The sequence below is a fragment of the Acomys russatus genome, chromosome 8 (genome assembly GCF_903995435.1).
Source record: "Acomys russatus chromosome 8, mAcoRus1.1, whole genome shotgun sequence".
NCBI classification, from domain to species: Eukaryota; Metazoa; Chordata; class Mammalia; order Rodentia; family Muridae; genus Acomys; species Acomys russatus.
In genome coordinates, this window is record NC_067144.1 from 63,251,624 (window position 1) to 63,539,981 (window position 288,358).

Below are 288,358 nucleotides of genomic sequence, written 5' to 3' on the forward strand. Positions count from 1 at the left end.
TTGCATTCATTTTTAATATGAAAAATAAATAGTATTAAATTTAACTTTTATACTAAAAGTGAAAAGCTTTCGGAAAATACAGTAATTACACTTAAAATTATCAGTGATGACTAGAAAACATGAGTATTTACAATGTATTCTATTTTGTGGTATATATATACTATCAGTAAAATTATTTATTTTTTTCTCATTTCTAGTAACTTTTTTTCTTCACTCCTAGGGACTTTTTTTTCTCACTTATAGGAACTGAACCAAGAGTACTGTAAAGTTAGGAAGTGAGTATATAAAGTACTTAGTGCAGAGCATTAACTTAATTTAGAGTCAGTCTAAAGCTTCAAGTTGTCAGAAGATTTGGAAAGATTTCTTGTTTATTTGTTTGTTTGTGTTGTTTCAAGACAGGGTTTCTCTGTGTCACCTTGGCTGTCCTGACTCACTTTGTAGATCCAACTGGTCTCAAACTCCAGAGAGAGCCGCCTGCCTCTGCCTCCCTAAGTGCTGGATTACAGTCGTGTGCCAAGGCACCTGGGTGGAAAGGTAAGTGTATAAACTTTAAAATGTACTTGGTAATGTCCTTTTAATAATCTACCTTCTCACCTCCAGATACTGAAGCAAGGCTAAGCAGCCTTGTTGCACTACACAGTCCAGATCGCCCTTGAAACAAGATCCTCCTGGCTCCGCCTCCCAAGTACTGAGGTAATAGGTGTGAGTTATCACACCTGGCTGCTTCAAATATGTGTATGTGTATGCATACAAATACATAGTTCACTAGTAAATGTAGGATTTTGCCACTTTGAGAAGTTGGGCTATTTAAAAAAATGTATAGTAGATATTCAGATTGATAAACGGGTCCCAAAAAGAGATTTTGTCAAGGCCAAAACTAAGGTTTATGTGGTCTATTTATGTTATGTTCATGTTTTTAAGTTATTTTTCAGTTTCTTGTAATTATGGGTGATGGATATACGAACTGCCTTGTCTGATAAAATAAATTGACTTAGCACTTTTTAAAAAAGCATCTAATAAAGTACTGCCATAAATTGACTTAGCACTTTTTAAAAAAGTATCTAATAAAGTACTGGCACATGAAAATGTTTACCTGAGTGTCATGTTATTAATGATTTACATAGTTGAAATTAATGGCAGAAAATGAGACATTTATTCAATAAGCTATAGAACAAAGAGCATGATTTCAAATCAACCCTAAAATACCATGCACCCATCACCAGAGATTTAACTTGCTCTGGAGATCCAAACTCAGGTTCTCACCTGGGTGTAATTGCGGGGTAATTACTGCCATAAAGTAACTAACCCAAATTGTCTGTTAAGACAATGGAGAATAAGTCCTGTATAAATCCGTGCTTGCCCAGCATGAGAAACCAATTTTCAACTTCCATAACCCACCTAAATCACCTAATAATATCTTTAGATTGTCTTGCTTTCATTTCTCATTTTCCTTTCCAGTTCTGGTCCCATCATTCTGAACATCTACGATTGTCGATTATCCCTTGTGAAGCCTGATGTGCAGCAACAATGTTCTGGATGACATGCCATCAAGTGGGGGGCAGGGGCAGCAGAAGATCACTTTGCTCATTCCCCATGATAACTCATATATCCAATAGAGAACCTCTATGTGTGTGAAGTGTTGTGATTCACATCAAAAATGTCACATGCCAAGTACGTATCAGTTACCCTTCAGCATATCTTTCTAATTGAAAAGGAAAGGGTATTATATATTTTGCCTTAATCCTTCAAATTAAAAAAAATAAAGTCTTTACAACCAGTCCTAAACTAAATTCTGTCACGCTTACAGTATAGTATTCCTTCATCTGCCGGCACTCATTCGGTCATATAGACACACAAAGAAAAGAACTCTTAAACATACCAAATGTGCAATGCGAATGCCTACCCTACCACAGAGGAGGCAGCTGCCACTGAAATCATCAAGGAGAGGTACATAGCATGTCCCTTTCCTGGTTATCTGCTTAATAGATTTTATAAATCATGTGCAGCATCTTCAAACATGACACGTTAAAGACATCGAAGTGTTTTGGCTATAAACTAGACTAAACTAAATTTTATGAACCAGCTAGTCATAGGAAAGTAGGTTTATTTTACAGTTCTTGCACCATTCCTCAAAGTTGTTTAAGTATCAGAAAATGTGATTTTTTTTTTCCATCAACCAAATTAAAGAGTGACGGAAGTAAAAATAAACTTTTGGGAACTGATAAGCAGAGAAAGGCATGAGCTATGATCATCTTGTAAGGACCAAACTAATGCCATTTTCTCTATGTTCTGTAACTAAATGCCAAGGTCTCTATTTTCTGTGAGAACCTGTCCTCTTGGTGACCCTTACTTCTCCCTGCATTCTGGGAATGACCATGTACTGCTGTTAACTGCAGCTGCCAGAAGTCTCCAGAGACTCCACCAGAGGGAATAGATACAATCAGCATCCAATGTTTCTCTGAGATTAAAAAGAAAACTTCCCCTCCCCTCAAGACTCAGCCTCCACCCAATCTGCCTAAAGGTCAACACTCCTGTGACCCACAACTTCCCCTTGTGATCCAGCCTCCACCCATCCTGCCTTGTGAGCCACAATGCCTGATTATGTTTTTTTCCCTTTATAAACCCATTACCCTTGAAGCTTCGGCGCTACTCTCCCATACTGTTGCATCAAGAAGGATTGTGACTTGAGCTCGAGCCGGTAATACAGGACCCTATATATGTTGCATTGGTATCGAGTCCTGGTGGTCATTTCGGGGGTCTCATTATCTGGGTGATCTGGGTATTACAATCTCACCATATATATGCCTTTATGAATGGTTATTTATGGATCAAATTGCCTTCACAAGATTTCAAAGAACCAAATTTAAGAAGATGCCTTAAAAATACAGAAAGAAAGCCCTGCCATCTCATCACTTGCCAACATGACATTAGGTCCTGCTTCAGGGTATGGCTATCATGGCCTACCCTCCTTCCTCTCTCCCAGAGACTCACTCTATAAACCAAACATTTTGGTTCTAGGACCCGGCCCTCTTTTGCTCTCTTCCTACCTCCCTGCCTTCTTCTCTCTTTCCCTTTCCCCTACCCCCAGTGCATTCTCTCCCCTCCCCTGCCCCTCCCATGCTGCTTCCAATAAACCTGCATTTATATATTATAACTTCATTGCAAATTAGCTCATTCTGATTATTTAGTCAATCATCTGGTGCCTGGTGCCGAGTCTTGGGGGAAGTTATCCCCACTCAACCCAGCAGGCCAGACTTATGGGACCACTCCCTACTCTCATCCCATCATCTTTAAACCCAGGAGAAGTTGAGTGCCCACCTTGGTGACTCAGGGCCACCATGTGGAAATGGCTTCTCTCCCATTTCCCTCTCCACATGATCCTGTCCCCCAGATGCTGCCCAGAGGCATCAGGTGTCTCTTGGTGGGGGTGTTCCAAGACTCCCCCTGGACATGGCTATGCAAGAACCAATCCTCTGGAACAAAGCCAGGCTTTGGTTTGGAGGTAATCTCACATTCCACAGATGTCTGTTTGTGGATTAACCTCACCAAATTAACCAATGACAGAATATCGAATTGTGACGCCACTTCCATAGTCTTGTGATTTGGCAAGGCTGGGTGACAGGGTGGCCACTGGGTGTTGGCATAAGTTGTTTTCCAAACTGCATCTTTCCAGGTATGTTTTTTTTAAAGCATGCTCTTACCCCTCCCTCTCCCCAGCATGGTCAGGCAAATCCCACTTTCTCTATCCAACCTCTCCAAGGAAAGCCTGCACATTCCAGGCATTCTGGAGGACTGTCCCCAACCCCCTCACTTGGAGCTACCATTTGTTTAGCTCAGCTATATTTTTATAAATGATGTCCTCAAACTTGTCAGAGAGTCTATAGAATAAGTAATTTAAATGCTTAATTAAAAAATAAAAAAGATGAATGTGACAGCGATCTAAGCTTCTAGTGGTGACCCCAAGGCCTCCAAGAAAACTTGGGCACAAGAGATGACTCCACCTTTATTGTTATACTGGACAAATGTGCCCCAACTGGCCTGATGCAAAGGCCCTGCCCCAACTATGGACACCTGAAGAGCTGATTGCCCCATTTTGCCTAGACAAAATAAGGTCAGTCATTCACCCAAAGTTCTTTTCCATGGAAAGACCTTTCAGATTGCTGGGCCCAGACTGACACGGCGATGCTTCTGTAAGACATGTTCCCAGAATGAATCCACTAACTCCACAGCAGCCTACTGGAAAGGCCTTCTGGATAATGGTTAAGGCTCTGTCATATCAACACTAAGGCCACTTGGACTATGCTCCCTGCCGTAGTTTATCTTTCTCAGGTTTCTGGCAGGTTTGAAGATAAGTTTAACAACAAAAACCAAGACTTCAGCTGCCTTTTCAGAAAAGTGTAAAGTTTTTATAAGGTCTGGGGATCTAAGAAGTGTTTGAGGGTGAGAAGATATTTTAATGTTGGTAATAAGAAAGTGGTTTAAGATATATAAAAACTCTTCTCACACACTGTCAAAAGAACAAAGCTACAGCCTACAGACTGGGAATTAATCTTCACCAACCCTGCATCGGACAAAGGTCTAATATCCAAACTTTATAAAGAACTCAAGAAATTAAACGCCACCAAACCAAATAACCCAATTGAGAAATGGGGCTCAGAATTAAACAGAGAATTCTCAACAGAGGAATATCAAATGGCTGAGAAATACTTAAAGAAATGCTCAACATCTCTAACCATCAGAGAAATGCAATTCAAAACAACTCTGAGATTCCATCTTACACCCATCAGAATGGCTAAAATCAAACATTCACGTGACAACACATGCTGGCGAGGATGTGGAGAGAGAGGAACACTCCTTCATTGCTGGTGGGAATGCAAACTAGTACAGCCACTTTGGAAATCTATCTGGTGCTACCTTAGAAAAATGGGAATAGGGCTTCCTCAAGACCCAGCTATTCCACTCCTTGGAATATACCCAGATGATGCTCCAGCACACAACAAGAAAATTTGCTCAACCATGTTCATAGCAGCCTTATTCATAATAGCCAGAACATGGAAACAGCCTAAGTGTCCATCAGTAGAAGAATGGATAAAGAAACTGTGGTACATATACACTATGGAATACTACTCAGCTATTAAAAACAAGGAATTCCCTAAATTTGTGGACAAATGGATTGAACTAGAAATGATCATAATGAGTGAGCTAACCCAGAAGCAGAGAGATTCAAATGGTATATACTCACTTATAACAGGACACTAGCCCTAGGGGCAGGTCCCATGAAAATCTGCACCTCCCAGGAAAGTGGGATAGAGGTGAGAATATCCTATTGAGACTCTAGGTGAGAAAAATATAGGGGATAGGGAAGTAGGTGGATCCAGAGGGTCCTAGAAACCTACAAGAGGAACATTACGATGGGTGGATCTGAGCCCAGGGGTTCTGCTTGATCAAAGGCACCAACCAAGGACAAAACGTGCAGCCATCATCAAACCCCTACCCAGATCTAACCAAGGGACAGAACATTCTCCACAGTTAAGTGGAGACTGGGGACTGACTTTCACAGGATCTCTGGTGCCCCATATTTGACCATGTCCCTTTGATGGGGAGGCCCAATGGCACTCAGAGGAAGGATAGCGGACTACAAAGAAGGGACTTGATACCCTAGCACCATATTCAGGGGGAGGAGGTCCCCCTTGATCACAGTCATAGGGAAGGGGTATTGGGGTTAAAGTGGGAAGGAGGGAGGAATGGGAGGATGTACGGGATGGGATAGAAAATGAGATGTAATATGAATTATTTTATTTTTCAATAAAAATGTGTAAAAAAAAAAAAAAAAAACTCTTCTCACACTATGCTACTGTTGTATTTAGCCTGTTTAGAGATTTAACATTAACCAGATTTTAAATTGTCTCCTAAGCCAATTTGTCTCTTTTTGTAAACTTAAAAAAGATTCTTGTAAGCTTCAGGAAATCCAATCAAATCCACAGGTCACAATCCAGACACGTATTTCCTATTTCAGAGAATGCAATTCCTCCCTCATTTCCAGGTTTTGGGACCCCTCCTCCCCCAACTACCAAGACTTAAAAGTTTCCATGTAAACTCCTTTACTGTATCTTCTGCCCCTAACATATATGTGTTCCAGCATATATAATGCTGCATCTAGAACACAGGTGCTTTGGCCTAAACCTCACGGACTGCATCAGCAACACCTTCAGTTTCTTATCCTTGGATATGTAAGGACAAAATTAATGCCACATTCTATATGTAATGTATATTCTGCAACTAATGCTGTGGTCTGTGCATGTTCTGTGAGAACTTGTCCCCTAGGTGACCCTTCTCCCTGCGTTCTGGGAATGACACCTGCCAGCAGTCCCCAGAAATTCCACCAGAGTGATTACATACAATTATCACCCAATGTTCCTCTTAGATAAAAAAGTTCCCCTCCAGACTCAATCTCCACCAAGTCCTGGTGGTCATTTGGAGGGTCTCACAATCTGGGTGATCTCGGTATTACACCGGGCAATCTCAGTATACAGATGGTCTCACAGATCCTGAACAAATACAACAGCCTGCTCTTCCCGGACTTGGCCAACGTTTCAGCCTTTTGACACCCTGTGGCCACCCTACTGTCAGCCTGAAGCAGTCAAAGACCAGATTTCTTTGCCCATCATCTGTTAGACTTTGACCGCCAGAGTCTATTCCTGGAAGCCCGATTGAGAGCCAGAGTCCAGAGTCGATGCAAAAGCAAAGGGATTTATTAAGCTGACGCGTCAGGGTCCACCATACTCTGGGGAGATGGAAAGACCCCGTTCTGTAATGGCGGAGGGTTTAAATACCCTTACAGGAAAAAAAATACCCTTACAGATGCAGAACTTAGTACAAACATGATTGGTTAGTTGACCTTTAAAATGATTGGTTACTAGTTATTTTATCCTTGAGGGGGCAAGAGCTCAGCTTGGGACTTCACGTGCTGTCAGGAGCTGAGGACAGGTATGAGGATGTGGTTTTTCTCAGATAGAATACAACAGCCTTGAGGCTATCTTAGAAAGTACTGAGTGGCCAGGGTTGTAAAACAACTTTTCTATCTCTTTATTAACCATTTATTATCAACACAAGGCTGGGATATTAGGTCCTGCTGCAGGCCTGGCATGGCCTGCCCTCTACCTAGGGGGTGGGGCTTCCCCTCTCATAGAGACTCACTATATAAACCAGACATTTTGGCTCCTTGATCCCTTTTTGTCATGGCACCAGATGATTGTTTGAATAATCAGAATGAGCTAGTTGGCAACAAAGCTATACTATATAAATGCAAGGGAAGGGAGAGCATGAGCTGAGGGTTGGCGTAATGGAAGGAGAGAGGGCAGGGAGGTGGGAAAAGGGCAAGGGCAGGCAAAGGCAGGTAAAAGGGGGTCGTTGAACCAAAGTGTCTGGTTTATATAGTGATTCTTGGAAAGGGGAGGCCATGCCAGCCACACTCTTCAGCAGGACCTAACATATGAAGCTACATTTTTAAAAGGAGAATTTTCTTCTACTTGGCAAAGGGAGTTTTCAAGTCCAAAATTTAGATCTGAAACCAAGAATAGACCTACTATAGTGAAAACTACTTTCAGGAGGAGACCTCACATGCCTGATATATATTTCTAGAATGAATAACTGTTGACTGATCCTTTAGAGCTGAATTACATCGTCAACCTTCACCAATTAGGGTCAGGAGAGCCTGCCTCAGGGTGAAGAGAGCAGTTAGCAGCCAAGGGCACGAGAGTAGAGTAGAAGAGCAGACCTTGCCTCCTGCAGATGGCAGCACTGGATGGCCTAGCAGGAGCAGTGCAGGAGAAAAGGCCTGGTGTCCGGTTCTGCTACTACCCACACACAGATTCAGGCCTTCGGGATGCCCCACCACAAAATCTATGTCATCTATGAAGTGCTGGACCACATGAAAGTGTGGGTCCAAACCTGCAGGATCTTCAAGACACGGGGCAACAACAGGATAACCTAGAGGAGTCCCAGCGCAGATCCCACGTTGATGGAATCACAGAAGCTAGAGATCTTAAAGCAGGTTAATGGCTGGCTGCAGTGAACATTTGAAAGCGAAGATGTATGGACACAGGGATGAATACACTTTACACATTACAGCTTCCACAACAAGATGTTTTCTATGATTCGTTTTGTTTTGTTTATTTTTTGTTGTTAATGTGGTTTTTTTTCTTTTCAATAGAGCTTACAAAGGTGGGGGGCAGGGAGATGAGTGGGACTGGGGTACATGATGTGAAACTCACAAAGGATCAAAAAAAGTTAAGAAAAGAGATTCTATTTGATGGATGTTGGGACACAAATGCTAACATGAGACTTACTTTTGATCTCAAATCTAGACCTTCCATAATGAATCTAATTATTGGATCAAACCAACTTCTAATCCTACCCTAGAATCTAGTAGGGACCTGGACATAATAGGACAGATTTGAGTCTGAGCCAGCATCACTGCCAGACTTGGAGGAACCCTGAGGGGCACACTCCCACAAACATATATCCAAGGCTCATGTCTATGAGTCCCACGTATAATACAATATAGCATTATGCTGGATAGACAAAGGTGTAGCCTCAATACACATTTCTTCATTCTCATGCAAGACAAGAGAATGGTGAAAGACAGAACTTATATACACGCCTGGCATCATACCAGTCAGGGACATGTAATTCATAAAATTAACATATACTTTAGGCTATAAAGCCACCAGCTGTAACATGGCCCTCCATGTACACCTAAGACTGCACCTTCTCATAACTATGAGACATAGCTTAGAGCACCACAGCATGATGAGAAGTTCACCCCTTGTTAAGATAGAACTTGATGGTGGAATTTGAGGCAGGATAGTGGAACCTAACAGGGAAGATGTTAAGGGTCACAATTGCATGGACAATACTTGCGACTCAAGCCTTTTCAACAGTCTAGTGGCAGAGAAAAAACACAGGATGCTAATTTCTAGGATGTTTATTTTTATTTTATTCATCACCTCCTGTGGCAGGTTTTAGGAGTAATCCACTTCACTAGTATGCTTTAGACTTACTCAAGTGTGCTCTTGAGAGCCTGTGAGCTCATGGTATGGTGTAATGTGTTAACGTTAATAGTTGTAGGCCTAATATAGATCTGGTCCTTCTGTAGTGAGTTGGGCAGAGTTACACAGTGATCTAACACAGGCCAGTACTTGCAGACAAAGAGTCTGAGTTCACACAGCCTCAGAGAAAGGCAAAGAAACAAACCCCTCCTCTGTCTGTGGTGAACTTAATCCCAATCACAAATTTAGAACTAATTCAAATTTTGATCATCACCTAGTGCTGAAACAATGACACTATACCAAGAACAAACTGCCTTTAAGCCTTGATTTAACCACTGAATGCTGAAAGAGTGGAGTGACTTAGAGCTCAAAGAGGAGAAATATTCTTATCACAGATTATGGACAGTTAGCTTCAAATGAAAAGCCATGTTACAAAAATAGGAGTAAACATCTAATCCTTCAATAAGCAGATGATATTACACAGCAAATAATCAGGGGCATTCAAGAATGGCACTGTTTATCAGTCAAAATAAAATACCAAAATCTGTCCCCAAAGTAAACAACAAAAAGGATCTCTTGGGTAGAACCTAAAACAGATGTTGTAAGAAAATTTAATGAGCTTTGAAAATCACAGAGCAGTGGTGCTATACTCAAATCAGATCATCCTGACAGAGAGATTAAAGCCAATTTAAAAGATTAAATGGAAATTCTTGAGGAGAAAATATATCAAGTAAAAGTTAAAATAAGATATAATACACCTAGGAAAGACACTTTAAACACGAGAAACATTAATGAGCTCAAAGACAAACTGTTTGGAGAGAGATGATAATAGAAAACCTTAAGAGAAAGGTAAAAATACATAATGGAATGTTGAGGCTTCTTTGGTTTGAGGATGGCCTTGAGAGTCCCAAAGTTAGTAAGACTGATAATAGGAGAGACCTCCCAAGCCTCATGAAGGAAGAACATGGTCAAGCACAAGGTCAAAGGTGAGCAGTCACATGGAACTAGGCATACTCAGAGATATTTCATTATCAACCTTCAGTTGCATTGTCATTAGTTAAAACAAAACTCTGAAGGGAGTAAAAGAAATCAAATAATGTAGAAGAAGGCCCCAAGTCATCTGGAAACTGAGTTTTCATCATAACCTCGATGTGCCAGGATAGAGTGGCAGGAGACTTTCTTGATAGTGAGTCAAATAGCCAACAGGAAATAGTGTACCAACTAAACAAAAACTAAAGCTGGGAGAAGTATATCTACCCAGATTATCGTGCAAGAAATGCTGAAGAAACCTCTTCACACTCAAGGAAAGAGGTTTTCGTAACTCAGAAGACACCAAAGAGCATAAAGCTCATAAAATTATGAAAGAGATGCTGGTGTATAAGTCCTTATGCCTAATGATGACCCATTGCCTGCAGAAATACTGTAATAAAATACTCAGTTTGGAAAAGTTACAAAACTACAAAATACCCATTTTATTATAATCCAGATAGATTTCTGTAAGCTATATGGCAACCAAGAAAAATAATTTATGGTAGCACAACCAACCCAATAGACAAGAGTCAAATTACACTTCCAGAATAAGTACTTTCATCGTAAAGAAAAATCATAAAAGAAGCTGGTTTAAGAAGTGTGACATTAAAACTAGAATGCAAGGTTCAAAATTGCAAGACTTTTCCATTTAATAATTACCTTGAATGTACAAAAGTCAAATTTTCCAACTAAAAGTCATAAGGTGAATAAAAAAGCAAGCCCTTAAAATATGTTATGTGAAACTCCTAAGAGTATGTAAAGACTGAAAGTGAGTGGATGTAATAAAATATTGCATGCTGATAGAATCCCAAAGGAAACAAAAGTATCCATATTTGAATCAGATAAAATGCATAGAGTTAAATTGTACCTTAGCCCAAACGACCTAACAGACGCCTGCAGAGCACTCCTTCCAATAACAGCAGGGTGAATAGTCTTCTCAGCACGGGCAACATCCTCAAGGACAAATCACATGGCACTTCCCATAGAACTTCTGCACATTCAAATCATATCAAGTTTCTTTTATAAGAATAATGCAAAGGAACTAGAAGTCCTAAGTGTCCCTCAGTAGAAGAGTGGATAAAGAAACTGTGGTACATATACACTATGGAATACTACTCAGCTATTAAAAACAAGGAATTCCCGAAATTTGTGGATAAATGGATTGAGCTAGAAATGATCATAATGAGTGAGTTAACCCAGAAGCAGAAAGAATCAAATGGTATATACTCACTTATATCTGCATACTAGCCCAAGGGGCATGTCCCACAAAAGCCTTCACTTACCAGGAAACTGGGACAGAGGGGAAGGCATCCTATTGGGACTCTAAATGAGAGACGCATGGGAGAACAGCAAAATAAAAGGATCCAGAGGGTCCTAGAAATCTACAAGTAGAACAATATGATAGGCAGATTTGGGCCCAGGGGTCCCGCTCAAACTAAGGCACCAGCCAAGGGCAATACAGGAGGTAAACTTTAAACCCCTTCCCAGATCTAGCCAATGGTCAGAATATTCTCCACAGTTGAGTGGAGAGTGTGATACGACTTTCTCACATACTCTGGTGCCTCACATTTGACCATGTCCCCTGGAGGGGGAGACCTGGTGGCACTCAGAGGAAGGACAGCAAGTAGCCAAGAAGAGACTTGATACCCTATGAGAATATATAGGGGGACGTAATCCCCCTCAGGAACAGTCATAGGGGAGGGGAATAATGGGAAAATGGGGGGGGAGGAATGGGAGGATACAAGGGATGGGATAAACATTGAGATGTAACAAGAATAAATTAATAAAAAAAAAAAAACAAAAAAAAAAAAAAAAAAAAAAAAAAAAAAAGAAGTAAAACTTTGTAAACAGCACAGATACATAGAAACTAAGCGACTTACTCTTAAGAGTCAACAGAGCAGGGTATAAATAAGGGGACAAATTATAATGCTTCTTCAAACAAATGGAAATGGAGACAAAACAGACTAAAGTCTGTGTGACACAAGAAAATATGTGCTCACAGAGAAGAGCAAAGAGTGACCACATTGATACAGCAGAATCATTTAAAATAAAAAGTATCATTGCATCTCCAGGAACTTAAACAAGAAAGAAAAAAATATAAAATGAGGAGAAGAAATCTATATTTTAAAAAAATCAGAATAAAAATAAACAAAATAAATGTTAATGTTTATATACAAAGATGAATGTATTATATATGACTAGTGAACTATGGATGAGCCAAATTAACAAACTGCACAAATCATACCTACTTTAAAAGAGAAACATGGCTCTATTGGATAAAATAAGAGAATGAGCAGAAAAAATAAAATACCACAGACATGCAAAAAAAATATACCAACAACTTTGATAACCTAGAAAAAACAAAGTCCTTGAAATCTAATCTGTCTTGCCAAGATTGAATCAAATAGGAACAAAAAACCTGCAGTGACCAGTAACAAATAAGAAGAATGAATCAATATTGAAAATTTCCATCACAGAAATGTTCAGTACCAAATGATTTAACTAATCAGTTATACTACACAGTCTTTACAAAATTATTTTGTAATTTTTTATTATTATGTATACAATGCTCTGCCTGCATGCACACCTGCAGACCAGAAGAGGCCATCAGATCACATTATAGATGGTTGTGAGACACTGTGTGGTTGCTGGGAATTGAACTCCAGACCTCTAGAAGAACAGTCAGTGCTCTTAACCTCTGAGCCATCTCTCCAGCCCTAAATATTAATTTTTAAAATTTAGAAGAGATGTAAATATTTACAAACATATTCTACTAGGCTATTGGTGCTGTAGTTACAAAGACAGGTACACAACCAAAATGTACATAGATTTTACCATAACAGTGAAATAAATGTATAGTGAAAATTGATGAATAAAACTAAGAAGGCTACAAAATAATAGAAAGATGACCCATATCGACACATGAGAAAAATCAATGGTGATATAAATGTCTTTGTGACATAAAATGATGCACACATGCAGTGGGTTCACCATCAAAATGCCATTCCTATACCAAGGCAAGAAAAGCAACCCTTAAATTTACATAATGACAAAAAGTGCTTAAGAGCTAACCCCATCCTAACCTAAAAGAATGGAAGTTTTTACTTCCTGGCTTCAAAATAAAAGCCATAACAATCAAAATTGCATGTCATTGATATAGAAACAAACATACAATCTAAGGCAACAGGACAAGAGTCTGGAATACACATACATCTACAACCAATGACTTTTGGCACAAGCAATGAAGAAAATTCCATTTTCTTAATGAATTGTGTTGTAGAAATTACATAGTCAAATGCAGAATAAACTGATCCCCATATCCTGCACCAATTACTAATATTAACTCAAAACCAAAAACAATAGGACCCTGGAAGAGACCTAACGGCAGATTACAGAACATTAAGATGAAAATAGAGGTTTGGGCAACATCTCAAATGTGAAACAAAAGCAAAAATACATAAGCTGTATTACATCAGAACAAAAAGTTTCTGCACAATAAAATAATGAAAGTGAAGGCACATCTTATAGAACTGGATACAATATTGAGAAGTCATATAGATAATAAAGGTTACTAACCAGATTAAGAAACTCCAAAAACTAAACACTAAAAGGCCAGGCATGGTGATATACACCTTTGATCCCAGGACTCAGGAGGCAGAAGCAGGTGGATCTCAGTGAGTTTGAGGCCAGTCTGGTCTACAAAATGAGTCTAGGGCAGCCAGGGCTACAAAAAGAAACTCTATAGTTTGGTACATTACAGTAAATGGTGCTGGGCAAGAAGAATGGTAAGATGTTCAGGAATACTAAAGCACAGTCATATAGCCATCTATTATGTGTACACATGGCCTAAATTTAAAAAAAAAAGAAAAAATTATTCTAATTATTTCTATTAAAATATAAATTTTTAAAATATATAAAATATTTTACCTGATTAAAAATTTATACAATGTGTATATATATATATACATATATATATATATATATATACACACACATATGTGTATATATATATTGAAATTGGGATATCCAGACATTCTTAAGGATTCATTTCATTGCAGCACACTCTCTCATTATAGGACATATATGTTATATGCATACATATATATATGTTGCAGATATAACAACAATCTACAAAGCAGACATCAATTAGAAATAAATCAAGGAAGGGTATATGGGAGGGTGTTGAGGAAGAAATAATAAGGAGGAAATGTTAGTTCAGAAATAATCACTATCACTAAATGTCTGAGTCAATCTCTCAAAGAGATTAGTGCCATGTTAATTTCAGTCCTGAAATTCAGAAGCCTACAAAGAACACAGATAATTTCTGGGTCCTATTTAGAAAATATTTGAAGAAAAATAAAGCCAAAATCCCCATAACAATTAAAAAGCAGTTTCTGATTTAGACTTCTTTTTCTTTGATCTGTTCTGTGTGCATATGAATATGCATGTGTATGTGTTTTTCAAACTTTCATGAAATCTCTGGTGCTCATGTCCCTTCTGTGACATCTTGGCACAGAATCAAAAAGACTAGAGCAAAAAGATTGTAAGACTCAAAGAAACAAGATTCCTGTAGGATTTTGTTGTCAGATAAGCCACATCATAAAGTCTTATCAACATAACCTGCCGAGGATAGCACAGACACACATGCAGGCACAAAAGGGGAGATCTCATGGGGCCTCAGCCCTAAACAAAGAACTACAGTCATGATTGGACCAACTAACAATTAATTTGTATAACCTACTTATCCTAAAATTCCTGATTCTTTTTGCTGTGTGTAGTTTATTTTATATTAGTGTAATAATATAAATGTATATGTAAAAAATTTTAAAAATAATAAAAAATAAAAAAGTGTTAAAGAATAAATAGAAAATATTCATTAAAAAAAAAAACTACTACAGGCAACTAAGGAAAGGAATGAGAGAATATTTCTGAGGAAAAAGTCCAATACTAAGTTGTCTTCTCTGAAATCATGTGCATCAAGTAACATTATATGAACTGAACAGGTGGTGTGTGTGTGTGTCTGTGTCTGTGTCTGTGTGTGTGTGTCTGTGTGTGTATATAAATAAAAAAACAGAGGACACGAATTTGATAGAGCTAGAAGGGCATATGGGAGGGATTGGAGGGAGAAAAGAGAAGGAGAAAAACTGAAAATCTGAACAATGAAATTACATTTTAATTTCTAAATTGTAGAAAGAACAAGAGAGGGGAGAGGGAGGAAGGAAGGAAGGAAGGAAGGACATAAAAAGGAGAGAGGAGTCAGGGAGGAGGAAGAAAAGATGGAAAACATCTGAGAAATGGGAAGTTCTTATAAAGATGAGGAAAAAGAAGAGAAAAATCTGATGTTTACAGAGCTGTCTCTGACATGGACTCCTTTGCCTTTTTTTTATCACTTCTTCCTGGTGGGGCTGCTTTGTCATGGGGGAGGAGGGTGTGCTCTGTCCTGATGTGACTTGATGTGCTGGAGTGGGTTGGGGGATTTACCTTGTCTGGGGAGTAGGTGAGCAGTGTTAGGGAAAGAGGGAGGGACAGTAGGACCTGGAGGAGAGGAGCAAGGGGGCTGTGATTGGGAATGTAATTAAATGAATAAATAGAAGATAGATAGATAGATAGATAGATAGATAGATAGATAGATAGACAGAGAGATAGAGAGATAGATAGATAGAGGTATACAGGTAGAAGATAGATTAGATGTATAGACAGACAGACAGATAGATGATAGATTGACAGATAGGTAGATAGAGATAAATAGATAGATAGATAGATAGATAGATAGATAGATAGATAGATAGATAGATAGATAGATAAAGATGTGTTTGCATTCACATTTTAAAGACATATTTTGGTTTTGTTTTGATTTTTATCTTTCATCTGTGCACCACATGTAGAGTCTGTATCTCAGAATACTTCTGATGGAAACACACATCATAATAATCTCTGTTTTGGCAGAAAATAATGAACCATCAAACATTCTGTTTCTTATTGGTCTAAATCCAACAGCGATTTCACTTTCTCACTTTGATTTCCTCTTATCCCTTTGAGACTTGGTTGTATTTCTCCTACTTCTTCATGAGAGACTTCACATTCTGCTTTCCAATATTTCCCTTTTCCTTTACTGGGAACTCTACAAAATAGAAATATTAAAGCCTATCTTTTCTCATAAATTTTATAACCCTCCATAAAGCTTTATGGAGGATGTAGAGCCTGTGCACTAGATCCATACAGATGACCTACCAAAGCTCACTGGCTATATCCCACAATTTATTTTTTTCTGATTTAATTCCTAAGGGTATTGCAATATTTTCATATCAACAAAATCTTATGGTTCATAAAAAAAAGCTCTATTGACTGAATTTATGAAAAAAAAAACTGTAAACTCCAGAATCCTCCTTACAGTACAAAACTGTTCAAACACTAGCACTTGGGTCATCCTTGCACCCGCTCCACATCATATGCACACTCTCATAAGGGACAGCCTTTGCTCTCCCTCATCAGCAGTTAGAGATCAAGGTGAGATGCCGAAGCAAACATTGATCCTTTGTAACCAAATGAAACATCTAGAAACCACTTTTCTCCATGTGCAGTTTCTTAAAAGCCATTCTCACAACGGAGCATTTCTCTCTTTAATATAATCCATATTTTCTTTGTAACTAGACAAGAGTTTTGACCCTGATCATTTTCTCAGTTGCTATAAAGTGTGTATAACTGTGATTTTTCCATTTTTGTAAGTGTACTTGCACTTTGTCTTATTTTCTTATGAATAAAATTTTTACTTTATTTTTTTAAGGTCCTTGCAGGTAATTCCCTATTTATCTCATTGTGGCACTAACTTCAATTTAATAAGCCTGTACACTGAGTATTAAGTTTCAAAATCCAAATAACTATCATATTTGAATTTCCAAATATTTGACTGTGTTATTTTAGTATTATTTTCAAATGTATCTCTCTTAGCTGTGCTGTAAAATTATACTCCATAAAATGAAATAATAAAGTTCTAGATATTTTATTATACAAACCAAAATATATACTTAACAGAGATCGTGTATTCTAGACTTTACTTATGTATGTCCTATGTATTTCAAACTGTTATCTGTATACCTGTGGTGATAGGAATTCATTTGAGCTACATATGAGTATGTACTAATAAATATTATAAATTTATTTTTAAGTCAGCATATGTGTTCCTCTTTTCACCTAGGACAGAATATGTTGTTTGACATAAACATAAACAAGGAACCAATGAATTGTGCACTTAAATCTCCAAAAGCAAGAGTTTAAAATAAATATTTCTTTATTTTCATTTGATTGTCTCAGGTGGAGCTTCTCAACCTGTGTGGTCCAACCTCTTTGGAGGTCAAATTATTCATTCACAGGTGTTGCAGGTCAGACATCCTGCATATCAGATATTTAAGTTATAATTCAAAACAGTAGAAAATTACAGTTATGAAGTAGCAATGAAAATAATTTTATTGCTGGGGCATTACTACAACATGAAGAACCTTAATAAAATATAGCAGCATTAGTAGGGTTAAGAACCACTTTTCTAAGGTATGTTCTGTGTAGTAATGAAAAGATGAGTCACACAGACAAGAAAATTCTATTTCTCCATAGGGGAAAATTACAGATACGTGCTAAATAGAATGGATATGGAGGAAACTAGGTGTTAGGGACCATTTTAGTAGTAAATCTTCTAAAAATAAACTAAATACATTTATTCGTGTACCACTCTATACATCATCTTAAAACTTTGAATGCCTCTTCACATTGATTCAAACACCTAGTTTTATGAAAACACAAATTGGACATGAGGCCTCATCTGAATTTCATGTCCTGAAGTGCAATTGCGTATAAGACTGGTCAGTCATTATGCAGCATGATCGTGGCGATGAAAAGAGTCTATGCTAAAACCAACTTGTGTTTCAGGCTTTACAAAATAGCTCAAAATATAAGAACAGACGAGGATTGACTTAACACAATTGGTTTTGTTTTAAGAATATAGTATTAAGAAAAAGTGATAAAAAAGGCACCAACCAAGGACAAAACATGCAGCCATCATCAAACCCCTACCCAGATCTAACCAAGGGACAGAACATTCTCCACAGTTAAGTGGAGACTGGGGTCTGACTTTCACAGGATCTCTGGTGCCCCATATTTGGCAATGTCCCTTTGTTGGGGAGGCCCAATGGCACTCGGAGGAAGGATAGCAGACTACCAAGAAGAGACTTGATACCCTAGCACCATATTCAGGGGGAAGAGGTCCCCCTTGGTCACAGTCATAGGGAAGGGGAATTGGGGTGAAAGTGGGAGGGAGGGAGGAATGGGAGGATGTATGGGATGGGATAGAAAATGAGATGTAATATGAATTATTTTATCTTTCAATAAAAATGTGTTAAAAAAAGAAAAAGTGATAAATAATAAATGAAAAAAAGCAAACAGAGGTGATCAGAGAGTGATTGGAATTCATGACAAGCAGGTCTTGCTTTCACCTTCACATGTAAAACTGAACATAAAAGTTCAAATTAAGACATACAGCTTACACCTTACAGTTACACATAAAACTAACAAATTGTTAAGTAAAATGTATCTGGTCTTACACTTTTGACTACTTTTTGAAAAGTAGGAATGAATTAAGTACATCCCAGGAACAGATGGCATAAAAGAAATAGTCCCAGTTCATTCTCTGCTCTCTGTGTCCCATCCTGACTTCAACCAACCCAGAACGTCTATTCCGAATGCATGTTAACCTTAAGTTTCATGTGCCCACCATTTGATTATTTCTATAACACCAGACTCTTTTGGATACATACTGGCCATTTAAAATATATATTATTTTATTTTTGAAATTACAATATAATTACATCATTTGTTCCCTGCCGTGTCTTCCATCTACCCTTTCTCATGCATGTAGTCCCCCTTACTATTATGGCCTCTCTTTCTTTAATTGATTTTATATAATAGATTGATCAGGTTGTATTTGTATATTAAGTATTTATATAGTTCATGTTCATATATTATATGTTTATATGATTACAATTGTCTCAGTCTAAACAAAGTTATTTGTATATATTTAATTTCTAGGCTTACCCCTTTATATTGTATAACCAATTTGACAGTTCTCTCTGCTGTAGACATCAAGTCTTCTTTTGGCAACCATGTTGATGAGGTTTCATAGGCATAGCTTCTATAATATTTCTAGGAAACAAAAGTCTCCCAGCAAACTTCCTGGTTCTATGGCTATTACAATATTTCTGTTCCCTTCACTATTATGATCATCGAGCCTTAGGCACAAGAGTTATGTAACATGTATATCAGTTGGCACTGGACACCACACTTCATCTATTTTCTTCATGCCTTTTGATTAGTTGCAGCTTGAGGAGGGTTTTAACTGGGAAGAAAAATTAATACATAAGAAGCAAGGAGGAATAGAAAATAACAGTAAGCACATCTGAAAAAGTCATAAGACATTATGTTTGCCTATCTGCCTATAATTATATATTATTCATGTGAGTACGCATATACATATATAGTTTCAATGAAATTTTCCTATCTAGGGTGGTGATGCTGCCCATGAGTCATAGACTAACAAAATTCCCAAGACCAGGTATGGAAAGCTCTCCTTAGAGTTGTTGGCCAAGGCTTTCCAAAGGCCTTCCCAAACACAAACTATTGCTATTGCCTTCAGTTGCCATGCTTCCCACAATGGACTAAGCTCTATAATAAGGCCTCTTCATGAAAAGCCTCCACTGGTTTCTCATGCTTCAGTGTCAGAAGATGAAGACTTTAAGATATCAGTCCATAGATAGCATCACAGGTCCAAACGGATCAAGAAACTGTCAGGGGTCATCAGATGATCTCCAAATAAATAAAGGGGCTTATGAAATGTGCATTCAAGAAACTGACTTCCTGGGATGAGAACATAAGTTTAAGTATGATGAGTCAAGGTACTGAGTAAGACTAGCTTAAAGACAAATTATCACTGGAAAAAAATGGAGTACCCAGGATAAGATCCAGAAAGAATGTGAAGAAGAATTTACCCAATCAGGTGTCAAAATTTTGACAAATAATAATAATAGTGGCATTCAATAGAAAGTAGAGTAACCAAAAAGGGAGTAACATATACCCAATGGCATATGTTAGTATTTGAAATATTTAAATATGTAAAAGTACATGGGAGTGAATTTTCTACAAGGATCTTTTGAAAAGCCTAAAGCCCATTGATGAAGCCAGGTGTGGTAGTACATGCCTTAATTGCAGCACCTCAGAAGCAGAGTCATGCAGATTTCTGAGTTTGAGGTTAGCCTAAACTATAGAAAGAGTTTCAAGAAAGCCAGGGCTACAAAGAGAAACCTCATTTCAGAAAAAAACAAAACAAAACAAAAAAAAAACAAAAAACAAAAACAACCAATATTGATGGGACCTCTTAGTCTTACAAACACTAGAGCATGGAAAGGAGGAGGGCAGGGGAATGTGGAACAATAAGAAAACCTAATTGTCTAAGTCCTTGTGGTAGGACACCCCAGATGGCTAAACACATAGCTGATCCATGGGGGTCATATCCAATGCGTAGCCCAAAATCAGTGCTCCATAAAAGGGAGTGAGTTTTTGGACTACATCTCAGACCCGCATAGGCTTTCTCATTGTGTTTTATAGAGATTGACTAGGCATCTCTGGGAAATTTTTATTCTGTTGTGAAGGAATAACAGTAAGCATTACATTTCTATTTAATTCTGCCCATAAATTATAAACTTACAACCTTGTTTAGATTAATGGAACTCCAATGTTTCAATATCTATGTCTTAAATATAAATTGTGCATGAAACAAAGCCATAAGCATATTGCATAAATTATTCATTTTTATAAGTTAAAGCTGAGGGATAACAGTTCTTTTAAGATAGAAAATGTCACAGTAGTCTAGGAAGATTTTAACATTTAGGGGGAAAAGTTAAAAGGATGTGACTGTCTTCCAATTAATGTAATTACTAAAAATATCATTAATTGGGAACAATTTTCACATCAACAGAGATGTCATAACAGTGTTTTAGAAACTACAGGTTACGACCCATTAGTTTTTCATCACTGGAATGTTTTAATAGAAAAAGGGAAAAACTAGAATTTTGCATGTAATTGTTGCTTGATTAAGTATATACTGGTTTTATATGTGTGTCATATAGATAAAATATTCATGAAATTATGTATCCATTTGTTATTTGTTTATATATTCCCAAATTTTTGTTGAGAAACTGTGATAACTATTGGAATTAAAACTTGTGTTAAAAGTCAAAGAAAAAATTTAAATTCTTTTTTAATTTTTACATATACATTTATATCATTACACATATATGCAATAAACTACCTATAGCAAGAAGAACCATGACATATTCAGGAAGCATATAAATGTTCCACTCAGTGTTTTGGCTATTTGTATTTGACAGCCTTGAAGAAAACATCTTTCCTATCTTGGTGAGTCTAAAATTCTGAATGTAAACAAATCTCCATCACACCTTGTCATTATCAATTTAAAATATCTATCTAGACCTAAAAGTACCTTATCTCTCTTTTCCCTTATATTCCATTCTTTGGTTTGGAGATAGGGGTTGAAAAGTAGATTAGTGAACCTACTGCTCAACTTAATGCCTCAATTGTCACTCACAAGGTTACTTTTACTTCACTGGTATAGAATTTTGTATATACATGCAAAATAAGTTTAGTTCTAGATACAATGGTATAGAATTCAAATGTAAGTGTTTCTTCACATACACACACACACTATATATATACATATATATATATTAATAAAAGAAAAAATTTTAAAGTCCATGGTCTAATTAGAAAGGAAGACAGTAACTATAAAATCATTGAGACATTAAAATTTTAAAAATAAATCAATGTTTCTAAGGGAGATAATAAGTAACTTAAAAGGTATGGGGGATATAAAATTCAGATGATATCTGAAGGGAAAAGACAGTACTAAACTCTGATTCTGAAATACACTCTTAACAGTTCTGTGCTGAAGTTGGGGGCCCATGTCCAGATGCTACTGAGAGGAGGTGGCTCGTGTTGAAAAGAGTCGGCCATTAGGGATGTGGCTTTTGTTTTCTCTAACTTTTGCTTCCTGCCTATCATGAAGGGATGAGCTAACCTCGGCAATATGCTCTGCCATAAAGTAGTACAATTCACCAACGTAGACACAGATAACAAGGTCCAGTGAACATGGGCTGAAACCTCTAAAGTAATAAGCCAAAATAAGCATCTTCAGCTTTGAAGATAATATCTTGGGTACTGTATTAGCTACTTGTCCTGTCGTTAAAACAGTATACTTGACAAAAGCAACGAGAAGAGAAGGGTTCGTTTTGTCTTACAAAACTACGACAATCCACAATGGTAAAAAAAATAAAAAATAAAATAAACATGATGACAACAGCGAGGCAGCTGACCATATTGTGTCTCTACTCAGGAGAAAGCAGAGAGCAATGAAATCTGTTTAACCTGCTCTCAACTTTTTATTCAGTCCAATACTGGGAACCCTATTAGTGCTACCCAAAGTTAAGGTGGGTTTTCCCTGCTCAAGTAACCTAATCTAGCCAGTCCTTCATAGACATGCCTAGGGGCTAAACTAACATAAAATGCCTCATAGATGTCCCAGATATTTATTTCTCAGGTTAGCCCAGACCTTATATGCTAAAATTCAACGGTAATCATCAGAAACTTCAATGACAATAGAAAACTAACAAAAGGTGATGTTCATCTTATATTTAGAAACTGAAAACACAATAGCTACAGATGTAGATTTTGTGAATCATACAACATTATTTAAAAATCAATTACCAACGTTATCTTCAGAAAATATTTTTCCTAAATTGTAGAAATATTTTTAATAAAATTCTTATATTAAACCACTCCTTAAATTCTATAAGGATTTTAATTTTTGGAAATGTTAAAGTCCATAAAGTCTATAAAAACACATTTTCATATTTAGAGCCAAAGAATATTGTATTTATTAGATACTTTAGTCTTAATTATCTCACATGCTAGCAATAAGGAAATCTGAAAGTTAGGCAAAATACTAGAAAGTTTACCACAGTCTCTACACGAGTTTGAAAGATCCCTAGCATGTCTATCTACTCGTTTTAACAAGACTAGTAGCCAAACACCTCAAATGTTGTTTGAGCTAAACAATAAGTTTCTAGACGATACCAGGTTAAAAAGGGAAACAAAGTCATCAATAATTTAGGAATAGAAAAATATATGAGATTTGTAAAAATAGAGGACAAATATCTAGAATGGTAAAAAGTAAGAGAATCCCTGCAGGTAGCAGAACTATGTCATTTCCATCTTACCCATCACCCAAGCAGGACCAGTACCTGATGATAGAGTGCTGTTGGAAGTTGATTCTGGGAAATCTTTCTGAGAACACAATACTGCTCTTTAGGAGCTGAAGAATGATGACGTAAACACATCTTATAGAGATCAGTTCCAAAGGTATATTTTTAAGTTTTTGTAGCTATTATTAGTATTGTTATTACTACTACTACTATTATTATTATTATCATCATTATTATTATTAAAGTGGCAAGGGTCCATGAAATGGACTTGATATGGAATGTCCACCACTGTGCCATGTGTTTAAGGTTGTGCTGTAGGGGACAATGTAAGACCTTTGGAGATGAAACCTACCAGGAAGTCGTGGGTGCTTAGAGGAATGGGAGGTTGCAAATGCCATGGAACCAATATCCTCACACAGCAAAGTCCATGCTATGAGTTGCCCCTTTATGTCGCCTTAGCACCTATAAATCTGAAAGGTAAACAAATGCTTCCCCAACTAAGTAGATTATTTTCAATATTCGATCACAGCCATTGGAAAAATTAGGGGGAGAGGCAGGGAAAAGCACTATAGATTGTGCTAAGTGTTGGTTGGTTCATTGCATGTGACAACACAAGGAATCATTGTGAGGTATGCCAGATACCAGCCAACATAGAGTGCTGCCTTACGCTAGGTCTTGTCTGTATACTGCACAGTAGCTCACGGTTGGTGGGTGAGTTGACGGATTCAGTTGTTTCTGATAGGACAGGACTTTCCCAGCCTGTTGGACCTTCACTTAGTAAGTGTGTTTCCCTGATTTTTAGTATTGAATTTTAGTGTTTAGCATTGAAGTGTTGATTTATTCTCTTTTATTGAAAATAAATTATTTCCTCATACAATATATCAAGATTGTAGGTTTCCCTCCCACTGTTCTTCTCAGTTCTTCCCCATTTTTCTTCCCTTCTGGATCAACTCACTTTCTGTCTCTCATTAGAAAAGAACAGGCAACCTTAAAGAAAATATTCTCTCCTATCTGGATGAATCTGAAGTTTTGTACCTAAATTAATTTCCATCATATCTTGTACCTAACAGGCTAAAACCATCTATCTAGACGTTAAACCATCTTCTTATTCCTAAACAACTAAGCTTAACTGTAAAACCATAGCAACCTAGTATTCAGCCCCATCAGAGACTTGAGAAGGGATAAAATCACTTGGGTAAAAAGAAAGTGCAGGTTAGCAGCTTCCAAAAGGAAAATAATTATGACAGAGACAGTTTGCTGCCTGGACGGCCACCCAAAACTCTCTATAGAATTGAAGCATCATTTTCAGCCTTCTGGCCCAGTATATCTGACAGACATATTTGTGAAGTAGAACTATTAAGGACTTGCGTACCCTTTCTTGTCCAAGTTTAGCAGTCGACTCAGCCTGCATCCAAGCTTGCTCACTTTTAGGCAAAATTCTGTCTGTGGTAGAAGTAAGGAAATTTTCTTTGCCTAGTGTCTTCACCATATTTGAGTCCATCTCCATAAGGAGGTTCATCAATCCTAATCATCTTCTTTGAGGTAGGCTGGGTGCTGCCAGGAGTTTATCTGTCTTCTCAAAGAATCTTTAAAATATAAAAAAAAATCTTGAATTGCCATATTCTGCAGGTCTGTCAGGTTTTTGAAGACTTTAATTTAGCTATTTTATATAATTTATCTATCCATAGAATCATATCTATATGTTAAATATTGAATGTATATTCCTGTGCTAAATTAGACTAGTATTTGACATGACCATTATTCTAATAAACTATCCATTAACCTGAATTACTTAATAATTTCTAAACAAACTGAAATAGGAATTTTAAAGTATTGGAAATAAACATTAAATTATACATGAATTGTATGGGTATAATACCTTATAATAGGGTAGAATATTTTTTTCTTCAAAGCTGCAAAATAGCTTTTGACTAGATATTATGTATGTAGGTTTTACTATTGGTTTTATAATTGTTCCACAATTATTCTTACTGTGTGATGTGTATGTATAAATAAATAAATATAAATTCTGATGCTAATTACTGGCTCCCAAGATCTGGTTGTTGCCCAGATGAGCACATTTTCACATACACTTGTTCTTGTTGTGTAAACCTTGTGTAATAAATTATTCCTGTTTGACCAATAAAAAGCCAATACCTGGGCAGGGCCAGAGGAAAGTAGGTGTGGCAAAGGGTCGTGGGCTTTGAGAAGAGAAGGATCTTGGGAAGAAGAAGAGACCGGTATTAAATGATGAAGGTAACAGAGAAGCCATGATGAGTTAATGTGAAGAGTAACAATGTGGATGGAAGGTGAAAAACATAAGCAAGTAATTTTAGAATTATGGGTGGGAGGTACCCCAGAAAGAAATTATTAGACCATATGCTATGATATGGAGACTTGAGAAGTAAAGATAGTACAGGAGATAATATTTGACATGCCCCAGGTGAAATAAAATTATTCTAAAATCTACAAAAAGAGAAAAAGAAAGAAAGAAAAGAAAAGAACAGGCTTCTGAGAGATAAAAATAAAATAAGGCTATTCTAATATCAAGAAAAAGAAAAAGAAAAAAAAGAAAGAAAAGAAAAGAATAGGCTTCTGAGAGATAACAACAAAACATAACAAAATAAAGCATAATAAGATAAGGCAAAAAAACATTACATTCAAGTTGGGCACGTCAAACCAGGAAGAAAAAGAGCCTCAGGAGATCTCACAAGAATCAAAGACACCCTTGATCACATACTCAGAAGTCCCATAAAAACACTAATCTACTGAATGCCATAATATATGTGTGGAGGACCTTGGCATGCTGCTTCAGTCTCTAAGCTCATATAAGCTTTGTTCAGTTGATACAGAAAGCCTTGTTCTCCTCCTTTCCTCCATGCCCTCTAGATCTTCTACTCACTCTTTCTGCCTCCTCTTTAGTGGTACTCCCTGAGCTCTGATTGAGATGTCCCATTTAGAGCTGAGTGCTCCATCCTCTTGTGTTTTCTCCTCTCTCTCTCTGTCTCTCTGTCTCTGTCTCTCTGTCTCTGTCTCTCTCTCTGTGTCTGTCTGTCTGTCTGTCTGTCTGTCTCTCTCTCTCTCTGTCTCTCTCTCTCTCTCTGTCTCTCTCTGTCTCTGTCTCTGTCTCTCTCTCTCTCTCTCTGTCTCTCTCTGTGTCTCTGTCTCTCTCTCTCTCTCTCTCTCTCTCTCTCTCTCTCTCTCTCTCTCTCTCTCTCTCTCTCTCTCTCTCTCTCTCTGTCTCTCTGTCTTTCTCTCTCCCTGTCCCTCTCTGTCTCTCTGTCTGTCTGGCTGTCTGGCTGTCTCCCCCCCCCCGCCGTTTCTCCCCATAATGTCTGAATATTGGCTCTGTATTTGTTCCCATTTGTTGCAGAAGGAATCTTGATGGTTGTATAAGGAACTGACCTAAGAGTATAGCAGACTATCACTATAAATTATTTTATCACTATTTTTTAAGACCAGTGTATTTGATTTTTCTCTAGATCTCTGAACTATTTTCTGGACCTTAGCCACTCAAGCCGTGTCAAGCATGGGCTCTGTTTTGTGGAGTGGGCCGTAACTCAAATGAGACTTTGGCTGGTTATTCCCACAAGTTTTGTGCCATTATTGCCCTAGCAGATTTCATAAGTAGTATGTAATTGTAGATAAAAGTGTTTGTGGCTGGGCTGGTTTCTACACTTCTCTTTTGGTAGCCTACAGAGTACGTTCTTGAGCCAAAGACACCAGAACATAGGAAGAAGGCTCTATGTAGGTGCTAGCTCTACATCTCCATGTTTAATGAATGATATGGCTGTTGACATGGAGCCTACAACTGTCAGTTTATTTTCTCAGCAACATCACAGGTTGTTTGGGTATTTCTGTAAAATCCTTTGGCCAACAACTTACTTGGATGCAACCAAGTCACAGCATTGGAAGCTTTGTTTGGCAACATGAGATGGCTACTTGGTACTACTTCTACCCATTATTTTGGAGACTTCATTGGGATCATCTTCATATACAGTTTTCCATACCAGTCCTCCAATGCTCCTCAATGCCAGATGTCTCCTCACTCATTCACTCCTTTAGTCATCTCTTCCATACCCCACACCTAATCCTCCCTGTTCCAGCCCCACCCCCACCCTCACCTCAAATACACCCATAAAATCTATTCTATTTCCCCGCCCATGAAGACCTATATGTCTCCTCTAATACCTAACCTCTGAATTGTAGCTTGGTTATCACATTTACTTAATGCTTAGTATCTACATATAAGCATATGCGTGCCATGTTTTTCTTCCTTGGTCTGGGTTACCTCCAAGGACAGTTTTTAAAAGTTAATATGAGCTTTTCTTTATTGGCTTGTTTGTTCAATTCCTTATACCAGAAAGTCCTGAGCATGTGTAAATGTCTAAGTGAAGAAAGATGTCAAGTACACATAAAATTAATGTAGTTATCTCAATTTTAACTAGAAACATGACCAGGGGAGGGGGGAAGCAGGGGAAGGGGAGGGTAAGAGAGTTTAATCTTGTTGTTAGCTTGACTACATCTGGAATTGACTAAAACCCAAGCAGCTAATCACATATGTGATGTATTTTCTTGACTGAATCATGTGATGTGGGAAGGCTCACCTTTAATCTGGATAATATGAGGTCAGAAGACCTACCCTAAATCTGGCGCAACTTTTGTCATCAGTCTACATAAGAGGACATAAAAGAAGAAAGGTTTTGTTGTTTGTCCACTTGCCTTTAGTCTCAATGGAAACTTCAACTATCTTGCTCCTAACACATTACATTGTGGGTATTAGAACCTACTCCTTGGAATTGCAATATAGAATGAAGACCAACAGCTCTTTAGGAATTCCTTGGGATATGAGCACCAGATTGGGACTTCTGGGACATCCAGTCTCATGGGCTGAACAATTACCTGGGTATTTGGCTTTCTATAAGGAAAAAATCACTGTTGGAGTACTTGGACCAGAGGCTGTAAGCCATTGTAACCATACTTTTATTTTATTAATAAATTTGTTATGTTATATTTGTTATATAATATGATGTATATTATATATTAATATATATTTTATAATTGTACAGTGTACATTTTATATATTATAATATATTTTAAATATATTTAAATGTATATATTACTGTGTATATGTTTGCATATGTGTCTCTGTTTCTTTAGAGAAACCTAATACAAAGGGCTAAAGCCTAAGTTGTAAACATGATTTGCATGTAATTAGAAACAAGGGCAGAGATTTATACCCAGGAGGCTGCAGAGTTTATCATTTATAGGCTGACACTTGTCAGTGAAGTCAGAGAAGTAGACATCAAAAACAAACAGACAAGGAGTGAAAGATGGAAACTATAAAAAGGGGAAAACTATGAAGTAGCTACTGTATACAATATAAAGGTTTTAAAGGGTTTTTGTTTTAATTGAAAAAGATTTTAAAATAGAATAGCTGTCTAAAATATTTTTAGTGCACATTATAAGATTCTTCTAAAACAGTTGAATGTAGAAAATAGAAGTTCAGTAAAAGTCTGATTCTAATGAAGGGCCATAAAAGAACATTCCCTGACAACATCAAGTTTAAATTCAGGAGTCAGTAGAAGATACTCCAGAGGGTTGTATCTTTCATGTATAACTTGTACACTGACAAATGCTTCTTGTTTCAAAGAAAGAAGTTATCATGTGCCTTAAACCCATCTGGCATATGTGCAGCCCAACAACAATTCACTGACAGTGCTGAGCTTTGTTATCGATTTGCGCCATCACTGTAAGTTATTTTTAACATTTTCAAAAGGAAAAAAAGTCAAACCACTTTTTAAAACTCATCTTTGAGGCTGGAGAGACAACTAAACAGTTAACAGCATATTTTGCTCTTGCAGAGAATATGAGTTCAGTTTTCAACACGATATCTGGATGTAGTTCAAAACTGCCTAAAATCTTGTGGTGCTCCTGGCTTCTGCGGGCACCTGTGTTCATACCCACATACTCCAACATGCACATACATAATTAAAATAGTAAAATAAATTTTAAACTCAAATTTTAGGCAAGTTTGATAATTGTTAGTCAAGTGGATGGCATTTGGCTTACAAAATACCTTCTAACATTAGTAATACCATCATTTAAAGCAAACATTCCAATGCAATTTTAATAAGAACACAGAACTGTCATCTCTGACCTATGAGAACAGGACTTACTACTATCCAGTGTGATTACTTTCTGACTTCAGGAATTAACACATTCACTCTGCCCTTAGTGGACATGAAGTATTCTAGCTACAGCAAATTGTACTTAACAAATATTTAGACATTTATCTGGGGTTGTGGAAGCAGCACCAGCTCTACAGAAAGACTGTATGTCTGTATTTCATGGAAAAAGAGGGCTTCAGAAGAGATCAGGAGACTCAAATCATGTTTTGTGTCACTTATCATAAGTGAGTCTTATGATGCCTCTGGGCTTAAGTTCCCTTTCCCGTTTGTATAGTTGAGAAGCTGTGATGCATGCATACTGATGCCCACAACCCAGGAAGCAAGAACAAACAGTTATATAGCTCTTAAGTGATGGCGTGATAAATCTAGAGTGAAGTGTGGTAACCTAGAGGGACAGTAATTCTTCTGCCCTATCCCCAACTGTACTTCAGGCAAGATTCAAAACCCAATGTCATTTCAAAACAAAATGTCCAAAGGAATCAGTTTATAAGTGACAAGTTGTCATCATGAACAAGTTGAAAATCTCCTCCCCACTTAAAAAAAAAAAAGTCATCTCCTAAAATTGCTCTCCACATGGGAAGCCACTTGTATTGTTTTACTATCACAAATTCTCTACCTCCAAACATCTAAATTGCATCAGCAATAATCTGATTACTCTGAATTGAATGTGACAGTGCCAAATACCATACTCCATCTTTAGGGCTTATTGATCACTACCATGAAAAGTACCATAGACTGTAATAATTGTTTCCCTGAACTCGATATCTCTCCTCTAACAGACTTTTGGGATTTCTGACCTAATATACAAGTATTTCATTTTATTTTGAATGCCTACTCCAACTGTTTGGAAGCTCATTGAACTGGACAAACTTTGGGTCTAGTTGATTTCAGTGTGTGATTTATTATTTAAATTGTAAGCATTTTAGTAATAAAGTTTATAAAATTATAAAACAGAAAGTCATATCCATTTTTAAAAAAGAAGAAAGAACAACAAAAATAAGCACAATGACATTATTGAAAAGTACTTTGTCTGATAATACTCTCTGTCAGGGCTTTTCTTTAGTATATATTATGTTTTCTGGTTTTGCATTTTTATGGGATTTCTGTTTGTAAACATGTAAATCTCAAGACCTATATATGTTTCTTGAGCTTTTCTTTGGCTCTTTTTCTTTTATTTGTTTTATCATATCAATGGTTTTATTTTTATTTTATGTAATTTGTGCATTTCTGTGTCCTAATGAGAGAGAGAAAGAAAGGATGTACATTTGGGTAGGTGGGGAAGTGGTAAAGACCTAGGATTAGCTGGGGGAGGTGAAACCAGAATCAAAATATATTGTATTAAAACATCTATTTTCAAACTTTAAAAAAAAGCTTAAAGTCAGCCATAAAAATACATTCACCACTATCTCAACTTAAGGAGTGAGTCTTAATCCAATCAGAATGTGACTGACAATTTACAGAGAACACATCAATTTTGTAATAGAAAGGAATGCTGTAAACTTGAGAATAGAACCTATCTTTGGGAAGACTAAAATATGAGACTAATATTTGGAAAGGTCATGTGAGTTTATTCTGGGAATATGTTTTCCTTTCTTAGATATACAGTGCTAGGGACTAAACACAAGGCTTAAATGTTTGGCAAGTGATTCTGTCACTGAACTGGATTTCCAATATACCCATATGTATGCTTATGTAAGTAGCAGTTATCTGACCCACAGTTTCAATGATTTCCTTTGTATGATTTTGAAGTAAAATTTCATTTCTTATACGTGGGAGATACGCCAAGATTTCAACCAGATACCTAAAATCAAAATACCAAATCTCACATATATGATGTTTCATGCTCATACTCAGGCTTTTCTACTTGAATACAATAAATACTTATCATACACTGAGGTTTCTAGCTTTCACAATATTTTAAATGCCTATTTTATTCTTATGTGTATATCTCTCTGTGCATATGTGCATATGCACACACACACACACACACACACACACACACACACACACATACATGCAGACACGAGACTACTCAAGGCTACCCAAGATAAAAGATCTCCTGGAACTTGAGTTTCTGGCAGTTGTGAGCTACCCAACAGTGGTGATGGGAACTGAACAGAGGTTCTCTCCAAAGCCACAGCTCTCTAAACTGCGGAGACATTTTTTTTTCAAATACCAACATAAATAGTTTAGATGAAATGTGACAGCAAAACGTAACATCACTTTCTCCTTTATTTTCAGTTTCAAAGACAGAACATTTCTTCTATCATAGAGCTCAGTAATCTCAAAAATGTTTTACTTATTAAATTTAGACTTTCATATTTTCCATTTAAAGTATTTTGCGTCTTCTCTTCTGAGCAACTACATTACAGCTTTGTACTTTAGGGCCTGTCTTGCTCAGAGTGACTATTGCTGGTATGAAACACCATGACCAAAACCAACTTGGGGAGAAAAGGCCTTATTTGATTCACTGTTCCTCCACAGGGTAGTTCTTCATCAAAAGCAGTGAGGGCAGGAACTCACAGATCAGGAAAAAGAACTTTTGGCTCCTCCAGCACCATGTCTGCCTGCACACTGCCATGTTTCCCATCATGATGAAATTGGGCTGACCCTCTGAAACTGTCAGCCAGCTCCAATTAAATGTTTCCTTATAAGAGTTGCCTTGGTCATGGTGTCTCTTCACAGCAATGAAAAAGAATCCTAAGAGAGGGAGGAATCATTTCTTAAATTTTCCATTGAACATTTTATACTACATTTGACCCTTAGTAACTAATGCTGTGGAAAATTAAATTACAGACATGGAGAACTATTTAATTTCACAATAAATTTACTTTTTAAAGGAGTCATCAAGACCAGTGACTAATACAGCCAAGAAAATTATATTTTCTGATGTGATCTCAATCCCTCACTGATATTATAAATAACTCTGAATTTTACTCTCAAAAGTATACAAATTTGCATAAAATACTATGAGGTCCCATATGGATAACATGCTGCACTATCATCTTTCAAAACTACAATAACTATAGAAGGCAGAAAGGAGCTTCCACAATGTCATCCAGAGAGTATTTTGAAATCCCTAGAAAAGTTTCTGGTTTCTTAGTGAAAAGAAAGATTGCCAGTTACATAGTAACCAAGGATCCTTATCTTCCTAGAAGGCAAGAGAAAGAACATCACCAGGAAGGCAAAGCATGCTTCAAAGACTAACCTCTTAGATCCATGTTGTTAAGTGAATTACCTAAGAGCACTTTCTTGATTAAAGGGCGGGTCACATTACTAACACCAAGAGTTCTAAGCTTACCTACCAGTCACTTCATGCATCATGCAAAATAGTAAATAAAGCCAGGACAAAGTGGGATGGGCACTTCTGCAAGCATGACAGCTCAGGTTAGATACCCAGGACCCACATGTTGTGTATTCATTACTTTCCTATTGCTGTATCCAAGGCAACTTACAGAAGGAAAGACTTGTTTTAAGCTTATGGTTACAGAAAGGTAGACAACGTCTACCATCACCAAGCACTCCAGAAATGTGGCAACAGGCCAGCAGACACCGAAGCAGGGACTACACAGAACCTACATCTCAAACAGCTGACAGGAAGAAGGAGGCAACTCAAAATGGCACAAGTTTATAAGCTCTCAAAACCTGCCACTTAAGGAAGGAAAGATGGTTCAGCAGCTAAAAGCAAGGGCTGATCTTCCAGAGGACAAGCATTCAATTCCCAGCCCCCACATGCTATCTCAAAACTTTCTGTAACTCCAGTTCTAGGGGATGTTACTCCATTCTCAGGCTTCCAATGGGTACTAGAAACAGATGACATACAAACATAACTGCAGGCAAAACTACCATACCCATAAAATAATAAAATAGTCTTATCTAAACAAGGCCACTAGATGGGGACCAAGTATTCAAATACCTGAGAATATGGGACATCTAACTCAAACCACCACATGGTGAGCAGAACACAAACAAAAACTAAACAAAACAACAACAACAACAACAACAATCCAGCTTTCCTGAGTTTTCGGTTAAGCTCCACATTCCTGCTATGGCATGCACATGCTCATAGACACATATGCAAGCAAGAGAAACAAAAATGCAAAATAGAAAAATAAATCCTGTATCTCCCTCTTTACTTAATTTCATACATTTTTAAATATATTTCATTCATACATATGCATATGTACATATACATATATTTCAGATTACTTCCTTCTCCATAGATCTCTTATCTCCTTCCCATCCCTCTCAAGCCATCCCAAGCCCTATCACTACAAATCCCTTTCCCAGAATCTTGACTTTCACACTCATTTAGTTTAACCATGGATTGTTGCTATCTATTGGTACCTGGTACCAAAAAACCACTAAAGGATTTGGTTCCCCTTCCCACTGAATGTATCAGTAGTAAAGGGAAGGAACCCCTGAGTCATTCTTCCATTCATATCTGACTACTGATGGACCCATTCTTTTCCTCATTTCTTTTAAGTTTTTGAAATTATAATGTAATGGTATTATTTTTCTCTTCCCTTTCCTTCCTCAGTACCTTTACTAGCTCGCTTTTAAATTCAAGGCCTTTTTTTCATTAATTCTTGTCACATATAGTAATTTTTATATACACATATTTCTAAAATATATAAATACAACCTTCAGTCTGTATAGTGTTCCCTGAATATATGTTCTCAGGGATGGCAATTTTAGTGTCAGATAACCAATTGGTGCACTTTCCCTCGAAAAAGACTTTCTCCTACTCTCAGCATTCCTTAGATAGAAGGGCCTATTTTTATCCAAATCCAATGCAGCTATCCACAGTGTACATTGAGGAGTCAAGGACTATACATGCTGAGAAGATGACACTTCTCAACACTTCTTCCTATCTTCTAGTTCTAATACCCATTTGGTTCCTTCTACAATTTCCCTGGGCTTTACAGGGGATGATGTAAATGCATTGTTTAAAGCTAAGCACTCATTTGTCGCCTCCTCTGGGCATCTTAAACAGCCATGAGTCTCCACACTCACCACTCGTCATTGCAAATAAAGGCTTCTTTGACTGAAACTGAAAGCAGAATTTTTCTGTGGTATAAACACATATATTAGGAGGCGATTTAACATAAGTTAACTTCACCACCATAAGTTTTTCACAAGGTTTATGGCACCAGGCATATACATTCTCTCCCATGGAACAGTTCAGAAGTCCAACCAAAAGGTGCTGGTTACATTAGTGATGATATTTCACAAGTGGAATGCATTTGCTTGGCAGGTTGATCTCATACATCCTAGGATTCACATTTAGGTGAGATTTTATAGCCCAGGAGCCTGACCTAGAACCTTCCATAACTACCTTCTAGAACTTTCTAACACTAGGAAATCTAGCCAGCATGGAAGATTTTTCAACTCAGATAGAACAATCTGTTTTTAGCATCATGAACCACATGGTTTGTGGTGTCTTCAGGGAATGGGGCTTTGGTTTTTGAGAGAAATCAGAAGGAGTGGTTAGGTTAGACCTTGAGTTGGTTGTGGTGTACTGTGGCCTCCCTGACCAGGTACTCATCTCACCCCAGGTAGCACGGTTCTTGCTTAATTACTCATGGCTTCTGGGAAGATATATTTCTAGCCTTATATGGCATCTCCTTTCAGATGCTTTTCTTGTAAAGAACTGCAATTTTTGTTCTTTTATTTCTTTCTTTTCTTCCTGTGTCATTTAACTTTCAAACTAAAAATGCATTTTCTTTAGCCGCTGCACATTTCCAAAGCTGTTCAGCTTGTATTAATAGGTCATAGAGAATCCAATTTGGCATATGAAAGCAGGGAATTGTCTCTTAGCCCAGTGCAATAAGTAATCTAAGGACAAATCATTTTTAAATTCAGATTAAAAGCATAAAGTCTCACCTCTTTCAACCCTTCTGTGTTCCCTCCAGGTTCCATCCCCTCCTACACTGCCAAGTTCAGTTCTGTTTCCCAGAATACATGACACAACATCTGTGGTGACTTCCACTGAGATTTATTTTCCAGATTTCCATTAAAATAATAACTGAATTGACTCAGTAAAATGCTGCTTTCCATGATACGGCTCTTTAGAGGTTTGCAAATTTGCATTTAATACTCTTTAATGTCATTACAGCATTAATAATCTATGCCTAAAGAGCAATAAAATATTTCACACTTTCTATTTATGGAGATGGCTTCATAACCCTCCATTTTAATGTGACTAGGTCATAATGCACCTTAAATGGAATTCTTTTCTTACTCTGAATGAATCTAAGACTGTTTATAAACAATTGCCCATCTCTGTGTTCTCTAGCTCTGAAAAATAATGCAGGTACATTGTCCCAGCAGAATAAATTACATGACCCTTCTGAAGTTCCTTAATGTGCTTTCAGTTACTCAAATTTCTAAGTGCAGATGGAACTGACACTGAAAAGGGGAGTCAAACGCAATAGTGTGAAGGGTACTTTACCTCGAACATTAAAATCCATAGGAAATCAGGATGCATTATGTAGATCTAGAGTCATGAGTCTGGATGAACTGTACAGTGCAGTAAGGGTATGTTGCAAAGGTTTTCTGGGGACTCTCTTTTCCCTTCTCCCTTTTCCTCCTGCCCCTTCTTCTCTTTCTCCCCTCCTCTCTTCTCTCCCTCTATATTTTCTCCATTCCTTTAATCTATTTAAATAAGAACAAATAAAGCTGAGAGAAAAGTGGAATGATTTTTTAAAACATTGTTTTCACATAACTACTAAAAGTAAACAACTTTACTTAGAGCACTACAGAGTCAGCTGGGAAGATGGAGATCACGATGATAACCAGGAGACAAGTAGGAAAGTAGGATCCAGGGAACGCACAAAGGAAGGCTGGTTGTTTGTTTTGTTTTTTCATTACCTAAATGACAACCAAAACTCACCTTGAGTAAAGGCTTTGTCTTTTCAGACAATTTTTTTTTGAGCCAGGGACTTATGGGGTCCATGATTACCTCAAAGTCAATACATAGACCAGGTTGTCCTTCAACACCTGATTTTCCTGCCTCAATCAACGAAACACTAGAGTTACAGACTTGAGTGATACTCAGTATCTAATAAGAGAGTTGCTTTTAACTCCTCTGACATATTTATGTTTTTGTTAATGCAATTAATGAAAGAAATGTGTTCTCCAAACACTTTGTTCTAGAGGTTTGTTAATAGGGAAGTCATTTCTTTTGGAAATAGAACATCCATTTTTCCTGGACGCAGGGCAAGGTTTTGTAACACTGAGCCAGCCACTGGCTTCGAAGATGTGCATCCATCAAACTTGAAATAAGGGAATGTTATTAATTATGCAATGGACAGGTAACTTCACAGACTTTGTAAAGATGCATTTGCTTTATCTGATAATGCCAAACTTTCTTGAAATTCAGAATCATGATATTTTGTCAAACAAAACAAAACAACAAAAAAACAAAAAACAAAAAACAAATTCTACCACCATGAATCCTAATAGGCTGCATCAGATGATTCAAGAACATTGACAGAGTTCACAGAGAAAACGATTCTTCACAGCAAGTGTCTTCTATTCTGTGGAGTTCACTGTCCGGAAAGCAGATGTCTTTCACAGTTTTTCTTATGTTCCTAAATCAGAAGACTTGCTTTTGAGGACAGATTACTGTCTAAAAACCATAGAGAAAATGCAAGTCTACCAATGAAACCAAAGATCCTACTTGTGAAAATATATTCAAATATATTTCACAAGTATATTTCAAGTATCAGCGGCTAATTTTCACACATTGTGTTGAAAAGTAAAAATGTATTTTCTGATAAATATAAAATATATAGCATTTCAAAGAGCTAGGCATTGAATTGGAATTTGTAATCTTGTGTATTAAATTTATTTTTTAAAACCAAAAACATTTAAAGTTATTGTTCTTAGCATTAGCCTAGTATAAAGAAAATATTTTACTGGTTGCTATTTTTTCCCTAAGCATACACTAACAAACCCAAGAAGACTGTTTTTAAATAATCTATCATTGCATTAATGTCTTTATAAATCTATGACTTTTTTCAGCTGTATGTCTAGGGTATTGTATTTAAAAAGAAGCCAGAGTTTTCCATGATAAACTGCTATTTAGAATAATTGGATTTTGGTAAGATTAAAATATAAAAACAGAGTGAACACACTCTTGAAGAATAATACCAAATTTTGCAGATAAACTAAGAAATAACAAGCATAAATCACTTGCTTTTGAAACAACTTTTAAATTATATGCCTCATTTGCCCTCTGGAAGAGATGAAAAACCTAAATAGTTAAAACTCCGAGATTCCACCTTACATCCATCAGAATAGCTAAGAGCAAAAACTCAAGTGAGAGCACATGCTGGTGAGGATGTGGAGAAAGGGGAACATTTTTTCATTGCTGGTGGGAGTGCAAACTTGTCCAACCACTTTGGAAATCAGTCTGACACTTAGAAAATTGGGAATAGTTCTACCTCAAGACCCAGCTATATGATTCCTGGGTATATACCCAAAAGATGCTCCACCATACAACAAGGACATTTGCTCAACTATGTTCATAGCACTTTTATTCATAATAACCAGAATCTGGAAACAACTGAAGAATGGATAAAAAAAAAAACCTGTGGTACATTTACACAATGGAATCGTACTCAATTATTAAAAACAATAATATCTTGAATTTGAAGGCAAATAGATGAAACTAGAAATGATCATCCTGGGTGACGTAATCCAGATACCCACAAATGGTATATACTCACTTATAAGCAGATATTAACCACATAGTACAAGATAACAACACTACAATACAAAGACATTAAGAAGCTAAATAACACAGAGGTCCCTGGAGAGAATGCTTAATTCTTATTCAGAAGGGCAAATATAATAGACTTCAGAAGCAGATGAAGAGTAGGACCAGAATAGGAGCCCACCATAGAAATCCTCTGAAAGACTCCACCCAGCCGGGGCTCCAAGCAGATGTTGAGACTCATAGCCAAACTTCAGGGTAGAGCACAGGGAGTCTTGTGGAAGAGTTGGGGAATATGAAATATAAGGACCTGGAGGGGACAGAAGCTCCACAAGGAGACCAATGGAGCCAACAAATCCGGCCGGTGGGGAGGGGTACTGCAGAGACTGATGTACCAACCAAAGACCATGTATGGTGTGGACCTAGACCCTCTGCTCAAATGTAATAGATAGGCAGCACAGTCTCCATGGGTCCCACAGTATGATGAGTAAGTGCTATCTCTGACATAGACTCTGGTGCCCACTCGTCGATCACTTCCTCCTGGCAGGGTTGCCTTGCAAGGCCACAGAGGAAGAGGATGCAGGCAGTCCAGATGAGACTTGAGAGGCTGAGGTCAGATGACATGGGAGGACTCCCTCTTTCTGAGGATTAGGGGAGGGGAGAGAGGGGATGAGGAAGGGAGGGTGGGACTGGGAGGCCACGAGTGAGGGAGCTACAATCCTACAATCAGGATGAAAAGTGAACAAATTAAAAAAAATCAAATGGTATATACTCACTTATATCTGCATACTAGCCCAAGGGGCATGTCCCACGAAAGCCTTCACTTACCAGGAAACTGGGACAGAGGGGAAGGCATCCTATTGGGACTCTAAATGAGAGACGCATGGGAGAACAGCAAAATAAAAGGATCCAGAGGGTCCTAGAAATCTACAAGTAGAACAATATGATAGGCAGATTTGGGCCCAGGGGTCCCGCTCAAACTAAGGCACCAGCCAAGGACAATACAGGAGGTAAACTTTAAACCCCTTCCCAGATCTAGCCAATGGTCAGAATATTCTCCACAGTTGAGTGGAGAGTGTGATACGACTTTCTCACATACTCTGGTGCCTCACATTTGACCATGTCCCCTGGAGGGGGAGACCTGGTGGCACTCAGAGGAAGGACAGCAAGTAGCCAAGAAGAGACTTGATACCCTATGAGAATATATAGGGGGACGTAATCCCCCTCAGGAACAGTCATAGTGGAGGGGAATAATGGGAAAATGGGGGGGGGGAGGAATGGGAGGATACAAGGGATGGGATAAACATTGAGATGTAACAAGAATAAATTAATAAAAAAAAAAAAAAAAATAAAAATAAAAATATAAAATGAAATTAATGCCAAGAGAAAAAAAAATCTCACATATGTGGAATGCAACAAAGAACTTCCAGAAGTTTTCAAAGTGATACCAACCAAAATGTTTATGTGGCAAGTATTTAAATTACAAATAGATGCTGTTTTTGTTGCTTTTTGCTATTTGCAATATTTAATGCACTATCAATTCAGTGTAACTATATAGCTACTCAGAGTTATCCTACTAAGTTTTCAAGTGAAATAAAGAAGAAAAAGGAGCCTTCTCAAGTGCTAACCTAGCTATTAAAAAGAACAAGATAGAAAATAAAGAAAATTGAGCACAAATTACCAACAAGTTTCAAGTGATCGCAGAAAACTTGGCATACAAAATATTGGGTCTGGTACCACCAAAAAAATTACAAAAAATAGGGGGGGCGGTTAATGATTTAGGAAAAAACCAGCAGGGTTAATAATGAAAGTAAGTAACAAGAGTATTAGATATAATAGATATTTACGGACTTGGAGGTCATTTAATATACTCTTTTCCATGATCATCATCTTGTAAAGCCAACAGCCAAAACTGCAGTACTCTAGGGGAAAAATGGGACCTAAATTTTATTTCAGTCCTTGGAAACTCAGTATTTTTAACTGTTTGAAAACTCTGTAATAGATAAGAATATAAATCCTATGAGATTGCTATCTATATGGAGATGCTTTGACATACAATAAGAAAGGAAAATTCCACTGTATTCTCTAGTATGAGTCCATCTAAATGGGCCTGCACAGGAAAACCTGTCTGTTGTATAGATTTTAGAAGTCAAATAGAGCACACCTGACATGTGAATCTGCACAATAATATCTGTGGCCCATTACAGTCTCACTCCTGGACAATGTGGTATTTCATAACGGTCCCAAGTCACTCTCGCCACCTGATCGTGGCCCACAGTCCTAGTCCCTGTTCCATTTCTGTGAAGAGAAGTCATGAGCAAGGCAACACTTATAAAAAGAAAGCAATTAATGGGCGGCTTTATTACAAATTCAGAGACTTGGACCATTATCATCATGAAGGGGGTCAGACAGGCACGGAGCGGAAGCAGTCACTGAGAGCCACATCATGATCTGCAGGCAGAGGCAGAAACGCTCGGCCTGGCATGGGCTTTGGAAACCTCAAAACCCACCACCAGGAACACCTACTCCAACAAGGCCCCACCTCCTAATCCTTCTAGTCCTTTTAAATGGTTCCATTCCCTGGTGACCCTGGTGACCCTGGTGACTAAACATTCAAATATATGAGCCTGAAGGGGCCATTTTTATTCATCCACTACACCCACATTTCTCTGTAATAAAATCTATCTTCTATACTGGATTGTTTCTTACCTGAATTGTTTCAGTGAAGATGAGGACTACAAATTGGTGTCTTCAGTTGAGGGTCACGTGAAAACCCATTTTCTTTTTTCTTCTTTTTTTTTTTTTTTTTTTTTTTTTTTTTTTGAGATTTTTTAAAAATTTTTTCTTGTTACATCTCAATGGTTATCCCATCCCTTGTATCCTCCCATTCTTCCCTCCCTCCCATTTTTCCCTTACTCCCCTCCCCTATGACTGTGCCAGAGGAGGACTTCCTCCCCCTTTATATGCTCATAGGGTATCAAGTGGAGAGTGGGGTATGACTTTCACACGTACTCTGGTGCCTCATATTTGACCATGCCCCCTGGAGGGGGAGACCTGGTGGCACTCAGAGGAAGGATAGCAGGTTACCAAGAAAACCCATTTTCATTTGGATAAACATGCATATATTTTTTTATCAAGTGAGAGAAGTGTGGTTCTGAAGTTAGTGACAGATTGAATGTGAAGATTACATGAATAGAAAATTGGCCTTTCATCTCAGGTCCTGGGGTAGATATATTCATTGAAACTCCAAAATGTGTTTGTACTTGCCAACTAAAATAATATCAGTGTCCTTCATAAAACCCAGCAAAAGTATACTATTAAGCAATATACTCATCTGACCTTCATTTTCTACTATTAATGAAGAATTTTTCCTCAGAATCAGATATCAAAACTAACAGAACTGAAGTTTTCTCTTGTAACCTGCATCCATGTACCTTAAATCATCTCTATCATATAAATTCTACTTAAAGAGTTATTGTTCTGTATTGTTTAGGGAATACTTACAGCTAAAATACTGCGTTCATTCTGTACAGATAAAAATTGGCAAGTATTTTCTATCTTCAGCTAGCTGAATTAACACATATGGCACTCTCAAATAGGAAAGAAAACTAATTCACAAACCATATGTGAAAATAGCTGAATACATTGATTATATATGCCAAAGGTCTCTTAGCTAGGGAGATGGAACAATGGGTAAAAGTGTATTCCATACAAACATGAGGATTGGAGTTTAAATCCTCACTCCACATAAATGCCATATAAATGAGGCAGCCTGCCTGTAATTACATCTCAGGGGAGACAGAATCAGAGTACCAAACTAAGCAGATAGACTAGTTCAATTGGTAAGCTCTGTGATCAAGTGAGATATTGAAATAACCCTTTCTGCATTGCTTCATAAGGTATAGAAGAATAGAAGAAGACACCCTACATTGATCTCTGTCTTCTACATGCACACACATGCATGCATGTAAGCCCATACATATGTACACCTACACACTTGTAAATACACATACACTATACATAAGGAACATCCATCAAACAAAAGAAAGTAAAAGGCTTTCACCAATAGTTAATTTACACATCTATAATAAACATTTCATACAAAATTCAAATGCTAAATGTTACCCAGAAGGTACCACCTTTATCAACCAAAGTTGTGTGTGTGTGTGTTGCTTCTGTGTGTTTGAGACATCAATATAGAAAGCTCAAAGATAGTAAGGATGATTCACTTCTCAATGAAAAATATCAGCAAAGAATATTCATTTCCTTTAGGCATCGTTGCACCTGATGTGAATGGAGAAGCAACAGAAATTATGTGCATAAAAAAGTGAAACATTTCAAAGAATTGCTTGTTTCACTCATGCAGGTGGTGTTCAGTGTCTGCTCAGTTTTTGACTAACAAGCCTCGAAATATGAGTATGAAAATACTTAAAATGTATACATAATAGAAGTCAGGTTATTGTCATTGACTTCTGGATGTTTTCTGCTCATTTCCAATCCATACGTAAGCATAAAAATTTTCTTTCAAGTTTTAAATTTTAACAAAGAAAGGAAATATATGAATAGAATGGGAATAAACGTCTTTGGTGTTAATAGTTGCTTATACAATCACATTAGAATTTCTCTAAGAGTTCCAAAATAAAATACAATAATCAAGGTATTCATAACTGAAGAATACGGACAAAAAGAGAAGAAAGGAGAGATGGAGAAGATGAAGAGGAGGGAGGAGGAGAGAGAGAGAGAGAGAGAGAGAGAGAGAGAGAGAGAGAGAGAGAGAGAGGTGAGGCAATTATATGGAGAAACATAAAGGAAAGCTGGTAACAAACTGGACTATTCTGTAGACAAAGCCATGTTAGAGTCACTCATGAACGTATCTTTTTAAAATGAGAGACGCATGGGAGAATAGCAAAATAAAAGGATACAGATGGTCCTAGAAATCTACAAGTAGAACAATATGATAGGCAGATTTGGGCCCAGGGGTCCCGCTCAAACTAAGGCACCAGCCAAGGACAATACAGGAGGTAAACTTTAAACCCCTTCCCAGATCTAGCCAATGGTCAGAATATTCTCCACAGCTGAGTGGAGAGTGTGATATGACTTTCTCACGTACTCTGGTGCCTCACATTTGACCATGTCCCCTGGAGGGGGAGACCTGGTGGCACTCAGAGGAAGGACAGCAGGTAGCCAAGAAGAGACTTGATACCCTATGAGAATATACAAGGGGACGTAATCCCCCTCAGGAACAGTCATAGGGGAGGGGAATAATGGGAAAAAGGGGGGTGGAGGAATGGGAGGATACAAGGGATGGGATAAACATTGAGATGTAACAAGAATAAATTAATAAAAAAAATTAAAAAAAAAATTTTTTAAACATATATTTTTACAGCACCTCCCTATTCTGCCCAGATGTGTTGGCTCCATTGGTCTCCTTGTGGAGCTCCTGTCACCTCCAGGTCTTTTTACCCTCCAAGGCTTCCACAAAACTCCCTGCACTCCACCCTAAAGTTTGGCTGTGAGTCTCAGTGTTGGTTCAGTCCCCTGCTGGATGAAGTCTTTGAGAAGATCTCTATGGTAGGCGCCCTTCTATGGTAGGTTCCTTCTCTTCAACTGCATCCTGTGTCTGTTCTACTTGCCCTTCTGAATGAGAATTAAGCATTGACCTTAGGGTCCTCCTTGTTGGTTAGCTTCTTTGTCTGTCTATTATAGTGTGGTTATCCTGTATTATGTGGCTAATATCTGTGTATAACTGAATATATACCAGGGAGATATTTCTGAGTCTGGGTTACCTCACTAGGAGGCAATGAGGAAGCAGGCTACATGGAGATGTGAAGTGAATAAAATTTTAAAACAACAAAAAAAATGTTTTTAAATGTATTTATTTATTTATTCACTTGAACACCAATAAGTTCTTTCAGTTTTCCAAAGAATTTGTTAACAGAACTTATTATTATAGAGTGAGCTGAAAGGGACCTGTTAATCAAAACATGTAGGCTCTCCAAAATAATTACCTTAAATTTTATCAGTTTTGCTGCTGAAACTATACTGTAGAAGATAATCAAGTCCTGTTCATCTACATCTTTAGATTAGTTAAAGTTATCTTTATTTCAAATTTAATGGCCAAGATACTAGATTTATTAGTGAGCCATTACTTCAGAAAATGGCATTGCTTTACAATCAGTTTTTTAAATAAGAAAGGTTAGTAAGAAAGGAAAACCCACTGGAAAAGTCAGATGGGTAGGTTGAAATTATTTAAATGTTCCCCCATATATAGTTCTACATAATTTTAATATGATTTAGTATCAAGATAAGTTGTTCCTCTCTTGGAGAAATGTCACATTTCATTTTAATAACCATCATTATAATAAATTTAATGTTTCCTCATATCAGTTATGAAGAAACCTGTCATTCAGCATAGGGCTTAATTATGCTTAGTATTTTCTCCAAGTGAAAACTATATGGTTTAAGATACTTTTAAGAGACTCATGTGAAAAATAAGACAATGCCCATAGAATACATTAAATAGACCTCACAACTATGTACACTATGCACTTGTGTCTCTGCACTTGTGTCTCTGCACTTATTTTGAAATGTATATACAGAGTTTGGTTACCAGAAGGCATACAGTGGCTCACAACTGTCTCAACTCCAGTTCCAAGAAGTGTAACATTTTTTTCTAATCTCTACAGGCACAAGGCACATATGTGGCCTATAGACATACATGAGACAAAATATGTATGTAAACTAAGTAACTTTTAAGACAATTATAGAATGACTCTTTGAGAAAGAAGAAACACTTATCAAAAGATAGCATGAAATTAAAGTAATCAAACTATGAATAACAAAGCAAGACACACTCACCATGGGTGAGTAAATCCAAACCATGATGTATTCTGAATAAAGGATTATCAGGCATGCAGCATGCCTGATATTTATAGATTATAGAAGAAAACTCTTTTTAAAGAAATTTCAAGCAGTGATTAGAACATTGTATAGTATAGAAAATACCCATTCTCAACTGAAAGCTTTTGTCCACCATGCTAGAGATAGTGAGGTGTTGGGAAACTTTAAAGGCTCTACTTCAAGCTTTGGGGTTAATTTCATTAATTCTGCTTGGTGCTGAGATTTATATGCCCCATAACTATTATAAAAATACCCATTGTAACAAGATTTTAGCTCAAGAAAACACAGAGGTAAGCAACTTTAAAATGAGCCACGCCAAAGCCTTCAGATCCAAAAGCTATAGGCATATAGAATTCTTTCCTGCCCATGTAGTTATTGCAATATACATTTCCTTCCAATCAGCTGCACCTACTAAAATGCTTCTATTTTCCTCTGAAGGGCTTTTCTCAGGATATGCTACATTAATGGATATTTTTTTAAAGGTTTCTACTATTACTCATGAATTTTTAAGGAGCTGAGAGCTGCAGAGGGTGGTGAAGTAATTAAGTAGTCCCACTTTTCTTCATACTGGTTAAAGCAAATGCACGGTCTCCTATTCCAGTCTTAATTATTAAGTTGAGCCCTAAAACCATACATTATACATCCCACTATACGAATACATGTATACACGCATATATACATACGTGTGTGTGTGTGTGTGCATGCATGAAGTTTACAGGATAGATACAGAGAGGCTTCCATGGACTTTGAAGAGCTCCAGATGCCAAAGACACAGACACTGAGAACCTCACTGAGGGTGCAGAGAGATGCTGAGGGAAGATAATAACAAAGCTGGATGTGGTTCTCCCATGGAGAATCAATGCATCGAGTTCATTAAAACTTACTGTATTTTTATTCATATCTCTGTGTGTTATTTTTGCAGATAAAACAAAGTTAGCACAAAACAAAAACAGGCCCTTCATGAAGTGAAAGCTATTCTTTGCCTATTATTCTTAAAAGAAGTCATGCAACTTTAATAATAAACAACTTTTTAGTTCATGTAAAAACAGTTTAAGATACCTTAAATTTTCTTCCATAGGAACCTCATTAAGATAAAAATTATTGAAGTCATGAAATAAGAAAAACTAAGTAAAGTAATGAAATTAAAATAATATATCAAGTGAAAATACTGTGCTATACAATTTCTTTGCTTTTTTCACTAGGCCATTTATGAACTCATTAGTTATACAGAAATGAAGGAAATATATAAGTTATTTTTGAAGGAGGTTCTATTCATATATTTGGCTCATAGTTCCATATTGTCTCTGAATTTTTCAAATCCAGAAGAAATGGCATAGGCTGAATGAGGGAGAGAGGGAGGAACAGGAAGATACAAGTGAGGGGATAACAACCAGAATGTTCTGAATAAATTATTTTTTTTAAAAAAGGAAAGAAAGAAATGGCTAGTATGCAGATATAAGTGAGTATATACCATTTGATTCTTTCTGCTTCTGGGTTAACTCACTCATTATGATCATTTCTAGCTCAATCCATTTATCCACAAATTTCGGGAATTCCTTGTTTTTAGTAGCTGAGTAGTATTCCATAGTGTATATGTACCACAGTTTCTTTATCCACTCTTCTACTGAGGGACACTTAGGCTGTTTCCGTGTTCTGGCTATTATGAATAAGGCTGCTATGAACCTGGTTGAGCAAATTTTCTTGTTGTGTGCTGGAGCATCTTCTGGGTATATTCCAAGGAGTGGAATAGCTGGGTCTTGAGGAAGCCCTATTCCCATTTTTCTGAGATAGCACCAGATAGATTTCCAAAGTGGCTGTACTAGTTTGCATTCCCACCAGCAATGAAGGAGTGTTCCTCTCTCCCCACCTCCTCCCCAGCATGTGGTGTCACTTGAGTTTTTGATCTTGGCCATTCTGATGGGTGTAAGATGGAATCTCAGAGTTGTTTTGATTTGCATTTCCCTGATGACTAAGGAGGTTGAGCATTTCTTTAAGTGTTTCTCAGCCATTTTTTTTTATTAATTTATTCTTGTTACATCTCAATGTTTATCCCATCCCTTGTATCCTCCCATTCCTCTCCCCCCCCCCCATTTTCCCATTATTCCCCTCCCCTATGACTGTTCCTGAGGGGGATTACGTCCCCCTATATATTCTCATAGGGTATCAGGTCTCTTCTTGGCTACTTGCTGTCCTTCCTCTGAGTGCCACCAGGTCTCCCCCTCCAGGGGACATGGTCAAATGTGAGGCACCAGAGTACGTGAGAAAGTCGTATCACACTCTCCACTCAACTGTGGAGAATATTCTGACCATTGGCTAGATCTGGGAAGGGGTTTAAAGTTTACCTCCTGTATTGTCCTTGGCTGGTGCCTTAGTTTGAGCGGGACCCCTGGGCCCAAATCTGCCTATCATATTGTTCTACTTGTAGATTTCTAGGACCCTCTGGATCCTTTTATTTTGCTGTTCTCCCATGCGTCTCTCATTTAGAGTCCCAATAGGATGCCTTCCCCTCTGTCCCAGTTTCCTGGTAAGTGAAGGCTTTCGTGGGACATGCCCCTTCATTGCTGGTGGGAATGCAAACTAGTACAGCCACTTTGGAAATCTATCTGGTGCTATCTCAGAAAAATGGGAATAGGGCTTCCTCAAGACCCAGCTATTCCACTCCTTGGAATATACCCAGAAGATGCTCCAGCACACAACAAGAAAATTTGCTCAACCAGGTTCATAGCAGCCTTATTCATAATAGCCAGAACATGGAAACAGCCTAAGTGTCCCTCAGTAGAAGAGTGGATAAAGAAACTGTGGTACATATACACTATGGAATACTACTCAGCTATTAAAAACAAGGAATTCCCGAAATTTGTGGATAAATGGATTGAGCTAGAAATGATCATAATGAGTGAGTTAACCCAGAAGCAGAAAGAATCAAATGGTATATACTCACTTATATCTGCATTCTCAGCCATTTGATACTCCTCTGTTGAGAATTCTCTGTTTAGTTCCAAGCCCCATTCCTCAATTGGGTTATTCGGTTTGGTCGTGTTCATACTAGCCCAAGGGGCATGTCCCACAAAAGCCTTCACTTACCAGGAAACTGGGACAGAGGGGAAGGCATCCTATGGGGACTCTAAATTGAGAGATGCATGGGAGAATAGCAAAATAAAAGGATACAGAGGGTCCTAGAAATCTACAAGTAGAACAATATGATAGGCAGATTTGGGCCCAGGGGTCCCACTCAAACTAAGGCACCAGCCAAGGACAATACAGGAGGTAAACTTTAAACCCCTTCCCAGATCTAGCCAATGGTCAGAATATTCTCCACAGCTGAGTGGAGAGTGTGATATGACTTTCTCACGTACTCTGGTGCCTCACATTTGACCATGTCCCCTGGAGGGGGAGACCTGGTGGCACTCAGAGGAAGGACAGCAGGTAGCCAAGAAGAGACTTGATACCCTATGAGAATATATAGGGGGAGGTAATCCCCCTCAGGAACAGTCGTAGGGGAGGGGAATAATGGGAAAATAGGGGGGAGGAATGGGAGGATACAAGGGATGGGATAAACATTGAGATGTAACAAGAATAAATTAATAAAAAAAAAGAAAAAAAAAGAAAGAAATAGCAACTCATAATTAATCCTGTCTGCCTACTCTTGTTCAAGATTAAGAATTCTGTCTTAGATTTCTTCTATTAATAACTGCGCTTATTCTGAATGCAATTTTCGGTTGCTTCTTTTAACCAATATTTATTGAGTGCTCGATGTGGTTCATTGTTGTTGAGCTCTTTCCTTCAGGCTGGCAACAGCCATCGCCATCCTGAAATCACAACAACAGTGGTTACCCATAAGCATAAGATTTCACCTTCTGACATCCCCTCATAGAGAGAAAAGAGGGGCTCTCACAAGACATGCCCGAACTCTCCTTTACCTTAACACATGAAAATAAATTTAAGGGTTGGATAAATGACTCAATAGGAAAAGTGCTTATCACTGAAAAATAAAGATTTGAGTTTGACATTCAGAACCCATTTTTTAAGGACAAGTCTTGGAATACATACTTTTAATTACAGTGCTGAGGGAGACACTATCAGATCTTGAGGTTGCCTAGTTAATCCTCCCAGCCTAGGCAGAGAGACCCGGGTCAAATTGAGAGCTCAAAACAAGGCTGAAGTCTCCTGATAATGACCCCCAAGAGTGACCTGTGACCACCAACAAAAACCACAGGTGTATTATCCACACACAGAGAGAAAAATATACATACACACACATATGCAGGCACACACACACACACACACACATACACACACACACACACACACACACACACACACACACACACACACACACACACACACACACACCAAACTGTGGTTAAAAACTGTATTAAACAATTGCACAGTGTTCTAGACCTGCCCAAGTACTTCTTTTTTAGTTTTAGAACATTGTCATTTTGCCTACAACACAGTGTTAATAATGGTAAACCCATTTGAAGCACAGAAAATCTTCAATAACTAATGAAAATAATTTTTCCATACTTCAGTAACTCAGTTACAGAAAGGAACTATAATGCTCTAATTTTTTAACCAGAAAAGCCATTTATGAATATTTAATCATAAAGTTTAATACACTACCTAAACTTCTGATGTTTTAGCACAAAATCTGAAATATGAAAAAATGCATTTAAATTTGCATGTTAATATTAAAGTTCATGCCATTCTCAGAAAAATAAAATAAAATGAAGTACTTGTTCAGAAACACAAAACTTTCAGCAGCAAAAGGGCACAATACAAAAACAATTCTCTTCAAATCACCCATTGGTGTACTAATCCAAGAGGTCTTTTCTACATAATTGAGTGCTGCCAAGATCAAACGACATTCTTTAAAGTTCAGCTGAGAATTGTTTTTGAATAACCTTTAAAAAGACTCTGGGGAAGAAGGATAGAATATTCTATGAGCTGTTGAGTATCTGGACATGGTTCGGAATATATTTACCATCACCTTTTCACATTGTCTGAAGAAAAGTTTCAAAAACATTTTGTGAGATCTCAAAAGAACCATCTCACAAAAGCTGTTCCCCAAACTACATCTTATGGATGTAACCCTCATCCATTACAAAAAGACATTGGTCTGAACAATGCCCTATGTAGTAGGTTAGCACATTATTATTTTTTTCATTTTTTTTATTATTAATTTATTCATATTACATCTCAGTTGTTAGCCCATCCCTTGTATCCTCCAATTCCTCCCTCTCTCCCAGTCCCCCCCTATTCCCCTCCCCTATGTCTGGGACTGAGGGGGACCTCCTCCCCCTGTATATGCTCATAGGGTATCAAGTCTCTTCTTGGTGACCTATTATCCTTCCTCTGAGTGCCACCAGGCTTCCCCATCCAAGGGACATGGTCAAATATGGGGCACCAGAGTTTGCATGAAAGTCAGATCTCCTTTTCCACTTAACGGTGGAGACTGTCTTGTCCATCGGCTAGTCTGGGTAGGGGTTCGAAGTTTACTGCCTATATTTTCCTTGGCTGGTGCCATAGTTTGAGGAGGACCCCAGGGCCCAGACCTGCCTGTAGTTTTCCAGGACCCTCTGGATCCTTCTATTTCCTCATTCTCCCAGACTTCTCACACCTAAAGTCTCAATAGGATGTCTTCCCCTCTGACCCACTTTCCTGGTAGGTAAAGTTTTTCATGGGGATGTACCCCTTGGACTAGTGTCTCGATATAAGTGAGTATATACCATTTAACTCATTTTGCTTCTGGGTGAACTCACTCATTATGATAATTTCTAGTTCAATCCATTTGTCCACAAATTTCAGAAATTCCTTGTTTTTAATAGCTGAGTAGTACTCCATAGTGTAAATGTACCACAGTTTCTTTATCCATTCTTCTACTGAGGAACACGTAGGCTGTTTCCATGTTCTGGCTATTATGAATAAGGCAGCTATGAACATGGTTGAGCATATGGCCCTGTTGTGTGGTAGTGCATCTTCTGGGTATATTCCAAGGAGTGGGATAGAAATTAAACACCACCAAACCAAATAACCCAATAGAGAAATGGGGCTCAGGACTTAACAGAGAATTCTCAACAGAGGAATATCAAATGGCTGAGAAACACTTAAAGAAATGCTCAACCTCCTTAGTCATCAGAGAAATGCAAATCAAAACGACACTGAGATTCCTTCTTACACCCATCAGAATGGCTAAGATCAATAACTCAACTGACACCACATGCTGGCGAGGATGTGGAGAAAGAGGAACACTCCTTCATTGCTGGTGGGAATGCAAACTAGTACAACCACTTTAGAAAGCTATCTGGCACTTTCTCAGAAAAATGGGAATAGGGCTTCCTCAAGACCTAGCACATTATTTTTAACACTAGACGTCCTATGATGCACAGCTATTTTAATACATTGTGCTATGAAGATGGAGAATAAGTATATTCCTCTAGGAATAAGATGCTGTAGAGAATTTTTTATAAATACAGCCAACTGAATGGGGAAAATAATGGTACAGCAAGCACACAAGACACAATTGTTTCAAGTGAGAAATAGCTCAGTCTCGTCTTCATAGCCTACTAAGAAGCACTTAAAAGCTAAAATCCACATGGTGTCAGCATGAAAATGTTTCAGCTGAAAACATTAATTCTACAGATGAAAATATTTGAGCCTACTTTGTCAACCACATGGCAAGTTTAATTTCCTCACAGCAGCAAACAAAATACCAACTGTTTCAAGGAGACTACACTTACCTACCAATTCAGATACTCAAAAATGTTAACTACATTCTTCTTCAGACCAAACAAGCTTTGAGGTTTCTGCCATACATATTTCAAGAGTTTATAAGTACATTACATATTGAGAAAACAAGGAACACCCAGAGTGGAAGACACCCTGAGAACACAGCCCACAGAATAACCAAAGCAGGCATCTGTATGGGAGTGAACCACCTTCTCTGCATGTGTGGTATTGTTATGTAGCATGGTGTTCTTGTGGAACTCCTAACAGTGTCTCTGACTATTTTGCCTGCTTTTGGAACCCATTTCTTCCTACTAGGCTTCCTCATCTAGCTTTGTTATGAAGATTTGTGCCTAGTCTTATTATAACTTGCTATGCCAGGTTCAGTTGGTATTCCTGGGAGGCCTGCTCTTTTTTGAAGGAAAATACACAAGAAGTGGATGTGGGAAAGAGGGGAAGTAGAGAGGACTGTGAGGAGCGGACAGGAAAATTGCAGTTGAGATACAATGTATGAGAGATTATAGGCAAGAGGTGTTTCTTGAAATAAATGCTTATGACTATTTACTTCATCTCTCAAAAGACTTTGTTGTAATCACATTATGTAAAAAAAACTTAAGACTGCAAGATGTTTTTACTCAAACTAAGGCACCAGCCAAGGACAATACAGGAGGTAAACTTTAAACCCCTTCCCAGATCTAGCCAATGGTCAGAATATTCTCCACAGTTGAGTGGAGAGTGTGATACGACTTTCTCACGTACTCTGGTGCCTCACATTTGACCATGTCCCCTGGAGGGGGAGACCTGGTGGCACTCAGAGGAAGGACAGCAAGTAGCCAAGAAGAGACTTGATACCCTATGAGAATATATAGGGGGACGTAATCCCCCTCAAGAACAGTCATAGGGGAGGGGAATAATGGGAAAATGGGGGGGGGAGGAATGGGAGGATACAAGGGATGGGATAAACATTGAGATGTAACAAGAATAAATTAATAAAAAAAAAATAAATAAATAAATGTTTTTAAAAGAAAGTTCATGAGGCCTTCCAAGTGCTGCGATCAAAGGCATGCACTATCATGCCTAGCATGTTCTGATCACTGTTAAGAATTTATATCATAAAATTTTATTTTCATAGGGTATATCTAGATATGTTAGAATAACATAATGTAGTGCAGCATGAATATAAGGAATCTGCTGACTTTCACCTGTGTTATGATCAATGTGACTTTAAATAGATGACGCCAAAGCAGCTGATATAGTGCAAGGTAACCGGCTAAAAGAGCACAGCTTGTAGTTGGAAAATGGATAATAGTGCTACCTAAAGACCCAGATACACCACTCCTAGGCATATACTCAAAAGATGTTTCACAATACAACAAGGACATTGGCTCAGCTATGTTCATAGCAGCCTTATTCATAATAGCCAGAATCTGGAAACAACCTAGATGTCCCTCAACCAAAGAATGGATACAGAAATTGTGGTTCAGTTACAGAATAGAATACAATTCAGCTATCAAAACCAAGAAAATCATGAAATTTGGAAACAAATGGATGGAACTAGAAACAATCATCCTAAGTGAGCTAACCCAGACCCAGAAAGACACACATGGTATATATAACTATATAAATATATATATATATGTCACCTATCACTGGATATAAGCCAAATGAAGATGTTCTCTGAGAGACTACACACAGCAGGGGATTGGGACAGATGCTGGGACTCACACCTGGACTCTGGGTGGAGTACTGAAAGTTGTATGCAAGAGTTGGGGGATGGAAGGACCCTGAAGGGTCAGGAGCTCCACAAAGAGACCCTCAACGCCTGCAGATCTGGACCCATGGGAACCTGCACAAACTGATGTGCCAACCAAGGACAGTATATGCAGAGAACCTAGACCTCCTTCCTGTTCAGATGTAGCCAAGGGACAGCTTGTTCTCCGAGTGTTGGGGGACAGTGGAGGTGGGAACGGGTACTGCCTCTGACATGAACTCTGGTCCCTTTTCAAGGCAGCCTGATAGGCTATAGTCAGATGGTGAATGAGGTGCCACCCCTCCCACAGTGGACTAATGGAGGGGAATAGGGTGCTATGGTGGAAGAGAGAAGGTGGGTGGGAACGGGAAGATACGAGTACCAATCGGAATGCAATGTGAAAACATTATAAAAAATAATAAAAAAAAATTAAAGGATATTCTAGCAGGACCAACAGTTTTTGAAGGCCTGTGAACCAGAAACTCGAACAGACCATAGCTAGAAAAGATTAGCATCCCAAATGAAGAAAACAGACTTTGTCTTTTTGCCTTTTTGTTCTTTATAAGCCCTTAAAAGACTGAAGGCCACTTCATCATATTGATGCTGGCAGAAATTTATGCTGTGTACTTACTCAAATGAAATACCAATCTCTTCTGGAAATGTCATCACAGATACACCCAATGTTTTTACAGTGTTTTTACAATCTCTCTCTCTCTCTCTCTCTCTCTCTCTCTCTCTCTCTCTCTCTCTCTCTCTCTCTCTCTCTCTCTTCTCTCCTCTCATTAACACATAAAACTCACCATCACACACTGCAATTCCATTCTACCCTACCCTCCCCCTCCTGGCACACTTTTTCAAATCTATATGGCAAAAGGGCCTTCTTTGCTTTTTTTATTGGAAAACAGTGGATGTAACACTGGTGGTTGTAAACTCCCTGGAAGAGAGCAGTGGGCACAGATGCACAGCCTAGAGAGATTAAGAAAGTAGGAACGAACGTGATCATCAGATCACTCAAATCATAGATCTCGCACAGTAAGAGGAAGAACAGGTACTAGGGATAGATTGGCTGTGTTTGTTACAAACCTTTGCTCACATTTAAAAAAAAAAAAAAAAAGCAGGACTCCACAAACAGCCAGGATTTACTCCATCAATAGAAAGAGTGGTCCAAATTCTGTGATGTATTAGCTACATTGAAAGTGGAAAGGAAATCCCTAAAGATTTGAGTATTTAGGGGCCTTCAGGTTTCATGGTAGAAAGATATTTTATGATTTGAGAGAGAGTGTGTGAAGCCCTGGAAGCCATTTGCCCCCAGTGCCACCATACCATTTGTAATATCTCCTTGAAATACATGCACCACAAAAACTCTGTTGCCATTGGTATTATTGTACAGATGCAATACGGACATCATTCACTGAACACCTTATTTCTTGACATGCTGATCTGAGAAAGCACATTTCACTTTTATTTAAAACATCATATAGAGAGGAAAATACTTAAAGCCAAGCTATGAATTTGGTGCCATACATTGTCTTTGATTTTGACTTTTTATCAGAACATGTCTTTTTCTCTTTTCTTACCCCCGTCTTTCTTCTTTTTGCTGTGATTAAATCATCAAAATCAAATGATGACCTGATTTAAAGTCCACTAAAATTGGCTGAGTTCAGAAAATGTCATTAGCAAGATAGAAAGCCTTATGCAGAAAGCTTAGTGTATATTCTCCTCTGTACATTTTAGGTTTGTTTTGCTCACTGTCTTACTATACGATCCTGGCTAATACTGTAGGTCCTATTTCTGGATCCTTTTTGCTTGATGGTTTTAGTGGCTCCTTCTTCATCACCAGTAAAGAACATGATTAAAACCAAGGATATAGAAACAATAGGAACCTAGGAATAACTGTTGAAACCAAATTATTGTCTTATCTATCAAAGGCCTTCCTCCTCCTCCTCCTCCTCCTCCTCTTCTTCTTTTAATGTAAGTCACTTCTTGAGTTCAGTTCCCAAAGGATTATTTTAATGAAATGATTATTTATTTAATGAAATATAATGAACATATGATTATTTTTACTTTATAATGCTTTTTGAGGTAACGTTCCATTTAATTAGATCGATATTTATGATTTGATTTTGTTTACATCATTTTGCTACCCATTTATCTACTAAATCACTGATCTATAGCATGCTTTAATACTTTTAACGTTACTTACTAATCATTTCTTTATCACTGTTTACAACTTTTTTTACTTCTAATAAAGCAAGAAAATAACACCTTTCCTTTCTCTGCAAGAAAATGTCAAAAATAAACCCAATTGGTGTCTGCTCTACTCTTGTACCATGAGAATTGCTTGCATTTTCATTTTTTCAGGGAAGAAATAAGAAATATCCAGTGGGAAATAAATAGAATATATACTCTCTTGATAAAAAGGACTTGAAGCAGTTATAGACAAAACTAAAAAATATTAACACATGTGGGTGACAAAGTTTTTTGTAGCAAACATGATTTCCAATCTGTACAGAAGATCCTCACTGTCACAATTTCCTGGCTGGAAAAGGTATAGTACAGATCAGGTGACCCATCTTCCCATATGCTTAATTCGGCCAAGGCATGTGGCCTTACACTCAGATCTAAAAAAGGCAGTATTGACAATCTCATTGCCCTTGGGAATTATGTACCTAAAATAAATATATGGTTTTGTTTACTACTAAAAGCATCATACCAAGAAACACTGAGTTGGGCAAAAGGTTGCTGGAATATGGCAACAAAACTGCAAGCTTAAAAAAAAAATTACAGCTGAAATTGGTGTTCCAATGATGATTGAGCCCTTGGTTGTGTGATTAATTACTTATGTACATAGATACCACTTAGCATTATTGTTTGTGAGCATAGATACCCATTAATCCCTTGGTATTATCTTTATGTACATAAGTACCCCTGGGTAGGATTACATATTCATATAGGAATACCTCAATATTATGTCATACACATAACTGCATATACAAAATACATGCATAATTAAGTACAAATAAATACAAAACATAATATTTTATAATTTATAAAGAAGTCATGATTTTATTTTATTTTTTTTTTTTTTTAGTGTGTTCAAATGATTTTTTAAGCCACAACAGAAGGTACTAGTCCTTTAGCAAGTACACTTTGATTAAGGTAACACCTATTCCCTTCCTTGAGAAGATGAATAAATAAGTTGAAGGTGCATGATAAGCTAGCTTGTGTGTGTGTTTGTCCAGAACTCATGATTTTAATGAAATAACATCCAATTATAAATTATACTATTCCCCTTCAAACTATGACTTAAACACTTTGCCAAAGTTTAAAGTAAAGATAACAGGCTTATCATCAAATAAACATACTGTCCACTTAATGTTTCTTCAAAAAATTGATTTTTATAAAATCTGTTTAAATAAACTAAACTATTCTTTGCACAAGACTGAACTTTAAGTAATAAAGTTCAAAACATAGCTCAAAGACAACAATTGTCCACTTCTATTTAATTCGTAATGGACTTTTAATTCTATGATTAATGACTATTTTGACTATAATACCTGCTTCCTAGACTATGGTTAATACAGTTCTGTATATCCACTAAAAAATATAGAAAACAAATACCTACTTTAGAAGTTTCCTAAATATAAATACATTAAATAATTTACTTAAAATTGTGTTTAGTGGACAAAAATGTATGTCAGCACATCAGTATTTCATTTTAAGTTTTTCTTGGCAAAAATTATACAGGGTAGGAAATGAAATGATTTCAAACTGATCTTTGCACATAACACCACGCCATCATGGTTTGGGGTCTGACTGACAAACAAGGACAAATTCAGAGTAATCTAAGAAAATAAAAGCTGCTATAAGCCTGGTAAGTATCAGAACTTTGAAAGACAATTCTAAGCATAATATCCCTAAACTGCAATTGCAGAAGCTATTATATTTGTATATATGTATATAGAGAGAGTTTAGCTTATAGGTAGCAACCACGTCAAGCTTTGTTTTTGATGAAAAGATACAGACTCTTCACAGACTAAACTTAAGCATCTTATGAACAGTGGTGAAGATCAAATCTACTATGCTAAGCCATCATTTTATATGTTAATATATAATCCTACTAATCCAATTTCCTGTGGGACCAAATGGTTTTGTTTCCTAAGACATATGTTCTAAAATCTGCCTCGTGAATAGCTGAAGTCCCCAAGTCTCAAGCTTCACAAAGTCTTCATAAATAGTGCTAGCTAGAATTCAGGATATAGAATATCAGAATTCAGGATAACCTGAAAAAATGTGGCCTAATTAGTTTGATCACTTAATTATCATTCTGTATTGGCCGTCTCATGTGTTAATATGAGGATTATAGATGAGAAGAGTATGGTCTCTTTAGATTAAATTTAGAGTCTAGAAGGATAACAAGAACTTTTATTTATATAAAGTCTACTATTGGTTTATAACAGAATTATCTAAGATCTTTAGATGTCATCTGCTTTATTTATTCAAAATAAATGTATTATTAACAAGCAAAAATGAAAATTCTGATGCTTGCAAAGCCTAGATAAATTTGAGCACGTTAACCAGCACTTTAAAAAGTAATTTCTGAATTAGACCCTGACCTGTGATTTATCGTGCTATAAATCCCATGTTTTTATGAAAACGCAATGGTTGATTATAGCACCATCTAGCCGTATCGTATCAAGTACTAAGTGCCAGGCACTATAGTGAGAGATAAGGAAAAAAAAAGAGAAACAGAAGGCCCCTGACCATACACTGGCATCATTATCATAGAACATTAAACAAATAAACCCAGAAATAATTTAAAACAAACTAAAAATAATTTCTGTAAAATTCTTGAAGAAATAGCAGCACATAGAAGGAGAATGGGGTGGTTTTCAGAAAAATCCTCTCTAAGAAGTAATATAGGGCTGGACACAAATGATTTGATGAAGATATTCTTGCAAAGATGTTGGACAGGAAGACCAGAAAAAATGTGAACCATCTTAGCATCATCAATAACAGGATCTAACCAACTCAGGGGATCCAATGTCCCTTTTTGGCCTCTATGACCACCAGACATACAAGTGGTGCACAGATATATACGCAGAAAAGTACCCATATAAATAAAAATAGTAATAGTAAAGCTAAGTTAAAACTTAGAAAAGGTATAGGATTTGATAATGTCTCTATACAGTCTAGATTAAAATCAATTTTATAAATTAAGTGCTTATAAGTCAATATAAAACAATAATTTGTGATATACATGAATTATATGAAATTCAGTTTTGCTGATATAATGACATTTTATTGGAGCATATACAGGCTCATTTTTATAGTGTCCATACCTGCTCTTGTGGCACAGTGGCAAAATACAGAAATTGTGATAAAAACTAAAAAATTTCTCAACACTTGATAGCTGCTGTGAATAGAGGTAGCTGGGTAAAAGGCAAGAAGAGATGAAATGAAGTCAGTGGCTGAGCTTAGTTCATCCATATAAAGTTGGCAAGGACAGTCAGACTCAGTTTGATATTGAAAGATCATTTAATGTATCTTAAATATAGTGTTTGACTTAAATTTTGCAATGGTCTTTCTAGATATTCTGTTAGTTGCTAGAGGAAGAATGAGAAAAGATAAAGGTCTAACCACTACCAAACCTACATTCAGTGAGTCTAAATAAGGCCTTAACAGAAGGATCTGGAAGAAGCATCCATTTAGAGTAAATAGGATTTGTTGGTGAGGTAGAAATAGAATGTCTACATCCTCCATTTTCAAGGCCCAAGTGCTTTAGTCACTGTTCCTCATCAAGACAAGACAGCTCCCAAGACAGCTTTGAAGAAAATTTCCAATACCAATTGGTCCAGCATTTCAGATTGCCCCACACAGGACTTCTCTTAAATCTGGAATTTCTCAACATTTAGAAACTGGACCATGAATACTATTCCTGGCTTGCTTAACCATTTTCCCCAATTTTATTTGGGCTCCTACACAAGTATTGTTTTCCTCAAGCCAGAAGGCGCTTTAAGAGAACAGTGCCTCATTTCCCTTAATAGGGGCTAGGTAAGTTTTGATTGCTTTTTTTGGACTATAGATGTTTATTTTCATTGGGAGTTGGTAATAAATTATTATTGCCTAATTCAGAAAGAATATGAGGTTGGACTCAGGAATGTCTCTCTTTTCCTTTATCTTTCTCTTAACTATGGAGATAGGGATTGAAAAGAAATAAGGGGGAATATAGAAATATACAGGGACGATAGGACAAAAAGTAGATTATTGAATATATTCTTCAACTAAAAGCCTTAATTGTTACTCACAAATAAGGTTATTTTTAATTCATTGGTATAGAATTTTGGATATTGATGCAAAATAAGTTTAATTTTGATACATTGGCATAGAAGTAAATTTTAAAAGTATTCTTCACACACATTATATATATTTGTACTCTAATATGTGATATTGTACCCAAACAACTCAATTAGAATACAAGGTTTACTTTCAGCGCTTTGAAAGTGCTATTGCAGGTTGTTTATGATAATTAAGTAATACAAGCTAATTATTAGTTGATTAAATCATGATCATGTTAATTACTAGTCTATTTTTACCACAAGAACATACATCCTAGGTTTAACAGACAGATATGATTGTACCGATACATAATGTAAAATAGATAAAGTCTTCAAAAGCCTCAGAGAGCTACAGAATATGGCACTTAAAGATGTTTTTATTATTTTAAAGATTTTTTGACAACAATACAGATTTACTCCTAGCAACACCCAGCCTACCTCAAGAAAGATGATGGACATCAATGAACCTTCTTACAGAGATGGTCTCAAATGTGGCAAACAAGCCACTGGGGGAAATGTCCTCATTTCTGCCACAGACAGAATTCTGCCTAAATATGGGCAAGTTTAGATGCAAGCAGAGTTGATGGTGAAACTCTGCCTAAGACTGGGTAAGCAAGTCCTCAATAGTTTCTGCCTCACAAATATGTCTACTAGATATACTGGGCCAGAAGGCTGAAGATGATGCTCCAATGTTATAGAGTTTTGGGTGACTGTTCAGGAAGCAAGCTGTCTCTGTCATTTTTTCATTTTGGAAGCTGTTAACCTACATTTCCGGTTTACTCAGGTAATTAAATTTTATTCTTTCTCAAGTCCCTGATGGTGTTTAAGACCAGATAGTTTAGTTTCACAATTAACCTTAGTTGTTTAGATGTTAAGATGTTTTTAGGTCTAGATAGATGTTTTAAAGTGATAGAGATGAGATATGATAGATATTGATTTACATTCAGAATTTTAGACTCAGAAAAATAGGAAAGATGTATTCCTCAAGGTTGCCAAATACAAATAACCAGAACACTGTGAATGTAAGATTTTATATAACTCCTGGTTGTTTTGTGGTTCTTCTTGCTGTATGTAGTTTATTGTATATATGTGTAAAAGTTTTAAAAAATGGAAAAAAATAGAATGTCTAGCAGAGACAAAATAGCCAAGACTCCCGGGTTTCTGCACTTACCACTGAGATTAGTTGGGGAAGGGATTGGTTTTTAGAAAGACATAGTTTATCTGCAGAGTGGCATCTTTGAGAGGGAAATAAAGATGTCTGGTTTGAACAAAATCAACTTCGCAAACTTATTCAATTTCCCACAGTGGGTCCGCTGGTGTAAAGACTCCATGAGTCCAAAATTCCATAGGGAAGTCAAGTATATTACTCTGCTGTTTAAAGTTGTATAGTATAAAGATAAAGCTGTCAGCTTGGGGATCACTTAAGACATACTATGTAAGAAGAGGAGGTATGATAGTAGAGCCCCCATCCTCTAGTGGCCTGATATGCTAAAGAAAGCCTAATAGTCAATGATGTACAAAGTTCTGAAGAGGATCCAGCCAAGTGAAGAAACCGTTTCCAATCTGTAAAATAATTAATGAGATGGCTTTACTTCTTTAAAATACTGCATTGATTATTTTTTCTCAGATGATTTCTATTTTGCATTTACAAATTCATTGTGTTCCTTAAATATTCATTTTGAGAATTTTATACACATGTACAATGAATTGTAATCATTTCTACCCTTATTACTTTGCCAATTCACTCCAATATTCCCTAGAATGGCCAATACCAACTTAGTCTTTGTTTATAATGCACTAAATTCATGTGGTATTACCCATATGTGCACGGGTGTGGGGACATCCACTGGGAAACTTAACAATGGCTACATCCTCAATAAAGAATTAATCTCCCTCCCCCTAGACCTATCCATTGTCAATAGCTCCTCAGCATGGGGTGGACTCTTGAGATCATATACACAATATGTGCCAGGATTTTGACTGACTTGGTCTGTGTAGGCCTTGCACAAGTAACCAGAGTTCTTGTGAGATCATGATTGCAGTAGCCATGTCTTGCCAAGGACTTGGCATTCTACACTATTCCTCTCCATCACCTAACTCCCCTGATGTTCCCTGAGCCTGGATGGTAGTGGTGGTGGGGATGATGTCATTATTGTTGATGGTGGTGGTGATGATGTCCTACTTAGGGATGAGCATCCAATCGCATATTATCAGCACTTTGGCCAAGTATGCATCTCTGTATTGACTGCTATACACTATAAAAGGAAGTTTATTGGGCCAAGGTTGAGAACAGCCCCTGTTATGTGCCTATAAGTTAACAGATTTTAGGTTTCCATGAAATATATACTGATCTGATCTGATATGCTAATATAAAATTATTCTGTACAGGTTTTGGTAAATGTATGGTACTTTCTTGGTCATCTGTACTTTACCATTATCTTCTTACAAATCATTATATATTCCCTATGAGGATTTGTTTCTCTTCTTAACAAAGTTCTGCACAAAAAAATGTCATTATTTAACATTTAAAGATATTTTAGTGAGCCCACATCTTTAAAGCCAGAAAGGAATGAGCTCATTAGTTTAAAAACTCAGAAGTTAGGATTTTTTAAGCATAGTCACAGAGAACAAAAAGACAGAAAGGATGTTCTACTTACTAAAAATCTACTTTTTTTTTAAGTTCCTGTAGCTTTCTTCTTTCCTTTTTTTAAAATTTTTAAATTTTATTTTATTAATTTATTCTTATTACATCTCAATGGTTACCCCATCCCTTGTATCCTCTCATTCCTCCCTCCCTCCCATTTTCCTCTTACTCCCTTCCCCTATGACTCTGACTGAGGGGGACCTCCTCCCCCTTTATATGCTCATAGGGTATCAAGTCTCTTCTTGGTAGCCTGCTATCCTCTATTCTTAAGTTGTCAGAAAATATGATCTTAATATTTTAATAATGATTAAAATATAATAAACACAATTTGCCTTGTAGTACAATATTCTGTAGCCATACAGATCACATATTTGGCATATCTGGATATTGGCTTACCAAGATTCCTAAGCACAAGAGATAACAGGAAGGAAGACATGCAATTTTCAAGATCCAATGAAAACGCCCTTGTCTGTTTGCAGGCTTGAGATCTGAACAGCCTCCATGTGTGACACTATTGCTCCTCGGGGGGCCATTGAATGTTCTGCTAGTGTGTGAGGAGCCAAATGACAGGAAAGTAAATGATCTACGATCCCATGGAAATTGAACTACTTAGCAAGTCTGCATTGTATAATTTTTTAAGTTTTCCTCCTCCTTTTAATTTAGATTAATTTTTATGAAGAAAACCCACATTAATTTGTTGGTTTTGACCCAATTTTGTTCTGAAAATATGTTCAGAACTCAAGCTCATTTCAGTTACTAATTATATTTTTTGCTGGATTGCTGCTAAAGTTGTCACAATAACATCAATAAGGAGTCTCTATAGCTTATAAATACTTAATGGAGGAGTGATAGCCAGTTTTCACAGTTACTTTACCATAGCTAGGAGAATGAGCTATTTAACATTTAATACTCACTGTACTGAAAGTAATTCCAGAAACAAATCTTCCCCCTCAGTTTCTATCAATTGTGGGATTACAAAAGAAAATCAAGCATCATTGTGATTAAAATATTATGCAAGTTATTATTTTCAAAAAACAAAAGTTCAGATGTCATTAAGGTTAACAGAAAATACTTGCTTAAATCAAGTAAATCTCATCTATGATTTCTGATCATCAAAGGAAATGAAGTATTAGTTGAAAAGCCTCATTCTCTACAAAACTGCATTCACTAGAAACTACATTCCTAGAAACTCCTATGATCACCAGCATTCATAGTGATAAGTAGGGAGAAAATTGGATTACCATACTGATTAAACTAATTATAAGAGGCAGACCCTGTCACTGGAGTCCAACAGTTAAAACTGGTATCTTATTTCTTCTGTGAAAGATTTAAAAGCATAGTAGATGGAGTTGTTAAGATTCTTCTTCAGTCTGCCTACCTTGGATGTCATTGCCTACCTGCAATGGGGGTGTGGCCCTGCACAGGGCCATATTAAAGGGTAGATCCTTCTCCTCACGACCTTCTCCCTTACCTCTTACCCCCTTTCTCTCTGTCTCTGTCTCTGTCCATCTGTCTCTCTGTCTCTCTCCCTCTCCTCTATTCTTCTCTCTCTCTCTCTCTCTCTCTCTCTCTCTCTCTCTCTCTCTCTCTCTCTCTCTCTCTCTCTCTCCCCTTCTGAGATGCCCCTTCCCCCTTTCCTTCTCTCCCCATGCTCATTTAATAAACCTCATATATTCTAATATCTGGCATCTGGTACCTTATTATCTTCTTATCATTCTCTTATTTATTAAACATAAAATTGGTGTCGTGACTCAGAGTAAAAGGTCATGTGATACATCCGAAAGAAGACAGGCTTATAGCAGATGTCTCCAAGTTTACTGTCAGGATGCACGTACCACAATAGTTTAATAAAGAAGAATAATTCTTCTGGGCTTAGATTCAGTTGAAATGGTAGGTGCTTAGGTTCCTTAGCAAGTATTCTATATATGAGTGCCAAACTTTAAATGCTCTTTTGAGTTGTGAACATGAGCTTTTAGGGAATTAAAAGTTGTATATTTTATCCCATACTTTATTCCTAAGACCACATTAGAAATCAATATCCCATCACTCTACCATCCTACAGTCTCAAACCTATAACTCCCTCCAAATGCCATCACTTCTCCTGTCAATTCAATCATTTCATCCAACAGAAAAGGCAAAGAACACCAGATATAACACACACTAAAGGTATGTTCAGTGCCATCTAAGGCTTAACTATGTCATTTTTGGAAAGAGCTTTGAGCTTTTCATTAAAGCATTTTCCACTTTTTTTTTTAATATCACAAATGCTCAAAAACTCCATAAAGGTAAAATTTATAAGACCAAGAGAATGTATGTCAAAAGTAGAGGGGTTTTACAATTTATGTTAAAGTAGCAATGGTCTCTGATTACTAATTCTCTATAATAAAATCAATAAAACTTAGTCTCTAATGTTCATTCTTTGATGAAATTTAGATACCTTTATTTTTTAGCCAGTTCATAAACTCATATTCTTACAAACCAGTTGCATTTTCTAGACAGGACTTGAGCAAGCCTTTGATGCCTCTGTAAGAGGCAGCTCTGAGCTCCAACATAACAGGGTATTAATAGGGCATAGCAACCTTGACTTCCTGCCTAAATGTCACTAGAAATCAATTATGAATTTTCTGTCTTTAGTAACACTTTCAAGAAAGCTCTTTTCATGATAATTTTCTTGACTGTCTTGCACTAAATCAGTGGGTCATCCCTCTGTACTTACCTGGAAACACAACTCAGATCACAGCAGCTTAAAAGATAGAGATGGTTCCTACTTCAGTGGGATTTGGAGAAGAGATTTAGTCTTATTTTCATCCATAGAAGATAGCACAGGTGTAACATTTGATAGGTAATCAATAGATGCTTGCATAGTAGAAACGCAAAAATTAGCACAATTTCCTGATCCCATTATAGTCACCCCTGTAGTGAGATTCAGAGAGAATAGGTCTGTGGGCATTCTAATCTGTTTCTAACACTTTCACTTAGTTAAAGCTCTATGGGTTTGAGCTGGAAGATGAATCAGTAGGCAAAGTGGTGGCTGTCCAAGCAAGAGGTTTTGAGTTCAGTTCCCCAAAACCCTTAGCAAAAATCTGCAGCCTGTACCATAAGCCCCATGCTTAAGAAGGCAGAGAGAGGAGATTCATCACAATGCACACTACAGATGAGGTGAGTACCATGGGTAAGAAGAAACAAAGTACAAACCAGTTACAGATGCTGGCTTAAAATCTTAAAGCAATGAAATATGGAATCTCAACTCAGGAGGCCTGTTTCAACACTCAAGGAAATTGTATATGGAAAACATAAATAACTTTCCCAATCCCATACAGCTACAACACCTACACAGAAGGGATTTTGGACTGTTGCTATGACATGGCTGTAGAAATAACCAAACTGTAGAATGATAACTCTACTGTGGTACCATATTGATACTACAGCTACACATAATGTCATATGTGATGTCTTTTGCAATATGTGTGTGTGTGTGTGTGTGTGTGTGTGTGTGTGTGTGTGTGTGTGTGTGTGTTTTCTGAATCTTAAGCTTTAGAATCCAGCTCAGCAGAATCCATCATTTAAACACTGGAGACACTGAACCACAGCCTTGAACTTGCACTGCCTGCTTATCTAGTCTCTTATAAACTATATAAAATGAACTACTGCCAAATCCAGTCACAGAATACACAGCTTAGCCCTTTTACAGCAGCCGCTTTCACAATCAGTTCAAGCCAAGGAGGAAAGGCCCATCAATCAATCAGCCAGACAGTTAATCAAAACACACACTGAAAGGTCTATCAAGTCAGGTTCTGAAAGGAATTTAACTTTGATTATTTGAACACTAAGAGTGCCTAGGATTTAGGAGTTGGATTGCTTCCAAATAGAAGATGAAGCTAGTTCTTTTTCTGTGAAATAGATGTCCATGTTATTCAAAATGAGGTCAACAAATCACTCAATTTTCTGAAAAGCAATTCTTTCTAAATGTTTACAAATAACCCCACATAAAAGAGAGGCAACAGTGCAATAACAGTGTTCATTTTGTCTCTTTTAAATTTCTAAGGAAACATGTTACACCTAGAAATACAAGAGCTTTCAGTGACTACAAACTGCTAAGGAGCAATTATTCATCATAAAGAACTGCAATGAACTGAAATTAAATCAGCCAGATTGACCTCTTTCTTCTTTAACAGACTGTGATAGCAAAATACGCTTTTATTTTGAAGCTTGAAACTTTTGTGTTTCTTTCCACAAGTAATCATTAAAGCTTGACTGGTAAGATACAGAGCTGGTTCCACACACTTACCCAACTTTGTCTCCTCCAAACTTAGAAACTTACATATATGCATGTACACATATGTGCTTGTACATATATATACACATAAATATATAGGTATGTAGTCTTTAAAATGAGTCCTTTATTTTCAATTATTCAGTGACACCTATGGATACTTACAAATATGAGTCTACCAGTTTTAAACTCCACTGAAGCTCAAAGCGGTTAGAATAATATGTATCTGCTAACAATAATCAAATGGCTCATAATGATTAGCTTAATAGGCATCCTTCATCAGTGAAAATTAAAAAATTGAAAGTAAGGATTATATTATATCCTAAAGAGTAATCAATCTGCTAAAATACATACATCCATCTCAAAACAATTCAATTTCACTTCAAAAAAATTTTTTTTCGTTTTGCATTTTAAATGTTTTTTTAATTAATTTATTCTTGTTACATCTCAATGTTTATCCCATCCCTTGTATCCTCTCATTCCTCCCCCCCCCCCATTTTCCCATTATTCCCCTCCCCTATGACTGTTCCTGAGGGGATTACCTCCCCCTATATATTCTCATAGGGTATCAAGTCTCTTCTTGGCTATCTGCTGTCCTTCCTCTGAGTGCCACCGGTCTACTCCTCCAGGGGACATGGTCAAATGTGAGGCACCATAGTATGTGAGAAAGTCATATCACACTCTCCACTCAACTGTGGAGAATATTCTGACCATTGGCTAGATCTGGGAAGGGGTTTAAAGTTTACCTCCTGTATTGTCCTTGGCTGGTGCCTTACTTTGAGCGGGACCCCTGGGCCCAAATCTCTCACATTTGTAATATCATCCTCATTCTAAATGGGGAAATCTGACACTGTTTCTGCTAAAAAATTTGTTCATATTCCAATGAAAGAAATCTGAATATTTAAAGTTTTACCAAGAGCAGTTAATTGAGAAACTAAAAAAAAAAATACAAATAAGAATGAAGAGAAAAAGACTATCCCAGCCGGGCGTGGTGGCGCACGCCTTTAATCCCAGCACTCAGGAGGCAGAGGCAGGCGGATCGCTGTGAGTTCGAGGCCAGCCTGGTCTACAAAGTGAGTCCAGGATGGCCAAGGCTACACAGAGAAACCCTGCCTCGAAAAAACCAAAAAAAAAAAAAAAAAAAAAAAAAAAAAAAAAAAAAAAGAAAAAGACTATCCCTTCTTGTTAGTAACTTGATTAAAGTAGAGAAAGTCTAAAAGTTCCACCAAAGGACTGCTAAAATTGATAAATAAAGGCAAAACTGCAACCTACAAAACAGACATGCAGAACTCAAGGACATTTTATACATCAATACACAAATTTGCAAAGAAAATTGTCATTATAGCAATTGTATTTGGAGTAGTAACAAAAATAACATAAAATGAAATATCAAGGTAATTAATTAAATTAAATTTAGTACCAGAGTTTTTATTTTGTTTCTATTTTACTGACATTAAAAAAACTTATAAATCATTGATGAACTCAGACACAAACACAGAAAGATACCCATGTTTGAGATATTAGCAGAATTAATGTTCTTTTAAAAACATTTATGCTATGTGAAGTAATTAGCATATTTGATATAAACTCTTTCAAAGACACAATGTCATTCTTTTTTATATTTTACTATTTATTTACTTAATCGCTTCCCAGCCGCCTTCCTCTTCCCAGTCCCTCCCTCACAGTCCATTCCCCGCCCCCCCCCATTTCTTTTTCTCCTTCTTCTCAGAGAAGCTGAAGCTCCCAAAGGGGTACCAACTCACCCTGGCACTCCAGGACCAAGTACATCCTGTCCAGCTAGAGGAAAGGAGTCAAGAGGCAGACACGAATGTCAGAGTCAGACTCTACTCCCATTGTTAGGGGGCCCAATGTTGAACAAGCTGAACATCAGCTACGTGTGTGTAGGGGGATCCAGGTCGATCCCATGCATAGTCTTTGGTTGGTAGTTCAGTCTCTGTGAACCCCCATGGTCCCAGGACAGTGTACTTTGTAAGTCCTCTTGTGGTGCCCTTGACCCCCTCCAGCTACGTTAATCCTTCTTCCCACTCTTCCACAAAATTCCCATAACTCACTTATTTTTGTCTGTTGGTCTCTGCATGCTTCCATTAGCTGCTGGATGAAGCCTCCCAGAAGACAATTTGCTAGGTTCAAGTATAACAGAGTATCATTGATAGTGTGAAGGGTTGGCTTTCTCCCATGGGATAGGTCTCAAGTTGGGCCAGTCATTGGTTGGCCATTCCCTCAATCTCTACTATCTTAAGCCCTAAACTTCTTGTAGGGATTAGAGCAAGAAAAACTTGGGGTAGAAGGTTTTATGAGTTGGCATCCCCCTTCCTCCACTGGAAGCCCCACCTGGCTACAGGAAGTGGCAACTTCAGATTCCTTAACTCCCACTGCTAGGTGTCTTAACTGGGGTCAACCTCATAGAGCCACCACGACCATCCCCTGTTGCAGATATGCCCCTCCCACAAATTTCCATTCTCTATCCCAGTATTCTCTCTCTCTCTCTCTCTCTCTCTCTCTCTCTCTCTCTCTCTCTCTCTCTCTCTCTCTCTCTCTCTCTCTCTCTCTCTCTCTCTCTCTCTCTCCCCCCTCCCTCCCTCCCTCCCTCTCTCTCTCTCTCTCTCTCTCTCTCTCTCTCTTTCTCTATCTATCTATCTCTATCTCTATCTCTCTCTCTCTCCAATCCCCATCACCATTACCCTCCCCACCCCTCTCCCAACCAGTTCCTTCCTCCCAACTACTTCAGATGTCTATTTTATTTCCCCTTCTGAGTGGTCCTCCCTTGGGCCCTCATTGCTTCTTTGCGTCTATGAATTGTGCCACTGTAATCCTATATTTTGTGGCTAATATCCACTTATAACTGCATACTTAGCACGTGTGTTTTTCTGGGTCTGGGTTACCTCACTCAGGATGGTCTTTTCTAGTTCCATCCGTTTAAAGAATATCTTTGTTTTAAAAAGCTGAGTAGTATTCTTTTGTGTAAATGTACCACAGATTCCTTATCCATTCTTAGGTTGAGGGATATCTAGGTTGTTTCCAGAATCTGGTTAATTATGAATAAAGCTGGTATGGACATAGTGGAGTAAGTGTCCTTGTACAGTGGAGCATCTTTCAAGTATATGCTCAGGAGTGGTATCTTGAAGTAGAACTATTCCCAGCTTTCTGAGAAAGTCCCAGATTGATTTCCACAGTGGCTGTACATGTTTGCATCCCCACCAGCAATGGAGGAATGTTCCCCTTCAAATCCTTGCCAGCATGTGCTGTCACTTGAGTTTTTTATCTTAGTCATTCTGACAGGTATAAGATGGAATCTCAGAGTCATTTTGATTTGCATTTCCCTGATGACTAAAGACGCTGAACATTTCTTTGTTTCTCTACCATTAGAGAGTCTTCTGTTTAGCTCTATAGCCCATTTTTTAATTGGTTTATTTGTTGTGCTGGTGGCTAGTTTCTTGAGTTCTTATATACTTTGTATTTCAGCCCTCTGTTATATGGAGGGTTGATGTAGATCTTTTTCAATTCTCCAAGCTGCTGTTTTGTCCTATTGATAGTGTCCTTTGCCTTACAGAAGCTTTTCAGTTCCATTTATTAATTGTTGATCTTAATGACTGAGTTCTCAGTGTTCTGTTGAGAAAGTCGTCTCCTGTGCCAATGAGTTTAAGGCTATTCCCCATTTTCTCTTCTATTACATTAGTATATCTGGTTTTATGTTGAGATCTGATCCAGTTGGACTTGAGTTCTGTACAGGGTGAAAAATATGGATCGGTTTGCATGCTTATACATACAGATATCCAGTTAGATAAGCACGTTGACGGCGTTTCTTTTTTTTCTATTTTATGGTATTGGCTTCTTTGTCACAAATCAGTCATCTGTAAATGTGTGAGTTTATTTCTGGGTCTTCAATTTTATTCTATTGATCTACTTGTTTGTTTTTATGCCAATACTGAGTGGTCTTTATTATTATTGCTCTGTAGTACAGCTTGAAATCAGAGATGGTGATATCTCTAGAAGTCCTTTTATGGTACAGTGTTGTTAGCTCTTCTGGGTTTTTTTCCCATATGAAGTTGAGGTTTGCTCTTTTAAGGTTGGTTAAAAAAATGTGTTGGAATTTTGAAGGGAATTACATTGATCTGCAGTTTTGTTGATTCACTGTGTTGGTCTCTTTTTTTTTCTAATTTATCAATTTCAGCCCTGAGTTTGATAATTTCCTGCAATCTATTCATCTGGAGTGTGTTTGCTTCTTTTTGTCCTAAAGTTTTCAGGTGTTCTTTTTTAACTGCTAATATGAGAGCTCTCTAATTTCTTTAGGAAGCACTTAGTGCCTTGAGCTTTCCTCTTAGCACTGCTTTCATTGTGTCCCATAAATTTGGGTATTTTGTGCATTCATTTTCATTGATTTCTAGAAAGTCTTAATTTTCTTCATTAGTTTGTAGGCTTTCTGTTGTTGCTGCAGTCTAGCTTTAATCCATGGTGATCTAAAAGAATGCAAGGTGTTATTTCATCTTCCTATATCTCTTGAGGCTTGCATTTGTGACAAACCATATGGTCAATTTTAGAGAAGATTCTGAGAATAAAATATGTTTTTTTGTATTGGGTGAAAAGTTCTGTATATATTTACTAGGTCCATTTGATTAATGATTTCTGTTAGTTTCATTATTCCTCCTACTTAATTTCTGTCTCAAAGATCTGTTTATTGGTAACAATGGGATGTTGAAGTGTCCCACTATTAATGTGTGGGGTTTCATGTGGCCTTGAAACTATAGTAATATTTCTTTTACAAATGTGGATGCCTTTGTATTTTGGGTGCATATGTTCAAAATTGAGGCTTTATCTTGGTAGACTTTTTCCTTTGATGAGTATTAGGTCTCCTTCCCCATTTCTTCATGTTTAATTTTGGATGAAATCCTATTTTGTTAGATATTCGAATGGCTACACCAGCTTACTTTTTGGGTCTGTTTGCTTGAAAACTCTTTTTCCAGTCCTTTATTTTGAGGCAGTGTCTATCTTTGTTGTTGATGTATGTTTCTTGTATGTAGCAGAATGAGGGATCTAGTTTTCACTTCCACTTTGTTAGCCTCTGTCTATTTACTGGGCAATTGAGTCCATTGATGTTGAGAGATTTTTGACGACCTATGATTGTTAATTCCTGTGGTTTTGATGTTGGTACTGTTTGTGTGTGTGTGTGTGTGTGTGTGTGTGTGTGTGTGTGTGTGTGTGTGTGTGTGTGTACCATCTTTTGTTTTTTGTTTTGTGAAATTATTTATTTTCTGCGTTTTTGTGGATGTAGTTAACCTCCTTGGGCTAGCGTTTTCCTTCTAGTATTTTTTTATAGGGCTGGATTTATGGATAGATATTGCTTAAATTTGGTTTTGCCTTAGAATATCTTTTTTTCTCCATTTCTGTTGATTGAGAGTTCCACTGGGAATAGCAGTCTAGGTTAGCATCTGTAGTCTTAGAACTTGCAAATTATATGTCCAGGGACCTCTAGCTTTTGGAGTCTCTGTTGAGAAATACAGTATAATTCCAATAACTCTGCCTTTGTAAGTTACTTGGCCTTTTTCCCTTGTACCATTTAATATTCTTTTTTTGTTCCGTAGATTTAGTATTTTGATTTTTATGTGACAGGAGGATTTTTCCTTTCTGGTCCAATATGATTGGTGTTTTGTATGTTTCTTTTATGTTTATATTATCTCTTTCTTAAGGTTGGGGAATATTTCTTCTACGAATTTTTAAAAAATATTCTCTGGTCTGTGTAGCCTGGGACTCTTCATCATCTTCTACTCCTATTATTCTTAGGGTAGATCTTTTCATAGTATCCCAGATTTTCTGAATTATCTGTATCAGTAGTATTTTTTAGATTTACCATTTCCTTTAACTGATGTATCAATTTCTTCTATTGTATTTTCTATGCCTGAGATTCTCTCTTCCAGCTCTTAAATTCTGTTAATGATGCATCAGTTGCTCCTGTTCTCTTCCCTGGGATTTCAATCTTTAAGATTCCCACAGTTTGTGTTTACTTTACTTCTTCGACTTCCATTTTCACATCCTGAACAGTTTATTCATTTCCTTTACCTGTATGTGTTTTCCTGTGTTTCTATAAGGAATTTATTCATCTCCTCTAAAGGAGATGTTTGATTGTATTTTCCTGTATTATATAAAGGATTTATTGATTTCCTCTTTAAAAACCTCTATCATTTTTATAAGGTTGGATTTGAGATCATCTTGTGCTTTGGTTGTATTGGCATATCCTGGGCTGCTTGTTCACAAGATAGCTGGGCTCTGATGGTGCCATATTGCCCTGGCTCTTATTGATTGTTTTTAGGCTAGCCTTGAGAAAACTGGCTCTCCTCATCACTGGCTAAATGTTTCCAATGTAGGACTCCTCAAAGAGGCAGGCAAAGCCTGACAAGGGAGCTCAGGGAAAAGTCTGCTGCTCACCTCTAGTAGCTGTGGCTCAGGTGAACCTGAATATTGCTAGTGTCCAGCATGTCTGTGCTATTTTGTCTTTGACCAGGTGAATCAAGCAGGTAGAGAATGGGCAGAGAGGGCTCTACACTGAATGTCCCTGGGGCTCCCACAGGCCTTTTTGGGATGGTGGGCAATGGGAGTCGGGGTTAATGTTCCACTCACCTCTGCTGGCTGTGTCCCAGGTAGATAGGGCAAGGAGAGAGTTGTAGGGCCCAGTGTTATTTCTAAAAGAACTTAAAAACCTGTCTTGAAATTGAGTGGAAGACTCATATAAGAAAAAAAAAGCCTCTAATAGCTACAACAATCCAAAGTTCTTCAGGAGCACATATCACAATATATGATTTCAAGGAACATTACAAAAGCATGATAATTAAAAAAAGCTCAATCATGGAATAACACTAGACAGGTAGAACAATGGAAGGGAGTAGGAAACCAGAAGACAATGCATTCTCAGTCAACTGCCTATTATCAACAGTGTCAATAATAGACACTAGAGAAATTACAACCTCTTCAGCAAAAGGTTTTTGAGAAACTGTGTGTGTACAGATGACAAGGGCTCCAAGCATTAAGAAATTATTGAGAAACACTGATCCCCTAATTTGCTGCTGCACCAGTATGTAGATGCTGAAATACCACTGAACACATTAATATATACAATATATGGGAATCCATAAAGCTTAGATTTTTTAATTTTAAAGCTTAATTACAGTAATCTGAGATTCGGTATAATACATTTCTAAGTCTTAAAAAGCTATCTACAAAATTGACTATATAAGGCTAAATCTCCTAGTTCACACTCCTCCTGAGAAGGATGAATAGAGCTGCATTTATAAATATAGTCCATAAATTTAAACCCACCATCTTGTTATTGTGAAACTTGATGTACTAAGAGGAATGTTAGGGATAAAATTGAGAGAATAAAAACAGTATGGACAAGAGGTAATGGGGGCTAGGAGCTGAATTATAAGATAGGCAGGCTGAGCAGTTAAGAAGGAAGGACAAGGCCCTAGAGAAAAACAGCAAAGCTATCCTTAGCAGGGTCCAGCCAACCCCCATAATGCAACAATATACACCAGGCCAGGAACATATGCAAGGGACTGTTACCATGGCATTTATCTTTACATATAATGTCTCTAATTGCAACAAATTGAATTGTAGGTAGGAGCACCACCTAAGCCAAGAAGCCATCCCAGACCACCAACTCATAGGTAAAGACTTGGTTTTCAGGTGACCAATGAAAACCACAGCTGCCTCTGGGTAGCTGTGTTTCTTTATGGTCAGAATGCAATTTGTGGTGAAGTATTCTTGATGCTGCAGTAAGATTGTACCCACCATACCAAAAACAAGTCACCAGAGCATTCACCCACATACTAAGAAGAAGCCTGCATCCACAAACCACCAGACATCATAATATCACTTGCAGCGTAGTTTTGACACAGCTCTCCTTTTATTAAGATTATAGGAGACAATGTCTTAAGAGGAAGATTTAGTCTACCATGTTTTGGAACAAAAATAGGTCATTTAACTTCATGAATATGTCATCAATCTCATACATATTCTTAAAAACCTTAAAATCCAAAGAACCCACCATAGTGTTCCTACATTAAAGTAGCCACTTTAGTATCTTCCTGGAGTGCTTGCTTTGCTTCACTTTGTTTCTGATGTTTTGCTAGATGAATTTCTATACAAACTGTCTCAATCTCTAAGCTGAATCTATTCTTTCAAGAAGACAAGATGCAAGAGACTCTACCTTGTGTAAAGACAAAGACTCACACTATCCATGCTCTATCGACCTTTCTAGCATCTTGCTTTATGAAAATACATCTGCCTTCTGAGTTGGCATACATACTTTGCTTCTCCTTTAGCTTCTTGTATACCCAATGAGTTTCATGAAACACTTGGTGTCCTTGAGACTAAGAAATACCTGTAGACTAAAAGGAACCAGAAAACAAGGGGGAAAGAACTCCATAGATTTCAGGGTGGTTTGAATATAAACTATATACATACTGTTAACTGACTGCTGTTTTAGCTTTTTAACAGTAAGCTCAAATGGGTATGGGATATCATGCAGTGACAGATGACTTGTCTAAAACTTCTAAGGCCCTTCTAAGTGGGGTTCCACTTCCCCAACCGCACACAGAGAAAAAAGTATGTGCACATGTGAAAGCCAGGGGACAGTATTAGTGTCATCCTCAGGAAGAGACAGGGTCTTCCATTATCTTGGAATGTCCCAATTAGGCTAGACTGGCTTCCCAGGAAACCCTAATCATTCCTCCATCTGTGACATTGAACTTGCCTTAGGAACCCTGGAATGACAGATGTGTGGCACTGCACTCAGATCCTCATACTTGCATCGCTCAATCTTAGTATTTTATTTCTAAGTACACTGTACAGTAACTGATACAAATGGCCTGAATGCAATTGTCTAAACGTTTGTAACGAGTGGGGATGGGGATGGGGTAGGGACAGTAGGTAAAGCACTTGCTGTGCAAGTGTGACGATCTGAGTGGAGATCCCAGGAACACATATACAGCTGAGCAGGGCCACATAGGTTCCTCAGTACTTAGTTGTGTATCATTTAAGATATTGGTGGTGGTGGCGGCCACGGTGGTGGTAATAATGAATACTCATAACTTCTGCCATGTATCATGTAAGAAAATGACACAAAATTATCAGAAGTAATAAATGATTATTGTCTTATGCTGCTAAATTAAAATATGGTCTACTATATAAGAATAGACAAATCTCCAACACTTTAAAGATGTTTTGTAGTATTACCACATTCAAAAAAGAAATTAAACATTTAGGAAAATGAATTAATGTCACTAGGCATCACACAGGCTAACATGAGTCAGCAAATATAAGTATGGCCAGATGAAGGCTAACAGGATGTAAGTATCAATTACCTTGTACTTAGCATGAAGCTGGCTCTGTAAGACAAGGAAGGTGTTGTCATGTTCATCTAGACCTTTGGGAAGCATCTATTCTCTTACTGGAACATCCTATTGTACCACACAAACAGATGATTACTGTTCACCAGTTGAATTTTTACTACTTTCTTAAAAGCTTCAAATAAAAATAATTTACCCAGCCAGCAGCCATCTAACCTGTTAGTGAGAGCAGCAGAGTACTACTGTGATTGGATGCTGTACCTCTGGGACTAGAAGCATAAGTTTCTCTGCATGATTCCACCCTTTACAAACCATGAAATTCTGGATGAGGTGCTTACATTCTGTGTATCTGAAGACATGGAACTATTAATAGCTGCTATCACATTAAACAAAGCTATATGCTTAGAAAAGTAAAATGTCTACACTTGGCAATGGTCAAGAACCATTGTATCAATAGTAATGTAGACTCTCCAGCATCCTTTCTGTCTAACAGGCAGCAAGTTGATCCAGCCTTACAAATGCCACAATGGTAGCCAACAACTCTTAGAGTACTAGCTGCTCTACTCAAAAGAATGGCACGTTATCAAGGCCCTGAGCCATCTCTCAATGTCCTGACTGTTCCCAAGGTTACCAAACACATTAAGAAACACACAGCTATGTAAATACACAAACCTACTTTCACCCTTTCTATCCAAATCCTGAAGTGAGTCTGCTACGTTCACTAACAATCATCCCATACTTTCCCAAGCCATCCCCCATTTTTTCTGCTCACAATGTTATCTGGAAATTCCACATAATAATGAATACATAGACCTTTATCGCTCATGTTTTCCTAAATATTTTGTTTCCTACTTTCTGAAATGACACCTTCACACAGATTTTTCATGTCTCATCTTCCTATAAGCCTTTTTTTTTCCCTTGCAACAGATCACAAAACTGATAATCTGCCCACGCTAAATGCTCTTTCCAATCTGTTAGCTAATTTTATACCATCACATTTTCCAAAAGTTTAGTGTACTCATCCTAATTCAACTTTTTTACCTTCAAAAACTTTCCATTTGACTTGTTTAATCTTTCAATAATATTTTAGGTGTTCACTTTAAAAAGCATATTGCTATATGTGTGGATAGTGTGTGTGTGTGTGTGTGTGTGTGTGTGTGTGTGTATGCACACATTCATGCCTGGGTATGTAGTTACTAGTATTTTAAAGAAAAATAAGTGTGGTTGTAGTAAGCACTGTGAGAAGATAAGAAGATAGCAAATATTTGGTTCTTTAAAGCAAGCCAGATGGCTCATAGTCTAATGCAATTGCATAGGCTTTTAGGCATGTGCATCATTGGCTATAGCCATGCTCAGACCAGACTGTCACCTGTATCCAGTGCCCCCTAACTCACAGAACAACAATGGAGTTTGTCTAAGACTATCAGCCACTTTGTATATCCTTGTATCTTTCGATTACTCTAGCACATCCTGAGAAACCCAAGTTCCTGTTACAATGATACTATCTGATTAATGATACCAATGAATTATAGCTTGTAGACTGCTTATTTGAAACATCTACTGAGTCTGGGTGTGAAGATGAGGATAAACGGGAGTTAAAGAGGAAACTACTTGTTTAAAAGGTCATATACCTCTAAATGGACCGTAAATATCTCGTACAACACTAGAGATAGTTAAATATCAGGAATTCGAAAAGGTAACTTTTTCTCCAATGAAAGAGGCTTGGTGTAATCATATGTAATAATTATAAATATTAAAAGTATTAATCTCTTCAAAATCCATCTCTTCAGCTTGGTGCAACCCTCAACCCTCATCTGAGAAGCTTCTATTTTCAGTGAACAGTGATTAACACAACAGAAAATATGAAACCGCAGACTCCTCAACCCCTAAGTAGAACATTTACACCACGGCTCCTGTTTGAAAGGCTTTGGGATAATTGCAGGAAGTGGAGTGGGAAGGGTATAAAAGCGAGAGGTGGATGACTACAGAGAAATGAGAGTCTTCTGGACCCAGCTGGGAAGTGAGCACAGGAACTCACAATGGATGCAGCAGTGTGTACAAAACCTGTACAAGCCCAAGCCAGACCGAATGACAGCCTGAGGGCAGGGGCTGCTAAGCCTGTTGGCAACTGTTAGCGGCGGTTGAGTGTAAGAGCACAACCTCTGGTCAAGCCGTTCTCAAGTTGAAGACCACACATTCAAAGATATTTGAGCAGGACAAATTGGTAATGGGTTTAGGGAGGATAAAAACGCCATAGAGTGGATGAGTAAGGTGGGGTGGATCTGAGAAGAGTTGGGGGAGACATGAATACAGTACAAACATGCACAAAACTCTCACTAATTTCTACAAAGAGAAAAAGCATACAAGTATTAAATTGTTTTAGGCAGATGTCAATTCTAATGTAGAATAATAAAATGAGTATTACCATAGACAATAAGGTTCTTCTTTTATGCATTCCCTAGTTAGAATACTTGATGCAGAAGCAACATTTGTGTTTAAGTATCTTTTTAGTCAGCTTTATTTGTCACTGAAACAAATGCATGAGACAGCGTGAAGAAAAGAAAGGTCCCTTTAATGCTCACAGGGTCCAAGGTTTCGGTACACAGTCCATGGCTCCATAGCCTCTGCCCAATGGGGAGACATATCATTAAGATAGACGAGCATGCACACAGCAAAGCACTTCATTTCCTGGCTGATGAGAGGCAGCTAGTGCAACAGTAAGAAGGTGGGCCACACCCAGTGAGCTGTTTCCTGTAACCAGGCTCCTCCTTCTACAGTCCTACTGCCTCCAAACAGCCTGTTCAAATCTAGACCCATGAATGGATAAACCAGTTGATAAAGGCAGATTTCTTCCAATCTAGTCAGAGAGATATATCACATAACTCCTATTCTCAACTTTGAACCTTGTATAGACTAGAATGTTAGGTATAATCTGGGATACACTTTCAGTTCTATATCTGTTAGTAGTAGTGAGTCTGTGAATAAACAAATCGGAGGCTTTACCTATAACAGTAAATAACCCCTTGGTATATATTTATTAAGAGTACAGTATGAACTATAAAAACTAATGTACAGTATTAGACATTGATATAATGAATTTTCTCTAATACCTGCAGTTATAAACAAATAGTAATAGCTCATTACCAAGCACCTACTGCTTTTAGTGGTGGCCCCTACTTCAGTTTGAATGAAAAGATTCATGGCATTAATGGAAAATAACTTAAATTACATTGTTTATATGAAGAATATCATAAATTCAATTTGTAGAAAACAATATAGTAAACTATCCTTCTGTGCAACAACTAGAAATTAGTAAATCATTGTAAGCACATGCATTATAAAATGTGATGAGACCATTAATAAGCTTTAAAACAAGCATATAGATGTAGCCTGACTAAAGCAATGTGAAACTTTTTAAGTAAAAGAAAAACAGAAACAAAATACCAAACTAACTATAGTACAGTACAGACAAAATTTTCTTTTCCATCTTCTATTTGTTGTAAGTCTGTCAACATGGTCACAAATTACTAATATCATTAGAACGAAGGCTGCAGGTATAATGTAAAAAGTGAATATTGCACTTTATAGATAGAAATGTTTGAATTTTAAATATTCCTCAAAGACCTGTGCTGTGACAGTGTTGAAAAGGAATAGAATGTTCAGGAAGAGGAGCTCCTCGGCACACCCTTGAATGAAATATTGGGATCATGGCCCTTTCCCTTTTGGGAATGAGTGCTACAGGTTGTTTTGAAGAAGGGTTATTTGTGTTTTGTGTTTTTCTATTCTCTGACAGTTTCATACATATCTGTTGTATGATCCTTTTCACCCCATTAATCTCTTCTGTTAGAATCATTTGCATCCATCTTTCTACTATGCTGATGTTTCTTTCTAACCCACTGAGTTTAATTACGATTGTTTACAGGAGTGTGAATGTGGTTATGTACTGGAACATGGGTACCATATCAGTGGCTACACCACTGAGGAAACCCTTCAGTTTTTAAGACTTTTCCATTAAGAACACGAACCTTTCCATTGAAACTGAAGTAGGAGCTACCACTAAGAACCATAGTCTCTTAGCAAGGCATTGTTGCCGTTTGTTTAAAGCTGCACTGTTATTAGATAAAGGCACCTTCCTCAGCACCCACTAACTACCCCACAGACCCACGCAATGAGTATGAGCTCATGAGCTCTTCACCCTTCAGTGATGGAATGTTAATAGGTCCAGTGTTGCACAGCCTTTGTTTATGCAGCCGACTGCAGCTGCAATGAGTTCCTAATTTCATTTGCTATTTCCTGTCCTGAAGAAACTGTTTGCAGAACTGCTCTCCAACCTCAGGCTCTTTTAGTCTTATAGTCACTCATCTGTGATATTCCTATGCTGTGAGACCAAGGGTGATATAAGTGCCCCAATTAAAGCAGAATAGAGCACAGTCTTTGTTCTGTTTTATTTTCACACCCTGAAATTCACTCTGAAACCACAAGCAAAAAAAAAAAAAAAAAAAAAGGTTATTTCCTTGAAGTTGTTTATTTTGCCAAAATAAGGCAAAGGTTTTGTTGTTGTTGTTGTTGTTTGCTTTGCTTGTTTGTCTGCTTGCTTGTTTGCCAGTTCTCAATCAGTTATTACACATTTAGTCTTAAAATGATCCCTTCCTCTTTAGTCTGGATATTTCAGTTTACATAAGCCCGAATATGCCTAACAACATCTAACTCAGGAGCACAGCACAGCAGAAAAATACTCCGCTTATAGAATTGCTTGACTTCAGAGAGCTACATCCACGGCAAAAAAAAAAAAAAAAAAAAAGGTCTACAGCGTGGGAAACTGAGTACTGATAAGTTCTCTATCAGAGTGATATTTTTTTCCTCTAAGCAATATGTGCAATGCAATTTACATAATGCCGAAACACAAGCCTGGACTCAAGTTTCTGATGTAAAGAAATAGAGATTACAGAGGAAGCTCAATGAATTGGGATTTCTTGGCGAAAAACATTAATGGAGAAAAATTGGTATTTTTTAACTGGTTTGCCAACTTTAAGATGAAAACAAACATGCATTTAACTGGCAGTGCGGATGTCTGTGAGGTAGACAGAAGAAGGGAAACTCCAGAATGAGCTGAGCAGACACAGCACAAACTTGGCATGAGCTGAGAGAAACAAGATCGTGGCAAATCAGGAATGTAAACAGAGACTTAGAAAAGACTTTGAGTCACACATTGTGAGGATATCAAAACAATGATTTTTGGAACTACATAAAGTACAAGCAGTCTCAAAAAATTTTACCAAGGACTAGAAAGATAGCTTAGCAGTGCCTACTGCTCTTGCAGAGGACCCTAGGCAGTTCCTAGCACCTGTAGGCTTTGAACCTTTTCAGACCTACTGTATTTGGGGATCTTTGATGCTTTTACCTCCCTTCCAACCATCTACCCTGGATAGGAGAAAAAAGAGGTTAATGGGAACAGGTGTAAACCTGTTTAGACTCAGTTCCTTGGAGGGATTACACTGGCGATGTATTTGGCAGGATTCCAGAAGGCCAATTAATCAGCAAATCAGCAATTCAGGGAGAGTGACTGCAGCCACAGTCCCTGGAACCCAGCACAGAAGCCAGAGCCTGGAACAGCAGCATTGAAATGCTTTTGCTGGAGCAGTTCTCTCTAGGAGCCTCTCGAAGTGGAATGATGAACAGCCAAGACCAAATAGCCCCGCCACTTGTTTTGGGCATATGAGTATTTGTATATATATATATCCTCTCAAAGCCCGAACTAGAATGTTTATCAGTTGGCAAAGACCACGCCCACCCAAGAGGTGGTTCCTTTTCCAGTGGACAAACATCACCTGTTCTCTCACAAGTCTGTTTTCAGGGGGGAAAAACACTGCACATCCTTACCCAAGTATGTTTCACATCCCACACTTGGGATTAAAACAACAACAACAAAAAAATCATGTTTACATCTACTACAAGCACCCATATCAGGATGTTCTCAACCACCTGCAATTTCATCTCCACAAGACCCCCCTCATCCCCTTCCCCTAACCCTCTCCTGGGTCTTACATACAGACCCACACACAGAGATAGGCATATGACATATAAATAAAATTATGAAATCTTTTTAAAATGAATTGTTCCTACAACGTTCATGATGCTCTTTCATATTCATTAACCAATATATAGACTATAAGACATTTGTTTGATGGTACATTTGAGAACTTCCTGCTTTTTATTCAGATATTCATAAATATTCAGTGGAAGTTCATATGTTTTATTAGATTGAATAAAACATGAAACATTAATAATATTTCAAGAAGAAAGTTGATCTGCTTTTCCTCTTTCTGTAACTCTTCAGCCACATTTAAGAAGGATGTTGAGTGCTGGAAATAAGTTGTCTGCATAGACTGATAAACTGATTTAAAAAAAAAAACAGTGTCTCTGTATAATATAGAAATTACTGATCTGTAATCTAAAATTACAGTTTCTTTTGGGGAGGACTATCTTTATCTCCCTAAAGAGCCAATCCTTGTCCACCTCTGTATCAGACCAAACAACATGAATAATAGATAATACTCTTAAGAATGTACAAACATAACTAAACCCTATTCTCCACTAGTGGACGAGCAAGGATAGGGCCCACTTCTCTGATGATTCACCAACGTATTTTTTAAACACCTTGATTTTTATAACTTTCTTTATCCTAGTTCTATAACTATTTTTTAAAACCCATGGCACTGTTTCTACATAGCATTTGGGGGAGGCCTGAATATATGTCTTCATGCTATGTTCACTCATATTTTGCTCCAGAATAAACCGTGTCTCTTATTCCTTTGATTTGTGATGACAGCTTTTGCTTTTGATGAAAGGACATGCAGCTTTGAATTTCCTAAAATTATATTATAAAATACTTTCGCTTACAGAATAGAAATACTTGCAATCATTAATTATTTGTTTTTAAATATTATATGGAAGGCAATGATTTTATAAAAATGTCTAACATTCATGAAGAATATACAGAAATGATCAAATTCTGTTCTAGATACAAATAGATAAAGATTATGAGAGTTTGGGGGGTTGGTTGGTTGTTTTGTATTTGTTTGGCTGGTTGGTTGGTTTGTTGTTGCTTTGGTTTGGTTTTTGCTCTATTGTAGGCTAGCTTGGAACGTCGTTCTATCAGACTCCTGCTAGGCTTGAGCTCAGAGCTTCGGCCTGTCTCAGCTTTCCAAGTGCAGGGATTACTGGCGTACTACACTATATCTGGCAACGTCTCATTTATAAAGACAGGTGTGTTAAATAATCACTTGTCTGTAAATGTTGGCATCCTAGTCTTGTTACAGCATATGTTAGGAACCAACTCCATTCCAGAACCAGGTTCCTGCTCCCATCCATTGGCTCAAGTGTCAGGAGCCATAGGACCTTGCCTGACCTGCCCCAGTGGCTGAGAGGCCCTGCTGGCTGAAAGCCACAGCTGTCTGCATACTTGAGATAATTATTCTGCCTGGCAACCACAAAAGATCCAGCCTGACCTTGAGAAAGAGAACATTCGGTGTATCGATACTTCTGTATAGTCGCCCCACTCCACACCTGCTGTCCTTGGGCCTGGCCCAGAAGATTTTGTAACTTTCCACTGCATTCCTTCTCACCCCCGCCCTTTCAGAAGCTTATTATAAATTTGGATACCCCCTTATAATAAACGGCCCTCGATAAGCAAGTTTTTCCTGGGCTCGTGCCTTTCTCTCGCCTTATTCTTTATTCACAGGTCGCGACCCTCCTCGCCACTCCACGAATAACTGAACCCGCGGGTCGGGAACACTCAAGCCATTGCATAGCATCAGTAAACACTAATGAGACATGTCACCACCAAAGTTCACGCTATCACGTCGCTTCCTCTCCTCCCCTCTTCTCTCTCTCTATAACACACACCCTCATTCAGAGGCAGCCTTTTACACTCCCACCCCTTTCCCCCCACCCCAATAAATCTCTTCCATGAAGTACGTTGCATGGTGTGATCTTTGTGGCATTCCTTGGCCCTTTCATTATTGCAAAACTCTTACATTTCTATACTTCTTATAAGGATCGTATGTTATTCTTATAATGTGAGGGGAGACTTAAGCTCCCATATGATTATTTTTAAATGGTCTCCTGTCAGTTATCACAGGCATGACTCAACTTGTTAGATGCCATCTAAAGGTGTATGGTATTCTTTGCTTAATAAAGTAGGAACCGTTAATAGATAAAAATTAATTTTTCCTTGCCTGCTGAAATTCTCTGTACTCAGTGAATAACCATTGAACCATTCATCCTGACATTCTAAAATAATATTCAAATGGCAAAATCTAGTTCCTAGATTTTCTCTTTGGACTGCATAAAACTCACCCAATTTTTACTGCATTTGACTCGCAAAGTGCATCAAAGTGAAAATGCTGCAATGAGATTTAACAAGTTAATGGTAGATTAATGCATTCTCTCTTTTATTAGGCAAATTTGCAATGCTGTGGAACACTGAGCACTCTAGGATAGGACCGGCCACTTCACATGCAGATGAATCAACAGGGATTTAGTAAGCTTTTACATAACCCAGGCCTTAATACGTGAAATAAGCGATTTTTAGAATTGCTGGACCTGTGTCCAGGTAAAAAGAACAAAAAGAAAATTCACCACTTGTAAAATACCAATCCTAGCCTTGTCACTCAAGGTTATCCTATTGAAAACGTTGATTAATGTCAAGGATGAAAAACTAAAAACTAAATGCTCATTTTGAATTCCATTAAAATGTCACTGCATTCAATTAGTGCTTCAGATAAAAAGTGATTTGCAGTCCATAAGCAAACAAGAGATTAAGGTTTCCCTGTCATAATTAATGGATAAACAATTTCCTACCTTGCACTGCTTCCCATTCAACACTATCAACCCTAGTTATGACAAGAGATGAAAAACGGGCAGAAAGTTGTGAAAACTGGGAGAAGTAAAAGGTGAGGAAACAGTAGCCAGGATATATTATATGAGAAAAAAGTTATTTTTGATTACAGAAAAAGATTAAAAATAAAAGTTATGTATGTGTAACAAGACCTATTATGGGCTCTGGGAAGATGACTCAACAGCTGAAAGTGCCCGATGCTTGAAGTGAACACCAGTTCAGTTCCCAACATCCACATTGGACAACTCACACCATCTGTTACTCCAGCTCCAGGCCACTTTGCCAGGCTTCCTCTGGCCCCCACACAGAGCTCCCCTTCTACATACACATCCACACACACAAAAATAAAATAAAATAAAATATTATAAAACAAGAGCTATCACAACATAACTTATTTTTTAATTTTTAGCTATTTGTATTTTATAGATTAGTTGCCAGAACCATCTCGTTTGGGCAGGGGGCGCGGCATCAGTTTGAAATTAAAATTTTATATTGCTTTAGACATATAATATTAACACTTTCTACATGTTTGTTGATGCATAGTTATTTACACTTTAAATCTTCTTCCTAAGTTGATTTGAACATCTTGAATACATAATATTACTCGAAGCAACATTTTTATTTAAGAAACCAAAATGATAGAGACGTAGGCATGGGAGCAAGGATTACACTCAATATTATTCTCAATAACAATGTTATTCTAATTTAGTGCAGGGACTTAGTCTCCCTAGGCTCAATTCATAGTGCCATTGTTTTGTCCTTATCTGCATTTCTACTTTAACGCTTCACTACTTTTTTTTTCTATTCTTTCTCCTCACATGGCTTCATTAAGTCATACATCACTGAGTATCCCTTCCCTGCTTACTACCCTTCTTGCCTTGTAGCTGGCCCAGGCGAAAGCTGCAGATCCCTCTATCACTTTAAAGTAAGGCTTACATCATCATAAGTCAAAATATAAGGTTACATTTCTATATGTGCCCCTTTTGCTGTGATCTTGCTAATCCCTAAAGATCAAAATTCTCAAAGCTTCTTCTCATCTATCTGTAAAGAAATATATCAAAGAGCACAAAATTTAACAGCATTCTCATGTTCAGTGGCATCACGAATTATTTCTGTCTACTGCCCCACAATTTGTAAAGTCTTGCTAAAGATTTGTAAACATCTTTTGTAATGGAGACAAAAGAAAATAGTAACCCTAATTAAAAAATAAAACACAGCAGGAGTCCAAATGAAATTTTAAAGGTACAATTCAAATGATATTTTCGTAATTAGCCAATTATATTACGATCAGTTTTAGGTTCTTCCAAATGATTTAAGTAAAAAAATTCTGATATTGTCTTGAAGAAATAGTAGGTTTTGAAACAGACTTTGAAATAGTTGTTTTGTGTTACTACATGAGTAAAAAATAACACAATAGAGATCTCGTTTTGCACATTTTTACAGGTTCCTTTAGCCTTTCTCTTCAGTCTTCCTATATTTCCTAATCAACTGATTTACATCAACAGAAAAAATTGAGATGTCCTTGCAGAGGCCATAGGATCCCTTTAGCTTTAGGTATACACTCGTCTGCAAACCATATGCCTTTTGGCTTAAATCAATTTCCAACCTTTAGAGATGAGAATGGAGCCTCCATTAGCCCGAGTGCGATGAAGGCAGAATGATGCCTGTACCAAATTTAGGGGATGTTAGGCTAACGGGAGCAAAAGACATTGCTTGTCTAGAACTACTCAGTTGCTCTACCGAAGCAATGCCAGAAAGAAAAATAGCTCTGATTAAATGGGGAAGGTGGTGAACATTTAAATAATTCTAATCTTAAACTTTAACTTAATAAATCAAAGATAGAAAAGTAGCCCAAGCTTGTAACCACAGCACTCAGGAGGCTGAGAGAGGATCACAGTAAGACCAAGGCCAGCCTGAATTACATAGCAAGTCTCAGATTAGCCTAGACTACAAAAATGAAGTCAGTGATACCCTCAATATCAGTGAATACTTTTCATTTTGAAATGCTTTAACATTTAAATTTTTAATTTAATATTTAAAGATTTAAATAATATTATGCCATAAAAAGTTTTTGGTTTGGTTTGGTTTGGTTTGGTTTGGTTTGGTTTGGTTTGGTTTGGTTTGGTCAGTCGTGTTTTATTCTACCTTAAATCTCTGGGATATACAATCTCCTGGGCATCCAGACAGTGTAGGGCATAGGCTGCCTCTTGTGGAGTGGTCCTCAAGTTAAAACAGATATTGGTTGGCCACTTCCACAGGTTCTGTGCCACCTCAGCCCCAGCACACCTGGTAGGTGGTCAGATTGTAGGTCGAGGTTTGGGGCTGTTTGCTATCTAGCGTTCTCTTTCTACAGCGTGCAGAGGAACTTCTTACACCAAAGAGAGTAGAACAAAGGGATGAAGGCACCAGCTTAACCTCTCTGTTCAGTGAGCTGTGTGGAAAGAGTCTATTCTCAATATAATAATAATAATAATAATAATAATAATAATAATAATAATAATAATAATGATGATGATGATGATGATAAAAATTTAAAGCTACTACTTTCCTACATCTCTTTTTTTTTTTTTCAGTAAATACCAAAGAGTAACATGTGTTAGGTATCCTTAGGAACATGGCTTTTTCAACACTCTGTCTTCTTTATTAATGTCTTCAATTGTGTCAGTATGTGATGAATAGCTATAGTGAGAAAACTCAGAGAGGGAGAAGCAGTGTAATATAGCTTCGTATTTCAGAATCTGAAACTAAAACCAGGTTGCTGCTCTAGGCATATGAAAACATCTGCATTTTCATCACAGAACAAAGCAACATTTGTGTCGGTTGGAAATAGTCTTGAGTGTATTGCTTAGAAATATTGAAATTTAGCTCTTTAAATGCCTAGCGGTGACTCTAGTTTAGGATAACTTTCAAACTAATTACCCACTTTGGGCATTTGTCAAGTATTTTCATTGCAAACACTTAAGCCAATGGTCCTACTTTTTAGCCCATTTTGTTCTCTAGATACAGTCCTGGGCCAGAGTAGCAGGAGGAATGTAACTTCCCTTACATATGCTTCTGAATGCAAGCAGTATGTAGCCTCTTACATGATAAGTTCTAGAGGATGTAAACAACCATTAGACGTTTTCCAATTAGACAAACCTAACATAACCGGAGGAAGAGACACAATGAAGTTTAAGATGAATTGGATAAATTTTGGAACACTCATTAAGATATGCCTGGGAGTCCCTGCATTCCATCTCTTACACTATTGTAAATGTTCTCTTTGTAGTTTTAACTAAGATAAATATGTGACCAAGAATTTTAAAAAGTGGATGTCTACCACCAATTTGCTAGGCAGAGTACAGTGTTTACAAATAGTATGCTCAGATGTACGAGGATATGTATAGATACACAGAACTAGAAAAAGGTGTTGCACTGTTTCATCCATGAGGCATTGTAGTATATGATGAAATACACAACTGATCAAACTACAAATCATGGGCATCAGAAGGTTGTATTTATTATATTTATGTAATTATAACAATTATACATGTATCTGAAGCAGTAGCAATTGAATGAAGTAGGCCATGAATTTGCAAGGGAGAAAGGGGACCTTTAAGGAGATAGAACTTCTTTAAAAAAAAAAAAAAAAACTGTGACAAGACTAATCTCCTTATTACTATTTTTAAATACTCACATTATTTCACCATGGTCAGCTGTTACTACAATATATGAAGTTTGGACAATTCATATGTGATTAACTAACATAGCTATCTCAAAATTCACCCCTCACAGGCCCAATTTCATTGACTAAATTGCAGAACATCCTGATTCATCTAAAAGCAGGGAATAATAACATTTGATTTATATTTTTGAAATTATATTTCATTCTTGTGCAATTTTTTCTAACATCTAGCCTGCATTTAACATTCACTATATTCTTATGAAACTATACTGAATGTCTTTTATGGTGACTCAAAGTTACTCAGCAAATGTCTCACATATATTGGCGATTCAATCAATATTAAGGATGTACTCTAAGGACTAGCTAAGCTTTGGCTGATTCAAATGTGGAAGTTATCTTTCCCCTTTACTTTTCAGAAATGAATGTTATGGGACTACTGTCTGAGAAGAACATACTTCCATAATTATTAAAAATAAATGTTATGGTCACCCTATGAAACACAGTCACAGGAAGCTGTGGAGTATGAAAATCCCATTGTTAGGTGCTATATGTCCAAGGGAACAGACCTCAACTCAGATGGGTGTATATCCACAAAGTACAGAATCCCACTATTGAGTGCAAAGGTGTTGGTTGAATCACAGTTACTAGTGATTTCCCACCTTTAAAACTGACACAACATGAAAAGAAGGAAAGGGAGTGGCACATCAAACATCCTCAGAGAGCTACACCAAAGAAAACATTTCTGAGTTTTCATAAATGCAATTTAAACACTTATAAAATTTTACTCTAGATGTCAATAACCATTAGGGAGAGACAAAGTCAAATGTAACCACATGTGGAGGACTATCATTCTAGAATCAGTCTGTACTATGCGATTTTACTTCCTACATGTATCTTACATTGAGGAGAGAATATTTGAGGCCTTGCTTTCACGTGCAGAAAATGATAAACAATATCTAAGGCAATTACCAAGATATGGATAAAATTTGTTAAGAAGCTAAGAGGAAATTAATCGATTTAGAAAGGACTGGTCGTGGAAATACAGCTTTCCCAAAGAATGTCTAATAGTAGAATGACATATAGCCATTGTGTGGCCCAATGTATGAAAACCAACTCAAACATATTAAAAACACAAATGGAGGACATGAAAGATAAAGTTACAGTTTCCATAGTTTGGATGATAGAATCATGACATAATCACATACCATGTTTATATGATCAAAAAATCAGTTTTTTATTAAACATTTTTTACTTTTTACATATATATTCATATTATTACACTTATATGCAATAAGCTACCTACAGTAAGAAGAACCATGACACAATCAGGAATTATATAAATGTTACATTCTTAGTATTTTGGCTATTTGTATTTGGCAGCCTTGAAAAAAAATCTTTCCTATCTTGGTGCATTAAAATTCTAAATGTAAATCAATCTCCATCACATCTTGTCATTATCAGCTTAAAACCTCTACCTAGACCTAAAAATATCTTAACCCCTAAACAACTAAGCTTTATTGTAAAACTAAGCTACCTGGTCTTCAACTCCACCAGGGATTTGAGAAAATAAACTTGATTACCTGAGTATGCTGGAAGTGCAGGTTAGTAGCTTTCCAAATGAGAAGATGACAGAGACAGTTTGCTACCTGAATAGTCACCCAAAACCTCTATTATGTTGGAGCATCTTCTTCAGCCTTCTGGTCTAATATATCTGACAGACATAGTTGTGAGGCAGGAACTATTGAGGACTTCCTTACCCTGTCTTGGCAGAATTTAGTCACCGACTCTGCCTGTATCCAAGCTTACCCTTCTTTAGGCAGAATTCTTTCTGTGGTAGAAATGAGGACATTTTGCCAGTGGCTTGTTTGACACATTTGAAGCCATCTCCAAAAGGAGATTCTTTGATGCTCCTCTTTCAGGTAAGCTGGGTGTTGCCAGGAGTTAACCTGTCTCATTGTCAGTGAATCTTTAAAATAATAAGAACATTTTAAAATATCATATTCTGCATGTCTCTGAGGTTTTTGAAGTCCTTATCTAACTATCCTACCTTATCTTTCTATAGAATCATATCTATCTGCCGCACCTAAGGTGTATATTCTTGTGATAAAAGTAGACTAGTGATTGACATGACAACGTAAAATCAATTGTATTTAATGTAAAGCAATTTGAATACAGCTTTAAATGGCTGAAGGCTTTGTGGCTGGTTGGTTGGTTGGTTGGTTGGTTGGTTGGTTGGTTGGTTTTTCAAGGCAGGGTTTCTCTGTGTAGCCTTGACTGTCCTGGACTCACTTTGTAGACCAAGCTAGCCTCGAACATAGAAAGATCCACCTGTCTCTGTCTCCCAAGGGCTGGGATTAAAGGTGTGTGCCACCACACCTGGCCCTAAATGGCTGTATTTAAATAATGAATTTCACTTAAATAATGAAGTTACTCTATTACTAAATTATGGATAAACTGGAACTCTTGGATGTATTCTTCCACAATTTTTGTTATGAAAGACATGTTAGCCAGGTGTGGTGGAGCACAACTGTAATCCCAACACTCAGGAGGCAGAAGTAGGAGCCAAGGCTACACAGAGAAACTCTGTCTCATAAAAGAAAATAAAAACATGTTGGAAAGCCCCCACCGGAAGGAAAACACACTCTCCTTCTCCAGTGAATAAAATATTGAAAACACTATGAGTTTTTAACATGTACCTATTTCAATTTTTATGGTTTTAAGACATGAGTGAAATATATACTTCACCTTGGTCTAATTTCATTTTTAAAAAACTATCTTCTGAAAGCACTATTTCTCACTCAAGTATAAACCAAAATATTTTGAATATATTGAATTCAGCTATTAAAAAGTAGTTAGTTATTATTAAAAGTTGTTATTCTAGTCAGTTCACAATAGTACAACCTTAGATAGCTACTTTAAAAACCTATGTATCTATACTACAAAGTAGCAAATTTTCCTTAAACAATATTATATAATGAAAGTCTTTTTAAAGCAAACCACACGTGTGTATGTATACATACATACATACATGTGCTCACATATCTACAATTTTTTCTGAGTGGTTTTGGTAAAAAAAAAAAAAAAGCAATTGCCCTTATTTTAATTTAAAATTTTGTATTATTATAATATTGAAAGCATATTCAGCAGAATGAACGTACATTCTAAGGAGTTTCCTTCAAGGAATATTTTTAAATAGCATTCTGCTCACTGAAATATCTTTCTTTCTAGAGTACAAAAGACTGCTAAATTTATTGTATCTACAACTTGAAGCTGTCAGGAGAACAAAGTTACAAATATGACTTACTGGAAAATGGTACACTAAAGGAAGTTGACCTAGTTATGCCTGAATTAGACATCATGGTGGAAAGCAAACCTCCGGGCTGTGGGCATAGGCTGGTACCCACTGAAGCAAAGAAGAAATTTTATGTGTTTAGCAGAAATCCCACAGATGGGATACAAACAATGCTTCATTTCACATCAAAACCTTAGATTGTTGCTATCTTCAAAGGAAGAAAAGAATAGAGGATTCTGATCCAGCAAACTAGTTCACACACCAGCACATAAGAGTCTTCTGTGCTGTCAGAATTTGTGAGTTCTCTGTTGCCACAAGGAGTTCCAAAAATGAAGAATAAACATTACATCTCTCTGGGGAGGAAAGATTGCCTCCTTGAAAAATGTTCTTTTCCTTGATAAACGTCAGTATTATAGGAAAAAGAAATAAGAGATGGAGCATAGTTGTCCTGGGCAGCATTCCTTTCTCTTCCTTCTTCCTTCCCTCCTTCCCTCTCTCCCTCTCTTTCTCTCTCAAACTACCCCCTTTTTAATGTTCCATTGTTTCATTAGTCTTAAAATGAGAAATGCTATTTTATCAGCTGAAGCCCAAGGTCTGAAAAAAGCTATACTTTTGTCAACTTTGTATTTTCTCTAAAAACAAAGTCTGTCTTTGAACACCTATATTTTCTGAAGAACAGATAAATTAAAATCTCAGGGCAGAGTATTAAGATTGAAACCTTGCTCAAGTTTTGATCATTTTATGTGTATGTGTGTGTATATATATATCAGAGCAACTAGTTGAAATTTTAAACTTAAATGACTAAATTCAATAAGAACATAATAATTGGGATGATAATGAATAGAAAAATGGAATAAGCCATGTAACTATCTGACAGGAATCATTGCAGAGAACTAGCTAGTGTAATTCAATCAGGTGTAAACATGCTGGTGTTCTGAGGAAGGAAGGGAGGGAGAGGGAGGAGAGGCTAAAGAAAAATATTCATCATCTTCTTCTGCAACAAACTACAGCATAAAGAATTAAGGATGTATCTGGTTCACAGTGTGTAGGTACAGTCCATCGTGATGAGGAAAGCATGAGGCAAGAACTTGAGCTTGAATTTCATCTGCAGCCTGGAAGCCGGGAAGGACAAGTGTTGGCAGTCAGCTTGTTTTCTCCTTGTAATTAATCCTTGGGTTCCAGCCCATGAAAGAGCACCACTCATATTCATATAATATCAATTAACCCACTCTAGAAACTTCCTTACAAACATATCCAAAAGTTTGTCTCCAAGGTACCTCTAGATCTTGTCAAGTCATCAATCAACATAAACCATCACAGGAAGGAAGGAAGGAAGGAAGGAAGGAAGGGAAAGAAGAAAGAAAGAGAGAAAGAAAGAAAGAAAAAGAAAGAAAGAATTAAAGAAGAAAGAAAAAGAGGAAGAGAGAAAGAAAACGGAAAGAAGGGAAGGAAGGAAGAAAAGGAAGGAGGGAGGAAGGAAGGAAAGCAGAAGTAGTGGGCAGCCATGTTTCTATACCTACTGAAAATAACGTTTAATGTCTTTCCCTTTCATTATCCTTCTCCTTCCCATCCTTTCTCCTTAACTCTCTGAGTTTCACATAGCTCAGGTCATCCATTTAATTGTCAATCTAACATTGCCTACATCCCCAAAGAAAACTAGTTCTTCCTCCATCAACTACCAATAGTTTCTCAACTAGAGGGGGGGCCTCTAATTCTTCTCCCTATCTGACCTGAATTTTGACTGGCTTGATGTTTTGCAGAGCCTTGTGGGTAGCCATGTCTGCTGTGAGTTGATGTATGCATCAGTCATATCATGTCAGATGATAGTATTTCACACTTCTCCAAGCCATGCTTCTGTTCCTACACTCTTTCCACCCATTCTTTCTCAATGTTCCCTAAGCCTTGGATGAAGGACAGTTGATATACATCTATGGTAACATATTCACAGTCTCTTAATCTTAAGTCTTTGAGGAGTTATAGACTTCCTTATTGATCCACTTTAAAAAGAAGCTTCTTTACCAAGACTGAGAGTATCACAAATTAATAGGTATAAACACAAATATTAAGAAAATAGCTTGGCAATATGGTCATTGATTATAACAACACTAGTAGATTTTCTCATAAGGCCTATGACATCCCCAGTCATCGGCTTTTGACAAGGTTTATAACACCAAGCATGATATACCTCATGAGAAGGAGACTTCAAATCAAATCAGAAAATGATTATTACCCTCCTAAGACTTCAAATCCAGTCAGAAAATGATTGTTACCCTTTTATCATGCTTGCAAAAGTAAGGTCAGCCTCCTGCAGTTCAGTATTATGGTATGCAGACTTCTGAAGCCCACATAGAACCGTCCAGCACTATAAAAGTCTAGATATTAATCACTTGTCCAAAGCTTGTAAGTTTGTAAGTTTGATCAATTGAATAGATTCTCTCCTCACCCTGATTATTACTTCCTTTCCAGGGCAAAAGCTTCTTAGATTGACAGCTCATGTTCCTTCAACCTTTAGAACGTCTTTCAGTAAAGCTGGGCATAGTGATGCTGACCTGTAAGGTGACCCTTGGGAGATGAAGGCTGGAAGATCAAAAGCTCAAGATTAACAGTGGCTACCATGCAGCAAATTGAAATAAGTCTCATTTATTTTCATTCATTATAGAAACATGGGTTACTCTCTCGTGGCTTTGGCGTTTTAGAGATGCTGGTTGGTTCACTTGCCTCCTGTCTTGCCTAATTTTCTAACTATATGTCCAGTACATTTCTACTCTGTAGTGCTTTAACTACCATTCTCTCTTATGTCCTAAGGCCTCCTTCTCTATGGATTCTACGAATATCAGTTTGCCTCTGATGTCTTTAAGCAAATACAGTTTTTAAATTTTGCTGATGTTGTCTTGTTTTTATTTGTTCAGCTTAGGGTTGTCTAGTCATTTTGAACCTATGGGTTCTTGTATTTGGCTGGTTTTGAAAATAAAGTTATTCACATCATTTACTTTATACCTGTCTTCTTTGTTTCTATTGAATCATCTCCTGACCTGGGGTCAGTTTTCTTGATTCACTTCTCAGCATTTCTTATAATACAGATCCAAGAATGGATTATAACTCATCCAAATTTTGCCTCTTTTTAGGTTTCCAAATCTTATCCTCTGAAGTGTATTGTCTTCTTAGGGCATCTTACATACAAGCTCCTAAAGAGTTGTTTGGCCCTGAGAGAAAATGACATGCATGCAATATTTCTGTAAAATATAATGCTCCCTAATCTTCATAAAATGATAGTCTTTCATCTGTTAATTGTATAAACGTTCATTGGCTTAACTTATTTGCCTAGAATTCTATACAGTTTCTTACTACCTTACAAAAGCTTGTGAATGAATAAATTAATTGTATACAATCAATATCCTGACAATATTATTAAACATTAATATTCATTTAGAAAGCAAAGGTTATGCTTGATGATAAGCCATGTCAAAAATTATTTGCCATTTTTCTGTACCTTGCTCTAATTTTCATAATCTTTATTCAGAGTTCAGCACTACATCTCAGTGTGTCCATGGTCTCCAAGATTTTTAAAAGGCACATTTAGAATACTGCCCTTGGTGTTAGGGAGTTTTTGTTTTGCTTTGCTTTGCTTTGCTTTGTTTTTACCTGAATGTGACATCTGCTCTCATAGCTCCATTTCAATAACTAGAATTAGTCATTCTTTTCCTTCAAGGAGTGTCAGAAGAGGAGTCTTTTTTTTTTTCTGTGTGTATGGAAAAGCACTAAAAACATAATATTAATTCTTGGTTGACTAAAAGCTAATCACAAAAACAAATCACTAACACCGCCATTGTTGGTCCAGTCTCACAATTACTAGGTACACTCAGTGCAGCTTCTAATGTTTACAGTATCTGTAACAACTTTAGTCTTTTAAAAATTAAAGAACGTTCCTGTACCATTTGTGCATCTCAAATTTTCTTGGAGAATTAAGTAACACTGGGGGAACTATAGGGTTTTTCTTCTATCTATCACTTGTATTTTCACTGGAAAACCAAAGATAAATGCCATCTGGACATAGCATTTTATCATCAGCTGTTTCAATTTTTGATCATCTGGTCTGGCATGATACCACTCTTCTCCATGTTTATTTTCTCTGCCCCGAAAACTGATTGCTTCTGGCATCTGCTCCTTCCTCTCTTAATGGTGGCAAGCAAAGGTTTGGTAATTTAGCAGTGCCTCAGTGTGGTACAAATATACTGCTCTTATTTTGTCTCATTGCTAGTCCCCTCAAAAACTGTGCCAACAGGACTGTGCTTGCTGGATGCCCAGTCTCCTGATTCAATTAGAAATAAACTACAGTCCTTGGCTTCTAGCACCTATTTTGATAGACTTCATCAGGAAGAAAGTTTCAGAATTGAAAAGATGATGAAACTGTAAGTGCACTCTAGTCTTTAAAAACTTACTGGTTAGGGGGATATTAGAGATTATTTTTCAGTCTGTCTTGGATTTCATTTTAGCAATTGCAGGGCTTATAGTACGTTAACCAACTTACTCATTTCACACTCACTCCATCTCACATACATGAGCTTTGCATTCTGCCTCCTGCATATGCATAGTCATTTTGTTACCACCCTTCATTTGGTGACTTATCACACTCAGCTGAGCATTTTTTCCACCATATATAAATAGCTGGTGAGCCTAACCTTTAAAAATAATTTAACATCATTTATCTTATCAAAAGTTCCATTTTCTCTCAGGATATTTCTTCCACATCATTTGGTTTCTATTTAAAACTAGAAGAAAACATAACACTTTTACTTGTTGGCTCATTTTCATGAGTGCATTTTAACTGATTTAAGAATAATCTGCAACAGAGTATATTTATCCTGAGCCATAAAGAAATCTTACTTTTTTGTTTTCTATTTTAAAAAACAGAAACCAATTTTTCAAATACAATCCGTTCTAATTATTTATAACTATTATATTTTACCTTATATTCTATCCTCAGGGGTACTTGAGAGTCACTACAGAGTTTCATACTTGCTTTGACTCCTCAGAAACTATCTTATGAAAATCACAGAGGAAATCACTTTGGTGACTAAATCACTTCCCATAGTTAAGGTACTGCACAGTGATACTGTTCAAACGCAAATTTTGAGGACTGCAACTATCATATTTCTGCAAGGACTCATGAAACTGCACTCTACCTTCCAGTTTTGTCCAAAGAGAAGTAAACTGTCCTGTATATGGCTCATATAATCTCCTCAGGGTGGAGCAGCATCACCTCATTACAGAAGCTGGACAGGATTCATTCTCAGATAGCAGCCATGTCACCTTCAGTTCTCTAGATGGCCACATGAACATCACTCCTTTTGTGGCTTTGTTGAAAAGTCAAAATAGCATGATGCTCACAAGCCCTCATCATTCTTCAGTAATGCCAACTCTCGCTCTCTCACAAAGCAAACCCTTTCCCCTTAGGCTGCTCTTTCTTTAAAAAAAAAACAAAACAAAAACAAAAACAAATTTTAGTGTCAGTATGTGTGTATGTTGTGTGTGCTTGAGCATTTCTGTGCCACAGTATGCATGTGGACTTTATATAATGACTTTGTTGAGTCAGTTCTCTTTTTACCTTTGAGAGGCTTCCAAAGTGGAACTCAGACAATCAGGTTTGTATTCCAACCACCTTTATCCTCTGGTCTAGCTCATTGGCTCCCATGGTGCCATTTTAAAAAATACGTATTTATTATTGTCTCTGTCCGTTGAGAATTTCCTGAAAACAGACATCAAAACAGAAACACAAGGAATTAACTGACTCACCTTCCCTGTAAGTGTTAAACGGTAGAAGAAGGAGCATACAGGGAAAGCTTTCAGAACCCAGTGAGGGCCTAAGAATTGTGAAAGGATGGAGGAAGGAATGGGTTTGGGTAATTTGGATCTGTAGTCCCTATATAAAAAGCGTGCAAGGCTCCTGTAATCTTCTGTAACCTTACTGCTAGAAGAGCAGAAACAGGTGGATCCACTTGCCTGCAATGGCAATCCCCAGGTTGAGAGAGACCATAACTCTGTGTGTGTGTGTGTGTGTGTGTGTGTGTGTGTGTGTGTGTGTGTGTGTGTGTGTGTGTGTATGGGTGTGTGTGTGTGTCGTGCGTGTCTGTCTGTCTCTTTCTCTCTCTCTCTCTCTCTCTCTCTCTCTCTCTCTCTCTCTCTCTCTCTCTCTCTCACACACACACACACACACACACACACACAGTGAAAAGGAGAGACAGAGAGAAAGAGAGAGAGAGACAGAGGAGGAGGAAAGAGAGAGAGAGAAGAGGAGAGGAAAGGAGAATAGAGGAAAGGACAGGAGAGCAGGGTTGGGGAATTAAAGGTTAAGAAACTATAAGAACTTCAGAGGACAGTGTAGTCTCCACTCAGCCAACCAACAGAGGTGAGGGGTGGACAGCACAGACTTGATGTGTTCATTCGCAGATCCAGAACTGAAGATGCTGAGGGTACTCTCAGAAGCCTATCCAGATACTACTCTTGGTATGTCAGATCTTATCTAATGGTAATCCAAATTGGGCTTAATGTGTTTTCTAAGTACGCATTATTCATTATTAAAATATTTTACATCATTTTGTGTGTCTTTGAGACAGGCTTTTTATGATTGGGTCTCTTGCCAAGCCTGAAGATTGTCAGTTTGGCTCATCTATCTGACCAGCATCCACAGAGGATCCTCCTGTCTCTACACATCTAGTGGGGTCATAAGCCAGTGATGCTGTCCCTAGTCAGCCTTTTCACATGGGGTTCAGGAGACAAAATTTGGGTCCTTTTGCTTGAGTAACAAACACTTTACCAAATAATCTATCCTTCTCAAGGTCCTGTTATGTATGTCTCCCTATGAGGACCCAATAGAAACTCAAAATCTATCAACCATGTAAGTGAAAAAATTAATAAGATGAGCCCAGCAAACAACCATTTCTAGGTCTTCCATGAAATGTATCAGACTATAAAATGATAGAATGCACCATGATTTAATTAGCTTCTATTATTTTATAAACAAAATAAATGCTGATAGCAAAATAATGTCATCAATAGGTTTTGAAAGCTCCTTAGGACCAAATATCCAAGTCTTATTTTTGTATTTCCGCTGCTCTGCACTTTGCATGACACGAGTTTGATAAAAGTTGACAAATGTGGAAATTAATAAATGCCATCTCAGCATCGAAATGACAATATCCCCCCACTGAAAAGATGCAAGTGTGAGTGGAAAGTGGAGGGCTTTACTGTAACATGAATTTTCCTGTGGATAATGCCACCGAGTTTCACTGCTCCGGTGCTGAGTGGATCAACTGTGAAAGTCTTCTGCTGAAAAGAGATGTAATACCACCCCAGGAAGATAAATCATATCTCAGCCATACGTGTAATTAAAGGGCAAAGAGGAATTCTTTCTTTAGAGAAAAATGAAGCCTCTGGGGGATAATGTACTTAAATACACCAGCCTGATTCAGTGGCTTAAATCAACTGCATGTGGATTCCATGGCAAAGAAAGATTGCTGATGGGATTCAAGGTCTCATAGCTTCAGGCTAACTGTGTTCAATTAAACTGGGCTTCAAAGCCAATGATGGGGAATTTCAGTAAGAAAGGTTCGTGTCACGGTGCCCTGGGAAGTCACTGATAAATGAAGCACTGGGCTTAATAAATAAGATAGGATTAACAGGAGCCCTAAAAACTGAACTGTGTATGTATGGACCAGACCCTGCACACTTCAGTACAGACAGAGTATGGTGGAAAAGACAGAGAATAGAGAAATGAAGAGACCATGAAACTGGGATACCAGACCTAGGAAAGGAACAGACTAGCCATGTCTAAAGTGCACTGTGCTGTGACCTCTACAACAGATGATGTGAATGCATCTGAAATTTTTGATTCACCCAGAACTGGTGGTTCAAATTCTCACAGTTATTATGTATTTATCCAGCTCTTTGCTTGTAAGATTAATTTTCCTGATGATCCCAGTGTGCTGATCCTTGGCTTATGGACAAAGTTATAATCCTTACATTAACTGCATTTTATTAGGGAAATCCACACTTAAGAAGTTCACTTATTGTTTTACAAAGTTTTAAAACTGATGCATCCTTTCAAATTAAAAGTTGAAACCCAATGACTAAATATTACTGTGGGTGCCCATATTGATTTTTCAAAATAAAACTCAAACTAACGATAAACTAATTTTAGCTCAGGTTATTCACATTTTATAATGACTTTAGCAGAAAGTCTAAGACAGAAAAACTTTTCACCCTATTAAAAAATGAGTTCTTTTTCTTAAGGCATACTTAATGTACTACGTAAAGAACACAACTTCAATTTTCAGCTTTGTCTACCATGAATAATACCAGTTGAATTCATCTCTGCCTCAGGCACATGGCGAATCTGAAGCTCTAGCAATTTCTCATTCTCTTTAAGTTAAAAATGGACTTGAAATGTCATAAGAATTTTTAAACTGGACAGAAACTGTCGAGCCCGGCAATTCCAGTGCCACTATGGCATGGAAGATTCATTTGCAGAAATATCACACATTATTTTTATAAATCTGTAACTCAAGAGTATACTTTAAAACAATAAAAAATTATGAGATAAAACCACAGAAATGTATTGTCACTGATAGGAGACATTAGGTAAATAGGAGTAATCGAATTTTTAAAAATTTAGACTAGGGTTTATTCCAGTACATTTTCCACATAAATATTTTCAAGGCTGTGCTATAACTGGGGAAAAAAAAATACTCTTGCATATCTAAGGATTTGAGTTCAATTCCCAGCACTACAAATTAAAAAAAAAAAAAAATTAAACTACTTTATTACTCATGAAATTACAAACCTGTTAACAATAGGGAAACATTTATACCTATATATTACCAGTGAAACAATACTTTATATTATAAAAATTATCAGGAAATGTCTAAAACTGATGTATGAATGAGCACTAACATTAATGCAAAATAAGAAATGTAGCTGAAAACAAAGACTGCTATATGTAGGGTCATTAGTAAGTGGATAAAATGGAAATTAGAGCTTTGTATATTTTTCCAGAATAATTCAGAGCAGTTAGAACTCTGGGTCTAAGAGTCACTACAAGAAAGGACATAGGTAAGACCACTACACTTGGACCCAAAGCGCTTCGGCTCTTATCAACAAAATGTGGCATAAGACCAAGTGCAAAGGGCAGAAAACCACATTGTATCTTCTCTAATTATGACTTTGATAATGCAAATGAATACATGTGACCCATACTTTATAGCCAACCTAAAATGTAGTCCATACTTAACCAATGAAGTATGTTGTCTCCATTTTATGCAGAGAGAAAACATTTGTCCAGGAATGCAGACATGGGCAAGTTGTGCAGTGCCAAGGGTAGAATGCAGACAGCCTCAAGGACATGGAACGCTGACATAGTCATACCCATATTCCTAACATTGTTTTCAATACATCTCTTAGTCTGTGTGGGATATGCCTTAGCTAATCTCACACTGAATATTCAGTGCATCTACACTATGCCCTGAAAAGAATACACCCAGCCTTTATAAGTAATAACTGATGGTGCTCCCTTTCCCAGATTGAGTTCTCTGCTGGCTTGATAGACCCTGATGAAGTAGAAGTCAATGAGGCTCTTCCTAATATAATATTCTATGCTGCTTCCTCCTCCAGTCATCACTTTCCTTTCTGACCATCCAGGGTCAGGCTAAGGAGTAAGCAGATCCGAGAAGACTAGGTACACAAATAGGCACCAATGAAGTCAGTATTTATAAGAATAGTCCCTCAGTTGGTAGACAGTTGTGTTGTCTTTTACAAATGCTTTCTGAATTTCTCATTCTCCCAATGAGAACCTGCAGTCCAAATGTAAAGAGACAGTTCTCTTCTTTCACTGGCTGTTTCTGGCTCTTATCTCAGCCTTTGGTTTTCTGGAAGTTGGCCTCTCTCTCTCTCTCTCTCCCTCTCTCTCTCTCTCTCTCTCTCTCTCTCTCTCTCTCTCTCTCTCTCTCTCTCTCTCTCTCTCTCTCTCTCTCCTCTCTCTCTCTCTCTCTCTCTCTCCAGTCTTCTTGGGGAATTCTTCCACAATTTCACCATCACTAAAAGTCACCTTCAGCACCAGAGAGGTCCCGATCCACCACTACACAGTACAGCATGTGTGCCAATGAGCAAGTTTATGGTGCAGAGATGGGAGAGAAAGAGAAGCAGAATGGCCCTGCACTATGAAAAGAGGCAGAACTAGAAACTTAAAGGTTATGAAGTAACCTGAGCTGATAGGAGCAGACTGAGCTGCCACCTGAAGCCATGGTGATGTTCTGGCCTGTGCTGCCTGCTGCAGAGGGAGGGTCATACCTGAGTCTACAGACCAGCAGCAACAAACATCCATGCCCCATGTTACCAGCAAAGACCACGCAGATGCTCCTGGCCTGGGCTGCCTCCTATATATTTGATCCAAGGGATGTACAAGCCTGGCCCCACCACTTGTCTGAGCAGTGGGAGTGCGCATAGGAGGGCTGGCCCTGCCTCTGACTGGCTGCAGCACAAAAGAGAGCTAGAGCCCTGTACCTTGCCTGGTCAACACAGTAGAGCTGTCCCTAGTAGTGTGGGCTTGGAGAGACTTGGGCCCGGTGCATGAGCATGGGAGAGCTGTCCCCACCCATCACCAGCTTTTTGCCTTCTTGTTTGTTTTTTATACAGAGGCTGATGCTAAAGCCTAAGATAGAATTCACTGTGTTGTCCAGATTGACCTCAAACTTGTGATCCTCCTTGCTCAGCCAAAAGTCCTGGGACTGCAGGTGTAAGCCTTCGCACTTGACCTATTCATTTTCAACAACCATCCAAATTGGACTAAGAAAATGAACTAATGTTCTTTGTGGAATGTTGGTGTCTTAAGAGTTTTTGTTGCTGTGTTGCTTCTGCAACTCTTATAAAGGAAAATATTTAATTGGGGCTAATGTGCAGGCTCAGAAGTTTAGTCCATTATGTCATGGTGGGAAGCATGGCAGCTTGCAGGGAGACACAGTGCTAAAGGAGCTGAGGGTTCTACATCTGGATCATCAGGAAGCATGAAGACAGAAAAGACACAGAGCCTGGCTTGAGCATCTGAAAACCTCAAAGCCCACTCCCCAGTGACACAGTTTCCAGCAAGGCCATACCTCCTAATAGTGCCTATGAGCCCATGGGGGCCATTTTCAGCCAAACACCCATAATAAGCATCCTCGAGAATGAATGACTTTCAAATGATCCATGTGGTCTTGTGTGCACGCTTTTTCTCATGTGCTGTGGGTAAACAATTAGCCTTACAAGACTGATGAAAAAGATAGGCTCTCACCCCTGGAATGATGCTGAAATTACAGTGGGATTTTCACATCCTGCTGTTGCTCATTCTCTGACTTGCACACTCTAAGAGAAACTATCCTCCATGTTGGTAGCTTCCCTAGATAAGAACAGGTAAGGATCTAGGATATTTAGTTAGGAATGCTTTCTCTTTAAGAGTGAAAAAAAAAAAAAAAAAAAAAAACAAGGTCCTATGTCCAACAGTCTATGAGAAGGAAAAGCCTGCCAACAGCCATTCAGTGAGTTTAAATGCAAATCTGTCTTCCTTTCCCACAGCATACTGATCACTGCAATGGGAGCCCACCTCCCCACCCAACACTTTGACAGCCATCTCCTGAGACACCATGGTGGGGAATTGCTGCCTCACACTTGGAAAATGTTAACCAGTAAATGTTTCGAGCTGGGTTTTCCAGAAGTAACATGCCATGCAGCAGTAAAACTTAATAATCTCTTAGACATAAGCATATGAAAAAGCTGAGCTTCGTATATTTTTCTTAGATAGTAACGAGATACAACATAATCCTTTCCTAATTCATGAACCCATATTTCAGCAAATGATGAAATGAAAAGGAATTTGGAAATTAACTTTGAGGTCATATGAATCTTATAAACAGAGTACTCAGTTAAATAAACATTATGAACAGTAAGTTGCATAATTGACAGAGACTTCAAGACATTAATTTCTTAAAGATGACTGTAATGTCTTTTACAGTCTAATGTTTTTCTAAACATTGTGAAAACCAAAACTCAGAGATGATAATCTCTTGCCAATATGGCACACTTTTGTTTCCCTAGAAGCACACTTTTGTTTCCCTAGAAAAGTCAAAACCCCAGTTTAGGCACTAAAATCATCCTCACTCTTCAAAACGGCTTTACTCCAATGACACTGACTTTCAATTCACTCCTGAACACTACTGTTATGCAGCAAATGCTTGTGTTTCCCCGTATTCAGATGTTCAGCCTAGCTCCCCGAAAAAGGCTGCATTTGTGCAGTGATTCGACTTAGATGAGATGTGGACGGAGTCCTCCAGAGCCTTGAACCATCCTTCCTCTCTCGGTGCTCCTCCATAAGAGAATATAATGGCATCTTGACATTGAGGTTCTACAATAGAGATGTGAGAAATATATCTCTACTGTATATAAGCCACCTTGCCGACAGTGTTTTCTTATAGCAATTTTTCCTAAGATCTTGAAGAAATAATTACTATCCCTATTTATTTACATGTGTATATTTCTCTTAGAGTTTTCACAATGTCATAATATCCTGGCAGAATATTCTGCTCAATATATGCTTCTCTTAAGCAAGTTTTATAATTCTCTTGTATATGCTCTATGTATATACTATGTTCTCTATAGAGCAAACTCTTAATAAATGATTCCTGCATTTTTAAATATTTAAATTGTGCCTTTTGAGTGGGAGCTGTATTTCCACCACATGGGAAAAAGTAGATGCTTGAGAAGAAAGTTTAAAATATATATATAACCCAGATCTACCCAATGGACAGGACATTCTCCACAGTTGAGTGGAGAGCGGGGTCTACCTTTCACACGAACTCTGGTGCCCCATATTTGACCATGTCCCCTGGATGGGGAGGCCTGGTGGCACTCAGAGGAAGGATAGCAGGCTACCAAGAAGAGACTTGATACCCTATGAGCATATACAGGGGGAGGAGGTCCCCCTCAGTCACAGTCATAGGGGAGAGAAGTAAGGGGAAAATGGGAGGGAGGGAGGAATGGGAGGATACAAGGGATGGGATAACAATTTAGATGTAATATGAATAAATTAATAAACTATATTAAAAAATAAAAAATAATATATATAACACATTAAGCATATATGATATTCCACAGTAATATGTAATATGTTTGTTAAGTTTACATTTCACTGGGCTTAATTGGAGAAATTTCCCTAAAAGAAGTCTCTTCCAGGATGATAATGAAAAACATTGAAAAATAGACTATTAAGTAAACTTTGTGAAATCACAGAGGCAGGATTTAGGGACACAGGTTTTCTAACAGGGTTCATTATTCTTCATCTTATGATATACTGCCCTGGTTTCATTTCAGTTTCTGTAATAATACTACCCTCATAAAGAAACAGCTAACAGGAAACAGGGTTACTTTAGCTCAAAGTCCAACACTGAAAAGAAGTCAAAGTAAGGACTTGAAGTAACTAGTCAAAGCACATCCACAGTGAAGAGAAGAAAGAAATTCTTGCATACTTCCTTGTACCCAGCTCACTTTTTCTTTTATACAGTCTTAAATGCCCTGGCTAGGAAATGGTGCCACCCAAATGGCTAGTTCCACTATCAGCACAATCAAGACAGTCCCTCACAGACATACCCACAATCCATCCTGATCTGTGTAATCCCTCATTGGGATTTTATTCCTGGTGACTCTATGTTGTGGTAAGTTGGCAATTAATATATCATCATATGTGTTTTCTCCAATAATTAAAACAAAAGAAATTTTACAAACTTACATTCTCTGAAAACATGTGGTTGATGTTTTGTGAGACTCCTAACAGTGGGAGTGGAGTGCCTCATGTTAGTCTTATTGTGTCTTGTTACCCTGTGTTTGGTCTCTGGAAGTCCTCCTCTTTTCTAAAGGGAATAGAGAAAGAGTGATCTGGGGCAGAGGAGAGGTGGGGAGAAATTAGGAGTGAAGAGAGGGGAAACTGTGGTCTGAATATATTGTCTGGGAGAAGAATAAAATTTTTAAAAAGTAAAATGTCAATCACTTAAAAAAAATGCATGGTATGACTGTGACTGAGGGGGACCTCCTCCCCCTTTTATATGCTCATAGGGTATCAAGTCTCTTCTTGGCTACTTGCTGTCCTTCCTCTGAGTGCCACCAGGTCTCCCCATCAAGGGGACATGGTCAAATATGAAGCACCAGAGTACATGTGAAAGTCATACCCCACTCTCCACTCAACTGTGGAGAATGTTCTGACCATTGGCTAGATCTGGGTAGGGGAGTAAGGGGGAAATGGGAGGGAGGGAGGAATGGGCAGATACAAGGGATGGGATAACCATTGAGATGTAATAAGAATAAATTAATAAAATTTAAAAATGCATGGTATTTTTTAAAAGAAGCTATGCCTATAGGAAAATATTTTATTTGAGGTTTACTTGTTTGTTTCTGACTATATAAAACATTACTCAAAAATGTAATATCCCTTCTCCATTGTATGAACTCTTACACAGGCATTCTCCAAATATACACCCTTTTTAAGGAAGTTCTAATGGTGTGGCTACATTTCTTTGTATGATGAGCAAGCTAATATAAAGTCCATCTTTTAATGTAATTCCAGTGTTCAAGAGTTATGTAACCCAGAGTTTGCAGATAACTTTTTTCTAGGTAGGGAATTGGCAATGGTAATTACCCAATTTGCCCCTGCAATGTTAGCCTACACTGTGTGTTTCCAACCTTTCACAATCATCCAAGTTCCCATTGCAAATGGATCTTCTGCTGTCAGATCCGATTAACTCTTTCTTTAGCCCTTTGAATCATTTCATGACAAAAAGTCAATTGGTAGAACTGCAGTACAGCTGTCTGTCATCCACCTGAATCAGCTTCATCATGACCATTTGTCAAAAATGATGCCAAGTCTCTTAGATAATTTGTCAAAATAATGGTAATAGCTGTTCGACATTCAGCTTATGGATGAGTTGTGCAGCAGTCTCTGTCATAAAAAAAAATCAACATACTGAATACCTGTTATGAATTATTAGGAGTAAGAGGGAGAAATGAGTAGGTGAAATTTTTTTTATGTATATGCTGTTCCACTGCCCAAGAGGAGAGAATATCTAGTCTCAGTATTTTAGAAGCTGGAGGCAAAAGCACAGTTAATTTATACATTTGTGATAATACGTTTTAATTATTCTTCCTTAAGTCTAAACCAATTCATTTTTAAAAAGAAGTTGTGAACCCATGATTTCAAAGCAATCCTAAGGCACTTTCAAGCATCAAATGATATTTGACAGTTTTACATCCTGCAGCTTATTATTAATATGAGATAAATACGTTTGGTGAAAAAATAATTTTCTCTAAACAACTCTTTTTAAATAGTAGACTCTTTCTTATAAAAATGGCTGCTCTTTCTTGAAATGTCAAGAAATGGGAAACCAGTCACTTGATTATTCTACCTCATATCTGCTAAGCAAATATAAGTCTATATATTTGGAAAAAGAGGAAAAAAGAGTATTTCAAAATAGCAGTTTATGCAAGAAACCACAGCTCCATCTTTTTTTTTTTTTGGTTTTTCGAGACAGGGTTTTTCTGTGTAGCCTTGGCTGTCCTGGACCGTCTTCCCAACACGACTGCCAAGTACAACATATGGTCTGGGGTTTCTCAGTTCGTTGTTGCTACTGCTGTTGTGTAGGTTTGGTAACCCCTGCCCCATCCCATTTGGTTTTATTACCCATCCCTCTCCCCATGTCTAGGCTGCTTTTGCCTCAGAGAAGATGATATATCAAAAGGAAGAGACAATCTCAAGCCTTTTGAGTTTACAGAGTCAGCCTCCTAGAAGAAACCAGAGAACTGCTCTGAACAATACAGAGAAGTAGAAAAATATGTGAAAATGCAAAGTAAAGATTCTGAAACTAACAGCTTTTTTTTAATTCATGGATTAGAATGAAAGAAAGTGAGAAAAAGGTATAAATGATAAATCAATGTGTAAGGTCCTAAGATAAGGGTGCCAGCCTACCCTCCATTCCAGCCTGATGATGGGAGGAGACTATGCAGACAAGATTTGATGTATTTAGTAGAAAGTACCTGACTTAATAAAGTTTGGGCTGCTATAATAAAAAGCCATATATAATAACATATAAAACATAAATCTGTGCCTCGCAGTTCAAGAACTCAGAAGTATAAAGTCATTACACTGGTAAGTTTGATATCCAGTCAAAACGCACTTCTAGACATTCCCTCTGTGCCCACACATGTTAGAATAAAGGAGCACAGCAACTCTCTGCAGCCTCTATTATACAAACATTAATTCCCTCATATAGGTCCATACTCAAGAACTAATAGATTCCAAAATACCTCTTGAGAGCATCGCAGACCGGTGATTAACTTTCACCAAATAAATTGGAAGGGATGCAAACATTTAGACCATTGTCTTTCTCAAATCCCCCACTTCCTGAAGTAGAGCTCTGGAAGTAATACAAAGCTTGACTGAAAATGCCTGAGGGATGGATAAAGGCAAATGGATAATGACAGATGCAGAGAACTTCTCCTGTTTCAGCAGAGCTCAGAAAAACCATCTGACTCTCCGTGTATAATGAAATAGGTGTGGAAATTAGATGTTACCACTTTAGGGGCCTTGAAATCCAACATCAGACAAAGGAACAAGAGAATGATCTCCTTGAGTTGACAAGGAGTCCAAAGGAGCATTTTTAATGTAGCCAAGATAAATATAGTATTGATCTGCATGGGTCAGTTGTTCATCTGAATGGATAATGAAGTCAAGCAATTAGTCAGTGACCAAATACTAGATAACTTGTCTATCCATTCTCCTGCTTCCTTGTCAATCACAAGTGAAATTTCTCTTTAACAGCCTTTTTAAAACTATTTCACACAAAAAGAAGCCTTAAAAATAGGCAGTGCTACTGATTGCTCTATGTCTAAATCTTACTGATAGGTATGCTGCTCTATTGTCCTCACTATTGCCTGTAGAAAAATTCACAGCCCATTCCTTTGCCTTGGTGAATTGCCACTCTTAAGTTTCCACTTGGTTTCTACCCATTTCTCTAGAGAAGAAAATACCCATAGTGGACTAGATGCTTGGAAAAGGGAATCTCTGTGGCTCAAGACAGCTGAAGGTACGAGAAACAAACAACAAAAACAAAGGGAGAAAAAAGTCATGAACAGAGAAAATCCTTTGCAGTTCTGAAGAAGGAAGTGAGATATCATATCCCTCATAGTAAATATTTATAGAGCTAGAATTCAATCCTAATATGAATAACAAGGCAAGTAAAGAATAGAGTAACTAAAGAAATGGGGTGGAACATAGTGAGTTTTTTAGAAAAACTCAGTCTTTGAACTTTGCTCTTATAAGAGAAAACTGACAGCATAAAAAAATGAGTCATTTCTACTAGAAACAATATTTTATAGAAATATTGGGTTAAAGAAATGGCTCAATAGTGAAGAGCACTTGTAAGTCTTCCAGAGGATGGGGTTCCAGAAGACTAACTCATTGGAGGTCCATTTCCAGCACCATGTTAGGCAGATCACAATTACCTCTAACTCAAGCTAAACAGGATCCAATGGCACAGAGAGAGAGAGAGAGAGAGAGAGAGAGAGAGAGAGAGAGAGAGAGAGAGAGAGAGAGAGAAGAGAGAAGAGAGAAGAAGGAGCAGGAGCATGGGGAGGAGGGAAGAGAGGAGAGTACACACAAATATAAAATATGCACAAACACAAAAATAAATAATAAAACTATTGTAAGTAATCTGAGACGATGCATATCAAAATAAGTGTGGACCTCTGGCCGCATTCCAGGTGCACTGTGCAGTTGTACAAACCCCTTCCACTACCCCATCCCTTTGTCTATGCTGTCACTCCCACAGGTACTCTCTGGGAATCCAGCAGCCATACCAACCAGGGAATCAGGTAGCCAATCTTCACACTCCCTCCTCTGCTCCAGTTCTAATCCCCCAGTTTTATCCCCATCTTTGTAATAATTTCAGGCCATAAAATCAGAAGGAGGGGACCCACACCACAAAAATAAAATAGATCTCAAAAAACACTGTTCCTTGATAACCCTCAACATCTGTGGCCTCCATTCCCTAATAAAAAAAACAAACTAACAGAATGGATATGAAAAACATATCCATTCTTCTGATTCATCCAAGAAATACACCTTAACACCAAGGATAAATAGCACCTCAGCATAAAAGATGAAAAAATATATTACAATCAAATGGATCCTTGTAGCCATTTTATAAGCAAGCTGATGTAGCCATTTTATATCTGACAAAATAGCCTTCAAAACTAGTCAGGAGAGAAAGGAAAGAATACTATGTATTCATCAAAAGAAAATCTTCCAAAAGTGTGTTGTAATCCCATAATCATTTCAAGGGCAGGCAAGTTCATTAACGAAACACTACTACATTAAATCGTATATTGACACTCACAAGCTGATGATAGCCTTCAGTACCTCACTCTTACCAATAGACAGGTCATCCAGACAAATCTAAGCAGAGGAATGCTGGTTCTAAATGATAGCATAAACCAAATGATACTTACAAAACGTTTTATGAAAACGCAAAATCTACCTCCTCAGCAACTCATGCAATATTCTCCAAAAACTGGCCACATGCTTGTACACAAAGCAAGTCTCACCTGATACAAGAAAATTAAACTAACATCCTACATCCTATATGATCACCATGGATTAAAAAGCTGGATGTCAACAATAGAAACAAGAAAAAGCTTAAAAATTCATGAAATGGAACCTACTCACTATTCATTGAAAAATTGGTCAAAACAAAAATTAAGAAAGAAATTGAAAACATTTTAGAATTGAAAGAAAATTCTAAGAAAACACACTCAACCTTATAAGACACAATGAAAGCCATTGCTCATTGACAGCCAACACAAAAATCAACTCAGTAGCATCTTTGAAGGTTAATTGTCTCATAATGTTTGGTAGGATGTTTTCACCTCATAGGTTCTTTTTGTATGTTTGTTTTATTATATTTTTATCATTTTGTTACTATTTGTTTTTTAATTTTTTTATTCTTTCATATAATACATCCTGACCCAAACACAGCCTCTTCCCTCCCTGCCTGCCTGTCCCTCGTCTCTCCCTCTCATTCAGATTCAGTTGTCTGTTTTTTAAAAAGAGACTGAAAGAGTGTGGATTTAGATGGTAGTGGTGGTGGTGAGTATCTCAATGGAATTGGTCAAAGAGAAACCATAATATGAATATAGTGTATAAAAAATTTATTTTCAATAAAAGAAAAAATGGAGGAAAATAAACCACTGATGAAAATAAAAAACAAAATGAAACGACAGCATTTATCAGTTGGATACCTGGTCTTAACAGTAGTTCAGTGTCTGGTGGTTTCTGGAAATTTTTTCTTCAATTTGTTGTTCCTGTTCTGAGGTATCCCTAAGGTATTAGAGCAAATAATGCCTTATCCTGTGAGACCCAAATAGGAACAAGAACAATACCCCTTGCAAGTTAATCGGAGACAGAAACAGAAAATATATATATACTTTGCAGGTGAAGAGTTCTGTCTGCAGTTAAGAATAAAGTTCCTATTTTTCCGGTTTGTTTGACCTATAGCACCAGATGTGCTTAATTGTATGTGAGGAGGAGGCACATGGGCAATAAATACATCAGAATGTGCACTTGCCCCTGGTTGGACCTAACGGGAAATGTGATGAAATGTGGGGTTTGCCTTTTTAATTCTTCTGCAAAATATTGCTCATGGTGATTTTTTGGGAACCTAGATACCAAGACAGACCCATCTACCTGCCCGGTACTTAATCAAAACTTGCTCAAATTTGGCTTTTTATTGTGGTACAGGTCTTATTCTTGACCAGTGAGATTAACACTCTTTTGCTTGGTTTGTTGCTTGCTTTAAATATGTATTTTCAATATGTGTGTGTGTGTGTGTGTGTGTGTGTGTGTGTGTGTGTGTGTGTGTGTGTGTGTGTGTGTTCCAGCTTGTGTGCAGGAGCCCATAGAGGCCAGTAAAGGGCTCCAGATTCCATAGGACTGAGTTACAGGTGTTTATAACTGGTCTGACATGTGTATTTATGCTAGACCAGCAGGCCAATAAGTTACAGAGATCCACCTCTCCCTTCCACACTTCCCCAGCACTAGGGTAATAGACACATCATTCTTGAATTTAATCTGAGTGGCTAAAAACCCAAGCTCATATATTCATACCTTTGAGTCAGACATATTACAGTATAAGACAATTCCCATTCAACAGTGACTTTTTTATTTTTTTAGTTTATTAGTCAAATTCTCATATGTAAAAACTATTTTAGTAGTTTAAACAACTTTTCTAATTTATAGAGATTCTATTTTGTGAAGAATAAATAGGGCTTTAGTAATTATATCCTGCAGGTACCCCTAAATAGTAACAAAAAAATTTACTCCAGGGAAAATGTTAAACTAACTTTATCATAATTTTAAATAACTGCATCTTTTAAAGAACTAGCTCAAAAATAATACAATCTAATGGTTCACACCAATAATCCCACCACTATAGATACCGAGGCACAAGAAAGACAAATTTGAGACCATCATAGACTACACAGTGAGATTTAGGCTAGTTATGGATGATGATGACGATGATGATGATGATGATAATGATGTGATGATGATGGTGGTGGTGGTGGTAGTGATAGAAAAAGAGGAAGAAGAAGAAGAGGGAGAAGAAGAGAAGAAGAAGAAGAAATGGAAAATATTTTAAATAGAGCATTCATCAACCAGCTATCAGGCCATTTTATGTAAACTAGGCAAGTTCTATAACAACAGATCATATACCACAGCCTTTAGAATGCTTACGTTTAAGAAAATCTTCATTTTAATTTTTTTTTTTACTGTAAAAACATACTGAATTCTTTATAATCACAATTACACAGAGAAAGGAACTTAGCAGGGGTTTCAGACTAACCTAGGAAATACCTTACTAAGTTGTTATTAAAGATCTTTAAGGAAATTAATCCTTTTTATCACACAAAAAATTAGAATATGAAATAGTTATGGAAATCTTTTTTTCAAAAGTGAGAAATTGATTAGAAAGAAGATAAATGTGAGTTTAAATATGAGGCTTTCACTTTTGATATCTCATTGAATTCTATTTAGGAAATTAGATTTAATAACTCTTGAAGTTTGTGCTTCAAACAAACTAGTTTATAATATGTGTTCATTTTTTTGTCATGCTGGAGCACAGTAAATCTCTATGAATTCCAAGATAATTCTTTGCTCCATTAAATCCCAGCTATATAGCGTAATTTCTATTTGCACAATGTTTATTTCTTCCTATGGTTATACATAATATTATAAAATATAAATGCCATAATTTATCCTGCCTAAACATTTAACTCTAAGCTTTATGCACTTCTAGAATTTATAATTTCCTAGTATAAGTAATATTATCAAGATTCACCTCATTAAATTCCAAAATGAAATCTAGTTACTTCCGGAGCAGAGATTTCCAAAATGATTAATAACCAGGAAACTATGATCAGAGAGTGAATAGTCAAAACAATTGGTCTTCTACCTCACTATGCACCTTTGAGGAAAGAAAAACTGCGCTGTAGTTATGGGCAAGAGGATATTTACTAATAAGTTGGGTTCTTTATGTTCCTACTTGTATTTATTTAATAAATATTTAGATATTTTTAAAATGTAGCAGCTCAGACATTCTCTACTTTGCCTTTTATGTAAAGCCAATGTGCCACAATAAACAGAAGCATGCCACCACAATGAGACTCACATTAAAGATGGCGTGCTAACTCATAAGACAGCTTGTATCTGAAAAGTGTTTTCGGAAACCTTCCCTTCAGCTACACTGTGTGTGTGTGTGTCTGTGTCTGTGTGTGTGTGTGTGTGTGTTTATTTTATATTATAATGAAGAATGTTAGAGCTTCCTACCATATTGTGACTCGAGAAAACCTACATTTCTTAAATCAAAGATGAAGAAAATGACAAAATTCTTTAATCTGTCCAAATTACAATATTGAATTTCCCTGAAGCGATAAGGGATAAAACAAGACTAGCTATGAATGAATCATTAGGACTGTGAAATGTTAAACATTTCTTTGGATTGTTGGGGTAAAAGGAGAGTTATTACATTTTGTTCTATATTTTCTATATATTTGAAATAAAAAATAAATAAATATATAAATTACATGTAGATCATATTCTTGCACTATCTTTAAATTTTCATATATCTATAAATATATATGTGAACATGTATATTTTATATATCACTTAAATCTGAATTTAGCAGGAGAAATACATTTCACAGAGAGTTTATCTACTTAGAATATTCTTGCTTGGACTATTTCTCTACAGATATTTTTTCCTTCCATATTAATTAGATCCACTTAAGGAGACATACAATAAAACACTCATTTCAAAGTGATCTTCTCAGTCACATGTAGTGGATCACTCTGGTCAGAACTGGCATTTACAGATGTTCAATGGGTCTTCTACCTCAGTGTGTGCTTTTGAGAAAAGAAAATACAGTCCAATCACAGGCAAGAAGGTATTTACTTATAGGTTGGTTTCTTTATCTCCCTATATTTGACCACATCTAACAGACCTCTCTGGTCAGAAGCTGGCATTGATAGTTGCTCAGTATTCTCAGCCCTAACATTTTTTCTGTATGCCTAAGGAACTAAGAACACAACTAGCAATGATACAAATGAGTTCTTGGACTCCCAGGGTAAAAGTGAGAAATGCATGGATAATTTGTCTTTTCCCATGAACATGCCAACCAATGCAGATAAAATAACTATGGGAATGGAGCAATGATGTAGTAAGAACTCTAAAAGCCCCCAGCACTCAGAGAGGCACAGACAAGCAGATCACTGTGAGTTCGAGACATCCTGGGTCTACAAAGCGAGTCCAGGACAGCCAAGGCTACACAGAGAAACCCTGTCTCAAAAAATCAAAAAGAAGAAGAGGAGGGGGAGGAGGAGGAACAAGAGAAGGAGGAGGAGAAAGTACTACTCTAAGTGCCAATGTGTGGAAAACCTACCCAGGCTTCTTAATAACCATGTATCTTTCAGCTTTGAGGTCAGTGTTATCCTTTTTAAACATATTTTATTAATTTACTCATATTACATCTCAATGGTTATCCCCTCCCTTGTATTCTCCCATTCCTCCCTCCCTCCCATTTTCCCCTTATTCCCCTCCCCTATGACTCTTCCTGAGGGGGATTACCTCCCCCTGTATATGCTCATAGGGTATCAAGTCTCTTCTTGGTAACCAGCTGTCCTTCCTCTGAGTGCCACCAGGCCTCCCCATCCAGGGAACATGGTCAAATATGAGGCACCAGAGTTTGTGTGAAAGTCAGTCCCCACTCTCCACTCAACTGTAGAGGATGTCCTGTCCACTGGCTAGATCTGGGTAGGGGTTCGATGTTTATTCTAATCTTTATTTTGTAGACAGCAGAAAGGCCCAGAAGGATACACAAATGGAATGAACTCAGACTCAGATCACACCAAATGAAGTCATCTACCTATCCAGTTGACTATTCCCCCACAATCCCTTCCACAGAGAATCACCTGCTCACCCATATTCACATTCTCTCAGAAATAAATAAAAGAGTGGCATGACAAAATATTGGAGTAAATAACATATTTCAGTTTCTATAAACTTATATGTATAAAATACTATGTTCTTACTAAGCATACTTTTATAAACTGTTTTGTCATGCTCACTGAATAAGTATTTATTGCAGGTGGTTTCTACACATTAAAACTGGATATATATGTCATGGTTCTATATCAAGTTTCTTATATGCAAGGACCTGAAAATATGGTAGTCATTTCAGAGTTTCAAAACCAAGTTCCACCTACATTCTGTCTAAGTCTGGCACTTACGTGTCATCAACCCTGAACTCAAAATCTTTTCCATCAGTTTTTATAATGACTAAATAATGAAAACCAAGCTCACTTATGTGATATCCAATGATTTCAAATTAGTCACAAAAAAGTAAATGTCATTTAATAGTTTTTGAAGATACACATGGCTTACTGACAGTAATTTCTCACTACACCCTAAACATTTATTCACTCTACTGCTTTGAAGTTAGTTATATCCAACCTTTTCTGATCATTCAATTTAAAGAATCACTAAAACACTTTCAATCAATGGTTCATGACCCAAAATAATAATTTTTAAATCACGGTCTTTAATATTTTATCTTCTCGGGGCTGTATGTCTACAGTACATTTATTTTTGCTTTTTTTCTCACACATTTTCTATCCTTTCCATCCCCATGTCAAGCTTGCTCTGTATTCCCCATTCAGTCTGCTCCTAGGTATTTACCATAGTGAATTAAAAACTTGTGTTAAGGTAAATTTGTATACAAATATTGACAGCAGTTTGATTAAAGTCACCAAGAACTGGGACAATCTAGACATTCTTTGGTATCTGAATGGACTGAAAAGGGGGGCGCAGGTAACCACTAAAATAAGAAAAATCGTGATTGCAATGTGGCACATGGCATCAAGGGTCAGGCAGGGTAACAGGCGCAGGAAACTGAGAAGTGACATGAGTTTGCTGTATGTAGGGAGCATAGAGAGGGCAAGCAGAAAGTGGGGGATGTTATTTAATCTCAAGGTCCAGCCCCAATGACTTACTTTATCCAGCAAAACAGAACTACGTAAACCTCATCACACAGCAGTATTATCTGGAGACCACGTGTTCTAAAGCCTGGTGCCATGTGGGGTTGGGAAGGAGGGAGTATCTCATTCAAACCACTGCAAGAACAAACTAAATTCACATACACACACACACACACACACACAAAGTGGATAAATTTAAAGTGTTCTTCTAAACAGAAGAAATAAATCAAGAAATGTTTACAAGTTGTGTGACTTTATGTGATACATCAGAATATGCAGAACTAAAGGGGGCAAAAGATAAATCGGAGACGCCAAGGGCTGGAGATGAGAAAGAAGTTGCAGCAGGGGATGTATAACTCTGCACTTATCTAGACTGTTTGCACACAAAACGGTAAATTTTACGTATTTCCAATATGTGCATGTTTAAGGCAGCCATCCAAGATATGAGAAGATACAGACAATAATGAAAGATGAATAGCCAGAATTTTAACGCATGGCACAATCTTGTTGAAGGGATAGAACTTTCCTATATTACTTTGAAAAATTATGTTTTGTGTTTATGCTGTGAGTGAAAAAATGAAACACAAACATTGCTTTTTAGTTTTTAAATTACTTCTCAAAGCAGTGCCCTTTATAAATTCTTCAACTACTTCCTATGTGTGCTAAGGATGAACTATAAGTAAACATATTGTCAAAAGTGAAAGACATTTTCCCCAGTAAACAAAAATAAAGGTAAGTAAGTAATCAAACCTCCCAGGAATGTGTGGTGCTGTTGAATAAATGTTAAATTATCAATATGAATTGTGTAATTTAAGAAAAAGTATGAAATAAATATCTATATATGCCTGCACATGAGCTGGTTGACTTATATCTCCTAGCTCCATCTGCTGAAAGGACTCTGGGCAATGACACCTCAGTAGGAAAAAGCAGAGTTTGAAATTTCTAAATCTTTTCCAGGAAGAGTTGCAAAGAAATGGCTGGCTCTAGTGCTGAAGAGTAAAAGACAAGGCACACATCAAACTGTCAGAAACTTAGGGGTAGACGCGACGGGTCATGCCATAGGGAAAGAGGGACCAAACTAGGACTCTCAATGGCGAAAGCTACACAGCATGCAAGATAAAATAGTAATAGCAAATTTGTCAAAACAAAAACATACACCTGCATTAGATGTTAGAGACACTACTCAGGCAGTTTCTACACAAACATGAAGTCCTGAGATTATGCACAGAAACTTACAGAAAAGTCAAAGCACACATCTGTAACCCCAGCAATAAGGAAGTGGTGAAAAGCAACCCACTTGACTTCCAGACAGGAAAGTGGCCAACACAGGAGGGCCAGGCACACTGGGAATGCTTCAGAAATTAAGATAAAGAGTTCCCAAGGAGGGCACTCAATGTCAATTTCTGGTTTCCATACACCTAAACATGGGCAAATGTACATGGGCATATACATAAACTGCAATATTCTACACACACAAATAACCATTTGAACACAAAAGCCATGGTTGCTTCAAGAAAAATTCATCACTGAATGACAAAATTAGTCAAAAAAAAAAAAAAAACATTGAAAACAGAAGATTTATATAGAATCAAAGTAACTATTGTGGAACGTTTAACTCACAGCCACACATTCTTTGAGAATGGTAAAGTTTATTTCCCTTAGCTGTATATGGACTTGGAGACTGCCTTCTAAGGATCAGTGTAAGACTCAATGTTACTGGATACATATTGGAGAATATTCATATCATGTGGTGATGTTTCTATTGCTGGCGGTGAGAACAGCTGAATCTTGAAAACATCTACATAGCGCAGAACTCACACATATTTGCTGTTTAGCTTTTTTACAGGAAGTGTCTGCAGCTCTCTATAATAGGCCATGAGAAGGGAGAAGAGGAGTTTTACAATGGTGAACTCTAGCATGGCCTTATGTTAGGCAAATGATCAAGGTTAGTGTCTCCAAGGATAATCAAGATTGACACAATATGATAAGAGAAAAGAAAAATGAATATAATGAAATTGTAGCTGTTTGAAGGGGATGAAGAAAAACTGAGTGAGTGGAAGCTGCATGGAAGACTGACCCATTCTGGAAAAGAAAAGAAAGACATGATTTTGAATAAAGCCTATAATATTGCTAATAATACTTCACCAACATTAATTTCTTAGTTTTAGCATGTTGTGTGTTGTTAACATCACAGGAAGCTGAGTAGAAGAATTTAAATTATCTAGTTATCTTTGTAACAATTCTCTAGGTTTGAATTGTTTCAGAATAAAACCTCTTTAAAAAATAAGAGTAAGCCAGGCATGGTTTGCACACACCTTTAATCCCAGCACTCGGGAGGCAGAGGCAAGAGGATCAATGTGAGTTCGAGGCCAGCCTGGTCTGTAAAGTGAGTCCAGGACAGCCAAGGCTACACAGAGAAACCCTGTCTTGATATCCCCTCCCCCCACCCTGCAAAAAAATAAGAGTAAAGCAGAGCCATTCTATAACGTATAGCATTGCTAGGTGACTAAGAGGCAAAAGCTATTTAACAACAATGCAAAAAGAGGCCAGTGGTTACTTTTGGAAGACTGTTTTGTTCTATGGAATCATGACGTGGTAAAGTCACAATATCTAAGTGAAAGGACCCATTTGTAACTTCAAAGAAAAGCAGATTTAAAAAAAAAAAAAAAACGAAAGAGAGAAGATCAAATTTTATGACATTATTTGAATTAAGTGCAGCTCCCTGGATTTCCAACTTATTAACCAACAGCTTCTCTTTTCTTACTTAAAAAGAAAAAAAAATCAAGACTGTGTCAGCTCCATTTATAGTGTCTTATCATAATGACAAGCTATTCAAAACTGCTTTCTTCATTTGCTAATTGGCTGTCATCACTCAGCTATAATAAAAGCTAAAATATGGAAAATAGTTATCTGAGGATCCAGATGCTAGAGATATTAATGCTAATGAATAATCCCATTGATGAAACTGGAGTTCAATGTCAGGTTGAGGGTGTATACATGAGGAAATGCACCTGTATGAACAACCTTGTGGGTCACACTGTGTGCCCCTATCAGTGTGGCTTGAATCTGATGAATGTCTGTGATTTACATGCAAAGTGAGTATAATAAATTTTCTCTCAATTATATGTAATAGAGATTATTATGACAAACAAAATGAGGGAACATGTGTAAAAGTATTTTAAAATATTATGGAAACAACAGTTGGTGTTAGCTAGGAGAGAACTATGAAGAGAGAATATGAATTCTTTTTAAATTTTTTACATTTATTTATTTTATGTGTCTGAATGTTTTGCCTACAGATGTGTATTATACTATGTATGTGTCTGATGCCCACATAGACCAGAATAAGGCATCAGATCCCCTGGAACTGGAGTTACAGATGGTTAGGAACCACCATGTGGAATCTACAGATTGAACATAGATCCTCTACAAGAGCAAATTGCTCTCTGAACTGCTGAGCCATCTCTTCAACCTCAAGAGAATATGAATTCTTGACATAATATGTAATTACTAAGCCATACATCCATATTTTAAGACTTCAAAATGTCCCTCATCGAAATGAAGGAAACAAGTAGAGGGAAAGAGCAAATTATAATGTCATTCTTGAATGCAAGAAGGAATGACCACAGTTGAGTGGAGAGTGGGGTATGACTGTCACACGTACTCTGGTGCTCCATATTTGACCATGTCCCCTGGAGGGGGAGACCTGGTGGCACTCAGAGGAAGGACAGCAGGTTACCAAGAAGAGACTTAATACCCTATGCGCATATACAGGGGGAGGAAATCCCCTTCAGGAACAGTCATAGGGGAGGGGAATAAGGGGAAAATGGGAGGGAGGGAAGAATGGGAGGATACAAGGGATGGGATAACCATTGAGATGTAACAAAAATAAACTATTGAGATATAACAAGAATAAATTAATAAAAAAATTTTTAAAAATTTAAATAAAAATAAAAAAGGAATGACCGATGTATGAACAATGTCTACATGTATAGTATATAGCAAAATAAAACACTGAGAAATGAAGTTTATCTGTTACAGGTCTTATAGATATTTAAGAAGTTTCATTAATGTATAATGTATAATAAGCTGCAGGTACTGAAAATGTAAAATTTAAGTTCAGTAAGTGAATTCACCTATGTGTCAATCATTAAAATCAAAACGTAAGATCTTCATCATTCTCCCCTATCTTCTCACATCCCTCTGTGGCACATTCCTCCTCCCATTGTCTGCTTGATATACCCACCACAAGAAAACAGTGACACAATATAACATAATTTAGACCCAAAACATGGGATCACCATGTAACCATGTCTTTTTACAAACTGTAGAGTTCTTTCATTGAACTTAAAGTACTTTGTTTAACATAAAAATGCACCCACAGCAATAATATAAAGTGATGTGCATGAGTGTCAGATTCCACACAATAAATTGTTGTGTGTGGTTTCCCTGTTCTAATGTGTAACAGACTTCAGAACTACTGAAGACTCTTGGGGCTTGAGGAATATGTGTGCCGCCCAGGTAGTAATTCAGTTGGTTAGCCTGGCAACCTGAGATAAGTGCATCTGCCAACAGATCCTTGGATGTCACTCATCCTGTCAGTATATGAATATTGTCAGTACCATGAAATTGTGACATTTCTTCTCCCAGTCTGAGATTCATTCAACTTTTTTTTTTAAATTGCAGTGGTGCTTCCTCCTCATGAAAAGCAAAAACTTAATTTTAGATGCAATACAGATAGAAGAAAATGTAATTCATAGTCTTCCTGTTGGAATTCATTCTGTGTGCCCATAAAAACAAAATAAATAACACTAGTAATAATTTCTTAAGACAATGATAAGATACAAAATTCAATGCATCTTATACTTGAATTGCTGTGTTTTTCCTTCTTAAATAAAACCTTTGACCATATTTAAGGCAATTTTATATTCTTATGCTTTATATATGCTTGTTTATGTCTGTGTTTTTGAGGAATATAATTATGGATTGCTCTCCAGTAACCATATAATATGATATCATTTGCTCTCAGTTTAAAAGACTGCATCAGTTCCCCTGGTGCTCTTTCACCAATGCCTAAGCAGCTGTCAGTAGCATGGCTTTAATCTTCACTGCTGCTAATGCTGCTTTATCATCACTCCTGAAGTCAAGCTCCATACACAAATATTCTCACATCTCTCCTACTTTCATCATCTAGACATTCTCATAAGTATGATTTCCTGGACTTTTACATTCACAACTTTCATCTACTTAGGAGTCTCTATAATAAAGGCAGCTTGATGTTAATGCATGAGCTTTGGCATGGCAAACTTAGAAGAAATGTATCTTTTAAGGGATTCAAATTTAAATATAGAAGGAACTGACCCTACTGCATAAAACAAATTAGCTGATTAAAAAGTATGTAAAAGACCTGTACAGAAATGTGTTCAAATATGACATAGCAAATAGGCAGCAGTTGTGTGAAAATAAGGATAGATGTCTCTAACCATCAAAGAAATGCAAATCAAAATTATGTAGGGTGGGGGAGTCAAGAAACAGTAAGTGTTGGTACAGATACGGAGTTAAGGGAACATTTTTTGTGGGAATGTAAAGTGGTATACCAAATACAGAAAACATTACTAAGGTTTCTAAAGGTGTTGAATAAAATAGAAATACAATAAGATTCACCCACCCTATTGTAGACAATTTATCCCAAAAGAAAATTATTACCCCCAAAATGTGCCCATTTGTACATTATTCTTTCTGCTGTATTAGTATTTCCTTGCAATAAGCAAGAAAATAGCCTAACTGCTGATCATAAGGAAAATGTGATATATCATAGACTTTTCATTGCCTAAAAAGAATTAAATCCCACCACTTATGACACTGTAGATGAAATCTGAAGATTCTATGTTATATTAAATAAGCCAGACAAGCAGAGATCAACATGATTATGTATTGTATTAATGAAAGTCAAACTCTTAAAGAAACAAGGTAGAACAAGAACTAGGAAGGAGCCATGGAGTAGGAATTCTAAGAAAAAGGTGATAGAACAGAGATGGTAAAGGGAGAATGGGAAATAACGGGAAAAAAAGAATTAAATAAGATGAGGTGTGGGAGGCCAGGGCAGGAAGGAGCATAGGGGAATAACTACCACAAAAGTCCATATGGAAACTCCTACTGCAGATACTTCACAAACACACACACACACACACACACACACACACACACACACACACACACGGGTATAAAAGGAGTTTCGATGGAGTAAAGCTGTAACAGAGACAATGCCTCTCATTAATACCACAGGCTATCAAACAGAAGCTCAGTGCCAGGTATATGTCACCCCTTTTCAAATTGTTAATCAATGAGATCTCATAAATGCCCTAAAACATTACAGGCCATTTCCATTCTTTTTGACTTCTTCTCTTTAGTAACCTTTGATACCAAGTTTCCAATGGTGCTATTCCTATGGTAGGACCCTACTGCTGAAGGCAACACACATGTGAGCCATAGGATGTGAAGAATCAAACTCACCCAATCTGGAAGCCTCATTCCTACTGGCCATTTTCCATAGCCTTCCATGCTATAAAATGCCATGCACACAACTAGGAAAGAAAAATAATCAACAATATTACTTAGCTGTGAACTCTAAAAGCTGCAGTAATGACTGCCCTGGCAAGATAGGCCCATTGATGCAACGGTGACATGACTGTTACGGGAATAACCAAGGACTTTAAAATTGACTTTAAAGCCCTTTCCACAAGATAGAATTCATGCTTTGTGCTAATAACTGGCCTAAAGTCCAATGACTGGCTAGATCATAGGCTCTAGGAGAATGCCAAGTGCTATCCTGCTAATGGACATTGTATTAAACTGACTCCTAATGACCTTTTATTATACTGAAAGAATAGTGAATCCATCAAGCCTCAGAGAAGCTTCTTTTTGTAGCAGATAACAACTAATACAGGGATACTCAATGAAAAAGATAAGAGACTAAGGGGTGCTCAGCTCTAAATGATGCATCTCTGCATCTCTCTCTCTCTCTCTCTCTCTCTCTCTCTCTCTCTCTCTCTCTCTCTCTCTCTCTCTCTCTCTCTCACACACACACACAAACACACACACACACACACACACACACACACACACACACACCTACCTCACAGATCATTACAGGAGCAAAAAGGTTCTAAAAACCAGAAGCAGTGGGTATCAGGAGCAAAACAATTTACTGGAAGATCATGACATGATAGCAGCTGTGACTGCATACATAAGACTATCACAAGCCAGAATGCCAACATGGATAAGTGGGGTCTTATGAAGTTCTGCCTACAGAAGAGAAGCTATTAGCAATTGATGACTTTTATGGAAGAGAGAGTTAGTTTTCTTCAGAGATATAACCTCTGAGAAATTAAACGTGCTCCAATAGTGGTCCTTCACCGATTCACATACAGGCAAGAGTCCGTGGATTAAAAACAAAAACAAAAACTTGAAATTTGGAGGGAGTAGTGGTGCCATGGATGAATACGAATTGAAGGAGAGAAAATAGGGGAGTGCATTTGATCAAAGCACAATACATGCATATATGAAGTTCTTGATGAACAAAAACCATTTAAAATAATGTCTTAGTCAATGTTCTAGTGCGGTGAAGAGGCACCTTGACTACAGCAACTCATAAAAGAAAACATTTCATTAGAGCTTGCTTACAGTCCCAGAGATTTAGCCCATTATCATCAGGGCAGGACACATGCCAGGATGCATGGCTGAATTCAAGTAGACAATGTTGCTGGAGAAGTAGACGAGAGTTCTACATCTGGATCCACAGGCATCAGAAAGAGAGAGACACTGGTCCTGGCCTTAGGGAACTCCAAAGCCCATTCTCTATCCTCAAACAAGCCACACCTACTCCAACAAGGCCACATTGCCTAATCAATGTCAAGTGGCACCACTCCCTAGTAACAATGCATTCAAATCTATGAGCAAATAACACCAATAATAAAATGGATAGGTTATGGATATGATAATCAGATTATTAAATTACCCCATTTATAGCCCAAACACATACTATTTTTATCAACCAATATGAATGATTATCAGTTTTTAACTATACCGCTGACTGGATTTTAACTTTTGCCTAAAATCTTTAATATTTCTGAGCTTCGGTTTTTTCTCCTGTAAAATGTAGAACCTTAGGAATGCGGCAGCTGTGAAAGTGAGACAATCTATATGAAGTCACAGTCAGTACCTACCACATGGGAAAAGGTCAGTAAATGCTAGCTCAGCTATCACCTAACTATGACCACAATTATAATTGCTTGTTATGAATAGGATGCAAAAAGGAAGCTCTAAGTGTGAAATAACTAGATGTTCTTCTTTAAAGTAAAACCAAAGATAGCCAATTTTTAATTTTTTCAAGTAAACAATTTCCTTTTGATTTTTCTTTTTTATTTTATTAATTTATTCATATTACATCTCAATGGTTATCCCCTCCCTTGTATCCTCCCATTCCTCCCTCCCTCCCATTTTCTCCTTACTCCCCTCCCCTATGACTGTGACTGAGGGGGACCTCCTCCCCCTGTATAGGCTCATTGGGTATCAAGTCTCACAGAGCAAAAGAGCTAAAGAATAGAAAACTTCACATTGCCACATGCCTTAATCTTTTCATTTTTCCCTTATAGAAGCTCAACAAATACTTTCTCAATCCACTAATGGAAGAGACTATGGGGAGAAACTTCCGACTCACGTGGCACTTTCTTTAGCATGGTGCTGTAAGACAAGAAGGTAACATGCAGCCATGACCACCTGCCCGGAAGGATCATAATGCGTGAACACAAGAAAATACCAAATAATTGTAAGTCCTTGGACTCTAACTTCTTATTCATCTCTGGCAGACCTGTTATCTGAGTATACTTTCCTCGCCACCTGCAGTGCAGCAGCTGGGTCTCTCCAGCTTCCAAGGTAGGAAGCTCATAGCTCACTCTGCACTTGAGCCTGCCTCCTGCCGTGATAGTGAATTGAACTATAGCATTCCTGTGTCAAGAATAAAGTGCCACGCAGTGAATACTTTCATTTTCCACTTTAAGAAAGGAAAGTATGCTAGCTTTAAAATGTGGCGCCTCATGTTTTAAGGTGGAAAATACATAGGCAGAAGAGAAGAGGTTGGTTCAGACCAAATAACAAGGCAAATATTGAGGAAGCAGAAGTATTGTACTTGTTCATCATTTGTGAAAACAGAACTTTTGAATTTCAGTTCTCAAAAACTTTTAAATTACCTAAGATCAGGAGTCAAATCTTGTCCAAGGGTGGTAAAAGTAGCCACTGAAATATGAATTATACTGAATCACATATCTAACCTCATAAAGTATCTGCTTCAACTGTTCAAAAATATAGTCTTTATAATATTTTTGTAAGGCTGAAGACTCAACTCAGTAGTTAAGAACGTATGGTGTAAAAAAAAAAAAAAAAGAGGGTGGAGTTCCTATTTCTACACAACAGCATGGCCTTGCATTGGTTGGACACTCCCCAGTCTCCACTCTATCTTTATCCCTGCACATTTTGTAAGCAGGGTAAATGTTGGGTCAAAGATTTCATGAGTGTTGGTGTTCCCCTCCCTCCACAAGGAGTCTTGTCTAGTTAGAGAGTGTCCTCTGCAGTCTCCATGACACCTGCTACTAGAGTCTTAGCTAGAGTCAGCCACATATCCTCCCAGAAGCCTACACTGTCTCAGGTCTCCAGTTTGTCACCGAGCCCCTGGCCATGAATTCACTTTTCTGCAGGCCCTCTCTCCTCCTGCCCTCACTCTTCCCAAGTCTGATCTCCACACTCATTTCTCTATAATCTCTCTCCTACCTTGATCTCTCTCCTCAGCCACTTTCACTATCTATACTATTTCCCTTCTGAGTAAGATTTAAGCATCCTCTCTTGGGTTTTCCTTGTTACTTTGGGTCTTCTTCAGGTCTTCTTTGGGTCTAAATTGTAGTATGTTCAGTCTGTGGCTAAATTCTGCTTATAAGTAAGTAGATACTATGTGTGCCTTCCTGGGTCTGGGTTACCTCACTCAGGATGATCTTTTCTCGTTCCATCCATTTGCCTACAAATTAAATTATATCTTTGTTTTAAAAAGCTGAGTAATATTCCTCTGTGTAAATATACCACAGTTTCTTTATCCATTCTTCAGTTGAGGGACATCTAGGTTGTTTCCAGATTCTGGATATTACAAATAAAGATGCTATGAACATAGTTGATCAAGTATCCTTGCTGTATGGTAGGGCATCTTTTGTGTTTACACCCAGGAGTGGTATAGATGGGTCTTAAGGTAGAGCTATTCTCAATTTTCTGAAGAAAGGGCTAAGTTGATTTCCAAAGTGGTTGTACATGTTTGCACTACCACCAGCAATGGAGGAGTGTTCCCCTTTCTCCACACACCAGCATGTGCTGTCCCTTGAGTTTTTTATCTTAGCCATTTTGATAGGTATAAGATAGAATCTCAGAGTTGTTTTGATTTGTATTTCCCTAATGACTAGGGACATTGAGCATTCCTTTAAGTGTTTCTGGGCCACTCAAGAGTCCTCTGTTAGAAATTCTCTGTTTAGCTCTACACTTCACTTTAATTATTTTGTTTGTTGGTATTTAATTCTTGGGATATATATATATATATATATATATATATATATATTGGATATTTGCCCTTTGTCTGATGTAGGACTGGTGAAGATCTTTTCCCAATCTGTAGACTGCTGTTTCATTCTATTGAGAATGTCCTTTGCCTTATGAACAAACGTGAGACCCACCCCATAGGAAAGAACCAACCTCAGCTATTAACATATTCTGTTTTGTTTGCAGACAGGAATAGAGCATAGCTGTCCTCTGAGAGGCTCCACCTAGCAGTAGATCAAAACAGATCCTGAGACTCACAGCCAAACATTGGGCAAAGCCTTGGGAGTCATGTGGAAAAGTGGAGGGAAGGATAAAAGAACCTGTAGGTGACAAGAACTCCACAAGAAGGCCAACAAAACCAACTAGCCAGAGCCAAGAGGGACTTGTGGAGACTGAAGCACCAACCAATGACTGTGCATAGACTAGACCTAGGCCACCTGTACAGATGTAGCAGATTGGCATCTTTGGCTTCATGTGAGTCTCCTAGTAAAGCGAGCAAGGGCTGTCTTGGACATGGACTCTTGATTGCTTTTTTATCACTCCCCGTAGCAGAGCTGTCTTGCCAGGCAATAGGGAAAGAGGACTCACTCAGTCCTGATGCTGGGGTAGGTTAGTAGGGGCGAGGCTCCTCTTTTCTGAGAAATGGGGGGAGGGGCATGGGGGAAGAAGGAGGGAGGGTGGGACCAAATGGAGAAGAGGGAGGGAGCTATGATTAGGATGTAAAGTGAATTAATAAATGAATTATATTTTTTTAATTACAGCTTTATGCGCACTTCTGTCCTTGGTGCTTGAATATGAGACACTGAGACAGGAAGCTCTCTGGACTTGCTGGATGCCGACCTAGCTCTACATTAAGTGAGAGACCTTGCCTCAATAGAATAAGATAGAGATTGATAGAGTGAGGCATCCAATGTCATCCTCTAGACACTCCAATGCACAATTATGAATACAATGTGTTCATAATCTGCACATATTCACTATATATATATATATATATATATATATATATATATATATATATATATATATATATATCAAGAATTTTCTATAAACTAAATTTATTTCCAAATAAATTCCAGGCAGCAATGGCATATTCATCATAAAAGCTGACAGATGTGAAATTATCTTACTTTCTAAAACTAACACAGAGAATGATTTTATAATTAAGCTCTTGAAATAGCAACACTATTTTTCCCCTATGATCTTGCAGAAATATAAGAGACTGCCTGTGCATTGATGAAAAATTGTATGTTAATTTAATCAAAATTAAATATTGATTCTTTCATAGTCTTTTTTTATCAGATAATATCTTTACTTGAGAAATCAAAGTATAAAAGATCAGCAATAACAAGCATTCAAAATGGAAAGCAAGTAAATTTTATTTTAGTTTTGTTTTGTATTACTGAATTTATATTTGAAAGGAGATGGGTATGCTTTCTACATATTTAGAGTGTTAGAAAGTGGTAATACTCACACTTCTCCCTTCACATGAATATATCAACAATAACCTAGAATTATCAGATTCCCTCATTTTTGGAAGCTGTTTACAGGCTTGTCTCTATTTAAAAGAATTTTTTAATGCTGGAGAAACTGATTTTGTTACAAGTGTTGGAATTTCTTACTTTCTAAGAAAAGATTGTACACAATATAAAAGGAAATAAAATTACTTAGGATTTCTCACCGACAAACAGTAAACTGAAGAGAAACCAGAGAAAATTGCATTATCTTTTATCTAGTTAGTGATGTTTGTGAGAATTTCAATATTTGCACAAAACAGGTTGCTGCAGATATTGTAGCATCAAGAAAAGTTGGAAAATACCTTCACTGCAAATGACAAAGCATGGTTGAGCATGGCTGTTTTCTGGATTGATTATTAACTCATTTGCTATTACTCATCTGTAACCCAAACACTAAGTTGCCATATGGTTCTTTAAAATACTTCATACCTGTTACTTCTTATTTGTCAAAACTCAAAACCTAAATAGTTGAAAATGTGGTTACAGAACATTGAGCATGCTAGCAAATTGAAATTAGAGTTTTAAGAGTCCAAAAATTCAATTTAGGTTCTTTTCCTATGCAAAATTATTTCCTGGTAGATAAACTTTAAAGATGCATTTTTTAAGTTCCAGAAGACTACATTTTTTAAGCACCTATTTTCACTTATTTTATGAAAAGTGCGAGTTTTGGAGCAACTTAAAAGTACTTTTAATTGTACGCCTGCATAAAAAGTGTTTGAAGTGAACAGAAGACAGTGGCATTGTCCTCTCTATGGAAGAGCACATCAATTGATCATGCAGATCCAAAAGGTCAACCCTCAAAACATATACTTATGTAACATTATATAGAATCACCTTGTTGGATTTGGAATGTATATGTATATACAGATACATATATGCATGCAATAACAATTAATGAAAAGAGGCTCTGAAAATAAAGAACAGCGAGTAGTATATGGGAGTGTTTGGAATGAAGAAATGAATGAAATTATAATTACAACATTAAAAATAAACAAAAACAAAAAATAAAGAATCTTAAACTGGGTATGAGAGCTCACACCTTTAATCCCAGCCCTCAAAGTCTCAATCAAGACAATTGTCCTCAGTTTGAGGCCAGGCTAGGCTACATAAGGAATTCTAGGCCAGGCTGGACAGGGTAGACTGTTAAAAAGAATCTTAACAGGTGTGGTGATTCAGATTCGTAATCTGAGCACCCAGAAGGTGGAGGCCAGGGAGTTTGAGGCCATGCTAACTACATGAGTCTGTCTCAAAAATCTTATTTCTTCTCTTTTACATAACTATTTTTATCTAATTATTTCAGATTATTCTGAATAAAACTAATGTTAAGAGAGGTGGGGTAGATTTGAACAGAGAAGAAATTTTTTCATATTACACAGACAGAACATGTTGTATTTACATATTTAGTATTTGTATATTTTGTGCTGAAAGTGTTAATCAGCTTTAGGAATTTACCTATAGAATGTTAGTTATTTATGTATATTTTCATATCACTTGAGAATAAAGATATCCTGACTTCTTCCTTTCCAATTTGTACCCTCTTGATCTCCTTCAGTTGTTTTATTGCTCTAACTATAGCTTCAAGTAGTATATTAAATAGGTATGGAGAAAGTGGACAACCTTATTCCTGGTTTTAGTGAAACTGCTTTGAGTTTTCCTCCATTTAAGCTGATGCTAGCTACAGGCTTGCTGTAAACTGCCCTTATTATGTATAGGCATGTCCCTTGTATCCTAATTTTCCCAGAACTTTTATCATGAAGCAGTATTGAATTTTGCCAGAGGCATCGGCATCTAGTAAGTTGACCATGTGATAGTTGTCTTTAGTTTGGTTATATGGTAGATTACATTTATTGATTAACATGTTGATCATCCCATAATCTCTGAAATGAAGCCTACTAGATCATGGTGGATGATATTTTTAATGTCTTCTTACATTTGGTTTAAAAGTATTTTATTGAGTATTTTTTTTTCCAATAAGGGGTTTTTTATGTGGTTTGGGTACCAGGGGAATTGTGGCCTCACAAAACAATGGAACATTGTTTCTATGTTCCTTCTGTTTCTATTTAATGGAATTATTTGAGGAGTATTAGCATTACCTCTTCTTTGAAAGTCTGTAGAATCCTGTGCTAAAACCATCTGACCTTGGGCTTTTGTTGTTGTTGGGAAATTTTTAATGACTGGTTCTACTCCACTAGGGATTACAGGTCTGTTTAAATTGCTTATTTGACCTTGATTAAACTTTAGTATGTGGTATATATCAAAAAAAATATCCATTTCTTCTAAATTTTCCAATTAGGTAGAGTACATGTTTTTAAAGTATGCTTTATTGATTCTTTTTAATTTGTTGTTTCTATTTTATTGATTACATCCCTGCCTTCTATTATTTCTTGCCATGTACTCCTTTTGAGTTTGAGTTTTTTGGTTTTTTTTTTTTTTAAGTGCTCTCAGGTACATTGTTAATTTACTAGTAAAAGATCTCTCCATTTTCTTTTATATAGGCACTCAGTACTGTAAACTTGCCCTTAGACCCTCCTTCATTGTGTGTATTCATTTAAATTCAATTCTAGAAAGTCTTTAATTTTTTTCTTAATTTTTTTTTCTTGACCCACTTTTACTCAGTAGTGAGTCATTCAGTTTTAATATGTTTGTAAACTTTCTCTTGTTTCTGTTGTTGCTGATATCCAGCTTTCATCCTTAGTGGTCAGAAAAGATGTAAGGTCTTTTTTCAATTTTCTTGTATCTTTTCAAACTTGCTTTGTGTTTGAGTATGTGATTAGTTTTGAAAAATGTTCAATGAAGTGCTGAGAAAGAGGTATATTCTTTTGTGTTTGGCTGAAATATTCTGTAAATACCTGTTATGTTAATTTGATTTATAATGTCAGTTAGCTCCAATATTCCACTGTTTAGCATTTTGTCTGCATGATCTACTTGTCTGTTGGCAAGAGTGGTATATGGAAGTCTCCTACTATCAGTGTATGATGGTCAACATGTGACTCAAGTTGTAGTGTTTCTTTTATGAACTTGTATGCTCTTATGTTCAGTGCAATGATGTTCAGAATTAAAATATCTTCTTGATAGATTTTTCCTTAGATGAACATGTACTGTCCTTCCCTATCTCTTTTTATTAGTTTTTGTTTGAAGTCTATTTTTAAAGTATATCAAAATAGTTACTTTTTTACTTCTTAGGTCCACTGGCTTAGAATATCTTTTTATATCCTTTTAAGATAAAGTGGCATATGTCATTGGTGTCCCCATGCGTTTCTTGGATAGAGCAGAAGAATGAATCCATTTTGTTACTCTGTGTCATTTTATTGCAGAACTGAGACAATTGGAATTGAAAGATAACAATGAGTAATGTTTGCTGATTGGTATTATTTTGTTGGTGATGGTCGTGGTAGAGGCGGTGGCGGCAGTGGTGGTGGTGTGTGTTTGTGTGTGTGTCTGTGTGTGTGTGTGTGTGTGTGTGTGTGTGTGTGTGTGTGTTCTCCCTTCTTTTAGTTTTACTGGGGTGGGTTTTATTTCTTGTGTTTTCTTGGGTATAATTAACACCTTGTGTTGAAGTTTTCCTTTTAGTAACTTCTGTAGAACTAGATAGTCGTTTTAGTTTGTTTTTTTCCATGGAATATCTTGTTTTTTCCATCTATGGTTATTGAAAGTTTTCTGAGTATAGTAGTCTCATCTGCCATTTGTGTTCTCTTAGTGTCTATAAAACATCTGCCTAGGCCTTTCTGGCTTTTAGAGTCTCTGTTGAGAAGTTGGGTATAATTCTAATAGGTCTGCCTTTATATGTTATCTGGTCTTTTTCTCTTGCAGCTTTTAATATATTTTCTTTGTTATATATGCTTTGTGCTTTTTTATTTTGTTTTCTTTATGCTTCTTGTGACTTGATAAGCACCTCCTTCTTCAGGTTAGGAAAATTTTCTTCTATAATCTTGTTAAAAATATTTTCTGTTCTTTAAACATGGATTTCTACTCCTTCTATTTGTATTATTTGTGTATTAGGCTCTTCATAGTGTCCCAGTCTTGGATGTTTTCTGCTTGGACTATTTTTTGATTTCACAACTTCTTTGAGAAAGGTGTTGATATTCTATTATATCTTCAGTGCCTGAAAATCTTTGTTTTATCTCTGCTATTCTCTTGATGAAACTTGTCTCTAAAATGTCTGTTCAAGTTTTAAATTTTTCATTGTCTGTTTTTCCTCAGTTTGGGTTTGTTTTATTGATTCCATTTATATTTTCAGATCCCGAACTGTTTTATTCATTTTTTTTCCACTGTTTGTTGTTATTTTCATAGATTCCCTTAAAAGCTTTATTTATTTTCCCTTTAAGGACCTCTACCATATTCATAAAGGCTATTTTAAAGTCCTATCTTATTCTCCAGCTATTGTGGTATTGTTGCTGAACTCTAGTTAAAACATATTGTCCTGGATGTTGTTGATAGTGTTTTTACACTGATGTTTAAGCATCTGGGTTTGGGAAGACTATAATTCTAGGTGCTGATGTCTTGTCATTGTTGGGTGGGTGTTTTGTTTCTTAGTTTTTATTTCCTTCTCTGCTTCTAAGTAGAGTGTGGAAGCTATTTCTTCCTTGGTAGAAAATTCTTCTAGGCCATTGGGGATTCCAGGCAAAATATATTTCTAGATAATGGAAACTGATACTTGGGGGAGAGGGTTAGCAGGACAAGGAAGGAGAGGGTCCACAGGACAGAGAAAATGAGGGCATTATATCAGGATCTACCTAGTCCCCTAGGAATGGAGATAGAGAGTAAGAAGAGCCCCAACAGTGTCTGCTACAGAGTTGGCCATGAGACTAGAGGATTGGATGTGAAGGAGAAGAAGGAGAATAAAAAGCTGATGCTCTCCTACTTGCTTCTCAGGCAGGCTTGGCTTGTGGGTCACCAGAGGATGCATGCTGCAGTTGGGGGCTAGACCATCATGACTCATGAGAGAGGGAAGTTTGGAGGAAATGTTCTATGTGATCTGTTGGAGATGAAATCAGAGGAGGTGAGAAGCCGCACACGCTATGCAGGATGGATTTCGAGGAGTTTAGAGACAGGTGACGACCTGTACTGGCTTGAGGGACCCAAGGGAATACTGGAGGGGTTAGGAGATTAGATAATGGGATGGGGAGGAAGTTTGGAAATGAAGACTGAGGTGATCCACTGGAGAGGGAGGTAGGGGGAAGCAAGGCTACCCCAGCTGGCAGCCCATAGTCTGCTCCAGAACTGAGGATAAGCCAGAAAGCTAGATTAGGAGTATACGGAGAGGTGAAGAACTATAACTAGTCTACCTACTTCCCTAGCACAACTGGTATCTCTTCTTGATTTAATTAATGTGGAATAAATCACCGCGTGTGTCAGGTTGGCTATCATAACAAAAGATAGTGTGGGTTAAACAACAGGCATGTCTTCACTCACCATTCTTGTAGCTGAAGTCTCAAATCTTGGTGTTAACATCATGAATTCTTAGTGACATCTCTCCTCCTGACTAGAAAACAACCACTTTACCACTCACTGTCCCATCACACAACAGAAAAAAAGGCAGGTCTGTTTTCTCTTAGTCTTTTAAAAGAGTGTAGTGCCCATTGCTGTGCACCTCTCTCATCTACCCTCACTACCTATCAGAGGCTCCACCTTCCAAAGCAATTACAATCAGCATTTAAGGCTTCAACATAGGAATTTTGATAAAACACAAACATTTAATTTATACAAAAAAAAAAAGGATTACTAAGAATAAGACTGACAGACATCTTGAGAATAAGAGCATTTCAGGAGCTGAAGAAAGTTCAGTGGCTAAAGTTCTTGTCTGCAGGCATGAGAAATATGGGTTCAATTTTCAGGAAGAATCCAAATAAAAACAAAGAAAAATATATTAAGTGGTGTATGCTAATAATCCAGTGCTAGGGAGGTGGAGACTGGTTAAGCTTTGAGCCTCACTGGTCAGGTACCTTAGCCTGGCTGTTGAACTCCTGGACAATAATTGTCTCAAAGACAATATAGATAATATTGAAGTGAAACACCAAAGCTTGTCCAGTGACCTATACACACACACACACACACACATACACACACACACACACACACACACACACACATGCTGACCTGAGCACACATGCATTCATACACATGTAGTCCAGAACAAAAGTCAAGACACAAATCCAGCCCTGTAGAAAATACTAGAAGGAAAACTCTAACCCAAGGAGACTAACTTTACCCAGGAAAACAAAGTAAATAAATAACCCCATATCCACAAAACCAAAAGAAAGAAAACACACATACATTTTACCACCACTTACATAAAAAAAAAGGAACCAACAACCACTAGTCAATAATATCTCTCAACATTAATGGCCTCAACTCCCTAATAAAAAGACACAGACTAATAGAATGGATACAAAAATGGGACCCATCATTCTGCTTCATACAAGAAACAGACCTCAATAATAAAGATAGACATTACCTCAGAGTAAAGGGCTGGAAAAAGGTATTCCAAGCAAATGGATCCAAGAAGCAAATTGGAACAGCTTTTCTCATATCTAATAAAATAGACTTTGAACCAAAACTAATCAAAAGAGTTGGGGAAGGACACTTCCTCCTCATCAAAGGAAAAATACAGCAAGAGGAAGTCTAAATCCTGAACATCTATGCCTCAAAGGCAGGTACACCTACATTTTTAAAAGAAACATTAGTAAAGCTTAATTCACATATTGAGCCTTGCACATTAATAATGGGAGACTTCAACACCCAACTCTCATCAACAGACAGATCATCAGGACAGAAAATAAATGGAGAAATAATGAAACTAATAGATGTCATGAATCAAATGGACCTAGCTGATATCTACAGAACATTTCACCCAAACACAAAAGAATTCACCTTCTTCTCAGCACCTCATGAAACCTTCTCCAAAACTGACCATATACTTGGTCACCAAGCAAGCCTCAACAGATACAAGAAGATCAAAATAACTCCTTGCATCTTATCAAACCACCAAGGATTAAAACTAGAAAATGCTCATGGAAACTGAACAACTTCCTATTCGATGACATTTGGGTAAGCAATGAAATTAAAAAATAAATTTAAAGACTTCCTAGAATTCAATGAAAATGAAGGACAACATACGCAAACTTATGACACACTATGGAAGCAGTGCTAAGAGAAAAGTTCATAAAAAAATTGGAGTAAACCCATACAAACAACTAAACAGCACACTTAAAAGCTCTAGAACAAAAAGAAGCAGACACACCTAAGAGGCTGGAAATAATTAAAACTCAGGGCTGAAATCAATAAATTAGAAACAAAGAGAAAATAGCAAAGACTCAAGGAAAGTAAGAGTTGGTTCTTTGAGAAAATCAACAAGATAGGCAAACCCTTAGCCAAACTAACTAAAAGACAGGGAGAGAGTATTCAAATCAACAAAATCAGAAATGAAAATGGATACAGACACCAAGAAAATCCAAGAATCATTAGGTCTTACTTCAAAAGCCCATATGCCACAAAATTTGAAAATCTAAATGAAAAGGACAATTTTCTTGATAGCTACCTATTACCAAAATTGAATCAAGATCAGGTAAACAAAGTAAATGGTTCTATATCTTCTAAGAAAATAGAGGCAGTCATCAAAAGTCCCCCAACCATGCCCAGGGCCAGATGGATTCAGCACAAAATTCCACCACACCTGCAAAGAAGAGATAATACCATTCCTCTTCAAACTATTCCACAAAAATAGAAACATAAGGGACATTACCAAACCAAATCCAAAAATACTATTCACCATGACTATGTAGGCTTCATCCCAGGCATGCAGGGGTGGTCCAATATACAAAATTCTGTCAATGTAATCCACCATATAAACAAACTGAAAGGAAAAAAAAACACATTTCAATCTCCTTAGAGGCTGAAAAAACATTTGACAAAATCCAACACCCATTCATGTTTAAATGGAGAGATCAGCAATACAAGGCACATACCTTAACATAGTAAAAGCAATATACAGCAAGTCTATAGCCAACATCAAACTAAACTGAAAGAAACTTAAATCAATTCCACTGAAATCAGGAGCTAGACAAGGCTGTCAACTCTTTCCATATCGCTTCACTATAGAACTCTCTATAGCTAGAGAGAACTAAGACAACAAAAGGAGATCAGAAAGAAGTCAAAGTATTGCTATTCGCAGATGATATGACAGTATTCATACGTGACTCCAAAAATCCTATCAATCAGGGAACTCCTGCAGCTGATAAACACCTTCAGTGAAGTGGCTGGATACAAGATTAATTTAAAAATATCAGTAGTCTTCCTGTAAACAAAGAACAAATGGCCTGAGAAAGAAATTCAGGAAACTACACCCTTCACAATAGCCACAAATAATGTAAAGTATCTTGGTGTAACTCTAACCAAGCAAGTGAAAGACTTGTATGAAAAAGCTGCAAGTCTCTGAAGAAAGAAATTGAAGAAGATATCAGAAGATGGAAAGATCTCCCATGCTCATGGATCAGGAGGATCAACGTAGTAAAAATGACCACATTACCACAAGCAATCTACAGAGTCAGTGATATCACTATCAAAATGCCTAAAAATTTCTTTACAGACCATGAAGAACAATTCTCAACTTCATATGGAAAAAAACAGAATAGTCAAAACAACCTAGTACAATAAAAGAGCTTCCAGAAGAAGCTCCATCCCTGATCTCAAGCTGTACTATAGAGCAACAGAAATAAAAATGGCATGATAATAGCATAGAAATAGGCTGGTTGATCAATGGAATTGAATTGAGACCCAGAAATAAATCCACACACATGTGGACACTTGACTTTTTATAAAGAAGCCAAAACCATAAAGTGGAAAAAACGATAGCATCTTCAAAAACTGATGCTGGTCTCACTGGATATTTACATGTAGAAAAAATTCAAATATATCCATATTTATCACCCTGAACAAAACTAAAGTCCAAGTGGATTAAAGACCTCAACATAAAACAAGACACACTAAATCTGTTAGAAGAAAAGTGAGGAAGAGCCTTGAACTCATTGAGACAACTTCCTGAACAGAACACCAATAGCTCAGGCTCTAAGGTCAACAATTAACAAACAGGAGCTCATGAAACAGAAATGCTTCTGTAAGGCAAAGGACACTGTCAACAGAACAAAATGGCAGCATACACACTGGGAAAAAGATTTTCACCTTACGTTCAACAAATGGCTAATATCCAAAATACTAGAACTCAAGAAAATACACACCACAAAACCAAATAACGCAATTGAAAAATGGGATACAGAGCTAAACAGAATTCTCAACAGAAAAATATGAATGTCTGAGAAACACTTAAAGAAAAGCTCAACAGCCCTAGTTATTAGGGAAATGCAACTCAAAATACTTATCCGAAATGGCTAAGATAAAAAACTCAAGTGACAGCACATGCTGGTGAGGATGTGGAGAAAGAGGAACACTCCTCCATTGCTGGTGGGGGTGAAAACTTGTACAAATACTTTGAAAATCAATATGGTGCCATGTCAGAAAATCGGGAATAGTGCTGCCTCAAGACCCAGATATACCACTCCTGTGCATATACCTGAAGGATGTTCCACCATACAACAAGGACAGTTGCTCGATATGTTCATAGAAGCTTTATTCATAATAGCCAGAATCTGGAAACAACCTAAATGTCCCTGAACTGAAGAATGGATAAAGAAACTGTGGTGCACTTACATAATGGAATACTATTCAGCTATTGAAAATAAGAAAATCTTTAAAGTTGCAGACAAATGGTTGGAACTAGAAAAAATCATCCTGAGTGAGATAACCTAGACCCAGAAAGACATGCATGTGGTACATATTCACTTACAAGTGAATATTAGCCCAGCATAGATGGCCTCTGAGAGACTCCATCCAGTGGGGGAACTGGACAGATACTAGGACTCAGAGCAGGATTCTGGGTGAAGTGCTGAGAGATTTATCAAAAAGTTGAGGGATGGAAGGAACCAGAGGGTTGAGGAGCTCCACAAGGATCCATCAAGTCTGGCAGGTCTGAACCCAGGGAGGCCTGCCCAAACTTACGTACCAACCAAGGACATTGCAAGCAGAGAAACTAGATACCCAGTTCAGATGTAGCTGACAGCTCATTTTCCATGTATAGGTAGCGGGCTGGAGAGGCGAAGAATGCCTCTAACACAAACTATGGTGCCTGTGATATGATCGTTTCCTTGGTGTGGAGGCCCTGTGTGCACATAGAGGAAGGGGGATGCAAACTATCCAGATGAAGACCTGATAGGCTATGGACAGACAGTGGGTGAGGGAGGAGGTCCCCACTGTCTTAGGTCTAAAGGAGGGGAATAGCGTGGAAGAGGGAGCGAGGGTAGGAATGGGAAGATAAGAGCAAGGAGATAACAATCAGAATGTAATATGAATAAATTATAATAAAAATTGTTTAAAATATTGGAATAAAAATTAAAAGATATAATAAAATACCTGACTGTGTAAACATGTGACTTGTTGGAAATTAGAGCACCTAGATGGGGGTGACACCTTAATCCAAATAAGGAAATGTGAGATACGTATTAGTATTGTTATACAAAGGCAACAGAAGTATTCAGAATAATAGAATTTATAGAACTAGTTTTCTTGTGTCATGATAAACACAGAGCTATCTTGAAATTCTTATTAAACATCTTAACAGGGCTACCATTCCTGAAAGTGGAGACAATTACCATCAGTCACAATCAAGTACATGTGTTCACTATTAATATATTCTCAAAAAACAAACAAAAAGCAAACAAAACACACACACACACACACACACGAACCCCAATAGCTCAGGATAACTCAGATGGTGAGAAGTGAGAAATCCTGAGCCATGTGTGGGTCCTTGCTCTCCATTTTCCCTGAACGTAGACTTTTCTTTAATAAAGTCTGAGTATGATGGTGAAGCAAAGTCCATGACTTTCTTTTTCATAAAAGATGAATGGACAAGAGATCTATGCCAACAAAGTATTGATCAATTTCTCAGCACCAATGCACACTTCTGCCTGAATTATTGCCTGCTCGACGCTTTGCCAAAAATTTATAACATATCCTTTTGTAGCTTTCCAAATTTGTCTTCAGCTGCGGTGGAGCCTTGGTCCTTCAGGCCAGTCCACAGTATGATCATCCTGCCAAGATACTACAAACAAGAACAGCATCCTGGGCTATACCTCACTGTCAGTATTTAGCTTTCTAAAATAATTCACAAAGGCAAAAGACATATACATGTGTTTTCCCAATGATATTTTTGCACAATCCCTAGGTTTCACCCAAAACTGACTTATCCTGCCACCCACAAGGAGATGCCATGTGAGTCCTGTGCATAGAACTCAGATTCTCTGTTCTTCTTCTACATCTTCCTAAGTCTCCCCAGCTTTACTTATCAGCATCAACCAATCCAGTCATAACCTGGTTCCTAAATGGTGCCATCAGAAATGCCTTTAACTGTTCCCTACTCGTTTTGTGTAGTGACGGGGTTTTTTCTTTTAGTAATCATAGTTTCTTATAAGATTCTGGCCCCCCTTTTCCCATCTGTCTATGACTATTCAAGTCTTGCTCAGGGTCCACCACCCCCCCCCCAGCAAAATCCTGACATCGGTGTAACGAGAAAATTAGGATCTTAGCTCTTGCTGTCAGTATGATTCTCATCTTGCTTTACACACCATTCATCTTTGCTTAAGTATTAACACCTCCCTCTTCACTGACCTTTGACCTCCTACCTTGTATGCCTGCATGCAAAATTGCTAGGAAAAACATAGCAAGTTGTCATATAGAAGTACAGATTCAGAGAGGTAAAGATATTCTCTTATGTAACTAAACCCAAGTCTGCTCATGGCTGGGAGGTAGAGAGAGTGGTGGTATATTTGTAACATAATTTGGAGCAAATGTCAGGCATCCCCAGTACTTTGAATACTAACGTCTCTCTAGGCAAGGCTCAAGTAGACCATTATAAAAGAATCAGACACCCTCATCTTATGATTCCTCCCCTGAACACGTGCCAGAATATAGTACCTGCTCTTGCTAGTGCTGTTCTGTGAGCAAACATTGGTACAAATTCTAGGACTCTGTCTACTGACATTGATCTGGGTAGAGTCCTTTCTTTATGGCCCAGAATTTGTCCACATCCATTAAACTTGTGTTGGTAGCCTTGTTAACTTCAGTGGTCCTCGATACATACAAATTGCTACCATTTTTCTCTACTACATTAGTGAGCACAGGCCACACTAAGTGGAAGTAACAAGATTCAGTGTCTTTCCAATTAAATTTTTGTACAAAGTGAAAGATTAGTACGTAGTTTCCCTCTCCCTCGGCCTTCTGTTGTTTGTTAGAAGGCTGTCTTTTTTCAGGCATGTTTGTGGCACTTTAGTCAAGAAAAGGTTGGCTCTAGTTACCGAGGGTTATTTGTATTCCCACTACACTCCACTAGTTTACTTGTTGGTTAGGAGGCAGGATGATGAGGGTTTTAGGTTGTTTGGTTGGCTTTAGCCATTGCTCAGCATTTTTTTTTTCTGTCCAGATTGCTTGGCTTGTCAGAGTATTTTGTACTTTCATATTCATTTTAACATTGTTTTGCTAGTTCTGTAATGAGAATTTTGGATCCCAGCCAACAACTACAATGGCCACACCCACTGCCAGAACTCCATGAAAGAACCTGTCCACAGCCCACCAATATTTCTTAAAGCCCACCCAGCTTAACCCAGCAACACCTTGTCTCCATATCCCAGACCACAATTCCAACAGAAACCATCTGCTGTACCAGAGGCCATTCCAGTACCCAGAACTCCCCAGGTAAGACCCTGTCCACTTTGTGCCAATGCACCTTAAAGCCTGCCCAGATTCACTCAACATAACCACCTCCCCTCATATCAATATCCTGGACTTCAACAAAAAGCCCCCTTCTCTAAGGGAGGCACTACCCTGAATCCCAGGTAAGACCTGGTCCACATGCATCCAACACTCCTCAGAGCCCATTCAGATTCACCAATAGCACCCTCTACATTCAGCTTCATAACCCAGTCCACAGCAGCAGCAGAGTCTACATATTTTACCTGAAACCATACCAGTACCTGGAAGCTCAGAGGCCACACCAGTTTCTAGAACCCTAGAAACAACACCAGTGCCCAGAATCCTAGAAGTTCCCATTCTACCAGAGGACATGTCAATACCTGGAACCACAGAGGTCACGTAGGCTGCCAAAACACAGTGGCAACACCCTACTATATATGAGGATTTGCCAGCCACAAGAAAAACAGGCCACTCAGGCCAGAAGACCAGAGAGGAAATAGAGACCAAGGGGGGAAAACATCCATACAATGAAGATAACCTCAGAAATTGGCACTTAGATCTATAATTACCCCAATTCCAGATGACCAAAGGCTAGCATAAAAACACACTTAATAATAGCCAGGGCAATATGGCCCCATTAAAGTCTAACTATCACACAACAGTATGTCTTGCAGCCACTAAGAGACCATAGATGCCAGTCCAGACTATTATACCTAGAAAACCCTTTAATCACCATAGATGGAGGAAATAAGATATTTCACGACAAAGTCAAATTTAAACAATAACTATCCATACATTCAACAAATGGATAGAACTAGAAAAAACAATCCTGAGTTAAGCAAGCCAAACCCTAAAGACAAACATGGTATGTACTCCCTTATAAGTTGATATTAGCTGTAAAGTAAAAGGTAGCTATGCTATAATCCACAGACCCAGAGAAGCTAAGAAGCAAGGAGCTCTCAAGTTAGGGCACATCAATCTGTCTGGAAAGAGAAACAGAATACACATCACAGGTGGATGAGGTGGGGGCAATGGGAAGAGGAGGGATCAGATAGGGGGTGAATAGAAGGAAAGAGGACTAGGATAAACAACTGGATTTTGGGGGGTTGTTTGGGGATTAGCTAAAAGCCTAGTAAAATGGAAACTCCCAAGAATCTACAAGGGTGACTCAAGCTAAGACTTCCAAATGGGGGATTGGGACACCACCCAGCACATAACCTTCAGCTTACGATTTCTCCTGCATAAAAGATATGCTGGTGGTAATAGTGGCACAGAAGTTGTGAGAGCAACCAAGCAATAACTCATCCAGCCTGAGACCCAAGCCACAAAAGGACACCCATCCCTGACAATGCTTAGAGGGCCAGGCCCCAGAGGCTGTCTCTGACTCTTTTTGCTGGCTTTTGGGACCATTGCTATCATACTGTGTTGCTTTGTCCACCTTTAATATGAGGAGATGAGCTAGTCTTACTTCAACTTGATACACCACATTTGGTTGATACTCCTGGAAGGCCTGCTCTTTTCTGAAGGAAAATGGAACAGGAGTGGATTAGAACACTTAAAGAAATGTTCACCATCCTTAGTTATCAGGAATATGCAAATCAAAATAACTCTGAGATTCACTCATCAGAATGGCTAAGTTCAAAAACATGAGTTCATGCTGGCGAGGATGTGGAACAACGGGAACACTCCTCCACTGCTGATGGTAATGCAAACATGTACAACCACTTTGGAAATCAATACAGCAGTTTCTCAAGAAATTGGGAATTGATCTACCTCAAGACCCAGCTATACCACTCCTGAGCATTGGGTGGAGAGGGACTGAGGAGAGAGGAAGGAGGGGAATTGAGAGAATAAATTGAAAAATTAAAATATTCAGGCAGAAATAATCCAACATGTCACAAATGTAATTATGAACTGGATTAAAATCTATGTGTAGCCTTGCCTCCAAAAAATAAAAGCAAAAAAAAAAAATGGAATGTTGATGGAGATTGCATTGAATCTATAGGATGCTTTCAGTAATATTGCCATTTTCACAACTTGAAGTTGTGCCATGAGCTTGAATTTCTTTCTGTTTTCTAATGTGTTATTCATTTTCTTCTTTCACTGTTTTCTAGTTTTCACTATTTTGGCAAATTCTCCAGTAGATCCATTGACTCTTTGAGGCAACTGTGCAATCCCATGTGAACTCTAATTCTGTCTGCTTCATTTTAACACTACCTGAATATAACTTCATGCCACTGCAATTTCTTAACAGCTTGCTTGTGAACCTTAACTTTCAAAATGAGGTACTTTCTCCCATGAATGTCACATATCATTTCCTCACTTTATTTGTCAAAGGATAGCAGGTTACCAAGAAGAGACTTGATACCCTGTGAGTATATACAGAGGGAGGAAATCCCCCTCAGGAACAGTCATAGGGGAGGGGAATAATAAGAAAATGGAAGGGAGGGAAGAATGGGAGGATACAAGGGATGGGATAACCATTAGGGTGTAACAAGAATAAATTAATTTTTAAAAAAACAAAGCAAAAAAAAAGATGGTTACTCAGTGATAGCCAATATTAACAACAGATCTCCCGAGAGAAGGACATTATGTGGATATTTTTAAAGGTTATCACAACTTTAGCACCATATGTACTGCTTTTTTTTTCTCCCTTCAAGGCTCAGATATCTGTGAGGAAGAAGAGATAGAAAAATTGTAAGACCAGAGGTGGTGGATAATTCCAAGGAAACAGCATCATCTAGACACAATAGAACCAATGTACGTATGACCCACAGAGACTATGGCAGGCCACATAAGCCCTACACAGTTTCAAGCCAGACAGGATCCCAGCACTGAGAAAGAGAAGTTAATATGGACTACCCCACAACCAAAAACGTATTTGCAATGAGTCTTCTCTGAAGGAAGATCATCCACACGTGAGGGCAGGCTCTATGCCCAGGAGTTGCGGGTCAATGCAAAAGAAACTACATGTTTATTTTGTGGTGTTTTTTTTTGTTTGTTTGTTTGTTTGTTTGTTTTGTTTGAGCATTTTTTTCTTTATTTGGTTTATTTTTTGTTTGGGGGAGATTTAGGAGTGTTGAGGGGTGAGCAAATAAGCATTTCTTCTTTATTTGGTTTAGTTATTGTTTGGGGGAGATTTAGGATAGTTGAGGGGTGAGAGAAAGAACATGTAGTTAGGTGAGGGGATCTGGGAGGAGTTGGTACAGTAGAAAACATGACCAAAATATGTTGTGTGGAAAATTTTTTAATTAAAAACCTTAAAACCATCCCTCAAAAGAAATCCAAACTTTAAAAAAAAACTGCTTTGTTTTATTCATTTATTTTATTTTAGTGTGTTCCGTCTAGCTTTATTGAGATACAAATTATGAATAAAATGGCATGTTAAAGGTGTAAGGTGATGCTTAGATAGACGTGTATGCATTATGAATTGATACCAGTATCAAGCTAATTAACATATATAACATAACCCCTTATACTGTAACTGTGTGTGTGTGTTGATAACATATCAGAAGAACTCTCCTGGCAAATATTAAGTGCAAAATGCTGTATTATTAATTAGCTTCATTATATATCCCTGTACTATAGGTAATATAGTATCTATACTATATAGTATAGTTTCAGAACACATTTGATCTGCATATCTGAACTTTTGCATCACTTAACGAGCATCTCATTATTTTCTCTAATTAATTCACCTTTAATGAGCTCAAGAAGCAAGAGTTACCATTCTCTGCCTGTGTGAGGCAAAGTTCCTTAGATTCTACTGATACTTGAGCCTTACAATTGTTGCCTTTTGTACTTAAGTTATTTTAATTAGCATGATGACCTCTAGGTTCATCACATATGTTCACAGGTAGCAAAGTTTCCTTCGTTTTAAGGACAGAGGGGAGAGAGACAGAGACAGAGGTGGAGACAGAGCAATAGTTAGGACTTACCCTGGCTTTCCTACACATGTTCTCTGTCTATCCACAAACAATGAGCTTTCCCATAATCTCAGCATCTGTGACAAATGCAGCACTGAACAGGAAAAAATGTCTCTTCTGATGAATTTGTAGAAGAGGCCTTTAAGATTAGTACTTTTCCAAATTAACAGCAAGTCAACTAACAAGAAAGTTCAAGTTGGAGTCAAAGTTACCTAGTTCTCCTCTTAAGAAATAAAAGAATTATTTTTAAAGGTCATTAAGAAGGTAAATATACTAAGCATTTCTGTCATGAAAGAAAATAAATAAAAGAAAAACACTGGAAATTTTGGAAGGTGATAAATATCTCTGTTATTTGAGATGACAGCATGAAAGATATTTGCCTATCTCCCAACTCTCCATATTTATTTTAAATTTGTAATATTAAGTGAGTGCAGGTTTTTGTTTTTAATAATCATGAATAAATATAGTCTTAAGTACTTTTATGCTACTGTGAAAAATATCATGACTCAGGCAACAAATAGAAGAAAGTATTTATTTATGCTTACAGTTTAGGAGGAAGGACCCATAGAGGTAGGGGAGGCATGGCATCAGATAGCAGGGTCTGGAAGCTGAGAGGTCACATCTTCAACTGCAAACACAAGCACAGAACAAACCAGAAATGGGGTAAGTTTACAAACTGGCAAACATGCCCCAGTGACTAATTTCTACTGCAAGGTTCCACCATCTACACTGACCCAAAAAGTGCCACCAATAAGGTTCCAAGTGTTTAAATACCTGAGCCAATAGCATACATCTGACATGCCAAGCACCCGGACAGTGTAGCAATTTTCAGAGACTAAGTTTTATCAGCTGATTCTGGTTTCAACTGAAAAGAAAAATAACTCCCACTAAATTATAATAAACCAATCTTCTTAGACATTGACAGCAAGTAAAGCTGTAATGAACTTCTAGTTAAAATACTGAAAACCAGGGCTATTGTAAAACATTTGCAATAATCCTATGATACCTATCAGTTTATATCTACAAATAATACTTATTTTCTTTTTTAAAACACTTTATCTTCCAATTTCTTAGTTCTTTACCCTAGAAATTTATCCACAGAACCAAATTAGGTCATTATCCCTTCTTCAAGGCTAACATCTGCAGCTCAACTGAGAGACTACAGAAGCTCCTTCAACAATGCAAACACTCTCAAGTGTGTACACAGTGATAAACACCCATTAACCAATCAGCACATCAGAGGGAATACACAGGGCAGAGAGGGAAACAACAATCAAGAAAAGCAATTTTGAAATGAGAGGGAATGATTAGGTAGAAAATTGACTTCTAATACTCTGGGGTAGAAAGTACATTTTGGCTTGTTTTTCCACGCACATACTTGAAATCTTTACCATTGAGTTTTCCTACACCTTTGATCTAAGAAATTAGTTTCTTAATTCGGCAAATGATTCACTCTAAGGTAATTTATTGATATATTATTTCCTAAATGAACTTTGTCATCAAGTTGGTGTGCAACTGATGGAACATAGAACAAGAGCACTGTTCTTGGAAGGTCTACTTAATATTTTCTTCTTCTCACCCTCCAGACAGCAGTAATTAATCCTGGGAGTTCAGAGGGCTATGGGTGTGCAAAGGAAAGGTGTTAAAGTGAAGGCTATGTGCAGTTACTATGAACAAGGCAAGTCAAACACTTCCCCAAAGTATTAACAAGTTGTTTTCTTGTTCTTGAGTTTGTTAACTTTACTCATGACTTTGAATCAAGATTTCCCCCCATTTTTCTCAATTCTACTATTAAATGTATTTTTTAGTTTAATTTAAATGAAAGCATGCCATTTCCTCTAGGCTTGTTTTCCATACCTCAATCTAGTGAATATGTAAGCAGGATCCCACCACATGTATTTATAGTAAACATAGATTGCAAAATTCAATTGACAAATATGTTTAACTGAATGCTTCAAAGCACCACCTTTAACACTAGAGATGCATTATCATTGCTAACTAGAGTCAGCAGATACTATCATTAAAGGAAACTCACACCAGACAAGATAATTGAATAGAAACTGATTTTGTTCCTAAATTATTCCCGTGAATGAAAAGTAAAGAACAAAGACTAAATCCTGATAACTATCTGACTAAAACAGAGTTTTAGGGCTGGGACATAAAGATTTCAAATTTCCTGTGCTTCCTAATTACTTTTAGCCAATGGTAAAGTCAACTTTCTCTTTTTTAAGGCAAGAGCTAGTTTACAACTTGGGAGCCCATGCCCAGAAACTTGGGCTCCTAAGAAACCTCACATACTGGAGGCAGAGGCTCCAGCCTTCTCTGTTGATTGCCTTTCAAAGCAGGCCCTTGAGTAAAGCAATCCCAAGCACCCAAACTGGCCAAGAGGGTTTTAAGTAGATTTGCACCTCAAAGGAGGACAGAATTAATTTACAATTGCAGGGTTCCAAACACAATTGCTTCAAGAGAAGATGTGCTGGGGACCCAGAGTCAGTGAAAAGTGCAGTTTAAGTATTAGTTGAACAAGAATATTGAAATTATCTTCTTCTCTATCAGTGTAAAATTTTAAACCAGAATTATCTTCTGCCTTTCAATAATAAATAATGTAGATGGTAAGCAGGAAAGGCAGCAATAACTACAAAGTAGAAGTCAATACAAAAACCACAGCTCTCATGTTAAAAGGAATAAGAAATAACTTTTCTGGTGTCATTTTGGGTGAGCGTGGCCAGAGGTCAAACATTTGGGTCACTATAAATTCCATGTTCCAACATGGAAGCAGCTTCGTGAAGTATTCATACTTTTCCAGAACAGGAAAGTCAGCAATAAGGCAAATTTAAAATAAACTGATGAGTCATGAAAGAGGTGGTTCCAGAAGACAATGAAGGCTGTAGGCCCAATATGCTATCTGATGACATTCTTGGCTTTGGGGTTGGTTGCTGTTAATGGTCTGCTAAGTTAATGGATTCATAATATAAATTGGAAAATCAGAGTTCAGAGATGCAGATAAACTATAATGGGTAAAAACAATAGGTCACTGGTGTTAGGATTCTGCTTCAGTCTTCCTCCCTGTGATGTCACTGCTCACCTGCCACAGGGGCAGGGCCCTGCCCTGGGCCATATAAAAGACACCCTCCACGTGACACTCTCTTTCTACCTCTCTACCTCTCTACCTCTGCTGTCTGCATGGCTGACATCCCCCCGCCCCAGCAACGCTGGACTTCTTCCCAATGTACCTATGGATCTCAACCCCCACCCCCGCCCATCTCCTCCATCCGCCCTGGACTTGGGGGCGGGGCGGTTACAGTGTGCATCTTTCCTCTGATTGGACACCAAGTCCCCCGGAATGCGCACCTATAACCTCAGATAGTCTATTTTTATTCCAAGAGAAGCCAAGAAGGTTGATCCTTGCTGGTCCTCTCTTGTCTCTGTGCCCCCACCGGGCACTTTTGTTCCGCCAGCCACAGTCCAGCTGGTGATGCTGCCACACTGCTGTTGCTGCCACTGCCCCACCCCAACCCCACCCACCCCCGGCCAGGATGGGATAAAACAGGTCAGCAGGGAGCCCACAGCCACTGCCCCAGCTGTGCTTCCCGGGTGGCAGAACCACTGCACAGCCTTCTAGGGCACCCTGCCCCACCGCTCTCAGCCTGCTAACATTTTAAAATTTGCCCACCAACCACGTGGCTAGTCGCCATCTTTGTTATGGGCAACCACTTGGGTACCATCTAAGGACAACTGTAATTAGCCACCATCTTTGTTAAGGGCCATCACCTCATGTTCTGGCTCCACCCCCTTCATATTACAGGTGTGTTCAGTAGATATGCTCAGGCGATCAACCCAGCTTTGCTGTTTATTACACCTGCCTTTTGACCCCCCAAAAAAATTTGTGTGTTTTTTTATTGGGTATACAATTGTTTATTGGCTATGTTTTAATTTATGCTTTTCCCAATTCCTAGACAAGTAAATGTTTCTTCTTCTACCAGCTAACCTGGATTCAACTACAGGCTTTCTGGCTAATGAGTTTGATACGGTTTTTTAAGTTATTCTATACTGTTCTACTGTATTAACATTCACATGTTTACAATAATAGATTTTCAATCATTGCCTTAAACCATTTTAGCCTACAATTCTAAAGGTGATATTATTGATTACACAAAAACTGTTCTGTTCTCTTTTATGGACTGTTTTTGGACTATACTTCTGTTTTTAACTTTCCAACTTGAGATATAATCTGTAAACAAAGTTGTCTATTTAAATATTCTTAAGATAGACAAGACTGTAGTCTCATTGTCATTTTAATTAAAAGGCTGAGGATGTGTCCCAAGCCCCCTATAAAGACTGGTAAATCTTTAAAACCCAATAAAGCCTTCCTAGCAGGCTCAAACTACTCCAGGCCTTAGCCATTACCCCTGAGGGAAACAGAGGTATGCATGCCCCTTTCTGCCAGGGTCCAGCCTGAGTCAACTCTGCCAGGGACCTGTTTCAAATACAGCCAACCAGAGTGAGATGCTGGTCCCACAGCCTAGCCTGTTGACAAATTTGGCCTATGGATGTCACTGCTCACATACAGGCTTGTTCTCTGTGCCTAGTCACTGGAGGTTCAACCAGCACAGGAGCTGTGGACATGTTCAGCCTTCAAGCTCCTTGACCTGACAGAGTATAGATGGCTCTTAAATTCAACAGCCTCACCAAACAGGGTAATGCTACAGGACTGTTTTAAATCCATACTTGGGTTACATAGTCACATGGCCAGCTTCTATTATGGGAGACTTCAGGTACCTTCCTAGCCCTCTTCATATGCAGGAGACCAAACTTTAACTATCAATTTCATCTATTGCTTAAAGCTTCCAAGACGGTGTTTTAAGAATGTGTTTTAAGTTGGCAAATGTAAGTTATGAAGGTCAACATGTCTAAACAAATGCTTTATTTCTTCCTGTCCCTATGCAATTGTATTAACTGTTCAAAGTATTGAGACTGATCAGTGGAGCTCTGATTTATTAATCTAATTACGGTAAATCATTCCACTACGTGATCCTACCATAGTTCCAAGATTTTAAATTCCTTTTTGCTACTGTTTCACAGAGGCCAAAAGGCCTTCTGCTTTCCCTAACCTCATCTCAAGAGTATTTGTGCTCTTAACACAAAGTTCTTTTCCTAAGCCTGTACTATGCTATATATGTCTACTGCCCTTTTCCTACAATGTGTTCATGTCTAACAATGTGTATTTCACTGCAGACTTCAAACAGTGATGATGCTGAATTCATCTCCCTTTATGAACTTAGACGGATTCTTGTAAGCTACAGGAAATCCATCTCTCAGGTCAAATGAAGTCCTGATAAGTACTTTAATCCAAAAGCTAAGTTTCTCACCTGTCTCTAATGGTGGGATTCCTTCTCCTTTTCCCTGGTTTTGAGACTCCCCTTTCCCTAACTACCTGACTGCCACCTTTCTATACCCAACACGAGCCAAATTCTCCCTTCCTAGTAGCATAAACGCTTCCCTCTAGTTAGAGAGTTTGCTGGCCCTCTCTAATTGACTGGGAGCAGGGGACACTCTGGTCTTCTTTGCTGACCCTCAGCTAGGCTCATCCCCATTGAGTAAGTTTCCGATGTAGCTTTCTCTGCTGTTGTGTGACAGCCGCTGAAAAATGCGAGTGCACTCGTAGCTACATCCCTGTGGCTAACTCATCTCGAGTTACGAGTTACGCTGTGGCTAGCTCATCTGTTGAGCTAGGGTGTTGGTCACTGGTTAGTGTTAACTGAGCTACTAACTAGTCTGTACCAGTCCCTTGGGTCACTCATCATTTTGGGGGTCGCCCTGACAGCTTACTGACCTCACGTCTCCATGGGAAATGTCCAGTCATCCATTCTTCCTGACACACCTTTCAGAACACCCGCCTTAAAGCTTACATGAGTCTACAACCAAACTTAGACATTTCAAAAACTAAACTGTTTTAATTATTGCCAACAATTTGGGTAAATGGAAGGAAGCTCCCATATCCATACTTTTTCTTTACTCTCCCCAAATTTTCACACATTATTAACATTGTCTCAAGCCTTTTCTCTTTGCTCTCCCAAGAGTTTCAAATGTACACCTAAAGAAAATTTTCTCCCTGACCTAACTTTGTCTTCTGCCTACATATGTGTTCCAGTATCCTGCCAGACCTCCTACATCAAAGACATCATCAAAGCAGCTGCCCTCAAGTGCTCCCATCCAACCTTAGAAATCATGCCATCTGGACTTGCATTGTTCCTCCTAGCTGGACCTACATTGACCTTCCAAGCTACACATGTTCTCAGACCCTGGACAACAAATGCAAGAGCCTCTTCTTCTGGAACATGACCAACATTTCAGCCTTTTAAGTCCCCTATCACCTCCCTACTGTCAGCAGGAAGTAGTTAAGATGATTATTTCACCCTTATCTATTTACAAAAGGCTGAAATGGTGTGTTCCAGTTCCCCCAGTATTCCTCAGTCCCTATCTACTACAGGACATGGCTGACATAGTCTGCCCTCTACCTTGAATTTTCAGGGCAGAATTTTTTCTTCCTCTTCACAATATAATTTGGATATTTTGTTGCTATTGCTTTTTGTTTTTCTATCTCTTTTCTCCATTACCTACATTTATATATTTTAACTTGCCTTATATAAAAACAATCCAATGTTCCTCATTTTTAAATAGGAAAAGGTAGGAATGTTAGGATTCTGCTTCAGGCTGCCTACCTGTGATGTCACTGCTTACATGCCATGGAGGTGTGGCCCTGACCTAGGCCATATAAAGGATACCCTCCACATGGAGCTCTCTCTCTCTACCTCTCTACTTCCCTCTCTTCTCTACCTCCCTCCTCTCTCTCCTCTCTCTGGGGTACCCCCTTCTTCCCTTTCCTTCTTCTCCCATGCTCATCTAATAAACTCTGTATAACATAATATCTGCCTGGTACCTTATAGTCTATCATCCGCTTTACTCTTTAATTTTATATATAACAGTTGGGAGTGTGAAGAAACTATTTTGTGAGAAAAAAGAAAATTTCAAAATACTTAATAGATAAAGATAAACACATATAAACTAAATTTAAGTGGCATTTGGGTGAGCAGGAAATTTAAGAAACAAATTATCAAAAGCAATCAAATCAAAGTAGGAGTGAGGTTTAGAAGTAGAAATCTGTGAAAGGAGATATCTGGGGATGTGTAGTTTCTTCACTTGTATCATGGTTATAAAAGAGTACATCTTATAACTCATTGAAACTGTACATTTTTGTGATCTCATGAATTTGAACACTATTTGATCACTGAGGTAGATTAACTTCTCAAAAAGAAAATTAGTAGGTATCAGGCTGAACACTATTACATAGGTTTCTATTTTTTGCTTGCTCTTGGAGCATTTAAGACACTAGTACATATTGCAGCTCATTGGGACAGTGGTTTTTCTTGCAACATTTAACAATCTAATTTGGCCAAGGGCCAAGGACTCTTTTTTTCCCCAAACACCTTTCAACAGTTCTCAAGACACTAGTATTTCCTGATGCACAGCTCAGGAAATGTCCTTCTAATGTATGCATCAGTGTAGAAAACTGGTAACTTGGGTCCTTTAAATATATATGCTTCCTGGATACAAAGATGCATGTATGTTTGGTTGTGTGTGTGTGTGTGTGTGTGTGTGTGTGTGTGTGTGTGTGTGTGTAGAGAGAGAGACAGAGAGACAGACAGGCAGACAGACAGAGCCAAATGTCAATTATTTAATAACTGTTTAACTTACTGAGCACTCAATACAGACTATATTAGTCATTTCATTCTTACCAATAAAATTATATGAAAGTTCATAATAGTCCACTTCTTATTCATCAGTCACTATAGTCAATTAAAAATAAACATTTGGTGAGTGATATTTTGACAATACCTTTTCCTTTCTTGATCATAAGACATAATCCTTCATTTCATTAAGAACTATGAATCTATGACTTTATAGGAAAATACAAAATTAATACCAACATACTTAAAATCTCATAATTTTATAGTGATACAATATAGTTTTGTTATATGCTGCAAAAACAGTAGGTATAAAGAGTTCATTTTATATACTTAGTAATTATGGAATGTTATCAACAAGCCAGATTAAAAAAAGGTAGCCTACAAAGAGATAGGAATTCAAATTTACCTTTCCACTTGTATCTAAACACTCTGCTCTATGTTAAGTGTTCCTTCAAGTAGCTAAGTTACCATGATAACCCAGCATAAATAATAAATACACTGTAGAGTGTGTTTCACCTCCCTTTTTTAAAAGTCCATATTACAATGGCCGTTCTCTTTGTTCTAAAAGAAATTCACATGGTGAAATCATAATGATTTCTTTTTATAATAGCTGTGACTCAGCTATTATAAATTTTAAAGTTAAGTACATAAAAGTTTCAGTCTATCACTACACTTGACTGAACCTGGGTGTCACCTCTCTAAGAGATTTGCGTTTAGTGATGCAATTCTTCTGTATTTAGGTAAGTACATCTTTTGGTGATCCCATTATAAATGTGGGCAAGTTATGATGAGGCGTCACTTCATTTTACTTATGTAATATTAAGTGCTAATCTTGGGCAAATAGTAGACTTGGACTAAGGTTTTTCCTTCTTAAATTCAAAACACCAGTGTTAGTGAGAATCTAGACTAAAAAGTAAAACACATGAAAGAAGGGAAAAAATCTTTATGAAGAAGAAAAGAACAAAAGAAGATGGGAAGGAGATGAGGAAAGGAGAGAGGAGGAGAGGGGAGGAGAGGAGTGGAGAGAGGAGGGGAGGGGGAGGACTTATCCTCAGTGGGCCACTGAACGTTTAGATGCATTGAGAACGAGAGACCAGTAGCAAGATGGTCAAAGTATTCTCTGCATAAATAAAAATGGAAGGATGAAACTTTTGTGTAATTATTTTACACCAGTAAAAGCAGCACTAAACAGCCAAGCGGTGGTGGCACAGACATTTAATCCCAGCACTTGGAAGGCAGAGGCAAGTGGATCTCTGTGAGTTCAAGGCCTGCCTAGACTACAGAGTATGTTTCAGGACAGCCAGAGCTGTTACACATAGAAATCCTATCTCAAAACAAAACAAAACAAAACAAAGCAAAATAAATAAATAAACAAACACAGCACTAAAGACCCATTAAGAGAAAATGTTAACAAAAGAGATAAGTAATTTCTTCTTTTTTAAAATATATTTTATTAATTTATTCATATTACATCTCAATGGTTATCCCATCCCTTGTATCCTCCCATTCCTCCCTCCCTCCCGCTTTCCCCCTACCCTCCCCTATGACTGTGACTGAGGGGGACCTCCTCTCCCAGTATATGCTCATAGAATATCAAGTCTCTTCTTGGTAACCTGCTATCCTCCCTCTGAGTGCCGCTAGGCCTCCCCATCCAAGGGACGTGGTCAAATATGGGGCACCAGAGTTTATGTGAAAGTCAGACCCCATTCTCCATTCAACTGTGGAGAATGTCCTGTCCATTGGCTAGATCTGGGTAGGGGTTTGAAGTTTACTGCACGTATTGTCCTTGGCTGGTGCCATAGTTTGAGCAGGACTCTTGGGCTCAGATCCACCCATCATATTGTTCTACTGGTAGGTTTCTAGGACTCTCTGGATCCTTCTATTTCCCTAATCTCTCTTGCTTCTCTCACCTAGAGTTCTAGTAGACACTAGCCCAAGGGGCATGTCCCATGAAAGTAATTTCTTCTTAAATCCTTCATTTATATACATAATTAAGGCAATAATTAAGCATCTTAACATACTAAACTAGTTGCATTTGTGACTGTCATCAAAACTGTCCTCCCCCCACACAAAAAAAAGTAGCTATAATGGTGTGAAAGCAGTCAGTAATCAATTCATGCAAGAAACATTTACTGACTGTATTCTAAATGCAGAGAACAAAGCCTAGGATTTTAAACCAGTGGTAGAGTGTGTGACATGTCCAGGGCCCTGTGTTCAATCTCCAGTAAGGCACAAAGGAATGAGACTAAGTGTATTGTGTATACTTGCTACAGGACACACAGTCTAATAAGAGAAGAGATAGTTTCTTCTCTCATAGAGTGTGAAATCAAGTAAGAGAATCAGAAGTAAAGAAAGAAGGAATAGTTTATTTGCAGTGAGTGCAGCCGCCATGGAAACACGGTACACTTCAAAGGATTCATCCATAGGCTTTGCAGAGAAAGGGGCATACCTAGAGAAAAAGATCATCTAGGCTGACACTTCCTGGAAGAAGGTAATAGCAACAATAGGGCAGAGCATCCTAGATGTAAGGCAGAGAGGGGTGTGTTCAAACGCTCAGGGACAAAAGAAAGCAGGGGCTTTCCGGAAAATGAAAAATAGAATCTTCAGTTAGCCAAAGCTCACGTGGGAGGATATTGGTATAGAAGACAGGAAACAGATGAGCAGAGTAGAGGCTCATCAGTGTGGGGTTGAAGGTATAGATGCAGCCGTTTGATGTCATTTTCCCTTGAACTCAAATAGCCATTCTGCAAACCTAATAAACCATTCATTTTTACCCAGCACATGGCTTCAAGAACAGCTCTAAAATTATCTCACTTCTCACTATAGACTTGCAAAGTGAAAGAAGCAAGAACGAGCACATGGTTCTTAAGCCTAAAAGGAAGATGTGGAACTGAACATAAAGAGTAATGAACGAGAAGTATTAAACCCATGGTCGTAGGAAGGGCATTTGCATTTGCACTTAGAATCATGTGTTAATATTAATTTAATTATTTCAGCGTTTTGCACAAACTGCCAGCATTATCTATTTAATGGCTTTAATTTTACTTCTGGCCAAACTGGGTCCTTTAATTAGAAAACATGTGGGGTATTGCTTTCATTATAGCATAAAAGCCTTTAATCTCAGCACCAGACTAACAACATGGTGCTGTTATTGGTGCAACATTCAAATCCATCTCCAGACAAAGCATGCAGCTGAGATTTGCCACAGTACTAGGGAATGTGAGATAAGCACCTGAAGTTATCAGGAATGATTTCAATTTGCTCTTTTCAGTATGTTCATTTAACAAGTTGAATTGTTTAAGAAACGGTGCAAGGGAGGCCGATGTCATAGTTTCCATCTCTATAGGCATCATTTAATTTCTCTGAATTAAACAAAAAATCTAGTCCACTGAAATAGCCATATTGTAGCTTCAGGGGGAAAAAATGAAACTAGAGAAAATTGGCGCCTAATTTCACTTCTGTTTCTAATTAGGCATTACTTCTCCCTGGCAGTACACAATAGAAGCAGAAGTTTCTGTAGAGGGCAGTTGGCTTTGTCTTAGTTGGGACATTTACAACTGGTTTTAGAGCTATTTCTAATAGAATCAAAACAATAACAATCTAATATAAGTAAGTAATTTGTCTAATTTTTCAAAATAATTTGTTGACTTTAAATACTGACATTCTAAGAACATTCTATCATTTCTACATTTTGACAAATTGTGTCTAAAAATATATTCATATGTTTTAAAGTCCAGCATCTCCTTTGCTGTGATTAATATCCTAAGTATGAAAAATCTCTTATATTAGAATAAGAAACCAAGGGTTGTTCATTCCCTACATCCGTATCACATATGCTTTCCTCAAGGTTCAGAGAATATCTCGGAAGAAGAAGCAGAAAGGTTTTAAGAGGCAAAGGTAAGGGCTATTGCTGTCAAACAGTGTCTTCTGGACATGACAGGACCTTTGCTCTACGCATAAACTCACAGCAGTGTAGCAAAAGATCAGAGTGGTCACCCTGTCAGCATGCAGTGGGAGAGACTCATGGCCTTCCACCCCACGGTGGAAAGAGTTCTTCCCTCCAGGGGTATGACCACTGGTGGGTCAATCATTTGCCAGTGGGTGGCGCCACATCCAAATTGACATGGGCAGCACAAATTGGATTCAACAGGTTATGAAAATCAAAAGAAAAGGACATGAAATTGAGAGTAAGAACAGAACATAGAGAGGAGTCAGAGAAAAGCAAGAAGGTGGTAGTGAGAGGTAGATGAGATAAAAATAAATTGTATATGTGAATGAAAATATCAAGGAATAAATAGTTTTTTTCATAACAATATCAAATCACAATAAACATTTTAATTATAATGACAGCTTCTGCCATCACCGAAATATAAAACATTAATTACTAAATATTCAAAACCCCACTATTTTAAAAATCTATACCAAGGAGTGAGGTGAGGAATCCAGGCACAGCCCTTCAGGCTGCCAAAGCCATAGCAGTGTAAACACAGTAGCAGCACCAAGTATGTTCATAACCAAAGTGAAGTATGCAGGAAGCAACATAGGAGTGGTCTGAAGATGACCTAAGCTCCACAGTCTCTAACTTCTAAGGCTACAGCAAATTCTACTGTAATTCACTTAACTTTTATTTATTTATTTTTTGTCACATTACAGCCTGATGGTAAGCACTTCTCCCCTTTCCTCCTAGTCCCCCCTCTCACCCTCTCTCCCCAATGGCCCCTGTCTCCTTTTTCTCAGTAAAAGGGAGGCCCCTAAAGAGTAGCAGCAACTCAACACATCTTGGCACCTCAAGTCACAGCAGAAATGTGACTCACATCACGGCATCCCCTCCCACTGAGGCCAGAAGCCCAGATAGAAGAAAGTGGTGCAAAGGCAGACAACAGAGTCAGAGAAAGCCATTGTTAGTGGACCCACATGACGACCAAGCTGAGCATTCACTACATATGTGTAGGGGTCTAGGTCCAGCCCATGCTTCCCCTTTGATTGGTGGCTCAGTCTCTATGAGCCCCCATAGGCCTGGTTTAGTTTACTCTATAGATCTTCCTGTGATGTCCTTGACTCCTCTAGCTCCCTCAGTCTTTTTTCCCACTCTTCCACAAAACTCTCTGAGTGTAGCCTATTGTTTGGCTGGGGGTCTCGGCATCTGTTTCCATCAGCTTTGGGATGAAGCCTCTCAGAAGGCATTTATGCTAGGCTCCTGTCTGCAAGCCTAGCAAAGTCTCATTAATAGTGACAGGAGTTGGCTCCCTTCCATGGGTTGATTGTCATGTTGGGCCAGTCACTGGTTTGCCATATCTTCAATCTCTGCTCCATCTTTTTCTCTATATTTCTTGCAGGCAAGCCAAATTTGGGGTTGAAAGTGTTGTGGATGGTGTGGTGTCCCCCTCTCTCCACTGGAAGTCCCACCTGGCTACAAGAGGTGGTGACATCAAGCTCCATATCCCCTGCTGTTAGAGATCTCAGCAAGGGTCACTCCTATAACTTCCAGGGGGCTTCCCTGGCCCAGAGACACACCCGACAGATTTCAATTCTCTCTCTCAAGCCTTCTCCTCCTACCTACCCATCCCCATTCTCCCACACCTCACCCCCTGTCACCCTCCCCATCCCCTCTCCTATATCAGCTCCATCTACTTCAAATGTCTGTTTTATTTCCTCCTCTGTGTGAGGTTTAAGCATTCTCCCTTGGGCCTTCCATGGATTCTTTGGGTTTGTGGATTGTAGCATTGTTATTAAAAACATTTACTGTTTGTTGAAATATGCTTATTTCAAAATGGAAAGTTATTTCTCTGTTGCAAATGGGAAATCAAACATTAAAGTAAGGGGACATACATGAGTAAATGCATGGAAACTTACCACTTTTCATCTCTGAAAGACCTACTAAAGTTGTTCTCTTTTCTGTGTTTTAAAAGTTGAAATAATATAAATGTATATATAAAAAAGAAAAAAATTTAAAAAGAGAAATAAAAACAATTCTCTTGGTAAATTATAAGCTTCAAAAAATAAAAGTTGGGTCAGTAAGAATCTTAAATAAGAATTCAAAGCAAGAAAATGTATAGTTAGTGGCCACTCATTGGCTCCTTGGCCATAGTCAAGTGCATCTGTAGGTGATGCTGGCAGGGCTTCTTTTTCCTGCCTGGCCTCCATTCACAGGTGAAGAGGCTATCACCATCATCAAGAATACCAAAAACTATAGGGAAATGGTTTCAGGGCCAAGCTGCTTAAGAAGAAAATTGCTGTTCAGGTTCTGCACCCTCTCCTTTTACTTAATCTTAGATATTTATAATCCTTTAAAAAATACTTTGAATAGAGCAATTTTATTTGATAAAATCAGAAAGTCACAAAATAGTTACAGTTAAACTATTTAAATGTACAGAGGCAAAGTTCCACTTTTGGCACACTGTTCTCACCTTACAAGAGTAGTCCATGCATTTTGTTATACTTCTTAATGTTTTTCCAACTTATTCAGTAATATTATATATATTATATATTATCTGAATCCATATCTAACTTATGTAACTATATCTAACTATATATCATATAGATTATCTCGTTACACAATATACATACTTTATATCATGTACAATATTATATAGTATATATAATATAGCAAAATAGATATGGATTCAGATAGATATTATACAGGTATACATAGGACAGAGATAATACAGATGACAAATGTAGTTAGTGGAGTGTTATTATAAAAAAAATTCTCTAATTCTTATTTACAAAACTATCTTAAGCCTGGTGTAGTGCTGTACCTCTTTCATCCCAGCACTCAGGAAGAAGTGGAGGATATCTGTGAGTGTGAGGCTAGCCTTATCCATGGAGCATTCCAACCATGTCTGCATAGTGAAACCCTATCTCAAATGTGTGAGTGTGTGTGTGTATGTGTGTGTGTGTGTGTGTGTGTGTGTGTGTGTATGGATATATGTGTGTGTTTACTGAAAAATTTAAAACCATTTATCAATTAGAATTAGAAAAATTGGTAGTTTCAATTATAATATCCATTTAATATTTTTTTAGCCATGTTGATATGTTTGATTACATCGATGTCGATGTCCTGTCTGGTGATTTGACTCTCAGCTCCCTCATTGGCTATTCTTTGATCTATCCCAAAGGGTGGGTGCCATTTGGGCAGCTGTGGTACTCAAGTCAGAGGTCTAGGTAGTAGAATCTACTGAGGAGCAGTCTTTGAGAAATAAAGTCAGGCCCTGCCTCCAGCCCATTCTTTGCTTCCTAGTTGGCTACTACTATGTGGCTTGCTACAATATTCACCCCTGAACAAGAACCAGACTACACCCACCACCATGTATTCCAACCTTGATGGGAGGAAATCCCCTGAATTATTTCGTCCAAACAGATTCTTCTCTCCTAAGGTGTTTCTGGTAAATATCTTGTCACAATGGCGAGAATTGGAATTAATATGAGTGGGAAAAAAAAATGGTCTAACTCAGAGCTTGTTTTTAATCTTTTGAGTTTTTTCCCCATATTTTTTTATTTAATCACTTTACAGCCTAATCCCATCCCCCTCCCTCCTATCCTCCTAGTCTCACCCTCTTGTCCCCTCCCCCACTATCCCCTCTTCTTCTCAGAGAAGGGGAGGCACCAAGAGGTACCAAGGGCACCCCAAGTCACAGCACAACTCAGAGCATCCTCTCCCACTGAGGCCTGACATTTTAAACTTTTGAGAAGGAGTTCTTCCTATGTGAGAAACTTGAACATTTACCAAGCTATTTCATAGAACTTATTTATTTTTTAAATGTAATGTTATATTCTTTCATATTTTATACATGACTACTGGTATAAAGGCTAACACTTTATATGTGTTTCATGTAAAAAGAAATGTTGCTCACCTCATTAGTTCTAATAAATGTAATGAGTATATTTTAAGTTGACAGTGTAATAGAGTCTTATTTTCTAAGAATGTGTGTACGTCAATAAAAACTTTTTTCTCATATTTAGCTTTGTTTTGATTTTATTTTTATAAATTTGGCAGTTTAGCCCACTAATAAATTAATGTAAATGAAGAATGTCTTCCATGTCTTTTATTGTAGTGTGTATGTCTTCAATGTTGCTTAACATCTTTGTTTCACTTTTTCAGTTTAATTCATGATCGGTCTTCGTGCAATTACTGCATGTGATGCCTTACATTCGCCAATGTTTTACCCTCCTAACCCTTGGGTAATAACTTTGATCAATATTGCAATTGAAAAAAAGAAACAATTGGACTGAAAACCTGTCCAGAGGATGGTTAGAAAGGACTGAAAGAAAACAAATGGATATAGTAATACTCAGCCATCTCTAAAAGGAGCATGGTAGATATTTATAAAAATGCTGTCATTAAGTGCGCTGGAATATCCCTGGCTTAAAACTCAATGGTAGAGCCTCATTTTTCTTTTTTCTTCACCAGCAGTGGCCCTTCTTTGTCTCTCAGTTCACTAGAGTTTGGGTCTAAATGATTGCGTTCACACTCCCTTTTCTTCCCTAGGTATGGTGTGTGGGGTGAGTCAGGGGTTGTCTCTGTCTGTGGGTGTGTTGCAGTGGGTGTGTATGTGTGTGTGTACATGGATGCATACATGCATAAACAGTTTGCAGATATATATGGACAGTATAAAATAAAGAGGTGCAGTTATATACACTGATAATTTCTCTTACACTCTAACATTCATTGGCTTCCTAATTGTTCTTTTCTTCCTTTTTGCCCCATCCAGTGATATCTTCAAAATACACACACACACACACACACACACACACACACACACACACCACTTTATGTTCTATGGGTGGTCTTTCTTTACACAAAAACAAAGTTCAGTGTCTTGCCGTGTGTTATAATTGATTCTGTGGACTCACTTTTCCTCCACCCATTTCTTATTCCCTCTATTTCCACCTGCACTGGCCTCATTTGTTTCTGGATAATCGAGAGTCAGCTCTGACTCTGGGATTCCATGCTTGTCATCTTTCCTACCTGGAAATAGCTCCCTTGCCATCATGGCCCCTTTGCTCACTTCATTGAGGTCTGTGCTGAATGTGCTATCACTCTACTCACCCCAACTAAAATCTTCCCCACATCCTCACAAGGCATGACTCATACCCGGGGCTCTTATCACCCCCTCAAGCCACCCATCTTCATGTACTTTCCAGCTCTCTCCTTTGTAGAATATAAGTTCTACAAGATCAGGAGTTACTCCCATCTCACAGTCACACCCTCATGTCTAAGAAGACTGAATGACATACATTATTCAGTTGATACCTGTGAGTGTTTAAAATGTTTAATAAAATCAATAATAATTACTACCATTTTTGTCTTTATCCAACTCTGATAAAAATCAAATTATATAGATTTTCTTTCATGTCATGTTAGGAACTTCTAGCATTATCCTTACCTTGTAGGAATAAATTTTCCTTGTCCACAATGCACTGTTTCTTGACAAAATTGAGGTTTGTCTTCCTAATTTTCACTTTAGAATTGTTTACATACATGAAAATACACATTTATTTTATATTTTCATATTATAAATAGCTTTTAATAATTTTTCTGTTCAAGTGACATTTTTAAATCTTTGTAGTTGCTTTACAGAAACATCTTAGGCTGTCTCCTGAGAGCCTGGGGTAACGGGATCTTTACTGTGTAAGCTCACTGAATGTGCATCCAATAATTTCACTGGAAGCCTATGAAATGTCTAAAATTCAGATCTAGCCATTGAGATTTTAAAGAATCAAATCTTAATTTTATCTTAATTCAATAAACTTAGCTTATATCTATCTGAAGGCTTAGTCTAAGTGGTCTATGAGGGCTGATCTCAGAGACCAAATACAGCTCTAGCCTCAGGGATTTCATTGCCATGTAGAATTTTATATTAAGCAAAAGAATGTAAGTTGGCATTACGTGCTCAAAATTTTAATCTCTGTCTTTTATCTGGTGTATACCTGATATCATCGAATATTGGTCTTTTTGTTCTGGCTTTGTTGCTCTATTTATCAGCTTCTATTATTTTCTTTCTAACTTGTTTTATAGTCACTATTAAATACAAAAGTAGCAAACACTGTTTCTAAAGATATCCCAGGAAAAAGTTTAGTCTTATGATTCTGGGTTCATTTCAGCAAAATGAATTAATTAAACAGTAATCTAAAGATATGCATATTAATCATAATATACTCATGTAGTTAAAAAAATATCTATCTCTTTAAATTGCCAGTACAAACTATTTCTTTCACTAAGCAGTATCCTTTCCAGATCATTGGATCTGATTTGGAATTTAAAAACCTAAAACAAACAAACAAACAAACAAAACACAGATGGCACTGTGAATTGGCCAGATGTTGCACTACACAATACCCGTCAGTGAACAAACCACATTTTATTCTGTTCATCTTTGGGAGATAGTCACGACTCAGCTCTTAAAGTTAGAACATGTAAAAGCCCTTGAACTTGAGTCCAGATCAGTACATTCTTCTCAAGCATCCTTGTGATTTGGAAATTGGCTTTTGTTATGGAAACCCTACTTTCTTTTTGCAAGCATACTGTAAGTTATATTTTTTTTTAAAAAGCTACCCAGAGCTCGGTGGATACTGACAAGAGCACTTTGAATACAATTCCCATTATTAGCCTTTGTGCTGTATGCCTCTAAATGAAGCATAGCATGACATAATAGACAGATCAGCCACAATTAAGCCCGTGAATTAAAGGCAAGAAATGAGACGTTTTGACAGCTCGGAACATTATGTTTCATGGGCTCAGTGCACAGCGAGGTAACACAGGTGTTCCTGTAATTGCAATACAAAGGAAAGATCCGGAGCTCTGTGGCCTTTCGGAGTCTCTTGTGTGATGAGATGTGAAGATCAGGTGTTGGTACTGTATCCCTGTCATTAAGGGAAACACAACTGAAAACACTTCAGAGTTTGCACTGACCTGAACTAAATGAAGGGTACCTTTGGGGCTTCTTTCTCATGGGGCCATAATTTCTGTCTATGTACCCATCTTTCCACAAACATCAAATAAAAATGCTGTACTAGCCCTTCTAAACAAAAGAGCCAAAATGCTTTAAAATATTCCTTTTGCATTTTCTCATATTTGCCCTTCTCATGTTAAAATGTATCCAAATTCTGCCATTTTCTTAGGTAGACTAGGAAAATGATGGTCAGTGCTATTTATAAAATGAAAACACAGAATAAACTTGTATCTTGATGTATGTAAATCATTCTAAAGTGAAACCTCAATTTTGTCAAGAAACCATGCATTATGGACATGGAAAATTTATTCCCACAAGGTAAGGATAATGCTAGAAGTTCCCAACTAGACATGAAAGGGAAAAAAAATGTATTATCAGATAGGAAGGAGGAGGCAGCCCTGTAAATCAACTAAGCAAAACTTCTATGAACTCAAAGACTGAAACAGCTTGCACAGGGCATGCACAGGGTTGCATCAGGTCCTCAGCATATATTTTACGGCTTGTAGTTTAGTGTTTTGATGGGACTTCTGAGTGTGTGAACGAGAGAGTCTCTGATTCTTGTGCCTTGTCTTGGACCCTTTTTTCCTCTATTTGTGTGATAGTTTTTGTTTTATCTTAGTATATTTTATTTTGTTATTTTTTTACAGTTGAATGAACAAACAAGTGAATGAAAACATGGTCACTGGGGTAAAGATTAACTACTGAACTGCCATTTATACCTGCTGAGAAAAGGAAAATATATCTTTTCCAATGGAGTGACATTGAGTATATCAAGCATTCCAGGGCAGGCCACATGTTAGGGAGTGGTTCACCAACATATAATAAACTCCAGGGTTTTGTGTATGTTTTTATTTGGTTACAGTTTGGTTGCAGTGTTCTGTTTTCTTTTTGGGTGTTGTTTAATTTTTTTTTTCTTAAGTTTTGGGGCACTTGATGTTGGATTGAGTTGTTTTTTTTTTTTTTTTTTTTTTTTTTTTTTTTTTTAAGAAATTAAATTTGGAGCCAGGTGCAGTTTTGCATGCCCATAATCCCAGTACTCTGGGAGGCAGAGGCAAGTGGATCTTTGTGGGTTCAAGGCCAGGCTAGTCTACAAAATGAATCTAAGACAGCCAAAGCTATCCAGAGAAACCTTGTTTCAGAAAGAAAGAAAGAAAGAAGAAAGAAAGAAAGAAAAAAGAAATAAGGGGAATTTAGAAGGATCTGAGAGAGGCAATAAATATAATCTAAATATATTTAAATATAAATTTTGTTTTAAGTAATAAAGGATAGAATTAAAAACTTGTTACTTGTTTATTCGCATGGAATTCAACAAACAGAGCAGTCAAAAGATGCTGTAATGACATGAAAGTTGTTCTGCCTCTCTACTGCTCAGGGGTCACCAGTAGCACTGGAAAACAAGAGCAGGCATCACCCTGTGATAGGAAAGAAAGACCACCATTCACCTTTTAGAAGTCATGCACACAGCAACGGACTGGCGGCTCTGTCCTACTCCTCAAGATGTCCAGAAGTAGAAAGTAACCACAGAGTCCTCCTGATGAGAAGACAAGTTTTCTCATCCCCTTACTAATTCCTTTTTCCAACAGCTATTCATTGATTGCTGAAACAAACAGGAGAAACACCCCACTGCCAACCAGCTCCTTTTTTTCTAGCTGCACACATGCACACATACAATCTATTACTTTAATTCCATATCTTTACTTCTCAAGAAAGTTAGCTGACTTGGGATGGGACACTCACCTTTGATAACTCATTCTAGGGTGTTAGCTTTACCCACAGAAATGGCATTTTTGCTCTTTGCTTCCTCGGAGGTCCTTACCTTTAATTTGGCTCAGAACACACAGAAAGATCAAGGTTTCTATTTTGGTGTCACCTCAAAGCCCGTAAAAGTTTATTTGCCAACAACTTTATGTTCCAATAGTTTCTGCCCTCTGGAAAGTGCTTCCTAGTTCTTCTCACATTTTTCAATATCTATGTATCAGTCTAGCTTATGTCGGGTTTTTTTTTTTTTTTTTTTTTTTTTGAGTTCTAGTTTCAACCACAAAATGTTTCTCAGAGCATCTGTGATATTTAAATAATGTAATATGTGTGAAAGCATCGTGCCTGGAGCAGTCGGTACAATCTAGTTGTGACTTTCCTTTTTCCATTTTAGTCACCCAGGTCTACATTAATCTTCAGCATATACTGCTGTCTTGAACATAAAGTAGTACAAATTTCTAGACACCAACGTGATGGTATAGCTAAACACTCATACAACTAACCATGCCCTTTGAGACAAACATTTTCTTCTAAGAATCGATGTGGACTTCAAGCCTAAACTTATGAATAGTTACACATGAAGATACATGTTATAAGATGTTTAATAAGGAAATGACCAAGCAAATTGTCATCCAACCATAGGCTGAATTACTTCATAGCATGTAAAATTATACTTGAGAGTTTTTAAACATGATACCAAGTATGTCTATCTTTCTCTATGACCTGATCTCAAGGTAGTCAATTCTTCTCTTACAAAGTAATAAGAAACTCTTTCGGTTTCTGTAGATTATGCTCTCATTAATATATCATATGTCAGCATCAAATGTGAGCACTTTAAGATATTTCTCTGTCATCGTAATCCTCATCATTGCCATCACCTTAAAGCATGTCACATGTGCAGTTGTTGTAAGTGTTGTGCCATGAAGCTCTCCTCTAGAGTCAAGGAATGAAGTCACGTGACATAGTAAGAACTCAATGAGTTTGCAGTGAGATTGAGTGACTGTCCTGACATAGAACCTATTCATATTCATGTACTAAGAAAATACATGAATAACTAATAAACAACCTCCTCTCTAACTATATCTAAACCATCTATACTGCATTTCTCTTTAATCTAGGAGATATCATTCTCTGGAATACTTCATCAATGTTTCTGATATTTTAATCCCAGGAAGTAATCACTCCCTACCCATTCAGGGAGACTATGGCATCGTTTGTTCGAAAACCATGGGACAAGGAATCTGGGGAAGTGGTCACTGGGTAAATTGATTGCTGTACAAGCAAGAGAACCCAAGCTGGGATCCCCAGAATCCACATAGAAAACTGTAAGCAACAGCATATAATGTCAGGGCTGATGGGGTGAAGACAAGGAAATCCCTGGGGCTTACTGGTCTAGTCGAAACAGTGAGCTCCAAGTTCAAGGAAAAACCTGTCTCAAAGAAGAAGAAGAAGAAAAAATTGAGTAGAGACCTGATGTCAACTGCTGTTTTTCACATGCCTATACAAATATATGTACCCTTGGAGGGAGTAAGGGGCAGGCTACAGTCCATGGACACGAAAAGGTTTCCCCATTTCACTGCGCCTGCCTTCTCCATTGGTATTGATACAGCATAATCATTTTCCTTCCCTTGATACTCAGATGACCTCTAAAATTTTACATACCTCTAAGGTCAAGCCAAAGGATTGGATGATCAGGTAATCAGATAGATAGATAGATAGATAGATAGATAGATAGATAGATAGATAGATAGATAGATGGATGGATGAGCCAGCATGAACAATATAGCTACCTCAAGGAGTCAAAGCTTAAGTATATAATGAGACATATTTGAAGACTAAACTACTACATTTTACAGTGTTGAGGAGGCTAAAAAAAAATTGCCTTAAAATTTTCTGTTTGAGAACAAAGAGACAGCCTACAGACTGGGAAAAGATCTTCACCAACCCTACATCTGACAAAGGTCTAATATTGAAAATATATAAAGAACTCAAGAAATTAAACACCACCAAACCAAATAACCCAATTGAGAAATGGAGCTGAGAATTCTCAACAGAGGAATATCAAATGGCTGAGAAATACTGAAAGAAATGTTCAACGTCTTTAGTCATCAGAGAAATGCAAATCAAAACAACTCTGAGAATCCATCTTACACCCATCAGAATGGCTAAGATCAAAAATTCAAGGGACACCACATGCTGGCTAGGATTTGGAGAAAGAGAAACACTCCTTCATTGCTGGTTGGAATGCAAACTTGTACAACCACTTTGGAAATCTATCTGACACTTTCTCAGAAAAATGGGAATAGGGCTTCCTCAAGATCCAGCTATTCCACTCCTTGAAATATACCCAGAAGATGCTTCAACATACAACAAGGACATATGCTCAACCATGTTCATAGCAGCCTTATTCATAATAGCCAGAACCTGGAAAGAGCCTGAATGTCCCTCAGTTGAAGAATGGATAAAGAAACTGTGGTACATTTACACTATGGAATACTATTCAGCTATTAAAAACAAGGAAATACCGAAACTTGTGGACAAATGGAAGGAACTAGAAATAATCATAGTGAGTGAGTTAACCCAGAAGCAGAAAGACTCATATGGTATAGACTCACTTATAACTGGACACTAGCCCAAAAGGTATGTCCCATGAAAGTCTTCAATTACCAGGAGATTGGGATAGGTGTGAAGACATCCTGAGACTCTAGGTAAGAGAAATATAGGAGCTGGAGAAATAGAAGGACCCAGAGCATCCTAGAAACCTACAAGAAGAAAATCGTGATAGATGGATCAGGGCCCAGGGAGTTCTGCTCAAACTATTGCACTAACCAAGGACAATACAAGTAGCAAACATGGAACGCCTACTCTGATGTAACCAGTGGACAGGACATTCTCCACAGTTATGTGAAGAGTGGGAACTGACTCTGACATGAACTCTGGTGCCCATATTTTACCACCTCCCCTTGGTGGGGAGGCCTGATGACACTCGAAGAAAGAATAAGCAGGCTACCGAGGTGAGACTTGATAGCCTATGATCATATAGCAGGGGAGGAGGTCCTCTTTGGTCTTAGGTCTAGGTGAAGGGAATAAATAGGGTGAAAGCAGGAGGGAGGGAGGAAGAGGAGGATAAAAGTGATGGGATAACAAATTGAGCTGTAATCTGAATAAATTAATTAAATAATAAAAAATAAACAAAAAGGAAAAAAATGTTTCTGTTTGAAAACTTTAAAGTGTTTAATGATTCATTTCAATTATACTCCTATCAAATTGGAATAATCATAGAACATTTTAGCTTTTTGTATATTAATCCTTACAATGGTCAACATTAATAATTAAACTACTTAGGGCAAAGCATGTAGCACAAAAATTGTATTCATTTTATTAACTATGAGCTAGAACTCTTAAAATTCTATTTGGACCTCTTCATATTATTGCTATACATCTTCAAATCTAAGAAAATGCTGCAAAACTACTATGATGCTCACTAACTACACAGGTTATTTATAGGGTATGTAGGACATGCTACAGAGTTCCTGTCTGTGGCAGAGGTATTACACAGTCCTACTTTCTGCTTCCAGGTCAGACTCACTCCATGACAAATCTTGTATTTCTCTTCATCTCTGTCATAGAATTCTATTATTTATGAATATTCAAGACTCTAGAAAACTTTTTTCACATAAAGGACATTTCTGGAAAGATGAAATTAAATTGGGCTCATACTTTTTTATGTGTCTGAGGTTTTATATATCCTTAGATAACTGACAAATCACCTTATTGTTTGTTGTTGAATTACATAAAAATTCAGTGATTATGAAAGGTGATGTACAGATTTGAATCTAATGAGTTAGTCTAATGAAACATTCTTAAAATCTGAAGTTCATTTAAAAATCAGTGAAGCTGGCTGATGGTGGGGCGTTTTATATATAGTCTAACTTTTAATGAAAACATTAAAGAATTTTCTTGGTGAAGTGATTCTCATGACTATCATTACTCCCAAGACAGGAAGGGTTTTTGAGGCGAGCTTTACTCCTGCTCATTATGAGACTTGAAACCTCTACTTCTTCCAAGAAGCCATGACTTGCAGTGATTTGTACTTCATAAAGAATAGGCTGAGATGAAACGTCACGCTTGGAGCACAGGCATAGTCATCAAGCCAGATGCCATTTTCTTAATTTACATCAAGAAGTCCAGCTGCTAAAGTAAGCAAGTGTTCAGATCCATTACTTAGGATATACTACCTATGGGCATACATGTCAACAAGCAGGGAGAGATTATTGTGAGAGCAGTTGGCAGGTGTGAACACAAGAGGAGGAAAATGCAGAGCCCAGCGATCTTTACACAAGCTTCTCAAGCAATGACTACCACGTGTAACCTTTCATAAGCAAGTCCTTGGGCTTTTGACACAATCTTCTTTCTGGCTCAAATGTTAGAGATACGCTGAAAAGCTATAGTTTAATTTCATTTTTAATGTTTGTCGGTTTACTTCAGATATAATACAATGCCATAAGTCTATTCAATTTTTTATTTTTAATTAATTCACTTTTGGACTTCACTTTTTTATGTTTTGTTTGTTCTGTTAGTTGTTTTTTGTTTGGTTTTGGCTTTTGGGGGGCCTTTATAGGCATTTTCCAGTCAAGTACCTTCTTGGTGTTCCCTTATATTATACCCATTATTAGTAATACTGATGTTGAAATCCTTGTGTAGATGGATGATTATTTTCATTATGGCATTAAATCTTAATTTATATGCCATATGGCCTTAGAATGTATAATGTTACAGATATTTTTCCAGAAATAAAATGACTACCATGCATGTACACCACTTAAAGTGTTTGATGGGTAACTTAAAATTAATTCTTCCACTGCAAATCTCACAAACTCTACCTTTTATGTCTAAACCAGACCAAACCTATACACATTTTCAAAATGAGACAAAACTTAACACAAAATGTCTAATATGCATTTCAATTCATAATCTACCAAATGACGTGCATCCCTATGCCTGAGCATCCTGCAAAACTGAATCTGACTCTTGTCATGCTCAGAAGAGCTAGCTCTGTTCTCATTGAACAAAGGTTCGATCTGCAGCTACCAGCACACACAAAAAAAGCTCTAATCTTTATCTTCCCCATGTTTCACTCCAAGGAAAAGTGTGAGAGCAGGATGACTCAGCTCCCTTGTGACTCTGAGGAACCGGAATGGCAGGTTTCACCCTACTCTACTTAAAAATGGGAGACATATGATCTCTAAACTGAGATACTTTGAACAGCCCACAGGCAACACATGTCCTCTTCCATAGTTCAAGAAGTAAAGTCAATTTATTGATATTTTCATACATTGGTAATTTACTTATAATTTTCTTTCTTACACTCAAACTCTTCCCATATCCCTCATCCCTCTCAAAATCATAATCACTTACTTATTTTTGTTACAAGTGTGTGTGTGTGTGTGTGTGTGTGTGTGTACGTGCGTGTGTGTGTGTGTAAACTTGTATGTTTCCACTCCCTATACATGCAGAGTATGATGTTTCATTTTAGGCACCCCAGTATCTTGTAACTCACAAAATATATGAAGCTTGGCTCAAACTATACTGAGTTTTGTTATTGTTTCTTTTATTTTGGAACAAACATAGTTGTAAACACTTTTTCAAGTTCATTTTCCTTTCATTTAAAAACGTTGGTATTGTGTGACCATATTGCATATTAATTTTCAATATATAATTTGCAAAATGGTCAAAATTGTAATTTTCACAAATGTCATCTCATAGAAGAAATTATAAAGTATGTATTTCTCTCTAGCAAATTGAAATGAACAATACAAAACAAGGAGCCAGGCCTTGAAAAGTATGTGCAAGGCACTGATAGCCACTTATAAATAGTCTTTATTGCGGCCTCGGTGGGTTTCTTCTACGCACTCCTTAGCAAATGGTCTTATTTACAGGTTATCAAGTTTTGTCTGTCAGTCACAGATACATCTCCTCCATGTGTTTGTTTCTTAATTTTGTTGCCACTTGCACTTCCAGAAAGTCACAAACCTGTACTCTTCACGATCTACATTTTAACTGTGTCTATCTTGCTTGTTATCCCTCCTGAGTTAGACCTGCTTTTGTTCCTTTTAAACATCTTCTAAGAATGGTCTCATGTTACCTAGGCATCCAATTACTTTCCATTTGAGAAAAGAAGGGTTCTGGTCCCTTTGTATTTGTTTATCTATACAAACAGGTAGAGGTAGGTGAAATATGGTCAAATACTTATACATTAAATGCCTCATCTACCATTTCTTACATATATTTTGCAAAATAAAGAAAATTATAAGAGCATTTTCTATGCTACCTTGGTCACTAAAATTACTTTTAGGACACTTTAGTATAGTCATACAAAGAGTCAGGGGTAGCAGCCCACATAAAATCTACAGTACACCATACTGCTTAGGTAAGTACTGGAAATATAATGTAACATTCTATAGACATTCTAACATTATTTTCAAATTGCCCAGCCTAGTATTTTTTTTCATTGTCAATATACTTGCAGGATTGTATTTTTAATCCAGTCATGTGCATCTTGCAGTGTGATCTACTTTACAATAACATCCTCAGATGCTTGTCAGTGCTCAAGAAAATCAGTCACTAGTGAATGTAAAGATCTCGATATATAATAGTTATTCTGAAATGCTGTACTGCAAACATATCAAATAGTGAAGCTTATCTTTGTTTATGCTCAAATGGTATAGATCAAATCTTCTTTAAGTCGCCTTTGAATTATCTAATATTCTCAAGCTATGTCAATGTCATTTCACTTTAATAAATGATTGCTTAAACTTGAGCAGAATAAAAACAACCAACATGCTACAATGCTAAAGTGGACTGGGGAAAGCCTAGAAGGCTTCAATCCTACCCAAAGAGCCACAGGAAGCTAAGAAATGCTGAAACCTGGAGATTTCCCAGGAAAGCTCACACTGTTGACTGTCCAATACCAAATGGTCAGCCCTGAAAACACACATACAAGTAACATTATAAAGACTAAGAGGAGTGCATTTGTATGTTTATACATGTAAATCTGAACACACACATACATGTCCGTGTATATTTATATATAATAATTTATGAAAAAAGAAGCCATGAGTTCAAAATGCATGAACAAATATGGGGGGGAAAGGCCATGAGTTCAAAAGAGAGGAAGGAGGGCTGTGGGAGGGTTTGGGAGAATGAAGAGGAAAGGGAAAATAGTGTAAGTATATTACAATCTAAAAAAATAAACTATTTGTTAAACTCAATGTCAAATAAAGTGGTAGAATTGCTGCTGAACCTTTAAAGATATAATTATGTCTCCCATTACCACTAGTTTCATGACTGGTGTTTCTGCTCAGAGTTAACGTGATCAAGGTTTTATTAAAGAACAACCTAACTTAAAGGCTAAACTAAAGAGTTTGCTAAGTGCATGTGTGAGCATTCTTGTGTTTGAGACTTTAATGAGTACTTCTGTTAATGCAACATTGCCGTGGAGTATGAGTGGCTTTTACAACACTCTCATCATTGCTTTAACTAATTCTCACTTGGAACGAGAACAGCATCCATCACATGTTAGATTGTGCTCCAGCATACTGTGTCAGAACAGAAGGAAAGCAGTGATTGGCAGAATGTTTATATGACGGATACACTCACCACATAAATACACATTTGATGAACTTGAAAATTAGCTTGCTGTTTGGAACACTGGTGCATATTTTTAAAAAACTAACTTCATAGAAATGCTATTTTCCACTGTTCATTTCAGCTAAAAAGAGAGTAGTAACATAAAGTTCAAATACCAAAACAAAATGATTTACTTTATTCAGCCATTTCAAACAACTTATGGCAGGGAACAGCAGGAAGCTTAAGGCCAGACCACTTAAATTCCAATAACATGCAAGGAGTGGGTTTTATTTCAATCAAGAGAGAAGACCAAATGTTTTTGTCTATTACTCATATCCTTTGACACTTTTTATTGAATCTTATATATATTTCAATCACCTTAGTCTTTAGAATTAATGAAGCACACATGGTAATTAAGTGAAGTCTGTTTCCAAATCACTTGTTATCTGATTCCAACCCCAAATTCTATTTCTTTTCACCCTAGTTTCCAAGGAATTACTTCACATTGGTGCTTTGTTCATGATGTTCAGTTGTTGGTCTCCTTAACCTTCGTTCCTTGTGTGGGCTTAAAATAATCTCAGAAATAAGTTGCATGTTGTGATAATCTCTCATGAATCTACAGGCTGTATGGGCTGTGTTAATTTTCTCTCAGTTGAGCCGATTATGTGTGTGCATATCAGCTGAGGCCTAGCTGTTCTAAAATAACCTGATTCACATGTTTTATGCGTGGTTGGGCTTACAAGAATGGCCGGGCCATATGTCCTTCAGTATCCAGCAGCCTATGAGTGCTCTCTCTTAAGGCAATTTAGGCATGGAGTGTAGAGATGCTTTCAGGATGTCCTGAGACCCATATCTTACATAGGCCCAGGATATTTCTACATTTTCTTTGGCCAACGCAAGGTTCAATACTACCTTAGATTCATGAATGAAATAAGCAGACCCAGAGAGAAGAGGCTAAATGATCCACTGCAAATCTCCTAATACAAAAGAAATAAAAGATGTCTCAGAGGCATCTTTTATCTCTGTAGAGACATCAAACATAGAGAGATACCTCAATAGTTTGAAGCAATCTCTACTCTTGCAGAAGACCCATGTTTGGTTTCTAGAACCCACATAAGGCAGTCAGTAATTATTTATAAGTTCAACTCAAGAAGACTCAATATCATTGCCTGGATTCTGTGACTATCCACATGCATGTGGCATACACATGTGAGAAGAGATAAATAAAGATTAAAGTAAATAAACTTGAGAACAAAAAGAATTGTGAACACTTTGTAGTCATTCAACCATATCTATTCACTATTATTCAAAAACACCTTCTCAATTGTTTTTGTTACTCATACTCCTGTAAGCCAAATGCTTTTGTTGACTAAATCCCCACAGACAAAGAAAGTCAGACAAGTCAAGGAATCAAAAGTAGAATAGAGGTAGTTACGCTTTCTGTTTTTTATGTGTAACTTCAATTTCAAAAAGACTCAAGTAAATAAATGCCCCTAAACCAACTAGCAGCTTCAAAATGACTCCACACCCTACGATTGATTCTTCAGATCACAGCCTTGTGTCTTGGGAATTTTTATTAGAATAACTTGGAGAGTTGTTAGAAACAAATCATTATTTTCAAATAGTTTTGCATCCTAAAGGAGTTTCCAGTTCGTGGAATTAGTTCATGGAATTAAATAGGAACATGTAAGGTGAATTCTGACACCAGATAAACACAAACGCAAACTGTCACTTCTGAAATTTACTGTTGTATAGCTTTGGCCAAATTGTTATTCTAACTTTCTATTAAAGATGCATCCTAGAAACACATGGTATATACACACTTATAAGTGGATATTAGAGCCAGAACATAGAAACAGCCTAAGTGTCTCTCAGTAGAAGAATGGAGATAAAGAAACTGTGGTACATTTACACTATGGAATACTACTCAGCTATTAAAAACAAGGAATTTCTGAAATTTGTGGACAAATGGATTGAACTAGAAATGATCACAATGAGTGAGCTAACCCAGAAGCAGAGAGACTCAAATAGTATATACTCACTTATATCTGGACACTGGGCCACGGGGCATGTCTCATGACAGCCTTCACTTACCAGGAAAATGGGATAGTGGTGAGGACATCGTAAGGAGAGAGAAATATAGGAGATAGGGAAATAGATGGATCCAGAGGGTCCTAAAAACCTACAAGAAGAACACTATGATGGACAGATCTGGGGACCAGGGATACTGCTCGATCTATGGCAACAACCAAGGACAATTTGTGCAGTCATCCTAAACCCTTACCCAGACCTAGCCAAGGGACGGAATATTCTCCACAGTTAAGTGGAGACTGGGGACTGACTTTCACACAAACTCTGGTGCCCCTTATTTGGCCATGTCCCCTTGATGGGGAGGCCTGATGGCACTCGGAGGAAGGATAGCAGACTACCAAGAAGAAACTTGATACCCTAGCATCATATTCAAGGGGAGGAGGTCCCCCTCAGTCACAGTCATAGGGAAGGGGAATGTGGTAAAAGTGGGAGGGAGGGAGGAATGGGAGGATGCACAGGATGGGATAGCAATTAAGATGTAATATGAATGATTTTATTTTTCAATTAAAAAAAAGAATGGAAAAAAATAAGTGGATATTAGCTCAACATAGATGTCCTCTGAGAAAGTCCACCCAGTGGGGGATCAGGACAGACCCTGGGACTCCAGGTGGAGTGCTGAAAGTGGTAAAGAAGAACAGGGAGACCAAAGAGCCCAGAGAGCTCAGGAGCCCCACAAGGAGACCTTCAAGGCTGGAAGATCTAGACCTAGGCGGGGCCTGCACAAACGGTTTCACCAACTAAGGACAATGCATGCTATAAAGCTAGAACCCTGTTCAGATCTAGCCAATGGACAGCTCATTCTCCACAGTTGTGGGGACTGTGGGGACTGCCTCTGACATGATCTCTGTTGCCCCCAATTTAATCACTTCCCCTTGGTAGGGAGGCCTGAAAGGCACAAAGAGGAAGGGAAAGCAGGCTATCAGGATGAGACCTGATAGGCTGTGGTCATTGGTAGGGAAGGAGGTCCCCTTCTATCAGAGGTCTCAGGGAGGGTAATAGGGCAGAAGAGGGAGGGAGAGTGGGAATGGAAAAATACAAGTGAGGGGATAACAATTGGCATGTAATCTGTATAAATTATAATAAATTAAAATTTGTAAAAAAGTGGGGATGGTAGAAAATCAAAAACAAAACAACCAACAACAACAAAAAGCTCCTCCTGAGACAATCATTTTAATGTAGGGTGAATAGACAAAAACATAAATCGAAATTTCATTGTGTGCTAATTCACACTTTGACAAAAATGAATGAAGCAGAAAGCAAGAAAGGAACCCAGGAAAATTGACACAGTGCCTTCCCATCAGATAGAGATTTGGAGGGCCTCTATTTTAAGTTCCTTAAGAAACAATCATTCATTAAAAGACAGAATTTCAAAAATAAGCATTTTAGTGATATTTTCCAACTCATTTTAATGAGTTGTTTTTTATGCATAAGCTGTCAAAGTATTTTCTTGGATCCAATTATTAATTTCCCTAATTCTTTAGTTTGTCATAAGGAAAACTATCCTAAGGCAAACAGAACTTTCATCATGCTTGTGAGGGACTGAAGGGTTGGCCCAATGATTATGAGTACTGGCTGCTCTTCCAGAAGACCCACGTTCAATCCCCAGCACCTACATAGATGCTCACAATAATCTGTAACTCCAGTTCCAGGAGCTCCAATGACCTCTGTAGGCACTGAACATGTCTGGTACACACACATACACACAGGCAAAATACCTATACATATAAAATAAGTACAAACATATTTGGGAAATGTGTAGTTTGTATGTTTGCATTTTTGGCATCTCTCTCTCTCTCTCTCTCTCTCTCTCTCTCTCTCTCTCTCTCTCTGTCTGTCTCTCTCTGTCTCCTTTCTCTCTATCTATCTCTCTCTGTCTCTCTGTCTCTCTCTCTCTCTCTCTCTGTGTGTGTGTGTGTGTGTGTGTGAGAGAGAGAGAGAGAGAGAGAGAGAGAGAGAGAGAGAGAGAGAGAGAGATGGAGTCTTGAGTGCTTTGATAATCCATAACAAAAACCAAAAACACACTGACAACTCAACATGTATAGTCAAAATAAATGGATAAATAAAGTATTTAGTCCCTCCAAAAGATTGTTTGCCACAAGGGAGAAGAGAACTGGTCTCTCGTTTATTCAAAAGATAATTTATTTACATCTTCTGTACCCAGAAGGAAAAACTAAATCATTGTTGAATAAATGTAAAAGGCATCTCTCAGCATTTTACAGAAGTCTCAGGACTTCACCCTAGAGTCATGATAAATTTCTTGTAGCACACAGATATTTTGAGCTGGTTATACCCTCTATTTTGTAAGAGGTGTTTTCATTTATTCCAAATTGTTCATTTACACATTATTTATCTCCTCTGTCAAGGTCACTGATGCACAGCGCAGCTTCTTCCCTGTAAGCAGACTGCAAACGCATCCTTGGAGAAATGCTCTGGAAACCTCATTTCCGGGTGCTACTTCCCAAAAGGAAAATTGGTGAGAAAGGATCAACAATCTTTAATTCTATCAGAAATTTAATCTTGTAATGAGGCCTGAAAATTCCATTTTTGTTAATAGAAAGAGAATCAGCATGAAATGTAGTGAACAAACCATTTCCACTGGCGGCTAACACAGTCACACTGAGTCATCACAGACTCAGCATAATAAAGCTGATTTAATTACATGGAGGGGAAGACAGTGGGGATGGACTGGCTGCATTGGCGCTCAGCCAGATACAAAGAAGACACACAACTCAAACTTGCCACTGGAAAAGTAATGTGCTTTCTATAGTAAGCAGAAGTGTTCTTGTCTGGCTGTGCTATTACCAAGTATCCTATCAGGTAGCAATGTTGTTCTTACTGAAAATCAACAGGAAAAAAAATTAAGTGTTTTGTTTATTTCTTTGAGCCACACCTTAACCCACAGTCTCTTATCTGAATGTTTTTTTTAATCTATTAAAATTGAATATATTGACAATCTAATCTCTGTGGTGATGCCACTAGGAGGTGGTAGCTTGAGGATGATTTTAAGAGGCAGAACCCCCATTTAGTTATCACCCTTATCAAGGAACCCTGTGAAAATTTGTTTGCCTTCCCCAATATGAGAGGACACAGAAGTAACTCTATAAATTGGAAAATGTGCTATCCCCGGGTACCAATCCATGTCTGCCTTCACCTGAGATGTTGCAGCCATTGCTTATAAGCTATCTAGGTTATATAGTTGGACTGAAATCATTCTTGTGAATTAGACTAAAATATCTGTTTCTTATAAGCTCCAGGGACATTTTCAAATGCACATAGAATATACATTTCCTTATTTTCCTTTCTTATTCATTTTGTTAGTGGATTGCTTTAAAAATAAGGCATATATGCATAGAGATAAATGTCAGATAATAGGTAGATAGATAGGTGATAGATAGATGATACATATATAGATATAACTGAACTATTACATTATACCACAAACAGAAAGGAAGCACATGGAAGCTAAGAACAGCTTTCATGGACCCTATTCCTAGCTATCAGGCCAGTGGCCCCTTTGCTCTAATTGAGGATCCATTGGCTCTGGATCCAAAGTATTCAGAGTTGACACTGTTTTGGTAGACCTAAGGTCCAGGCTCACTTCAGTAAACCCTAGTTCCATTTCAACCCTTGACTGTGTCTCCCATGTCTTCCCTAAAGATTCAAGTTCTGTGCCTACTCCAGTTACAAACAAAACCCTGTAGGCATTGGATTTAGGATGTTCCTTAAATATACTGACTCCAGAATCAAACCTCCAGACCAAACAAACAGGTCCTGATTAGTAGATATAAATATCAGATGCAATCCTGAAGATGAGGTGTTAGGACTGTCAAAAGGCTGACCCAGATACCAACGGCCTCCCAAAATGTTAATGATCCACAGAAACTAAAAGAGAATCTCAAGACAAATAAAAATGGAAACACAACACAGCACAAGTTATGAATGAAGAGATGTAGCCTTAAAAGAAAACACATGCCAATAGATGTCCACATCAAAAAGGAAGAAAAAGCTTTAATATTTTACCTCTAAAAACTAGGAAAAAGGAGCACACTAAGTTTGTGAGTAGTAGACAATATAAAATAGTGAAGAGTAGAGCAGAAATAAATGAGAGACTAGAAAGTAAATGCAATCATCAATAAACCTACGAGTGATTTTTCTGAAAAGATAAAACATATACAAATCATTAACTACAGCAAGAAAGAGGGGGCAAAGGGGTCAGGCAGACAAGAGAACAGCTTGAAGAAGGATAATTTCTAGCTGCATTCTAAATTCTTATCCTATATCCACAGATTATAACACTTATTGCACAGATTAGTATATCTCTCATCAAAGACACTTCTTTATAGAACAAAGGAAGACGATCACAGAAACCCACAATTTGTCAAAATACAGAGAATAATTGAACATACAGTGTCCAGTACCAGTGGATACATCTGTAACACAGCTCCTGTAGCAAAGGCTCATGGAACACTGTGGGATTATGGATGGAAATTTGTAAGAGCCAGCAATCTTTAGTGAGTCTCCTACTAACGAGAGGGAAGCTATTCACAGTCCCTCAGCAATATGGCTGCCTAAACAAGACCAGAACAACAACAACCCCAATAGGCATGCTAATGTGGGAGACTGAGATTTCACTGGCCCCCACTCCTAAACAAAGAGCTATAGGCAGCTAATGACTACAGAGACAGAATTAGTCTTTCCCAGAGATGAGCACTCTAATTGGTTATATAATACCAGCCCCAAATAAGTGTGTGTGTGCCCCTTAATGCACTCAGCAGGTTGTATAAACACACTTATGCATATAATGTATGCATATATAGCAATAATAAACAAAAAGAAGACATGAATTTGAGGAGGAATAAGGGAGGAATTAGGGGAAGGGTTAAAGGAAAGGAGGAAATGATATCATCATACTTCAATTAAAATTTTTAAATGGGAAAAATCCATAGTATACACTACTTGAAAGAAAGTATAAAAATAGCCAATAACTATATGAAACAATGTTTGACATGGGCTAAAGAGATGGATCAGCAAGGAATGGCACTTGTCACCAAGTTTGAAAAACTGAGTTGAATTGCGAGAACACACATGGTTAGAAAGACAGAACAGACCTGTAGTCATCCTCTGCCCACCACACTCATGAACAATAATAATAATTCTTGATGATAAGTTTTCTTAAAATTGTTTTACACCACTCACCAGAGAAAAGCAAATGAAAACTATAGTGAATATTTTCATTCCTGTTAATGTGGCTAGCATTGAGGAAGCATCAAGAAGCGGAGAGGGTAAAGGAAATACACAATTGTATACTGTTGTTAGAAATGAACATTAGAATAGTATTTATGGAAAGGATTGTGATGCTTCCTTTAAAAATTGAAAGTAGAAGTAAAATAGTAATGCCATTATGACATGAATAATCAAAAGAAAATACGTGTGTTCAACCTGCATCCCCATGTTTATTGAAGTAATATTGATGCTAGCCAGAACATAGAATCAGATGAAATTATCCATCTGGATAATTGTGAACTGTGTACATCATAGAATACTAGTCAGCCTTTAGAAAAAGGGAGCTCATGTCATACATGACAACATAGATGTTGTACCTGGAAGATATTTGGAGGTGGAACAAGCCAGCACACAAAGGCAAACATTGCCCAAATTCATTCTTACAAATTCTTCCTTAAAAAATCACAGAAAAGGTATTAGAAAGGTGGAAGGTTATTAGGATACAGAGTATCAGACAACAGGAATAAATTCAAGAGACCTATCATCTGTTTATGTTGCTAAAAATAATATATTGCTAAAATTCATTAATAGGTTTTAATATTTTCACCATACAAAACCATAAGCATGTGAGCTAATGAATGTGATCATATCCCACATTATATGCTGTATTTTGAAGTATGCTGTGGTATGTGGTAAGTTTTGTCAATTTAAGAAAATAATAAGGTACATAGAAAGAGGGGACGGGGAGTGGCAGCCTAGCAAGGACTATACTGGGACCAGGAAATGTGAAAGCTACTATGAGTACAGTTATCATGAAACCCAAACCTGCCAGTGCCCTTCAGTACCTACCATTCCTTATGTATAAAAAGAGAAGACTGGCTACAATTGTTGACAGGGTTCTTCCCAGAACTAAACTTCTATAGTCTACATTTAACAAGAATTGCAGGCTACCTAAACCATAGCAAATGATGAACAAAAGCAAAATCTATGTTTTCAAAGCTGTATTCATTCATTCATTCATTCATTGCTGTTTTCTGAAAATAAAATATAATGACATCACTTTCCCCTTTTCGTTTCCTCCCTCCAACCCTTTCTATACACCACCACCTGCTTGCTTACTCACAGATTCACAGCCTCTATGTATGTAACAATTAAAGAAAAAATATTTATTTTTAGTGGTTAAGTCATAATTTTAATATAGTGCATGAATAGAAATAAGAGGACAAAACCACACAGCTGTATCTGCTGTTCCATTCAAGAACCACTAGCAATTTGTTTAGTTATCTGCACAAAAACATACTTCAAAATGATTCTACTTACTACCCATGGTTTTTATTCCTCATCTTTTAATTTGACCTGGATGAGACAAGATATGTGAAAATTGATCACTGCATCTGTCCTTTTCTGGTTTATACATTTTATTACTATAAGCATTATTACTTTACCCTTCGACTTCCATGGAATTAATGAAGCATTGCAATAGCCAATCATAACTTGTGTTTACAGTCTGGTGCCCTGTCTTGCTTATAATTATTTTTAAGACATATCTACTAGTTTAGTAAACACCTTCATTACGTTATTCTTAAAGCTGAAAAAGCTGTTTCTTATGCAAAGCTTGTCATGTTCCTGTAACTTCCTTCTTGGCCAACGCTTGTAGTAAACATCCTTTTTGCTCCGTTTTAATAGAGCTGCCCACAGAAGGTCATTTATTAGGTAATCACTTGTCTGTGAAAATCCTAATTACTCTCTGTTTGTCAAAGGGAGGAAACAGCATTGCATTTGAATGCAGAATGAGGAGTAGACACAGATACAGATCTGGGGAACTGGGAAGTTTGTTAAATTGGCAGATTAAAAAAAATTCTTAAACGGGCTACAGTTTGGGAGTTTAAAAGAACTGATACACTATCTGCTATAATGAAGATAAAAACACAGAGTTTATGGTGTTATCAATTCAGAGTTAAAGTAAAAGAAAATTGATTTGTGAACATTGCAGAGATGTTGTTTTTTTTCCTATGGAGTCTTAGTGCCCCCTGCTGATCCTCAAGAAATGTACTTTTATTTTCCCCCCATTTATGATAGCTCTTGTTATTCTCCCTAGAGGGGCATTTCTCTTTTATGAAATAGAGGACCTTTCCTACATGACACTGCCTCAGCAGTACCATGACATGACAGTATCTTCAACTTTCCACCATGGTTTGAGGAGGTGCCTGTGAGGTCCAGTTCCTTCCTGGGAAGTTTGTAACTGTTAGTGGTTGTTAGTGGTTACTGGAAGTATTGTCATTTTCTCTAATGGTATAGTCACTATGGGACCAGTAGGAAGAAGAGGCAATCCAAAAGGCATACAAGAGGATAACTAAGCATGAATACAAGCACAATACGCTGCATGTATTTGTGAATTTGTCCCAAAAAAAAAAAAAAAAGAAAAGAAATGAATACATATAAGCTTTTTTTTTTAATTAATTCACAGGGTATGAAATTACCACATAGTAAAGTATAAATAAATGGGCTAAACTTCCTAGTTAAAAATAGAATCAGCAGCAAATAGGAAGAAGCTCTTGATGCAAATTAGTGCACATCACAAAGCTTTCACAATGACCCCAATCACAGAAGGGTTCTGAGTTAGATGCTTGCTAAACAGACTAATAGTTTATGTTCACATCAGTTTATGAGCAGACCTAGGCACAACAGACAAGATCCAAGACGTCACGGAAGACCACTCTCTGAAAATGTTAGCTGTGGTCATAATGTAGTCATCTCCCATTCATCATCTGTGATGGGCTTATTCCTATTCCTATCTGAGTAGTGAGGAAAGTGAGACTTTAAAAGCTTATGTAATGTGCCCTGGTTTGGGCTGTACAACCATTAATGGCAAATATCTCTACAAATTGAATGGAAGGAATAGATATTGCCCACATCTATGCCTTTGTTCTGTCAAGTTACTTCAAAGCAAGTCAAAGACAGCTATAAGTAGTTTTCCATTTCCCCATCAAATGTTTCCTTTCTTCTTTTTAATCTAGTAAGCTTGACTATTTAACTATGGCCTTGGTAGCCTCAGTGTTTCCATTGATTAATTGTATTTTATCAGATGTCATGTGATTGTGTGCGCTCATAAAGTCTTGTTAACCAATCCTGTGTGATTATAAAGCAACTGACCTGTGAGTGCACTTTTATGATGCCAACCAGCATGACCAGAACTCACACCTAAATTATCTCCTTTAGGGCTCTCACATCCCCAGTCACTGTCTATCTACCCTAATATCCCCATGGCCAGGTACCAGACAACCAAGGGCATTTTTGTGCTCTAGAACTCACTGGAAAGATTCAAACTGGCCTGTCCTAGATCTTATTGCCTTGCCTGGCTCATTTATGGCCTAAAAGCTTTAGATTTAAAACATTCCTCATGGACTATCTTTTCTGACTTTATCTCCTGAGCCACCCCATGTGACAAACCTGTGGAAATTGAATGAGAAAATGATAAATTATTGGGCCAGTCAAGCACACACACACAATTAAAAAGCCTTTCACAAATACAATAAGCCTTTCTCATGAACTCAAAGCAGTAAATGGCAGTTAACATAATTAAGAGTCTTCTTTGAGCTCTAATAAATAGCTATCAAAATGCCATTTGCTCAAACCACTATGCCCACAAAGCTTCTGAGCCATGACAACCCACGCAGTTCACTCAAACAAGTTTGACAGGGTTCAATAATGTTATGCTGTTTCCAAGGTAAAGAAGGCAAGAAGTCTATCAACCTGGGATGTTACAGGATTGAGAAGGGAAATCCAGGCATCTCTCTCTCTCTCTCTCTCTCTCTCTCTCTCTCTCTCTCTCTCTCTCTCTTCTCTCTCTCTCTCTTTCTGTCTCTGTCTCTCTGTTTCTGTTTCTCTCTCTGTGTCTCTCTGTCTGTCTCTCTGTCTCTGTGTGTGTGTGTGTGCATGTGTGTGCGTGCACACGTGTGTGTGTGTGTGTGTGTGTGTGTGTGTGTGTGTGGCTGGCTGGCTGGCTGGTTTTGATATATAACATCAGGGTTTCCACAACTAAGGATCAAAAAAGCACCATAAGTAAGTACATGGTAAAACCCTGTTGCTAAAGACATCACACATTTTGGTGCAAGATATAAGAAATCAATCTCAAACTGGCCAGGACACATTTTCCCTGCTTGATAACATTCATGATACCAGAAGGTGTTATGCAGGCTGCTAGGTGAGGAAAAATTGGTCTTATCTAGCATTTAACCCTGTATGATGCAGTGTTTACCCACCAGGCATGATATACTTACTAGTTCAATAGTGGCATGACTATCATGGGTCACTAACTGCTTTCTCATTAGATTTGAAGCTTCTTTTGCAGTGGACATCAGTAAATGAAGAGATTCATAACTAATCACAGCGCTAAAAATAAGATACTGAATGCATAGCCCTAATGGGTTTTCTACTTTAGCTGTTTTGCACACACATTGCCAAAGTTCAAAGAATATCAAAGGAAAGAAAAGTGGATACGGCAGTAAATGCAGTATCTGTAGGATAGGGAGGAATACTTTGAATAAGCTTTCTTCTGCATATGGCATAACTGTCTTAATCATGAATGCACAGTAGCTATCGTTACCTACACAAGATCAACACATGATCAGGGCAGCCAAAATCCCAGCGTAGCTTGGTAGACAATCTCCATGCCACCATCTACAGAAGAACTACTGACTAGTTCTACTGAAGAAGAGTTCTATTGAAGAACTATTGACAATGAATAGTTTCTAGGAGATGGAGAGTTCTATTTCACTTTGCTTTGCTTTGCTTTGCTTTGTTTTAATTTAGGATGTGGCCTCTGGTAAGTTTCTTATGCTGAAGTAGATGGTCCCACTTTCATGAACATATGGGCAGCACTAAATAGACTTAGTGGATTATTTATTTAAAAAGCAAAGCATGAAGTTGGAAGAGTGTGGGGCATATTTGGGAGTTATGGGGGCATTTAGAGGGAGAACAGATGTAGATATGATTGTGTCTAATTCTATGAAATTATCAAATATACAGAAAAAAATGTAAAGGTATCATAGGAATTTTCCACCCAGATCAGTTAGTTTATTTAATCCTCAGCAGCAGTGCTGAGGCAACTAGCCTTACTTTAACTTAGATGTGAAATTAAAGGCAGAGATAATGTTTCCATGTCATTTCTGGAAACATTGTGCTTTGCACATCTATCCACTAAACATCAACACTTGAACTCTTTTACCAAAGCTGCTGCACGTGGTGAGGTAATTCAAGTACTCGAACTTGGAATTTATGTGCTGCCTGATTTTTTTATAGTAAACATTAGAATTTCAGTTAGTTTCCACCATGAAATCCAAGTTCAATTATCAGCTCAAACCAATGTCAAAAATCAGTAGGCAGTGGTCACTCTGCAGTATCCGTGGCATTTTCCTCATCACTAGAAGAGCATGTTCACACTCATTACATTATGTGTTCCTGACCAGACTCCACAACAAAGATCCAGCCCAGTACTGCGACACCTTCAGCTCAAACTGGGTAACCAGATAGAAGGTGAAAAATAAAAAACCACACACACAGAATAATATAAGCTCACTTTTAAATTTCGGATAAACAATAAATGACACTCAAGATCAATATCCCCCCTTACAACATTTAGGTTGGATTTAAACAGTGGTACTGAGTGTTTACTGGAAATAATATTTTACCTCGTGTATTGTATTTCGCCTGTTATCCTTAGCCTCAAATCATCTAGAAAATCTGAGTCCCTTATGAGGACTCATTAGGAGGAGAAAGTGCTGAAGACGAAGACTGGACCTCATTTCCCACACATCTGCTGAAATATGGAAAATGCTACAAGGATCTTCTGGCCTACATGTGTGGCTCATTTCACTGCCACAGCCCATCCTGGTTTGAACAAAAGTGTTTCTGGGATGGCATACAACCCGAAAAGTCCGCAGGGTAGGAAAAAGAGAGACAGTATGGTCATTTACTTCTGTCTCGTTCTGCCTCTCAACAAGCCCCACTGGACCCCAGGATTGGCATTTGATGCCTTTTCAATGACCGTGTGTGTGAAGATAAAAGGAAAATACCATAGGACAAAGGAGATAAAGTTGTCTGAGCTAAAATAAACTCAAAAATATTAAGTTGCATATAATGTCAGAATAGGTTTTATTGTATATAGTTCTAATTTTATATCTAATTTTCCAATAATAAGCTGCTATTTGGGGGAAATGGAGTTTCTGCTGGAGACTGCTAAGACATGTTTCTATTCTTCCCTACCGAATTTCTAAATTTTTCCTGTGGTGGCTTTGAAGCCAATTGCTGTTTTAGACTCTCAGTGTATTATGATTCTCTGGCCCCACAAGATATGGAAGTACTCCTTTTGTCAATGTTTTCTCCAGAGAATAATTCATTTTTAAAGAAAACTATAATTTATTTATCAGAATTCAGACTGCTATTGCTACACGCTACTTGCAAATATTTTATGAAGTTTCTTTCTCCCAGAACTCTGAAACTCATAACGTGGTTCAGTGAGGGTGAAAGCTTTGACTGAAGGATGAAAATGACAAGGACAGTCTCACACAGAGCATTAAAAAGGCCTCTGACTTGGGGGAATATTGGTGGTTTGGTGACATCCATCTGTATGTATTTCTAGAACAGCAAATATCACATTGTTCCACTTGCCAAAATGTCATAAATTTAAAGCGGGCTTCAAAAAATACCATCAGTGCTAGCTGTGAAATTTCCTTTGACTTAAGTGGGAGAACAATATTACATGCTCTCTTTTGTGCAAGAACTGCTATTATTAAAGCAATTTAAATCAATGTCAGTTTTTCTGGGCCAGTCTTATACTCAGGATGCCTGATTACAGATGTGGAACTAGTGAGTCAATGAGGATACTTAAAGGTGTTTTGAAGGGAGGATTGAGAGCACCCTCACTGACCCTTTGATACCTGCCTTTTATCATCCCCATCCAAGAAGATCTCAGTCTAGAATTGTTCTGTTTAAAAAAACAAACAAAAAAACAAAACAAAACAAAATTAAAAAAACATTAGTACAAAATGACCATGGTATTATTAAGGAAGCATTTACTATAAAAGTAATTAAATAAAAATAGAATAATCAGAAAATCTGACACTAAGAGGCAGACACCAGAGATTCAACAGAAATGCCTTATTTTCTGGAAGACATCCATCATCACAAAAGCTGGTGAGTGGGAAGAGGAAACACTATTTGAAATGGCTCACATGCTGGGGTGCAAGGAAGTCACCATTATGTGGTGGACAATGTGACCTTGACATCTGCTTTCACCTCTGTAGCTCTATGATGCTCTCATCATCAGACAATTCTCATCTTGCTTTCAGATCGTATTTAAGGCTGAGATAATTTGTGTTAATATAAATGAGTTTATAAAGTCAAATAAGGCTATTCTAAATTAAACATGAATAAAACCATACTAAGGTACATCATAATCAACCATTTGACTAAAAGGAACATTGAAAGTAGAAAAAGAAAGTGGTCCCTTAGAGGCCAAGAATTATTCCATAATTGGGGAGCTATAGATGCCAGGAACAAACAAAATGACATCCTCAAACTGCTGATGAGAAAACCCCTGTCAACTATACATATGTGTCTGATAAGCACACATTTCAAAATAAAGGCAGATCTTATCATAGAAAGCCCTACCAACAGAGACACAAGCAACCTCGGGCATTCTGCTAATGGAAGCAAGCCCAAAGCAGAATGATAAATACCGTGAGCTCTGTGTGTGAGAACTAAAATATTCCAACACATGTACATCACAGTTCACAACTTTAAAGTTTCTCTTTTAGTATTTAACAAATAAATAGCAATAAATTGGAAGAGACATAAGAGATATGAATAACCCTAACAAGCACTCTGATCTGCACGTCTGTGACAAAATGTATAGTTTTTAGGAGTTAGAATGTTGTATCAAAATCAAATCAGGAAAAAAAATCAAGTCAGCAATCACCTATTTTGATTCATGCATTTCAAATGCATATAGGGCAAAAACAAGAACTGGAGGCTGCTGAATATGACAAACAAGACGTAGGCAATTAATTCAGATGACAGAAAGCAGACAGGAGCATGGGCCGTAGGGTCAGATAGACTTAGTAAGATTCTAGTGACATTGCCTGGGGTGTAGTGCTTAATCTTCTGCGATCCTTTACTTTCTTTTCTGAAAATTGGAGATAATGATAGCATATGTCTGATCAGGTTAAGCAAGATATTAGCATCCGAGTGTTAGCCCTGTCGCTGTACCATTATCAAAAGCAGGAGCTAAGTTTGTTCTACACCTCTGTAAATAAATATGTTTTGATTTGGAAAGTGCAGATCAATCCAACTTGTGATGATCAAGAGAAGCCTTTGAACACTGCTGAAGTCCCAGGAGATTTATCCTGCAAAGCTACCGAGATAAGATTGAAAACTTCAAATCGCTACACCAGAGCTGAGCTCCCATGGTTCAGGAGTCTTTGCCTACAAATACATATGCCTGAGTAAAGTTTTCAATTTGTTCCTTTTTGAAATTCATAGTTTCCCCTCCATTGCACCCAAATATTTCTTATTTCCTCCTGTAGATTGACAAAGAATATTGATTTTGATGGTGAAAGATTTCTCTCCAGAGAGGCCAGAGGAGTTTTTCCTTTCTTTCTTTCCTTAATAATATCTGCTTTAAATGTCATTTAAACTGTTTGGTTTTTGGGTTACTAGATGTATAGATAGGTAGCAGAAAGAGAACCTAGAAGACTGATATAAGTTGAGCCTCCTGCCTCCCGATGGAATTCAAGTTTAAAGTAATACCTCTCTCTGTGTTTGCTTTGACTTGCAATCTTAACAAGTCCAGCTTTAAAATAACGTATCCACAATCTTACTTTCCAATAAATGCCTTCCAATAAATTATTCAGAACTAACAAAATGTAGAGTAAGAGTGACTTATAACTTAGATACAACTGCCATTGATACTGACCATAAACATCTTCTTTAATGAGACAAAATTTAAAGTTCCTTTTTCCTATTTAGCATCTTCTTCCTATAATAAGCTCATTGAAGAAACATATTTGACTTCCACACTCACAGGAGAAAATATAGTTGTGAAATGGGGGCCAGACTCTTAAAACTTGCCTTTAAACTACAAGAAAAGAATGATCTGCATAAATAGTTCCTTTACATTTCATTAGCAAAATTTCAAACCAGAGACATTATTCTTTTCCATGAACAACTGGTTCATAGTAAAAGAATGTTTCACACAGTGAACCTGAGGTCGGTACTAGAAAAGCGCTAGCTAATACTATAGAGTGCATCACCATCACAGCTCCTCAGTTCCCAAGGGAAAGCATCACAGGATGGAAGCTGAAGCCAGGAATGTCTTCCTTGGATTCTGTCACTGAATATGTGCTGGACTTCCTTCAGGGAGTGGCTGCATGGAAGGAAGAGGTTCAACCCCACACACAAAGGCAGGGGCTATGTAAAACGTTCCCCATGGTTGTTTTCCTTCTTCTATTTGCAATAAATAATTTCAAGACTCTTTCCTCACTCTGAATGCCACCACCTAAACCATAATCGATTATTTTAATGAAATCAAATTGTGAAATAGAGAGGGAAGTGAACACAGTCCCCAAATGCTATAGCTAATTGCAAAGACTTATCAGTAAAGATGATGTTTCTGACTGCCATTTACTCATGGATTGCTGTTAAAACATCCTTTGAGGTCTTGTGGAGATGCTAGCCTGGCCATTTACCAATTTAGGACTATGGCTAATTCTATATAAATTCTTCCACATGTTAATTAAAGGCCTGATAGTAAGCCTACATGTATATCCTGAGCATGTATGTTTAATTTCATTATGTACTGCATATGAATATTATGTTAATTAGCATTAGTATATTAAAGACGGCAAAAAGAACTTTAGTTTGTCAGTGAATTTCAGCTCTTGCTAAATGAAAAAGGGGTGTCAAATACCCGTGTTGAATTACTTAAAAATAAAAAGCTCATCTCCCTACACCAGTAATGTACTTTATTCCATCTTGAATTTCACAGCCTAAAATGATTAGCAGCTCACCAAGAACTGTGAGAATTATTTAAAAGAACCAGAAAAAGGGAAGCAGAATGTAGCGAGAAAGTCATAAGACGAACAGTGAATTATACTTAGGTACTTTGCATCACAGAGCTCACAAAGTGGGAAAACCCATCACTTTTTCCTTCAGCTCAGTAAGAGGGATGCTTTATCAAACATTTCTAAAAGTAAAGCATCCTGCTGGTCTCATTTTGTTAAACAAAGAACAAAGCACATTGCTTTATTAGCAAAAATGTATTAAAGCCAAGGATGCTCAACACAGAAATCAACTGAAAAAAATTATAATTGCTGTATCTGCCCACCCTAAAATGTCACTGGATATAATTAATGGAGAGTTGAAAAACAACTGGCAGAAATATGACTAAAATTGCATGCCAATATGATTATGTATTTGATTCGCTAACAACCATATCATGATATTCTATTCGCTGAACAGTACATCTTTCTGTTCATATAGTAATGTGGTAATTGTTGGGAAATGACTTGTGGGAATTTTAAGAGCTCTCTGAATCATGCAGTCAATCTAAGTTACTTTTCCTGTTAGGATACACTGTGTGTAAAATCCATATTCAATCTCCAATTTATTAAGCTACGTTGAAAATGTGAGTTTGAATAAGAACACGTACAGCCTTGTTTTTTCTGAGGAGATAAAATAGTTTTAAGAAAGCCTCAACCACGTCCCCTGGATGGGAAGGCCTGGTGGCACTCAGAGGAAGGACAGCAGGCTACCAAGAAGAGACTTGATACCCTACGAGCATATACAGGGGGAGGAGGTCCCCCTCATTCACAGTCATAGGGGAGGGGAATAAGGGGAAAAAATGGGAGGGAGGGAGGAGTGGGAGGATATAAGGGATGGGATAACCATTGAGATGTAATATGAATAAATTAACAAAATATATTTTAAAAAAAAGAAAGCCTCGGATCATAAATGGGACTCTTCAGTGACCAGATTATGGGTCTCAGAGACAAGTCGGATTGACACCTGTCAGCATTACTATCCAAGTGTTCCCATGGCTCCTGGCTGTGACCTTTCCCTTCCCAGTTCCACCCTCATGAGGCTGAAGGCACATGTGGGAATTCACTTCTTGCTTATTAGTGCTCATCTCTGCCATATGATATACACAGTAAAGGACGTGGCAATAAAGTGGCTAGGCACGCTCCTTCATCAGTAGGACTAGCAGTACAGTGTTATGGTTGAAAATGTAGGCTCTGGATGAACACAAATTGTGGAAATGCCCCTGATGCTTATTATAGGGCTGGTGGCAAACACATTGACCTCTTTGCACTCAATTTCTTAACTAGCAAAATGAGAAAAGACCATCTTCTCAGAGGTCTTCTGATCACATTGCCCAAAGATTCTCCCTCCTATCATCTACTTCAAATTGTGAGAGGCTTTAAGGATGTGACTGATTAAGACAAGGATCGGGATTGAGAAGAGGAAAACATATTCTATCTCTTCAACACTGTAAAATCTTTGCTATTCTCTGTTCTGGTTTGGATCTTTCAATGTCCCCCCAAAAGCTCATGTGTTTCAGGCTAGGATCCCAAGGCAGCAGCGTTTAGGAGGTGATTAGATCCTGAAAGGTCATGATCATCAGGAGATCTTGGGGATGGATATATCCACTTACATATTCAATGTCCATAGTCTTTAGGAAAGAGCTTTTTTGAGTTGTCAATCACACATTCCTGCTTTGATGATGCTCTGCTTCACTGTGAGTCCATAAGCAACTGTGCCAAGGGGTTGACATCTCTGAAACCATGAGCCAAAATAAATTTTCAGTTGCTATACTAAGACACATTGTCAAAACAGTGAGAAGCAAAGACATATAGAGATTCTGAAGGCCTAAGTAGGCTGATACAATTGCTGCTGAATTTGGCTACTCTTTCTATTCCTATACTTGTGTGCTATGCTTTCTCTAATTTTTGCCCTGATCTCATTTTTCCACTCAAAAATCTGTTACTACCTACTCATAGAAATGAAAACATATTCAAAAGTCAAATCCAATTAAGATAATATTGGTGACATTGCATGTTCTACACCGTGCTCTCTCAAATTCTCACATGAGAAGTCTCTAATTTCTCACGGTCATACATCACCTCTAGTTGACTCTAAAACCTTCCTACCAGCTGCTTACTTGCCACATTGAATAACAGGACTCAACTCAGAAACAAGGACTTACTGGGAGTGAAGAGGCATCAGTGCCTGGGAAAGTATTACAAAGAGGCCCTGCTGAATGCAAACGATGCAAAGTGATCTCACAGACGAGGTCAAGTCTAGCAACAACGAAGATTAAGGGACATTCTCCTGAAACAGCACATCTAGTCAGTTAGGTCAATATTAAATTATTTCATGCCATAATCACTATCATCAATAATTCTACAAATAACTTTAGGCAGACATTTCAGGAAGGAAGGACACAGCCAACAACATATATAGCAATCACAAGGCCTTACATTTCTAAACATTTCCATTCATGATAACTTGTTTTCCTAAATCTTTTCTTAATTATTATTATTCGTTTTCTTTGAGATGACATGAAAGTGGTTTCTAAGTTCATAATTTCCTTATTTAATTCCCAGTCCAACCTAGAATTTCAAACAAACAACAAACATAGGTAGGGACTACTTATGATTATCTCAATTTAATGAAGTTTATTTACGGATGGTGAAACTGGTGGTGATTTTACCTTCATTCTAGATCTCTTTCACTTCAGTGAAGTAGATCAACAGTTACATGAACTCTGGGGCCTTTTCCTCTCAGATAATTTGGCCTAGTCTTTTTTCAGCAACACATAATAAATAAGATGGGACGGCATTGTTTTGTGCTAACCTCTTTGGCCCCTATAGACGGAATCAAGCCAGAGAATTCACTCCTCAAAGATGTCCTGTCATAGACTACTCAGCTTTGGAAATGGGGTTAAGATTGGAGGGGCTTATTAAAATGAAAATTCACAGCAACCAATCAAAAAAGGTTGCATTTACCTGAGCCAGGTATAAAAGAACTCCTTTTAAAAAACCCATTAACTGCGGACATGTTAGGCTACTGGTGCTCTGTTTCTGCTTTCTTGAATCATTTCCTGTCTAGAAAACAAGACTACAGCTCAGCCCCCTGGAAAATACATTTTTTTATAGACTGAGGAATTGCTTAATTATATAATTTCAAAGAAAAGCCAGTAAGATTCTTTTAACTAAATTACTGTTATTATCTTTTGACATCTGTGATGTATAAAAATAATAAATACATTATTTGAACCACAAAATATTTAATGACACTAAGAAATCAATAAAGAGATGACAAAAATCTTCGACTAGGGTCCTGTTCTTTGTGAAAATAGCAGCCACTGTGTAGAGAATGTGTTTTCCATGCAAATGTGTATGTAGAACCCTCAACACGATGAATTGCTAAAACAAGGTTTGGGTGATTTTGTGCCTCACAATTACTATTGGATATGTAAATATCTATTGACCAACAGCCTGACTTGGAACCAAAGAATACAAAAATGCAACCTTGGTACGAGGACAGAAGCTTGGGATGCAAAAATAAGCAAATAAAGGGGGTAATTACAGAGAGAAAATGCTTTATTGCCCACGGCCAACCCAAAACAAATGTGTGAATTGTGAGAGAAAAATGCCAAGGTGAGGAATTCTGATAGTTAAGGTTGTATTTATCTTTCCCTTTGCACATAGCCTTCCGTGCAGCACAAAGCAGTAGATGTGAAAAATGAACTCCATATGCTAAGAAAGGACACCTGCTAAAGTCTCTCTCCTGGAGGGGTTATACATAAAAAGAAACTGGAAACAATGCCACTGTGAATGCTTGAAAAGCAGCGCCATCCCATTTTTCTGTCCCTATTCCTCTGCCTCCCACTCCCGCCTCTCGTGCCAACATCTTTATCAGCTTTTGTTTTCATTTTGTATAACAAAAGCCAATGAAAAATAGTGGAAATGATTACATAAATGTAAAAGAAAATGTTTATTTTTGACCAGAAGTGACATTACTCTCTGCATTCCAACTGGATCTGATTCAAAAAGCAAGAAAAGAAGGCAGAGAGGGGAGTGAGCGTAATTGAAATATAAAATGAGAAAAGGATATAAACTGTGCCTTTTCTTTTAAACAGGAATGAAATTTACATTTTTGATTTTTTTTTTTTTTTTTTAATCAGAACAGCTAACATTTCAGCAAACAAGCTGCTTCTGTTTTTGCCGAGCCATCATGAAAAGCAATGCAGAGCAGAAGTTGCTTTTGGTTCGAAATATGGTAGATTAGGTAATGTTTACCATCTACAGGGATATACTGAAACTACCATTATACAGATTTGCTTAACCAGGAGTTAGGAGTTCTAAGCTCTTCTTTAAAGCTTCATTAACTATAAAAAGTCATGAGTAACAACATTACTGTTTTTTTTTCACTAACCTCATAAGAAGCATCCTAACAGTGCTTCAGATCTACTGTGTTAAAGGTAAGGATGTGTATGTTGGTTTGTACATTGGTCCTATTGTGTATTAACTGCATAATCTCAGTCAGAACTGAGATGGACAAGCATGAGAATATTTTAGCAACCTTGCGCTCCTTGGTTTGATCTAGGTACACACCTCTCTTCCGACAATGTACTTGGTAGCATAAAACCCGTACCTGTTCACATTATAGACATACCAAGCCCTCTAAACAATGCATCTGGCAGCCTGTTAGTCACCTAAGACCACCGCCCACTATACTGAGCTGAATACACACTCACTGCTGTCTGAATAGTGGAAGTTTCTCATCCCCTAAACGGCCATCAAACTTAGACCGCATTTATTCAAACAACATATTTGAGAACATGTCCTGATGCTAAATTTGTTGAGAGTACATGAGCATTAAGGCATAATCTGTCACCTAAGCAAACTTTTAGGGAGACTCCTCTGTTCACCATCTTATGTCTGTGCATAAACTAGACATGAATATGACTAAAATCAGATGCATTACGAGAAGGAATAGAGTGAGCGGAGGCCAACGAGAATGGTCTATGCCTCTTAGCAACCAAACTCCTCCTTCCCTTGAACTCCATAAAAGAAAGCTTCAAACAGTTACCAGGATCTTTGAGAACTCATGTACCTGCAGTAACTTTTGATAGTGCATTTGATATGTTCTATTGCTTTGCTTTGAATAAAATTTCCCTCTTGTCTTTGCAAACCTGAATGAACCTTTCTTTCAATTCCCTGAATAAGATGCCAAGAACCAGGTTGAGTACGGTGGCACACATCTTTAATTTTAGCACATGGGAAGCAGAGGCATGAAGACTACTTTAAATTCAAGGACAGCCTGCTCTACGTATCTTGTTACAGGACATCCAGGGCTACATAATGGTACCCTGTCTTTAAAAAAATAATGAAATTTAAAAACATAGGCTAAGAACCCAGGAACAACCAGGCAAGACCCTGGTCACCAAAAACACACTTATCCCTCATGTCTTCGTTTTTAAGTTAAGAACATTATTGTATGGATTCAACTGTGTGAGGACACATTTCAAACATCAGGGAACTATTTCTATATCTTAAAATATAATGAGGAAAACGTGCAAATTCCTTGTTCAAAAAACTTAAATCATCACAAAGAAATAAGATAATGCTCAGGACATGACATGTGCTGTGAGTAAAGTAAGAAGAAGGGATTGTTTCAAAGGTGACTAAGTAAGGGATGGTCAAAGATGGCTTCTCAAAGAGACAAGAGTTGAGATTAGGCACACACAGATGAAGGGAACAATACTCGTCCAGATTTTGGAGTGAAATATTCTGAACGTGGAAGTCAGAATTTTGAAGGCCCTAGGTGTAATGGTTGGAGAGAGTGCTTCACCTGATATATATATATATATATATATATATATATATATATATATATATATATATATATATATATATATCCTGTAATATATATATCCTGTAAAATATATATATATTTATCCTGTAATATATATATCCTGATATATATATATATACACATATATATATAGTCTGATATATATATATATATATATCAGACTAGACTAAAGTTATCAGTGCATCAAACAGCAAGAGAGTGATGTGAGAGCTGGGTCTAAGATGAGGTAGATGGGGTTTGAAGATGCACTTGCAGAGGCAAGAAAGAATACCTTCTAATCTTTTGTTTTTCCACCTTTGTCTTTCTGGCAGCTAGGAATATGGCATGCACTTGAATTAAAAGAATTTGTTGTTGTTGCTGCTGCTGCTGCGGCGGCGGCAGTGGCTGTTGCTGCTGCTGTTGGTGGTGGTGAGACAGTGTCTCGTAGCTCAAGCTGACCTCAAATAAGCTATATGGCAAAGGATCACCTTGAATTCTTATTTTCCTAACTATTTCCCATGTTTTAGGATTAAATGGATGCAGCGTGACATGAGGCTGATGGATGCTTGTCAGAGGAATTGGCTAGTAAAGGCTGCCAGCTGCATCACAGAAAGCGGAAGAGTGAAGGGATGTCTTCACCAACAACTTTTCTTAGTAAGTGGCTTTTATCTGTGGAAACTACATCTCCTATAATTGTCTTGCTCCATACAAATTTGTATAAACTATCCCTTCTCACTTACACTTCCACGCCTAAACGAGGAATGGCCACGCACTCTAGGCAACAGGATTAATGTAGCACCGTGTGCTTTTCCTACCCTAGCTGTGATGTTTAGTCCCGTAAATAACCAGTTCCTTATTTCAACAACGTTCTAACAAGTCACTTATAAGGAATGGGCAACTTCTTTCTTTCCTAACTTCCAACTAATGTATAGAATTGGGTAATGATTTGTGGTTTGACTCAAAAGAATAAAATGGATGTGAAATGACTCAGTGTGCACAGTCAATATTGTATGATTGTCATGCTTAGAAGAAATGATTAGTTCATCGATGCATTGAACATCACATTAGTGGTATCAGAGCTGCACCAAAGAGTGATGTTTCATAGCTTTCTTCGTCATTGGTCAACAGTGGCCAGGCCAGGATACAGATTTTTGGCTTTAGGATGTAAAAACTAAATGTATTCAAATAAAATAATGGACTCTCTGCTTCACCCTCCTCCCATGGAAATGCAGACTGACATGTCACGAATATGACTGAGATTAACTGAGACACTGTGGTTAGGTTACAGCAGGTGTAATTCCATGCACAAAATGAAAGCTCATAAAGAACAAATGCTGTAAAATTAGTTTCTGCCTCATTTGTATCCACTTGATAAATGTTATAACCAAAAAGGAGGTGTCAACTAACTGAAAATTGTAGGCTAGTCGCCAAATGGACAGAAAAATCGTTGAGTTTCCTATATGGAAAGTGCTGCTCACAGTAAGGCATTAAGTATTGTTTCTCCCAAAAGGAAGCTATATGGAAAACTGTATGACCAAAACATCAGATTTGGATATACACTACAGATTTGGTAAATGCCTCATGCTTCCTCAAAGAGTACTCAAATGTATTTTCTGATTCATTTTTACATAAAAGCAGGAAATTACTTATGTGGAGAAAGGATGGAGTACGTATGCACATGTGTGCAAAGGCCAGAGGTTGCCCACAGCTATCCTCTCCCAGGGTCCTTCTACTTTGTTTTGTGAGATAAGATCTCCCATTGGGAGCTGGAACTGAAAGGTTATGCCAGACTGAATAGCCAACAAGCCCAAGAGATTGTCCTGCCTCTGAGGCCTAGCTCTAAAACCACTCCCAGCTTTGTTCCTAGTGTTGGGGTTCTCATGAATTCACAACTGTGTGTGTTACTCGCAGCCATCTCTGGAGACTGTAAGTAGGTAGATATTTAATCAAAGTTTAGGTTTTATATACACATGATACACGTACATGCTATTACGTAGTTGCAGTTTTCTTTGAGATCATAAATTTGATGTTTATCTGGACAGATCTCAGCAGATCTGTGGGGAAGAATCATGATTTGGGTCAATAGAGACAGTCCACATAGAGTCACTCACTTCAGGTCTCCCTCCTCACTTGACATGAGTTTTGGTCAGTGTGTTTTTTATGTTGATCACAGCAAAATAATCAGCTGGTAAACTGGAAGTTTTACATTTTCATTTAACCTTGCCCTCTGTAAGAAAATTTAATCATCCTTATGAAATTGGACAGTCTTGAAATTAACATGGTGCTAAGAATAAAGTTGGAAATTATAGGCTTGCAGTGTGTATATTTTCAAGAAGTCCCCAAATTCACACCCTGTCACTTTTCCTTCTTTCCTTAGGGGAAGAATATTTCTATTTGTAAGGTTAAAGTTTCCTTTGGCAATGAATTTACTGAAGCCAGTAAGCAAAGCTATTGGAAGTCTTTTGTCAAATGGTAATGTCAAATGAAATATTCTGAGGGAAGAAGTGAGGCTGGGTAAAGTAGAACTGGGGAAAGAGAGAACATTTAACTTACATTGTCTATCCTGAGGCTTAAAAACTTTAGGTACAAACCTTCTAATAAATCACTTTGCTTTCATTCTGCTATAATGGATGTCCACTGAAGTTATGGAAAAAATTGAAAAAATACGTGTTTTTTTCCCCATTTCACCAGAACCTGTTACACTAAACTCTGTGTTCTGTGCTTGTGAAATTTTCTTCTTTTGATGGGTAACTGGTTCCTCTCTATTCTCAACCTTATAATTGGTTTATTCTTTACCCATTCGTCTATTGAACATACATTAATATATTGTTTAAGTATTATAAAAACTGCCAAACAAATGGATATAAAACTTTATTAAACAGATATGGTTCTTTTCATGAAGAGTGTTAATAGCTACCAAGATGTAAACAGCATTTCCAAGCTAAGCAAAATAACCATTTACTCACAATTATACTAGGATTCTGCAAAAGAGGGGGAAGTGGACCCTCACCGTTTATCGTACTTTTATTTAACCTAGTACTTATGGTAAGTGTAAAAAAGACTATCAAAAAAATAGAGAATGCCGTGATACCAATATCAGACTTGGTCTGTTGTCAAATTCCTTCTGCCTGGGAGGTTAAACCAATCGCTGCACTTCAGGGAGAAGCTTCACAAACAATTTGACAAGGGCAGTTTTTGCAGCTGAGGGCATTAGTGCACAAGCATTGTTTGCAGGCAGTAAGCATGCAACACATCTTTTGTAAATGCACTAAACTTCTCCTTTTTCTCTAAACATTTTCTACTCACATTGTTTAAGAAATCCATGGCCTCTGCTTTTAAGACACTAAGAGCATTTAGGGTTAACTTCTCAGAGCATGACAATTCTTAATGACCCAATTTCTAAATGGAATGTGAAGGAAAACAAATCTCACAGCAAAATCCTGCAAGCACCAAAGCAATAGCACTTCTAAAGTAAGCTCGTGCCCAGCTCCAGGGTGTACTTAATACTCGCAGATCTTGTCTTCTTATGGATGTAACAACTGTGCTTTAATCTGCTTAACTTCCAGTACTCCTATCTCCTTGTATTCCTTTTGATAGAACTAAACAAGCTCTCAGAGACAGTGCTGTCCCTGAGGTTGCAAATTAAGGAGTTATGAATCAAAAGAAGATAAAGAAGACTTGTGACAACCGCAGTACTACTTATAAGTGGCTACTCTGGACCGTTTCAGAGGTGAGTCAGAGGTGAGTTCCACAGAAGAGATAAGAAAACTCTCAACTCCCTATTCCAGGGAAACAGACTAGCAGTGGGCTTAGGGGAAAACGAAGGAGAAAGCTATCCTTGTAGACTAGCTCTCTTTCAGCCAGATCAAGACACCTTGGACACAGCATCCTCCTTGTTTCCCCTGTCATGTTTGCCCAACAGTCTTATTTTTTTTTATTACCTTCTTTCTTTACAGTATTTTCAATCTGATCATATCAGCAGAGTAAATATGTTATGTAACACTGGAAAATGTTACATTGGGAAAGGCAAAAATCATGTAATTTACATTAGTAGTAAACCAACAGCTCATATAAAATTGAGATAACTTATAGTAGTTTAATCTGTATTTCAACAAAATAGAATTTTATCTTATTTTTAAATTATGTTCAGCATCATGTTTAAGAAAACTGAATAGCATTAAAATGGCAATATTAAAATATTTCCAAATGTATTGTTCAAATTTTCTTATAGTTCTGTGCCTCATTCAAAACTTTAAAAAATAGCTTACCAGAAGAACAAAGCCCAAGCTTTTGAAACTACATACTACAACTGAAGTCATTCAGGTTGTCTTGGGAAAATACTGTGCTATTTTCAGTGATGCTCAAATCTGTGTAAATTAGGTTTTGCAACAATTATGTTAGTTTTTTTGCAAATGAATAATCCAATTGACAAATATCACATGTTATTTGAATATAGAACCTTCAATAACAACAGTTGAAGACAGTATATTTACAGGTAATGTGTATGTATGGTTGTTGTGTTGTTTTAAAGAGAGAAAATTCCAATCATTCGGTTTTGCCAATAACAACTAAATAGTCAGATATTCAGGTGAAAGCTTGCAGAGAGGCAGTGAAAGCACCCAGCTGATCTTCCTATTCCACTGACAACCAAACCCCTTCTCCACTCTGGCTTAAATACCCTTCAACTCAATATCCCTCCTTCCTGTGTTTACTTATGTTCTCTCTCTGTCAGCTAGTTGCTTGCCCAGCCTCTTGACCTATGGTTGACTTTATTTGGCTCTCGGATTAAAGATGTATAATAGGGCTAAGCCACACCACAAGTACTTAGTCCCAGTAAACAAAAAGATCTAGGCTCAAAGGCTGAGCCGTACCACAATGAAAAACAGAATTTTCCAGTTCACAATCTCTGGGTTCACAATGTGATCATATAGTCTGCAACACTGTTAAAAATTCATAGCTAATCTTATCTATGTTCCTTGAGATACATACGTATACTAGAAAAATCCAAATGAGCTTTCATTAGTCAGTAGTTCTTATGAAGCATTGAGACTTTAGTGAGGTCTCTGTTGCTATATTATCCAAAAAGATAACTACCAGATACATATGACCATCAAAATATCAATTTAAAATAATTAAAAATAATTATAATAATTATAATATAATTTAAAAAATATATAATATAATAATATAATATAATATAGTATAATAAGTATAATATAATATAATAAAAACCAAAAACTATCATATTATCTAAATGAAAAAAAAAAAAAAGCAGGTTGAATAACCCATGATGAGCAAGCCAGTAAGCAGCACTCCTGGGCCTTTGCATAGGCTCCTGCCTCCAGGGTCCTACCCTGCTTGAGTTCCTGCCCTTACTGCTTTGATTTGAACTGTTACACAGAGCTCTGAACGAAATAACCCCTCTCCTCCCCTCGTTGCTTCTGGTCATGCTGCTTCATCACAGCAATAGTAAGCCTGACTAAGACAACTCCTGAGCTACAGCCACAGCCCTAGATCAGAGATTATCATAAAATGCTCCAGGGTCCCTGTTGTCTGTGCTCATGCGCTCATCCCTTTATTCTCACACAGAATCTGTGTTTGGGGAGAAGACGACTCTGCCACCCTCCAGCCCAGTGGCAGGAACAGACTATTTTTAGTTCAAACTAAATTCAACAGCCACATTCAATACTTCCTTGTGGTCAAATTGGAACTAGGCTGAAGGACTCACAGTGCGGCACACCACCTCCCTCTGAACTGTATCATGCAACCTTCCAAAACCATAGGAGTCTCTTCAGGAATGGTGCCATTGTGTGAATACAGCCAAGAAATGAGCAAGGAAAGGCAACCACAGCCGTGAGATTGCCAATGTTCTGGACTCTCAATTATATGAGCCAATAAACTTCCTCGAGCTTTGAGCACTCCTGAAATGAGTTTCCTTTTGATTGTTCCTGGAGGCATCCTAGCTGGTACACGTGCCTTTCATTATCCTTTAAAATCTGGACCTCCAAGAACACTTTTTACATTCAATCAACAATGGTTTCCTCATTGTGTTGCCCTGCTGGGGATTGAAGATTTGTAGATAAAGACTTGATTGGGAAGGCTTTAAATCCTGCCTAAGCTTGCAGTCTCCAGTGCATGGAAATTTCCTGGTGATGCGATATGGGAATGCAAGTTAAACTGCGACTTCCCAGGACCACTAAACCGTGAAAACTAAAACATTTGCTTAATGGAGGGAGACTTTAAAAAAAAAAAAAAGTCACACCTTCAACCTGGGATTTTGTTGAATGATGAAATCAAGTGGGAATAAACATAGCTCCTGCAGACCTCAGTAAAAATAAAGGGCAAAGGGTAAAGGTCAGGGGTTGATATGACTCATATACAAGAGGGGGTGTGTGGAGAGCATGTTTGTAGCTCTGTTTTACAAAATTTTAGTCATCAAAACTAAAATACAGGCTTATTTGATTCCCAATTGTAGTGAGAGCTTTATTTTCTTTTTTATTTTATTAATTTATTAATATTATATCTCAATTGTTATCTCATCCCTTGTATCCTCCCATTCCTCCCTCCCTCCTATTTTCCCCTTACTCCCCTCCCCTCTGACTGTGACTGAGGGAGACCTCCTCCCCCTGTATATGCTCATAGGGTATCAAGTCTCTTCTTGGTAGCCTGCTATCCTTCCTCTGAGTGCCACCAGGCCTCCTCATCCAGGGGATGTGGTCAAATATGGGGCACCAGAGTTCCTGTGAAAGTCAGACCCCAAGAGCTTTATTTTCTTTGTGTACAGGACCACAATCTTCAAAATTAAGAAAAGAATTTGAGAGAAGTGGAATTTTGTGTGTTATCTTATTTTCCTTTGGCTACTATAACTTTGTGACTTTGTTTCTCATGGTGGAAGAAGCAAACAAGATCTCTTGGACCTGCATTCCTGTGACTCTCATCTGACTTCTGAGGGTCCAACCATATTACTTCACCAAATGTTCTACTTCTCAAAGCCAAGGGAGATTAAGGATCACATTGCAACATAGAAATTCTGGAGGAACAAAAATGCTTCTCCCACAGCTATGATGCCCGACACTTGCTCATTAAGAGCCATGTTACCAGAACTTCTGCTTCTCGCCCTTACCTATCTGGATTAGACAGCTTTTTTTCCCACTAATAACTGGTGCTAAGACAGCTGGACCTACAAAATCTCTAAGACATTTTCTGTGCCTGACTGAAAATGCTCTGCTGTGCTCTGGTTCTCTAATTAGGAAGATTTGGAAAAGAAAAGCTCTGTCCTTGCATACAGCAAGGAGATGGGTCAGCAGAGCAAAGAAACCCAAACCTTAGATCCTTATCTTTCTAGTATTATTCAAGAAAGGTACATAATTTCTCTTCATATTTATGTAGGATACAATATTTTTAAAGGTCCAATGGAATACAATAAGAATTACATTTAATATAATGTATACGCAGACATCTCTCTCTCTCTCATACACACACACACACAGAGGGAGGGAGGCAAGGAGAGAGAGAGAGGAGAGAGAGAGAGAGAGAGAGAGAGAGAGAGAGAGAGAGAGAGACTGCTAATCTCTTAACTTCATCCTCATGAAACTCATATAAAGATAATTTGAAGTATAGAATGGATTAATCAAGGGAATTCTGAGAAGTTACTTCAGCCTATGTGTAAACCTGGGGTTAGCATCAGAAAGTCTCAAGGGTCTGAACATGTGATGCAGCTGTGCTTCATATGGGAAGATGTTCTGAACCTTCCAAGTGGGCTGTGGATGAGGTCTCAGAGAACTGTGTTTACTCTCACAGATCCATAACAGGGACTTCAAACCTACATACAAAATAAGAGTGTGCTCAAGGGTATCTGACTGTTTCCCAAAGTGGCTAATATCCAACATATACTTGATCTGGGTAGAAGCATCAAGCATATTTCCTGTAGTACACAGTGAGGTGACTGTCAACACAATCTATATTCTGCCATTTTTTGAGTTTTTAACAAGAGGCTTACAATGCAGGGGTGCAGAGAATTGACAGATTTTGCACATTTTACTGCTTTTTTACCATGTTTGCTATGTTCAGCAAAATATAAGCTTTCAGATTTAAAATATGTTTTCTAGCTTATCCCACTGTGCAAATCAGTACATTAAGCAAGCCTAGCAGAAAACCATAAGCAGGCAAACAAAAAGGCTGTGAGAGGCTTCCCTATTAAATGTGATGGGAAATAAGGTTTAAATATTGGTTTACCCACCAGTCTATGAACCAAAAGCAGCCCAGATACAGAAAGAAAAAAAGTCACAAAACAAGGTCAACAGAGACGCATAAGTGATTGTCAAATGTGGAAGAGCTTGTTTTAGAGAATCCAAATTAAAACCTACTGCATTAATCATTCTACATTAAACATGCTATTCTAAAGCCCCTGGTTACTGTGAGAACCACCACAGCAAAGAAGCTCATGCAGACGATCTACCCCTTGCTCAATAATAGCCTAGGCAGCTGATCCTGGCTGGCAGGTAGCCTGAATTCCAGGCTTCTTTCCTTGAAGATACTGTGGTCTAGGGAATTGTCTGTGTGTTCTGCTGCCTGCCATTTGAGCATGAAGTATCCCCCAAAGGCACATATGGTGCTCTTCAATGCAGCCATTTTAAAGGTGATTGGATCATGAGGGCTCTGCCTCCATCAGTGGATCGATGCACTGATTCATAGCTGACTAACTACTGGGAGGCTGCAGAAACTGCTGGGGCCTTGGAAGCATGCTCTGGGGGTCAGGGGTGGGGGAGTGGGCAATGTACCTGATCCCCAGCCTGCCCTGCTCCCTCCCACACACCACTACCCCTGCATTTCTCTCACTGCCCCTCTCTCCCCTCTTGCCTTATTCTTGCTATCTTTGGTCCTGATGCTGTCTCTGTCTCTCTGCTTCCTGGTTGTCATACGATGACCCATTTCACTCACTACACCTTTCCCCTGTGATTTTTCTGCCTTGAAGTGATGGAGCCACAATTACATACTGAGACTGTGAACTGAAAGAAACTTGCTACTCTCAAATGTTGTTCTCAGGTTTGTTTGTTGGTTGGTTGGTTGTCCCAGCAATAGAACGTTGTTTGAGACATCCTTAACGTTTAAACTACTATCATACCCAGAACCAAGTGGTACAAGGGAGGGGACAAAGAGGAAGCCTGTTCACTGAGATAAGTGGTTGGCTTGGGTGCAAAGGTTTTCCAGTGAGCTAGGTGGTAAAGGCATGGTGGTGCCTCTGGCTCAGTCACAGCATCCCACTAGATATAGGGGTTGGGGGAGGCGAGTTTACTGAGTGCTGTTGATGGATCATTAATATTTAATGTTGAGTTATTATTTTAGTAACATCAGTAGTTACTCTTTAACCAGCTTTATACTCAAATAACCATGCAGAGAGACCAGGATCCATTTAATTAGCTTATAGCACAATGCTGTTTACTGAACGGCAAAGAAAAGAAGAAAGGATTCAGTGTCCACCAAATAATGGAAGTGACAGGGTGTATGAAACTCATCACATACTCAGAAATCCATGCTTAAGTAGACATCCTAGCAAATTGAGTTGTTGGGAAAATATGTGAACACATCAAGAGAAAGCTGAATTAAATATGATACAGAGTAATGAATATTTTGCTGTAATTACAATTAATCATTCTCCTCTCCCATCAGAAAGGCATTAGTTTGAGAAGACAAGCAGCAATAAGTGTCAGGATATTAATCTCATGACCTCTAGGCACAATCACCTAAATATGAGCAAATGTGGTTTAAAATCAAGAAAATAAAATGAGGCACTTAGGAGCTGAATGCAAGTCTCATCAATGAATTATGCTATTTACTGGTGACTTCTGTAAATTCTACTTTCTCTTCCTTAACAAGATACTGAGAATGTTGTCCCCTGCCCTTCCAGGATTTTTACAATAACAAGAATTAATATTTGATAAAGTAGGGAAGCATTCTGAAGTGGTATAGGTTTATGCATGCTGTTATGGAGCGTTTTCAGGTTACTGACTATTTACCTGGCATCGGTGTTTTTAAATCTAAATAAAAATAGAAGGGAAAGAAAAGATAGCTCAATGGATAATGTGAGTTAAGACTGAAAAACAAAGTTTATAAAACTACTATATTCACCATATTAATTATTTTTGTGACCAAATACCTAACAAAACAATATTAAGGAAGTGATTTGTGCATGGCAATTTCAGGAGATACAGTCTGTTGGGGTGGGGAACTCATGGCTGCAGGAGTCACTTTCTTTTTTTAGTCAGTCCAGGAAATCATACAGCCCACATTTAGGATGGGCCTTCCCTTCTCATTTAATCTACAAAAACCTCTCAGAGACATGCTGAAAGATTTGTCACCATGGCAACTCTAAACCCATCAAATTGACAAGGTTAAGCACCACATGCACCATATGCAAACATTCACTTGGGAGATGGTTCATTGCTGATGGTTCTAAGTGCCCACCCATAATTCAATCATGGCAATTCCTAAATTGTTCTGATTTACTGTAAGGTCCAGTTGATGATTACATGAGTTTAATTTTGTTTTAAACACATAGTAGTGACAGTAGGGCTTATGAATGGGGCTTCAGCAGGGCTTCTGAAACTGGGGAAATTCTTAGACAAAGTCTGATTCCGCTGCCCACGCTGGCCTGTCAAACTACTAACAACAGTCTTCCAGCCTCGGCCTCTGTGGTACCTATAGACTGGCAGGATGAGATAGAGGTCAGGAGAGGCAGCAAGTCAATCAGCATCCTTGAATATGTTGTTCATTTTTATTTGCATTTTAGTAAGACCCTCATCTGGGAGAATCTTTATTCATCCATTTGAGATGGATGGCACAGAGAAATTGCACTTTATTGCAATACTCCTCAGTCACATGAACACGTGGAAGCATCTTTGAGGTCTCCTCCGCAGTCCCTGCTCTCTCTCTCTCCTCACTGTGCCTTGACTCCCCCTTCACTTCCCAGCACTCCTTATAACATTACCTTTTCCCAGTTGCCACATCTTTCTCAAGAGGCCTCATTTCTCCTAGCTACATCCTATCCGACCACTTGGGGGCGCCAAAGTAAGCCTAAATTATATAAAATTATAAACTCAAATCCCTCCCCATTTGCTTTAAAGAAAAATAAGGGACACAGTGAACCCCTCTGGGTGTGTACAGCCTTACAACATGTGTGAGTGTACATTTGGATTTCTGGTTGATAAGTCTAGCGCTGGAGCCTTAGACCCTATTAGGTTCCAGGTGCAACCCATTCTGTTGCTCAGTGAGCTCATGATTCCAGGTAGGAACTTAAAATAGAATTGTCTTACCCATTCAATTTCAGGTAACAAATATCATGTGTAGGCCTGAAGTTAACAAAGGAATAGTCTGATATCTGCCTTTATAACCTGGAGGGAAAGGAAATGTGAGAAGAGAAGAAACAGGGAGGAAAATGTTTACCATAACCAAAATGTTCTCCCAACAGCGCTCCATTTCATTGACCTTGGGGCAGATTTAATACAATACTCTGAGGAGAAGTGATGCATCATGGGTCCTCTAGAGTTTCTAAAGGTAGAGTTACCAGCACTAATGCTTTCAAAGCCTCGGTGGCTATATAGTATTGGCTTTCCAGATTCTATCAATGAAGCATTGGCAGGTCCTAATCTAGGTGGTGTAACTATAGGCAGCAGCGTGCTCAGAGATAGCTAGTATGAACCCTCCCTACCCACTCTGGAAGAGGTGTTTGGACTGCAGGGCTAGAGCTCCTACCTTTACCTCCTTTGATGTCTGGCCAACACTATCTTACTTTGCTTCAGAAGGACTCCAGCATATTTTAGTACAAATTTGTATGAATTATAATGATGAATAATTTCTACGTATTGCAAAGAATACTAAAGCAATACAGAAAAACAGTTTGCCTGCTTATAGCACTGAGTTCATGGCTACTTGATTAGAATTCACTGTCCTTGAAGAAAATATAAGCAGATTTTCAAAAAGAGTCACAAATGTTTTTTGAAGAATACTTTAAAAGAAAACCATAATCCTAACAATTAACAAGACAGTTTTACTGTGAGAGATGGTATCAGCCTAGAGGAGAAACAGACAAGGAATTAAAATGTGTTTTTAGGGGTTTCAAGCACACAGAACACTTCAGATCTTGCATACCCAGCCCTGAAAATTATAATTTCAGGATTGTATTATGCAAAAATAGCCAAACTCTAAACATCCAATCAACTGACAGCTCTGTGAATCCAAATTTCTAATGGACTAAACATTTTCATATGTTTTTAATAAGATCTCAAACAGACTATCATTTTTCATGAGAAAGAAAGGTAAAAGGAGAATGGCACAATAAAGAAATAAAAGAGAGGCGATGTAGAGAGCAAGGGAATTGTACTATTTCACATGGACAAGCCTATTCCAGGGTCCTGATACCTTAGCCTAATGGGAGTAGCAAAGCCTTCCCCAATACAGCTCAGAAGGATGGCAAAGCCACCTGTGGTATGAGTGTGGGTGTTGACAGTGGGTGCAGAAAATGCCCATCATCGCTTTCTCACCTGCCCAGAATATTTATGTCCAGAATCCTAGTCCCCTAACAGACTGCTTCTACAAAGATTAGCTGACCCTGCTTCCTTGATTCAGCTCTATGTGCCAAGCCCATCATCCTGTCCAACTGCATATAATAAACATGCTGAACTTTGGAAGTGCTGAGGCTTCTCCATCCCAGAGGACAGACCACTATACCCCTGGTTTTCTGTGTGTCCGTGTGTTTTCTTTTCTCCATTCTCCATCACAGTCAGATCAAATTTTTGAAGACAGGCAAAGAGCACAACAGAAGCTGAAGGGAAAACAATGTACCCGAGGAAAGGAGAGAGGGAGGCAGGGAGGGAGGGAGGGAGGAAGATTTTTTTTAAAGATAATTAAACATTTGTTTCGTTTCCAAAAGAACTTTTAAAAGTATCCATCCCTGAGGTCTGTGTAAAGAATCTGATACATATAAAAAAATACACACAAATATACCTGTCTTTTTATCTTGCAAAAATTTATATACTTTAAGAAGTAAGATTACCTCCCAAATAATTCCATTTTTATGTTACTAGATATGTTACTTTGCTTGACAAAAAAAAAAGTTTGTATGTCTTCGAGTATACAACTATAAAAAAATTGTAATAAAGAGTGCTAAAAAAATCTTGCTGAGATAAATGATGCTGATCTTTGAGAACATGAGTGAACAAAATAGGATTAGCACAAAGCCTCTCTGTTACAATGCTAAGAAGATGCAAGCATTTCCTTTGTCAGGGTTCTCACAATGCTCAGAGTAATCCCTTACAGTTTTTCAATGCATCATCACAGAATGAAAAGGGACATCTGCTGAGCACTAAATGTGCACTGGACACTGCGCAAGTGTCTGAGGCATCTCACTTAATATTGTCAAACAATGGTGGTAGGACTATTCCCACTTTGTGAAGAAGAGATTCATAAGGATTAAATCATCCTGACAGTGCAAGTAACTGCAAGGATGGATCAAGTCTCAGTTAGACCGTGTGTATCTGATCCATGTGCAAAATGTAGCCAGTCATCCCATGTTACAAGCCTACCACTGCCATTGTGGGCAGAAGTATGGGTGTACAGACACACCACCTATACATACACACATACACACACACAGCTAAAATAATCCAATGGTGAAAAGAATGACATTAAAATTGATTGAAATAGTATAAAATATAAATAATAATATATGAAGCTACTCACTGATGCTATAAAATATAGGTCACACCAGAATTTGTGAAATAACATGAACATTAAACTTTCCTCAAAAGGATGGGATGCAAGATGGCAGTGCCAATTACACACTGCTTCTGATCATTAGGATAATTAGGACTGCACAGTGGCCTAAAAACTAAACTGAGAGCTCCAAAACACCAGTGCTGCTGATTTCCAGTTGAGAGGGATCCACATTGTGTGGAGCATGAGTCGGTCTGACTTCTGGCATCTCAGCTAGCCCACAGAAAAGTCCCGGAGGATAACTCTCATTAGCAACCATCTTGAGAAAGACTGTAAGACACTGGTGCAGCTCTGGGCTCTCTCTGCCCGTCAGTTACTTACCAGATCTTCTGGGACATAGAGCAGACAGTCAGAGCTGAGTCTTGCTGCTGGCCACTCTCCACATTAGCTGCCATCCTGCAAGAAGCTTCAGACTCAGATCTCTCTCCGCCTGCCAGTTGCTTACTGGCATAGCCCATCTGGGTTACAGAGGAGATAGGCAGAACCCTGCCATCTTGAAAAGGCCTGTGGAGCATCAGAGCAGCTTCCAGCTCCGATCCCTCTTAGACCCTTAACCTCTTACCAGCCTAGCTCATCTGTGACACACAGCATATAGGCAGAGCTGGGTCCCAGCACCGGCCACACTCCACATTAGCTGCCATCCTAAGAGCAGCTTCCGGCTAGGATCTCTCCCCGTCCACCTGCAGCTTATTGGCCTGGCCCATCTAGGTCACGGAGCAGATAAGCAGAGCTCTGCCATCTTGAGAAGGCCTGGGGAACACCCCAGCAACTTTGAGCTCAGATCCCCCACAATCCCCCAGCTGCCTAACAGCGTGGCCCATCTGGGACACAGAGCAAATATGCAGAGCTGAGTCTGGATATGGGCCAGATTCACATTAGCTGTCATCTCAAGAAGGTCCGAGGGGAACTGGAGCACTTCTGGCTGTTTACTGCCCTAGTCAGTCTAGAACACAGAGCAGATAGGCAGAGTCCTGCCATCTCAAAAAGGACTGTAGGGCGCCTGGGCAGCTTTGGGCTTGGAAATCTATCAGCCCACTCCTCTTCTGCCCATCCCAACTGGGATACAGACAGGGAACCCAGCTGACCTGAGCTGGGTGCAGGCTCCAACATCAACTGTCCACCATCCTGCAGAGGCCTCTGGGGAGCTTTAGCAAACAACCTTCAGCTTGGGGTTTTTTGTTGCTTCCTCCTAACCTGCCTGGCCCATGTGGGACACAGACAGCAACTCACTGGAGGAACCTCTAGGCCTGAAAACACCAGAGACAACCAGATGCCTAAAGGCCAACAAAAGAACACTAGCAACAAAACTCAGAGCCATATATTACCACTAGGAACTAGTAATCCTACTACAGCAAGCACTGGAGATATGAACATCCACGAAGTGCAAGAAGACTTTAAGACTGAGGTCATGAAAATGATGGAAGCCTTGAAAGAGGAAAATAAATCACTCAAGGAAATTCAGAAAAATACATTCAAACAGATGAATGAATTGGTAAATCCTATAAAGAATTACAGGAAAGTTCAATCAAACAGGAGAAAGAAATGAATCAAAGCAAAGTCCAAGAAATAAACCCACATACCTATGGACACTTAATTTTTGACAAAGAAGTCAAATCCATACAATGGAAAGAAAATAGCTCTTTGACAAGTGATGCCGGTCGAACTGGATGGCTACATGTAGAAAAACGCAAGATGATCCATATCACCATGCACTAAACTGAAGTACAGTTGGTTTAAAAGCCTCAACATAAAACCAGACACACTAAATCTGTTAGAAGAAAAAGTGGGGAAGATCCTCGAGCTCACTGGCACAGGAGACAAATTGCTGGCAGAACACCAACAGCTCAGACTGCAAGGACCCAGACAGACTCCATTTTGAAAAAGAAACTCCAGTGTTAAACCTGCCCAAGGGCTAAACCCAGATTCCAGGAAAAACCACAAAATAGTCTAAACAAAAAAAAAAAAAAAAAAAAAAAAAAAAAAAAAAAAAAAAAAAAATTCCCCTAGCAACACAATCAGCTCACCTTGGGAAAGTCTAAATATCCTCTCTGCTGGTAAAGCTGACCAGCAGGTGGTCTGGCACATAGCAACAGCCAAGCAGGAGAAGCCAAGCCAAAGTTACTAATGCCCCCATGACTGCTTCAACCAGTCTTTTCTATAGGTCAACTTGTCCCTACACCTATTACCCAACCACAAAATGCCAAGGCCTGTAACCCCCTGCTTGCAGACTTTCTGCTCAAATGTCACCCAATAAAATACTGTGAAACCCATTTCTTTGCCTAAAACTTATAATTATTAAAAAACAAAACAAACAAACAAACAAAAAAACACCTCTCAATTGTGACTTGGACCACTTCCTTGCATCTGCCATGTCAGTGCATAGGAGGTGTGATCCAGGATCAAGCCTGCAATAAAGATTTCTTTGCAATTGCATTTGGACTCCGCTCTTGAGTGGTTTGTTGGTTGGGGGAGGGTCTTTCACAATTTGGGCATAACAAGTCTCTAAGATCAACAATTAATAAATTTGACCTTATGAAACTAAAAAGCTTCTGTAAGGCAAATGACTTTCTCAACAGAACAAAATGACAGCCTATACATGGGTAAAAGATCTTCACTAACCCTACATTTGATAAAATATATACCCAAACATATATAAAGAACTCAAGAAATTAGACACCACCAAACTGAATAACCCAGTTAAAAAAGGGGATACAGAACTAAACAGAGACTTCTCAACAGAGGAATATGGAATAGCGGAGAAACACTTAAAGAAATGCTCCACATCCTTAGTTATCAGGGAAATGCAACTCAAAACTACTCTGAGATTCCATCTTACACCTAACAGAATGGCTAAGATCAAATACTCAAGTGACAGCCCATGCTGGTGAGGATGTGGAGAAAGGGGAACACTCCTCCATTGCTGGTGGGAGTGCAAACCTGTACAACCACTTTACAAATCAATCTGGCACTTTCTCAAGAAATTGGGAATAACTCTACCTCAATACCCAGCCATACCACTCCTGGGATTATACCTGATCAATGCTCCATCATACAAAAAAGACATTTGCTCAACTATGTTCATAGCAGGTTTATTCATAATAGCCAGAATCTGGAAACAACCTAGATGTCCCTCAATTGAAGAATGGATAAAGAAACTGTGGTACATTTACACAATGGAATACTACTCAGCTATTAAAAATAAGGAAATCTTGAAATTTGCAGGCAAATGTATGGAACTAGAAAAGATCATCCTGAGTGAGGTAACCCAGTCCCAGAAAGACACATATGGTATATACTCATTCATAAGCGGATATTAGCCACATAATACAGGATAATTACACTATAAACAGAGTGATGCACCAACTAAGGACCATATATGATGTGGATCTAGACACTCTCCTCAGATGTAGTAGATAGGCAACACAGTCTCCTTGTGGGTCCCACATATGGGGAGTAGGGACTACTTCTGTCATGGACTGTGGCACCCCAACTTTGATCACTTCCCACTGGCAGGGTGGCCTTGCAGGGCCACAGAGGAAGAGGATACAGGTAATACATATGGGACTTGATAGGTAAAGGTCAGAGATTAAGGGAGGAGACCTCCCCCTGAGGACTAGGGGATGATGGGGAGGGGGATCTGGAGGGGATGATGAAGGGAGAATACAATCAGGATGTGAAGAATTAAAACTGCAAAGCAGGCAGGTAACTTGTATTGCTAATCGCACTATATGGTAATGGCTCTGAGACTGGCTGAGACATGAATGTCTATGCACAGGCAATGCTTCTTGTTGGCTACAGGACCCTTGTGAATTATTATTAGATGCTATTCTACGTATGGCATGAATGGAGATTTACAGATGTCTTTTTTCTGTGCACACAAAGAGCAGAGAACCAGCCGTAGTTGCTCTGTATACCAAACACACCTCCTACATTCATAATATACATGTATTATAATATACATATATAATGCTTGTGAGAAACTATATGTTTTTCAGAACAAAAGAACTAGACACTGACACTGAATCAGAACTAACAGGATTCATTCCTCTCAGCATGATGGACACTGACATCCTGCATCCTTCATGTTCCAGCACCAGCTGCTTCAGTGTGTCTACTTAAGAAAGATAGGGAATGATCATATACAGGGGGAGGTAATCCCCCTCAGGAACAGTCATAGGGGAGGGGAATAAGGGGCAAATGGGAGGGAGGGAGGAATGGGAGGATACAAGGGATGGGATAACCATTGAGATGTAACAAGAATAAATTAATTAAAAAATAAATAAAAATATAAAAAATAAAAAATAAAAAAAGAAAGATAGGGAATACTGGACTGAAGAAAAGGGAGGCGTGAGAGCTATGTGTGTCCCCCAACATAACAGTGAGAAACAAACCTAGAATTAACTAAATGTCACCAATCAACTAAACAATTCACAAAAAAAAAAAAATCTATTTAACTTTGTGTTCTGAAAATGTTAATATGTCTAATTCACAGAAAATCTTGTTTGATTCATATGTTTATCTTGTCCAAGGAATAAACAGCAATGAGTTTTCAAAAAAAAAAATCTGTTTTTCAAAGTAATAACCACACATGTGTTTGGCTATCAAATGTTGAAAATAAGATTCTACTCATTTATTTAGATCTTTTCCAATGCTCCATACTTAACATGGTACAAAATATTACACCTGCATAGGAGCAAAATTCAGCTGTCATGGCTCACGATGGACCTGTTATAAGAAGTGCTGACGCTTTTCATGTAGAAACCAGAGAAAAGCCAAAATTAACTTCCTTTGCTTGTTTCTTCTCAAGGTAGCTAAAAAACTGAACAAATAAGATCATGTTCAGATAAGCACCATTGTTTTTAATGGTCTGAAGATGCCTTAGAATGAGAGGCAGTAAAGAGGGCTAAGCAGGGAGGGGTGTGATGATAAAGCCAAGGAAGGAGGAGGGAGAAAGAATAACCAATGCTGACAATGTGTGAAAATGTCTTGTGGACATTTAATATTTTATAAGCTTAAGCAGGCTACCAAGATGAGACTTGATAGATAACCTATGACCACATAGTGGGGGAGGAAGTCCCCCTCACTCATAGACCTAGGGAAGGGGAATAGGGTGAAAGTGAGAGAGAGGAAGGAATGGGTGGATACAAATGAGAGGAAAAAATTGAGATGTAATCTGAATAAATTAAATAAATAATTTAAAATTTTAAATATAACATTTTTTATTTTAATTTTATAAGTGGATTTTTTTGGTCTGCAAGTATGTTCTGAGAATAACTATCAGTTCAGTTCTTGGCCTTAAGTAAGATACCTATATCATCTCCTCTGAGGTTCAGGGAATATCACAGAAGATGGAGCAGAAGGAACATAAAAGCCAGAGGATAGGGATCTATGCATCGAAATGGCATCTTATAGACATGGCATAGACACTATACTCATGAACTCACTACAGATGTGGTAACCTGTACAAGGCCTAAACATGGTTGTGTCTGTCAACATTTTATCATGATAGAGGAGAGGTCCATGGGTCCTCCACGCCTATCACTTATGAACTAATGTCACTGAAGGGGTCATGTGATTTTCTTCAGTGGTGTAGCCACTGATAAGTCATTCATGTTCTTCCTACCCATACATAGGCAAGAAACTCAAAAGTTAAACTTAGTGGGACACGCGTGCACGCGTGCACGCACACACATTGAAAGGGAACTTCTCTATAAGATGAAGGATTTCAGAGGGTGTGATGATTCGAGTGACAAATGTCCTCCATAGGTCCGTGTATGTGAACACTAGGTCACCAGTGCTGTTGTTTTGGGGGAAGGGGAATTTTAGGAAGGTGGGACCTAGCTGTAGGTAGTATGTCAATGGTGGCAGGCTCTGACAGTTTATAGCTTTGCTCTATTTCCTCTTCTGTCTCTCTCTTCTTCCTGTATGTGGATGAAATGTGATCGTCCAGCTTCCTGTTCCTGCTGCCACCAGGATTGATGCTCCCCTCTAGAAGCACAAATCTAAAGAAACCATTCTTTCCCTAAGTCGCTTTCTATCACAGTAGCAAAAAAAAAAGATAACTAATGCAATGGACTGAGAGCAAGAGGGAATAAGAAGGGTGTGTGAAAGTAACTAAAATTCTTTATGTACATCCATGAAACTGTCAATGAATTTTTAAAAATCCAGAATCTTTGTTTTTCTTGTTTTTTAATTTAAATTTATTTTTCTTAATTTATTCATTTACATTTCTATCATAGTCCCATCTCTCATCCCCTCCTGGTTTTACCTTCCCTCCTTCATCCCTACACACCTCCCCTAGTCCTCAGAGAGGGGGAGTCCTCCTCCCCTACCCAGAAAGAAACTTGAGAACCGACGTTTCTACTCCAAACATACTAATTCAGGATTATAATTCGTACATGATAAGACTGCCAAAGTCTTCAAAAATAAAATATCTATGACCTAATTGTAAAGAGAGAGTGATGGTATCTGTGAAGGCAATTATTGATTGCCAGCTTGACTACCTTTGGGCTTAACTAAAACTCAGAAGTGGAGGGCACACGTAGGAGGGAATTTTGCTTAATTTGAACTGAGAAGATCCACTTCTAAGCAAGATCTTTGAAGTGGAAAGATCCACCTTTCATCTGGGCCACACCTTCTGCTGGAAGCCTAGATAAGGCCATGGAAGGGGCAAACCTCGCACTTTGCCTGCTTGCCCTCACTAGCAAGTCTATTCCTTCACTGACACCAGAGCCTACTTCTTTGGGATTCCAGTGTACACTGAAGACCCATGAGATATCCAGCCTTGTGGACTGAGCAATTACTATACTCTTGGAACTTCTGTTCATAGCCAGTTATTGTACGGTTAGCGGCACTACAGCCTGAAAGTCATTTAATAAATCCCTTTCCTATGTTTAAAGAGAGATTCATTCTCTAAGTAGTATTACTCTAGAGAACCCTAATTAAGACAGTAGCCTCAAAGCTCACCTTGGCATCATGGCCCACAACTAGTACTGGAGTGTTTACTGAACGCTTCTTGCCATAGTCTGCTTCTTTGCCTCAAATACTGTCAGTGCCCTCTTACCTCACCCTTTGGAACTCTGATTCTGGGACACCTTCTGGGTCCTAAACCAGAGTGTTGTACCATTACATGCCCATCTTTTTAGACCTTAATTGTGTGTTTACATTTTATTAAATACTTTATATTAACAAAATGATTTTTACTTGTACTTTATAGGATGATTTTATTAATTATTTCTAAATACTAAGCTTTACAAAGACTGAAGGAAATGTCTAGCTTTATTTTACTCCCAGTTACTAGCAGAGTTCTTGGCATACAATAATTTCCCAAATGTGTGAAACCAGATGACTTCCAAAGACTCCATTCCTATCAAACAGCTGATTCCAGCACATGACTACTTGTTTAGTGCTAAGTATCAAACACAGGGCCTTACATGTGTTAGAGCAAGTGTGTTAGTACTGAGGTATTTCCACCTCAGGCTTGTTCTTTTGAGACAAGATCTAATTATGTGCAGACAGACCTGGGGCTCAAATCCCCTTGTCCTAGCCTCCCAACTGCCAGGATTACTAGCTTGCACTCCCATGACAGACCCCAGCCTTTAGGTCAGTTATTCCCTCTGAATTCAGTGTACTTCACTTTTATTTAGTTTTTAAGTTTTGTCTCAGTGATGTCCAATTTTTTTAAGTATTTTACTCTGCATTGCTGAAAAATTATATTTAAATCAATTCCGATTGCTTGCCATTCATCATAAAGTGTTTTCCCTCTCTGAATGAATATCTTGCTTTAATGCTATAATAGTTGAGGTGATTCTCTGTCAGGAATTTAATATTTCAGTGGTGAGAAGCAAGTGTGACTCTGCTTCTCTCCACCCCTAGGTCCTTATTTCAATTAGTATAATATGGTCATTAAATTAAGACATCTATTATGGTGCCAGTGCGCACATAACAGACAGGAAAATGTCTCATATGGGTCAATTGGAATCATTTTGCTAAATTAACACTGCAGCCTTTTATAAGAGAGTCTTACTAGATACTGTTATTAGCAGATATCGGGCACAAATTGAAATGAGATTTTTATGGTTTTCATATTTTGAGATGTTCAGTGAACAAATTTGTATAGGTAGCAGCTGGGCTTTCAAAATATGCTTTACTCGTGTATCCATTGGGCCATTCACTGCATTGTACAGTATTATGTATCATGCCTGCTCACCTGACCCAGTACATAATAAAACATAAAAAGAAGTGTTCAGCAACTTAAGAGATTTATATTACTTAGTATTATTTCATCTTAATTTCCTTAGTATTCTTAATGTGTTTGTGATCAAGTAAACCTGTGAGAAGAAGATTTGTGCTGTAGTCCCAAAACACACATGTTGTAAACCCCCTCCCACACACACATTAAGGCTACTAAGAGGCAGACCCCTTGGGAGATTATTACATCAGGAAAATACTTATGAGTAAAATTAGTGTAATAGTAACAGGGAGCCAAGGAGGGTTTCAGCACTTTCGCATGCAAGGGCACATGCAGAAGACATTGTCTGCATGGAGCAGGTCCTCACCAGACACTGAATCTGCCATCAGTTTTACTCTGACCTTCTCATCCTCCAGAACTGTGGGCAATACGCTTTTACCAGATCCATGCCATTTGGCCTAGCATCCCAGGGACACCAAGACACTCTTCTAACTTTCATTAGTATTCTATTTTTATACAATACAATCCTTAATCAAGGCACTTAGCTGTACTCTGCAGCGATCAGCATTGCATGGCTCACTGGACAGAGATTAGTAACAGAAGTAAAACTAAGTAATAACTGTGATTAGCTCTAGACTCTCGCTTCTACTTTCTTACTAGATGTCTGGCCTGGAAAGCGTCACATACTCTCTCATTTTAGCAACGATAAAACCTATCCTGCTTCCCCTAAACACTGTGAGTAATTAACGGATTAGTGAAATGACATATTGCAAAGACATAGGACAAACAAAACATTTATCCGTGCTATGACCAATCTGCATTTTCAATCTCAATCGAGTTTAACCACTTGTCTCCTATCCAAGAATGTTTCTATGCTTCCCAATTCACTTACCTCCCACAAAGTGACTTCGGTCACTTCAGCTTAAACCCTGCAGTCTAGCAAGCCAGACCCCCCACATGGCTCCACTCTCATATATTTCAAAGCAGACAGACAACTTGAAGCTAGGGACAAAGATGGCTATTAGTGCAAATGGGAAGGGCTTGAGATGACTACTTTCATAAACAGGCATTTTATAAATTAATAATTTATCTGTTTTGACAGCTTTTGCTTATCCTTTGCTGGTTATCTTTCTTTAAAGATAGTGTAATTAGGACTTGGGAACGTGTCCACAGAATCGTATTAAATATCAAAGAGCAATAAATAAAATACCCTAAGGCATCATTATTTCTACCACACATGGCACATATTTCCAATGTATTCTTAAAGATTATCAATTTAAGACAATGTGCTATGTTTGCAATCAATGTAAGTTGTTAAATGGTCAATGTGAAGGCAAATTATGAGGCCCCAGGATCTCCTAAGGCCAATTGCTGGAGCCAAGTTATCCCTTTAGGAACGTAACTGAGAACACATGCTTCAACATACAGGGACCTCTGGAGTACAAACCAGAGCTTCTGTGCCTCTCCCTGACCTAGGAATTCTCTCCACCCTCCTGGAATATAGAGAGGACACAATCGTGGAGTAAACACATAAGGTTCAGCAGAATCAAGTCCATCAGCTCAGTTTCTCGTCAGTGACCAATTAGCAAGTTTTCATTCACACAACTGCAAATCATATAAACTCCTAGAAATGAAAAGATGCTTGTTCACTTATTCTCCTCACTAAATGTACAAAGGGCTTGCTATTAGTCAGATGCTGTACTCAGTGCTGAAGATAAATTATAACTGAAGTATGTTCTTAAAGAAGGTAATCTCTCCACAGCAAAGAAACATGGCAGGTACATGTGCCTTTATGATAGGTTCCCTGTGAAAAATCTAAAACTCCTAGGTTTCATAGCAACTAAGAAAAGTCACCTTATGGTTTCACATTTCATTCTGTGATTAATATTGTAAGATGTCACAACTAAAAATAAGCATACCCATGTTACATAAAAAGCATTATAATGATGATAAATATGCCACCACAGCATAGTTGATATAAAGGAGGTTTATTGTGGGAAAGGGGAGAAGAGAGGACAGGGAGGGAGAAAGAGGAGGACATCCATGACAGAGAAAGAAAGGAGAGAGAGACAGAGATAGTGAGTGAAACCAAGAGAGAGAGAGAGACAGACAGAGAGAGAGAGAGTGAGTGAGTGAGAGAGTGAGAGAGAGAGAGACAAAGAGACAAAGAGACAGAGAGAGAGGGAGAAAGAGAGGTAGGGGGTTGGCAGAGTCCTCTTATTAGGCACACATCTGGCCACCCACCTGGTGTTGGTTGCAGGAGATGATGTCAGAAATTGCTAGAACCCAAAAGGCAGATTAGTGAGACCACATGTACATTAACATTCTTCCCTTTTTGTTCAATTAAAAAATGACAAACTTAGGAAGGAGTGGTCAGATGGGAATGAGGATGTTGCATTCAGAAAGGCTGAGTCCTGCTGACTTGGGGGTGAGGACACCTTTGGGGACCCTAAGAGGATGGGGGGACTGGTGAAGTCCTGGGAGAGCTGGCTGTTTTACTGCTGTGGAGGATCAGTGAGAACATCTGTGGCTAGGAAGTAAAAGGCAGGTCTAGCTGACACAGTCCATGAGGTTAGACTAAAGCACCTGTGGGGAGCTTCTTTGGCTCTGTCTTGGATGTAGGAAACACCTGGACTTGACAGGATACTGTAGCATATATATGGGCAAAAGTCAAAGTTTAATATGTTAGGAAGAAAATTCTTTTTTAAGTGCACTTTTGAAACTTTTGGAACTGTAGTTTTGATAGTTGGAGGAGGGGATCCAAAACTAGGGAAAGTAGGAGGAATCCCACCCTCTGAAATAGGCAATATGTGGAAAACTTGGTCTGTTGATTGGCAGTCCTTATCTGGAATCCATCTGACATGAGAGGTAGATTCGAGTGGATTTTCTATAACTTACAAAAATCCGTTTTACGTTTAAAAACAAGATGAGTTTTAATATGTTAGCATCAATACTCTTTGTAGTCTGAAGTAAAATTTGCACTGTAAAAAAAAAAGCAATAGGCACACATCTTTATGTCATAGCATAGTAGATGCTTGGGAAATGATTTTGGCTAACAGCATGAACACCCCTTAAGGCGTACTCAGCGAAGACAGAACCCTTCGGTGAAGTAGGTGGGCAAATGCTCACTAGATCTTGATTTTCCGCATGACTACACATCATGAGAGAGGAACTTTTTCCCTCTATCCAGAAGACTGGATGTATATAAATTTAGCACAATGAGAAACATTTTTAAGTCTATACGTAAAAGGCAAACCAAGGAAAATTTAAAATCTTGAGCTTGGAACTATGACAGTGGATTGTACAGCAGCATGTCAACACTCGGAAGAGTCTCTATACATCAGTAGCATAACAGGAAGAAATCTGAAACATTTGTAATATTTTTAATATTAATCACTTTCTTTTAAATTTTCCTTTTTTTAATTAATTCACTCATATTACATCTCAATAGTTATCCCATCCCTTATATCCTCCCATTCCTCCCTCCCTCCTGTTTCCCCCTACTCCCTTCCCCTATGACAGTGACTGAGGGGGACCTTCTCCCCCTGTATATGCTCATAGGGTATCAAGTCTCTCCTTGGTAGCCTGCTATCCTTCCTCTGAGTGCCCCCAGGTCTCCTCATCAAGGGGACATGGTCAAATATGGGGCACCAGAGTTCTTGTGAAAGTCAGTCCCCACTCTCCACTCAACTCATAATCACTTTCTTATAACCATCTAGGCTTTCATTTGTATTTGTTAAACTTAAAACATCTTCCTAGACAGTAAAATACTTCTTCGGTCCTCATAACTTACATGTCTATAGCCTTAGACCTTATATAAGCTCTATATCTTTCTTCCTATCCAATTATTTACTATGAGATGTGGTGAGACTGCTGGGAGTAGTCATTATCTTTCTTTAGCTAAAGGAATAATAAAAGTTACATCTGAGCCCTATTTATCTTTTAACATGAGGTCTGTGAGCAAGGCAAACCTGTTGACAGGTTAGAAGGCTAGCATATTTGAGTTAAGCAATATTTTTCTGTCTTTACTTATCATCTCTAAACTATGCCTTACAAACATAAAATAGAATATTGTGATCTATAATTATGCCATATTCTGCAAATAAATGTTTGAGGTCCACATCTATCTCAGGTATATCTAAATAGAAAAACTTTGCTAGTTTCTAGTTACTTTCTGTTTAACTTTGAAAACATATATAGAAGCCTAAATAAAGCTTAATCCTGCAATCAGTCACATTGGTTTTTAACATGACTACAAATATATTTATGGACACATTAAAGGATTTGATCATTCTTAAGAATACTGACTATTAACTTGCATTTCTTAAACATTAAAGTCTAAAATTTTAGTTTTTATTGCTGTTAGGTTGGAGCCTTAAAAATCATAAACACAGTCTGTAAAGAGACTGAGAACTTTTTTGATGTTTTATGATGTATCACTATAGAGCATAACAGCTTGCTGTATAATTTAGTTTATAAAAAGTCTATAGCTTATAAAAATATAATCCATATTAGAGATTAGTAATATTAGTAAAAAAAAAAAAAAAAAAAAAAAACAAGACAATGATTTTTAACCTTTGAGAGTGAAGATAGAGCATAGCCAAGTTCTAACATTGTAAACAATTGAATATCTTTGGAATACATGGCTGTAGGCTGACTTTTCTTAACCAATATATTTTATTAACAACTTAGTGACTAAGCATACATCACTTATAACCCAACTACCCAAAACAGTAGGAAGTGAGGATTAATGGACACAATAACAAAACCTGAGGGATATCAGTTCCGAGGAACGATTCTCCGGGCGTGAGCTGCAGAATTTCTTCCGCTGGAACCTGGGGCAACCAGAACCCAAAACCTCAGCAGGAGTCGGAGCCCCGAAGCCTTCCTTCAAGCGGTTTTCTCCAGGAGCGTCTTGAAGAGCAGCGATGAACAGCCAAATCTATCCCAAGTCTCCAAAAAGCCCCGCCTCCAGTTCTCAGCTCATTTATATATCTCCTCCCAGAGTCAGTTCACGAGATCTTTTCAGCTGGCAACAATTAAGCTCCTGCAGGAGGTGGTTGCTCTTCTAGTGAATTAACCTCACCTGTTCTCTCACGAGCTCATCCCAATCCCACACTGGGATCCTAAAAAACAGGTTTATCTCTCCTTCACATGGTAGCTAAAAAGTATCTTTGGAATCATTTCACATGGTTTAAGATTATCTAAGCACAAGCTTTCAAGTACTAATCCCTAGTCATGATTTTTAACCATGTCCTGTTTTAAACCCTGGACCTCAGAAACTTTCCCGGCTCTAAGAAAAGATGAACAATAACCCATTTCCAGAGTCATCAATACAGTAGAACAGTATAAGACAACTTTAAAATCACATGAATTTTTATTATACCAAGTCCATTGGCCAGAAAGCCTAGAGATAAACCCCAAGCATAGGCAGCTGGCAGCAGGAAAAAGAAACAGCATTCATTCATGCATCTAAGAACTAGCAAAGACATAAGTAGTTAGACATACATTTTAAATCTGAATAGACCATTATAACCCTGATCATATAAAGAACATTTTGAACCAGGATTGTATCACATATACAGTATCTTGTAAAAGCATAACTTTAAATTTCTATGAAAATCCATACCAATTTTAAATGAGACTTGTTGCTGTCGTGGTCTGAAAGGAGACCATTAGGACTAAGAAGCTTTAAAATTGTTACATTATACCACGTGGCCATCTTAAGGTGGTGGAGTCACACGGCTGTGGTTGACATGGCTGCTTACATACACGTGTGTGCGCATACATATGTCCTAAACAAAAGTTGAACTTAGATTTTAAGCACCATGCCCAATAAGCAAATTATAATTCCTTAGATAAGAGTTCACAGTTTAATCTTAAGGTATACATTTTTCTTTTGAGGGCATAGTGCAAAGAAATCAGTGAAAAAGGGTTTTTAAGAGTTGGGAGGTAGAGCCTCAGAGATGAGAGGCTTTGGGAGCATAGAGCAGTTTACATATCTAGGAATCACTCATCTGTAGTTGTGAGAATTTGGAAATTTAGCATGCCAATTTTTTGGCCTTTGAATGCAGCCAGGTTTTTTGTAATAGTCCAGTGAAGAAAGGAAGAGAGAAACCATGCACTTGCTTAGAACACCCGTAGGCTGGCTGTGGGAGGGCAAGAGGGACAATCAGTGAGCAGATCTACGTAGAGAGGCTGAGAATCAGAGCCACATAGAGGAATTTAACTCTAAGTAGAATTTAGAACCAAATTTACACACAAGACACCTGGTCCACACATACCTCGGGACTAGTCTTGAGAAAGCTGCTTGCTTCGGAGCAGCTGTTGGCAGGAACAGGCATGTGTTGTAGTCTGTGAGAAGAGAGTAGAAGAACTGGGAAGTCCTATAAAACAGTCACGCAAAGTTGCTCACATACTAGGTAAACTTATTCATAAAATGTCCTTGAAATGAGTAAATCATAAAGACATAAAAAATAATGTGGTTCCTGGGTGTTAGTGATAATGAGGATAGAGTGACGAGAAAGATTTTTACTAAAAGATAGCAGAAAGGTGATCTCCAGAGCGATCCCAGTCCTGTAGCCTGATCATGATGGGTTTTATGTGAACTCACATGTGTGACAAATTGGCATCTCACTGTCTACATAGACTGTACCAATGTCAAGTTTCTGTGTTTGATATGCATTGCAGCAGCATGAGCTACAGTCACTGTGGAAAGTAGATCAAAGTTGGAGGGGATCTCTCTGTGTTATCTTTGCAACAACCTATACATCTTTAAATGTATTAAAATCAAACATTTGATCTTTTTTTTTTTTTTTTATGAAGCAATCGATAGGGACTTCCCACAAAGCTACCAGTTAAATACTGTGTAGAACGAAATACTCTTTTAATTCGGAGCAGAGATGGCGCGTGATGTGTTAAACATGTAAGCAGTGTGGCCCAATCCCTTCAACACTGACTAGGAAATAAATTACAAATATTAGATTATTTGTAGAGCAGCTACAGAGAGATGAAAGGGAGAAAAAGACAGAGGCTTGGTCTGACCTCAGGCAGGGTCATGTTTATTCATGGCAAGAGGCACTTTTGTGACCCACACATGCAGACTGCCAAAAAGTCTACAGAAGAAGATGAGACACAGCCTGGTATAGGAGTGGAAGTGACTTCCCTGGTCCTCAAGGGAAGCTGGGAAATGCAGTCTTTTTGTCAGGAAACTATCATTCCTACCTCTGAAATGATATTTTTAGAAAATGCAGGGCAGGGATGTTATAGCTGTTTCTGCTAAAGGGGATCTTTGTAGGATGTACTTCTTGCTCTATTGAAGAGGTGGTCCTCTGGTCAGGTAGCAGGGAGAGTCTTAACATGATCAGCTGCATTCAATCAGGTGATTGCTGTCCTGTGTTCTCTGAAGAGACTTGGAGAGTAATATTAGACAGCTATAAGCAGATGATTCGGTTACAGAGTAGAGCTGAGAGATTTTCTGGGAAGGATGTCAAAGGGGAGTAGCGGAGGCAGGAGAGACAGAGTGGGTCAGTGAAAGAAAGTGGGACTAGAGTTGATGCAGTGTGACAATGACTGAGTGACTGGTCCCATTGCAGGAAGTTTTCTACAAAAATGAGCTGGCAAAAGGTAGCAGAGAGCTATAAAGCATCAAAGGAAGGGAACAGGGGAAAGTAGAGGACTAATATATAGAATTCTATCTGACCTGGGGTGAAAAGGATGAAAGGTCCCTTTTAGCCAGAGTTTCTCCACAGCATCTAAAAGGTCTTTGCTGTATCAGGGACAAATGGAGCTGTTGTACTGTGAGGGCTATTGGAAGAGCTTGTGTGGAACATTTAGTTTGAGCATAGAGTGAAGTTCAATAAACAAAACATTTAAGATTTAGATAGAACAGAAACAAGTATTGTAGAAGAAAGGAAAGAAAGAAGAGAAAGAAGACGGTAACAAAAAAGAAAGAAAAAAAAGAAAGAGAAAGAAAGAAAGAAAGAAAGAAAGAAAGAAAGAAAGAAAGAAAGAAAGAAAGAAAGATTAAGGGGAGGAACAAAAGCTAGAAGCAACCAGGGGGATTTTTTAAATCTGGTCCCACTAGTTTAGGCCTCACTTCAAGTGTTGGCAGTAGATCCAACCCCCTGAGTAGGGCACAAATCCCATCTTCAGCAGTAGCCAGATCTAATCCTTTTTAACACTGGAGTGCAGAAGTAGTCAAGAAATCGAGCTGGTCCTGAAGGATGTAAAGCTGATCTGAGCTAGTGAAACAGAAGAGTGAATTGATGCAAAGACTTGTGTCCAAATGTTTTAGTTCCTAGTCCACAAAACAATGTTCAGAGTGGCAAGAAGAGTGATGAGTTGGATGGCCAGTGGCCCATTAGTGCCCTTTTAGATGTTACCTGAAATGCTTTTGGGGGGGTTGGTGGCATCGATCTCTCTTGGTAACTGCTTCAAGGATGACCAAAGGGTGCCAAGGCGAACAGCAGTTAGAGTGCCTGAGAAGAGGGTTCATCCAAGGGGCTGTGTTCAAAGGTAACGGTTGGTAAGTCAAGAGGACATAACTACACAGCTTTGTGGAGATCATTAAGAGACAAAGTTACACGAGGAATACTTTCATAGCAAGATTAACATGCAACTGTACAGCTGTCTGGACCACGAACCAGAGTTCTGTGATGGAGAAGGTAACTGTAATCAACTCTTAGTTTCAATCAGATTCCTGTGTAAGAAACAAGTACCTGAAAGCTTTGTAAAAGAAGTCAATTAAAGTCAGCATCCACCGAGTGAATCTGAACATAAAGTGCCTAAGTGATATTTCTTGCTTTTTACAAACAATGAGCTTTGTATATTTGTTTCAAATATTAACAATACCAGCTACTATTCAATGAGCAAAACCAGAATGTCTCCAGTAAAATACAATTTTAGGTTAGAAACAATTTGTTTGATAAAGTGAAATTTTAAAATTGGGATCATTACCTTAAATGACTGTATATAATATTTGAAAACATGATTAATACATTTTAACATTAAATTGTTTTACTTACGTTCCAATATTGCACAGAAATATATTTTATACTGTCAACCTATGTAAAAAGACAATTTAATTTCAAGTTGTATTCCCTCCTAAAGTTACTTTCAATTTTCAATCTCCAATTCAAAAAATCATATTGCAAGAAACACTGTCCATCTTACCAAGAGTAAATCATTCATTTTACAACATTTACACTGAACAACCAGAATATCTTTTTAAAATTAACCCTATTTTAAAAAAATTTCTTTAAAATCTCTTCATTCTCATTCTATACACTCAATCAACAGATAAAATATGAAGGCAGTCAGTCATGTCAAGTCGGTAATAAATAATTTATACATAACATCAACTGAATTAATAATGAAAACTAAAGACAGATCTTTATTCCTTTTGTTGATAATCTCTAGCTAGCCACGTATAGTAAGCATGTTTCTTAACACCGTTCTATTTAAAAATAGATCAGGGTTTTTGTGTGACATAATTTGTAAAGGAAGATAACCAAATTGAGTAAGTTTTAACAGATTCATGCTTTTGGAATTTCTTAGAAAACCACCACAAGCACCACTGCCAAAGACCATAGACATCTTGTAGTACACAAGAGCACAGGCACCGGCACTGGAGCCCTCTGTCTCGGTAGAGCCGAGATTATATTCTTAAAGCACCACAGCTGAGCCCAGGTTGGAGAGAATCTCCTTCATCCAAATCTATTGGGGGATCCTTTTGTGCGCTGTGTTTTTGAATGCTGGCTCTGTACCCAGAGATATTGTTGCAGTCCAGACCTACCATCATCATTATTATTGAAGCATCTCCTGTCTCAATGTTGTATGAAAACTTTTCTCCATCACCTCTGATTGGTTAGTAAAGAGCTGAACAGCCTACAGCTGGCCAGGAGAGTTGAGGCAGGACTTGGGAGCCCAGGTCGGGGAGAGAGTGAGAGAGAGGAGATCACCATGAGGAGGGCACCATGAAGGAGTCACCATAATGACAAGGATGGAACAGGAGCAGGCAAGGCAAGACTAAGATGATAGGTAACAGGCTATGTGACTGGAAAGTACAACAGGGCAGCATAGTTGCATTAAAATAGATAAATATTTGCCCAGATATAGTACTTGAGGCATATTAATAAATATAATAGGTCTTCATGCCATTATTTGGGAGCTACACTGGGCATTGAGAAGCCCATATTTTACTTTTACACAAATCATCTCCCCCTGAAGAATCTGAAGATATCACTTAACAGAATCATTTGTTGACTCAAAGATACACCAACTATGAAAGATACTGCTTGCACATTCTGAATAACTTTCCAAAGCTGTGAACTTGGTGACAGGGAATCTGGTATCCTAGTTTAATGAGAGAACATGGCTGGTTGGGGTATGACCTTGGAACTAGCTTTTCCTAAGAGGAAGAATTAAGTGCAAGGGTAGAGGACATGACCAATTGACCTAGCATGCAGGTCCCATACCAGCTGGGTGGTGAGCTTATGCACAAAGTTCCCTTCTACGTAGCAGTCTCAAATGTCCGTTCAGGAGAGACTGAGGGCAGAGTAATAATTGTTTGCCTCATGTTGTTGGAGACATTTAGGGTGTGGGTACAGAGTCTGAGATACTCAACTGGGCAAGCAAATCCATCTCCCTGTCATGTGAGACATGAGAAGTAACTCATGTTTAGATGAGGTTTGTTATTGCTGTTGTTTTGTTTAATTTTGTTTTTTTGTCAGGCCTACACAGCCCCAGAGCCAGACTAGTGGACACAGCTAGGAGTGGTCAATCCAATGCAGCTGACTTCTGACAAGTCTTATTTCCCATACACTTTTGTCTTGTAAAGAAGCGAACACATGACTTACTCTGGTGGGATGGTACTCCACTGAAGGGAACCTGTGCACCATCTGAGGGAACTGCTTGAGCCAAAGATTATCTGTCATTCAAGTATATTGTAAATTTAACCCATTTTACTCAAGCACAATCTTTTATAACCAATTTTCACATACATGATTTTGAATATTATTTTTCATTAGGCAAACTTTAAACTGTCTTGTTTTGCTTCCTTTAGGTTAATTTTAACAGCATATACAGAATACTGTGTGATGGGAGATAAGAGAAGACTATGCGGTGGGAGAAAATAAAAATTGCCCTCACCCTCTATGTTTGCCTCTGTAATTAAATTACACTTGTACATAACATAACTGTTAGCATTGACTTATATGTCTTAATTATCTTTAACAGTTTAAATAGGTTAGCTACTCAGTGGGTGTAGTTGTAATTCAGAGCCATGAGAAAGATTAAAGTGAACTATAAATTATATAGGAGAGGAACTGCAGACCACATCAGTGTTCTATATTGTGGAGTTACCTAAATCATTTTAGACATTAAAAATTCAAAGTTCCAAATTTGGGCCACCATTGCGGCCATTTTTCTGATGTATATTGAGACTGTATTTGGAGCAAGAACTAACAAATGAACTCAGTATGAGTTCCCCCAAATGGAGTTTTTAGATTAGCCTGCAGCCAGGCTGAGGTTGTATACTTTGGAACAGAGAACTTGGAAGCTATGGCAGGGCTCCAGATCAAGGAAAAAAACCAGGGCTCAATATCCAGTCACTCAGAATGTCCTGTAAGTCTCAAAATGATGAAACATGCCTGGAAAGTAAAGGACCATCTCCAACCTATGAATTCTGGAGTTAAGAATTCACTGAGCCATTGGGAGAGTCTCAGGGCTTTTGGCTGATCCAGTGGTTTTCACAGCCAGTGGAAATATTAGGGTACCTGTGAATTAGTCCCAGTGGTGTTCTGTTATGCTTCATGCGTGTTCTGGTCAAATTCAGTATGGCATACCACCTTGAGGCCAGACTGTCAGGGCGAGATGGTAGGTGAGAGAGAAATGTCAGAAACAGAATAAAAAGAAAGTGGGGCCCTAGTGAGCCCTACTGGGCCTGGTCCAGAGTCTTGAGCCACTAGTAGACTCAGATGTCCCGTAGCAGATACAGAGAGTCAGAAGGCAGAAAGGAGAGGCTTGATCTGACTCTAGGCAGAACCCTGTTTATTCACAGCAAGGGGGGCATTTTTTTTTTAACCCATTTGCACAGAAGGCTAAAATTCCTACAGAAGAAGATGCAATGCTGCCCTGGTAGGGGTGGAAATGACTTCTGAAGTTGGCAAAGGTAGCTGGGAAATGTAGTCTTTTGGCAAGAAACTGTCACCATACATAAAAGCTCACGTGGTCACTTAGCTGACTTTGTATTCCCATAACTTGATAGTATGAGAAATTTTAAAAGAAAAAGGAAAGCTTGGAGCCATCCACCAAACATCACTCCAAAGTTTATATTGCTTCTAATTTAGGGCACATATTTTCTGGTTATTCCCTTAGATAAAATAAAAAATATCTCAACTAAAAATTCAAAACTTTTTCCTCAGAAAATTTTAAAAGTAGTATTATTAAGTCATCCAAATTAGAATTGATACAAGAAGCTTAAAATACATAGCAATTTTTATACTAATGGGCTGAAGTACCTCTTGAGTCTTTCTTATCATCAGTGTCTACAGTCATACTATTTCTGTTGGGGTAAAATTGTCTGCTTAATGACATTACCTAGGTCCCCTGTGTATAAAGATAATGGAAAGTGCTTCCACACTTTGCAAATGTATTATGTTCTAAAAGAATATTAACTTTTATCTAGTGTAAGTTTCTAACAGGAACATTTCTGAAACTCTAAAATAATTACTAAAAATGCCTTTAGATTCACAGCTGCAACAACTTTTATAAAATTATATGTTTTGAAAGATAAAACTCTATGTGCATTGTCAGGATACTAGAGATTGTAAGTTTAAATATTCATCAATTTCATCTATACAAAGTATAGATGTTGAGACAGCTTGTTGATAAAACGTGTGTGTGTGTGTGTGTGTGTGTGTGTGTGTGTGTGTCACTGAATAAGACAGCCAGTCCATACCACAAAGCATTATACCTGGTACATTTCAAACATATCATATAGCGCATTCAGCCTGGGGTTGACTAAAACAGTTCTGCAGTGACTACACAGCATGTCCTGTTGATATATTTTCATAATCCATTACTCTTTAAACCCATTTCTATAAATGAAAATGTAGAGCTGAGAAAGAAAAGAAATGGAATTTTGTCTTTGGTTCTATAAGTACCTGGGACATGTGGGTTTGGGAAGTCAGTTAAAGAGTATTAGAAAGTTTCTAAATTTACCCTTAAAGCCAATCCACTTTATAACACATTTATAAAATATCATACATTTTGAGAAAATTTAAAAGTTAACATTACACTGTCTCCCCATGCCATGCTAAGGTCTACTACTCTGATAGGTTTTAACAAAAGGAAATTGCAACATGTTACCCAATTATTAGAATTACCACTTGCAATTTTCCATAAGTATTTTCTTCCTTGAGCACAAGTACACTATAATATTTTACAATAGCTTTAAATCATTTGAAATACAAGAAAATAGAAATGGTAGTCAGTAAACATTTCAAGATATATCACATACATGTATACACATATATATTCAATTCTCTGTTGCTGTAACAGAGAGGCTAAAAATTTTGTTTGTTTGTTTGTTGCTTGCTTGCCTTGAGACAGGGTTTCTCTGTATAAGCTAGCTGTCATGGAACTCGCTCTGTAGACCAGGCTCTCCTGGAACTCAGGAATCTGCCTGCCTCTGCCTCATGAGTGCTGAGATTAAATGCATGCACCACCACTGCCCAACTATAATTGTTTTTTTTTGAAGCTGAGTAATTTATAAAAAGGTTTACTTAGCTCACATTCTGATGGGTAGAGAATGCAGCCAGCATACTGTTGTTATCCTGATAATGCCCATTACTTGTGTTACCACATGGTGAAAAAGCAATAAACAAATGATCTGTGATGGGAACTAAGTATGTTGAATGACCTAGTGCCATAACAATCTATGGTCCCATATTTTTGGCTGTGAGCCTAGCCTTTAACAGCTGAACAAAAATTAAGGAAAAAATAATCTTCGGTCACAAAAACTACCTCCTTTTAAGACCAGCCTTAATTCCTCCAGAAACCATGTCCCCATGACTAACTTACCTTACCTTAAAACCTTCTTAAGAGTTCCCCCTTGGGAGAAAACAAAGATGGCGGCAGGCTCTGCAAAGCTCCATGGAGCCTGAGAGACTCCTAGGGATAATGCAGCAGTGGAAAAGGAGTCCTCAAAGCCTGCACTAGCTCCAGAACACCTAAGGGGATAAAAATCAAGTCCTATGGGAAGATGCTTTTCAAATGTGGACTCACAAAATTGGAAGTAACACTGAACAAGCACAAAGGGCGAGCCCAGTGAGCCGCTTCCTCAGGAAACATACACTGAGGGCAGGGAGGTCGGCAGCAACCAGGATCTCATACAGAACCTATCCCACCCCCAGATGCCCTGTATAGCTGGTACCTCATCTAGACTCTGGGCAAGAGCAGGATGTTTGAGGGGAGTCCAAGAAATGGCCAATATTTGTGGTGTTTCAGAATCCAGAAACCTCTAACAGACTAACAATTTGTTGCAAAGAATATTTGCATGCAAAGCTGTGTGTGTGTGTGTGCGTGTGTGTGTGTGTGTGTGTGTGTGTGTTGATACACTGCAGTCTCCAATGCCACTATGATAAATGAATATTCAATGAAGAGGTCAGAAAGATAGAGAAGCAAAGAGGTGAGTGAACTAGAGGTGGAACTAGAAACACAATGGCAGTGATGTGTGTGAGAGAAGCCTACAGTGAACAGGGAAGCGGGTCATGTGTACAGCAGCCTGGAGCTTGCACTCTGACTCAAGCCCCAACAGGCTGCCCAGCTGCACAATCGCCCTGGTTCTGAGCAAGGTCAGAATGTCCGAGATGAAGAGTGGTTGATATTCTGGGTTGGACCTCCTCAAAAGACCTCTATGGTCTGTGCTGCCCCTGTAGGCCACTTTTGTATCTATGATCTGTTGCCGCTGGCTGTGTTGAAGCCTGGGGCTCATGTGGATGCCTGTGGTCCTGCATTTGCTGGGCCTACCACGGAAGGGCATAGAGACAAATGTCTTTTGTCTGGGCTGCTGCTTGAGGTCATGCTGATATCCATGCATTGTGTGGCCACAGGGGACCATGTTGATGTCCATTGTCTGTTCTGCCACTTAGGTCTATGGTCCTACTGCAGCCAGGATGTGTGTTGATGTCTGTGGCCTGTCCAAAGGCCATGCGAATGGCCATGGTCTATATTGCAGCCTGAAGCCAAGTTGATGTCTATGGGCCGTCCTACCACCAAGGACTATAACAGTGTCCTTGCCCTGTGCAGTAGCAGAGGTCTGTGTTGATGTCTGTGGTGTGTACTGCCATGCTGAGGTCCATGGTCCCTTCCACCAGAAATCATCTGTTAGTCCATGATCTGTGTTCCTGTTGACTATAAGAACAAGGAAGTTACTTTTACCATGGTGTTGATGACTCCAGACTCACAGTTGAGAAGGAGGGACATAGAGGACTTCTGTGACAACCCCTATCCCCATCCCACTGCACTCCACTCCCAACAAAGAAACGGCCTAGACAGAAAACCATCAATGAGAACTCTTAAAAATTGGAATAAGGATGCTGAAGTGTAACTCTCCACAAGTGATGGCTTCTAGTGGAGGTTAGGATAGGAAAGAAAATAGAACTTACTTCTTTATTTTTCCTTCTTTTCTTTCTTTTTCCTCTTTATTTCTTTTAAGGAGGGAAGTCATCAACGCTGGGTGACAAACATGGGAGGACTTAGAAGTGAGTATGCTGAGGGCTCATGACATGAAAATCCAAAATAATCAATAAAAACATTATGAAAACAATGGAGTTCCACCCTCTCCCAACACTGCCACATTGGGAACCAATGCATATATTTATAAGACACAACATGTTTTGATGTTTGAATACATTGAGAAATGACTAAATCATGGTAATTAATATATCAGTGACATCACAGTATGTTCTTATCATGCAAGAATTTAAAAATATACTGTTGTAAATTTTAATTATGCAATACATTCTTATTAACAACAATTACTACAGTTTTGTATAGGGAAAAAACTTAATAAATGTTAAATAAAAGAAGTAGAATGCAGCTAAAAAGATATCTCAGCAGTTAAGAGAGCACTGACTGCTCTTTCAGAAGTCCTGAGTTCAATTCCCAGCAACCATATGGTGACTCACAACCATCTATAATGTCATCTGATGCCCTCTTCTGTCATTCAGGTGTACAGAACTCTTATACATAAAATAAAAATAAATAATAAATCATTAAAAAATAAGTGGAATGCTTTTTTAATGTTCTACCATTTCAGAAATGAACAAATAAAATATGCCACTTCATATGATTGGTTTTCTAAGGACAATCAGAAAGTAAAAGACCTAAATAAGTTAATATTGATATAAGGCCAAAATATGAAGGTAGGGCACCACAGGAAATGCTGAAATATGTTGTAATTTGCATAATGTTTTAAATTACATTTAGGATATATTTTATAATGCATACAAATATATTTGTGTTAAAATACATTGGTAGTATAAATGTTAAATTTGTCACTAAAGTTTCTTCAAGAGAAGGAAGAAAGAATAAATTAGAGATGGTAGCTTCAGGGCACTTCAGATTTATCTATAATGTCATATTTATTTTGGCAGTTGAAAATATGTAGCAAATTGCTTCAAAAACTGCAAAGTAAGATGCAATTCATTTCCATCAAAAATAAGTACTGTCTTTTGAAAACACTTTGGAGTGACACAAAACATTAGTGTATACTTCCAGGGTACACTGTATGTTTTGATTTGGGTATGCATCCTGAAGAGTTTAGTCATCGCCTAAAGCTGCAGTCATTTCTCTGCGTTGAGGGCAGAATCCTCTTGTCTATCAGTATTGAGATGAGTGTTGTATGGTTGTGCCTATGATTCCAGAACAATCTTCTCCATATCCAAACCTGTAGCTCTCCTTCCTTGACTCCCATCTACTCCCCCAGTTTCTAATAACAGGCTTACCAGAGTCCCTGGAATCTCATCTTACAGTTTTTATTTGGAGAACCATCCCTGAGTATTGATAAAATAAAAAGAATGCTGTTTACAAAACACACTGTGAATCTTGAAATATCTGTCCTTTGTACAGAAACCTCCTTGTTGGCCTCAATGAAAGAACAGGAGTTTTATGACATCAAACCTGTTTGGCCATGTAGCTTTCTTCTTTGCACAAGGCTTATACAACATGAACCAATTAAACCCAACACTCAGCGATCTCAGGAGGCGTGACTAGGGGAAAAGGAGTCACTCACAGATGGCACATGCGTTCCATGTTTAGAATCTTGGTAACAGTTGGATTAAATGAAGCTCCCAGCCTGGACATCCACTTGAGCCTCAGTGTCCCAAAGGCTAAATTTATGACTTGTTTGTTTTCCCACTTTTTGTGAGGACCCTACAAAACTGCCGCATTATTAGAAGAGCGTTACCCTATACTCTTCACTACAACCATGACAAATCTAGAACTGCGGCACCAGATGGAGCAACAAAGGCCATGGTACTCAGATGCAGCAGTGCCCTGTCCTTCGCATTCTGCTTCAGAATTTGAGGTAAAATCAAATATAGTGCGAGATGATGGGAGCCAGACTGGGGCTTTTGTCAGGGCATGCTTTGCCCAAGATAAGGCAGAGATTATGCAAAGCTATAAAGGACCTCAACCACTTCTACCATTGACACACACACACACTCATGGATCAATCATTCTTCCATGGCTTCCTAATGGGGTGATAAGATTTCTCAATTCCTGTTTTTTCCTCTTTCTTTGACAGGCATTTCGTCTAATAGAGCTTTTGTTCTCCTGGGGTTTTGTAGTTTTGTTTTTGTTTTAAGAGTTTGCATTAGGGATTTGGGTTGGATTCTCAGAGCTAGAATTTCACACTAGGTAACCCAGGCTGACCTGGAACTCCACATGCTCCCATCTCAGCCTCTGGAGGCCTCACATCACCCGCATGCATCACCACACTCAGCTGTTCTTCAAATCCAGACTCAGCTTCTGCTTTCTGGCAGCTCACCCTGAAACAAATGCTGCTGTGTGAGCTAGAGCCTGTAACAGCAAGGTCGGCTGAGAAAGGTCATGCAGGGTTGGCTATAAAACTGATGGAGTGAGCCAAGGCGGGGAGGTGGGGGGGGGGAGTATGGGGTATCACTACTGCCAGAACTAGGAGGAACTTTCAATTTAGAATTTATTAAGTGTCCACTCTGTCCCAGGAACTTCACAACCATTATCATCATCATCTTCTAATGACCACATCTGAAGTAGATACTTCTATCCACATTGAGTGCATTAAAATTTTTTACAAATATATATTTACATTTTCCTGTGCTGTAACTACAAAGTCACCTAAGTAGACAAGCAATTCGAATTTGATGAGGGTCATGAACTATAGAGGAAGATATCAACTTTCTCACAACAGAATTAAGGGCAGGCTTCTAGAGCAAAGAACATTTGGGCAGAATTGTGATACAGATGGATTCATACAACTGAGATAAGGCACATCGGGGCCAAAAGGCAGCATGGGAAGTTGAGGAATTCAAGGTTATCAATGAGGGAAGGGTGAAAAGTTCATGTCCCAAGTTCCTTAGAAAAGTTAAGGCCAGGATTCAGCCTCAGCCTCAACTCCAAGGACTATGTTCATTCTATTTCTACTAACTTAGAGCTGAAAATGAAAGCAGACAGACTTAAAAATTCCCCTCATCAAACATATCTAGGGTCACTCCCCCACGTCTGTCACTTTCCGGGGCAGAGGTCTCATTCCTTTTTTCTATTCTGAACATAATGCCGGCGGGGGGGTGGGGAGGCTCCCACAGAAGCCCAGAGTTGTGCCATTTTTTTTCCTGGATGCTGAAGCTCCCCCGATGGGAGTTGGCAGCAAAAATAATTCCTGGGTTAGAAAGTCACTGAGAGTAGAAACTTCTGAGACATCATTCCTTGCCTTGAACGTGTCATTGCTCACACTGCACACTGGTCTGCCTGTGAATGAAGCAGCAAAGAACCGTTGTGGTTAATAACTTTGTGTGCTTTCACATGATGCTGTGTTCTCTTGCCCTTCACAGTTATCACTTGTGGCCTAGAAGGGTGGATGGCTCAGTCACTAAGAGTACTTGCTGCTCTCTCAAGAGGAAGGAAGTTCTGTTCTCAGCACCTTCACTGAGCAGGCAGCTCACAACTGGCTGTTACTCTAGTTCCAGGAGACTTAATGCACTACTCTGGCCTCCACAGGGACCTGCATTCATGTGCACACACACAGATGCATGCCCACAAACATAAATAAATAACAAACGTTTTTATTATTTTCTTCTTTTGAAAATGCAGATTTTAAGCCATTATAACATAGAATAAAACAAAACGTTGTATTGTTTCTAAAATTTTGTTTACCAAATAAAAATGTTTTACCATTCCAGAATAAGAGAAATGGTTTTATGATGTCATGTTTGGCTCATGTAAATCGTTTCTTCCAGAAGCACCCCAAATATTTCAGAAAGGAACCTGAGATATTTTGATTAGGGAACGATGAGTAACTAGAAGATAAAATTAAGGAACTCATAATAAAGCAATCTCCGGTGCATTCATTCCCTTCAGCAGTTGATGGATTCTATTAGCAGAGACTGGCGCTTGCTTCCAGGTGGGGCATGAGTAATTGTGACTCCTGCTAGGCACTAATTCATCATTAACCAAGTAAATAAATATTTTTACATCTCTTAATTTCAGCACCCAAATCAACCAGAAAGAAATTAGTTTATTCACTACGGCATGAGAGATTGCTTTGAAAACTAAAGGCCGGTGTTGAATTCAGGTACCAGGACCCAAAAATAGCACAGGGGTATACACTGAGGTCAAGAAGAAGAACTTAGCTTGACCAAGACGCATATGAGATGCCAGCCATGGGTTAGGAGGATGTCTCATTCATTAAAAACTTCTGGTAAGTGTGAGTTCAGAGCTCCAGTATCCACTCTAAAAGACACACAGAAGTATGTGTCTATAATTGCTCCCTCCACACACACACTGGGAAGATGGAAACAGAAGGATCCCTGGGGCTTGCTAGCAGGCCAACCTAGCCAGTTAGCAAGCATCATGTTCAATGGGAGACCATGTCAACAAATGAGATGGAAAACCATTGAGAAAGATATCCAATACCCTATTAGCATATACAGGGGAGGAGAATCCCCTCAGTCACAGACATAGGGGAGAGGAGTAAGGGGAAAGCAGAAGGGAGGGAGGAATGGAAGGATACAAGGGATGGGCTAACAATTGAGATGTAATATGAATGAATTAATAAAATATTAAAATAAAAAAAGATATCCAATGTTGACCTCCGGCCTGCACACAGATAGATGTTCACGCACACATAAACAGGTACACATACATAGACCACACATGACACACACACACACGGCACACACACACACACACACACACACACACACACACACACACACACGGCACACACACACACACACAAACACAGGGGGGAGCAGCTACATTCCTAGTGTCCTTTTCCACTTTCACAGTGTCCAGAACCCTGAGATGGGCATGCATAAGGATGTAGTTATGACAGAGTGAGAACTCTATAGAGAGGTTATTCTGGGACACAGACCTAAGTAATGTAGTCTGGAAAGGCCTTCTAGCACAGTTAGACCTTGACATGGGCCAAGAGTTGTCTGCAGCAGTCAACTTTCAAAGGATGGACATGCTGTCATCTACTTACTATCTACTGGTCTGTGATGGTTGCTCCTCCCATTTCAGCATGTGTCAGAATGACATGGTGTGCTGGTTAAAAATCCAGCTTTCCTGGCCTAACCCCACCAGCTCTGGTTCAGTACGGCAGGGATGAAACACAGGAAACTGTCCTTTTTAAATGTCCCCTTGCAATTCCCAGGTAGAGTTCCTGGGAGAAAGCAGGTAGCATGGATTCAAAGTTAACTGTGAAGTAATGTAAGTAAGTTATATTCTACCTTGCAGGATGGACCATAACAAACAGATGCTAGTGTCTCAAAGATGGAATTCTACTCCCACTCTGGGTAAGGGTGTCATCGTGCTGCCTCCAGTTTTCGGGGGCTATTTAAAACCTGCTTTTAAAATGCTAACTAGGTGGTTCAAAGGGTAAAATTCTCTCTGCAGAAGTACAGGGACCCGAGTTCAAATCCTCAGTACCCACATAAAAGCCAACTGTGGCCACACCTCCCTGCAATCATAGCACTAGGGAGAAATAGACCGATAAGTAGAGGCCTAAGGACTTGCTAACCAGTCAGTCTGGCCAAAATGCCAAGTTCAATGTTTAATGAGAGAGATCTTACCTCAGAATAAAATAAGGTGACAAAATAATAGAAGCAGACACTAGATGTGCATCTCAAAAAAAATACATGCACAGGTTAGGACACATGCATATACACACACACACACACACACACGTGTGTGTGTGTGTGTGTGTGTGTGTGTGTGTGTGTGTGTGTGTGTGTAACATAGGTTATAGTGGAAAAGGTTATTGGGCAGTAAAAGAAGAAGAGCTGGATCCCAATGCCAGATCTGTGGCTGACTAAATTTATCATGATGACATATTGCGCCCAGCCTAGGCATCTCAATTCCCTTGATTGAAAATTTGGATTAATAATAACACGTGTGGGAACCAATTGTTATGGGGATTAAGCCATGAGCATATTACAAGCCCTGAGCATGGTTCCAGGTACAGGAACAGCTCTGTGATGTATTGGCTGGTGGGATAAGTGAATGAGCACACATCTAGGTGACCAAGAAGGATTTTGAAATTAAAATGAATGCCGAAAATACTAAGATACATTGTTAGCTTTTAAATCAGTACCAATGACAAAAACAATTTTTATTTAGCAACTTCTTTCCCATCTCCAATGTACTTTTTGGCCACTAGAATCAAAAGTGTGATCATTCTTTATTTTTCCCTGCTTGACTTTGATTTCTTACATGGCTATGGCATAAATCACTCCAAAATACCATTTAAACCATAACCCAGCAGAGCCTGGCAGCCTTCAGATCCAGGGTTGCTGAACCACACAAGAAAGCGAATCCATTCATTTGGCTTTCATTTTGTGTATCTTTCCCATCGTCCTCGGTGGTTTTATTAATTTCTAAAGCATGGTCCATACGTAGCTCCGCTGAACTTGCTGATTATGTGGTGCCTTCTTCCATGTTAACTCCTCAAATGGCTTCATTTACAGGCGCAGCTGTCTCGTCGTGACTTCCCTAAGAGCGAGGCAGAACCGGCATTTCCCGTCTCACAGCCCATTTATTCTCAGACACGTGTTGCAGCATACATTAAGTTCAATTTCTCTGGAGCTGTTACTGAGGTGTAGAACCATGCACAGTTGGATGGCATCATGCCCTCCAAATGGGACAAAGATGAATAATGCAGACAAAAGGGCGGGCAGTGGGAAAGGTAAATTTCCCAATCTGTGACATCCATCTCATGCCACAGTGGAGATTCCAAGTTTCCCCAGGAAGAGACTAGACTGCTTGAGTTGGAGATGGATGGCACTTTTCTATTTATAAATAATTCCACACATGCTATTTGATATTCTACACTATGACACACAGGAATTATAATAGGCCTTATTTTAGAGATGAGGAAATAGAAACACAAAGGGTTATGTAAATCAAAGTCCCACAGTTGGCTCCTTGCATAGCAAGAACTGAAAATCGCAGTGTTTTTTTTTTTTTTTTTTTTAAACACCAAATCACAGAATCCTTCCAAAACAGCCTTTCTCCATTCAGACAAGGCTCCAGGGTGTCAGGAGCCTTAGATGGGAACAGGGAGGCATAGATAGAGCAAATGCACTTTGGAGTTCATATCAACTCCTGCTATCACGGTCTCCTTATCATATTCTATTAGGTACTAACAACAGAGATGCTGCACTTTCTTCAGACAGTGCTGTGAGAGTCCATACTCCTTTGAGTGTGTTGTTGTCCTACTTGGTTGGATTCCCTTGGAACAGAGTGCTCCAAACTTCATTGCTTCCCAGCAGCTATTCTCTAGGGGAGCATTGCACATGATTGAGACTTCCCTCCGTGCATTACAGCATCTGAGTAAATGTTGCATAATTTCCAGTATTCTGAAGATGAAATGTACCACAAACATAGTGTTTTCCCCACACACAAAAACGAAGGAAATTCATTTTTATAATGTAGTTCATGAAAATGTGCTTGGGCCAACATAGTAACATGTTTACATGAAGGATTACACACTTGGATTTCTCTTATGAACTCCCAAGGAGCTTTGCTCACCATACTTTATGTGGTCCAGCAAGACCTTCCAAAGAAAAACCACAGACTTCTCTGCCCTCAGCTAGGACTATGTTATTGAACTTTTGAATAGTGTCTTATTTATATATTCCAGATTCAGAAAGCTGCTAACTATCCCAGATATGATGAGTCAGAGACCAAGCTTTAGGATCTAGATGAAATTCAAACATATAGGAAACGCCACCTGAGGCTAGCAATTTCATGGACATGCTCTGCTCCCCCCACCTGTCCTCCCACTGCCACCTGCACCCACAGAGATAGAGCTCTGCTTTTCTCTCTTACTACCTGGATTTATGTATACAGATATCTAGAAAGGATTCTTTCCTTTGGTTTAGCCAATGAGCTTTAACGGAAAGAGATTAACAAGCTGCCACCTTCTCTACTGGGCTGGCACTGCCACTGCCATCCTTTACTGCTTCCACACCTTTGTATCTGTTCCCCTCTCCTATATCCATCTGGGAGAAATAATGACAAAGCTGTTTGTTTCCGCACATTCTTGCATCTCCAACTAATACCTTCAGAATATGCATGGCATTTCTCTTGTTTAGCATACTGAATATTCTTAATTCTACTCTATTGATCAGCCACTAGATCAACTGCAAATAGCGAAATCTGAAAAGAAAGAAAACCAGATGCATCATGGGGATTCTGACAGGCAATTCGTCTGTGTCCTGAAAACGGCCTTTTAATCTCTGCATTGCCGCGTTCACATAATTAAATCCACCATGCTACCTCCCCCACCTCCTCTCTAACTTTTGTTTTTGTTGTTTTCACTCCCCCCCCCCCCACTGAAATTGGCTGGCAAGATATTTCAACTGAGTCCTACATTGTGATCCCCCTCGAGAGGCAATCCTTAGTCAAATTCTTCAGTGCAGTGCTTTGTTTGGGAACTGAGCCTCCTGGGAAGCAGAAGGAAAATTCAATACAAGGATGCATTATCAAGTCAGCGCTTGGTTTTGGATCTGCTTGAAACATCCGAGAAGTTTTATGAAATGTTTCTGAATCAATCCCTCCCTTTACCACTCTCTGTCTCGCTCTGAAGAGAGAAGACAGAAAGCTTTCATCAGCTGATTCTCATCCTCCCTTGGGTAGTGGTGTTAGCAGGGCCTCGCCTCTCCCAAATGCTCAGGCTTTACACTTAATGAAAACTGAGTGTGTTTCTAAGGACGCCCAATGCCAAGGCCCCAGAGCTGCCCAAGGCAAACAGTTAGAGGTCCACAATGACAACACCGCTTCTGAGCTCTGTCACATGGCATATGTGCAGCTAGTTAAATCCTGCATCAAACTGGCTCTCACAAAGGTGAGTGAAATAAAAGAATCACAGCCCATGGTTTTAAGGCTCTGCCAGCCTTCCTGGCCCAGCTTCTAGCCCATGGACCTACCTACCTTCATAAGGAGACAAGTAAGACCTCAGGGTCACCCAAGTTTAGACCCCACTCCCACCCCCACCCCAATCCCCTGCCTGTGGGTCCAACTGGAACTCACCTAGAAGAGGAGAGCTGTGGGCTATTCCCTGGGATCCAGGATCCAAGCCTGGATCCCACCATCCTACATTTTATTCTGAGGAGAGCAGCAAGTTCCCAGGAACATCCAGCCTCCGGCCAAGGCTTAATATTGATTGCAGACATAATAGAACCTACAATCACCTAGGAGACAGGCCTCTGGACCCAAAAAGGATGATCTTGATTAGATTAGTTGACAAGGGATGACTCACACTAAAAGGGGATGACACCATTCCCAGAGTATGGGTCCTAGGTTGCATAGGAATGAGAAACCTAGCTAAGCATGGGCATTTCTCCCCTTCTGTTTCTTAACATAGTATGAGCAGAGGTCTCAAACTCCTCCTATCGTGACCTCTTTGCCATGATGTATTTCTCCAGGAGTCCTCCATTTTTAAGTCACCTCCATTGAGATATTACAGCAACATAAGAAGCAGATAATACCAATTTCAAGGACAGGCAGAATTCTCCAGTGGGGCTTGGAGAGTTTGCTCCAGGCTTCCCCACTGTAGGAGCTAAGATGTTGTTTCTCTTGCCTTGGGAATATGGAGATCTCCATTCAGCTCTACTTGAGTAGGATGTTAGTAACCACCAAAGACTGAAGGGTTGACATGGGAAACAATTATGTTGGGAAGAAGGTGACCAATGAAATGTAAGATGTCCCATCCCCACCCACACCCACCCCAGGTGCAGCAAGTGCTTCTAAAAGCAAGCCCTGGCCTTCAAGCACATCAAATGAACTTAAAGAATGCAGAAAGCCCAAGTCTGCCAGACAGGGTATTGGAGAAAAGCTATATCTAAGGTGTAAATCCTCTATGGACTTCAATCCTCAAAGACATGTATTACAAACATAGTCATATTTATGATATGCAGATTTGGGCCCAGGGGTCCCGCTCAAACTAAGGCACCAGCCAAGGACAATACAGGAGGTAAACTTTAAACCCCTACCCAGATCTAGCCAATGGGCAGAACATTCTCCACAGTTGAGTGGAGAGTGGGATATGACTTTCTCACGAACTCTGGTGCCTCATATTTGACCATGTCCCCTGGAGGGGGAGACCTGGTGGCACTCAGAGGAAGGACAGCAGGTTACCAAGAAGAGACTTGATACCCTATGAGCATATACAGGGGGAGGTAATCCCCCTCAGGAACAGTCATAGGGGAGGGGAATAATGGGAAAATGGGAGGGAGGGAAGATTGGGAGGATACAAGGGATGGGATAACCATTGAGATGTAACAAGAATAAATTAATAAAAAAATTTTAAAAAAAACATAGTCATATTTAAAAGCCATGTAGATACATCCAACCTGCACTATACGTATTTCAGATGAGCAGCCCTTTGCAGAAACAAAAAACTTCCCATAATATTCCCTAGTGTTCCATTTCATTTTCTCAGACATTCCTTTGAAAATGTGCTTTAATGTCTTATTTGCCTAAGACGAAATATATGGAACTGTGTTGCTAAGCATCCTCCTAGAGTCTTTGCTGGTAGCCTTGTTCGGAGTACACAGTGTTCTGCTTCCTTCTTGTAAGCAACCTCATTCCTTCATAGTGTAGAAATGAAAAATGTGCACTCTAACCTCATCAGCTTTCTTACATGAACCCAGGTTAGCGCGCAGAGCCACAGTGTCTCTCGGCTGTCTGCAGTGTGCTATGGCGAGTCACAGCCTGTGCGCCTCTGACTTTGTCAGCTCTTAGTAAATCATATCTAAGGATAAAGAGGACAACATTGCCTGCTGATGAGCCATGTTCCTCATTCTCCTTCTTCTACAAAGCAGTGAGCAGCACAGGAGATACTTTACACAGCAAATATACAATTACAACAGACAAAGGCAAAATATACAAGCTGCAAAGAGCACCATGTTCCCTGACTGCAAAGGGAAGATGTTTCAGAACTAGTGAACAGTAAACTCAGTGGGGAGGGAGGGTTAGAGTCAAAAACCTTCAGCCTGTTCTTTTTTGAGCATCTGTAAGATTTCTTCTCTGCTAGCTGCATGTAGATTTAGAGTTCTAGCTTGCATTAAAACACACATAGCAGTTAACAGTGTGAAACTTTGAAATAAAGGAAGCAATTCTCTTGTTATACACTGTCTTTTAAATTCTGCATGCAGGACTGTGATGTCACTGGGCTGAAGCAGCAGAAGGCACAGGGATTATCATTAGCTCCACATCACAGGAGAAGCTGAGAGATAGTGGGAAACACACCCAAGGTCAACCATTAGGAGATGAAGCCAGAACTTGTTCAAGATCTATCTGCATCCATTAGCTTTGGGCTCTTCAAACTCAGCTTTTCATTCATTTTGATGTATAAAATTAATATTAGAGTTTTTAACTTTCTGGAAGAAAAAAATTTAATTTGCTTTTTTTTTTTTTTCAAGAAAAGCAGAGGAGGAATGGATCTCGGGGAGAGGGAGGTGAGGAGGGACTGAGAGGAGTGGAGGTAAGGGGAAACTGATTCAGATGTAATGTATGGAATGAATGGAAATAAAATAAGAATAAATTAAGGATATGCCATTTGTATTAATAATATCTCTATGTTAAATGCATGTTTTACATGTGCTTATTACTACAGAAACATTTTACCTCATAATGTTTGATTGCATTCAGAGTACATCAAAAAAGCTATCAATCTGAAAAATATATAATCTATTGAAGGGGAATAATTATAAATAGTTTACTGATGTAACCATATGAAATTTTTCCTGTAAATTTTCAATATCGTGGAATTTTAGGAATGCTAACAATGGATGTTTTGAAGGACCTAGGATATACATATACATTATATATGTACAACCAACAAAATGGTAAAAATTCAAGGAAAATTAGGTGGAGGACAGAGGAAGCAAGGATGCATCTAAGAGGCCTAAATGGAGTTCTTCTGCCATCTGGTGGTTCTTCTGTGTCATAGCAACAGCTATTTTAAAGCATTCTGAGGGGGCAAAGGGGTGGGGTGGGATTTTGTTTTTAAAGATAAATTCTGATGTACATTGCTCTCAAACGTCAGTGCTTTCTAAATATAAATGTCTAACACAGGTACCCTAAAAACCTCCATGGAAGCCATCCCTCTACATTTTGATCCGTGTGTGTGTGTGTGTGTGTGTGTGTGTGTGTGTGTGTGTGTAAAAGAACTGAGAAATATTGTTGATTGCTTGCAATGATGAATTAGTTAACTCTAGGTTGAACAGTCAAAGTGTACAAACTTTATCATCAATGGCCTCTTCTTTCTAGGCACTCAATTAAACTTTTATTGTGCTTTTTCTGTAACAGGGTTTGACCCTGTATTTGAGTCTGGACTAACGGGATCCAGTCCCCTACATTGTGATTGTTTAGTGCCAGTTTCTTCTCCCTTTTTATCGGCTAGTCTTTGGGACTGATGACAACTTCTTTCTACAAATCTTTTTCTTTTGTCGAGTGCAAAGAGATTTTTGCTCTTTGTTCTCTTCCTGCAGAATCAACACTCTCGGAGTAAAAGTCTCAAATTTCTCTTCACTGTAGCCAAGACAGCTTACCGCTTCTCCAGCAAGGTCATATACATTCTAAGACTTCACAGCCTGATGGCTCTCGATAGAGCACAGGATTCTCTGGCACCCACCTAGACTCTGACTGTCCTCCTTCAAGCCTTTGCTCCACTGTTTTTTCTAACTGAACACCAAATTTTGCAGTGTTATTTCTAACAGATTCCTGATTCTTCTAACCTTGCTTGATTTTTCCATAGAAGTTATAGCATAAGCTACAATGAATTATTATATTATATTATATTCTTAATACATTTTCTGTTTGTTTTATTTTCTACCATGCAATATGAACCCATAAGCACAGAGATTTTTTTTGTTCACCTCATCTTAATGTGATACACCCAGGAATAAAAGCACTGCCTAGTACACTGTCATCCTGGTGATGGAGCAGAGAAATAAGTGAATGAATAAATTATAACCCATTCTGCTAAGTAAATAAGTACACAGGGCCACCGTCAGCCTCACAAGTGCTCGCGCACACATTTGCCTACACTATCACATTCTTATGCTAACGAGTGGTCCTCAGTGTCTACACCAATTGCGGTGATCAGAACAATCTGACCAAAGTAATTAAGAGAGAAGGGGTTGATTTTAGCTCACAATTCCAGGTTAAAATCAATCACTGAGGGGAAGTCAAGGTGGGGACAACATGAAGCAGCCAGTCACCTTCACAGACGAGAGATGATGAATGCAAGAGACCTTGTGCTCAGTTCACGGTCTCCACTCCTCTGAAGCCCAACACCTAGTCTGTGAAATGTGGCCACCCACACTCAGGACAGACTGTCCCACCTCAAACAACTAAAAATGTCCTTCATGGGCATGTCCACAGCCCAGCGCAAGCTACAAGACTTCTTCCTGAAATTCCTTGCCCAGGTGACTCTACATTGTGTTAAGTTGACAACTGAAACCAACCTTCACACTAGTGAATTTGTATGAACTCACAATTTAATTCCTAAACTAAGGAAAATGCACTGAACTGTGTACTAACATATTTTGTAAAGTGGAAAATTACTTTAACACAATTTACATAGTCAACTCTTTTAAAAATACTTGACCAATCAGCTACACATGACACAACACAAATATGAAGCTATATAGATTCCATCAAGCTAGCTGCAGTGTTGCAGGCATGAGGGTAAGTCATAGAGGCATTGCTTGACAAGGTTCTAGAGACCTCCAACTGTCCAGCATGATCTACAGACATCCAGAACAGCTGTTGAGGCTTTGCTTGACAAAGTTCCAAAGATCTCTAGCTGATCACCGCTGCCCCTAAATATTACGTATGGTCCAGGTGTAATTTTGTCTAAAATCTGCCTTCTTTTCTCCTAAAACTATCTTTTTCCCTTTATTTCTCAGACCTAAGCAAATTCATACAGGGAATATTTCCACAGAGAGTGTTGAAAGAAGAAATCTGGCCAAATGCTTGAGACAATGATAGAGTTTTTCACTCTGACTGTGAATACCCAAGCAGAAACTGCATGAAAGAAAGTTAAGACCTTGACATAACATTACCTGGCTAGATACTATTACCTATAGAAATGTTTCTTTAGAATCTGCTTTGAAAGTAATAGAAGGTGGTCTTGGAATGTCATGCTTTACAGATATTTTACAATAGAGGACCCCTTGGCAGTCAGCTCAGATAGCACACCTGTTGGTTTGAGACTAGGAGTAAGTCAAGGTCTTTTTTATTTAGAGAATATTTAGCTCAAGCTATGTTATTATAAATGCAATGGCTTTGGCCCAGGGAAAATTATGATAAAATTTTACTAAGTATTGTTTAAGAAATTATAACTAGGTTATGCTCACAATTACTTGGAAATTAATTGATTTTTGCTAAACACAGAACTGTTTGTACTTTCTTGTTAGACAGTTCCCTCGCTCTGTTGAATCTTGAACATCCTGTTAATTGTAAAGGATGAAAAAAATCGTGATGTAATCTGTAATGAAAAATTAAACTTTATTTTAATAAAATTCTGGGGTTTGCCCAAGGAAAACGACAAACAAGTAGCAGACATGAAAGAGTAAGCTAGAAAGAGATGGCGAATAACAAGAGAGATAAAAAAGGTGGGTAACAGCAAGCTGAGAGATAAAAGATGAGTGACAATGAAAAAAAAGAGTCAGACAGACAACAAGCAAGACAGAGGGACAGATAGAGAGCCAAAATATAAAGTTCTCCTGGGCTTTAAGACTTTCAGCTTGTACTGTATATGCCTAAGTCTCCATGTATTTTTTCCTCCGTTCTTCAACCTCTCATCAACAACTGGTTCCCTAGCTAGTTGTTCAACCAACTTAACTAGCTATTCACTGTCTGCTCAATCCTTCTTACCATGGCTCCACCTCTCTTCTCTCTTCTTCACTGTTTCTGGAGCTGGTCTGTAGGAGCAGCACTGCAGTATTTTATTAATAACAATAAAGTGATGACAAAGCTAAATGTTAAGAGAAGATTGGGGGAGGGGTGGTGTTCATCTTCTTCTATGACATGTTCTGCAGCTACAAAAACCATAAGGGCTTCCTGCAACCTGCAAGATGGTTTATGAGAAATTACATATTACATAAAACTCAAGGATTTTAAAAAATGTGCCATGAAGCAGAGCACGGTGGTACACGCCTTTAATCCAGCACTCAAGGAGGCAGAGGCAGGAGGATGGAGGCCAGCCTGGTCTACAGAGTGAGTCCAGGACAGCCAAGGCTATACAGAGAAACACTGTCTTGAAAAAATAAAAATAAAAACAAAACAAAATCTGCCATGATACAACTTTTGTGCCAGCATATGAAAAAACTATAGGCAAAGTACAAGACTTAAGCGTTACTGTGCATGGGAGTTTAAATTCCTGTTGCTTTTCCTACTGTACAAGCATTCCAAGTTATAGTTGCCACAGATCTTATTTGGAGAGAAAAGAGTGCTTATTCCTTATGTGTTGAAGCTATGCCTGATGTGGATCTATTCTAACTTCTGAGCAGTGATTGTCACTGGCTTTCTTCATGTTCAAGAGGAACATGTGTCTCTCTTGAAATGTCCTCAGTTACAATTGCTAGACTTAGAGTCTTTAGATTCACTTGCATAAAATGAGCAATTTCTTCAATGAACTCAAGCTGGATTTTACACTTCTGAAGAAGTAAGTTGTTCTCCTTTTTTCTTTTTTTATTAATTTATTCAGATTACAACTTAATTGTTATCCCATCACTTGTATCCTCCTGTTCCTCCCTCCCTCCCACTTTCACCCTATTTCCCTCCCCTAGGACTATGACTGAGAGGGACCTTCTCCCCTCTGTATGGTCATAGGCTATCAAAAAATGCATTTGTTTTGCTTAACTTTGAGTGCTGTCTTACCTAATAATCACCTAAGTTTTACAGACATATTTACGGGCACCAACCTACCATGCTTTAAGAAATGAGAGTGTCTCTAACCATTCCTCTTTTACACACATTGGTACCCATTACTTCATAGCATATTCTTCAATAATTCGTAGTAGACAAGGGGCATAGATAGAAGAATTTAAGGGTATGTTCTTCCTCTTCAAATATCAAACCCACTCCTGCATTAGATGCTGTAATGGACTTCAACCTTCACCATATCAGTGGTTCTCGCCTCCCTGTTTGAGCTATGTGTTTCTTCCAATTCTCAATCAAGCTAGCCCCCAGTTTCTGTGAATTAATATATTCTTGAAATTGTTTTCCTTCCTTGTGCTCTGCTTAGCATAGGTTTTGGAAGTATGGGTTGGGGACCCACACAGTGAGGCTTTGTTGTATTTGTTTTTCACCATTTGGGTGTGTGCTGTGACCTAGTTCTGCCCTGGAGGGTCCTTCTGTGGGGGCAGAAACACACACATGCCCCAGTTTGTAAAACTTTGTTACCCTGATCCTTCCCATTCTACACTGACAGCCCAGCAATTACTTTCTGAGACACAACATTAACCCTTGCTGTGGAACAAACCCAAGTTGACTGTTCATTGATTTTCTTCCTTGTAAAACTGAAGATTCATATGACCTCTCTCTCTGTGTCTCTGTGTCTCTGTGTCTCTGTATCTCTCTCTCTCTCTCTCTCTCTCTCTCTCTCTCTCTCTCTCTCTCTCTCTCTCACACACACACACACACACACACACACACACACACACACACACACACACACACACACACACACACACACACTGAAAACAAGACAAAAACAAAAAAGCCTACAAATTTTTTTCTATGGATTCTCTGGTCATCTCACACCCAGTCTCCACACAGTGGCACCGCATACTGTGCCCCACTGACAGGCTTGTTGCAAGACTTTCTCTAGACAAAGACAAAGCAGTTTGCCAGCTGTTACCTTTCATGTAGTTCTTCTCTTATTTTTTATTGCATCTCCAAAAAACTAACAGTATCTTAAATGACAAAGAGGCAGAACAAGTATTCTATAATGAAATAAAAAGCAAAGCCACATTAACATACACTGAATAACAATTCCCATTTCTGGTAAGTAGTGTGACATGGCGATGTGCATGCACTAATACATACAATGATAGTCTTTGGCCTTGAGTAAATCACCTGATCTCACAGTGCCCCATCAGTGACACAGACACAGTAGGTTAACACAGGAAATGAATAAAAACTTGCCAATACAAGCACCCTACACCCCACTTTACGTACAGCTAATAAATGTTAGTTGTCACATCAGCAACCATGGAATCCACACTTGTGGGTCTGTGATTGCTAACAAAGCATCTCACTTACTCAGTGCTCCATCTAGGACAATTTTTCAAATGCCTTTGGTTAGCCAGCTTATTCCCTTTGTGCTAGGACCTTGTCCATGCGTGAGACTTCCGCTGATTTGTCTCTTCCCATCATTTTCTTCTTCTCTTTGAAACTAGCTAAGATTTTATAAGTTCAAGCAGGATCCAAATACCTCCAAAGCACCGATACCCTGAAGGGACTTGGTAAACTTCAATATGTTCTTCGCCCTAAACGCATCTCCAAAGAAATCACTTTAAGTACCCAAGTTTCTGCCAGAAGGACATTGTAGGATATAATATGCTTAATTGGTAAACACTCAGAAGTACCTGAAATGGTCACAAGGTATGGTGCCAGGAGCCTCAAGGAAAACTCTTTAGAAAACATTCTTTCCTACTGTCAGGTACTCCAGGATGAGAATGATGCTTTCTTCTTTTTTTCCTCACATAAGGCAATTGTACAAAAAGACAACCTTTGTTTCCTAGGAATCCTATAATTTTTGTGTCCATTTTTTGAGCATCTTTCTTGTTTCCTCACAATGCATCTTTAATCATCTGTGACAGTGATTTTTCACTGCAACCCATTTTCCTAGATTCTATAAACAGGAGACACATGGCTTAAATTACCGGAAACTCACTGTTCAAAACACCTCGCTTTTTACTGCAAGAAAATAAAGTAGAAAGTTCTTTTTCAAAGTAAAAAATGTTTCTTTTCAATTTAGCTTTGTAGATACTTAGATTCTTTTTTTTTACTTCTTGATTTTTGATCAACTTTTCTTTTTTTTTACTAAGTGGAAACTTGGACATCAGCTTCTCCCTCAGCCCAGTGCATCCTTTATTACTTTGTTCTTAAAATTTTGATGGTCCTGTGTCTTTCTGGGAAAAGAATTCTTCTTGTGTTTTCTAACAGAATAAGGTCCAGTCAATTAGCAAAATCATGGTCACTGGCCTAGCTTTCTTTCTTTCTTTTCTTTTTTTTCTTTTTTTATTATTAATTTATTCAAATTACACCTCAGTTGTTAACCCATCCCTTGTATCCTCCCATTCTTCCCTCCCTCCCATTTTCCCCTTACTCCCCTCCCCTATGACTATGACTGAGGGGGACCTCTGCCCCCTGTATATGCTCAAAGGGTATCGAGTCTCTTCTTGGTAACCTGCTATCCTTCCTCTGAGTGCCACCAGGCGTCCCCATCCAAGGGACATGGTCAAATATGGGGCACCAGACTTTGTGTGACACAGCCTAAGTGTCCCTCAGTAGAAGAGTGGATAAAGAAACTGTGGTACATATACACTATGGAATACTACTCAGCTATTAAAAACAAGGAATTCCCGAAATTTGTGGATAAATGGATTGAGCTAGAAATGATCATAATGAGTGAGTTAACCCAGAAGCAGAAAGAATCAAATGGTATATACTCACTTATATCTGCATACTAGCCCAAGGGGCGTGTCCCACAAAAGCCTTCACTTACCAGGAAACTGGGACAGAGAGGAAGGCATCCTATTGGGACTCTAAATGAGAGACGCATGGGAGAATAGCAAAATAAAAGGATCCAGAGGGTCCTAGAAATCTACAAGTAGAACAATATGATAGGCAGATTTGGGCCCAGGGGTCCCGCTCAAACTAAGGCACCAGCCAAGGACAATACAGGAGGTAAACTTTAAACCCCTTCCCAGATCTAGCCAATGGTCAGAATATTCTCCACAGTTGAGTGGAGAGTGTGATATGACTTTCTCACGTACTCTGGTGCCTCACATTTGACCATGTCCCCTGGAGGGGGAGACCTGGTGGCACTCAGAGGAAGGAGAGCAAGTAGCCAAGAAGAGACTTGATACCCTATGAGAATATACAGGGGGACGTAATCCCCCTCAGGAACAGTCATAGGGGAGGGGAATAATGGGAAAATGGGGTTGGGAGGAATGGGAGGATACAAGGGATGGGATAAACATTGAGATGTAACAAGAATAAATTAATAAAAAAAAAAAAAGAAAGTCAGATCTCCTTCTCCATTTGATTCCTGGTGCCCTTGGGCTACCAGCATCACTTTCTTCGCCTTTGTCTTTTAACTCTCTCTAATGGCTGCTTCCTCCTCCTAGATCTGTATGTTTGGCATGGCCTATGATTATATTCTTTGCTCTAAAGCCTCTTTGATATCCACCCATAAGCATTCTGCAGAGTAGAACTTCCTAGTAGAAATGTGCCAGCTGCAAATACGAGCAGCATAGGGAAGTTTTAATTTTCTAATAGCTGAATTTTGTCAAGAAGAAGCGGAGCTAAGAGAAGACTCAATGGTTAAAAGAACATACTATGCTACCAGAGACCCTGAGTTCAGTTCCCAGCACCCTTGTTGGTGGCTAAAAAACAATCTCTAACTCCAACACTTGGAAATCAGACACCTCTGGCCTCCATGGGAATCTGCATGCACGTGCGGATTCACACATACAGATACACAAGCATAAGCATAATTTAAAATATAATAAATATTTTTGAAAATAAACAGCAGATGAAATTAATGAGATATTGTAGTCAACAATATCTCAATAGTAAAGTTTTTAACATGCAATCAATATTGGAAAGTTGAGATATATTTTTCTGTGCCTTTAAAATTGAATATGTACTTAAAACAGCACGTCTTTGACAAGATTGGTCACTTTTTTTTTTTTTTTTTAATGTTCTCTATGGCTACCTGGCCACTACATTAGGCAGTGTAGGGCTAATACCCTAGACAGTTTCCTTAAATGTGCTGTTGGTTTTGGTTGGTTGGTTGGTTGGTTGGTTAGTTGGTTAGTTGGGTTTGCTGGATGTTGTTCTTTTCTTTTCTTTGTGCTGTTGATCAAATTCTGGGCATCAGGTTCATGAGGCCAGTACTTGTCTGCTAAATGGAACCATCTGCCTCACAATGCACTTTGGCTGTACTTCATGTTGACCAGGTCTAGTGTCTCATATATGTCTCTGTTCCCCTTTCTGATTTGTTTCACTAATAGCCCCCAAATACGTCTTTAGTTAGACTTTGTAACTGTTCTTCTATTAAGGAATCAGAAAGAACTTTCACGTCATCCTGCCAATCCCTAGCATTTTGTCTATAAAAATATTCCCAACTTTGAATTACAAGATTAAGTAGTCTTCTAAACAGTAGATAAATGTATCCATGCGGGTGTCTCTAGAAGTTTAACCTTAGCTTAATCAAACTTTTTAAAAATACATTCTTCTCTCATACAATACATCCCAGCCACAGTTTCCCCTGCCTCCACTCTTCCCAGCAGACCACCACCTCTCCTCTCCCCCAGATCCACTCTCCCTCCATTTCCCTTTAAAAAAAAAAAAAAAACAGCCTCCAAGACACAACAACCAAACAGGACAAAGCAAGATACCATAAGACAAAGCAGAAGCCCTCACATTGAGACAGGAGAAGGTAACTCAATGGGAGGAAAAGAAGAGGGGGAGGACATATTGTAGGGTTCTGGGGATGTGGAAAACACCAGGATAACATGGCCTGCTCTTAAACAAACTCTTTCAACAGGGGAATTTAAAGACTATGTTCCTGCCCAGTCCTACCCTATAATGGCTGAGTCTAATATGTTACCAAATTCTGTCTAGACAACCTTCCTGATATCTCTCCTCCAAAGCTATTTTTTGATTCCTACTACATCTGGCTGGGAGAGCAAGAGGTAGCCAGGGATTCAGTCACTCAGAGGAAGGGAGCTGCAGGTTGATCACACATGAATTGCCACAGCAAGATCGGGTAAGCTGCAGTAACCAGGAAACAGAGTCAAAGCCAAGGCCACGAATAACTATAGCTGTGGCCAAGCCATGGAAGAAGTCATATTTAAGGAACCACTGATGTCCTTAGCTTATTGATTTTGGTACTCCGGGAATCTGGCTGTAGTCTTGGGAGTATCCCTGGGACTTGTTTTCTCTAGTGCCTGATTTGAGTCTTGGCCTCCCTGGCTCTGCTGTCAGGCATACCATCTGATTTGTTCTCATTTACACAAGATCATTCCTGGTACCGTCAGTTTAGATTGACCCGAAGGTCAAATGGAGCCTCCAAGTCTGCACAGGGATGATTTCTTTCTAGCATCTGATGTCTCCCATGCCTGACATTTGAGGGCTGCTCATCAGTTTCTAGACCTGCCCATTAGTCTAAAGCCCTGATAACCAGTGTAACCTCAATTGAGCACCTTTTTTCTGAGTGTCACTCTCAATTTCCTTCTGCAAGCTTCTGAGCAATTAAACATTCCCTTTTAGGGAACAAAATTACCGCCCCCCTCCCCCAGCCTTACTAGTTATTCTTATAAGTGTCTCACGGACAAGAAACAAAACCAAGAACTCTCTAGTACAGAATTCAAGACCTTTGGGATCTCCTTTCAAGACTAGTTTTGCATTGTTATGTATGTCTTTACCCTCATCAGAGATGCTTTCCCTTCTGTGTGAACCTGAGCAGGTAGGAGACATGTCAGAGCAGCTCGAGCCAGACTCTGAAATGAAAAAGGACTCCAAATCAAAGTGAGTCATAGGCACTTTGTTGGCCCTGATGCAAAGTCCTGTGCTGACACTCTGCCATCTTCTTATTTTCACAAAAAAAAAAAAAAAAAAAAAAAAAAAAAAAAAAAAAAAAAAAAAAAAATTGAAGCTGCCTGGAAAACTTTTGATGTTTCCCAAGGCAACAGACAGAGAGAAGCTCTGCTGTGGCCCTTGTGTAAGAGCTGATATGTTTGGGATCAAGCCCTTCTACTGCTGTCTGTAAAATCCTCTGTGTCTTACACCAGCCCTATAACTGAAAGCATTAGATTTATTTCTCCCTCACACTGCTCACTAATCACAGGACAAATTGCTGTCACATCATTAAAGTCCTTATCGCTACTCTCTGGCAAAAACAGAATCAAGCCCATGAGAATACTGAGGACATTGAGTTGCCTGTGTAATTCATCAAAATGCCTGCCTAGAAAAAAATCTCACTGCTTGGAGAAATAATGGATCAATCCTCAGAGAGCAAGAATCCCAAGCTTCTAGCATTTAAAAGGACTCTCCTTGACATAACTCTAGCTGGGCCTCTAATCCTCTAAACTGTCCCCATTGCATCCATTGTTGCTGGATCACATTACCCATTGTAGTACCAATCCTGAAAGTTCATTCTACCGAGAGTCCCACCACTACCATTGATGTGTGCTTGGATTTCTCACCCACCCACCCACCCACCACCCTGTTTCTCTCCATATTAAATATCTGCACACTCTGGCCTGCCCTCAGCAAGACCCTATCAAGATTGTTGTCAGAACCCAATATTATCTCTGCCCTTCCTTCCTAGTGACTGTCTGCACACTGACCTACACTCTTGTTTCCCTATTTATCCTTGCTATATTCTGAATTAAGCCAAGTTCTACACTGAGGTCTGTTCTCTACTCTTGCAATAGCTCCTGAGCAAAATACGTCCCCAACTCTTTCATCTCTGTATGTTTTCCTGAATTTCTGTCTTTCTTTAACTTTGCCCAATAAGCCGTTTTCCAGCATCTTCTCTCCAGTGTTAAGGAGAACCACAGAACAATCAGGAATTATATATTGTTAAGGATTGATGTTACAGCCATAGTGTTCTGGCTGTTTGTATTTGGCAACCTTGACAACAACTAGGTCTAGATAGATGTTTTAAGTTAATAGAGATGAGATATGGTAGACGTTGAGTTACATTCAGAATTTTAGACTCACCAAGATAGGAAGCACGGTTTTGAAGACGAATTTCTCTCTTACCCCTTCACCTCCATCCATCTCTCTGCTTTCTGTCTGTCATGAATGAGTAGTTCTATTCCATTGTCTTCTGCCATAAAGTTGCTGTCTTGACATAGTCCTAAAAGCATCAGAGTCAGCTGCCCATAGACCTAAATCTGTGCCGGAGAATGAATCTTTGTTTCCTTCCGTTCTTTTCCTCAGACATTGTGACACAAGCATGAAAAAGTGAGCATCCTGCATTTGTTACAGACTGGGATAGATGTGAGGACATCCTACTGGGACTCCAAACGAGAGAAGTACAGGAGAATGGGGAAATAGAAGGATCCAGAGGGTCCTAGAAACCTACAAGAAAAACATCGTGACAGGCAGATCCGGACCCAGGGTCTCTGCTTAGACTACTGAACCAACCAAGGACAATACATGCAGTAAACATTGAACCCCTACTCAAATCTAGCCAGTGGACAGGACATTATTCACAGTTGTGTGGAGAGCGGGGACTGACTCTGACATGAACTTTGGTGCCCCATTATTTGACCACTTCCCCTTGGTGGGGAGGCCTGGTGGCACTCAGACAAAAAAATAGGCAAGCTACCAAGATGAAACTTGATAGACTGTGACCATATGGTGGGGGAGGATGTCCCCTTCTGTCACAGACCTAGGGGAGGGGAATAGGTTGAAAGAGGGAGGGAGGAATGGGAGGAGACAAGCAAGGGGATAAAAGTTGAGATGTAATCTGAATAAATTAATAAAAAATAAATGTTAAAAGAAAGAAAAAACTGGGTATCAAAGGAGAGAACTAGAGCAAGCCTTGAGCAAGCAAGTGAACAAACAAACAAAAAACCTTCACTATCTACTCAGGCTCCCTACCCTCCATCATCTTCCAGGTGATATCTCATTGTCCTGTCTTTCATTTAATGAGTGAAACTATTTCTTCAACCATTTATGTATTTATTTTAAAGTTAAACACTAGATGATAAAATCTGGTGTCCAGTTGGGCCTGGTGGCACATGCCTTTAATCCCAGCACTCAGGAGGCAGAGGCAGGTGGATCGCTGTGAGTTCAAGGCCAGCCTGGTCTACAAAGCAAGCCCAGGACAAGCAAAGCTAATAGAGACACTGTCTCAAAAAAAAAAAAATCTGGTGTTCATCATTCCTTCAGGCCCTCTGATTAACCATCATCCCCATCAAAAACAATGGTACAATGTGTGATAAGAGATGGAATCTCTCCTCATCCAATGAGAGATGGTTTTAGTGACCCCAGAACATAAGATGTGAACCATCTGACTTCAAATGTAGCCTCAGGCTGTCAGACTACTCTGGGTAGTGGCAGACTTAGTCAATAGGAATCTGACTGTCCCAGGGAAGATTTCCAGGCCTAGTCTCTCAATTATAGAAACAACAACAACAACTCAAAAGCATCACTTCTGTAAACTCAAAAGGAAAAAAATCACAAATGTAGACAATAAAGTCTAATGCCATCCCAAAAGGCCAAAACTATGATGAATTTCTAGCCAATGCAATGTACCAGCTGCTGAGTTACATTGTCTCTCATCAAACGAAGCATTTTATGTGAAGATGCAAGATCGGAATGCATCCAAGATCTCTCCGCCTTAACACACAAAGAGATTACATGGAATATTTCCAGGCCTTTAGAAACTTGGAACAAAAAAATATCTCATATGCATGAGATATATTAATATGTTATAGATCATATGTATTAAAAAATTAAACTCTGTATTATTATAATTTATTCATATTCCATCCCAATTGCTATCCCCTGGCTTGTATCTTCCCATTCCCACCCTCTCTCCCTCTTTGCCCTATCCCCCTCCCCTAGATCTCTGACAAGGGGACGGGGTTCTTCCCCCACCATCTGACCACAACCTATCAGGTTTCATCCAGAAAGCATGTATCCCCTTCCTCTGTGTTTCTGCACGGTCTCCCTGCCAAGGGGAAGTGATCAAATCAGGGACACCAGAGTTCATGTCAGAGGCAGTCCCTGTTCTCCCCACAACTGTGGAAAATGAACTGTCCATTCGCTAGATCTGAACAGGGGGTCTAAGTTCACTGCATGTATTGTCCTTGGTTAGTGCCACAGTTTGTGTAGGACCCCCTGTGTCCAGATCTACCAGTCCTAATAGTCTCCTTGTGGGGCTCCTGAATCCTCTGGGTCCTTCCATTCCCCGACCCCCATTCTCCCATACCTCTATCAATGCTCTGCTCAGAGTCCAGCAGCAAGTCCCAGCATTTGTCCCAATTCCCCACTGGGTGGAGTCTCTCAGAGGACATCTATGTTGGGCTAATATCCACTTACAAATGAGTATGTACCAAACTCTAAAACTGTAGAACTAAACAGCATCTAAACTGGTTCTCACACTTAAGCTCTGACTGGTTTTACTGTGTAATCATTTAACAGTCTAATTTAGAAGGGTATTATTGAATTATTTTCATCCTTTCTTGTTTTCTGCATTGCTAGGCCAAACCCAGGTTCTTATGTTCATGCTAAGCAAATTGCTCTTCTCTGAGATATATCCCTCTGCTCATAAATGTTCTATATTTATAAAGCCTTTATCGTCACTTAATAATTTGATAAATTTAATTATAATTTAAATCTTTTACATAGAAGCGTGTGGAACACACCTTTAATCCCAGTCCTCAGGAGGTGAGGCAAGAGAAACCCTGTGAGTTTGAGGCCAAGCTGGTCTTCTGGTCTTATAGTAAAGTCCAGGCAACCTAGGGCTACACAGTGAGACCCTGCTCTGCAGAAAAGAAAAAAGAAAAAGAAAGATATCTGTTAAATGATATGGCAACTACAGTCAGAGTTAATAATACAAGTGTAGTAGGTACTTGACTGTAGCAAAGGAGGTCAATTTTAAGTTCTCACAGCACAAAAATACTATGTACATACATAGCTTTTAAAAAGTATGTGAATTACATACATGCCAAACTCTCTCCACTTAACAATTATTCCACAATATGTACATATTCCACCACCTTGTATTGCATGTCACAAATGTACACAATTTAGTGAAATAGCACATAGGTTAACACAAAGTCTCATTTTTGTCTCTATTCCACACAAGTCACAGTTATTTTATCCAGTCCTAAGGCTCTGTTATATTCTAAGGATGAATGGTTTTAAATGCCGTAATCATAGACCTATGGCTTGGAGTCAAAGCCCATGTGAGGACCTTGGATTTAACAGTAAGAGCAGTGGACCCAGAAGGTCCCAGGATAGAACAAGCTAGTGAGTTAAGGGTTAGCTTTAATGCAAACCTCAGATTAAATCTGATTATATGTGATTTAACCATTAAAGAGGAACGGTGTGTGAATAAAACCAGGATGTTTGACATTCTCTTTCTGTTCATACTTCTGTGTGTGATATTAAAAATATATGTTATTATCTTCTCTACAAAGGTGTAAAGGGGTCATTTTTTATGAACTTGCTTAAAATTACTAAAAATCTAAGGTTGCTTTCTTTATATGAAATTTACTTTTTAAAAAGAACTCAATAAAGATGATCATTGCAGCAGAAATTACGCACACAAGCAAGTTTGAATTTTGATTGCCAAGATATAAATAAAATTTTATATAAGTAAAATAGATGTTCTCTTATGCATTATGGTTCTAAATTGCTGTAACAATTAAATTAATGAAGAAAAAAAAAGGGGCCATGCAGCTCTGTGGAGCTGGCCCTGGTGGGGGAGAGGGACACAGGATTGCTGCCTGAAGGAATAAAGGATAGGAGAGCTGGCTTCACAATTCATTTTGTGTGAGGTGTTATGGATGAGGAGGGTGATGTCGTGCCCTCCCTGCCCACCATCCCCACTGCCAGGAGAACAGAGAGAATGGGCCCAGCTCCCCCGCAGGCCCCAGCACTTCCCTGGGAGAGTGGGCCTTGCACATTGATTGGGCAGCACACTGGAGCTGGCTCTGGAGCTGTGGGTACAAGTGAACCTGCACTGAAGACGTGAGCTCAGGATAGCTGACCCTGCTTCCTGCTGATGGAGGCACTGGGTGGTCTAGCCTGAGCTGTGCTGGAGAGCTAGCTCTGGTGGTGCAAATAAGGCAGAGCTACGCTGACCAGCTCAGATACCAGCCAGGCCCAGATCAAGGCCTCTGAGTTGTCCTACCCCAAAATCTATACTATCTAGAAATAGTTGGGACACATGAAAGAGCCAATCCTGCTGTCCCAAAGCTGCAGGATCTCCATGACACAGGACAAAAACAGGATAACTGGGAGATGCTCTGGTGAGGATTCAATATTGACAGTGTCACAGAAGCCAGAGATCTTGAACCAAACCAATAACTCATTGCAATAAACATTTGCAAGTATGATGTATAGACAGAGGGATATATTGTGGGGCACACTGTGACACACTGCAGCTTCCATCATGAACTGTTTCCTATGCTTTGGGGGTTTGGAGTGTGTGTGTGTGTGTGTGTGTGTGTGTGTACGCGCACATGCACATGTTTTATTTGGGGAGAAGGTTGTAAGGACAATGGACAGATGTGAAAGGACTAGAAGATGAGCAGAACTGGGGTTCATTAAGTGAAACTCACAAAGAATCAGTAAAAAGTTTAAAAGAAAATTTAAAAGAGGGCAAGGAAGGGTGGATATGAGAGGGTTTGGAGGAAGGAAAGAGAGGGTGGGATGATGTACTTACAATAAAATAACTCAAACATAAAAAAATCTTCAAAAGAAAATGTTGGTAAAGTTGATATGACTGTGTGGATGAGTGGACAAGAATGCATGACCAAATGGCTAGATACTTAAGTGACAAAACGGTTCCAAAATTATGGTGATCATTCTGGACTGACTGAGTTTCTGTTAATGTTATCAAGTATCTCTCCTATGTGAAGAAAAACAGTGCCAAGATTCTAGGAGATATTTCTAGAAACAGCAGGTAGACTATAGTCATCTGGGGCAAATATTCAATTGAAAATTGACTAGCATATCAACCAAATGCAACTCATGTGCTTCTACAAGGCACCTCAGAAACTGAAAGAAAGAAATACACACACACACACACACACACACACACACACACACACACACACGAAAAAATTACTATAGCCTCTAATGTGATTCTATGTTGGTTTCGAAGTAATAGAAAATTTGATTTCTAAATATATCCAGTATTCTATCCATATAGTCAGCCAAAGATTAGACATTTTTCTTGTAAATTTTAATTTTACTTTATTTCATTTCATGTGTATGGGTATTTTGACTGCATGTGTGTCTGTGCATCACTCACATGCCTGGCACCGATGTAGGTCAGAAGAGGGCAGCAGTCCTCTAGAAATGGAGTTATAGACAGATGTTAGCTGTCATGTGGGTGCTGAGAATAGAGCCTAGGTCCTCTGTTAAAGTAGCCAGTTCTGTTAACTGCTAAGCCACATTTTTAGCTCAAAGACTCTTTAAATTACACTTCTACTGAATATGTAACTAATCCCATAGATTAGATATTATAAGTAGTTTGCAGATCATTAAAGTATATAAGAGGACTATATAATTTAAATGAACAAATTACACCTATATTTATGTAACATACTTTAGCATGCAAAGGTTTTATTATCTGTGGGGGATCCTAGAACCAATGACACATTGATGTTGAAGCATGACCTTAATGGAACCCTAAATCTATATCAGGTAATTTCATATTTAATTCCTCAATTAATCGTTAAAATAATGACTTAGAGAAGAGTTCTCTTGGTCTAGGAAACTGATATACAAGTGGACTTGGTAATTGACCCTTATTCAGACAGTGTCATGGTCCAAACTTACACTAGTGTCTACAGTTTGAGCGATGTCCTTCTGACTTTAAATGCAAGTGTGTGGTATAGCAGTAGAGCCTGTAGCCACAGTTCTAGCCCGAACGTCATGATTTTGCTCACTGTAGCTGCTGTTGCTGTCATTCATTTAAACTGCTGCCACAGGTATTCTGGAATGAGCAGTTTAGAATTTTGCATTCCCTGGAATTTTCTGGAGTTTCTGAAAGCCCAGAAAGCTCGGGTTCTAGATGTGAATTCCTCAGTGAGTGAGTAACTATGGCGCTAAGATCAGACCCATGCAGAGGCTTGTGATCATGTCATCTCCCTCATTATATGCCATGTGTCTTGTTCAGCAAGGAAACAGAAAGTTAAAAAAAAAACTTTTGAAATCTTGATCTGTTTCTAATAGTCTTATTGCTATCAGTCTTACTATTATTTTGTGATTCATCAACTCTAGAAACAAGACCAGAAACAAAACAAAACAAAAATATCCCTGAGATAGTTCCAAGATTGTGTGTATGTATGTGTACACACACACACACACACACACATACACACACACACACACCAGTCCAATATATGCATTTATAGCTAGAACCTCTCATTATAGTCTCTGTGTGTGGGATCTCCAACTTAAAGACACTTTCAGGTATGTCAAGCAGTTACTGACTACTTAGACTTTTTTACCAGAAAACAATGACATAAACCACAGTTTCCTGCCCCTGCCACTTTGTCACATGGCATCGATGCAGTGACTACCCACAGAGTTCCAGATGTCTGGGAGGCATCAATTGTTTATGAACACTCTGAAAATGGGTGTTTGGTTTTTTTTTTCTTAAAACAATGTCTCAGCTGCCTCTGGGGACAACAAGGAGTCTTGTAAGCTCTCCACACATGTGTTGTTACAACTAGCACAGACCACAAGCCTCTTTAGGTGCTCTTCTCAAAGGGTTGTGCCTTTCTTAATTATGAAGTGTTTCTCGAAGCTCTAAGAGTTTGCGTTCAAAGACTAGTGTCAAATATGTTTGCGGGCAGTTAGAAAAACAGCACTGAATGCTTACGTCCTGAGTGTCAACCAGAGTTATATTGCTGCATCACTGAAAATCTTGATGCTGTAACATACGCCTCTTCATCTCTACAGGATGCTAATCTTAAGCCCAGGGTGGAGAGAAGACCTAGCAGTGAAGCTTCCTGGGGGATAAAAGCAGCTACAATCCTATATCTCACTCTTTAGATTAGAAAATCTGCTTCCACACATACCATGCTATGGTGTTCATTGCACACAGCACAGATCAGAGATTCACCCCATGAAACCCCCAACTAAGAGTGGAGATCTACTAAGTCTGTTACACTTTCTATTGAATACGATTTTAAGGAAAGATAGATAGTCTGTGTTACACTGTGCCTCCTGAAAATGATTTTTATGTCCTTGGTGAGTGACCAAGAAACCTGGGGCAAGAATCAATATTGACTTTTCAGTACTCTTCCAAGGAAAGAAAAATCTACACTGAGGTTGTTTCTTTTGTAAAATGAGCTGCAAGGTCGACGTGAGCATCTTCAGACGCCGTCCCTGTGATTTCAGGATTACGATTACATTTCTGCCAAAGAATCTGAATTTTCATCTGCTGAGCTAAAAGAATATATACAGATCTTTTTCTTCAATGAGATTGAAGAAGGTATCTGAATGAAGCTGAACCAGGAACACTGCTGGATAAGAGTGTCCAAACTGAAATGCCCAGCATCATACATGTTCACTTCATTTTGCGAGTTGTAAGTTATTATCATTGCCACCAGCTGTTAAAATGCAAGTGGATATTTTCCCTGAGTTTCCCACTTTCTCTTTCCCATCTGAGCAGCCAGCTCAGGCAATTAGTCCATTCTGAGTTATTTCCTGAGGAAGTGGGTATGACGGGGTGGGGTGGAAAACCAAAGATTCCTATACGTCTCAGGTTTATGTGTTTTGTAGTTTAAAGGGGGCAAAAATGAATCGGAGAGGGGAAACATTCAAGATGCAAAAGGGCAGGGATTTTCCCTGGAGACTAGAAAATTACTCTACCTGGCTGAAGGACATCAGAAGATAGATCAAGTGTGGTAATTTGGAGAGAAAGTGGTGGGTTTTCCCACATGATGGTTTCAGTGCAGGGAGCAATGCAGCTTAGCAAACAGAGGACGAATCCAGGTATCTGCTCCTCCTCATAAATCTTAAACCACAAGAAATGATGAAGCCAAAGATGAGGCCGCAGAGAAAATGGGATCAGAGATATATATCCCAGTGACTGTCCCTTCCCAGAGAATAACGCAGAAGAAATAGAAAGATAACCCAGTTTGCAAACACAAAGAGACTAATTAGATCTTAAATCCTAGGTAGTGGCGAGTTAAAGTCAGCTCAGATCTTCTCGTTATGGATCACTGACCAAGGACCAAGATGGCATAGATGGTTGCAGGTATTCATATGCAGAAGGGAGTCAGTGGCAGCATGGTTCACTACACCTTGCTTTTACATAAATCTCTTGAGCTTCAGTACAACCAAGGGAAAGAAAAACAATTTTATTGTACTATAATCTGGAGGAATGAAAAGTCAAAGAGAAAGTTAGTTGAACAACAGAAAAATAAAGTTATGTTTCTTATACACTTCATTCGTTCCACACTGACATGTGTACCTGTCTTAATAGAACATTAACATTCATGTCGTAAATTATCCTAGCGTACAGTATACTTTATAAGGCTGCTTCTTACAATTAGGAATGAATGGTTGCTTCATGATCTGTAGGCCTATTTAGAGCACATACTCTTTTTATTTCAATCTTTTTCTCAGTCTGTTTTTCTGCTTCTGGCTTTTAATACATTTATTATATATGAAGGATAGTGGTAGAGCAGTCTCTTTGTCCATCAATCCCTGTCTTTTATATTAACTATCATCTATTGTATATCAACAATATTAAATTATTTATAGGGCCTTCTCTTTGCAAACACACACACGCACACACACGCGCGCGCGCGTGCACACACACACACACACACACACACACACACACACACACACACACACACACACACAGAGACACGAAGTCCAGCATGATGCTTTTTGTAAAAACAGAAACCACAGGCTTAGCAAGGATAGATAAATAACTGAGGTCATAAAGGAAGGATGCCAGCTTCGGAATCTTTTCCCTTTCTAAACCTCCAGCCCAAACTGATCTCTAGGTGTAGACTTTCAAATGTACTGTCCATTCTGCCCAGCTGTCACCGCAAAGAAAATTACTTTAATGATACGTTTGGGCTCTTCCTATGAGTTGTCTGGTTCTAGTTATCATTTAAGAAATCAAGTTGCTTTTGAAAACAATTCAAAAAAGAAAAAAGCAACGGTCATCAGTATTATTTGAGGAAAATATCTTCCCTTTATTTTTATACCTTTCTCTCAATAGTAGGACTTCCTCAATTACTGTTACTCGCTGTGATGAAACACCGTGACCAAAGTAACTTACAAAAGGAGGTATTTAACTGGGGGCTTGTTTACAGTTTCAGAGGGTAAATACATGAACTTCGTGGTAGGGAGCATGGTGGCAGGCAGGCAGGTATGGCACTGGAGCAGCAGCTAAGAACTTGATCCACAGACAGAAGGCAGAGAGTAAAAGATAGAGTAAGACTGGATCTGGCATGGGCTTTTGGGACCTCAAAGCTCATCCCCAGTGACACACTTCCATCAAGAAGAGCACACCTATTCCAACAAGGCCACACTCCTAATCATCTCCATGCAGTTCCACTAAGTAGAGACCAACAATTTGAGCATATGAGCCTAGGGGGCCATTCTCATACAATCCAGTGCATGTGCCCTTCCAGAAACATTTAACCTTCCCTTTCCCTCTAGATGCTAATGCTATCACTCTTTTCCCTTCTCCAGTCAGGAGTATCTTTTACTTCTGTGTTCATTAACCCACATTCTAGCTAGTCCTCTTCAATCTAGCATCCTAAGCCCAGGGCCACGAAAGGTTCTTCCCCAATGAAATACTTGTTTCTAAACCTAGTAGACATATTTTGCCCTTATCTAAGTACTTCTTGTAATAAGACCAATTAGAAGCCTAATAGGAAGGAGAGAGAATACCCTCCTTGAAAATTTCTTCCCAAAAGTGAAAGCCTGAAGGTATTTATTATACAAGTGACTTAATCATAAAAACAGGAAAACTTAAAAAAGCAGTGTTGCCAACAAGAGGATGAAAGTGTGTGAACACCACATAGCCAGTCACGGAAAGAAGAGAGAAGCTCTGTGGCTTCCTCAAAAGCAACTATCAATGTCTGCAGCCTTCCCATGGATGTAAGATCTTGAACTGCTTTTTAGAAGCACTGCCTGTCCTGTAGACTCTGAGGCATTTCAACCCAGGATCTCACATCATTTACCTAGACCTCTGTACTGCTGACTAATCTCTCCTCATGTTTCAAGTATTCATGGACATCTAGGATCAATTAAACCTCTTGCTCTAGACAACTTTACAAGCTCCTCTCTGACACAGACCATCGTTATACATGTGCATTGAAAGCCTGTCTTTGCTCCTCTTGATCTTGAGAAAGACAGACAAAGACCATCTGTCACGTTCACTGAAGTAACACTGGAGCCTAATACAGTGGCATATTAGATGTGGGTGAGAACAAGTTTCCCAAATACTGATTTGAATTGTACTGAATGGAGAGTTCTTAAGTCAATTTTTTCATCCTATTTTAGAAGGTACATTTGTGATCCAAGGAGTGTCTTCTTCCATTTGGGCTTCTGTACCTAAGGACCACAGTCCAGATTCCTTAAGTGATTGATACTTGCTTCTCACAGCTCTAGATGCTTGATGGGGGTATCAGGATCCCACCATCGTGGATTCCGACTGACAGGTGCCCTCTTGTCTGTGCACCAAGAGCAACAACAATGAAAGAAACAGCGGTCATGAAATTGAAAGAGAACAAGCAATGTATGGAAAGGTTTGGAGGGAAGTAAAGAAAGGGGGAAAGTGTGTCATTAGATTATAATATCAAAAATAAATTTAAAAAAAATGAAACTCTAATTGGAGAAATATGTCTCAATGACCTATTTCTCAGAGTGTTTCCTTTGGATGTGAAGAAAAACTGAAACTAATGCAGCCTCTGCAGATCCCCTGAAATCACCCCAAATGTAAGCAACATAGCCACACAAAGAGAATAGGTAAGGGTTAGGGTTATGGTTACGGTTAGGCTTAGGCTTAGGTTTAGGGTGAGGGTTAGGGTGGAGGGTGAGGGTTAGAAAAATTGTGCAGAGCACACACATTGCTGTCAAGATTCTTCTCCCGCAGGTACATTGGGCCTGCTCTACCATAAAATGAGCTTGTTTTGTGTTCAATCTGCTTTCGGTTGAGGCTTGGTAGGTTGTCTGGCTTATGTCTGTTGCTTATATTCTATCATAATATGTATAATTCACACAACAGTTTCTCATACTGGACTCTTTCTCCTGAATTCCGTAGCCTCAGTATGTGGTTTAGTAGAAGCAGTTGCTCAACAAACATGAAAACGATGACTTCCTATTGTTAATGAGCAATTTCATTGTTCAAAAATTCAATAAACATTTTATAGATGTTCAAAGTTTCCGGTCACTTCACATCCATTGAGACATGGCTAGTAACAAAATGTCGCTTGTTAAAGATAGTTTAGCAGATAGAAATTATTTTTGAAAGAAACTCATGAAGCCATAACATTAGTATAATTAGTTTTATGGATCTGGTGATAGGCACACTTTCTGCATTATGAGCATTCTATTTGTCATTCTTTCTGTTTGGCCTTTCTTGACTCAGTACTGGGGGGAAACAGCAATTGTGATGAATATTGAGAGTTCTGGACTTAAAAAGTAATTATAGAAGCAATTTTAATAAGACAGAGACAGAACTTAAGCTGATTTTATTCATGTATTTTATTATTCCAAACTTTTTAGGTTTTCTCTACTAATCAGAACTATAGCACATGTGTGTACACATTTACACACAGAGAGAGAGAGAGAGAGAGAGAGAGAGAGAGAGAGAGAGAGAGAGAGAATAAAAATAAATCAGAAGTTTTTCTGGTTTTTAATTTTTAATTTTTTTAATTTTTAATTTAAAATTTTTAATTTTAAGGCTAAAATTAATCTATTTAATACTAAAGTCATTAAATTATGTTTTAATCATGATGAAATATGCTGATTTATAGTATAATGGAAAATACCTTTATCCCTTTTAGTACTTCTTTTCCAGAATATAAAGGATTTTTTAAAATTCTTCTATAATGCAGAGATGAACTAGACAGTAGACAATGCATATAGAATATCCTTGAGGAAGGCACCCTTACAATAAAGGGTAGATAGATGCAGGTGTAAGTGGGAATGTATGAGCACAAGAATTTGAAGGTCTGACCATCACTCAGCTACATGCACCATGCTCCCAGGACTTAGCCAGCAAGTGAGAGCTTGCTCTATGGTGCCAAAATGTTGATTATTTGAGGTATGGGTCCAAAGAGTCTAGATTCATGCCATCTTTTAAAACTATCAGATATTTCTATTTGTACACATATGGAAAAGACATGCCTTTCTCTTATTCTCTCTACTAATTACAAGTTCTTAAAATGCATTATTTACAAAAGAAACAAAAGACTATTAAAAGTTAAAAAATAAAATAAAAATCAGTAGACTTCCAAGCTTAAGCAGCATAGTGAAACCCATTTCGAGCTCCACTCTATTTTTCCTCTTCCTGGAATTAGAACCCATAGAAGCACAAGATACAGAAGAGTTCTGGGAGGAATGATGTTATTTCGTGTCCTTTGTTTCAGGAGTTAACTGACTGACTGTCCTTGCAGGAGGAACCCAGTGCTTTACCTTAGATGAAATAACTACATTTACCGCACTGGCCTTATTCTATCTGCTCAACTCAGCCACCTGAGTAACTTAGATTACAAGCGTGCATGTAGCATGGATGAAGGGAAATCACTTATCTTGGATTGGAGACATAGCTCAGTGGAAGACCCTTCACCTGTTATGCTTAAGGCCCTGGGTCCAATCCTCAACATTGAAAAGCAAAGCAAAACAAAAAAGAGAGCTCAGCTGCCATACTGTTCATCACACTAAACATGAATAAGAAAATATAATAAATACTAATGCCAAGGCTTTGCAAAAGGTAGAAATATCTAATAATGTTTTTAAAGATAGATACATTTAAATAAAATTTATTTTTATTTATATTATTTATAATACATATACTATATATTTATATATTTATTTATATTAAACATGTTTGAAACCAGCAAAAAAAAATTTAAAAATCTCAATAGAAGATATAAAGATCAAGCAAGTGAAAAAATTTAATTTGAAATATAATAAAATATTGTGGATATTCTATATCTCTTTTCCATTGTCTAATCTATCCCTGGCTGCAAAAATATGAGGAGCCAAGTTCAGATTCTCAGGACCCATATAAAGAGCCCAGAGAAGTAGCCATGTGTATAATCCCAGCACTGGAAACTTGGGAGCAATATGGTGTCTGGAGCTTTCCAGCCAGCCACTCTAGCCAGTTGGTAAGCTCCGGGTTCATTGAGAGACCCTGTCTCAAAAAAACTAGTGTGAAGAACAACAGATAGAAATGCTTGAAATTAACCAGGTTGGGGAGGAGGGGAGGATATAACAAAAACAAAAGTAAAGTTGTTATCTTAACAGAAGAATAATGAAGTATGATTAAAGAATCAGTGAACTTAAAGAAAGGAAAAAAAAAAAAACCAGCAACATCCTCATTTGGGCAAAGAGTATATGAGCAAATATTAGAAAAAAGTTAAATACTCCTTCAAGAACATATGGGGATTTAGCAAAACAGCTAAAATTCATGCCACATTAATCCCAGGAAGGAAAGAGAAGTGTGATAGAGCCGGAGAAGTAGACAGAGAGCCGTGGGGCAGAGGAGCACTGACCGTATTAAATGGTCCCTCAAGGCCTCCGCCATTGAGGCTGTTGTCCTGGCTTGCGCCTTCCTGACAGCAGAGTTTAAAACGGCATGGGAGTTCAGTAGGTTATTTGGACTAAGTGCTCAGAAAGCGAGAAGGAGGAAGTGAGAGAGTGGAAAAGAACAAAAGCATACATACGGCTTTTTATCATAAATGAGGATTTGATTCGGCCGGAGTCTCTCAGAAGTAAACGAGCTACCTCACAAAGTCACTCCCCACCCCCTCAAAATGCACCAATCTAGGACTTTTCCTTTGGTTAAGTGTTGCCCCAGGAACAGGGATCTCATCCACATCTCGTCTGCATTTAACCTAGGCAGTTCCGAGGAAAACAGGGGACCATCAGCAAAATGTCAGTCTGGTCTCTCAGGGAAAGTCTACCAACATGATGCCTGAAATTAGAGGTAGGAAGAGAGGAAGAGGCTTTGGGGCCAAGGTCCCCGGCAAAGGACAATGTCCAAGCTAGCACTCATGTGATGGCCTCCTCATCCCCCACAAACGAGTTAGTGCTGTTCAGAGAGCAGAATCCAGTCTTCTTGACCCTCAGAAAACTGACTCTATCCCTTCCATCTTGCCTTCCCTAAGAATTCAGCCCTTAGTAAAATCAGCTGAGTCGCTATCATTGCCCTTAAGAGGTGTGCAGACGCAGACACAGAAGAGGATTTTGGTTTGGTTTGGTTTGGTTTGGCTTTATTTTGTTTTGTTTTCTGAGACAGGGTGTCTCTGTGTAGCCTTGGCTGTCCTGGACTCACTTTGTAGACCAGGCTAGCCTTGAAGTCATAGTGATCTGCCTGCCTCTGCCTCCCAAGTTCTGGGATTACAGGCATGCGCCACTGCGCCCAGCTAGAGGAAAGAATTTTAAGAGGACATTTTTATTGATTCTCCAGGAATTTCAGATCATGCATCCCGATCATATTCACCTCCCACTCTTTCCATGTCCACGCCCCACCCTTGTGACTATCCAAAAAACAAGTAGAAATAAAAATAAGAATAATAGAAAAAAGTCCAATTTGTGTTATGTATGCTCACTGGAGCATATCCAAACTCTTGGTGGCCTGCCCCTTAACAGCTAAGGCCTTCCCCTCTCTCATCCTGTCAAAGTTATCAATTGTGGAGAGATGCTCTTCAACATCCCTGGAACACTTTAAGCGTTCTCTTCAGTGGCTTCCTGTCTAGGCTATACCTGTTGGGGCGCGGGAGAGTTGGGGTAGGGGTTGTCACAGAAGCCTTCCATGTCCCTCCCTTTTAACCGAGCATCTGCAGTAACCAGTATCACAGCAAAAGTAGCTTCCTTGCTTTTCAGTCAGCAGGATCACAGGCCTCCAGACATTTTCTAGAGACAGCTCAAACCGCAAACGCAGCTGCTGGCTGCAGAGAGACCACAGAGCCAGACAAGGCCCTCAGACGCAGCTTGGACCACGGATATCAATCAACGTAGCCTCAGGTGTCAGTGCAAGCCACTCAGATCGGTATGGTCCCCGGCGGCAGCAAAATCCACGGACACCAACACGGCTATAGGCTGCAGCACAAACCATAGATATCTCTGTAGGATGTTCTGAGATAACGTGGGTCACAAACTTCAATACAGCCTGTGGCAAGAGGCAGCCACAGTGTCCAGGTGGCTTGGTGCTCAAGAGAGAATTTTTAATAGTTTTGTGAACTCAGTTAAAAATATAAAGTTCACACATGGGCATAAGATACCAGAAGTCTTTTAGTCCAGCCTGTGGAGTATGACCTTGGCTAGTGAAGTCTTCTTCAAAGTCATGCTGTTCAGTGGAAGAACATTTTTTAAGCGCTGGGAAGATGCTGTGTGGGACAATGTTTGGCATAAGGACCTGAGTTCCATGCTAAACACATAAAAAACTGGGCACAGTGATGCACATCTGTAACATCAGCAGAGACTCAGGGAAGATTGGTAGAACTTAGTTACCAGCTGGTATAGCCAATCAGCAAGTTTCAGGTTCAGAAAAATACCCAGACTCAAAAGGTGAAATGGAAAGCTCTCTTAGTTTCTTTTTCCTGATGCTACAATAAAAGAGCATGGCAAAAGCAACTAACAGGAGAACAAAGGGGTTTATTCTGATTCACAGTTCAAAGGTACAGTCCACTGAGGGAAGGAAGTTAAGGAGAGAAGAGCTCAAAGCTCACATCTCATGACAAGCAGAATCAGAAACTGCCACACTTGCATGCCGCCACTCCAGTGCCCTTTCTTCATGTACAGAGTCCAGTATTCCAGCTTCAGAATGGTGCTACCCACAGAGGTAGGTCATCTCCCCAATATTCAAGAGAATCTCCCACAGGCATGGTCTAAGATCTGTCTCCTAGATGATTCTAACTTCTGTCAAATTGACAATTAACATTGTCCATCAACGAGTGGTTGAAGAAGATTCCTGAGGTTGAGCAGTGACCTGCACCTATAGCCTATAACTTCTGCTTCTTCTGCTTCTTCTTTTCTCTCTCTCTCTCCCTCCCTCCCTCCTTCTCTTCTGCCCCACTCTCCTCTCTCTCTCTCTCTCTCTCTCTCTCTCTCTCTCTCTCTCTCTCTCTCTCTCTCTCTCTCTCTCACACACACATACACACACACACACACACACGAAAGCATGAGAGAAAGAAGAAAGACAGAAGGGGTGCATGGACAGACCACTCTCTGATTTAGATATGATTTGCATCCCATTTCTTCACATAATAGAAGTGTGGTCTTCACCACAGTGTAATTCAGCATCTCTGAGATATTTATTACTCTACCCTGAAGCAATTAGGAATTTACATTGCAGCAAAAGTGGTTCATTGTACAACAATTTCCATGGGTGTACATTTTTGGTATTTCAGAATAAGCAGACTTTTATCCATCATAAGCTCCATTTTATCTAATATTGGGTGAGTATAAGAGATGCTTTTCTTCATTGCTGGTGGGAATGCAAACTAGTACAGCCACTTTGGAAATCTATCTGGTGCTATATCAGAAAATTGGGAATAGGGCTTCCTCAAGACCCAACTATTCCACTCCTTGGAATATACCCAGAAGATGTTCCACCACATAACAAGAACACTTGCTCAACCATGTTCATAGCAGCCTTATTCATAATAGCCAGAACATGGAAACAGCCTAAGTGTCCCTTAGTAGAAGAATGGATAAAGAAACTGTGGTACATTTACACTATGGAATATTACTTAGCTATTAAAAACAAGGAGTTCCTGAAATTTGTGGATAAATGGATTGAGCTAGAAATGATCATAATGAGTGAGTTAACCCAGAAGCAGAAAGAGTCAAATGGTATATACTCACTTATATCTGCACACTAGCCCAGGGGGCATGTCCCATGAATGTCTTCACTTATCAGGAAAGTAGGACAGAGGGAAGGACATCCTATTGGGACTCTAGGTGAGAGAAGCATGGGAGAATGGGGAAATAGAAGGATCCAGAGGGTCCTAGAAACCTACAAGAAGAACATTATGGATGGGCAGATCTGGGCCCAGAGGTCCTGCACAAACTATGGCACCAGCCAAGGACAATACATGCAGTAAACTTCGAACGCCTACCCAGATCTAGCCAATGGACAGGACATTCTTCACAGTTGAGTAGAGAGTGGGGTCTGACTTTCACACAAACTCTGGTGCCCTATATTTGACCATGTCCCCTTAATGGGGAGACCTGGTGGCACTCAGAGGAAGGATAGCGGGCTACCAAGAAGAGACTTGATACCGTATGAGCATATAGAAGGGAAAGAGGTCCCTCTCAGTCACAGTCATAGGGGAAGGAAGTAAGGGGAAAATGGAAGGGAGGGAAGAATGGGAGGATACAAGGGATGAGATAACATTTTAGATATAATATGAATAAATTAATAAAATATATTTAAAAAATAAAAATAAAAAAAGAAATGCTCTTCAGAACTCACTTTAGCTGTGTGGTCCTAGTGTCTACAACTATTCTTGGGGTGAATAATGGGTATGTCTGTCTAATCAAGGCTCTTGATACATGGCACACTGGCTATCACCTGAACCTGGCCTTGTTAAGTACTTCCTAATAGCACAGTAAGCCATGTACACAAATTTGAGATGTCGTTCTTCATTTTGCATACTTTAATTTCTATGTGTGAATAATATCTAACTTGAATAATACCAAGTGATATGTGGTATACTTATGTTACCTTTGGCCTTCATTACATTTTCTAGGTTCTTAGCCTCTTGTTAAAGGAATTGAATTGAAATAAAGGTTTACATAGATTGCAAAAGTATGAAGAAACTTCATTTAAAAGACAACAATAGAAAAGATCAGAATAGACTGCAAAAGAGCAGTCTATCCAAAAGTGCTCACTAATAGAGCACTGCCATCACATGACTCCCAACACTAGAGAAAGGAAAGGGAAAAGACAAAAGATAGCAAGCTGTGGCAAGGATGTGGAGAAAAAGGACTTATGCACAGTATTGCTAGTAATGTATGGTAGGACAGTCGGTGTGAAAAACAATACAGACTTTTGTCAAAATTACCATACTGGCTGTTACTTTTCTATTGATGTGATGAAATACACTGACAAGGGTGACTTAAGGGAGGAACATTTCTTTTGGCTCACAGTTCCAGAGGGTGGTCTCTTTCTCCTGGCTGGGAAGACATCAGTGTAAGACCATAAGGCTAACCCACCACATTGCATTCAAAGTCCAGAAGCAAAGAGTGAACAGAAAGTGGGACCAGGTTACAATATTTGAAAGCCTGCCCAGAAATCTACTTCCTGTAGTAAGACTCTGCCTCTTAAGGAGCACAACATCATCCAAAATGACATCACCAGCTGGGGACTAAGTGCTGAAACATGTGAGCGTAGGCAGAGGACTTGTCATATTCAAATCACAATTCTAATGATCCCTTATTTTGGACCCTGGGCATACCTTGAAAGAAAGTGTAATCAATGTGTGAGCAATAACTGCATATCCGTGTTTATTACAGCATTACTCACAGTGGCCAACAAGTGGACAGAACTCATCATAATGCAGGTCTGTCACCTCTGCATGACAGAAAACAACAAGACCCTGATGTTTGAATCAACATACTGGAAGTATGTTGATTCCCAGATGCTGGGAGAACAGAAAGTAGAGAGCAACAGGCTCTTCCGTGAGAACTGAGCCTCCATGCTGTAGTGATAAGAAGTTTTATGTGCTGTTACCAAGTAGAAGAAGAATGAATTCTATTTATCTGAAACCACTAGAAGAGGGGAGTCTCAATGCTTTCATCACAGAGTGCCTGCTGCTCTTGCAAAGGACCTGAGGCCAGTTTCCAGCACCCACCTTAGATGGCTCATGACAGACTGTAACTATAGTACCAGGGAATGCAATGCCCTCTGCTGGTCTCTGCGGACATTACACATACACACACACACACACACACACACACACACACACACACACACACACACACACAAAGGAGAGGGAGGGAGAGGGGGAGGAGAGAGGGATTAAAATAAAATAAATGTTTTTACAAATTTAACTATAGAATGGTTAAATTGGTATAGACAAAATCCTGTCCCAGGAATTCCTTTTACTCTCTTGTGGCCTTTTTCCTTTAAAAAAAATAATTTTGGCTAATTTTATGTTTTAGGTATAGACAAAACTCGCTCGGAGGATCCAAGATGGCGGCAAGCAGTGTGGACCACGTTTGGAGGCTCCAGTGAACAATTCAGGGAATTGCACAGATTTCTGAGCCAGGAACACCGAGGTCCGAACATCACGGCAGCGGGAGTGCTCCACGGTTCAAAGGGACCAGGTTGCGGAGGACCTGCATGCCCCTGCACACGGGAGGAGCGTGGATTTTCTCTGATTGGAGCGGCAGTGGCAGAGGCAGCAGCACCAGCGGCACCAGTGGCGGTAGCTGAGGTTTGCAGCTCATAGCCTTCTGGTGGAGGTGATTGGTGTGGTGGCTGGTGGGAGTTGCTGCGGGAGAGGGAACTCGGGGCAGGATTTGGGTCGCGTGGAGCCTTCGGACCCAGACTGAACTCGGCGGACAGTTCGGCCCCAGAGTCCTGGGTACTGGCAAAGCCCAGCAAGCAATTCTGCCTGAGGCACTAACTCAGCTTCGGCCACAGCTCCCCTGCTGTGGCGCAGACTTAGTGGAGCGCTCAGTTCCACACTAGGCGCCACCTCAGCTCAGCGGCAGCTCCCCTGCAGTGACACAGTCTGGGCAGAGCACTTGGTTCCACCATTGGCGCTAACTCAGAACAGCTGCAGTTCTCCTGCTGTGGCGCAGGATGGACAGAGCGCTCGGTTCCATCAACTCTAAGACTCTGGTTGGACACAGTGTGCAGTTTGAATCCAGAATTCCTGGCTAAGATTGGTGGACAGTTCGGGCCCTGAGTCAATAACTGACCACAGCATGCACTTTGGGCCAAAAGGCCCTAGCTGAGCTTGGTGCATAGTCCCAGCCCAAAAATTCTGGCTGGACCCTGTGTGCATTTTGGGCCCAGAATCCCTAGCTGAGCTCGGCAGATGGTTCAGGCCCTGAGAATCTAGCTGAGTTCAGCCCGTGGTTCGGGCCCAGTGTACCTGGCTGGACTTGGCACACAGAAGGCTGTGGATACCTTGGCCTGACCCAATGCTCATTCAGAGACCCAGAACAATTGCAGGACCCACAGCACAGGGGGGCTGAAGATCACTGGCTGTGAGAGACCAGAACAATAGGGCTAACCTCCTAACATCCACACCAGTGAAGCTTTGAGCTCCCAGCCTAGGGAAATTGTGAGAAAACAAGGGAATCTATCATCAGACTCCCTCCATCCAACTCTGGAAGCTACCCAACAAAAACAAAGACGGCAAGATGTCTAAAGGACAACGAAAGCTACCCAGGAAATAGATAACTATACCATGGCAAAAACACAACTACACAACGCTCGACTGGAAACAACATCAAAATTGAGACTCTTAACAGTCACTGGTCATTAATATCTCTCAACATCAATGGCCTCAATTCTTCAATAAAAAGACACAGACTAACTGAATGGGTGCATAAACAAGATCCAACATTCTTCTGCATTCAAGAAACACATCTCACCCATAATGAAAGGCATTACCTCAGGGTAAAAGGTTGGAAAAAAATATTCCAAGCAAATGGTCACAAGAAGCAAGCAGGCGTAGCCATTTTAATATCGAACAAAATAGACTTTCAGCCAAAATTAATCAAAAGGGATGAGGAAGGACACTTCATTCTCATCAAAGGTAAAGTCAACCAAGATGACATCACAATTCTGAACATCTATGCTCCCAATACAAGGGCACCCACATTTGTAAAAGATCTGCTAAAAAAGCTTAAACCACATATCGATCCCCACACAATAATAGTGGGAGACTTCAATACCCCACTCTCACTGAAGGATAAGTCATTGAAACAGAAACTAAGTCAAGAAATAACATCATTAACCAATGCCATGGGTCAAATGGATCTAACAGATATCTATAGAACCTTTCACCCAAACAAGAAAGAATATACCTTCTTCTCTGCACCCCATGGAACCTTCTCCAAAATTGATCACATCGTAGGTCACAAAGCAAGCCTCAATAGATACAAGAGGATTGAAATAATACCTTGTATCCTATCAGATCACCATGCTCTTAGGCTGCAATTCAACAACAACAGAAATAACAAAAAGCCTACACAGACATGGAAACTAAACAACTCTCTGCTAAATGACACCTGGGTCAGAGACGAAATAAAGAAAGAAATCAAGGAGTTTCTGAAATTCAATGAAAATGAAGGAACAACATACCCAAATTTGTGGGATACATTGAAAGCAGTGCTAAGAGGAAAATTCATAGTACTAAGTGCCTTTAAAAAGAAATTGGAAACATCGCACATAAGCATCTTAACGACACAACTGGAAGCCCTAGAAAAAAAAAGAAGCAGAAACACCCAAGAGGAGTAGACGCCTGGAAATAATCAAACTCAGGGCTGAAATTAACAAATTAGAAACTAAGAAAACAGTCCAAAGAATCAACAAAACCAAAAGCTGGTTCTTTGAGAAAATCAACAAGATAGACAGACTGTTAGCCAAACTAACTAAAAGGCAGAGAGACAGTATTGAAATCAACAAAATCAGAAATGAAAAGGGAGACATAACAACAGACACTGAAGAAATTCAAAGAATCATAAGATCCTACTTTGAAGGCATATACGCCACAAAATTTGAAAATCTAAGGGAAATGGACGATTTTCTTGATCAATTTCACTTGCCAAAGTTGAATGAAGAACAGATAAACAAGCTAAATAGTCCCATTTCCCCTACAGAAATAGAAGCAATCATCAATGGTCTCCCAACCAAAAAAAGCCCAGGGCCAGATGGTTTCAGTGCAGAATTCTACCAGACCTTCAAGGGCGAGCTAATACCGATACTCTTCAAGCTACTCCAAAAGATAGAAATGGATGGAAAATTACCAAATTTATTCTATGAGGCCATAGTCGCATTGATACCTAAACCTCACAAAGACTCAACAAAGACAGAGAATTTCAGACCAATTTCTCTTATGAACATAGATACAAAAATACTAAATAAAATACTTGCAAAACGAATACAGGAACACATCAAAGATATCATTCATCATGACCAAGTAGGCTTCATTCCAGGCATGCAGGGATGGTTTAATATACAGAAATCCATCAATGTAATCCACCATATAAACAAACTGAAAATAAAAAACTACATGATCATCTCCTTGGATGCAGAGAAAGCATTTGATAAAATACAACACCCATTCATGTTTAAAGTTTTAGAGAGATTGGGGATACAAGGCACTTTCCTCAACATAATAAAGGCTATATACAGCAAGCCAATAGCCAAAATCAAAGTAAATGGTGAGATACTCAAGGAAATTCCTCTAAAATTGGGAACAAGGCAAGGCTGCCCACTCTCTCCATATCTCTTCAATATAGTACTCGAAGTTCTAGCCAGAGCAATAAGACAACAAAAGGAGATCAAGGGTATCCAAATGGGAAAGGAGGAAGTCAAATTATCCCTCTTTGCAGATGATAGGATAATGTACATAACTGACCCTCAAAATTCCACCAGAGAACTCCTAAAGCTGATAAACACCTTCAGCAAATTGGCTGGATACAAAATTAACTCAAAAAAGTCTGTAGCCTTCCTGTACACAAATGACAAGCTTGCAGAGGAAGAAATTAGGAAAACCACACCCTTCACATTAGCCACAAGCAATATAAAATATCTAGGAGTTACCCTAACTAAGCAAGTGAAGGACTTGTTGGAAAAAATTTTCAAAACTCTGAAGAAAGAGATTGAAGATGACCTGAGAAGATGGAATGATCTTCCTTGCTCATGTATTGGGAGAATTAACATAGTAAAAATGGCCATCCTACCAGAAGTAATCTACAGATTCAGTGCAATCCCTATCAAAATACCTACACAATTTTTTAAAGTCATTGAAAGTTCAATTCTGAACTTCATATGGAAAAACAAAAAACCCAGAATAGCTAAAACAATCTTGTACAATAAAAAGTGCTCTGGAGGAATCTCCATACCTGATCTCAAACTGTACTATAAAGCAATAGTAATTAAAACAGCATGGTACTGGCACAGCAACAGGCTGGTTGATCAGTGGAATCGATTCAAAGACCCAGATATGAATCCACACACATATGGTCACTTGATTTTTGACAAAGAAGCCAAATCCATTCAATGGAAAAAGGATAGCATCTTCAACAAATGGTGCTGGTCTAACTGGAGGTCTATGTGTAAAAAAATGAAACTGGACCCATATTTGTCACCTTGCACAAAACTCAAATCCAAGTGGATTAAAGACCTCAACATAAAACCAGAGACACTAAGTCACTTAGAGGAAAAAGTGGGGAAGAGCCTGGAACATATTGGCACAGGAGACAACTTCCTGAACAGAACACCAACAGCCTAGGCCTTAATGTCAACCATTAATAAATGGGACCTCATGAGGCTGAGAAGCTTCTGTAAGGCAGGAGACACGGTCAAGAGAACAAAGCGACAGCCTACAGACTGGGAAAAAAACTTCACCAACCCTATATCTTACAAAGGTATAATATCCAAAATATATAAAGAACTCAAGAAATTAAACACCACCAAACCGAATAACCCAATTGAGAAATGGGGCTTGGAACTAAACAGAGAATTCTCAACAGAGGAGTATCAAATGGCTGAGAAACACTTAAAGAAATGCTCAACCTCCTTAGTCATCAGGGAAATGCAAATCAAAACAACTCTGAATGGCTAAGATCAAAAATTCAAGCGACACCACATGCTGGCGAAGATGTGGGGAGAGAGGAACACTCCTTCATTGCTGGTGGGAATGCAAACTAGTACAGCCACTTTGGAAATCTATCTGGTGCTATCTCAGAAAAATGGGAATAGGGCTTCCTCAAGACCCAACTATTCCACTCCTTGGAATATACCCAGAAGATGCTCCAGCACACAACAAGAAAATTTGCTCAACCATGTTCATAGCAGCCTTATTCATAATAGCCAGAACATGGAAACAGCCTAAGTGTCCCTCAGTAGAAGAGTGGATAAAGAAACTGTGGTACATATACACTATGGAATACTACTCAGCTATTAAAAACAAGGAATTCCCAAAATTTGTGGATAAATGGATTGAGCTAGAAATGATCATAATGAGTGAATTAACCCAGAAGCAGAAAGACTCAAATGGTATATACTCATTTATATCTGCATACTAGCCCAAGGGGCATGTCCCACGAAAGCCTTCACTTACCAGGAAACTGGGACAGAGGGGAGGGCATCCTATTGGGACTCTAAATGAGAGATGCATGGGAGAATAGCAAAATAAAAGAATACAGAGGGTCCTAGAAATCTACAAGTAGAACAATATGATAGGCAGATTTGGGCCCAGGGGTCCCGCTCAAACTAAGACACCAGCCAAGGACAATACAGGAGGTAAACTTTAAACCCCTACCCAGATCTAGCCAATGGGCAGAACATTCTCCACAGTTGAGTGGAGAGTGGGATATGACTTTCTCACGTACTCTGGTGCCTCACATCTGACCATGTTCCCTGGAGGGGGAGACCTGATGGCACTCAAAGGAAGGACAGCAGGCTACCAAGAAGAGACTTGATACCCTATGAGCATATACAGGGGGAGGTAATCCCCCTCAGGAACAGTCATAGGGGAGGGGAGTAAGGGGAAAATGGGAGGGGGGAGGAATGGGAGGATACAAGGGATGGGATAACCATTGAGATGTAACAAGAATAAATTAATAAAAAAAAAAACTCGCTCAAACTTGTTGTTCTTCATCTCCTTCTCCCTCGTGCCTTGCTCTTCTCTCCTCCTGTTCTCTTTTCTTCCCTCCTCTCTCTCTCTCTCTCTCTCTCTCTCTCTCTCTCTCTCTCTCTCTCTCTCTCCCTCTCCTTCTTTAGAGTCCTTCATCAATGAACCATGAAACACTTGTTCTCAGTCACTTCCTCTTTTCACTTTTTAGAATAAGAATATGACATCTGTTTCAACGTAAAAAATCAATGGAAATTTTAAGAAAATTTCTAGATGACTATTCATAGTAGATATTTTTAGAAAGTGATTCAGAAAACCTAAATGTGTGGGTCTTCTACCATTAGTGGCTCAGTTTCACCTCCACCCTGCATATATAAAGGGGGGTGCTGTGAATCAAGCACCTCTGTAGCCTTTTTCCTTAGTTATGTTGAATATGTGAGAGAGCTGTAGGAATTTCTAGTTGTTTAAACACAAATTCTTTCTTCCACAGAATCATTTCAAAATTGCTCCTGAGAAAATAAGTTTTATGTGTGTAGATGACATAAGCAGCAAGTCACTGCCAGGTTGAACTGATTGTTTTTTCACAACTTCTCTATTTCCTCACCTCTTCTATGTACAAAGCCATTGATGGGATGAAATAAGGAAATTCCCCTCTGACTGTAACACATCATTCTGGGTCAGAAAAAGCTACAAAGGATTGATGTGCCCTAGGGATGTACTCTAAGAGCTTTCTGCTTACATAAGAGGTACTTGAACTTTCTGTTTCCTAAGAAACTCTGTGCCCTGAGTCTCAGCATGTGTTTCACTCTGCTACTGGGTGGAGCCACTCAGAAGACAGCTCCCATCTGCAAGCATATCAGAGTATCATTAATAGTGTTAGGGGTTAGCTCTCTTCCATAGGGTGGGTTTCTGGTTGGGCCAGGCATTGGTTGGACATTCCCTCAATGTCTGCTCTATCTTTATCCCTGCATATCTTGTAGACAGGGTAAATTTTGGGTCAAAGTTTTTGTGGGTATATTGGTGTTCCCTTTCCTCCACAAAGAGCCCTGTCTAGTTAGAAGGTGCCCTATTAAGACTTTGTAACCCTTGTTACTGGGAGTCTCAGCTAGAGTCACCCCCATATCCTCCAAGGAGCATAACCTGTCATGAGTCTCCAGCTTGTCATGCAGATGCCCCTGCCCCAGGTTTCTCTTCTCTGTGTAGGCCAAATACTAGGTGGAGTGTAGGGAGACTTATGGAAGAGTTGGGGAAAGAATAGAAGGACACAGAGGGGATAGGAGGTCCACAAGAAGGCCTGTAGAGTCAACTAACCTCAGCCCAGGTGGCTTGAGAAGTCTGATACACCAACAAAGGACCATGCATGGGCTCGACCTAGGCCTTCTACACATACAGAGCCCATAAGCAGCTTGCTTTTCATGTGAGTCCCCTAGAAGCAGGAGAGGAGACAGTCTCTGACATGGACTCTGTTGTCTGCTTTTCGATCACTTCCCCACACAGGAAGAAGATGCACTCAGTGTTGATGTGGCTTGATGGACTGGTGTGGGTTGGGGGTGGCTCCTCTTATTTGAGGAGTAGGAGAGGAATGACATGGGGAAGAGGGAGGGATGGTGGGCCTGGGAGGAGATGAGGGGTGGTGCAATGATCAGTATGTAAAGTGGATAGATAGATAAATAAATACATAAATAAATAAAACATAATGCCAATGCTGGGGAGGCATCTCAGTGAATCAAACGCTTGCCTTGCAAGCTCAGTGGAGCTGAGATGAATTCCTAGAGCTCACAAAACAAAGCTGGGCACGCGGGGATGTGCTACAATCTTAGCACTGGGGAGACAGTGACAGCAGATCCATCCCTGAGGCCTAATCAGTGAGCACCACACCAGTAAGAAATCTTGTCTCAGAATTTATAGCATAAACAGCATCTGATGGATACACAAGGTCAATCTCTGCCCTGCATACACACATACACACACACACACACACACATATGCATTAATACACATACATATACATTAACACACACAATACATATACATATACACACTTAACACATACACACACATACACACATATACATATACACACACTCAAACATACAAATCCTTTTCCTCCTGCCATTCCTATCCCAAATTTCAAAGAACCAAGCTATGACTAACCAAGATATTGTCCCCCACACTTTCATGACCTAACTATAAAAGGAGATACTGTTGTGCTGTTTATTTGGGGGCTTTTTAAAAACCATTTAAATTTATAACTTTTTTAAGAAAACAAGAATAGGTGTGGCATCTGAGGAAAATGGAAGAGGGGAGAAAAAGAGGGAGAGAAATTCTCTTAAAATACACATAATGTAATTTTTAAAACACAAAATATAAAAATGAGATATAAAACACTGGAGAAAACACCACTTGAAAAATAATAGACCTGCCTATAAAATCATTTCTAAAAAGATTAGTCTACAAATTGAAAGAGACAAGCTCTTGTGATCCATTAAAATAAGAAAACTGTTAAAAGGGAGCTGTGCTTGGTTGCTTTTGAGCCTTGGCTACCATCTAAACACACATCACACATCGTTATGCCCTGCGCACTCCTCAGCCCTCACATTCACCCTGGAAACGCAGCGGTGACCAACTTCCCTCTTTCAGAAAAACTTGTGCTATTTAAAATTAGTGTTCTACTTCCAGTTTCCACAATGGAATCCTGAATTCCTTTTTGCTCGATGTTTCCTGTACAAAGAAGTAACAATAGAGGCTAATAGTGAGTTAAGAAGCCAGAAGTTCGAGTAGAACGCCTGGGCCCAGACCCGCCCATCATAGTATTCTTCTTGTAGGTTTCTAGGACCCTCTGGATCCAGCTGTTTCCCTATTTCCTATATTTCTCCAACCTTAGGATGTCCTCACCTCTATCCCACTTTCCTGGTAAGTGAAGACTTTCATGAGACATGCTCCTTGGCCTAGTGTCCAGTTATAAGTGCGTATATATTATGTGAGTCTCTCTGCTTCTGGGTTAGCTCACTCATTATGATCATTTCTAGTTCAATCTATTTGTCCACAAATTTTGGGAATTCCTTGTTTTTAATAGCTGATTAGTATTGCATAGTGTAAATGTACTACAGTTTCTTTATCCATTTTCTACTGAGGGACACTTAGATTGTTTCCATGTTCTGGCTATTATGAATAAGGCCGCTATGAACATCGATCTATAGCACCAACCAAGGACAATACATGCAGTCATCATCAAACCCCTACCCAGTTCTAGCCAAGGGACAGGACATTCTCCACAGTTGAGACTGGGGACTGACTTTCACACGAACTCTGATGCCCCATATTTGGCCATGTCCCCTTGATGGGGAGGCCCAATGGCACTCAGAGGAAAGATAGCAGACTACCAAGAAGAAACTTGATACCCTAGCATCATATTCAAAGGGAGGAGGTCCCCATCAGTCACAGTCATAGGGAAGGGGAATGGGGTAAAAGTGGGAGGGAGGGAGGGAGGGAGGGAGGAATGGGAGGATGCACGGGATGGGATAGCAATTGAGATGTAATATGAATGATTTTATTTTTCAATTAAAAAAAATAAGCACTGTAAGAAAAAAGAAAGAAAAGAAAATACAATATGTTCCACAAGAAAAAAAAAAAGAAGCCAGAAGTAAAAACAGTAATAATACAATTAAAATTTTTAAAGACTCCAGATATAATATCTCCACATACTACAGTACACATAGATCAAAAATCCCCAGAAACATAAAGGCCTCATTTTACGTTTCCTAAAAATGTCTCCCATCTTGGAATAAATCGTACTGGACAGTAACTTAATAAAGTTATATGGCATCCCAGTCACACATCTTACTGACAATATGCAACCACTGGCACCTGTAATGCTATTGGTATTTAATGTTCATCATTTTTTAGGATAAATGAATAAATAAAGGAAATCACTGTGAAAGTACATCAACTACAGCTGGTACCAAGGATGGAAACATGCTCACTTAGGGACAAATTTTCAGGTAGACTAAGACAAAATATAGATGCCACCAACTTATCTTAGTTGTAACTCAGCCACATCTGGCTCTCATCTGGAAGAAATTCCTGAAGGGTCCTATTAGTTTTTCATTTTTCTCACTTTAAACTGTATATATATATATATATATATATGTCTGACTAAAAGCCTTCTTTGAGTTATAACCGCAAAATTGAGCTGCAAAGCTAAACACCATTTTCACAGCACTGCAGTGACATAGGAACTTACAGAAGTGGAAATCAGATGTTCAGCACCCTGGCATACAGCTCCAAATAGGATAACAAGGCCTATGAAGGCTCCCCCAGTGGCTTTAGGTATCCAGAACAGAATCGTAGCCATTCCCCAACTAGACAATAGGCAAACATTGTCCTGTCTGAAACACAGCTGCATACAGGTAGGAATAAGACAGATGTGTTCCTCCCATTCAAATATATTAGAAATTCCTTATAAAGGAAATTAAAAATCTGTTTCCTTCTGTGTACATCTATATCAAGACAATTGTTTGGTCTTTATTGAATCTAGCATCGATTTGGGAATTAGTTTAAATTTTTAAAACTTTCTACAAAACAATATGAAAGTTTAAGGAAACTTTGCTCAATACCACACAAAACCAAATATTTCTTCAGCCCAGAACTCAACATCGCAGCCTTATTTTCTAAGTAATTGCACAAATATGATTGTCATAGATTTTAATGAGAATAATTATATTCTGAATAACAAACTGTGAGTCACAAAATATCTGCCAAACATCCCATTTAATAGTCCCACAGAAATATTTCCCATTTATTTCTTAACCAAAATTATGAAGAAATATATTAAATAATATCAAGTTCAAGTGCTAAATAATTAACACAAGAGAGGAAATATTTTATTTTCTATGTTTTGTATGACTCTTAATAGTTAATGCATTTGAATCTTAAATTCTAATTGTCTTATTAATATTATTAAATAAACCCAGCCTGACAACATAAACTCCCCAGTAAGTATTACACCACTCTAGTGTATAACACAATTTCTACTGTGATGTTTACCCTCTATTTTTCATCTACAACTCTGTTTTCAGAAGTGGAAACTGTCTTCAATTATGACATGTTTGAGTTTCACACAAAAATAAATAAATCTAGGTATTGTTTTCAAAGTTCCTCCTGAAGAAGGACAGTATTTTCATATAGTTTAAGACTGTTACTAATTTAAGCACTTCAATGCAAAAGAAATGAAAAGGGAAGAAAATTGTTGTTGGCTGGAAAGAGTAAAACTCAAGACAGAAATGCGAGTTGAACCCACATTCCAGTCAACTCAGTAGGTAGCAGAGCCCCAGGATTCCAGAGTATCCACAGTGGAAAACAAACAAATGGAGCACAGGTTAAAAACCCAGAGTAGATGTTGATTGATGATTTTCATGGGTAAGGCCACAGTGAAAACATTAGACAGAAAGGCTTTGCTAAGAAATTAATGTACTACAGAAAGGAGAAGAGCAAACTAAGGACTAACTCTTGAGAAACCCCAATGCCCAGGATGGGGGAAGAGAAAGAGGTACCAGTGCTGACGAGATTGAAGATGTTCTGGTGGTCAAGAAAAGACACCAAATTTTCCAAAGAAGGAGTTTCAACAAGATCATATGCTTTGAATAACACAAA